Below are 288,358 nucleotides of genomic sequence, written 5' to 3'. Positions count from 1 at the left end.
CACTGAGGTCAATCTTAAAGACAGCTTTTGGAAAATAGAGTGTAATAATCCATGATATGGTGCCCGAGGGATTTCCTGACCACTTGCAGGACCAGAGACAGGAGGTTTCCTAGCTGATGCATTTCAGCAACTCATTTGCATCAAGAGACACTTTTGCACTTACCCTCCAGATGTGTCTAAAAGTCTTGTTGATGTTCCCCAACAGCTGTCAGGAAGATGATGAAAAAAGAACAACTAAACCCTGTCACCACTGGTGGCTTTAAAGCAATTTCTAAACTTCAAGTGGCTTGGCTTTCCTCTTTGCTTCTTCTATTGTTTTTGCTTTACTCTGTTGTCCTTAACTGGGGTGGCAAAGGGTGTTTGCTGGTGTGTGTTCCTATGTGTACTCCTTGGTTTTAACTCTTTATCCAGAACAACTCCCAAACTGAAAAGAAAGAAAAGATCCGCGAGTTGTGGTGTTTTGTGCAGGGATGGGCTATTACTCATTTTGATTCCAACCCAATACACTATTTCTGATATATAAGTAATTTTTATCCAGAGTGTTTTAAAAGACAAACCCTTCCTTGTGCAATCAGGAAGGTAATTGAGAGACCAGTTGAGATGCTAAAGTTAGCCAGGAGAGAAGCAAATAAACTAGGGTCCCCTCAAGAGGGACTCGTCCCTAAAACTTACTCCCTCCTTCCTGTTCTTTTCTGTCTTCATTTTAATGTCCTGCAGGTCAAAATGCAAGGGCTGTGGAGCTGTCCCAGAAAGACATACTTTCTTTGACCTGGAGTGCAGGGAGCAAACTCCTGTTGTTAGTATTGCATCAGTACAGCTTTACTCTGCTTTATGCTGTACAGCTGATCCATAACTTTGGTATTTACTCCAGTTGCGGAACTGCTGGCAAGCCTGTGTGAGATGGCTCCAGGAAAAGCAGGACTGCTGGGATCTACACTGTTGCTAAACTCAGACCAAAACAAAATGCGTATCTTCACAGTTCTTCCTATTGAGATCAGAAGTAGAAGTAATAAATACAGTGAAGGAAGCTGTTCTCAAATTATTTGGGATGTTGAGTGGAATGGGAAAGTGCTTAGAAATACTTTTTGAATGGTTTCTGTAAACATTCCTTGAATAGCTTTCCTGTGCCTAGGTTTGGTGTGTGTTTAAGAACAGGGGCACTTTCTAGAAGATTATTTTTTGTCTTCCCTTTGGCTTGTTAGATATCTCATAGGGGCTGGGGAAACAAAATTTTAGTTCCATTTTAAGACTTGAAGCAAATAGTTTCAGAGGAACATCTGGAACTTAGCCTCCAACTTGACACCAAACTTCTCTAAGTTTGCCCACAACTCATTGCTCTGGACACACAAATGTGATGCCAGCAGCAGAGGAGGGATGTTTCTTTGGCTGACTCCTGCACTGCTGTAAGGTTTCAGAGAAATGGAAAGCAACTTTCAGTTGCTACTAGTACTTTCCTCAATGCAGCCCTTGACTGTACCAACCCAAACTAAATTCACACAGCATGTGTGTAATTTGACAGAATGTAATCAACAGCTGAAAATTTGGAGAAAGGATGCAATTAAAAGGTGGTGGTGTAACAGTGATGAATACCATGGAAGCAGTGGGTTAGTGAATCTGCTGCTCACCCTGAAAATGAACCAAATTTCCTGATGATAAAAGGTTTTGATAATGGTGAATCTGCTCCAATATTTTGTATCAAAAATGGGTATATAGGAAATGTACTGTAGTACTGTGCTTTCAGGTTTTTGCCTTTCTGTTGAAGGACCCTGAACAACTGCTTAGATGGTTGTTTTGAAGAACCCCTATGCATCTATTCCACTGGACCAATGAAACTGCACAATGTTTGAAGGGCTGTCAAGTAGCATTAGAGGAGCAGTAGGAGGTGAGAGACCCACAACAATCAAAAGGCTGTTAATTGTATTCCAGAAGAGTACAGCAATGGCTATGAATTGTGGCTTTGAATCAGAAACCAGATTTTCTTACATACCATAATTCTATTGCTGAGACTTGTTAGAGTTATGGATAAGGAAATTGAAACCACATCCATGGTACATCAGAGCTTCCCTTATATCGTATTATAGGTTAGCGAGGTTTGACAATGTTTCTTGAAGAGTTTCCTTCGCTACATATGCCATCAAATTTTGATCAGCATTATCATTATTATAGTCATATCCCTGTGTTGACACCAGCAGTCAGGAGTAAGCAGATTAAATGCTAAGGACAGCAATGTAGAGAAGGTCAGACCATGATCTGGTAGTTTCTGTCCTACATTCCATGTCTGGCATGTTCCTGTGGACAAGAACTCTAAGCAATAGAGCTACCCACTGGCAGAAAGAGAAGGACTGAGATAAAGGAAGGAAAGACAGATGTACAGCAATTTCCTTTTTTTTTTTTGAGAATGGAAGACATTGGAGTTACATTGAAATGGGCACAGAGTAGGAAACTAAGATGCATGGAAGCAGAAACTGCAGAGCCCAGCAGACAATAGGCAGAGCTTCACTTTGATATCAGAGATGAGAACAAGTCAATGAAGGTGTCTGAGAAGTGTTTGGGGGTTTTTTTCAATGGTAAGTATGGGCAAGCTGAGTTCTTGAGATGGCATGAAAAATGTGATGAGGAGAAGCTGGAACAGGCAAGGCATCAAGGTGAAAGGAACAACAGGAATTTGTGGGGGCGATGCCTGAAATAAGGTTCTGGAGATACTGTGAGGAATAACAGGCAGGACTGCATGGTGTCATTGAAATTCAGGGGAGAGTCAAAGGTTATATACTCTTAGTACATAAGCATAAGGGACAGGAAAAATGCTGAACCTGCCAGCAGTTAAAGTCAAAAGAAAAAGAGCTGGAATCTGAAAATATTTGTTGAAGCATGACTTCTTTCAAAAACACTTTTGCATTCCAAGAGATAATACTGTTAGAGCCCTCTGCACAGGTTTCCATTCTGCGACCTTTTTTTGAGATGACTAATTCCTGTGGAATTTCTGGGGATTTGACCATGTAAACACCTTTACTTCCTTTTGAAAACCTGCTACCTTCTGTTAATGGATACATAGAGAACCAAATTCTTACCAGATTTAGCTCAGATACGGCAATGTATGAAGGAAATCTACTAGGTTATCACTCAAAATGTTTGTAAAAAGTCTATGATTAGAATAAATATATATAATAGACATCTGAAGTTTGTTTACTTATCATTTTAGGTTTTCTTTTTTTTTTTTTTTTTTAAATTAACTGCAACGGAATCAATCTTTAAATGTTCATTTGGTTAGGAGTAATGTGTATCTCAGATGTTATTTAAACATTTCCTCTACCAAGCCATGTTATTTTAAACAATTGGTGAGTGAATCACTTGCAGAGGTCTCTGCAGAACTGAAGACTAATGCTGTTTTCTCCAGCATGAGACATTCAAATTAATCCTCTAGAAAGCAATAGAGAACACGGACTACCCTTCTGGGAAAAAGCAAGCAATTCCTTAAAGTCAGGGGAGGTTTACGTTACAATTGGCATATAAAATTCAGACAAGTGAAATCATAAAAGCCAAAACAAAACAAAAACAGTTTAATACAGGCGAATGTCAATGCCAACAAGAAAAGGGCAGTGAAGCTGCAGCTCATCTGGGTGACTTCAGCATAACAGAACTGCATACACACAATGAATGTAAAATGAGAGAGGAATCTGAATGTGAACAAAACTGAAATTAAAATCAAACAGTATACCGACTAAAAGGGAGGATGGAAAATGCAAGCAGCTAGCTGGTAGCAAACATTAGCTGTAGCAGATGTGATTGCCATTAGCTCTAAGTGCATGTTAAATTAAAGGCAGCATCTGTTCTCACAGAGATGGCCTCAGTCATCTCAAAAAGAAAGGTTAGTCTGGAAATCAAAACTTTAGAACAGGATTAAAGGCAGGGGTTGCGAGAGGTAGAGAAACCCGGTGGCTGATAACCACAGGCAAATGTTCACAGTCCAGGATGGTCATTCTGAATGAGCAGTATTATCTTTCACAGAAGCTTGTGAAAATCCTGCATGTAGAAGTCAAGAAAACCTTTTAGGGGTGTGAACGAAAGATTCAATGATCTGACTTCCTTCTAGACAATCAAAAGCCAAGGAAGCAGTAAAGTAGATGCTGGTGACAAATGCTGAGAAAAGGAAAGCAAAGACCCAAAGATTTCCAAATAATGACTAACATTTAACTCTGAGCAGCACTTTACAAAAAGAGAAACAAAATGATTACAACAGCAGGCATCATAAAATACTGGGACCAAGAAAAAGAAAGTACTAAGAATGAGTAACTCAGCCAAAAAAATCAGTCACACAGATACCAAGGCTGGATGTGATTTCAGAAAACTGAGGAAAAACACTTCCAGAATTATGAAGGGAATACAAATTGTAAAATAGGTGGTAGGAACTATCATCAGAGAAATCACAAACAGAAAAGAAACTACGTCATCTAATCAGAGTGCTGAGAGTTGAGGAATAAAAAATGAAGTGGAGGAAACATGCCCGGCTGGGACTTCTGAAAAATGTTTCTAGCCACTGACTGAGTAGGAAGACTGATCAGAACTACCTAACAGCAAGAAACCATTACAGTAGAAGAGGTAAAGTGACCCAAACTGTCGGTATTTGGTATCCTGCTCTTCCCATCGCACCACCAGTTATATAGTACTAGCTATCTAAATGTATTTTAATAAATAATATGTTTAAACAACTGTTTAAAAGACAGACATAGCAAACTTGTTTTAGGGTCATAAATTTCACCACCTTAATCAATGAAACAATGGTTTTTGAATACCCATCTACCTTACTTCTAGAATACCATACAGATTTAAAGCAAAGATCAATTGCTAAAGTAACAAGTCCAAAGTAAGAGGCTAGATGGCTTTGTTTAGCGAGGATGTATAATAAACTTAGGTAATTCTCACATTTTAATTTCACTGTAGTAAAGTGCAACTAACAACAATGTAAAACTTGAAGTAACTATGGTTTACTGCTTAATAGTGTGGAGCAATTAAGTTTTTAGAGTTAATGAGTCAATGAGACCAAAATGACAACAGCAAATTCAGTCAAAATACGATTATAGGTGCAATCTCCAAGGGCTACGGAAAATTAGGAAATGGAGATCTTAGTAAATATTTTGGTTCTGTGGCACTTTGCATTGTCACTAGCCATTGGCTCTGTCAAGCACGTTCTAAATCCATAACAGAGACTGCGTGTTTATGGGGATTGCTCAGCCTTCGGTAACAACTGAAAGCTCTTACAAGCAGATGGCTGGATGGCTGTAAGAAACCAATTTGGTTTTACATCAGTCTCCCAGTGGATAAAGGCCCGCACTGTAATGAGTACTAATTAATATTCTTTCCAGGAACTCTGATGAAGAGCTGTGGATTGAATGCGTGTGGAAAAATTAAGTATTCTTGCTCAAAAAGCTGAGTTTTCAAATGAAGGTTTTGGTGTGCAGCAGGGCATGATTTGACTATTCACCTATCTTACCTTTTTTTTTTTTTTGGTCTCTGAAACAGTCATTAGGGAACAGCTTTAGCTGAGGTGTTTCTGGGAAAGTAGTTTTCCAATGAACTGGCTTTCTTGGTACTGAATCAGAAAAGGACTGCAGAGCTACCAGAGTGAGCACTGATGCTTCTCTCTGCTCCTGCTACTTCCCTCAGACACCTCAGACACCCCCACTCTACCACTGTGGTTCCATTTCTGGGGGTGCATATGGGGTATCTGAAAAACAAGCCCATATTCTGAAGTATTTGTGCTACTTTAGGAAGGCTGTGCAAGAACTGCAGGGGATATGGTACTATTATTTGTCTTTCCCAGCGTATTGCCGTGTCCCTTGCACAAACATAAGCCATGCAATTTAGCCCTTACAATCTAGAAATGATGTCTTTATGAAAAAATGGTGTAATACTTCCATTAAGGTGGGGAAACCTCTTATTAAATCTCTGATGTTAACAACTTGATCACAGGGGTACAAGATGCAAGTTACAATAACAAAATTGTCTAGCTAATATAATGTAGTTGAGTGGAGGTTATTACAGGATTCGTACAAAAGGGAATTTGTTGCTGGCATTTTTTTTGGTACTTTATACCAATAGTATATATCTCTGTTTTGTTCTGTTGAGATATAGAATCTTCTTGTCATTAGCAGGTACTTGCCAATATATTGGTTTATGAGTTTTCAATGATAAATACGTGACATAAAGTTATTTCCCACTTATGTTGACTGAGAGTTGCTGTTTGAATATTAAGTAAAACTTCATTTACTCTCACAACATAGATAATATATGCAAAGATTATTACCCCAGAGGGTAGAAACTATGTTAACCTCTCCATGCAATAATAACCACCTGAGTCTGTATTTGACAAGACAAAACCAAACTAAAACGTGTAAGCATGATCCTTGTGTAATGTCTCCTTTTGTCTTCCTAGTATGCATTTCCTGTCATTTTCATCATTCTCCTGCTATAATTTTAAACTCTATTACAGAATAAAACATTACAAATCCTATCCTAAATAAAATTAGCTGTAAAGAGATTAGTTTAATTAGTTTTAAACAAAAATAAATACTGTTCCTATCATATTTGCTTCTGGAAATTCAAAAGTGGAGATAGGGGATATAAAAAGGGCTGGGAATTTGCTCTTGAGTTTCAACCCATTTTGGGCTGAAAATACAACTTTATTTTTAAAATAAACTTCTATTAAGTAATGATCCTCAAATTGTGGACTCTTAGTGTTAGCAACTTATTTAAATAGCCACACAGTTAAAAGCAGTTGGGCAGCATTGTATTTTAATTACAGTTTTGCCCATGGGAACTACAAGATGTTATTCCATCAATAAAATCAGAATTACTGCCATATATCAATGACAAGTCTGAATCCATGTGTATCAAAGAGGTCCATGGCATTAGAAGAAAAAAAAGGTGGGTTTTTTTTTGTCTAGCATTGGAAGTGATTAAACAGAGGCACCCCAAATAACACTTAAGAATTGCTCTGGCCAGAGGTTCCTTCAATATATGGATATTTCAGCTGCTTACCTTTAGATTAAAAATAGTATTAGTAGTGTTCTCAGAATTCAACAGCAGATACTTGAATAATTGTCACAGATGTTAGTACTTTAAATAGGGGAGGTACTGTCGTTCCTACAAAATAAACACATAGGAGGATGGAAATAAAAAATCCCTCCAAGATGTTAAAGTGTAAACACAGAGTTGCAATAAGTACATGGAGAACTACAGTGAGAAATGGAAAAGCTGAGGAAAGTCAGATTGTAAATTATAGGGAAAAGGGGAGTTCGTGAGTCTGTCATTTAACAGTCTTGATGATAAATGTCCTGACTGATGAGACAGTTAGGAATGTGAAGCTGGCAAAGGAGACAAACTACTCAAAGAGAGTGGAAAGTGGGGACAAGAGAGACCTAAAACCTAAGGCAGGAATTTTGAGCTGTCTTCAGGTTCAAGTCAAAGAACATCTCTGAAATTTTTAACAAGGATATGGGCTCCAAAAATACTCAGTAGTTATACACGAGAGAAGACGTTAAGTTCAGTGATCAAACTGGAAGTCCTAAAAACCAAACCAGAAATCAAAAGTGAACATCAGATGGTAGTTCAACCATCATAGCAGAAAAGGGGATGTGGCAAATTCTTCATTATCTCGAATCCGTAAATCACGATGCTCATTTGGTCTAAGTTTGTGGACTGTGGGTGCTGACCTCCCCTTTGCCCCAGTATCAGAGAATGCAATCAGGGAGTTCCGAAGCGTTGAAAATTTACTGCGCTCTTCCCTCTTCTTTGCATGCCTTCAGTCTTCAAGGTCAAATAACTTCTATCAACCTCTCAAAGCTCTCCCAGATTATATAGATTTACTGTGACCAATAATTCCTAAAGTATTTTATAACAAATTGTGAAAATATGACTTAAATGAGAAAATTCAACCTAAGAAATTCTAAAAGGGCTCATCTAGTTCTGGTCAGCTGTATTTAGTCATAGAACAGTGAAACAAACACATCATGATGCACATTAGCTGATAAAGTCTGTGCTTACTGGCTGTGACAGTATGTTTTAAGTAACTATTTGTAATGAAGTGTGGAACTGTGTTCAGGAGGGATAAAAAGCTAACATTCAGTTAGGAACGTATTTTGTACCTGACTGCTTCTGTAGTATTACTTCTATCCTGGACAAGTTTTATGGGTACTGACTGCATTTGCTGCTTCTGTCTTCACTTTTGGTTTTGACAGTGAGTTATGTTTCTTGTGCTGTTTGGCTTAGTTTTGTGTTAAGATACTGACACTGAAGTTGTGCTGTAGGTACCACTTAAGAGCTATTTGTTTGATATTCAAATACTAGTTTATTTTTAAAACCTCTTAAGTAAATTCACCAATGTATTAACTGGGCATGATACAGTCTTAACTTGTATATATTGCAGCTAAATGTAACAGCCTTACAAAGTTTAAATATTGTACCTTAATCCAGACAGTGAAAACTTGTAATTACACTGTGTATCCCGGAAGTTTGTTTATTACCAGCTCGCTGATGTCTTTGCATTGATTAGGAACATGTAGTTTTCCCAGAAAATCCTCTTCTTTGTCTGACATGCTGTTTTCCAGGATACTAAGTTCAAGGTCAGACACATTAGATGGCCAGTAAGAGCTAACTTGAGTTACTGGCTGGCTTTTTCCTGCAGAGGTCTGCCCCTTTCCTGTATTCAGGTCAGTATCGGAGCTAACTTGTGTGCTTCTCAGTGTAGATGCTCGTCTAATCCGCTGATCACCCCTGTTCTCTTTCTTACTGATCTGCTCTTCATCCAATAACCTTGCCTGAATGGAGGCATCATTAACTGAATCAACAGATTCACTACTAGTTCTCTTGCTGGTTTTTAAGTCATGGTTTCTCTTCAAAGACTGGACTGGGGATGAAACTGAAGGAATTGGCAGAAGATCTGAAGTACTTTCAGATCTTTGACTTGTCTTTGAAATTCTGGACCTGCTGGATTCCAGCTCTGTATCTGACCAACCTTGCTTTGGGCTTTCAAGCCGCAGAGGTTCAGGACTGCTGTCAAGAGCTTCCACGTCTCTGTCTGTGCACTCAGCACTGCTGAAGTCCTCTAAATAAATTGTGTTCTCAGGACTAGCAAAGTCATCTGAGTAAATGAATTCAGAGTTGTTTTCAACACTCCTGCTGGGGCTTGGTTTATGATCACTTACAACAGACATGTCATCATGCTCCACAGTTTTACGGTGAATTAAGTGTACTGCTTCCTCATTACTTCCCTTTGCATTACCATCTGATGGGAAAGCTGTTGGGAGTTGGGCTTTTGCATACTCTTCCTTGTAAGCAGATTTTAATACAGTTTTCTCCAGTAAGGGGGCTGTAGTTACTTTGCATGGATGTTCCTTGCTTGCAATTTCATCATTCTTCACTAGACTTGCAATAGCCTGTTTCTGCAGGTCAGGGAACACATCTCCTGTGACAGAAACACACTCTGTAGGAGCACTGTTTTGTAATGAAGTCTGAGCAGTTTTATCAAATTGATTATTCTGCTTTGAACTGTCTCCCTTGCTACAACGCCTGTAAGAAGCTGCATTCTGTTCTCCAGCATTTTGGAGCAGCTTTCTTTTGGATAAGGGGCTTCTCTCCTTCAGCATCTCCATTTGCTTTTTTCTGTACTGCTCTCTCCTTTCATGAATTATCAGCTTATCAGGGTTGGTCTGCTGCAGCCGTAGCCTCAGAGTATTTGTCAGCCCGTACAACAGTTTCCTTCTGGGAGGTCTGTTTTCTTTAGTTTTGCAGTTCCTTTCAGAGCTGGGCTCTCCTTGGGGTACAGCTTTCTTAGACCCTTTCCCAGTCCAAGAAGACCCTGGTGAGATGGTCTCTTGCCGGTCTTGCTGGAATCGAGGGCCAGCAGCTCCACTGCTCTCACCTGGCCCCACAGATGCCTCTGCAAGCTTGAAAGCAGAGGAGTGGCTGGGGGGCTGTGAGGCCATGCCACCACCCCCCGAGGCCTGGTAGAGCCAGGCCAGATGGGGGTGCACAGCAGCAGGTGTAGCGCTGCGGGTGAACACGGACAGCTCTGCCAGCAGGGCGCTGAGGAGCGGCAGCTGCGCCAGGGCGTTGTGGAGCTGCTGAGGGCTGGCAGGGTGCAGCAGTGAGGGCCCAGCACCGAGGCGTGGGGCACTCTGGCCCTGCTCTGGCGGTCTCCAGGCCTCGACATGCTGCCACTGCCCTGCAGCTGCCGCTGGTGGCAGGTGAGGCTCAGCAGGCTCACGGCTGTAATAGAGCACGGGAGGGCAAAAGATGTTGCCCTCCAGCTCCTCACCCTCCTCCTCCTCCTCCCGCGGCTCAGGGGAGGCAGCAGATGGCGTGGCAGCGTGGGGGCTGGCGGGGCTCGGCTCCTCACCAGCCTCCAGGCTGCTGAGCCGGTAGCCCAGGACCAAATCCCCGACGGGGCAGCCCGCGGAGTCGCACAGCGGGAAACAGCCTCGGCGGCCGCAGGAACCGGACGCCCCGGGCCGCTGCAGCAGCTCGGCGGCAGCGGAGGCCAGGGAGACGCTGCAGCTGCCGAGGAGGCGGGGTGTCCCCGGGGCGAGCCCGGCGGGCAGCGCCAGGAGCAGGGCGCGGAGCGGCCGCCGGCGGAGCGCGGCGCAGAGCGAGCCCCGGCGCCAGCGGAAGAGGCAGCGCTTGCCGCGGCCGAAGCGGAAGGCCTGCCCCGGGCGCAGGGGCGGCGCGGCGGGCCGCAGGAGGAGGGTAGGGAAGTCGAGGAGGCGCAGCGCCACGGCCGGGCGCAGCGCGGGGCCCGGCGCCGCCACCCGCACCGCCTCCACCAGCAGCTCCAGCGCGAACAGCCCCTCCGCGTCCGCCGCCGCCATGGCCGCCCCAGGTCTCCCGAGAGATGCGTGTGTGAGGAGGCCGCCGCTGTCTCGCGAGAGGAGCGTCCAGCTGCCCCCGGGAGCCCTCCCTCCGTGCCGTTGCCCCCAGCAACGCGCCTTTGCAAAGCACGCTGGGAGTTGTAGTCCGTGCCGGGTGGGCGATGGCGCCACGGGAGCCGCTGCCCGCCAGCCCTGCAGCGCAGGGGCAGCACGGGCCCTGGGGTTTGAGGGAATACGTGGCCCCCGGCCCCACGGCTGGGGAGATGAGCAGTGCCCCGTGGCCTCGAGTCCCGCGGGGGACTCGCTGCCTAGAGACGTGATTGTGCACTGGTGAGGCTGCACCTTGAATCCTGTGTTCAGTTTTGGGCCCCCCATCATAAGAAGGACATTGAAATACTGGAGAGAGTGCAGAGAAGGGTGATGAAGCTGGAGAGGGGCCTGGAGCACAAGTCTGATGAGGAGCGTCCGAGGGAGCTGGGGCTGTTCAGCCTGGAGAAAAGGAGGCTGAGGAGAGACCTTATCACTGTCTGCAACTACCTGAAAGGAGGTTGTAGCATGGAGGGGGTTGTCTCTTCTCCCAAGTAGCAAGTGATAGGACAAGAGGAAGTGGCCTCAAGCTGCACCACGGCAGGTTTAGATTGGATATCAGGAAAAAATTCCTCACGGAAAGGGTTGTCAGGCATTGGAACAGGCTGCCCAGGGCAGTGGTGGAGTGACCATCCCTGGAGGTGTTTAAAAGGTGTTTAGACGAGGTTCTTAGGGGCATGGTTTAGTGCTAGAGTTAGGTTAGGTTATGGTTGGACTCAATGATCCTGAGGGTCTCTTTCAACTGAAATGATTTTATGATTCTATGTTGAGGCCTGTCCTGGCCTCGGGCTGCGGGAACAGGCCAAGTAGGGGGCAGTGGGTGCAGCAGGGGGAAACCAGGTGCTGCCTAGTGCCTGCTCATGGGTGGCCAGTGCAGTGTGGCAGCTCCTGTTGTGCCCCTGCCCTCGGCCCAGAAGGCAGCGGCTGAGGCCTTGGTCGTGTTTTCCGCACTGTGGGTCAGGAGAAACAGCCCCAGGGGCGGGGCTGGAATGGCACACTGGGCACCATCAGTCAGCAGGAGTGCTTGTGGAGTCAGGGAGAGATACTACGGTGTTTTCTGCTCTGTGGTCTCTTCCCACCCCAAGAGAAACATCCAGGTCTGTGCTGAAGGCTGTGTGCTGAAGAGTGTCTCCACAGTTGAGGGCTCATACATAGCTGAGATTTTTAAAACTGCGTTTCCACATTAATAGTTTTTTTTTCTAATGAGCTGCAAATGCCACCTCTTCATATTTAATGTCTCAATTTCTGTAATGCCTGAGTGCCATGGTCATATGTTAATAAATTCCTGCTTTTTCTCCAGCCTGCATGTAAGCTAGGAGTTGCAATGGACATGCTTGTGGAGAATTTCACTCGTTGCCCTCCTACCTGGTGAAGAGAGTGCCCTTGCCTCTCTGACCACCCTGCTCTTACAGCAGAATCTCCTTGCCACAAGCACAGCAAACACTTGCTGACTTAGGAAGAAAAATATTTTGTTCAATTAGAAAGTTCACTCTAAAACAATGTATCCTAAACTGATGGTGTTCAGTTAAAATTACAGTACATCTTCACCATTTGCCACCGGGGAAGTAACTAAAAGAAACACCACTCCCCTCTCTTTGTTCTTTGTATTCTCTCGGGTTTTTTCCCTCTTTCCTTCCTCTGCCAAGTTACAATAACTTTTTATAAAAGCAAAAACCAGTGGGAAATGATTAAATAATCCAATTCTTCACTGTTGGTCAGTTCTCTTGATCATTATTATTTAAAGGACACATATTTCGTTAGCTGTTATGTCTGAGAAAAAAAGCTGGTGAAAGGGCTGGGAGGAATGTCCTGTGAGGAATGGCTGAGGACTTTGGGCTTGTCTAGTTTGGCGAAAAGGAGGCTGAGGGGTGAACTCTTTGCTCTCTACAGCTTCCTGAGGAGTGGATGTGGAGAGGGAGGTGCTGAGCTCCTCTCCCTGGTACCCAGTGATAGGGTGCATGGGAATGGTTCGAAGCTGCACCGGGAGAGGTTTAGATGGGACATTCGGAGGTATTTCTTTACTGAGAGGGTGGTCAAACACTGGAACAGGCTTCCTAGAGAGGTGGTTGAAGCCCCAAGCCGGTCAGTGTTGAAGGGGCATTTGGGCAATGCCCTTAATAACACGCTTTACCTTGGTCAGCCCTGAAGTGCTCAGGCAGTTATAGATGATTGTTGTAGGTGACTTCCAACTGCAGTAGTCTGATCTATGCTATGCAATTCTAGAAGAGAATTAAGGAGTTTGACCGCTGAATTGTCACCAGGGCTTAAGAAGTAAATAATTAAGTTCCTCTCAGTTCTTCCACTGCCTCTATTGTAAGTACGTGAGTCTAAGAGCTACAAGTCCTCTGCCGTCCAGGCTGCTAGTGCTCAGGTATTGCCATTGTATCAGCATTGTGGCAAAGGAAACAAATGGCCAGTCCATTTCCCTGCCACATTCATCTCTTGCCGTCAGTTGTCTGCTTTCCTTGTGTTTCCTTTTCCTCCAGCCCGTTCTCATCCCAGGAGGGCCTGACAGTTTAGTTGTTATTCTCAATAAAAGAAGACAGAAGACCCCCTGATACAATGAAAGTGACAGATGTTTTTAACAGTGGTCAAAGAGTCGCTCTAGAGGCCTCCTGGGAATACAAAGGATTGGTGTTTTGCCCATTTTACAGATGGGCATGCTGTCACTATGGTGTTTAGTCCAAGATTTTTAACCTCTTAATTTTGAAACTTCCAACTTGAGTAGGCAAGAGATGCATCTTTGTGTGTGGTAACTGTGATGAAGTTAGGGGCTAAATTATGGAGGAACCAAAGCCTTGTTTTAAGAAGCCGAACCCTGTTCTCCCAACAGTTTCATGTGAAACTAAGCTTTTCAGTTTTGTGTCATTGAAAATCAGCCTTATTCCTGTATTTCATCCTGTGCAGACAATATAAATAAAAAATACTGAATACTTATGAAAACTATATGTGTTAATAAGTTGTGTAAGATCATTCAGTGAGTTAGTGACAGAACAAGTATTCAAATAGAACGCAGTATTGATTTTTCGGTTTATTCTCGTTAACATGTTTTATTAAGTCAATCCTCTGGTCATGAGAGCATACTTCTCTTCAAAATAAACAGAAAAGAACATTTTGTTGTCGAGTTGCAAGTTAGAAAAAAAGACGTTTTTCTTTCCAGTAGTCCTGGTTTCTACGAACCAGCATTTTAAGGAGACTTGTGATGACAGTTCTGTAGATTGCATGTCACAAAAGAGTGGTTTAGAAAATAGGCATGCCTCAGAGCGGCTGGGTTATGGAGCCAAGTTTCATTACCTGCTACTGCCCCAAAGACAGCAAGTACATATTAAGGTCTGCATTAGTTACATTCAGTTATCTTTTAAAAATAGCTCTCATTATTTTCAGTGCAATCTCTTTAGTCCTTCTTTCTTAGAACTAGAGTTGAATTCTTCTGTTGTTTTTTGGTTTGGTTTGGGTTTTTTTTTTCTCTAAAAGACTGGAAGACTGAGGAATTTTGCTGATTCAGTGAAGTCTTTCACTGACCTTATTTGTATGTTCGAAGTACTAACATTTTGTCTCAAAAAAATCCAACCCAGACAATTGGTATCATTAGCAGCCACTTTGCAGCAACTTTGGTTCAAATCTGTCTTCTTTTGCCCTTGATTTCTGTAAAATTTCAGATTTATTGATCCCTCTACACAAAGAAATCTTTCTGTACAGTTGTTTACCTGTTTATGGATGGAGAAGTATGGCTATTAAAAAAAAAGATCATGAGAAAACGTGGATTTTGCTAGATCTACAATTAAATCTACTTATTTTGGCGTTGTTCTAGAGGTTGCTATTTTTACAGATCACATCCTGGAGTAAAGAACCGTTGTTCACCTTGATATAAAATCACTCTTCTCTGTGCAGACTCTGCAGGGCGATGCTTGGAATTTGTGCAAATATTTAGCCTGGTGGCACTGTGATTCAGAAGGGGGTCAGACAGTCTGCTGAAATATTCAGCTGCAATATAATAGTAGTTCTTAAAATACTCCATCTTAAAGTGCCACCCAGAGAAGACTTATTTAGTCTTTTCTCAGTCGTCTGTTGAGTCAGCCACTTGTGAAAAGGCAACAAACAGGAAGAAATTCAGGAATAAGGATGGCAGCCTTTAAAAACTCTCTCAGTTTTCATGAACTCTCTTCTTCAGTTCACAAAAAAAATTATAAAATACATGAGCAAGGCATTTGAGGTTTTTGCAATATGTTTAGGTTTCTCTCTTGAAGAATCTAGAAAAGGTTTTGAAAAGGAATGAAGTCAAATGAGAAAGTTAAACTTATTCAGAAATTTCTGTTTGCATGCATTTCTGTGTATTGTGCAGGGAGCTTTACTGTTTCCTGTGTCCAGTTTCTTCTTCATAATCCTTAATTTTGTGCTGACCCAGATCTAGCGATGTATGGAGCAGCCTGGGAACAGTTGCAATGGTATTATTGGCATAGGCATTTTGCTATCTATCAAAATGAAGGATGCTGTGATTTCTCCCCACTTCTCATGTCCACAAAGTGCCTCATCAGTTGGATGGTCAGAACAGCTGGTACAGAACCTGTTCAGCCATACAGCTCCAAAATAACCTCCTTTGTGTTGCTACCCTGAAGATGCTTGTTAGCTCCTCTTACTTCAGTATCATAGTTCTCACTTTTATTTTCATTCCCTACTGTCTTTAGCAGACTTTGGGAGTGTTAAAATAAACATTACTTGCCCATTCGTGTGGTCCGTCTCCATTTGGCAAACACCCGTCTGTTTCCCGTCTTTTTAATGATTTCACTGCTGTCCTTTTTTACTTTCTCAAAGTGGTGAGAGTTAAGGCTTATGGCAGAGTTACTTCTGCAAAGTCAGCAGGGGTGGCACACAGGCTTGTTTTCTCATTACCTCAGCAGGGGGAAATGGCCTTCAAGATATGTGTGAATCTGTGGCTTTCAGAGCCAGCTTGGAAATACAACTCATGCCAGCTTGCCTTCTGATTCCAAATTTCTTCAAGGATTAATGGGACTGCGACAAAACACAGCTTCTCCTTCTGTACTGAGCAGTCCTCATCATCTTTCTTGGGTCTGGGGAAAATCAACTCAAGCAGACACTTAAAGGAAACATGGGAAAATCTGGTAAATACTTGAGAGAGAATGACTCTGTGAGAGCCAACAGGAAGCAGGACGCCACAAATACGGGAGTTTAGACAACTATACTGAACATGACAACGAGACGTATCCATAAGGGTCACATCTGAGGTGATTTCCTTTATTAGGAAAAAAAAAGTCATTATTAAAGTCAATAGACATTTTTGCTTAAAACAATAGTGAAGTGTCAACCTCGGGATTCAGCCCATTGAATATTTTTTGCATAATGCCCAGCAACATGCAAAGCCAATTTCCTTAAATAACTGGGTGTCATTAGCACATCGAGGCTTTACCATCAGTCTTTCCTTTTACTTGATATAAACCATCATGAACTCATTTGGTATTAACGGAAACCCCATGGGTTCACATGCTGTCATTTACCATTAATTAATGTATTATTGTTTATATTGTGTTACTCCCCATCCAATAGCTGGGAAGCTCTCAGAAAGTTCTCAAAGGAATCAATTTATTTTCTTTGGCTTCATGTTTGCAGCCCATACTTGTCATGCACATATGTACTGAATGACGAAAAGATTCCAGGTGCTCAGCCATCCGAGTAGGACCACTTAATCACACAGCAGCACAGTTGCGTATGTATGTTTGAGAAGCAGAGAAAATCTGTACCAAAAGTTTTCTCAAAGGTGTTGGGGGCCCTTACAATTCCTGTTGTAACTGTAGAGAAGGATAGGTCCTCAGCCCCTCTCAGGGTTCTCTCTGTAGGCAGTGATTTTTCAGACTTGCCACCTCCTAAAAAGCTACGTTGCCAGCATTCCTCTAGCTCAAGCTGGGAGCCATTGGGGGTGAATTACAGTTCAAGTATCTGACAGAGCTTCTGACAGCGAAAGCTCTTGTGAGCCTCAGGATGGTTCTTAAAGTCAATTCAATAGTTAGATGAGATTTCATTACAATAAAAAATTGGATCTGTCTGCAAATATTTGAGTAGGAAACAGTAAGTGTTGTGTGCATTGTACCATCACACTGATGACACTCATTGTTTAATCTGTCATAATTACCATTGTAAAGTATGTTTTTTCAGAGGTTTACAGTACAGCTGTTTTGTTCACTGCACATTTTCAACCTCTAAGCTGCTTCTCTTTTTCCCTTTAAAATCAAATTAAAATCAATTTGACTGCTTTGGGAGCTCTCCTTTAGAGAGAGCAAAACAAAAAGAGCCGAGGATGTTGTTATGCAGAGCTGCAGAGCTGGACCAGATCCTCCTCATGAGGCTGAGTGATACCTAAGTGCCTGTGCCTGGTAGGAAGGGGGAAAATATACTTCATCCCACTTAATGAACAGGAGGTATGAAGCTGCTTGTGGAGGTGGCAAAAAGAGAAACCAGTTAGCCCTGTATTTTTCATGTAACTTCTTGTTTTCCAAGGAGACAGGGTGGCAATTCCATGGTTCGGTAAGGTGGACTTGAGACAGATGACTTTCTGATGAACATTTGTCCCTGGCTTGCCTGGCAGTAGGATTTCCACTCTAAAGATTATGTCCTTTTCTTGGCTAACAGCTTTGTTCCAGGGATCTCAACCATGATGTCCCTCCTGCATGCTTCATTCCTTTGAGCTTCTGTTCTTACTCTGCCAGGAGGCAAGGACGGAGTACTTCCCACTGGTGTCCTGCTAATGTCCATGATTTGCTGACTCCTACTTACCATGGTGGTGGCTGTGATTGATTTATTGATTAGAATGAAAGAATAAGCTGTGTTTTAGGATGATAAATGCGAGAAACTGGAGATTTAGCTTCAACTCCCTCTTTTGCCATAGGTTTCCTCAGGAAGATGTAATTTCTCTGTGCCTGAGTTCCTCTCATAAGACATGACCAGTGTTTCATAGTGATGCTGAGTGGATAAGTACTCCCTGGAAGGGAAGAAATCTCTGGGATGCACAGGGCACACAGCATCCCTGCCAGCCCAGCAGGCCCCTGCCCTGGGTCGCAATGGCAAGTGGCTGTCACTGGGATTGTTTTGCTTGTCCCTGAAATGCCACACCACAGCCCCGTGGTGAGGCCACCAGCCCTTCAGAAGCAGTGAAGAGCAGCTGGAAGTGAGCAATTTCCTAATGTAAGACCTAACCAGCTCTTGCCTGCATTTTGGGAGTGGGCACTGCAGCATGAGGGGAGATGCTCCAAGAGGCTGATATGTCTGCCTAGCTCACCGTGTTGCCATGCAGGGCTCTTAGGCTCTGCAAATGTGGCAGCCTGCCTGAGCTAATTATCTCCTCAGCTCCTGGGAGGATGCGTCCAGGCACAGCACTGTGCTGACACAGCTGTCCTGCTGCCGGCTCCTCAGCTGGCCCTGGCCAGGGGATCCCAGGATTGCACTCCACTGCAAAGCGTAGCTATCCCTGTAGGAACTTTTCACAGGTGTTTGCAATGCTGGAAAAGTATTTAATTCACTGCTATGCATATAGCCCTGTGGGCTACAGCTAGGGAGGAAAATAGGCTTGTTTCTCTTGTGCTACACCGTGTAGTCTGCATGGGCAGAAAGACAGAGTGCTGTCTGTTGTAAGCCCTGGACATAGGGTCAGATGAGAGGTGTATCAGTGCAGGGGCCTGGTTGGCCAAATACCCACCTTGTCTACCTCTGCTGACCTTCTCTGATTTAAGTCAGGGGTGTCTTTGGCCCAGTAAGTTCAGATAAAGCAGCTGTGATTGCCCTAACACAAAGTTTCCTGGTTTTGCTGGTGTGTATTTTAAGCTTATTGCTATTTCAGTGCAGTTTCATGCATTTCCTATTTGAACAGTTCCTGTCGGAAGCATGTATTGTTTGGGAAGACGTGGCATTAATTACTGTGTGGATTATTTGTTATGTGGGTACCCTGGAAGAAATAGATGGAAACTATTCCAAATGATCTTTAATGAGTTCAGTCATCCAAGATCCTGATTTCCATCTCATAAATAATAAACCGTCCTCAATATGCTAATTCAAATTTGCCTTTAAATTGCTTATTTTAATTTTGCAGAGGAAATAATCAAGAAGAAAAAGTTCTGAAAAATGCAAGTCTGCCCTGTTTCTGTGGCAGGGCACTCAGAGGTTTCAGTGTCTCGTCCTCCACACTAAGTCCTGAGACAGTGAGCATGTGACTAGGCTGGTAATGGTTTCATGTCGCGAAGAGTGAAATTTGAAACATAATGAATGAAAATATATATGCGATCTTTGCTCCATACAGGAAAGGTCCTTAACATAACCTTACACAGAGAGTTCTTTGCCATCTCCTTTTGATGGAATCTCCAGTCTCAGTTTCTGCTGCTGATCGTTTGCTGTTCGGGCCAGTGGAGGCCAGAAGTGTTGCCCTGACAATAGACCTAGCCTCTGGCAAGGTAATAGTGTGTGCTCAGCACTGACCCATCTGCTTCATCAAATGCAAGATCAACAGCCTTTTAGACAAGTCTCATCTAGTCTTGCAGTAGCGAGTGATGATTTTTCAAATAGCCTTCTCGTATTTGCAGACGCTTGTTCCGAGGCATGAATGTACCAGTAACTGGACTAATGATTTACCACTCTGCTAACTATAAATAGAAATATGTCTGCTCCAGGCAGGCAAGTCGTTGCATTCAGGGAGTTTGGTACCGATATAACAGCCATGCGATTATTCTGTTCTGAAAACATCCTTTTCATTCTTTTTTTTTTTTTTTCTCCTCAGCATTTTATCTTCGGTAAACACATACCATGATTTTACATGAACCTGTGGTCTCTGAGCTGTCTGTAAGTCCAGACTGAATGATAGCACACAGAATAGCAAAAATACTGCAAGGAAAGAAAAAGAAGTGTATTTGGGACACGTATTAGCTGATTACACATCATTCAGATTTGTTGAGGTTAGATACTGGATGAAGAGACAGGAATAGAAGGTTTGGATGGTCCTGCAGGCACATCTTACTGGAAACAGTCACAGAAATTTCATTTCAAAGAGACAAACCGGTGAAAAAACCCAAACAGGTTACTCTATTTCTTGCCCTGGAAGGAATGGCAGCTTTTTGAAAACATTAATATCCTCAGTCAGGCATTGCAAATATTAGTTCTCAGTTCCTTCAAGGGATAAAAAGAGATAAAAATAGAAGCCACTCTGAAACCTCCCAGAGGCTGACAAATGCATTCATTCATTTCTTTATAATGACATCTTTCATGAAGGCCTTAACACTAAATTCTCAGAGGAGGATTCCTTCCCCCCAACACTTTCTCACTTCTGTTGAAAGCTATCTGTATCATTGCACACAGGCAGGGGGTAAAATACTTTCTGAAAACTCAGCTGTGCTTTTGTAGGCTGATCTGAAACAGGAAAAAGGCTCATTCTCCTGCATGCACCGCAAACGTGGTGCTGTGACCTGTAACAGCGTGGAAGTATCTGGCTGTGGTGGGACAGCCCATGTGAGGAGATGGTTGTGTGCGGTTCTCAGCAACTGGTGAGCAAAGTGCAACCCCTGCACCTCAAATCTATGTGTGAGAAACACGCTGCACAAAACAGATGTCAAATTTGCAGCAGCTTTCATTTCACTCTCTATTCCTCTCATTTGTATGTCTTCCCAGTTCGTTCATCTCTAAGGCCTGCATTCATCCTGCTTAGCGGAGGCAAGCAAGCCACATTGGCCCTCTGCTGCAGGGAGAGAGAGAGGCTCTTCCAGAGCTGCCAGACCTTCAGATTAATTGACTCCCTCTCTGAGGAGCCTCTTTTTGTCTGTTGATTGTATAGGAACCCAAGGTTTGTTTAGCTGGCTGGGTTAAATGTCTACAATTGAGTGGAGTGATCTTGATCTCTACACTTCACTCTTTGGTAAGGTTGGCAGGCAGAGAGAGAAGTCAGTTGCTTTATTTTTCTTACACTAATTTTAAGAGTATTTTTCACCAGAATGTAAACCAAAGCCCAGCACATTGCTTACATCGACACTAGGAGTTAAGGCGGAAGCCTGAAATGGTATCGTTATTGTGGGTGGAACTCGTCTGACCAAATGCAGACTGAACACAAGAGATGAACCCCAAAAGACTCCTTCTCACTCCTCACACTATAAATGAACATAGAGCCAATAGCTCATGGGTAATCTTGTACACCTAGAGATATGTCGGGAAATTGCATCTGCAATACCTGCAGTGCTCTCTCCATGGCAGTCATTCCAGAGCAAGGGGCTGGCCACACAGGTGAACTGAAGATGGAGGACTGAAGGGCACCCCCCAAGTCACTGCGTCGGTGCCTCTCAAATTGCAGAAAGGCACAGTGCAGATGCACAGACCTCACCCTGGGATTCTGTACAACTCCAGGCTTCTCATAACAGACCCCAAGTCTGGGCTAGAAAACCAAATGCCACAACAATTGTGCCACAAGAGGAGAATGGGAGAGATCAAGGGCATTTCTGAGTCTTCCTGGCTAGCAGGAGATTTGCTGGGTGACATTTGCAGACATTTCCAGACCACGTACTATGCGGCAGAGGAAGACAAACAAAAACCAGCAGTCTCTGATGAGCTAATCTGGGAGAGGATTGCTTCCCTATCCCAAATCTGGTGATTAGCTCAACCCTGAGCATACGAACAAGCACAACAACTGATGGATGCAGATACCTCAAGGAGCACTGATCAACCTTGCATCTCTCAGTGACCATGTTTACACCCTTAATGGGCTCAACATGAAGTAAAGTATTCTATCTTAAATCTCTGTGAAAAAAGATGAAGTGGGTCAGGAAAAAGTATATCATTCAAGAAAAGTGTCAGTTCTGGGAGTATAACCTTTATTAAACCATACTGGTCTAATTTTACTCCTATAATTCTCCATGTATACAACAAGGAGATCTCCAGTGGGGGTTATTTTTTTCTTTTATAAACAAAGGCTTTGCTTTGTAATGTACTGCTGTTAGGCACAGTCTCTGACTGTATAAAAGGCAGATCTTTAAACAATGTGCTGTGATCTTATCTGATGTGCAAGCTGGAGGATATATCATCAATATAATTTGTGGCAGGATATTTGCATAGATGTAGTGAAGTCCACTGAAATCACACAGGCCAAAAGGAGACAGTATTAGCTTAAATAAGTGAGGCTATCAGCTTAACAGCTCCGTGAATATGTGCTCTTTCTAGAATTGGAAATCACAGTTTGCAAGTACTTAAACCTAGCTGAGAGAAAACACACTGATTGTGATTTTCTGTCACTAACATGCTGGATCACACAAGGGAACCAGTGACTACTGACAGAGTTTCAGCTGTTGTTCACAGGTTTGTGTGTGGCTCCATAACTCCATTGCTGGTATCCAAAGGCTGTTCTTGGCCCCAGAGAAAGGAGGGCTGAAGGGCTTGGCCCCAAAGAAGTGGGGACTGCCCTTCTGAAGCCGTTCATAGGCAAGAGGTGGCATTCTGCAAATGATCACTGCTGTCACAAAATTAATTGGTTCCTCTGCTGGTATTCTTGAAAGGAGTTGCTAAACAAATGGACATTACCAGCACTGTTCAGGAGACCACGCTAAATTATCATAGACCCTTCTGGCAAAAAAACCCCAAATCAAAACGAAACTGTGCATCACTAAGAGGTACTCCCTTTGCATCAGGGTTGAGATACATACTAGTGTAATTTAGGGACCAAGTGGAACTCATGGTGTCAGTGAGTCTACTCATACTGCGGGAAAAAAACTTACATTAGCTCCTACAGCAGTGATTCCTGCCACTTTCTTGTATTCTGCACTTGCTTGAAGAAAATAAACTGTGTCATACTGCACATAATAAAGGGCTTCTCTTCTTGAACAGCACTTAGTTGTAACCTAGCAAGAATATTAGGGAAGCTGGTGGCATCCCCTTTGCCCAGGCAACCAAAAACTTTATTTTGTGCCAGTGGTTGCAGCTTCTGGAGCCCTGATCCCATAACGGGAGGTGTGAAGGCTAGAGAAAATGTGAAGCTCCAGATCTGGAACTGAAGCTTCTCCAGTGTGAGAAGTGTTGCTGTTGGTTGTGCTCCATGTCTAGCTGCTTTTTAAGTTGCAAAAGATTTCTATTTCTAGTATAACACCCTGTAAAAAAAGAGCATGCACTGACTTCTCTTATTAAAATTCCTTTCAGTTTCTTAGTTGTTTTTTTGGGGATTTTTTTGTTTGGTTTTTTTTTTTCCCTTTACTAGTTAGGAATGATAGAGGTCGGTGGAGCTTTGCAAAGCACCTTTCCAGCAAGGGTGAAACATATTAATCACGCTGCAAATCCTGCCTGTTGGCTGATGGGGTGCGTCTCTGTGCTGGTGTACAGGCCTGTCAGAGCCCTGGGGGAGCCCTATGCACACGTGGGCACCTGGTGTGTGCAGGGTTGGAGAACAGCTGAGAGATGAAGGAGTGAAAAGCAGCACAGTTCTGCCAGATGCAAAAAGTCAATGAGCAGAAGGAAACCCAAAACTATTCATTTTCACTGTCACTTTCTTTGTTACCACTTTGCACAAGCGTGATATCAAAGTTAATCCCATTGTCCTTTTTTCTTGTCCTTGACTGTATTTGTATCTTTGCAGCTATTGTTAAGTTTTGGCATGTTATCAGCTTCCAAGAGCGGTATGCCAAATCAGACATTTCTGCTTAAAGCTGTAAGTCTCCAAGTAGGATGAGTGTGTTTGGTTTCTTCCCTAAAGGTTCAAAATGTCCTTGCTTGCTCTGAGGGTCCTCCATGGGCTGCTATTCTGGTTAAATGCAAGAGCTTGGTTCCAGAGTCTCTGCTCCATGAGGGAGATCAAGCTTCTTCCTTTGAGAGCTTGCTCCTGACCTGAATGACAAAGAAACCAAAACAAGGGCAGGATGAGGCTGGGGAAGGTTTGCTCACTGGTGTAGCTCATTAGAGGACCCTGCTGCCTTGCTACTAAGCCTTTTAGTTCTGCCAAGTTTCTTGATGAGAGCTGCAGGAGTAACAATAGAAAAGTGGGTCAGGAGTAGATCTTGTGAATCTACTCAAAGGGCCAAGAGAACAGTTTGTGTGGAAGAAGAAAAGAAAGCAAGGAAGAAAAAAAAAACAAAAAAAACCCAACCCACAACAAATAGGAAGATTTTGGGGTGAAGAGAGGAAAGGCCAGAAGTTTCAGTAGGGCTTTGTGTGTGAGCCGTGATGCATAATTATACACCTGCTTCCAGTTTGCCTTCGTATAGTGTCTGAAAAATTCTTCAGTGTCTTCAGCAGGGCTTTCGTTAGTGATTCTGAATCTCTTTTCTGCAATTGCTGTTAGTAGTAAGGCCAGCCTGCCTGCCTGCAGGGATTGTGACTGTACGCTGGGTGAGCAATGTACTGGCCTGCTGTATACACATTTCAAGTGTGGAGCTGCACCCCTACTGAGACCCAGGGAAAAGCAACAGCAGAAAAACAAGAGCTTGTGCAGGATGGGCGGTTCCCTTTGAAATGTGGTAGGCATGTGATTTCTTTGAAGGGAAGAAAATCAATAGAAGGATTTTTTAGGTTGGAGAAAACACCATCCCCAGTGTTGTCTTTGGGAGTGAACTTTCACATCTCTGTTTGGGCAATACACATTGCTTATCCAGCATGCACACAGAATATGCCTCAACTTTCTATTCAACTGCACTTTTTGCCATGCTGGCAAAATTTCTTACAAATAGCTGGTGTCATGAGTTTTTTCTATTTAGGTCTAAAATCCTAGGAGGTTTCTGTAATGCACAGTTTAACCCCTGTCACACTGAACTGTAATCTGATTTTAAGCAAAATCTGACTGTGGCTCTTCCAGCACATCCATAATTCCAGCTACCTTCCAGCATATATTGTATACATCTACATTATACATGTATTTCTTCTGCTTTTATTAGAACCTTTGTTGGCTGCTAGGGTTTTTGTGCTTCATTTCTTTCTGAGTGCTTTTAACTTTCTTTTCACGTTTGTTTTCCTAGCAGTTATAATACAAGTTTGAAAAAGCATGTTAATGTGATACACCATTTCAACTGAAGTAAAAGTCCTTTAGCATACGCATTTACTCAGAGAAAGTGGGACTGAGAGAGGAACAGGATTTATTCTTACCGGTGTCATGCTTTCATGTAGAAATTTCCCCTTAAAGATGATTTTGCATTTGGGACAGCTTCCTGTGGATCCGGCACTTTCTGGATTTGGTGGTACAAGCCAGCACATGTCCTCATCCTCGGTCAAACTGAGTGCAGCTCTGCCTGCTGGGTTTCCCCTATCAATAATTAATGCATCAGTTGATAGGCAATGAACATTTTATAAAGGCCATCTGAACAAATCAGAACAATGTCTTCCTTGCATCTGTCAACGAGATACCTTTTCATCTCTCTTCTGCAAATTCTCTCATTTTCCTTCTGGAAGTTGGAAACCTCTCCCAAGAGAACACAAACAGGAGACTCTTCATCATCGTCATAACATAGAGTTTTGAAGAAACGTGCCCAACTTAGACAACTACATTTCTGCTTGGAACGTTTTACCTCCTAGTGTTACCCGGACAGCATGAAACTTACTGAGAGTTTAGAGATATATATTTCTTGTTGTTTTTCACTGTTGCTTCCTCCTTCTGACATCGTTTTTCTCACTACCCAGTGTCGAGGTTTCACTAGAGCCCATCACTGAGCTCCCTGTCCTTGTACAATGAGGGCACAGGCCAGTTTTACACACACAGGTGCAGAACTCCAGTATGTGTGCAGGAGTCACAGGTGTGCAGCAGTAAAGCTATTTGGAAATTAAGGTGGAGGTTTTGTTTTGGATTTTAGTTTATCTGAAAATCCTGGTGGTTATTCTTTAGACAACCCTATATTTACCTGGAAAATAAGCCTGATGTGGATGAGGTTAGTTCTTACCTACAAATTCCTTCCTTCCGCAGCTGCATGCAGCAGTGTGACCTGGAGGCCTCTGTAAAGGCACAGATATGCCAGGGCAGGAGCAGGGGAGTCATACACTGAGGAGTTAGTATCCCATGAGGAGTGGCAGTGATGGATAGGAGCTATTTATGTTTTGGGCAGTGACCACAAAAGTCCACTGCAGAGCAGCCTGAGACCATGGGCTGTACATGTTAGAGAAAAATCTGAGTGTCCCTTATCGTTCTCGCTCCCTTCTGTAATTATTATTATGCTTAATTTCTAGGTCATTTTCAACCAAAATTATTTGGCAAGCCAATGAGGAGTCAAGATTTAGATAAAGCAGAACTGATAAACCAGTTACTATTTTGGGGATAGGCACAGAAGTATTTGGAATGCTATGAAGCAGTTGTTACAGTCTTTTAACCTCTCTAAACTGGGAGTTACTTGGGTAGGGGGAGAAAATGAGTCTATTTTTTTCTCTGTAGGTCAGATGATGCATGTATATGGATTGCTTACTGATATGACTCAACTGTATGAGCAGAATAACAATGATCTTACTGTGTTCTCAATGGAATATTTCTCAAAGATTTCCTATATACCTGAATTTTGTCCCCTATCCCATTGCTCTGTCTTTTAATTAAATTTTAGCCTGAATTGATTACATCTAGATTTTCCCATGGGGCCGTAGAAGTGAATTTACTTTTATTCTCCTATCTGTAAAGCTTGTTGTTTAAATCTTCTCTCTCTCTGTCTCTTTTTTTTAAGAAGATTTGCTGATTGCAATTTGATTACCTGTTCAGCCTTTTACAAATTATGTTGCTCTAATTGAAGCCTAGAAATAGAAATACAATAAATGGCTGTCAGTTAACCTGAGAAATATTTGATTTCCTATTATTTTATTCTGCTCATCTCAGGATTCTGTGTTATAGTAGATGATATTTTTTAAGCCTCTGTAGAAAATACTGAATTAAAAAAACAACAAAGCAGAATACTTGCATTTATTCAGTAGCTCTCCTTAGAGACTGCAAATGTGGACAACTGCTGAGTCTGTTGTCATTTTCTAAATAAGACAACTGTTATCTTGGTGGAAACCAGGACTTTTAAAGTCAGATTTTCAAAAAAAAAGCTCCTAAGGCATTTAGAGGCATGAGTCTCATTCAAAGGCAGATTTACACCAGCCAGAGATTCCTCTTATATGGGGGTACGGGGATGACAACACTATCAGAGGGAAAACCAAATTCACTTTGTACATGTCTCTGAGTGAATTTTGCTTGTGGGCAAATCTGGCTATCTGCAGCAGAAACGTGATATTCTTCAGCGCTTCAAGCTATCCCGAATTCTCACTTCAGCGTTAAGTTGTGCGTAAACACTTGTCTGGCTGGCAAGGCTTTTCTTCGCAGTGTGTTTCCCTGGTGCAGTGGGCCCAGCAGCACCGTCCTCAGTAGAGTGTGTCCCCCGCGTTTTGCACAGCAGCATTTCCATACTAACCATGTGCTATGGGACACCATGGAGCTGCTGCTCTCCAGCTGTTCGCCTTTCAGTCCCACGCTCCTTCATCTTCTGATCTATAGCACAGAAACCATGTACTTTGCTGCAGCTTAACTGAATTACTCTTGTGTCACTCACACCCCGTAATGCTATAAAGGCTGGTTAACATATATATGAAAGCCATGGCTCACCACTGTGCTTCCTGTGACATATGCTCTTGTCAAAGGCTTTCATCACACAAAACCATTAAAAAGTCGTGACCGCTACTGAAAAGATCCAGAAACAGGACTAACAAGTAAAGAAATCAAGAAGTGGCCCCCCTTGGGTTTCGGATGGGGAGAGGAATCTCTTGATTTAGTCACTTTTTATTTTCTATGCCTCCTCAGCGCACAGTGCTAAAGCAGTTCATGCCTCACTGGGTTCACGCTGAAGGCCTCCTGCTGCCAAACACCTGCAATCAGTAGTTGATCATTTGGCTGGGAAGTCAAAGGCCAGACACATGCGATGCTGAAACTGCATCACTCTTTTCTGTGAATGCCACAAAGCTGCAGGAGGGACACCCAATGGTGCCTTAGGGTATACAGTAAGCTATAGGGTACATATTTGTCAGCAGTTATGTACAGAGAGTGTCTGTGGAAAGTGTCACGTCCCCCAGGATCAGAGATAGCGTATTACGCCTTGTGAAAACAGGGTGATGATGACAACACTGCTAAAGCACACCAAAGGCCAATTTCCAATATGTTGCTCGTATTGCTTGCTTGAGCAACTATTATAATCCATTTGTCTGTAAATGTGCTTTCTGTTGTTACATCATTGACCTTACCAATGTCAACATGTTCCCCATATGTGCTTCCATTATACGACTTCACAGGCTAAGAGCATGGGACACGTCTCATCCGGGGCAGAGCGCTCACAGCCCAAGCGCTGTGGATGCCTGAGGAGAACAGCAAGTCCTATGGACAGAGCCTGGCTGCCGAGAGGAGCTGGCTTCCTTGCAAAGGGGGAGAATTTTCTGGCAGAGGTCTGAGTCCTGGTGAAAGGCCACATACCCAGGGAGCGGTGGTGTCGGCAGGGCGGTACCGGCAGAGCAGCCGCAGGAGCACACAGGAGATGCTGCTTTCCACCTGTGTTCAGCAGCATTACTCCCACTTAGTACCTGTGGAAGTGACAGAGGCGGCGAACCGTGTTTTCAAGGTTTTGTGCTTTTCAGAGTGCTGAGAATGCGAAGATGTTGTTTTGAAGCTATTAGCCACTTACATATATAATTGAAATAAAAAAAAACACAGACAAGCAAACTCAGACTGTTCTCTTCTGCAGAGACGTCTGCATACAAGACTCGAACTGTATATAGAGAGTCTTTACAATCAGCTAAAATGTAACACAAAATACAATTTGTAAAAGAGCAATCAAGTGGGTGGGTTTTTTTCACTGAAGTAGGAAAAATCTTAACACTGGTTCTCTTACTGCCAAACAGGTTGGTCATTTCCACTGGATTTATTATCAAGAAGGTTTTTATGTAAAGATGGTTACTGTATCCAAGATTTCTAAGTAGATTTAATAATGTCTGCTTATCTAAACGGCCAGAGGACACTGGCCTTTTAAACGAAAACTACGTGATGCTGCGAGATTTGAGACATTACTGAGCAGACATCTTTAGCTAATAGTGTAAGAAAAGGGACAGAATTTCTATCTGAAGTGCAGCAAGGCTGCTTTGCTCCCTGCATCTTGCCCACATTGCAGAAAGTAGTCTCCTTTCACCAGCCGTGCTCTGGCAGCCTCTGTTTAATGGCACAAAGTCTGATGTTGCCCCTCTGGCCTGAGGCAGGCCTGCAGGTGCCTGCTGGGGGATGACTGGGGCACTCGCAGCTGCATCTTACCCTGTTTGCAGTGCTGGATATTTTGGGGCTTCCTTTATGTCTCTACAGCCTTTCTTACAGCACTGCTCTAGAGCTGGGAGAAAGGATCTCAGCCTGGCTTCCTACATTTTGGAGAGTGCCTGATTTTGCAGTGGGTATCTGGACAGTGCAGCTCAGAGGGAGGTGCCCACCTTGTTCACTCAATGTGCTGTGTTGTCCCTGATGGTTAGTGATAACTCCCGTAGTAGTCCCTGATGGTCATTTTGGACAGAAACATTCAGGTACTGTGAGGATGGGCTGCAGGCAGACCTCTGGGCATGATGCTGTCCAGTTTCCTACTTCCACCTCTGCTTCTGTGATGTTAATGATTTTTCTTGGAGCATCTACATACTATTTCTGATATATTTCTGATATATGGGAGATATATTTGATGTCCTAAAAAGGGTTGCAATAGGTCATCCATTCTACGTGGACGTTGTTGAGAATCACTAGCCAAAAGCTGACTCCAGTCACAGATTTTGGGAAATCGACTCTGACTTTGGACAAGGGTCAGGAGCCCAAAGAGCAATAAGCTTGGGCTGTGGTGACAATTTGTTCTGGGGCCACTCAGGTCTGACACATGTGCTTTGGTGCGTTTCTTGTGTTTGCTGTGTCCAAGCTGTTACCCTCCTGGTTGTCCACCCCGTTCCTTTGTCATAGTTTATCACCAGCAAATAAGTGGTGGAGGAGTAAAAAAATCACAGAATCACAGAATGGTTAGGGTTGGAAAAGACCTCTGGAGTAGATTGTACAGGAATGTGTCCAGGTGGGTCTTGAACGTCTCCAGAAAAGGAGACTCCACAACCTCTCTGGGCAGCCTGTTCCAGTGCTCTGGCACCCTCAAAGTAAAGAAGTTTCTCCTCATATTCAGATGGAACCTCCTGTGCTTCAGTTTGGGCTCATTGCCCCTCATCCTGTTGCTGAGCACCACTGAAAGGAGTCTGGTCCCATCCTCTTGACATCCACCCTTGAGATATTTATAAACATTGATGAGATCCCCTCTCAGCCTTCTCCAGGCTGGACAGACCCAGCTCTCAGTCTCTCATAACAAAGGAGCTCTAGGCCCCTAATCATCTTCATAGCCCACCGCTGGACTCCCTCCGGTAATTCCTTATCCTTCTGCATAAGACCTTCTGCATGAGACCTTCTGCATGAGACCTTCTGCATGAGACCTGTAACCATGTCAGGTGCTAACGCTGGTGTTTTGCTGCTGGTTTACTGTGCATGGTACCAGGCCAGGCATTCACCTGCCCACTGCCACTGGCTGGGGTGAGAGGATGGATGGCAGGGTACAGGGCTGAGGCAGTTTGCTCTGGCTTGGGGAAGACCCTGCCCTCTAGCCCAGACCTTGGTAGTAGTCTCATTGCAGTTTCTATCTGTCAGCACAGTCTTCCCTCTAAGGACCCGTGCAGAAATAAGAAGTTTTAACTGGCCTTTCAGCAGGCCAGTCACTTAGCCTTATCATCAGGCAGTTGACCACGTTTGCCAGTGACACAAAGGAGCGCAGAGTCCTCTCTCTTGCTGTCATTTAGCTGCCATCGGATGGGTGCTGCTGCTTTCGTGCCCGGGTGACGCAGCTGAGTGCAGCAGCACCTGTGAGCAGGAGCACCCACAGCCTGGCCGAGGCGGCACATCCCCCTCTGCTGAAACCCTGCCCGATGAGCGCTGCTCTTAACCTTGTGCTGTTTCTCTTAGCAGCAGCAATGGGGTTATTGATGAGGTTCTCAAGGCTGACTAGAAGACTGAGCTGTATAGCTGCCATTGAAATTAATGACAGTTACACGGCAAAATCTGCCAGGTGGCTTTGGGAAGCCAGCTCCTCCCTGTCTGTGCTTGTTTACTGGAGAGCATTGCTGTAAGAAGTTATGAAGTAGCAGAGGATGCAGTAGTATTCACTTGCTGTAGAAGCTAGAGAGAATTAGATGCTCTTTTTCGTGTTGGTTGGGTTTTTTTTTTTTTTTTGCCATATCCCCAGCTGCTGTAAGCTGGCTGCTCTCTGCCAAAGTCGATAGAGCTATACCAATTTGCTCCAGCTCAGGATTTGGATCTTTCAGGCTGTATCAGAGTATCTGCCATTTCCCTTTGCAGGCAGGTGAAACACTAATGAATATGGAACAAGATCTTGCAGTAAGTGGATTTTAATAAATAAAAATATATTCACAAAAATCAATGCTGGGCCTTGCTCCTGTCAGCATTTGTTCTGTTTTCTCCCTCTGCCCCATTCCTTCTTTGTTCACTGTGATTGCATCTGCATCACTATGGTAACTAATGAATGATTATTTAATTTATCAATCTCTGGATGCAGCAGTTTAGTGTTTAAAATATTCCAGCACTGTCTGTCATACACATATGCACAAACACATACAACCTGTCACACAGGAAAAGCTATAGGTGCTTGATATTTTTAGGTAAATCTGTTTACCTGTTTCTTCAAATGGAACGTGAGAGCTTTATCTACTGTGGTGATGGCCACAAGCTAAACAGTATGTGCAGATAAACACAGTTGTATTATTTCATGTTTACTGTCAGTGCGTGTCAGCTGTCAGCCAGCACACCTGAAATGAAGGCAGCACCATTTAAATCCCAGAGGATTTCTGCACAGTTCCCAGGTCATAAGAGTTATTGCATGTTCACAGGAAGTTTTCAGGAGAAAAATGGTATTTCATGTTTGTAAGAGCCAGTCTAAAACTGTTATTTTGAAGGAGCAAAAGGGGAAGAACAACTGTCACTGGCTTTTCAAAGGACTGGTGGGCTTTCATCCATCTGAAGTCTTCAAGAAAAGGATAAATAATTGCTGGAGGAATGCTAGGGCAGCTACATGCTCTTCCTTGGGGCTGATGCAGGTGGGAACTGAGAGAAAAAGGTAAATCAGCATCTACCTTCATCCTATTTTCTTCCAGCTCTCTATCTATCTCAGTGCTTTGAAGAGCTGGAGATTTTCAGGAGATCCCTAGACACCCAGGTAAGTTTTTGCTTGGAGGGGACTCAGTTTTATTCTGTCCTAAAGAGTTGTGCAGCTGACTTTTAATCTGCAAAGGGAATGCTTTCTCAGTAGAATATACTCCTGCTACACGTGAAGCGGGGTAGTTTTAATGAAGTTACTGGTTTCCTTTTTTTTTTTTTTTCCTTGTGGCTGCTTGAGGAAATGGGGGTGAAAGAGTGAAGGAATGGGAGTGACAATATACATCCAGGCATGATATGCTCTTATACCTGCTGAATGGCTGCAAAAGAAATGATGTGTTTCCCTCTTGGAGCTGGTGGGACCTGAGACCTGACCATTCCAGAAGCACCTTGCGTAGGCCCAGGGGAGGAAGGTTTACCTGAGCTTGAGGAGGAAGGAGATTTCAGGTACTCTGTGAAAAGCCATGAGAAGTTAAATGCTACACAGTTTTCCAGCTCTGCCCACGTGGGAAAACACAGCAAATCAGACTGAGCAATTCCCAGCTGCCCACAGGCTCCAGGGAGTCACCTGCTTCTTTTGCTTATCCTTTGAGCCACCCTGGGATGCTGAAAGGTAAAAATTCCAGGCTGCAGGCAGTGGCTTCCGCCTCACTTAGCTGGGATGTGCACATGCATATAGATGCACACTGTATTTGTAATGACACACCTCAGAAACAGCTGTTTTGCATGGATGAAGCTGAAATCTCCTGGGCACACTCCACTTTGCCCCAACCTCAGCCCCAAGAGAATCTTTTGACACGATGGCTAGGCTTCATTGTGGTTTCATATCTGAAACAGCAGGACCAAGGACTCCTAAATCATGTCCTATTGTTGATATACAAGTGTGCAGTGATCCAGACAGGTAGTTTTATTGCTCGTTACATGAAACAATAGCTGGTTGTATGATGGCCCCTGGTTAACCTGTGGTAAGGTGAAAGCAGGTGCACTAGACTAGAATAAACTATTATATCCCAAGGTTGATTTAAGGCTGAAATGGGACCCAGATCCATTCAAACTGTGAAACTGTTTGGTCCCTCTGCAACAAATGTTTTATTACATCGCCCATATCTGAAGCAGGCTGTTTAAAAAAAAAAATCTCATTCATAAATCCTGGTTCTCCCTGAGCATGAAGCAATACAGCCATGGTAAAGAGACAGGCAAAGCATAAACCATGCAACTTCTTAGCTCCTGCAGCTCTCACCCTCTGAGTCCATGTTAAACCTGGATCTTTGCTCCAAACTCCAAGCAGTGTCATTTAAGCTGGGCTTAGCTTTAGAAACCCCTACAGTTCAGGATGTGCCCATTATGTGCTGCACTGCTGCTCACCTGGAAGCTATTGAGTGTCCTAAAAGAAAATTACAGCCATCTTACAGGGATGAGTCATCTCTAACAGCTGGGTGAGAGATGATTTTCTAGTTGTACACAACTTTGAGGTAAAAAACAAAACCAAAAAACCCTTTTCTGTTCCATATAAGGCTGAAACCAAGTTCCTTCTATTTTTATGGGGAAAAAAATGCAGAAAGGAGGATCCTCACTTACCATAGCCAACAGTTCATTAATCAATTCACATCAGGCGAAAAAGAATCAACTTTTCTGGCCTCCCACATTTTAGAGAAGTGCTCTGACCACAGAAGTATTAGGGATCTCATTCACAATCTTCAATTTTTTTAGGTGAAATGGAGCATTGCCAGCCTGTAAGAGGCTGACTTTGGTAGGTAGTTAATAGTTCAGTGATTTATAGTACCTGCCTAGCACACCGGGGTCCTAAGTTCAGCTGTGTGAGAGCCCAGGACTTCAGGCTATTGTCGATTCTAAGCCTCTCTTGGGTTTCGGCCATAAATCACACCCTAGAGATGAGAAATCTTTCCTGAGAAAAGTTCTGGCGATGCTTCTGTGTTTCCCTGCAAAACACTTGTTTTAGCCACTTGCTACTTTCCGATTGAAGAAAAAATTCATTGAAGAACTTAATGGACTTTCTCTAGGTGTTTGGCAGCATTGAATCTTTCAAAGAGCTCAGAAAAATTAAATTAATTTTACTGTGGTTTGGATTGCAAAGTCTTTTGGTAGGTTTCCAAAGACCTTTTTTTTCCAAGGTATTGCATTTTATGTGGTTTGTGGTATCTGATATGCATCTTTGATATCTTAGCTCTTCAGAATGAAAATTTCCGAAGCATGAAAAATTTACACTTCCACGTGGATGAAAAATGAGAGGAAATATCTATTTTTCCTCCATTTTTAGTAAAGCAAATTAAAAAAAAATCTATTAGAGTACTTGATGCCACAGAAAGGTTTGGGGCTGACTGATGACAAAGAATAAATTTGCTGGCTGTACTGGGATCCACGTGGGCAGATTAAAAATTGCATCAGCTGTAAAAGCAGAGAGGCTGTTCCAGTGTCTGCAGTGACCTCTGGTTGTAGTGCAGACCTGGGCTTTACCTGCTGACCTGGTTGGGCAAAGGTGGCCTGCTTTGCTGCTTTCTAATGGATGCCATCTGTAAAGTGTAGCTCTTCTTGCTCCTAAGCGAGCTGTCGTGCTTTTTTTCTCACCTGAGGACTCTCTGCTGCCTTCAGAAAGGGTCTGCTCAGAGGGCTCCTGAGTGGGATTTCTCAGCTCTTAAAAAAAAATGAGAAAGGTTGATGAATCTTTAACAAATCCTTCCCTTCGGCTCTTTGTCAGACTGAGGAAATAAATGACTCTGGCAGTCCCATCCCAAGTGCTTTTGCCCGAGACAAGTCCTATCTCAGCTACTAACAGAGAAGTGGCATTTTTTATTTTGCCTAAGAGACTCGCTTAACCCATTCATGGCTGCTGACTGCAGCCCATCATCTGAGATTTGTGTCCCTGGTTTCAGCAGACACAGAGCTGACTGAAGGCTGTAAAACTACACTTGAGACTTACCTTTATGAATAAGCCTAGCAAGAAGAAGACAAAAGCATAAAGAGAATTTAATCTGTTTTTCTGCTTGTGGTTACTGTACCAATGGGGAGAAAACCAATTTAGGTAGAACAGTGAGCATGCTGTAGGCAGACTGAATCAAGGAGCAAGGAAGCGTGGTCTTGGCAGTAACACTGTAAGCACTGACGAGGAGGATGTTTCGAAAGGACTTTCTGCTCTTCGCAAGCGGTGGGTTTGAGGGGAGAGCATTCCCCCTGCCCGCCCTGAGACCATCTCTGTGCTGACCAGCAGCCACGTGGTGCAGAGACGTGACATGGAGACGTGCACGTGGTGCGGGTCAGCCGGGCGTTGTGGCGCCGATGCTGCGTTGCCCTGTACTGGCTGTGCTTTTGCTGGCTCTGGAGCTAGCCCACACATCTCTGCTCCACGCCTCCATGCGTAGCGGAAGCATTTCCCTGGAGATAAGGAAAAATCCTTGGGGGACTGCAGCTTGCACTGCTCAGGGGAATTGCCTCCATGTGTGCATGGGTATACGATTATTCTGTGTGTAGCTAATCTGGGGGGTTTTTTGTGCCTTGAGGTCAGCCCTGAAGTGTTGTTTCTGTGCCATTGGTTTCTCCCTGGGTTTGAGAAAAACTGAGCTCACTAGCTTTCATATTTTTATCTTTACTTAAATATCCTTGAAATAAATCTTTTACTTAACGATCTTTACTTAAAAGTCCAGTGTTCATGACTAGAGTCAGCATTTTTAGTTAGTTTTCTACTTTGGAAGCCCTGATAAAGCATGAACAAGGGCACAAGGGTCCTTTTACTCTCAGAGTACCAGCTAGCCGAGCTAGGCTTTGTTTGTAAGCTTCTGAAGTAGCCAGGGACACAAGAGAGATGAGAACACTTTAATGTTGTTCCTCTCAAGTGTCACCTTGGGGTGACTTCTTACTTATAAAACTACTTGGGGTTCTCTCAAGCTAAGATCGCTCCAAGGCAGCACTTTTGATCAGGCATGACAGTGAAGTACATCCACTGAAGCATAACGTTATATGTGTCCTGCACAATAAATAGCAGTCGGATAGAGGGATGATCCGCAGCAAATCACTGTGGGCTGTCACACGGCACTGCCGGCTGTCCCACGGGCATCCCACGGCAGCTGGGACCTGCTAGTGGCCTCCCTCTGTGCCAGCTGCCTGACTGGGGTGCCAGTTTCAATGGCAAAAGGAGCAGTGTTCTGAAAAGCTGGCTACATTTTCTCTGTCTGTTGGACTTTTTTGTTTGTTTCTCAACACTTCAGCAAGAAGCAGCTTTTCTTTCCTTTCCCCGCCCATCACTGGCTGTCTGCTACTGCCTGGTGTGAACATTTTCAGTGCTCTGTCCCTCCTCTTGCCAAGTCCAGTAACAGGGGAAGGGGAAACAGACTTATGCTGGTGGCAGCCTCTCGGTGCCTCTGCTTCTTTGCAGAATAGGGAAATGGTGCTTCTCTCTTCCCCCACTCCCCCCATCTTTTACCACATTCTGTTGAATTGTCACTCTGTGCTGAGAAAAAATAGACTCGTCATTTTCCCTTTTGCCACCAGTGGGTTATAATGGTGTAGTGTAAAAGCCTGAACCAGTTTCCAAGCTGATGGGAAAAGGAATGTACTGACAAGCTGGGATGGTGTGTACTGAGCACAAATAAGGAGTCGATGTAGAGTTTAAACAGTGTATTTAAACAGGAGGCTCTGTCTGAACATCAAGAAGTGCTTTTTTTACTGTGAGGGTAACCAAGCATTGGCACAGGTTTCCCAGGGAGGTTGTGGAGTCTCCATCCTTGGAGATATTCAAAAGCCATCTGGACATGGTCCTGGGCAACTGGCTCTAGGTGTCTCTGCTTGAGCAAGGAGTTGGACAAGGTGATCTCCAGAGATCTCTTCCAACCTCAACCCTTCTATGATGCTGTGATTATGGACCTTAGGCTGTTATACCCATAATTCTGTCAGGTCATAAGGCAGATAAGGTTTGTGAGTAGTGTTGTGTTATTTTTTAATAGACAATAGCTTTGTTAGAAAAAAAATGGACAGACTTCTGAACACATGCTTTCACCCTCTTCTATGTACCTGAAGTCTTGGATATTTTTTTAAATACAGTAGCTGTTTTAATAAAAGATACTGGCTTTACTCACAAATTTTTGTGGATAAACACGTGCATACAATACAGATCCTGAAAGCCCTCAGAATTAAGGAGAAAGGTATCTAATTCCCTTATAACTTATGAACATGAACCATGACCAGCACACATGCACCCAGACCAGGGAAACATCTTCCTGATACCAATATCTGCTTTTTCCAAAGGGAAGCGCTCAACATTCACATATGGAAATGGGAAGTCCCAAGGAAATAGAGAAAAAAGGATGTTCATTGCCAGCTTGAGTCAGTTTATCAAACTTCTAGTTAATATAGTCCATTATGCTGAGATATTAATGGTCCAAAGGAGTACAAAAATTTTTAGTGGAATTGTTGGATTAGGCTTTTTGAATCAGCTAAGTAGATCCCCATGAGACAGACGTGCCAGAAAGATGCTCCAGTGAACAATATGACTTACAAGCACAAAGAACATGGAAAATCTAAGCAAACATGATGCTCAGTCGTCAACTCTACTGAATACGCGGGAAAGCAGGGGCTACCCTCCAGCTTCCAGATCAGTGCTGCTGGAAATTGCCTACAGCCAGTCACTGGAATCTGCGCTTCTTCAGCCTTGCCATTTAGTCCCATACCTATCTAAAGTATTTCTGACACACTTCCACAGTGTTTAAATAATGCTTCCTCTCAAATATGACCAGTTATCCAGAAACTGATGCTGTCCCCCAGGTAAAGCTGTGACTTGGTGCCAAAAAAGATTGACTTGAGGGAAATGCACCCAGAGATGTGTAAGACAGGAAGAAAGAGAAAAAGATAGAGAGACCATTTATTTCATAGCTTGCAGATTGACTTCTTTAATGACATTTTCATTAACAGTTCTTGCTGCAAAATGCCATGGGTTTCTCCCTTTAGAGCTGTCTGCGTTATTAATGGTGGACTCCACTGGGAAGTGATTTACATAAAACATGCTTCTCTTGTTACAGACAAGAGCTCTGTGCTGGGCCAGAGGGAAAAGGAGAAGGAAGGTAAGTGCACTCTGCAAATGAAGGGCAGTTTCCTCTGTTGGGCCATGAGCACCCATAACAAATCACCCTCCCTCCCCCATCGCCCTGGCCCAAAATGTGTCCCAGCTTAGAGTCTGTTGCACTGCATCGAGGTGAATGTTTTTACACAGGTCTGGCACAGAGAATTGTGGCAGAAAGGCTGGCATCAGCTGACGCACATCAGCACTGCAGAGAAGCTGTAACCTCAGCTTTCCCGAGGCCTTTTCTGCATGTTTTCTATCACTTCTGCAGCGCAAAGTGGCCAAGGCCTCTGATGACGGCCTCCAACATTTCCCTGGCTTTTCATGTCATAGAAATAGGTTTATATTTTGGGGTCTGTCAAGTTCCAGGCAGACACCAATGTAAAAACTTGACAACTAGAAAACAGAAAATGAAATATCACTTTTTTTCCAGCTTCATTTAAAAAAAATTATTTAATTTATTCGTAAATATGACTGGGACTTTACGTTATGGCTTTTCCTCTAAGTTGGATAAAGGCAGCCTGGACCATTTGTTGCTAAGTCATCCCCTGTGTGCTTTTTTGTTATAGATGAAATGGTTTTTTGTTGACTCATAAGTAAAGAGATGTGAAGCTTTTTAGCTTCTTCCTACAATGTTGCAATAAATTAATAGGAAACATAGTGCTGAGACTGTGCTCTTGAAGTGGATTTCGAAGTAGATACCAAGTGAGATCTCAGTGAAGTTGAGCTTTCTAAGAGTTAGTGATCTAAACTGTCCAATTCATGCTTTCGTAGAGGGAAAGAGACCTCCAAAATGGCTTAGGTCTCTTATCTAAACCACCTATTTTAAGATGAGATTAATTGTTTTCTGAGGGTTCTTATGTCTCTCCATTGACTATCGAGAAAGATATGGGTGACTTAGCTTAGATCTGAAGAATTTCAAAGACTGTCTTGGTAGTTTGAGGGATTTTTTTAAGAGATGAGAGGATGGTTTGGAAATGGAACCTGCCATGAGTTTAGCTCCATTCTATATTTTCATTTATGTTTCACTTATAAATAAAACGTATGCACTTAACATGTTTTAAAATGAAACAAAGATATGATTATCCATAAATAGTCTACAAAAAGGCAGAAACATCATCTGTTGCCTGTGGTGGACACTTGTGCCATTGAAATTATGTTGTAGATACAGCCAAGAACTTTGATTTCTGAAAAAATAACATCTCAGACTACTGAGAATTTCCTTATAGGAAAATAAGGCATCATTTGTACATAATTAAGTAAACCCTTTCTGTTTCTCACATCTCCATGGCAATAGATTTGTTGTTAAGCTCATTAGAAATAAACATTTTGCTGGTGCTTCCAACAGGAAGACTAACTAGCCTGACAATGCCATTAAGAATCAGAGAAGAAATCAATGACTTTGGAAGGTAAGCACTTGCACTTCATGAACCCTTGTTAATTTGATAGTTGGAAATTAAGGACTGTGGATGAAAACTTACACTGACACCTGGATTAATCACAGAAAGTGCCAGTAAAAATTCAGTTCATGCTTTTTTAATAGATAGATTTGATTTCATAATAAGGAGGGCAGCCTTGTGTCCTTGGTTATAATGTGTTCTGTGAAACTACATGCAGATCAAAGTTATTTGTCCACATTGGTTTATTTGCTGAGTTCGGGCTTGAACTCGTAGTGCTGCACCCAAACTATCCTTTCAGCAGAATAAAGTATAAAACCTGCAATACAAATTGTTTCACATTTTGCCTTCCTTTTCTTTACCTAATTTCTACATCAGCTAAAAATGTCAAAATCTAAAAAGTAAAGCCTTTTTGATTTTCCCGCAGGTTTGTGCAGATCAGCATTTCTGGGAAGTTGACTGAAATGTAACTGCAAGCTTTTGATTCTTTAAATAGCCTTGGTGGAATGTTAACAGTTTTTCTGTACCATATCTGTAACAAAGCAGGAAGATTAGGAGTGAGGTTTGGCTTCAGCAAATCATATTGTTGTCTTTTAAATGAGTTCTGCTGTGGGCATGGTGCCCGTAGTTTGCTTAATCTGTTAAACCTTTTTTGGTAAATTAATATTTTGGACAATGATGAATATAAATAATTTACGTCTACAGTTTTCATGTTGTATGTTTGCTGAGCTGGATTTGCAAAGGCATCAAGCCAAGATGTAATTCCTGGCTTTATTAGGTTATGAAACAGAATCTATCCGGAAGATATAATGTCCTTAAGCTGTAACATCAGCAGCAACAGACAGACCTTAATACTGCCGGACCCAATGGAATTAGATTTCATGTATGCTTAATGAATGCAAATACCACTTAATTTTTACAGCTTGAGTTGTAATACATTGCATGTGACACATCTGCTACTGAAAAAAATATTCAAATGTGTGATTCTTACACCCAGTGTCCAATTTCAGCACTGTAAAATGTATCCTCTTAGGGAAGCGGGACTGGGGAAGCATGCCAGCAATATTACTGCATAATTTAAAGCAGCCACCAAAGAGAAATGTTAAAATATGCACCAGGCAATTACAAGTGTTGTATATGTTTTTATTCTCCTTTGCTGCTGTTCAACAAGGAGTAGTAAAGAGATTTAGAGCAAGTGGCAACCATAGCAACAAGGAATTTTCGGTTCAACCTGGTGCTGTGTAACTTCTGGGAGAGAAACACACTTCAGGATACTTCGTCAAGTGTTGATTCTTCCAGAAGATAGGTGCAGCGCTTTCAATTCTGCCTCTCAGGCACCAGTCCCATGGAGATACATGAGAGCCAATTTCAGTGCAAGCCCAAGCAGAAGCGATTACAATCGGGTTACGCCAGAGCTGGTCATGATACTTGTTCAGCGGTGGTCCCTTGGGTTTACTAATTACCAGGGATAATAAGTCCCATTCTGCTCTCTGCGAGAGAGAAAGGAAGTAGATGTGATGTGGAAGAAGGTTTCTATCGCTTCCCAGTCCCCTGCTCCATCCAGCTGTGGCTAGGTGGGCATTGACCCTGAAAATAAGTCAGTGAAGACTCAAGGGGAGTACGGGTGGTACACAGAATTCAATTGTGTGCAAATAGCCCAGGAAATGTATTCGGTGGCTGAGGGTCTGGGGGATTTTCAAAGACAGCCCTCTATTCAGTCACTGTGTGTTTCACAAAATAGGGTGGGTATGTATGCATAATATTCAGGATTGTGGCAGTCACAAAGTAGTCTGGCTACTGATCACAAACTGATCTGTGTAAAGTCAGAAGGATCTGGGCCTCTCACTTAGGTGAAAAAGTTGTCCTTCACAAGTAGACACCAGGATGAAATGTCCATTGCTTCTTGTGACAAAGAGTTAATTTGCACAGTTAATTCTGAAATTAAAACAACAGCAACACGACAGGACAACAAATGGTATGCAGTCTAAAAGATGGAATCGATGTTATTCTAGAGAACAGTTAGAAACAACTGTCACTAAATGTCATTTTTTTCTAACTCTGAGGCAATCCTTCTACTTTTCTGTAAAAGACAGAGCTGTTCTGCACACTGAGAGCAGGCTGAGGGATTTTTATTTGATGGACCAGACACATCTTCCAGTAGAGGTACTGAGGTATGTAAGCCTCTTGCGTTAATACTCTTGTTTTCCTTAACCTTTCCTTGTGCTCACCTTAGGAAGATACTTTGCATGCCCAGGTCTGCAGATCCCAGGCCGAAAGCCACAGCATGATGAGGTGCCTCTTGAAAGTCCCTTAGCCAGGCATTAACTCCAGCCATTGAATAAGCAGCTCCGTGCTCCCAGGGGTAGCTGGTGTCCTTAGTCTCTAACCAAGGAACTCCCTCATTTTTACAGGGAATTGCTTTTTTTTTTCCAGACATGCAGAGTTGGGAATAGGTCCTGGAAATGATACACATAAAGTGCGCACCTGTTTTATCTAACACTCCTTTGAAGGTTACTTATCACGAGATGCTGTGATAGCACATAGATCTCCTCCACCTCATTACACCTTAATTTGGAATCCTGAGACTATAAAATTGTTTCGTAAATTATCTGGAAATAGCTATGGCTGACTCTGCATCCCAAAGGGGGAGACCTATTGCCTTTAGCCAAGACATATGAAGTTACCTCTGATCAAGGCAGCACATTCTTAAATACTTTATCTCCATATGTGCAGTCACCCTATCAAGTTACAACAGTAGGAAGTAGAAAAAGAGTATTGCCATCACACCGAAGAATATAGATGTTTAGAAAGGAGCGAAATAAGTAAGGCAGAAATCTAGGATCTCCTGCTTTCATTTTTTTCAGTAATACCATTTTTTGGACAACCTGTATAATAAAAGCAGAAGGTTGGTAATATTATTTGAACAAAGTTCCCAACAACTATTGCATGTGAATAGCCTTTGTATTGTGCAGATTGTTTTCCTCCACACGCATATTTTCTTTCTTGCATTGGAGCACTTAAAGCATATCCAGCAGAGTTATACATCTGCATAAATATTTGATAACTCTAATTGTGCAGCCTACACCATGCTTTGACCCTTGGGCATGTAGTGTAAGTAAATGTGCATGCCACCCGTATATGAAATGTTAAGGTGATCAGGGAATGTGTGAGATTGCCTGAAACGTCTGTTTAAAGCAACAACAGCTCTACTTGTGCTGTTTCAAAATCCAAAGAAAAATATGTTCTTGTTTTATAATTAAAGGGAGATACTGTTAAATGATTTCATATTATTTGTTAAATTAACATGAAAATAATCAGCTTCTCATTGTCACTTCCATTGTAAACATCTGTCCTTCAGGGTATCTTTCACATGTGAAAGAATCTCATCTTTAGAAATGTTAACCAGATAAGAAAGAGGCTTGGGGCATAGGATGGTCTAAATACCATTTTGGTTCTTAGCAAAAGCATTGTTAATAATGAATTTAATTTATCTTGGGAAGAGGTGAACCATAATTATAGCTCCTAGAAATACATACTGCAGGATTTGTGTCTTTTATTTTCTGCTAAGTATAATTTTTAATCTAAGGAAAAAAAAAAAGCTGGCTATTTTTATTTGGAAAAAGCTGCCTCTGGATGTATGTCAGTAGACTCTGTTCTTCCTGAATCATTGATAAATTGAAATACTAATGTTGAGAAAGGAAAATCTCATTTTTGCACTTCCTGTCCACATCCATCTTAAATGCAGAAAATCTGAGGTCCTTCTTGTAGGTGGACAATAAGACCAGGATTCCCATCCTGTGGAAAATTCTGATGCTTCTAATATTAATTCCTCATGACCTGGTATGAAAAGTTGAGGCAGTTTGGGTAAGTCCCAAACTTTCCAGTCTCACATTTACTCATAGTACTTGTTTAAATGAAAAGAAATGCTTCTTTTAATTTATTTTATATCTGAGTCTTGTGGGACTTTTACTTCCAGCTCCTTTGCTTTTGATTTTTCTCTCTGGGTTGAGTGTCTTGATTGGGCTGACCCTGTCTGGCCACACCACAGTCATGCCCTGTCCATCCAGGTGTAATGTTTCAGCTGAAGGGGCAGCCTGAGAAACTGTCCTCTTGGGAAAGCTGGTGTTGTGCTGAGTCTCGTGTGTAGCGCTGCAGCAATTCAAGTGGATGCAGCTTAGTGCTGAACTGAGACACCGCAAATTCATCTGAGACATTTCTACTCAGGCTGACATGACTCAAAGGCATTTCATTTCTGTGGTCTAATGAAAAAGTGAAAAATTACTTTTACCCACAGAAATTTTGACTTTACAAAGTCCTGCATTTCCAGTTATAAAGACAAAGACGCTTTTCCTGAACAGCATAAATCAAAGATGTTTTCCTGTTTACAAACATCCCAGCCTTGCCACCTGGCTGGAGAAAGCAGAGCGTGTCCTGCATGTCAGTGTGACTGCTCACCCTCACCTGTCCCTCCCCGCCTTGATGAGGGTAATGGGAAAGGACCCGCATTCAAAAATAATACTACTGTCTTTTTGCTTTTCAAAAAGAAGAAAACATATGTGAGGAGTGGAATGTGCTTCTTTAACATGTCTCAGATAATCTAGGCCAAGCCCTTGGCCTTCTGCTTGCCTATCTGCCCCGTCCATCTGGGCCATTACCGAAACAAAGACCGCAGGTGCTGCCGGTGGGACTCTTCTTGCTCAGCGTGAAAGTCTCCAGTCTCCTCGAGCTGAGCTGGTCACCCTGCATGCCCATTATCATTCAGGGAAGAAAAAGGCCTTTTTATGGCTCGGTTCGTTTGCCCTTTCCAAGCACCCATATCGGGACATGAGCATCGTGCCTCGCAAGTGTGTGTTCGCTCCTCTCTCTGTGCAGAGACTCAAGGCAGCTATCGCAGGGTTAAAGGTCTGTGTTTTGTTAAAAGGAGCCTGTGAAGATATCTCCTAACTCCAGATATAGGGAAGTATGACAAGTATTTTAAAGTTGGTAACAATCCATCATTATAAATGCTTCACTGAAGTTGGTTTGTTACTTGTTATGCATTGTTACATTGACGTTGTTGTGCTCTTAATGGCGTACTCTTAGCCTGAAAAATGTTCATGACTGTGAATAAGTGAGTCTCAGATCCGGGAACCATCACCTTCTGAAAGTAAGACATTTGCCTTCAGCTTCAACAGAGCTTTGCTTTTTGTAGTAAAACTAGCTGAATATGTGAGGCTACTACCCAGTACACTGAGGCACCCATAAGTAGTTTTGGCAAATGTCTGCTTTTTAAATGTCCTGGGCTATTTTACACAGAGGCATCCAAGATCCATCAGAGCTCTTGCACATGTATCCATAAATCTGAGAAGCTACAATAATAATAAAAATATCATTTATCTGAGGGTGTTATGCTTTTAAATGTGCTTCTGAAGGTGAAGCCCTCAATGGCAGCTCAGAACTAAATTATATGGACTTAGGGGTTTCCAGGTTTTTGAACATGCAAATGAACTTAGCAGCTAAGGAAATGTTCTTCTGTCCCTGGCAGAAAATTGACTTTAAAATGAAGCAGAGGGAGAGAGGTGTTGGATACGGAGTCTCCTGGGATAGTAGGCAGAGATTTTTTAAGCTGGGAAACTGCCTGCTTTTCTTCACTGGAAGAAACAAGATTTGGGAAAAAAATCAGCAATTTGCAAGCATGTAGTATAATTTGAGATGCTCTAACAGTATTCTGCTTAGCCTCCTACCTCCCTCTCCAGCAGGCAGTGGCCTCCCAGAAGTCCAGTATCAGCTGGGGCCTGGATATCCTAGGAGGTCTCAAATAGTGCTAGGTATGTCCAACATACTTTATATTGCACCCTAACAGAAAAAATCCAAAACTTGCTGCTTGAGCCAAAGAAACAGCAATACAGCACCCATGAAATGCTCTTTTTAAGCATTTGCCATCTTGCATAATATCTTTAACTTTTTCCTGTATTAAAAAATGGTAAATGCAAGTAGGATTTAAGTGAATTTTTATACATAGGAATTCTAAATCAAATATTCTGAATGCACCAAATGTGCAATCTTGGCTTGAGAATGACAAATATATGGGCAAACATTAGGTTTTCTGAGACAGAGGAGGAGGGCAGACAAAACTCTGAAGTAAAATGAAACTTTTCAAGGCTTTTGTTCTGTAACACCATATTTGGATTCCTGTAGAAATTAACTGTGAGGAATAGAGACGGTAAGTAGGATGTCTCTAAAGGCACCCATTGATGTATTACTGATGCATGATCTGCTTCCCAGCCCAGTTTGCGATTGCAGTCATCCAGGGTGCACTTTATGTCAGCTACATAGGAAACATTCGTAAGAAAATAGAAATTTGGGTAACCTAGGTATTTTTAATGAATTTAAATCATTATTTCCTTGATTGTTGTTATACACACAAACAGTTTCATTTTAGCAAAGTGTTCATGGGAACTGTCACTGTAAAAGGAGGTATTGTAGGACATATATTGGAGCAGGTGTGGTGGTACATTCCTGGGATAGAAGTGATCAGTCTGATTGCTGCGAGTTAAGGCCAGCAGTCTCAGATGGCAGAACCTGATGTTAGCCCCAGTAAAGTAATATTTAGGCCACTTTAGATATCTGACATTAAACCTAGTTGTCTGCAGAGGCAGCGGCAGCCCAGCCATCCTGCCTTCCCAAGTGCTTGTTAAAGGCAGAATGTGCTGCAGCACCAGTGTATTTGTTCCCTTTCGTCTCCAGCGTGCAGATGTCTTCCTCGTATCAGCAGAAGTAAAGGCTGAAGTTCTGCCAACCTCCCATGCCCTGGCACTGAGGGCAGTGCCAGCTGCTCTGGTTGGAGACCTCGGGGGCTCGGTGGGCAGTGGCAGACGCTCGCCCTGCCAGAGAGGCCTTGGCGATGGGCTGCGCCTTGTTCTTGGGTTGGCTTCACCCGGTGCAATAGATAGCACTGGGATGTGACAAAAAAACCTGACACCATGTGGTCATAGAGTCATTCAGACTGGATGGGCGCTTGCTCCTTGGATATAGGCGTCATTTGCTCCTTGGATATAGGGGTCAGGAAAGGGGTCTTAGTTTTTTGCATGGTATGTGCATATGTGGCTTCAGTGCCTGTGTGATTTGGATGAAATCTTGTAGCACATGTTTAAAAGGAGGGGGGCCTTACACTGGGGCTCAGGACTTTGACTACCTAGAGCCGTCACAGTGTTTTCATCTGGACCAGCAACATTCCTGCTCTTCCAGTCCTAGGATTTCCCTCAGATGCGTTCCAGGATGATGGATTTATGGTGACTTAAATGCTGACGAATGACTGATTGCCAACATGAAGCAGATGCTTCTTGCAATATTATGCTAGAATTGGACCCTGCTTTTAAGAACAGATGAATGGATTAAGCCCTTCATTACTTTTGCCCTCTTGAGAGATAAAATGTCTGCTTGTCTTCTGGAAGACTGGCCAGTATGTGTGATTGCTTGTGACATATTGCTCTGATTTTGCTTGTCACTGCAACCTCACCTCATTTTGCAGAGTTTTAGATATGTGTTGTTCTGTGCCGAAAATCTATTTGATTTGGGAAGACTGAAATAGAGGTTTACCTATATTCTGTACTTTATTAGATGATCATGCTTGCAGGTTGCCATAGCTGCAGGTGCCGGATACTCAGAGCTCTTCATTTTCTGTGAGGACTTCAACTTCTTGGTTGAAAGAAAGGAAATATTTGTTTCTTCTGTCATTTTCAGCACTAGTTTACAACATTGTTGTTCAAGAGTATGTAGCAAGAACACAGGAAGTGATTCACTAGTGAGAAACAAGTATAAAGGCAATTTAGAAAACTGTTGTTTACACAGAGGTCTGATTTTTATACTGTTTTAGGCCTGTATCATTTGCAGAACAAGAGTTGTATAAAGATGCAGGGCCCTTTTTTCTTTTTTATTTTCTTCACATAATGTTATTTTTTTCCAGTTCTGTACTGAACTGGTTTAATGAATACTTCAGGTTTCTGAAGCTTATTCTGTTCTATGGACGGTAAGTGACACAGCCGTAATGATAACAGCCTTCTTGAAGTCATCACTCTGTCACAGTTGCCTCGAGGGAAACATTTCAGATCAGTGACTAAGTGAGCTTTACTGTCACATTAACCAAAAAGTCACAGCCAGTTTGAGTTTGCACTAATGTAAATCAGAAGTGAATCAGTTTTATACCATTGTGACTTCAGTGCCAAGCACACTGTTAATCTGCATTTCTCACATTGCTCTAATATGCTCACTTATTTTCCTCCTCTGTTAAAACAAATCCACATTTCTATAAGAAGTCCTTTTGTATATACAGTTACCATGCATGTTACATTAACTCATTGCATGGATAAAATCAACAGCTAGTTTCTTGCGGTTCGTTTTCCCTGATACAAGGATGTATTTCTAACAGCATGTTCAAGATGTGTTAAAGTAAGCATTCTTGAGCAGATGTAACACATCGAGTTGATGCTCCAAACCAGTTCAAGAGGTAGGTTTTAATCCTTGCTATGGTGTAGTTATAAAAAGAGCCAGCATAGTACTAGGCTTTAGGAGGGTGGCTGGGAACTTTTTGCTGAAGTAGGAATGATCAAGAAAATAGCTATTCAGTCTCTCTAGGGTTTATAGAACAAACAGTGGTGGAAATATGGAGATTTTATTTCCCCCCCACTCTGCTTCAGTAGTTTTAGACAGCTGACTTAGGTGAAGCCATCTTTGGTAATACTGATGAAGGAAAGATCAGAATCAAGCTAGATTTCCATTGTAAAGTAAACTTTACTACTTCTTGTAGACCAAGAAATCCAACAGGTACTTATGGTGGAAGGTGATATCAAAATCTAGCCCTGGAGAGATTATAAAGGTAAAAGAAAAAAAAATCAAGTTCTTGTCACACTGAAATAAGGAATCTAAAAGAACATGAACTGAAGGGGAAAAGAATTCGTAATTGTAATAAGAAAGCAATTTCAGTTCCATAGGCTTTGTTTTGAATGAGTGGTCTCATGTCTTTTTAATTATGGAGATTGTATTAGTGAGTTTTTCCTAAGCATCCTGAGTCCTACAATGTATTTCAGATGGGAAGCTGGTTAATGTTATATTGCTTGTGCCTGAGGTATAAACTATCTGCCCTTTTCCCCTTTTTTTTTTTTCCTTCTTGAATCAGTACATGTTAAACACTAACTAAGAGTGAGTTTCAGACTGGAGACACCAGAAGCATCAGTCCCAGGCTGATCAGGCATCGCCCCTGCTCACTGGCCTCTCACAGGGCCCCGGAGCTGCGCGGGTGCAGCAGCCGAGCTGGGCACGGACCCTTCACATCCCGTGGGCAGCTGCTCAGAGACTCACCCGTGGAGGAGCTGAGCCCTTGCTTCAGCTCGAAACTCACCAGATGTCCCCACTTCTGTCAATCTGGGTGCGGTGGAGATTGCTGGTTTTTGGCTTTGGCTTCACTGACTCTTTCTTCTGGGTCCTGAGGAGTCTTGTATTTCGGCTCAGTGATATTGACCCCTATTCCAACTGCACTGTCGCTCCCATGCGATGTTTTTTACAGCTGCGTTTCCTCTTGGGGTGTTTGATCTCCGAGGCACTCCTCTCCCACTGCCTGAGCTCTGGGCTTCTTACTGTCCTGGCTACACGTGTCCTGGCCCCTCTTCAGCTGCCATCTCCCTCCAATTTCTGCCTGTGACAAGTGCTAACGCTCCCATTTTCAGATGGCTGAAACGGTACATTTTCTCCACAAACCATCTCATTGGTGCCAAATGCTCCTGTCTACGCACCCTAATTGTAAGTGCTACAGGCCTGTCAAGTCTTGCACATCTGAAGCTTTGCACCTTGAGAGCTCTGAAGTGGAAAGAAACAAGTCTGTTATTAATGGGCTCTGCTTTCCCCTCCAGAGCTGATTCTTCTGGATGACCTACTGCAGCATTTCTCTAATCTTCCAGCTCACCTTCATCACTGGTTTTCAGACACATGAGTCCGTCAGCTTGAGTGGTACATATTTGAGAAACTATGGACATTTCTCAGCAAGCCTGGAAAGGAGGGCAAGCAAGCAATGGGCTGCAAGGGTGTAGGAGGAGTTGGAAAGATATCTGAGTTACTTATGTTCATTAAAATGGGGGGAGAGGGTATTTTATCTACATACCTGGTCTTTTAAGTGATATTGTTCACAGTCTGTGTTATGAGATACAGAAATTTGCACAACATCATGTCTGCCCAGATGCCGTCAGGTGACACCCTCCTCCTGGTGATCCCTTTTTGCTGTATGCATTTGCTGATAAGTCCTGCTGGTGAAGGTAAAAAGGTAAAGACCTTCTAAACACACAGGGGACTGACTACATAGCAACGTGAACAGAGCATCATAAATCAATCTTTCCTCAGGAAATAAAAAATATCCCTGCAGACTCCAGCCTGCTACAGAGGGAGCATAAATATCTTTCAAACACAGGAAGTAGATCATGTTTCTGGAAGAAACTTTACTCTCTGGAGTTTCTATGTTATGGGTCTTCTTTCACATAAGTTAATGTAAAGCTCGGCTAAAATTGGTATAAGTGAGATCAGGCCCTTTGTCATAGGCTGAGATATTTATAAACAGCTTTGTCTTTAAACAATGTGGGCCATCCATCATGTTTCTCAGCCACAGAAAATAGTGCACAGTTCTGAGGAGCAGGACTGGAGTTTAGTTTGCTTTGAAGGAGGCAATGCTCAAAGAGAAATGTCGTCTTCGCTCAGCGAAATTGTTCCGATTTCCGTGGTACCACACCGAGCATGTTCTAAGGGGATTGTTTCTCCCCATTAACCTTGGCCAGTGCTGCTGCTTCATCAGCTGCGTGAGGGCTCTTATTGCCTCAAATATATTAAGCCACATATTTCTCTCTGGCAAGCCCAGGTCATCTAAGGAAACCAGAGGAATTGAATAAGTTAAAGTTTGGAAGGAAATGTGTCATGAAAAAAAGAACTCCCTACAGAAATATACTTCCAGCAGTGAGCTCTGAATGAGCTGTAGGAAGAGGTATATTATTTATTAAATGGACAAAGAAACACTGAAAATTAGGTCAAACTATAAAACCATGAGGCACTTTGACCAGCAAAAACTGGTTAGAAAATAGAAATTCAAGTATTTGAAAATGGATACTCTGAATAGGAATCAAAGTTTTTAAAATATTGAAAAGGAATTCCTACTTAAAATTCCTTTGAAAATATTTAATTGTCTCATCTGGTCACATTGCAAGTTTAATATCAATTATTAAACACAATGCCTTAGTATTTTAAATAGAAAGGCAAAATAATAAAGTTAGATATATACAGTTCTGCCTCACAAAAACAATTTGGCATTAACGGGGTGGAACAGATGATGTAAACGCAAATCTGTGGAAATTATTTATTTAAGCTTTCACTTATTTGTAACTTGGCTGAGATCAATGTGTTCCCTGTAAAAGTTTCACTTCTGGAGAAGCTTTAAAGAAACATTTGGCCACCAAATATTTTTTTTACAATACTAGGGTAATAATTGCATCCCGCCAGAGCATGGTAAGCTCGGGGTGTTCCTACCAGCAATATGGCTGCTCCAAATTGCTCCGTGAAACAGCGTTTCTCACAAATGGGCAAGTGTTAGGCACCCTCTCACCGGTTCGAGATTCAGCCTCATGGCTGCCCCTCCAGAGCAGTAAATCACAGACGAAATTGTTTTGCTTTCTGCAAACATATGTCGTCTTTTCAGGCCTCCAAAACTGCGCGCACTTGCAATAACTAGAAGTTTGGCTCGGCTTTGTTCTCTGTGTTAGAGCAAAACACAAGCAAAGCAGCTTCCTTTCTGTTAGCTAAGGTTTAGTCTTTCCTATAACTGTGACAATTAACAGGACTCATAAAAATAAATCCTGCAGGCTGCTGGAACTTTAAATAGTAAATGTGATAATCCTCTCATATATAAACTTCTCTTTCTGAAAGGAAATCCTTGAATCTGTGGTAGTGCTCTCATTTTCCACACAGAAAGGACAGTCAACTAACCTTAGAAGCCAAGCTCCTGAAGCTGACTAAAATAGACTTTTGCTGAAAGAATGGGGGGAAAGATAGTTTGCAAACCCCTTCTCCTCAAACTTGCAAGTAAGAAAACTGCAGCCCTGGGATACGTCTCCTCTCCTGTTTTCCAGCGAAGATCTTTATGGGAACAAAGCATATGAGATGTAAAATAAGCAGAGATAAAGCCACTATATGTTCTGTCAGATTTTAATATGGATCTTTTCATATGGATAACGTATTCCAAGAGTCTATGAATTAAATATGTTGTATCTCCCCCTTTTTTTTTTAAGCATACCATAAAAAGTAATTTTAAGAGCTTATTGCTTTAATAAATTTTATAGGAGCTTCTGTAATGGAAATATTATTATATTTTCTGTTGCGTTGTACAGTAATGCTTTAGCACATTTTTAGTCTCTCTTGTGCTTCAGCTTTCCTACCTGCCAAATGGAAATAACGTGTTGCCTCCTGTGAAAAGCAGTATACAAGGACCAGTATAAAAGACCAAGTTATTAGTGCTCTTCCTGTTTTTATCCTCCTTGACGCAAGTGTTCAGCTAAATATAAAGTGTCATGATAGATTGTTTCCATAACTGGAAGAAAATGGTGATGGAATCAAGGGTTTCTGTGAGTTTCTTCTTCTTGACTGAGCAAGAGTCTTGTTTTTCTGATGGCGTGCGGGTTCCAGCTGGTCGATGTCCTTGCCTGCAGCGTTGAGCCCCTTTCCACTCAGCACGTAGGTGCAGAAGTCTCTTTGGTTTTGCTCTTCTCAGAACTGTGTGCCTCGTGTTGTCCTGACTGACCTGGTGTTTCTTGGCAGCCTTCTCCCTTAGCTTCTCTGTTTCTTTTTCTGTTTGTAATTGATACTCAAGCCTTTGCAAAAAGAGAAACCTTTCTGCCCACATATGCCTTTGTTTTGGGCGTTCTGGGCTTGCCTGTGGGGCCGGGGGTGCTTTGCACTCACTCTCCGGTTCCGTAAGGGCTCTCCGGGAACTCTCTGTACTGTGTGGTAAATGACGGGCAGCAATTACACCCAACCTTTAGCCTTGTTTTAAGAGGATAATGATATCTATTGTAAAAAAAATTATCAGTGATACTGCTGTAGCATCTGATCAGCTAATTGCATATTTCATCTTCTGCTCATATAAATAGTAGCCATGAAAGAAGTATAATTAATATTGCAGCTAAGAAAATGTTCTAGCGGCTGTAATTAGGGATGGATAAATCGTTAACTGTGAATAAATAATCCAAAGTGTTCTTGATCCCATTGGTTTGTGAATCAATTAGGGAGTTCTAACTTCTCTCTTTTCCTCTCTTTCTTTCTCTTTTCCCCCTAAATGCAACTGTTTACTGATTAACATGTCAGAAAATGTTGAACCTCCATGGCATTCAAATTATCTGCTTCGTGGGGTAGAATTGCCTAACCAAACTTCATGGTGCTGATAGGTAAAACTTTGTGAAGAGCATAACAAATACAAAAACCCCATCAGTAGCAGGAGGGGATGGGTGCAAATCCTCAGGAGGTATGAAGTTTCAAGGCAGCTGAAGACCTGCCTGCAGCTGTCATTGGTGTCTTTGCCAGTGTGGGAGACTGAGCACTGATCCATGCTCCCAGGGCTTTCTGAGCGTTAAGGTCAATGGACTCTCATGTGAGTAAACAGCAATTAATAGCAAAAATGTGTGTGGTCAAGGTGAGCTATGTGTGGTGTTCAGGCGAGCATCCATTACTGCTACCGGCCTGGATTGCTGCTGTTCCACATGTTATGCTGGCATTTTTGCCAGAACAGAAAGGATCCTGTGTGTTGTTACTAAGTGGGAGAGTAATTTTTACAAGTGTACCTTGGCATTAATGTCTCAGTAAGGTCCATGACAATGAAGAATTTGGCTGTGCCACCACAGAGTTTGCTTTAGGCCTGGTGCTCCCAGCTCACACACAGACTCTGTCTCGCATCACAATTTTAAACTCAGCTTATTCTTTTTTCTCTCTGTTTGTCTTCTAAAACTGCCTGGATCACCAGTTGCTCACAGGAAATGCATGCAGAAGGTTATTCCAAATTTACTGAAGTGTACTGAAAACGTTTCCTAAACTGTTATTGTTTTGCCATAGTGAACCTATCCCTCCAGTGATTGCTCTGAATGGATGATTTGAAACCACTTAAAACTAACCGTTGCTTCAGACAAAATTTAGTCTGCGAATGCTCAGTCAGTCATGAGTCCCTCATTTTCCCCACTTTCCCACACAGGTGAGATTTCAAGCAACCTGCACACAGCAGAAAAAGTCACAGAAGGTGTTCCACAAGTCTGGCTGTCACTTGGGAGGGCCAGCTTGTCAGCAGCGTACCTTGAATTTCACTGTCATTAAGTGCCAATCAGTCCAGTGAGATGCAGAAGGCATACTGTAGCATTCTGTTTGTTGTTGCAATTGCTGGTATAAAGTGACTAACCCTCTAATTACCCAAATCTTGGGACTAATAATTTACATACTTTATTTTCCACTCAGTAAAATATGTTTGAGACCCAGAGGAGCGCGAACTCCGTCTATTTAAATGCCAATTTTGAAAGCCAGAGGCTAACTGCAAGTACTTCAACATATGTGTGGGGGTGTAAAAAGCATTCGAGCTCAGCCTTGAGCTGACTAAGCTGAGTTTGCAATTTAGCCTAGAGCTTATCTCCTGTTTTTGGCAGAAGCGGCAAAATTTATGATCTGTCCCGGTGACATTGGAAACACCCTCATGAACATGTCTGAATTGTTTTGTTAGCTTTGCAAATTCATTGCTGGCAAGATCAGGTCTTACCTTGAAGAAAGACCAGAACAGATCACATTTCAAGGTTCTGTAAAAATACCAAGAGTTAAATCATATTTTTTATAAGAGACTCCAGGCAGGCTGTTCTCCAGAGGTAGGTAAGATATTCTCAAGTGGTGGAGTAGGTGGTGAGAGATGCTCGTTGCATTGATCAAAGATATTGTGACAGAGAAAACCCGTAGAGCAGTCTCTTTGCCTGACCCGCGTTCCTTCCTTCTTAATCTAAACCACCAGCACTGCTACATTTGGTATTGAGATATAAATGCTTATTGACTCTGACATGATTACGAGCAAGGGAATGGTTTAAGACGTGACCTTCGCTACAGAGGCTGCTGGGTAGTTCAGCCTGAGAGATCCATCATGTGCGCTTTTAGACCTCAGCCACCCTGCAACTCACACTGAGGCCAACTCAGTGCATCAAATGGAAACAAAATCAAAGCAGAGCACAGAGAGGATAATTAATACCATCCTGGTTTCCTTTGCATTGGCATAATTAACATTTATACATAAACACGTATTTGTTGACATATTCTAAAAAAATAGCATATGAAAAATATCTGCTGAGCGGGTGGTGGGCTGTACTGTGCAAACAGGGGTGGCAAAATACAATACTCACGTGTTGCTCATTTTCTCATCTTGTCCTTCTAAGGTGTCTTGTCCTTGCCCTAAATTGTAGAGGGGGGGTGTTTCATGTGCTATCTAGCATGGCATTCCTAACAGCAGGGAACAAATAAAAGATAACACTGGCAACAGTGTTTAGCCATTACTACAATATGAATGTCTAAAATGCTTTCATGGGAGGTTTGGGAGTGTGATGCCCCAGATATATATAAATGTGAGTGCGTGTATGTCTGAGCACTTAATTAAATTACACCGGTAATCTGATAGGATTTTTGATCTCAATGGTTCCTGGGCTACAATAGCATCACAGTCTAGGCTCTTACCTACTCTTTCTGCCCAATGAGTCAGACACTTCTTGAATCCATCTCCCATCTACCCAGATAAAAATTTCTTGCAACACTGAAAAAAACATGCCTCAGACATTAGTTGTGGTTTGGTGCAGAGAGACTCTGCAATGTTTGCTGATTTTTTTTCTAATTCTGTGGTACTGGTTTTCCTCCCTTGCTTCCAGCTTCCAAACTGCACCAAGAGAAAATCCAATAGGGCTGAATATTTATGGGTTTTCTATGTAAAAGGTTCTGGAGCTGACATGAAAAAAAGGACTCTGCAGTTATGAACGGGAAGCGCCAGTGTGTAAAACTGAAGGTGGAGGAGAGGTCTTTTCATGGCTGTTAAATTCCAGCCTATGAAAACAGTAGCTATATTGGAAATCAATAGCAAAACCCCCATAGACTTTGATGGGAGAACAATTAGGTCACTGTTGGTTGTCTTTGAATTCCCACACTGGGTATGCCCATTGTTTGGCTGGCATTTTCTGGAAAATCCTACTGGCTTTTTTCCTTTGTTCTGGGTTGCTTGCATATATTAACTGCAGTAATTCTTATACTAAAACCTACTTGTAATTTATGGGAATAGGCCAACTGTCTTTTAAATTGCATGCGACTTGTTTCCTGGCCCTATGATGATTCAGAAGACTGCTAGCACTGCAAAGTGGTCATGTAACACCTCGCACACGGTTAGTAAGCACAGTTTTTGGAACCTTACTGTGTTTTCCTGTAAGATCATTGTGAAAAGAACAAAGATAATAGCAATTTGCCATGAAAAGTTGAAATAACCCTCCTTTGAGGCACTCTCTTACTATGTAGTGGCCACTTGCACCCACTTATGGTATCTGCACAGGTGCCTCAGGTATGAGTAGGAACTGGACCAAGGGCTGTGGATTCGCTCATCTGCTGCAAAGCAGAGAATGTGGACAAGGGCAGGTGCCAGAGGCTTTTCTGTGTTGGCACAAGTACTCCTGCCCAGTGAGCTGGGTCAGGGAAGGAAAGAGTTGACAACATCTTCTTTCCTTTTCCTTTCTTTTATTTCCTTTTCTTTCCTTTTCCCTTCTTTTCTTTCCTTTCCTTTTCCTTCCTTTTTCTTTCTTTTCTTTACTTTTCTTTTCCTTTTCTTTTCCTTTCTTTTCTTTTCTTTCCCTTTCCATTTCCCTTTCCCTTCCCCTTTCCCTTCCTTCCTTTTCTTTTCCTTTCTTTCCTTTCCCTTTCCATTTCCCTTCCCCTTTCCCTTCCTTCCTTCCTTTTCCTTTCCTTCCTTTTCCTTTCCTTCCTTTTCCCTTCTTTCCCTTTCCTTTCCTTCCTTTTCCCTTCTTTCCCTCTCCTTTCCTTCCTTTTCCCTTCTTCTCCTCTCCTCTCCTCTCCTCTCTGCCCCTCCCCGTCGCAGCCAGATGATCACTAATGGAGGGAGTGGGGCGTTGGGCAGGCTGGGAAGGAAGGTGAGCTCACCTCTTTTCACAGCAGCCCTAAAGCTGAAGTGTGGTTCAGCAAATGTGTAGGAGCCTGGGTGGCTTCTGGGAGGCCACAGGAGGACCCTGGTCCCCAGTGGAAGCAGCTGAAGGGGTCTGCTTGCTGGGCAGGGCAGAGGCCATGCAGCAGCTGCTTGGGGTGAGGAGGCTCTTGCCCACCTGGGCTCCTTACTTGGTGATGGGTGAGAGCTGAGAGATGGTGTCCTCCACTGGCCTGACCTGGAACAGAATCACTAAGTTCAGAGGAGTTGCCCCATCTCGGTGAGCTGTAGATATGCCTCTTTAGGGCTGTGTGAAACTCAGCAGTGCTGAGCATCAGGGGAAAGCATGTGAGACAGGGTGGTGGCCGCTTTGGCATGAGAGGAGGGCACATTTTCACGTATGGTGTTCCCCCTTTGTTTGCTGAGCCCATCTAACTGAGTCCTCTGAGCAGAGGGGAAATGTGATGCCTTCACATGCTTTGCCAAGGAAAGGCTTTGTGGTGGGCTCTGTGGGTGCAGAGAACGGGGGGCCCGTGGGGGTGAGACTGAAGGTAACAGCGCAGGCAGGCTGCTGAGCTTCCCCTTCTCTAATCTCTGTGTACTTATTGTTTTCCTGTGTGCCCTGGATTTTTCTCTTGGCCTAGGCATTTCTTCAAAGCCCTGCGCTGGCACTGCCCTGGCATTAGGAAAGCAGAAGAGAGCCTTCTGTTTGAAGATACAAATATTTGCAAATATGTCTTGAGTGTTTTTCCCTGCACAATATCTTCATTCTGTGTGCTCATTTGGAGAAGCCGTTCTTCACTTCTCCTCTAAAATGCTTTTGTGCAGCATTGCTGATGCAGAATGGTTGCCATGTCCCCTGCAGAGGGGACAGATTGATCCCTACATACACACACATATAATCTGTTGAGTGGTTTTTCACAATAAGAGGTACTTTGCAGAAGTAAATTATTATTACTATCATCCCATTACTTCACTCCTTTGGAACAAGGCCATTTTCCCCCCACTAACTATCAGCATTCCCTGCTAGATAAATAGTAGTGCAGATACTCTCGGGATGAGTCACCGGGCTGCTGCAATAGGCTGGCAGCTCATCCTCAGATAAGAAGCCCATTATTGGTACAATGTGCCCAGTCACCACTGACTCAGAAACTGGAAACCCAAGGTTGCTCTTGAGTTAGCAATGGTGTGACTCTGTCACTAGGCTGCCTCAGCTTGCCTGACGTTTTCACTTATGATGAAAATACCAGGCTGCTGATGGCAAAGCAGGACCTGTGTGACTCCGACAGACTCTGAATAACTAGTCTAATACATTATTCTAGTGGAAATAATTTCAGGATAGGGGCTTCCAAAGCTGTGTTCATGCAGAGCCACCTCATGGGTGAAATGGCAGCCTGAGAGCCATGCTACGAAATTAATCTTGAAAGCCATACTTTTACATTTGGTCATATAAACAAGTGTTGTCCTGAAGGTGACAGTCCCAGTAACTGGACGTCCCTGGCAGCAGCTCGGTGTTCTCACTCCCAGATATCCCTTGCCATTCCCTGTGGCCTCTGCTGGGTCCTGATACAACACTGAAGGAGGTACTTGCAGACCCATCATCAGTCATCCGATTCTCTCAGTGACAGGCGCAACTCAAAAACCTGTTTCTGGGCCCCATTCAAAAGCTTCATGGCTTCTAGTAGAGCTGCTCTTTGGGAAGAATTTGAGGTGGGGTGAGAGATTTTGTTCCTTAAGTAATCCTGTAGGAGGAATGTCTGCTTTAATGTATACTGAGGAATATCTTTAGCTCTTTACTTTCTCCTCAATTTCAATGAGCAGGCCTCTGGCTGTTGTTAATTTTCAGGTACCTTTTGTACTTGGGAAGGCTGTGGATTGAGATAACCTGAGAGCGCAAGGGGTGCTGAGGGATGCCTACCTGTCACATTGTATTCTCTTGAGTCATTGTGGTATATGGGAGGATACACTTTGTCCTGTAACATCAGGATTCGGTGTAGTTTAATGTGCTGTAATATCTGAGCCGTGGGTGACTGTAAGTGATCTGTGTCCAAAGACCTCAGCAAACAGGGGTTTGGAGACTGAATGCTGGCACTTGTGCATGTTTGCCTTCTCTGGGGTATGATAAAGGGTCACGTTTCTACATCCATAGCTTTGTGCCAATCGTAATGGAAATTGCCACAATGTCTAGAGCAAGCTTGTTCTGAGGAGTATGACACACTGATTCTTGCCAGTTAAAATGCTAGAAGGTTTGAAAAAGCTATGGAGAACAGTATTCAGGAACCTGCAATGAATATGGAACCTGCTTGCCCTTAGTAATTTGGCTCATTTCACTACCCTGATTTAAGAATCAGCAATACTAGAAAAAAAGGGAAGAGGCTAGACCTGCAAGTCAGTGCAATTTCACTGAACTAAATGGAACTATGGCAATGTGCAGCAGTGAGCCATCAAGTTCAAGGCCTTAAAAGCTTTAAGTTGATGAATATTCCCTGCCGATGGCTGATTATTATTGGTACACTTTGGTACAATGCCTCTGAAGTGCAGTAGTCTATCAATTCAGCACATTACGTGAGCCTTAGGCTTGCTTCACTTGTGTTCAACTTTTTTTGGGCACCACAATTCAACCTCATTTTATGGTGATGTAAGCCTGGAAAAAAGCCACAACAGACTGGCGGCACTCCTTCAGGTACAGATTTGTGCAAACAAGAAGTGTGTTTATCCCTGTCTGAAAGTCCTTGCTGGCTTGATAAGTTGGATTTTTTCAGGTTATTTTTATTTATTTCTTTCCTTTTTCTTATTGCTCACTCGCTACAGTGAACGGGCTAGCCACACTTGCAGTGTGCACCGATGTACATGCCTTGCTCTCAGATTCCCTGCAGGCAAACAATGCGAAGTGTGGAGGAATAGAAAGATAGCTTTAAAAGAATTACCTTAGGAAACAAAAACTGCAAAAACGGTTGCTGTGCCTGGTGTTTCATCTGTGAATACCCAGGGAAATTAATTCAAATGCAAGTGGGAAATGTATCCATATCTTTGGGTAGGGGAAATGGAATTTTTTTGCACAGCGGCTGGCTCTTTGGGGCCAGCCTTCTGGTGTTGTATCCATGGATTTCTTCATTGAAAGGGGAAAGAGGTCATTGCTGGAAGATATTTTAAATGAAATATCAAATGCACAGTAACTCTTTTATTGCCTAATAGTCCTTGTTTTTCTCATTACTTCTCTTGGCTTGAGGTGCAAGTGTCTTCTGAGGTCAGCCTCCACCATGCAGCAGCTGGGCTGTTTGGTTAACTGTTTTCAAGACTTACCTCTTCTTTTTCTTCCTGTGAAATGGGTTTGCAGTGTATTTGGCCTGATCGCCTTTGGCTTTGATTCTGAATGGTACTTGACCTAGTGGGATGGTTGCATCATTGGATATGTGTATAAAGAATCGATGTTTGTTTCATTAGTTCTACAACCAGTGCTGGGATCCTGGAGTAAACCTTTTCCTGCCTTTGTGTATTTTTTCCAGAATGTTCTTATGCATAAAATTTCTGAGATTCTCCTTGTTAAAAAGAAGAAATTAAAAAGTGAAATAACTACTGACGAAAGCCTAGAAGAACACTCAGTTTGGAAACTCACTTTCACTCAGGAGCATAGTTGTTAAATACAGGGTAGCTACACACACAAGCAGATAATTTTCCCTTGTTCTTAGCAATGGAGGCAGAGATACCATCACTTTCCAGTGCTCCCTTCAATCTCTGGTGTCACCTGAACATTCCTATGCTCCGCAAGCTCAGTGCAATTTTCTGACTGCTGTTTCTTGCTGAGGCTGAGGATTGTTTGGCAAATGCACATTTGAACCTAATGCAATCTTCATCTTTCTCAGAGGTGAAGAAGCAGGGCCTGGAAGTCCTGTTGAGGAATCTTGAAAATAGGAGGAGGAGAAATAGAAGGCAGGAAAAAGCAAGAATTTTCTGACCTATTTTAGGCTGGTTTTGTTTACGTTGGCTGAATATGGCCTTGCTGGCCATTGGTCATAGAAACTGGATCCTCATCATCTTTGAATCTACATCACTCTACATGTGTCTATAGGAAAGTAAACTCCATTTTCCAGGGAATCAATCTCTACTTGTGCTGGGACATGAAAAAATGATAGAGGTAGTTCATAAATGATGCTAGGAAAGAGCTACTCTGAATATATATATCTGAGTTAGTAACCTTAACTTCTCTTTAAAGTCAAAGGAGTGTTTTCCTTTCATGTATCCAAAACTGGTTAGATGACTCATTCCCTAAAACTATTGATTTCTCTCCAAAGCCTATGAAGAGGACCTAGCTTAGCTTAGCTCAGTTGTAAATGTATGTTGACAGATGCCTTAAGGTCTGGTGAATCCCGCTCTTGATAGCTCTAAGGGTGCAGAGGGTAGCTGAGGATACTTAGAGTTTGCAGGAACTGCCAACAACAGATGTAGAAAAAGGGAGTAGCTCTTCAAATTAGACACAACTGACAAATCAGCCTTAATTCAGCGAATTGCTAGTAACATCACACTCAGCACAAAAAGAACATGATGTTTCCTGTTCTCTGTGCGTTTTTTTAGATATGTGAAAAAATCTGATATAGTGTAAAATTTTCACAGAAGAATGCATATGGCTGATGCCTTATATAGGTTTAAAGGAAATTCCCATGACCGTGTTTGACCTTCCTGTTTTTTAAAACACAATCGGCATCCATATAGTTGTGCACCTGTGGATCATCGTGTACTTTGCACATGATGAAACTACTGAGTTATGGTAAAATTGGCAAAATGCAAGTTGATATACCTGCCAAGGCAGGAGAAAAAATAAGTTGCCTGTAAAGTATGTGCCTTCACTTTAACAAACTTGGTTTAGCTATGGCATGAGACACTCATCAGAGTACTGAATAAAACAGTCATTTTGGTGAATACAGATAGTATACCAGAGTGTGTTTCTTGAAATACACACTCTTGATACAATTCCCTTGCTGAATACTTTCTTTTGGGAAATAATCGTTGTTGTATATGGTCCATTTTGCTTGCAACTCATCTCATTCACCTGGGTTTCATACAGTTCAGTTTTAATTCTGCAGAAGGAAAATCTTATCATATAAAGGATGGACTCTAAGCTACTCTTTGACGACACAGAAAATCATGTGATACCACGAATCACATTTTTTGGTGCTTATCAGTTCTTTATTACTTCAGTGAAAAAAGTAGATTACATGAATAATTCTTCTGATTGATAGATTTAGGCCAGAATGCCCAGAACCTTGTGGGACTGAGCATCTAGGACCCAATCTGACAAGACTCATACCCACAATTAACACCAGGTGCTGTGCACAATCCGGAAACAGCTGCACAGTGTACAGTTAGGAACATGTAGAAGTCTTTGAACAGACGGAGTTTTAGCTTCCAGGTTGAGAAATGGGTATTTCCAATATAGCACTAAACCCCTCAAAGGCTGGGTTCTACTTTCCATTCAGCTCTAGACTGTTTCTTCACCTGAGAAATGAATCATATCTCAGAAGAAAGGTGTGCTGTTTGACTGAATTGAGCAATTTGAATTCCCAGGATAAAAAGTACTCAAGATACTACAGACACTTCTATAAATGCTCTGACTTTAAGCAGGAGTAAGTAACACATGGGAATCAAAGTGACAGAATTGTATTTTTGGTACTCAAGGGTATACATCCATACAAGTGGTGCTGCACTCATTGGCTTTGACAGTCATTTTGCTTCTAAATATTTTACAGTTTTCTTGCAGCCACAGCATTCATGGCTGAACACTGGGGACGCATCTGGTCTCCGGCTGCTGCAGTCAGTAGCACCCCTGTCACAGAATAAACAGTGGTCAAGTACACATTGCCCATGTCAGGCTCACATTTGGGGATCTTCAGTGACATAGGATCAGAAGGATACACCCTACGTAGGATGGATGACTAGAGGCAAAAACAGGATCTGAAACTATTTCAAGGAAAATTTAACTGTGATTGTTCCAGGCCTTTGCATAAGAGTTTCTTTCTGGGGAGAAGAAGGGGATCTGATCTCACCTCATCTGCAGGGTGGGTGCCTGTCTTTGGGATAACTGCCTTCATAAGTGGAGAGAAAGAGGTGCCTAAAGGTCATGATTGATTTTCCCTGTCCCACCATCTGTTTTAGAATGAGACTGATCACAGCTGCATGTACTAAAGCCTGTTTCTCACTGACACAGAGAGACCCTGAAGGCTGGTTGAGATGTACCTGTCTAGCTGGCAATCATTTACAGTTAAGGGAGGTGAATGTGACCCCTGCACCTTTTGTCCCAGGACCCCACGCTGTGCCTGCAACTTAGTCAAGTAGCAATGTTCATCTGCTATGAAATACTTTCTTACAGTTTTCCTAATCTTTCTGCTGAATTTTCTCCAGCTTCCAGACGACATGGAAAAATGCTTTCAAGAGGCCCCAGTGTGAACTGGGTGCCTAACTTGAAGCTAGGCATAAACTTAAGTTACCTGATGAACTAATATCTCATTGATTTAGACATGACTTATCCACCTTTAAGCAGGCAGTGGGGCAAAGCACTCAGATCCCAAACCTATCAAACACATGTATAAAATATTGCATCATAGATAGATTTTAAATTCTTACAGACAGTAGGTAGCCGATAGTTTGATCTACTGTTACAGAGAAACTGTTGGAACCAGTTGTCCAAAGCCTTTGTTATAACCATATTGCAACATTATTTTTTTTCTCTGAGGGTGGTTATGAGGATGAATTAGGCAATAATGCAAATCCCTTGAAAATGAAGAATAAACACATTGGATCGTTTTTTCTGTGCCCTTTGGGTGCAAAGGCGAAAATAAAGATCTGTGTCTTCTTCCTCTTCTTTCCAATAGCCTGTCTCTTTGTACATTTAGTTTTACGATTTCTACAAGCTCAAAAATCTCATGCAAAAGGTAAGAATTCTAAGGAGAGAAAAATCACTATCACTCTGTCAGGTGAGTTTACATCATTCCTCCTTGTTGCCCTTGTGTTCGACTATTTTCATCCTTAGTGGTCTTCTTGTTTTCCCTGTATATAAATCAAGCTATTCTGACATGCAAAACTAAGTATAGGAAAATCAACTGCTTGCTTTATTGCCTGATGAGGATGGGCTACAGGGGTATTTGATGCTACTAGCATCCAGGGAGAAGTACCTGAAAAAGAGTTGCCTTTTTCTGCAAAATTTTCCTCATACTGTCTGCACTCTCCAGCCTGTGTCTTTGAAGAGGGGGAGAGTGTGATCTTGTTGCTGTTGTGTTGGCCTGCAGATCAGTGGGTACCTTGGCTGTGCCAGCGGCAGCTGACAGATCTTAGGCAAAGTTCCTTCACCTCTGTGCCTCTTTCCCATCTAAATACTTGCCTTTTCAAAGGTCCTTGTATTTTACATCCGTAAGACTTTTTATTTGCAGCTCCTATTATTTTGCTACAGCATTCTTCATAAGAAACTGAATGGACAATTCTGGAGAGATGGAAAATTTTAATTTATATATATTTTAAAACAGGAGTTTTCTACTCTACAAGTTGAGTTGGAGTGTAAAGTTCTGCTTTTAGGGTAAGCGCATATGATTGCTTAGAAGAGCTGGCAGATTTTCCTACTCCTTTCCATTTTACCAACTGGAATGATGTTTCAAACTTAAGATGAACTGTTGGTACGCTTCCCAGTTCCCTCATTAGAACAAGCCTGATGGTGTTGCCTGCTCATTTGATTGTAAGTTTTTCCCGACCCATTTCCTTTTCTTGTACATTTAAAAGCAGTAAAGAGAACAGGATCCTGATTCTAGTGGAGGCCTTTTGGCATTGCTACATTAAAATCACAAGAAATGCTGAACTTCTGCGACCCTTTAAGCCACGACAGAGTAGGTCAAATATGTGAACCGAAGTAGGAAATGTTAAATGCCATGTTGATTCAGAAATTGTATTTGATACTGTCTCAAAACATAGGACTATGTTTCAGCTGGAATAAGAGTCATAACTTTTTGAGGTCAATGGATCTCGTACTGATTTAACTGTTGCTTTCCATTTGGATAGTCATGGTTTGGAATGAATGAGACAGCTAAAGATTTTTCTACTATAGATGATGCCTCTTCTACATGATTTGAAAAAGACCAAAACTTAGAAGGAAGCAAGAGCAGAGACTGTAAAAACACATGGACATGAGAAACCAAAGCACATATCTCAGAGGGAAAAGGTGTTGAAGCTGGAGGACTCAAGATTTGGGCTTAGGCTTGGGACAGTCTAATTAGAGGAAGAGAAAATGCCAACTGTTCACCTTTGTGCAAATCAATTGGGCATTTTGTGTACAGACATCTTGGCAGCAGCACTCTGTGGGTCAAATAACATTTGTTAGCTTTCAAGTGATTTTCAAGAAAAGAATGCTTTTTTGCATTGCTAGTGCCTAAATATGATCGCATGCAGTTCTCTTGGGAAACTCACTAGCTTTGTCACTCACTGGCTTTGATTTGCCTTGTTTGGTTTGTTTCTTTTAATTCTTCAATTTTCCTTTTTCCTGCTGGGGTGAACTTTGTGGTCGTGCTTCCCAGTGCATGATACTATAATCTTTTACTTACTCACAGAAAGCAGTGACACTGACCACATAGGTGCAGGCTTCCATGCTCCATCCTGGCGTGTTTTTTGTGGTTGCCACTTTGCATTGTCCACACACCCCTGGCCTCTTTAGCTATCATTTGGCAGTGAGCACTAGTTGTGATGGTAACTTCTGCACCTTGATCACTTATCTACTTTGTATTGGATTGACACTACCAGTTTATTTAGGGCAGAGCTTCATATAGGCAAGCAGCAGTAAAAATATATCGAATTTATTGTTCGGGAGCTGTGACATCAGATAAAAAAAACCCTGTAGCCCACATGGTAATCCACACTGTTCTGCTTTGACAGAGAGGTACTGGTACAGTCAGCAACTCAGAGGCTGACTTACAATGCCCTCTCTCCATACTTTGCTGCTTCACTGATTATTTACCAGGGTAACAAAGTTCTGTGTTTAAAACATTGGACTGTGGTCCAGGAGAGACAAGATAACTCTTGCCTCTGCCACAGATGGTCCTTCTGATCTTGGAGAAGCCGTTCAGTGTCTCTGTGACTATTGGGAGTAAGAGCTTTGCCCTGTCTTACAGAAGTGTTGACAGAGAGTTAACTTGTTTGCAGTGAATAGATCCTGCTAAAATTGTGTGATGGTTGTGGAGCAGAAGGCAACATATGAGAGGGAAGACAGGAGTTATTATAAGGGGTAGGCTGAACATGCAGGTCCAAGGCAACCAGGCTACATCACTTGGTTTTGTAAAGATAAATTGAATAATCCTTATGAGGTGCCAAGATATGTGAAAGCCACAGAAAATCCCAAATATAAATACAGTGACTAACAGAATATCCACTTGCAATTCTATGAAAATCCCTGCCAGTTTTTCTTTTTTTGAAACTAAACCTAGTGCTTGCAGCATTTTTTTTGTAATCTGCAGAACTACACAGTGCAATACTCAGAGCTGGGGAAAAGGTTAAATTCAAATAAACCTCAGGACTGAATTTTTGGCTATAAGACAGACCGAGCTGAGACTTAATTGCGTCCTTGGAAGCTAATGTAATGGCCATTTGCAGTGTGGGGGCACATTAGGAAGTTTTTTCCATTCACAGCTTTCTTTTCTAATATATATTCAAATGTAAGAGCAACTTCTCATTTTAGAAATACATCCAGAAGTAAATCCTTCTTCACCAGTACAGTAACAGAGCTGGGTCTGGGGAGTGAGGAGTTACGCTTGTAGTTCTCCATTTGCTTCTTTTGAAGGTGTCACCTTCACACAAAGCATCAATCTGTTCCGCACTGCAGAGGCCAGAATGGCCTTTGCTACCTGCAAAACATACCTCGCTTCTACTGCCCCCCAATTTCTGCACTAATCAAAGTTCTTGGCACCAATTTCTTTAATTGCACTGGTGGGACCTGAATGAAAACTGACGTCTCACAGGTTCCAATCTGACTGAATTAGCCTATGACAGGATTGCCTCTGTTTTTGAAAGAGCTCAAGTGTCCTTTATACTCTTAAATGAAAGAGCCATTTTTCCATGAGCACTCTTCAAGTACAAAGCACAGTGGCATGATGAGGGGTGTCTGCATTTTTCTGAGTATCCAGCCAGAGACATACATGAAAAAAAGTCATCTGCCTGAGTGGCCAGGAAAGCAACCCCCTTCCCACGCTTAGATTGTACTTTTGCTGGTGTTTCTGGGAGGTGGCATGCATAAAGTGGCCCACTGATGACTTGCATCAGTGACTTAACTCGGGGGCTCTGCAAATGTGCTGGAGGTTTTGTGATATGAACAGATACTGCAGGTGGGTGCCTGGCTGCAAAGAGCTTTTGAAAAGTGTTCTGAAGGTAAGAACGGTGTCATGTTGGCATACCTCAAGTCAGTGCTTCTACACTAAGTAAGGACTTGTGTTTGGAACTGTTACCTGTCTTTAGCCTTCGTAACTCAAAGAACCAAGAGTGAAATAAAAGGCGGTGAAGAAAGGGTCCCTCATTCTCTGGGCAGCCAGCAGAGGGGAAGCAAAGACAGGCCTGGGGCATGTCCATGTGGATGTAGGAAGTGATGCCCAGGACTCCCTGATTTCATTATGCTCTACCGTGCGGAGGAGCAAATGGGTCTCCATTCAACCATTCTTTCCTGCTTTCCCCCCTTATTTCTCTCTTTTTCCCTCCCTCTTTTTACTTATTCTCACAAGTTGCTCTCCTCCTCTTCTTCCTTCCTCTGCCTGTATCATCAACGACTAAAAAAGCCACTTACCTCAGGATGGCATTTACTGGCAACTCTGTGGGAATAATACAGTTACCAGAGCACAGGCACAAAACTTGGTTTTACGAAGTGCTCCCTGGGTGTGTACTCCGCGCCCTTGACAGCTGTGATGCCATTGCAGCTCGTCACCCCAGTGAGCAGAATTAAGCAGGGAACTAGAAGATGCTCCCTTCTCTACTCTCAGCAGCTGTGTTTGCAGGGAGTAAAAACGTGTCTTGATCATGTCTGATCATCCCATCTGCCCCATGATTTATTTCCTGACATTGGAGGAAATTACCATTGTTTATGAATTCTGATTTGCAGAGACCAAAGAGCTGAATGCAAAGGACTTCCATACGGAGATCAACATTTACTTCAAAGGTCGAGGGAAATGATCAGATAAACAATCTGGCTCAGCCTATCATGTCCATTTTGCCTTGGAAAGGTCCAAAAATCACACACACTGGGTCATATTCCTAACAATAGTCCTTTGATTTAAGATTGGGCTGAAATCCTAATTTCTACCGACTTATTCTAAGTTGAGAGTAATTAATTTCTTTGTTGTCTCAGTCAAGAAACCCTATAATTTCTCAGTGAAAGACTTATTGAAGGCAGACAGAAGTATGTTCATCCTTTTGCTCTTTTATCAAAATTAAAACATTTCAAAGAAATTTTGATTTTTGTTTTTCTTTCATTGCATTCACTTATTTTCAGATTTTCAAGTGAGCATTCCTGAAGTCCAAAGCCTTCTGGTCAATTCTGGACTGAGGAAATAAGGACACAAATTAAAAGGAAAAAACCAACCAACCAACCAACCAACAAAAACGCAAACCACACCAAACAAACAAACAAGAAAACCCACAGCCCCTCTTGAGTTACAAATCCCATTTTGATAAGATTGCATTTTACATAGATTTGTGTATATTCTGCTTTTGAAACTGGATATATTTTGTATTTTGTTTGGTTTTTTTTTCAATTGTTGTTCTCCAGGTAACTCCACCTGAAACCTTGGAAATGTCTTTGTTCCATTGTGAGAAAGAGCCTTACCTCCGTGGGAACAAGGGGCTCACAGACCAGGAGTGCCTGTCATCTGGGGTAGATAAACCTGCTGTACTTACTCCCTTTATTTCTATCCTGATGATGCTGACATGACAGTTCCATGCATTTTTTTTTAGTGAAAAGAGGTCAGTTTTAGCTGTCATCTTAAATATAGTAACAAATTTCAGTTGAACATTTGAATACCTGTTTGAGGCCTGTTTTCGTAAGTGAAGAAAATCTCATAGCCTTGATTTCTACTGTTTTGACACTTGCTTTTATGAGGGTGTCAGCCTCTGACTTGTAGTGCAATTATTGCAGTGACACTGACACCTATATATTGGTGCTATTAACACTTCCATTTTGTGTCCTCTAGATAACAGTTGGCTCTTGGAAATCCTTTGGTTGAGTTATTTGCCTCAGGATGTGTCTGCAATGCAAAAATAAACAAACCATAGAATTTCTGGCTTTTTAAAGCTGAAATAAAAATCTTAGTTGTCTTTATATGTGACACATTCAATGTGTGCTGATTTTCAGTCGAAGCTGCATTTGTTATAGGTGTTATTTAATGTAGTGGTGTTGGTAGAGAGACACAGAGGACTAGAAGAGTTCATATTAAACTCCTGGAGGAAATTCCTCTTTAGAATACAAGAGTCAGTTCAGAACGTTGCAGTAGGTATAGAATTTGTCAATGGCACTTTCTGGCTGACAAGCTCTTTGAATTCATGGTCCATCAGCCAGAACCAGGAGGGGGAAGCTGAAAGATTGTCATGACATTCATTGGTGTTTTCACCACTGAAATGGCACGGCTGTACCTAAGAGTAGATATCGTTGCTGCTCAGTACAAGCAGCTGTCCTGGAGGCAAGCAGAAGAAATGCCCTTACTGTGAGACTTCCAAACAGGGCAGAATTTGTCAGTGTCTCTAGGATACTAGTAAAACTACAGCAACAGAAGTTCTCTCAAAAGCTGATGAAAGGAGAAAAAAAAAAAAAGTTTACATTTTACTAAGCATGTTACTTTAATTTGAGATAAACTTGTGCTGCCATTTGTGCTGCCACTGGGTCATGTTCCCTCTCCTAACCCTTACTAACCACCTGTGCCTGCTGCTGCCTCTTTTGTGGTGACACGAACACTGATATGATTCATGATGAATCAGATGGGAGAACAGATGCAGCTGAAAAGTACCTGCAAGTATGATCTGCTGGGTCACTTGCATGTGTTTGCCCAACACTGGTGTTGGTACAAGGGAGGCACCAAGAGCAAAGAGCCAGATGAGGAACTTGCTGGCCATGGCCTTGGTTCTGTGTCCCAGAGAATAAAGAAAGTGTGCTTAAGTCACAGGTCTTCTCAGAAAGAGCTTAACTGGTCCCCCTGAAGAGAGCAACTCCAGTACAGGCTTGGTTTGTCTAGTCGGAAGTGGATGAGGAAGAGTCAAGGGTTCTCAGGTCCTGACTCTCATGCTGGTTCATGACTCAGATACACAGAGGTGTACCAGGTTCAACAGCAAGCTCAGAGCTTCTCGTGATGCTCATCACGATGCTCACGAAGTGCTTAGTTCAGTCTGAATCAGAAGCAACTCTTTCACAGTCAGCAGAGTTATGCCACCATAAAACCAGCATGACGAGACAATCAGGTCATATGTCGATAATTATCCAGTTTCTTCACTTTGAGCATTCCCACCCATTTTAGCAATGCTTTCCACATCTTCCCCATGTGTTGTTATCTTGTCTGGCAGACTGGGATTGTTTGATTTTCTCTTGGTGCTAACCGTTGGTCTCAACGTGGCTTTTGTGGCTTGCTTTGTAGGGGCAGAGGGCTGCCAGAGCTGCGAGGTGGATTGTCATCCTCCCCCATGTGTAATCAGGGAAAACAGATAGATGGTGCCTGAATGGTGATGAGGAAGAGGAGGCCTTGTGCTCACTCCTCTGCACTGACTGGCACTCTGGTGAGTCTCTTAATGTCCTCTCATCTGAGTTGCCCTTTTGAACTCCAGTTTCACTAGTGTGGAAATGGTTTCAATATTAATCAGTTGATCTCTCCTCTTGAAATTTTCAAATCAAAGAGTTGACAATACACACACATACAAACACAAACTCATTTATCCTTATTCATTGCTATTACTATTTAAAAAAAAAAAGATCCTGGGTAGACTGCAGTTTATGAACCTACATAAAGTAGCATAAAAAGAAGATAAATTAGTAGTCCTAGCATGAATCTCTTTTGCAGGAAAATACATTCCTTCATGCTGAGAGCTGCTGAAGTTACAGGTTTTGATAAACTTGCATCCACATTTTTTTTTAGTATGTATTCCTCTTTCCACAGTGCCATTTGTGTGGTTTATTTAACAAAATGTAACATACACACCTTCTTCTCCACTTCTTGCAGCCTCCTGGCAAAAGAGTCAGTGTTCATCTTAGAAAATTCAAAGGTGCATAACTGGAGTTGCTAAAGGGCTTGAGTCAACTTTTTTGAGAGTTCATTGAACAATTTTTTTAACTGAGAACCGTCAGATGCAACATAGCAGATGTCCAGATATGAATGTCCTCTGCTGCTGTGCCTCAGAATATTTTAGAGACACAATACAGTCCCTGTCTTTTTTCTCAACTTTTCTTTTTCTTATTTGGACAGCTTAAGCTACATGAGATGATCGTACCCACCATAGCTTCCCATTGCTGCCAGATGACTGAAAAAGAAAAGCTGAAGCTAAATTTGGTTGTGCTCTCTATTTTGGAATATCTTTAATGTACAGTCCCTTTTCTTTCTCATTTCAAGCATTGCTTCTAAAGCGTATCTGTGAATCATTCGTAAAGGCATCAGCCGTGGCCATTTCAAAGCATCATCTGCTTAACAAATTCAAAGTAGATTGACCTGTTTCCCCATGCTAAAACAGTTTCACCAGCTTGCTAATTTTAGAGGATGTTTCCAGACAGTAGCTTTCTTACTTCTAGAGCCTGATGGATGTGATTTTGATGCCCTCAAGTCAGTAATAATTTACCCCACATGTGCTAACATTATCATTAAGTATGAATAAGACTATCACCATCAAGCCTGACGTAAACTTGTTTCAGGCTCACCCAGTACACTTTATTCTCTTCTTTCCCCATTCTTATTTCTCTCTTTCACCTTTGATTTTCTTACAGTCTTGTAAGTTGTTTCAACAGCAGATCTTGTCCTCTGGAACACCGTAACTTCCTGGTGGGATCTTACAGTAATGAAACTTGTTGTTGGTCACGTGTAACATCTTGGCACTGTTACAGAAGCAACAAATGTTGGTTTTACATCACCTTCAGGTTCCTTAGTGCTGGCTGATCTTCCAGTGTCTGGAGCCTCCAGATATGAGGCTAGCAGAGAGCTGCAGGAGGTTGGCTCATGCAGATGTACTATGATAGCAATACCCAGGAAACTGTTTTAGGTACTGAAAACAACATAACTTAAAAAGGCAGCACAGAGCTGGTCTGCTGCTGAGACCCATAGAAAACAAAGCTGGGCAGAGCACTGTGGCTCCCTGTGCTGCTGCAGCCCCCTCTGCCCAGCTCTGCTCTCTGCACAGCCCCTGCGGGGACTGACCCTGCAGCCTGAGATGGGGGGGATGCAGGACCAGGCACTGGAGACCTGCCTGCAGTTCTTGGCTGTGTCAAGGATTTCCTGTCGCCTTGAATATTTCCCTTACTTATCTTGTCCTACTATTTCCATCTGTAAAATAGGGAGAACATGTTTCAACTCCTCATAGAATAATTGTGAAGGTAAATCCAAGAAAATATGCAAATACTATTATAAAAGTAATAATGCCGGTAATATAATTTATAAACAGGGAGGAACAGAAGTTCCTGTTTCTACAGAGGACAGAGCTTATTGCAGTTTCTTTTTATAGTATTCTTTACTTTTCTAGAGATGCTCCTGGTTTCCTAATTAAATAGTTTCATAAAGAGAGGTCTCCTCCCCTGCCAGTGCATTGGAACCCAACAGTGGAGCACAGGCAGCTCATGGGTAATGTCTGTTAGCCACAGATCTCTTGGGGTTTGACTTCAGGCAAAATGCATGTGTAGCCATTTAAAAGAAGACCATGCTATGTAAACAAAAAGTTGCATTTTGGTGTCATTGGAGTTTCAAAAAGTTGTCTCTGTCCTGGGCTTGATCCTGTTCCAAATGGAGGTGATGTGAGCTTTGCTGCTAATTCTCCAGGGAGCTGGGCTGAGGTGAGTAAGCTAGCAGTGATATTTAAAGAGAAGAAATGCCAGCTAGGTAATCACTTCCAGAGCACTGGGAAAGGCAAGTGTGTTTTGTACCTTTCTGTCTGGAAACACAAGACTCTGCCCACACAGCTGGGGGCACAGTGCAGAAATTAATGTCTCCCATGTTGGGATTCACTAAGCCATTCTGCAAGATGGCTTTATTCGCCTAAGGGTGCTTTTGTCTTCCTCTACACTCCTTCCCAAAAGATCACTGTGAGCCCCCTGTAAACCTGCCTTAGGGCCACTGTGCTGGAGTCCTTGATGTATTCCCCCCTCATCACCACTCCACTTTTCTTCAGCACCCATCCTGCTTGCAGCAGCACTGCTTCCAGTATGTAGAGCCTTGCAACCCTGCTGCAATGCTGCTGCGTCCAAGAAGCAGCGGCAGAGCTGAGGCACCTTGCTGAGGAACAGGTGGGAAGGTGCTCCCTGCCTTAAACATGGCGCTTGCCTGGTTGCTCGTGAACCCTATATTAGACTGTTTCTAAGAAGCCTCCCAGCACACATAGGACAGGATCCCTGTATGCCAGCCTTGGGAAGACACTCTGCTGACGAGGTCGTTGCCCTGCCCCATGTGGGACGCCTCATGAGCAAGGCTGGCAGCTGGGTTTGACTTCCTCAGGAGTGGCCCATGCAGGAAAGGGTGCTGGCTCCCATGTTTTCTTCACCACGGTGCAAAGCAGGTCAGCACCTGGCTTGCCACATTGCACGAAGTGAAAGCAACAGTGCTCAAGGAGCTAGACAGAGACTGCATAGCTAAAGCTGCATTGCCGTATTTAGCACTTAAGCCGAGTGAGCCGCACTTTGGATAAGCAAAGATGGATCTTCCTCACTGCTCAGGACAGATTTAGGAGTATACAAGCAGCATTATCTCATTTTACTATGTCTTCATTATTTCAACAGTGGCCTGTTTCAACTGGCTGTTAAGACAGCCCTTCATGAAGCATTAGACATAATTAAAATTAACTCTCAACCTCCAAAACAAATAAGCAGCCTAAATGCATTTTCTTTTATTTTGAGTTGTCTTTACTGAATGGAGTTACATGGTCCTTCAGAACTCTTTCCCCAACCCTTGTCAAATTTGGAGTAACCTGAAGCAAAGAACTGGTGATCACTTCTGCAGTGAGTATCTGAGCTTGGCTCCATCCACAATAAGAACATATGCAAAATGAGGTGGGAGTTTCTGTTTGGGGAAAGCTGAAAGGCACAGTGCAAAACCAAAAGCCAATTTACAGCTTTTCTATAACTCACCATGGAGTGACATTGTTTTGACAGGTGAGAGGCAGTATAGCTCACTGCACTGAGGGATATTTCTGAGTAGCTGGAGTCTCACTTTGTAATGTGTGTGAAAAGGAAAGTAGGCCAGAGAAAGAAACAATTCTCTTAGTACAGTCCTGCTTGCTCAACAAAACTTGGAAGATAATATCTACAGGAATACCAGCCTTTCAAAAGCAACAAGAATTAAGAGATTACCCGAGTGTCACTACCTCTTTTACTGAATCTGTGGATAACTCTCTGGAAACTTGATCCACATGCCTGCTCATTTTTGGCTATTATGCAAAGAGTAATTGCATTATCAACCAACCAGTAAAACAGGCAAATACCTGTGGTGAATGCTACTGTTCCACTGATCTATTTAATGGATGAATGATCTTTTCATTTAATCTGCATCTGAGTTGTAAAGGAGAGAAGGCAAAATAGAATAAAAGCAATAAAACCATGAAAAAAGGGGATGGGGATATTTGCATTGTTCTGTGAGGCACCACACAAAGACCCACTTTGATAAATGCCCCTGACTAAATTTAGCATAGTGTGGACCTATGTGTCCTGAAAGCAGGACAGCCCTGTGGCTCTTACACTCCCAGACTCCACAAACCTACCTCTCAGGATAGGTGGTGACCTACCCCTCACTGCAGTGCCTGGCTGGCACAACTCCTGTGCTGGCTCTGGGGCACCCTTTCCAAGTTTAGGCCAACTCCGTGGTGATTTGTAAATGTACCCAAGCTCTGAACCAGCGTGACAGAGAGGGAAAAGACCAATGTTGTCTGGCATTTGAAAGCTGTGTACCTTACCTCTCCTTTCCTGTGTACCAGATTCTTGCTGTAAGACTCCAATAGAAAACCCACTGAAGAAAATTAAAAGATTCCTACAACATCAATAAGCATTCAGTCAGGCCAAAAGAGCAAGGTTATGCGGTTGCCTGGCTTCTCCAGTTCTCTTATGTCTGCAGTGGCAGGCTGTCAAATCCAGTAATTCACATAAAATAACCTTCTAGCATAAAATTGAAAAAGCAACAGCAACAAATGGAAACGATAAAACTGAGAGGAAAAACCAACCAAACAAAACCACCACCAACAAACAAACAAGATGATGTGTTCTTCAGTTTTTCGGTCACACAAGATGAAATAGCTGCGACTGAAAATAGCAGGGCTCAGCCAGTGCCATGTGTGTCTGTCGTAGCCCTTCTGTGGTGCCCCACCAGTGTGATCAGCCAGCCCAGAGAACCTGAAATGTCCCTCTTTTCCAGGCCTGGCAGAGTCAGTGTGTCTCCTAGCCACTGGATCATTTTGCAAACTGGCCACCTAAGTGGCTGTGGGTAGCAGAGCTGCTCAAATTGACACCAGCTGGCTGAGCAATAAGGCCTCCCCGCTTTCATGTTCCCTCTTGGGTTGATTACCCCAAACTTTTACTGCTCAGGCCTGTTGTTGGCCCTGTGCGGGGGGTGAAGCTGCCCTTGTCCCAGCTCTCCTGGAGTGCCAAGCTGCGCTGCCCAAGTCATGCAAATAACGTGTTGGTGCGGAGCAAAATCAGGTCAAAGAACTCCAGAATTTGGTCTGAATCACTTATAACTTAAGCACATAGAAGCCTGAGGATATTTGCAATGTTTCTTCTGTGGCCTGCTCGTTTCTGAAGCAGAGTAACTCAGTGAATTCACAAGTTTTAATGCAGCGTCAGAAGAAACATAAAGTGCTGAGTGAAGAGTCATAGCAGAAAAACAAACTCCACCGAACTGTTAGATGTCTCATGATAGATGAGTCAGAAACTCTTTGTTTTCTGCTACACTGTTACCAATTTAGCAGGCTGCAAAACAAGAAATGGAGCTGTGGATGACAAGAGATAATTTGTGAAAAATGCCCACAGCTTGTGTGGTAGATGAAAGACAAGATACAGCAATTACAAAATACCAGGAGACACTCTATGTGGGCAAAGGGTGTGTCCAGGTTCCTCAAGCATTTGAGCAATTAAAATCTGAGTTACCATTCTTTCCAATAGTTTTCAGTAAGCAGAAGCAGGTGCCTTCTCCGAAGACCACTAGCAGATACATCAGCTATTTGTTGCATCTGGCATCAAATGAAAGGCAAACATTTAGGCTCTAGTGATCCTCAGTTTGCCTCCTTTGTGAATTCCAGGGGGAAAACCTGTTTTTTGCTGGGGAAGTGTAGAAAACAGTGCCATCAGTGGGATGTCACAGCATGGAACAAGAGCAGAAGTTCATAAGTTATTATGAGGCCCAGGTTCAAGATTACTCACCTTTGCTTCTCTCATGTGAGCCAGATTCACCAGTGAAATTCATTTAATGTGTATGTGATCCAAGTAAGGCTTCACCACCTACCACATAACTCCAAAGATTAAGAGTTAAATACAGCTTTGGGCCATGTATGAACCATCAAAAGTAAGTGAATTTGCATTTTGATTACGCTAGGTATAGTTTGCTGAACTAAAACAAATGACTTTTTAAAGATTTGTGAATCCTCCTGTGAATTAAAATGTTCTGTATTTTAACTCCTAATGTTGGTCAGCAGACCAGTGCTATATAATAGGCCTACAGAATAACCCATGATTGTTTCCTGTCATTCTGCTGTTTCAAACTGAATACCTTAAAAACGAGAACTGGGAGATGCAAGGTAGAATGGGAGCTTAGATTCTATGGGCACAATTTGAAAAGTAACTAAACCATTCAACAGCAACTCAACAAAGATCCATTCTTGAGGAAGACATCTCCCTGGGGTTCTTGACAGCATGGCATCTACATTCTCCCATATTTCAGGAAGGAATTTAGAATGAGCTCAGAGAGAAAACAATTCAGAGAAAATGAATGAGAATTATTATAGGAAATGAAAACCAGATCATAGTGAAAAACTCTGAGCGTGCTACCTATTTCCTTTATAACAGAACTGATTGAGGAGTAACGCAGTTACAGTCTGAATGTACCAGCACTGAGCACGCAGCATGAATAAACTTTTCAGTGTAGTGGACAAAAGTATCACAAGATGCATTAACTGAAAGGCAGCCAGTTCAAACTAGGAATAAGGCACACATTTTTAACAGTGAAAGGAACTGAAACAATTTACCAAGGACTTCAGTGAATTTTCCATCAATGAGAATGCATATAGAATGACTGGAAGTTTTTCTAGAAGACACCTAGTTGAAACAAAAATTAATTCATGGAAGTTCAATGGCATGTCATACGCAGGAGGTCAGACTAGATTATCACAAATGGGTCTTTAGAGCTTTGAAGTCTAGGAATTTGTGGGAGATTGAAAAGATATTAACAAATTTTCTTCCAGTAGAATGTCCTTAACAAAGATCAATCTCTCTATCTATCAATGGATTTTCCATACTTTCCATCACTGTCTTAAGTCTTTCCCAAATAAATTAGATTAGTGTAGTGAGATCAATAGTGATTTCTTAGCGTTTTCTCTTTTTCAGCCTGCCGTGGTTATTGAAAGAACCATTTAGTCTAAATATACCCGATCTTTTATTTCACTTGAGAAACAACCCATCTAATTATATCTCATTCAAGCAGCATCTTAAAATGAAAGTCTTAATGAATATAGTAAAGCTGCCAACTAAGAAATGCGAGAACTTTAAAACTTCTTTAAAAATCAGTTCTGAACATTTTTTTTGGTCAAGAGTTATGTATGTTTACAATATAATTATGTTTATGGTTTCTAATTTTAGATTTTTCTGAGTTAGTCAAGTGCAAAAGTTCTGGTTGGACCATGTGGAAAACAATCTTTACGTGCTTTCATAGCTCTGCTGATTTTCTTTCGTCTTTCAAATACCCCGAACTTGTCATGTGCTGAAACCAAGTCTGGAAAATGTCAGTCCCAGAAAACATGCTTGTCAAACTAATAGCAAAAAAACCCAAACCAAACCAAACAGTGGATGTATTAAAAACTGAACTCAGAGATAATTATAATGGAATTTTGGTGCATATTATCAGTTTGCCTAACCGAAGATGCAGACATTAGGAGACTTGTCAGCAGAAGTTGCCCAGGAGATGTGCTGAAGCAGCCAGCCTGTCTCTTGATGCCTGAGCTGTCTTTTCTCCCAGGCTGACTTCATTTACATGCCTCATCATGCCAAGTTAGTCCAGTCCTTTTCCCTCCCCAGCAGAATCAGATGTTGCAACCTATTTACAGTGAGGAGATTCCCTTACTGGGTGAACTTTCTGTTACCTGGCAGGAGAAATTCCTGGGGAATGAATGCAGCCTCAGTACCTGTGAAGCAGCTAAGGCAGGGGTGTCAAACTCATTTTCACCAGGGGCGACATCAGCCTCGCAGTTGCCTTCAAAGGGCCGAAAGTAATTTTAGGACTGTATCAATGTAAGGGTAGTTTATAGAGTCCTAAAATTACATTCGGCCCTTTGAAGGCAACCGCGAGGCTGATGTCGCCCCTGGTGAAAATGAGTTTGACACCCCTAAGCTCAGGGATTAGAGATGCATTTTCAAATCATGGAAGGTTTCTGAGAAAGAGAGCAGCAGCATTCTGCCAGAAGTGCAGCAGAGTACAGATGCCACAGAAATGGGAGATTTTTTTACAAGTAGAAATTGAACATCCCTGTTAGATATTTGCTATCATTGCCCCAGTCCCAGTAAAAAGTGGTGTATGTGATGGGCGGAAATTTCACAGGGTTTATGCAAGTCAACCCACACTGCTGCAGGGTAGTTGCATGTTACCCAGCATGACAACACATTGAGACTTCAGTCTGGGAATATCCACAGTACAGTTTGGTCAGCACTGTGCAAGAGAAATTCGCCTTTTTCCTGCTTCTGTCTGCCTCTCTTCTTTTACATATGTACTCTTAAGGCTTTGTGTCTGTTGACAGACCCTCAGGGGAAACCTGTGGTAGAAACGTATCGAGCCAGGCACACTCCTGTCTCACCACCACTGGAAGGAAGCTGATCGGTGGCTTTCCAAGAGCTCCTCAGCAAAGGAGAGACTACAGCCGCCTTGTCTTGCCCTTGGAGATACATCCACTGCCAGGACACCCAGATTCTGCTTCATGTTTAACTAGGGTGAACCTCGCTTACTGTCTGAAGTGCATTTCAATTGGGGGTGCGGGAGGGAAAGGCCTGTCACAAGTTAAATAGTCAAAGAATTAGTGAAATAGTATGTAATTAAAAGAATGGCTTCCTTCCACAGTGAATGAAAGCCAAAACATCTGTGAATCTCATTTCAGCATCTAGCAGGAAAACTGTCAGCCTGGTTATAGTAAAGATGATAATATTATGCTGTTTAATCTTATCTGGATATGTCCCCTCCAGTGGTTTCCTGCTGGTAAACCACAGAGAAGAGAGGCAGTAGTAAGTAAACTAGAGGAAGTGAGATGAAATATAGTATGCTCCTTTGGTTAATAGGGGATTCATGTGAAGGATATTGCTAATTAAAACCAATAGTATTTTCCTCCATCTGTGCTTTCAAAACCAGTTTCAGAGGACACAGAGGATGTTTTGTTTCAGTGAATTGCTCATAGTTTAGGGAAGCCATGGGATGAAATATTAGTATTGCGGTAAACTGTGCTTGTGCTTTAAGAGCAATACGTGAAATAGGCATTTTCCAGATTGTGAATACATGGTTTCACCCACATAATGTCCAAATGAAAGGGCAGCTTGGGGTTAGAAGAGCAAAATCCACCCTCAACCTACTCTGAGGTACAAGGAACTGCCAAACAGTTGTGGTTACTGGAATAAGAGCTCTTGTGTCCCCAGGCTATGTGTGTGAGGCTCCAGGGCTGCTGGATCTACAGAAGCATGAAGTCTGGGGATTTGCCTGCAGTGCTGACGTTCGCACCAGCCTGCGGATGGCATGGTGATGTACAGGGAGTGTGCAAAGCCAGCAGCTGCCTCCCTGCTACTGCTTGCACCTTTCCTCAGCTATGAGCAGAGGGAGTTGAGGTTGCTCCAAAGACCTGGCCAGAATTCCCTTATAGAGCACCTCACCTCATTAACTGCATCAGGAAATACTGAGCAACATCAGCAAAAAGATTTGCAAGTGAGATGACATCTTCATGCACTGGTGAGATCTTGTGCTCAGCGCTTACTTCACCTGGATTCTAGGCTTGTGCCCAAGGCTGAGGAAACAAACCTAAACTTTCTTCAGCTTGTCTATTCATGAGTACCTTGTGTCAGCAAAACGTGCCTCATCATGTGGCTACCGGATGTTTTCTTCACCTCCTGCACCACTTCCAAGGATCCCACTTTAACTCGCTTCCCCAACAATGAATGGAAAAGTTCACCTTTGTTGTTAGAGTTGTCTTTACATCACTGGAAACAAACAGTCTGTAGGAGATGTTAGAACAACTTCCTGTGTATTAATAGTGTCTGAAGACTGGCTTCAAATGTGGCTGAGCTGGGTACTTTGAAATTAAATACGAAGGGGAGAAGCAAAGAGAAGATGCTGCAGAAAAGATTCGGAACCCCTCTTAATCAGAGCTGTCCAAGCTGTGGCCTGTGGGATGTCTTTTGCCTGCCTTCTGCTTGTATAGTATCTGGCCCATAGCTGAATGGTTATAATACCTTCTGGGTACATATTGTCAAAGGCTGGACTGTCCTGCTGTGACTTATCCCAAATCTGTGGCAAGTTGAGTGTCCTTCACAGGTCAATTCAAGTGAAATACATGCATCCTGGAAGCTGAAGGGAGAATCAATCTCCTCTTTTCTCCCTACCCTTTTCAATAACATTTTTGTGTTTATCAGTATTTTATCAGGAATTCCTCTTACCCCATTTGCTCTTGTGCTTTTGAGGCTTCAACAGCCCTTTATTATTGCAAGAAGCTTCTGTTTACCTCTTTTCACCTGTGTTCTGGTTTCTGGCTCTTGTTCTTCTCGTGTTGACTCCCTGAGGGTACACAGATGGTAGCCTGGAAGCCAAGAGGAATGATACTGGAGGAGTGAGAGGGAGGAAAAAAAAAAAAAGAAAAAAGAGAGAAAGAAAAAAAAAAAAAGGAAGTGATCACAGCAAGCCTCCAGACTTTCCTAACAGCAAAACCCTAATACATATCAGTGTGCTGGATCTTGTCAAGATGCAGGTAATGTATAATTTTGGGAATGCAACCTAAACAACATTTAGCTTGTCGGCTGTAAATGTTTAGACCTATTAAGTAAGATGTCACAGTTCCGTCGTGAAGTACATTCTGTCAGCTGAGAAATATTTTTTTATTCACAGGCAGTGTCATAGTTAGTCTGTTCTTTAATGGTGGACGTCAGCCTCAGAGGCACCACACAGCAGAATGTCTAAGTTTTTCTCCTGTCCAAACCAAGCCTGCTTACACAGGGTAGGGGTGCAGTTTGCAGAGAGGTCAATTCACCCTATGTGCAAGGAGTTAATCTCACCACTGCAGCCTGGTAGGGATTGACTGGCATCCTTTTTCAGAGGATAAGGAAACACCATGATTTACAGATAAGTTCAGCCAGGTTTTTTTAAAGCAGTGTTCTTTAGGATAGTAGGTGAAACACCAAAATATTCTTGGCGAAAGCTGATTTCCATCCAAAGTGCTTTATAAAATGAGCCTTTGAAAGAAAACCCAGTAAGTAAATGCAAATATTGTTCTTAGCATACAAAATATGACAGCTCTGTTACCTGTTATATCGTACCCTATCAGCTTCCGAAGTTTGCACATGAAACGTAGCCAAGCTTATTATAGAACCATTTCGCTGCACTGACGATGCAAGCAGCAGAAAACGAGCCGCAGCAGAAGCAGGTCGGTGGTTACACGGGCAAGGTCAGCAAGCCGGAGTGCGCGGGCAGCCCCCGCGCTCAGCCGAGCACCGGCACCGGCCCCGACACCGGCCCCGACACCGGCCCCGGCACCGGCCCCGGCGGCCCGGGGACACCTGGCGGCGGCAGCGGCGGGAGCGCGGCCCCGGCTGCTGGTAGCGCCCCTCGCCTTCCCCTGCTGCCCAAGAGGGAAGCCGGGTCGGGCCGTGGGGTGCCCAGCGAAGCCGCCCTGCGCAGCAGCGAGGCCGGGCAGGGCTTGCAGAGATCAGGCAGCTGGTCAGGCTCTGCTAGGGCGCCCGGCCTCGAACTGGCACTGCCGAAACCAGCGCTCGATGCAGAGCGGTTTGCGTTGCTCAGTCTTAAGGCGCGCTTGTCAGGTGAGGGCTGTTAATGACATGGTGCAGAAAGGCGCTTTCAAACCTGAGCAGAAGGGCAAAAATACATAGCGTGACGTAGAGGGGGTGAGAGTTTGCCCGGAAGATCAAAAAAGAGAAGAGAAATCAGGAAGGACTGGGGAGGACTCTCGCTGAAGAAGACCCTGAGAGAGTCCAGAGAGCAACTATTCTGCTCATCTAGTTTTCTTTCAGAGCAAGAGATGCAAGGAGAGAAAACTGAGCAATTGCTGCAAGGAGTCTGAACTCCAGAGAGGCAGCACGTCCTCAAAGGGAAAGGGACTCATTGAAATCGGCGGCCAGAGCACTCCAGTAATGAGAACTTGGCTGGCACAGAGATCAGAGACAAGTACTGCCTACCATACCCAGTGTGCATTTACACCTCTCCTGATTCTCTGTCTTTCCATTGACATTTTCTGGGCTAGTTTTTAAACGAATGAACCTTCCAGTAAGGACACGGTCTAGAACACAGTTGAAGTGGAAAAATACACTGTTCCTTTCACTTGCAGTGTTTTTTTCTGAAGCTCCTTGTCAAGACAATAATAATATTATTCCTGTGGTCTTACTTCAGTACAAAGACAGTCTACTGCCTAACTGGACTAGTGATCTTGTGTAGAAATTATAACATTCAAAAATGTCATTCTAACCAAAACAATAACATTCAGGAATGCATCCAAATACTAACTAATGAATATAATGTTTGCCAGTGCTTTTAGAGTAAATGTTGACACCTTAAACTTTGTTTTAATAGGACTGCATGAACCTATGCTTATATTTAGGACTGTGGACTGTATTTCTGGATTTAAAATGTATAGTAAAGGCGCAGTTAAGCACAATAACCTAGAATTTGGCCTGCCTTGCATGTTTAGGATCTGTGGCATATATGTGGCAGTTCCTTTCCACTAAAGCCTTCTGCTCTGTTTCCAGCAAAGGGCAGGCAGTGAGAAGAAGTTTACCAAGCAGCGAAATACTTGTAAATGTCAACATGGCAGTCTGCTCCCCAGACCTGAGCAAACAGGTACAACCAGAAAGTTACATACCCATGAGAGGTGGGCGCGGGTGGAGGGGAAAGCGAGAGAGGAATAGGGAAAAAAAAAAAAAAAAGAAAAAAAAGAATCCTATGTTGTTTCTGTAGGGTTCCGTAGGAGAAGACTTTATTCCAATTATGTTGCAGGCCTCATAATTTGGCATAGCAGATGGGAGCAGCCACATCAGTCATGATAACATCTTCTATTTTGCAACCTCTATGTAGAAGTGGGTCCTACGATTGTAGATATGGTGCCTTGCAGAACTGGCCTGCAGAGTAGAAATAGGGAAATTCAAATTCCAAAACCAGACTTTGGTTTGCTTACCAGAACGTGTGAGGGAGGTGGAGGAAATGCAGATACCTAGCCATGGCTTATTTGGCAGGCAAACTAAACACGTTCAGGGCTGTACAACACGGAGGGAAAGCACCACTGCCCCTCATCACTTACAATTTAGGGGCGGTACGCAGGAGGCAGAGCGCACAGGGCTTTTCCGAGGACTGCACTGTCATGTGTTTCTTCGCTATAGGTGTCTCTGCTTTGAAGCTGTAGGTGAGAACAACAGGCGCGGTGGATGGGAACACCGCCCAAGTGTGGCTCCCCTGCTGGCCGGGGAGGGTCTCGGAAGGGCTTTCGCTCAGGCAATGCAGAGCCCGGTAGGATGGCACAGAAGCCCGGCCACCCCGCTGCTCGCCACCCCCGGGACTCCCGTCGGAAGGAGCCAGGGGGGCGCAGGAGCCCTAGGGCGGGCGGCAGCGGCGGTTCGCGGTAACGGCGGCGGGGCAGGGGCGGGGGGCCCGGGGCTCAGAGGCCTGGCGCGGCCGGGCGGCGTTGTCCAGGGTCTTGAAAGCGGGGCCGAGGAGCCGTGCGGGGCAGGGGCCGTGGCGCCGCTCGGCCTCGGCGCTGCGCTGGGGCTCGGCTGGGCACGGCAGCAGCTGGGGGGGCCCGATCCGGCCGAGGGACCGGGGCGGCAGCCCGCGCTCACCAGCTCGTGGCCGGGGCGCCGTGCCCTGCCCTCCCTCCGTCCATCCACCCCACCTGTTGCTGCCTTCCGTTCACAAACCGGCAGCCTGGCCCCGGGCGCCCCGCGAAACCCCGCCATCCCCTCTCCGGACGCCGCCGCGATGGGTAGGAGGGGCGGGGTGGGGGGGAGGGGGAAAGGAGGCGGTGGGCACGCCGAGGGGCGGGGCCTGGTTTTTTGGTTGCGCGACAGCGAGAGTGGCCAATGCGGAGTTCGCGTTCCCTCGGGGCCGAGCCGGCGAAGCCAATGGGAGGCGGGGCCGGCAAGGAGGGGTGGGGCCGGCAGGAGGGGTGGGGCTTGAGGGCGTGGGAGGGCAGAGGAGAGGGCGTGTGTGGCGGCGCTGCTCCCGCCCCTCCCTCCGCCTCTCCGCCCTGTCCGGCGGTTCAGCCGCACTCGAGACCCAGCGCCCGGCAGAGCGGGCGGCAGCGGGACGAGAGGAGCGGAGGGGGCTCCGGCGCCCCGCGGGAGAAGCGGGCGCCGCTGGCAGAGAGCGACGGGGGAACGGAGCGGAGCCTGTGTGCGCGGAGGGGCCATGGGGGTCCCGCGGCGGGAGCAGCCGTGGCGCGGGCAGCAGCAGCGGCAGTACCAGGTAAGGAGCGGCGCTTGTCGTGTCCGTGCCCCGGAGTGGCGGGCGGGGTGCCCGGGGGAGCGCGGGCGTACGAGTACTTTCCTTCCCGGAAGGGCTCGGGAGCGGTTTGGGGACGGGGGTGGTGGGGAGACACCGTTCTCCCCTCCCCTCCTCAGGTGCCGTTGGGAGTCCCCTTGGTCCCATAGTGGTGAAAGTCTCGGCTTCTCCGGGCTCCGCGGGAGGGCTGCGGCGGGGAAACGGCGAGGAGCCGCGGGCCCCCCTTCCCCACCGGCACCCCGTCCTCGCCCCCGCCGCCGCACCGTCCCCGCCGCGCCCGAGCGGGTGTCTCGCTGCCGCGCGTCGCCCGTGTAAATAGCGTTGCGGTCCGCTGCAGAAATAAAACCGCGGTGTCCGTGGGGCGGGGAGGTTTAACTGGAGTGTCCGTGGGGCGGGGAGGCTTAACTGGAGTGTCCGTGGGGCGCGGGGTGGGGGGTGTAAATGTGGTGGCCGGTAACCTTCGGGGTGGTTTTGCCACCGCCTGCAAGAGCTCTGCGCCCGGTCACGCTGTTTCTATGTCCTAAGCCCGCTTAAAGAATGCTGGTAATTGCGAGTAACTTTGCCTGGATGGGTCATCTCTGGGCTAGAGCTGGGTTTCAGAGAGGAGATGGTGCGGTGGGAACCGCCAGGCTTTTGGGGTAGCAGAGGGGAAGATTCTTTAGCCCGTGTAGTTTCTTTAAGTGATTTTAATGCTATTTATTTAGTTCTCGTAGATGAGGCGCAAGATTTATCCGTTTGCACTCTTTGTTTTCTCGTATAGCGGTGTTCAGTGGTCCGTTCTCCAAACTTAGGATCTGATTCGTTAAATGATGGTCAGTTGAGATCAACTTCGCTTTAGGTTTTATTTTTCTGGCTCTGTACCTCTTCTGTGGTGCTCCGCAGCGTTTTGCCGAGGGGGTGTATGTCCGTGTGAATGTGGAAGTAGCGTTACGCAGTCTTGACAAAGACAACTCTGAAGTTGACAAATTTCAGAGATGGCTATTAGCGTTCACCAAGTAGGTCAGTAAACTAGCTTAGAACTTGCTGCTGGATTATTTTAACAAGTTAATAGTTTGAATATTTGCTTTCAGCCTGCCTTTTTTAGAGGAAACGAGTTTTAGTTTTTATGATGCAGAAGACATGCAAAGTTAAAGAGAATTGCACATGTAAATTTTCCTGAGCTCTTTTGTGCGCAGTTTTCACTTCTAGAAGTTAACACTAGATGGCTTTCTTATATCAGATATCCAGCAGAGAAGGAAAGCGTGTAATCTGTCTTTGCAGCCTACTATTTCTGTATTTGTCTGGGTTTTTTTCCCTTTGCATGAATAGTAAATTGCCTTCTCGATCAGTTCTGCAGTGATTAGACCACAGCAGAATCTGAAGTTTGCTTACTAGCTGACATAATTCATTTTTTTGATCGGCTCGTCTCAGTGCTTATAGACATTATTTTCTATGCATACTACCAATATCTGAAGGAAGTTTGTTTAGTTGGAAGATAGCTTTGCAAAATATTTAGGTTGCTTTAAAGGAAGGCAGCTGCATAAGGCGGGATGTTTGAAGATGGGAAAAAACCCACAATAATTCAATCTCTCAGTTACTACTTAGTTTGCTGGGCCTATTTTAAAAAGGACTGTAGTGCATTAATATTGTTTGTTTCAGCTATTTTTTTTCTCGGATTCTGTATCGTAACTATCTTAGACTGAAATATTTTGGAGTTGGGTTCAGAAACGTAGTGCATCACAGCCTGCTGGATATAGGAATACCTAGGCCTGATGCCTCATTAAATCTATTTCTTGTGTTTTTCTGAAATGGTGCCTGTTGTCAGTGGAATGTGTTATTTGCCACCCATTTGCTTCTTTGGCAGTAGCTCTGAAATACTTCAATCTTAAATTTGATCTTTGAAATATCTTTTTATTAATAATGCAGAAATGTTTAAGTCTTTAAGAGCTATAATACATTGTGGATATTTAGACATCACTTAGGCTCCACAACAGTTGATTTATAATTTATGTACCGTTCATATAAAACTAGGTTTCAAGGAGGTCTCCGAATGTATTGTCTTGGTTTTGCATGCCCAGTGGGTTACCTTACCAGGTCGTGCAGCACTTAGATGTAACAAGGAGGAATACTTACTTGTAAGGATGCCAGACTGTTCCACGAGTCGTATTGGATCAGTTAAAGATCATGCCATTCACATACGCCAAGGGCATAATGTGCAACCTAGAACTTGAAACAAACCCTCAATTCTTTGTAGCTGGTATTTGCTTAATGTGCAAATCAGAGTATTTTTAAAGGTTTCTGTTCTGTGTTCCTGAAATAAAGATAATATGGTCTTTTTTTTCCTAGACATTTACTGACTTACCATTACTCAAGTGCATTGTGAAATACTTGCAAATGAAGGGAGTTAAATGAGGAACTAAGCAAAGCGGTGGTCAAACAGGCAAAACCATCCCTTTCTTTTGCTGTTTGACCTTTACAAGTGAACCAAGGCAGTTCGTTTTTTCACTTTCAGCTTCATGTTGGACATAGTAGTCAGGCATTGTACCTAAGGTTTTTATGTGCAGATCAGCTATTCAAACTGCAGGAGAAAGTAAATATTTTCTCCTTGCCTTGAATTAAGGTTTTATTTAGATGGTTGGATGTTAAAACATTTTCAATAGGATCATACCTTTTACTGATGACTGATCTGGTTTGGTAATATTGAGTGAGAAATGCTAGATTATTATGAAAATATAAGATAAATTACAGATTGTGGTAAGAGGGTGGGGCGTTGGGTTATCTAGTTTCTCATGTTAGTCATCCAAGATTACCAACAGTAGCTGTATTGACAGCTTGAAATGAAATCATGGTTTGACGAATGCTCTTTTCTCTTTCCATGCAATTTTTGCTTTGCAATTTAAAATGCTTTGCAATTCTAAAACATTTTGGCAAGCTGGCTTGTGAATAAGTGAAATCAAAGGAGATGGCTTTTATTTTATGCATTGCAATATTGTACTCATAGTAGAATTTTTTTGATAGGTAACATAATTTATATCCAATTATTTGAAACATTACATCTTGCAAAGTTAAGACAAAATTCAGTTTATCTATTTTTAAGGGAACTTCCTTCCTCTTATACATCTGAAGAGTTCAGGAAGTTTAGGGTAGGGCTGCTCCTCACAGTCTTTTTCTGCCCTGTTTTTTCTACCTGAATTATTTTGAGGAAACACTGTGAGGACTGCCTACCAAATCCACAAATCCAGTAAGAAGTTATGAAGACTAATATGATGCATAGCTCTGACTACAGAATTTGTATTTGGTAGTTTGAAAACTATGTTTCACATTTTTCTTTTTTTTAATTTTAAAAATACTAGTTTTTTGGCATAAGTTGCATTAAGAATAATGTTAATTCCTTATGACATTCCGTGGTGATGCCATATGACTGGTTAGATTTTTAAGAATTGCCAGGGCTTCACATGAATAGCTGTCTTATTTTTTTTAGTCTATTGTGAAAGGGCAAGCCTAATGTTAAACATCTGATTTATCCTGACAGAAGTAAATGAAAGAGACGCAGGCTTCCTTTGTAGTAAAGCACTGACCCCAGATTTAAAGCCATTTTCAGGCATAATTGAATGAACTGAAGATTGAGAAGGATTATTATAATTGGTGATACTCTTCTTGTTTTTAGCTAGAGACAGCGCAGCAGTAGGCAGGAATGTCATTGTGATTATTTTGCACCATAGTTCTTACTAGAAGATATGTAGGCTCTTGTTTGGATCATGAAAGTGTAATTACATCAGCAGTTAGCTACTCATGATTTATAAGTGGATTCTTCTGGTTTTCTGGAATTTCTTAACTAGTGATCAGTTCATACATAATTAAAGGTTTTGTTTAAAAAATGTCTTGAATCCTTATGGAGATAATCATTGGAACATGTAATAAATGTAAGCAGCTGCTGTCACATCTTTTTGGATCTGCAAGCAAACAGCTTTATTTGATCTGATGCTTGTAAAACATTTAAAGAAAAGTGAATGTTTGAAGTGAAGTAGGCATTTGCTTTAGTTGCTGTTAACAGGAGATTCTTTATTCCTTAGGAAATAACCTGTACTCTTTTTTTTTGTTGTTGTTGTTTTTTTTTAAGCTGAGAGATGTATTCTAGCAAGATACCACAGCTGTTTGGGCAGTAAGGGAATCTAGAAGGAGGAAAAGTAGTAAATAGATAGTTCTGTAGTAGCTGGGAGGTGACAATAGCTGAAGTTGTCATGTTTCCCTTCCCCCCGTCAGCAGCTCAAACGAAATTCTGAGCGCAGGACTTGGAGTTTTGCCATTGACTTTGAATCTTTTCTTATATAACGTCTTCATTTGTTGTCCCGGATCTTGCAAAGTGGCAACCAGCTCTGCAAATATTTGCATACTCCTCCTCTATTATTTGCCATTCCTTCTTTCCCCTCTCCCTTCGCTGCTCAAATTCTCTGTGGCACAGTGGCTGGGGATTGTGATAATGCCTGCCTGCTACCTCATCTTTTCGGTAGGCTTTTGAATCGTAGGTATTTCACCATATGACCTCTAAGACTTAAGTTATGTGAAAATGATTTAATGGGATTTGTGTTAGAGGACACATAATAGAGATTCCAAGCTCTTATACAACTCAACAGTTTGCCCTTCCGTTTCCCTTTTGGTTCACCAACCTCTATTTTAAACCTGATACAATCTGTGCTGGTATTACAGGACTATTTTACAGATTACATAAACAAAAGATTATAATACTTAATATTTATAAGGAAAGGTACTCTGAGAACACTAGAAGTACTGTGGCAGCTTAATTCAAGTGGAATAAATTTAGTTAGTTTTGGTGTTGTGTGTTTCTTTTTTTTTAACCTGTATGTGCTCTTGAACACCTTCATAATTTTTTTCTGTTTTTTTTTTTTTTTCTGACACTTGTTTGTTCCATGAATGTGTGAGAGGAAAAGGAGATTCTGTCAAATTTCATGAATTGTGAAATGATGTCAGAATGAAATGGCAGTTAAGGTAAGGACTGAATAAAGCTTTCTATAGATGTTATAAATGCACATGCTGTTAAAACACTTTTGCTGTTTGGTTTTTTTTTTTCCCTTTCACATGGTGGAGTAAAAAGCAATATTACAATTAATGTGTAGTTAGCAAAACTGTCACTGCAAAAGCAGTTCTGTCTCCTGTATTTTATGGTGAAGGCATTCATGAAAGATGTGAAATTTCAGTCTGTTATTTTGTTTTTCCTCATTTCTTTTTTTCTTTTTTTTTTTTTTTCACCTGATTGTTACAAGTTAATTAATCTCACTCTTCTTCTCTGGTTGTTTTCACTTGTGGCTTTCTGTTCGAAACTAGTTATTTCCTACTTCTAGATACCTAAAGCACATTCAAGGAAAAGAACACTCAAGTATTTTTTTTTAGCCTCTCAGCACTGAAGAAGAATACCTGACATGTTTTAGCATGAAATCTCCTTGCTATATTAGTGTGACACAAAGTGTATGTGTGGGGGAAGTGTGGCTCTGTATATGCATACATTCTCATGCATAATGTGCACATCATCTATGGTGTGCAGGCAAGAATATGTATTTTGCTGTGCCTGTCTTGCTTATTGCAGTGGCCAGCTGCTCTTGAAGAATCAGGAGCAGTTTACGGTGGTCAGGTTATCCTTGCTGTTCCGCTGTAGTAAAGTGAGCCTTGGTTTTGCTTTGTAGGGTTGTCAGGACAACAGCTTATTATTATTGTTCCTGGTGGGTGTTCTCTATAGCAATGGAGGGAGCAGTTTCAAAGAGAGCAGCTGCCATGCCACGTTGGGCTGCAGGATTGCCAGCTGTGATTTGGGTTCAGCAGGATGCTCTGGGTTTGTCATGTAAAAATTCTAATTGATGATGAATGCAAACCCAGTGTGAGAATAATTTTGTTCATTGGACTAACGCAAAACAACCCATTGTATTTACAAACTCATGACCTATTTTCTCAGCAGTATTGTCATTACTCCTCTGTTCTCTTCAGTCTGAGGCTCAGAGAAAAATGTTTTATGCTTGACACTATGGAACCTATGATATGAGTTGAGACAAGATGGGAATTAGTTTAAGGCTATGTTATGTCAGTGTGTTCCAGTCTGACACTGGAGCTAACAAGTGAAGCCACTGGGGATTTCTGTTAGGTTTAGTTTGTCGTGTCTTCAACAAAAACATTGTATGAAGTTGATGTTCAATGATAAGCCATGCAATAATTGTTTTAGTGTTGTCATTTTGAAAACCTCCTATTCTTGTTACATGGTAAATGAGAAAAAGAATGCCCGTTATTACATATAGCAAGATAAATTACTAAAAAGGTGCTTTTCTTTCTGTGGCGATAATATGCAAAAGATTGAATAATTTCAACTAACATAGCTTTTAGATGGTTGGCTTGTTCAGGGGTGGGAAACTTGTTGGGACGTTCATCGGGGAGAATTATATGAAGAAAACTTTCAAATAACTTTGAGGAATTTTTTAAAAAAATTATAATATATGCTAATGCATGGGACTTGTTTTGACACTTCCATAATATCCTTTATATTGCTAATATAAAAATATCCTTTAGTTTGATTTTCGAATTCTTTGATCTGGGTTGAGCTGTAGTAGTCAATAAGTGATGTCCAGGTAGTTAAAATCCTTTATCAAAACAGTAACCTATTTCAAATTCTCTTTTCGGACAACTGAAACAACAGTTCATTCATAATGTGGCAGAGATACATAGACATCTGCATTCAGTTGTGAAAGTTGGCTGACAGAATTAGGAGCTATTGGGATAAACCTGTCAGCGCTCAAAATGTTTTCTCCTTTACCTGGCTGCCAGTTTTTTGAGATTGGGCAAGTACTGCAGAGGTGAGAGGTGGTTGTCTTGCCCCTTCAGATTCTCTGCTACTTGTTGCCCTCTCGCTGACCAACTTTTGTAGTGTATTTGTACATTGCTTTGAATCGAACAGCCTTGTTTGCATAGGAAAGTGAAAACAGGGATCATTATAATCCATAATGATGTGAGAAGTTTGCTTATTTCCACTTCTCTTCCCATGTAGAATTTGACCAGTTTGCTACAGGAAGGAAACAGGATAGATGAGATGAGTTTGTCTGAGTTTGTCAAGAGCTGTACAGGGGGATGCTCACACTGCTACACTGAAAAAACCCCCAGGCTATCAAATAGAAATTGAGCTCCAACAATGTTTTCTACGTGAGAGGAGGTTTCCAGTGTTACAGCAGAAGGTTTTCCTGGATTTTGAGCTTCTGTTAGTCTCTTATCCTGGACCCCTGAAAATCGTTATTTTTGCTGGTGATTTCTGAGTGAAAGGCAAGTAGTACTTCATTAGGCAGTGAGATTCTCAGATTTGATAATTTTGCTAATGTCAGTATTTCTCTCACACTTGGGATGCTTTGTGCTTTTTTTTCTGTGGTTGTGTAACTTTTAAAATGAAGTTTCTGTGAGCATAATTAAAGTTTCTATGAGCATAATTACCCTCGAAACTTTATCTTTTGACTCAGCAAATTTTCAGATAAACAACAGGCTCAAAAAAATCTCGAGGCAGAAGGAAATGTTACACTGTGTGATTGCATAAGGCTTGTTTTCTTAGAAAATAACTCTTAAAAATAGCTGACCATTCTTTCCATCACACTGATCTACAGCAAGTGGATACTGCATTTGGTAAAGAGTTTTGGTTTTACTTTGAATTTTACTGCTGCATTTTTTAAGTACTATTAAATATAGAAGATTATATTAATACCATAAATGTATAGAGTGTACCTTCATGCCTGGTAATGCGCATACAAACTGTCTTTGTATTCACAAATAGTTAATTGAACATCCGCCTTGCTTTGTGCCTATGAAAATATTGTGGCCAAGTGTTAAAATAGAATATTTACATATATGTATAGTAATAGTCATTTCTGCTGGGAAAATAGATACTTAATGGTAATGTTTTTCTCTTTCTTATGTAGACTGTACCCCACAGTGTCAATGTTCCTGTTCACTCATTTTATAACATCCAGTATGCCTGTGGGTCAGGAGTTTTTAAAGTTGTAAGTTAGAGATTCTCATGAACTGCTTTTTTCCACACCAGCTGTCTCAGCCACATCTCTCAGTACAATTATATGAATTCTTTGTGGCAGCTACAGAAATCACTGTGGGGAAAAGTAATAATAAGAGACATCTCAAATATGTTGGATAGTCCTCTCTGTGACTTAACAACAGGTTATAAGGTTGAAAAAACAAATCAGACAAATCATTCTTCAGGGACTCTCAGCAAGTGCTGTCCAGACTCCCAGTCACCTGTGGGTCACTGGGTGAAAACTTGATAAACATTAAATCCCCTAAGCAGAGGTCAACATAGCTGTTGCAGCTGTATATGAAATACTAGTCAATTGAAGTGATAAATAAGTTTAACTTTCATTTATGTAACTCTTTGTATTGCTTTGTTTGTGATAGCATGGTGTCTTTTCCATTTCATTGTTCATGTCTAAGGGGGATCGTGACTTTGGGTTTCCCTGCTTGGGTGGTGACATTAGTTTTTATTTTCATGGACTATAGTTAGAGATTCTGAAACTTTAAACCTTTCTGTTTTATGCATAAACATATTTTTCTTTAGTCTTATGTTTTCTTCCCCAATATGAAGAAATCTAGTTCTTTCTTTTCCTTTTGTTTTGCATAAGCAGTAATTAGTATGGTCTTGTGTGAAGTTCCTGAGTATCTTTTGTATGCTTATTTATACTCCTGGGACCTTTCTGTATACTGCTGACACTGTAAATGCCATCAGATTAGATTTGATATTGCTTATGACAGTTTGCCCATCACCTACCTTGAGTTTATCCAGGCTTTTAGCATGGTTTTCACAGCACCTGTATAACCAAGTTGCAGTGTTCTGGTTTGGATGGGAGAACTGGCTGGACCATCAGGCTCAAAACCTTGGTTGAGATTTTTTTATGAGACTAAGAAATAGCGTATTATGTACTCATGCGTTATTTGTTTAAACCAGTTAACAAGTATTCCCAAATAAATTATTGGCAGTTAAATATTTTATAAGTACAGTACTTAATAGAAGAACAAGTGCTTAAAGAAAATAGCATCCTTTCAGATTTGGCTTCAGATGTACTATGCTCACCTTGTCACTGAATTCTAAAGCATGATTAGCAATACTAGAATTTGAATGTGTGAACTTCTATTGAGTGATTCAGCTGGATCTCTTCCAAAAGACTGTTTTACTGTTAAAGATCAGGGCATTTGAGTTTGAAGATGGCTCTCAACCAGTCAAACCTATATTTGTATTTAGTTCTTTTGTTCTGACTACTAATTTTAGTACTGTGAAACTTTTGATTAAAAGGAGCTCATAAGAAAGATGGGGACAGACTTTTTAGCAGGGCCTGTTGTGATAGGACAAGGGGTGATGGTTTTAAACTAAAAGCAGGGAGATTCAGGCTAGACATGAGGAAGAAATTCTGTGCAATGAGGGTGGTGAAACACTGGCCCAGGTTTCCCAGAGAGGCCAGGCTGGATGGGGCTCTGAGCAACCTGATCTAGTTGAAAGTGTCCCTGCTCATGGCAGGAGGGTTGGACTAGATGACCTTTGAAAGTCCCTTCCAACCCAAACTATTCTATGATTCTATGATCTGCATTAGAGTTATCCATGTGGCTGGGAAAAAAATGTTGTGATTTGTCCAATTATTTAAAAATCCAAATTAAAGTGATTCAGCTCTGAAAACAGCTGCTGTTTCCATCTTTTTTTATGTTCAGTCTGAGCCTCTTAGCTTCATTAACTATAAACAAGAGGCAGCAGAACCTCAGAAGACTGAGATGATTCCTGTTCTTGCTCATCCAACTTCACAGTAATTATACTTTTAAGTATTTCTATGTTTATGAAAGCATGAACCAGACCTTCAGATCCTTGTTTTTGTTTTTATAATCCATTTTATGAAGTGTTTAAAACTTCAGGGTTTTGTATGACATTCAGCTTCAGCATGAAAAAGGTTATAAATGCACGCTGAGTTAAGCATAACAAACAGGAAAGGGAATGGAAAGAATTTCCTCTAGGGTAAAATTCCTTAAAGTCGAAATAACCCTGATAGTGCTTGTCAGTTGGCAGAGAAGGTTATGACAGCTTCTGAATATTTTCTTTTTTTGCTAAAGGTGAGAGGACGTGGAGAAGCTCAGTCTGACATTCTTTTGAGTCATATTTTCAACAAAATGAGTTAAAACTTTGATTTTATTAAAGTGACGGATCTCCGAAATTGTTGAATTAAGGCTGATGATGGGTACAGGCGAACTGGCAGCCATAGCCTGAAACCTCCTTTGTCGTGAACTGAACCACTGGTATCCTTTCCAATCCAGTTGCTATAGAAGACAACTACATCTTTGATGTCTTTCATAAATCAGTTGCACTCAGTTTTGATTTACTGGCGGGCTGCTGTTATTTTGGTTTTGTTTTGTTTTCTCCCATCTTATACCGGAAGGCTGGCCCAGGGACTCACTTTACTGAGGGCTAGAACTTTCTGCTGCCCTTGATCTGAAGCACATGCTGAGATTGCAGCCCATTTGTTTGATTTTTTACTGGTATTATGTTCAACCTAAATACTTTTTCTTTCTTCCTGATACTTATAGACAACTTGCTCTGTCAGACCTCATTTTTCTGAGGTTAATCTGGCCAACTTTTAGCCAGTCTTTAAACAAGACAAACATTAGCTTCCTCTTGCACAGTACAGTGGCTGGGGAACAGAAGACCCTTCTCTACACTTGTTCTTTCTGTGTGTTTTTGTTATGGCTAGTAAGAATTTAAGCAGCATTCTACACAGGTTTGTCTGTGGCAAATAAAATGGCATTAATGCTTTGTCCTTGTTGGAAATACTGTGCAGTTGTGTCTTTGCGTTGAGTACAATGTCACAGTTATTCTCTTTCTGGTGTTTTCTGCTGATGAGCTACCAGACTGATCACAATTTTACCCTGTGGTTCTTGAGGGAGTGACTCCAAACATAAAATAACAACAGAATGAAATTGTTCCTCAAAACTTACTTTGTTTTTTCTTGGTTATATTTTTACCTTCCTCTGCAGTGCCAGTGCTTCTCAACTTCGTGTGGTATTCAGATTTCATAAGAAATTTCCACTTTGCGTCGAGGTCATTATTGAAAATATGAGTCAAGGCTGATTCCAAGGTTGATCTTAAGCTTCATCTAATAAACCTAGCATGTGTTTCACCTGAAAATTTGAATGGATTGCCTAGAATTTTCATAGCTGTGAAATGCGAGCTTCCTTCCTCTGAACTGTGCTTTTTTTTTCATTCAGTCCAACAAAACTCTTGATTTTATCAGGGCTGGCACAATTGCAAGTGGAATATACAGGACAAAGCAGACCTTCTTGGAACTTACGTCAAACCAAGTTCTGCAGCTGGCCAGCACACAAATGACGTAGAGTTTTTGCTTTTTGTAAGTGTGTCTTATAAAACTTTCAGAATGAAATCATTCCAAACAAGTCAATAAAACTCTATGGACATCCAGAAAATGATAAATTATGCTGAAAGATTATATTACAGGGAGCAAGGAGTTTTATTTTTTCTAAAGCTTTTGACTCTAATTCTTAAGTCAGTTATTCATGATTTCCATTCATTAGTAGGTTTAAAAAGTCTGTTTGTTGACGTTTTATTTTGAGAGCAGGACTAAGCTTTTAAAATTAATCTCCTGATCTTCCACTTACCAATATTTTGTTTACCCAATGGAGCAGTTTCAGAAAATGTCAATTATGTTCCTTTGTGATGAAACTAACCCAAAGAAAATGTTGACCTCAGCATAAACTGTATTTCTAATTCTGAATACTGTGTGACTGAGTAATTGAGAAATAGAAGTTAAAAACAACATGGCTGAAGGTGGCATGCTTTACAAAAATTTTAAATGAATATGTGAGAAGAAAACAAATAGCAAAAGGAAATAAAGTTTATGGAGGAAACACTTATTTGTAAGTATTCAGGAAGTTGGTTTTTGTTTTTGTTTTTTTTTCCTTTAACTTTTTATGACTTGAATAGAATTATTCAAAATATTGTCTTCATTCTGACCAGCTCACTAAAATCGAGTAATCTGAGATGTGGTTACTCAATGGTAGGGGTACTTAAACAAAACAATCCCCGTAAAACCCCCCCCCACTACTAAGGAGATGTGATTGAGAACTGTTGCACTGGAGATTTAAAAGTGTTACATCAGCAGCACCTAGTTTGTTCTTTAGGGGTTTTTTTGTGGTGTTTGCTTTTTTTTTTTTTAAGGTTTATCTTGAGGTGGAAAATATATGTATCCCTTGAGCTGTTCCCTGATCTATCTTCCCTTTTTCCCTCATGAAGGCAGTATGTGTGTCATTTAAATTATTAATGGAAAGAACACAAATTACTGTCTTGTAATGGTTACTTTTTTCACTGTTTCTTTTTTTATACTTTTTGCTTGATGTAGTAGTTTGACTCACAGATCTGATCACATACCAGTGTTTTGGTTACATACACCAAAATAAACACACAGCATCATAAATTTGCTTTGTGGGTTTTTTCTATCTTTTTACTGTTTTCAGGGGGGTTTGTTAATTTAAACTATATTTCATGTTCATCTCATGTTCAGAAATTAATAGAACACATGAAATTGACTTAAATGGTGTGGAACAAAATTTTAGTTAAATATTATTTACATAAAAAAAGAGGTCATTATTTGAAATTCCAAAGAAACTATTTTAAGTGCAGTTAGAAAAATATATAGGTTCAAATCAGAATTATATGTTTGATTGGGTTTTTCTTCCCTTTTTTTAAAGTTACATAGTTTTAAGTTTTTGCACTCTCTGCTAACTTTGTTTTTTGTGAGCATCTCTTTAAACTGGCTTGAAGGATAGTGGAAGTGACAATATAAATAATCCTTTGTAGTGTGTCCATAGATAGCTTTGAGGTCTCAGTGTTTGCTACTATGGAAAAGGACAGAGCCTTAAGGGAAAAAATTCGTTAAGTATTATAAAGATGCTTTATACAGGGGCTTCACCAGTAGCATAAAGCCAAACTCACGCAGAGGCTGTCAGGACCTGTAGTTTGGCGCTCTGATTTCCCAGCTACTATGAAGGCTGCAATATGGCAAGATGAGACAAAGATCTGTTAATGTTTGCTGTTAACATCTGAATAAGCTTTATAGTGACAAACTATTCCTATCTGTGTTTATTTAAACATGCAGGTAAAAATTAAATGGTAGATTCAAACTGAGAGGCCAAAGAGTTGAGCCCTTTGACATACAGGTTGTGCCAAGAGAAGCTTTCATGCCAATTGTTGAATACCTCAAAGCAATTCATGTTCTGTGTTTGGAAATGGAGTAGGATGTGGCACCACATTACCCAAGGACTAATGGCCAAAGTGGCAGCAGAAGTCTTTATTGGTGGTGGGCCATTACCTAAGTTTGCTCCTGAAGGATCAAAATCAAATACTGAAGGTTGACTGAAAATGGTATATTTTCATGCTCACCAACATAGGTAGCCATGGATAATAACTTGATTAAGATCTCATTTTTTAGTTTGCTCTCTGGAACTTCTGCTGGGACAAGAAAGGAACTCCTGTCCCAGTCCTTGATACAGCTCAACATCATTCAGTGTTGTGCTAAGGGTGTGGGTTGTGACATCCCAAATCCTCGGTTGTGATGCGCTCCTAGGACAAACTGATGAACTTTGTGGACTAATGGTCTGGTATAGCAAGTCCCATATTTGTAATGCAGCAGGAAAAACATGTATGTAAAAGATATCATTTCAGCATTAAATAAAATAGTTTCCTTTGATTTCAATTTTCTTAACATAAAAAGCCTGTGACAACTTAAAACCAAATAAACCAGAACATCTTACATGTTCTGTTTTAAGTGGAACTGACCAGTAAGATGTGCTGAATATAGGAGGAAAAAAGCATACTCAAAATCCCTGGTGCAGTACTAGCAATCTTGGAAACCATTAGCATGTTTGTAATTGTGTTTTCTCATATAAAGCATATTTTGCTTTAGCCATTAATTGCTATTACTTCCAATGGTGGTTTTTTATGCTGCTGGCTTTTTCTGCCTGTACGTCTGAATTGTTGCTCCTGTGAAGGAGATCAGGGTACATTAAGCATTTTGGAGAAAAATATCTGTGAAAAAAGAAATGCTGATAGAGAAGGTGGGATATTTTAGTGAAAAGTTTTATGTTTGGGCTTGGTTTGTGGGGTTTTTTTGTGTTGTGTGTGGACAATGAGAAGACAAAGTAATCGTAAAACAGTTTATACACTATGATAAAATTCTGTTTTCAAAGTACTGTTTCCACAATAGTTTGAAGCTCCCATAGTGTGAAGTAAAATGGATAAACATTTTTTTTAAGGACCGGAAGAATCATTTCAGTTGAACTCGCTTTTCTTTAAATCGTAATTTTCTTCTTCATGCTAATGAAGAAGAGAAGAGCACGAATGGCAAGACAATTTCTTCAGGTATTTTAAAATTCACAGCAGAAGGGTGTAGAAGTGGGGGACTATCCTCACGAAACTGCTCCTGATATTCATCGTTATGGTAACAATTAAAAGCAGCCTTCAGATAGAAGTGATTTATTTTTTCCTTGGCTCATAGGTTGCTGGAGGAGGTAGAGAGGCTGAAACAGTAGGTGAAGAATGAGGAAAGGTGGAGAACACTTGAGTACAAGGTGTGAGGTTGAAGCATGTCCCTCTGGTCAGCCATAGATGACGTTTAATGAAACAGCTGTCAGTCAGAGCTCTGCTTTCCGTTTGTTCCCCAAGAAGCTGTTTTCTTCGCCTCTTCTTTGAAGTGGGAATATTGGCACCCACACGCTTTATCTTGCTTTCAAATTGTTTTATTTAACCATAATGCTCTGGCTTTTGGTTTGTTTCTCCTCTCACCCTAAAAACTGATAAAGTCAATTCAGATCCTAACGGAGTTACTTGGGACTAAACTGATAGAAACTACTGTTCTGAGCCTTTTGGAGAGAGGATCTTAGGGAGTTGTGGATATGCTATAACAAAATTGCAACTAATTGCCACTAGCCCAGCTGATTTATAGCAATAATATAAAAATTCTCATAGCTGAGCTGACCACAGTAAAACCTTGCAGTTATGAGATGTTATGAAACCTAAAACCTGATCTTCTAATAAAACGTTCATGGCCTTCAACCTTTTTGGCAATAAATGAAAAAAAATTGTTTAGAATGCATTTTTTTATTAAACTGTAATAACATAATTTCTACTCTAATACATTCCTCCTCCCACATACAGTCTTTCATTCTACAGCAGAACTTTCCATGCCTTTCACTCATGCTCTGTTCTGTCTCCCACACCCCTCTACTGACTTGCCATTACCCACTTGTGGAACAAAAAAAAAATCATTTCTTGTTGTTTCAAAAGCGTGGGCCTGTGGTGCAACAGCATAACTCACTTAAGCCCTGGGTGTTTTGGTGTTGTTTGTCTCTCCAGAGGTTGGAAGCAGCATGTACCTCCTGGTGATGGACAGCTGGCTGTCAGCTCCCCAGTACCATCTGCCAGGAAGCGTGTGCTCAGATGTGTCTCCTGCCTGGGAGGTGTCACATTCACTGGTGACAGGAGGATGCGCTGGCAGCCCCCCAGTAGACCAGTGACACAGGTTGCACCTTGAACACTGGCAAATTATTTTTCCAGCTATGTGTTTGATGGGACTTGTAGAGGATGTAATGTAGGAGATCTCAGAGTGTTGGTGGTTTTGTTTTTTTGGTTTTATTCTCTTTTGTTTTTAAATTCTTTTTCCTGTGATAGCGTGTCATTTCAATAAAGGAATATATGGTAGTATGTTTGTTTTTCTAAATTTATGGAGAATATTTTGTCCTTTCAAGCCAGTTAGACTTTCAATGGTTTTCTGTCTCATCACTTAGAGGAAATAAAATAATTGCAAGAGGTTCCAAAGATGAGGAAGTCAGTATATGGTTCACAAAGATAATGGGGTCTTTTTGGTTGTTTATTCAATGGATTTTAAATGCCTAAACACTTTTCAGGATACAAATCTTGGCCTTTTTCTGTTTGATACCCACAGGATTAGCACCCTTTATCACATGGATGAAATATTACAATAAATAAGTAATCTGACATTCGGGTATGGTGGTGATGAAAGCCTCTTGAGGTCTGTATGTCATCAATATTTCGAATAATTTGACAGAAAGATTTTGTCTTCTGTAGAATCAGGTAGGGAGGATTCGTTTGTTTGTTTTCTTGTTTTAACATCTTGCCTGGCACATACAGGTAGTATGTAAACTCTGGAGGTCATTCATAAATTTAATCATAACCCAAGTATCCTTGACAGAGATTCCGTGTTCCTTCACTTTTCTTTTTTCCTCTCTTCTATGTGACTGCCATAGCCACTGGCATGTTTTAATAATAATTTTATAATCAAAGATGAGAAATTTTTAAAACTTACAAACTACTAGCACATGGAGAAGGTAAGTTAATAAATATGTCATTATCTTATTAGAAGGATCAATAATGTTCACATTTAAGAGATAACAAGGTGTAAGGTTATGTTTTCTGGGAAGTTAATATCTTAACAGCAGATACTCTCCACAAACTGATGTGCTGTAGAATAGGTCCTCTTTTGTTTAGATATCCATATTTATACACAGTGTATAAAAAGTGGATATTTGTTGCCTTCATGATGCTCTTAAATGGAGAGTGAGAAGACCAAGTGAATGAGAACACATGTGGAATATGAAAATACTTATTAAGAATACCCTCCATATCACAGAATCACAGAATGTTAGGGATTGGAAGGGACCTCAAAAGATCATCTAGTCCAATCCCCCTGCCAGAGCAGGAACACCCAGATGAGGTTACACAGGAAGGCGTCCAGGCGGGTTTTGAATGTCTCCAGAGAAGGAGACTCCACAACCTCCCTGGGCAGCCTGTTCCAGGGTTCTGTTACGCTCACTGTGAAGAAGTTTCTTCTCAAATTTAAGTGGAACCTCTTGTGTTCTAGTTTGAACCCATTACCCCTTGTCTTATCATTGGTTGTCACTGAGAAGAGCCTGGCTCCATCCTCGTGACACCCACCCTTTACATATATATAAACATTAATGAGGTCACCCCTCAGTCTCCTCCAAGCTAGAGAGACCCAGCTCCCTCAGCCTTTCCTCATAAGGGAGATGCTCCACTCCCTTAATCATCTTTGTTGCCCTGCGCTGGACTCTCTCCAGCAGTTCCCTGTCCTTCTTGAGTTGAGGGGCCCAGAACTGGACACAATATTCCAGATGTGGTCTCACCAGGGCAAAGTAGAGGGGAAGGAGAATCTCTCTTGACCTACTAACCACCCCACTTCTAATACACTCCAGAATGCCATTGGCCTTCTTGGCCACAAGGGCACAGTGCTGGCTCATGGTCATCCCGCTGTCCACCAGGACCCCCAGGTCCCTTTCCCCTACACTGCTCTCCAACAGGTCATTCCCCAACCTATACTGGAACCTGGGGTTGTTCCTACCCAGATGCAAGACCCTGCACTCTCCCTTATTAGTTCATTAAATTTTTCCCCACCCAACTCTCCAGCCTGTCCAGATCTCGCTGGATGGCAGCACAGCCCTCTGGCGTGTCAGCTACTCCTGCCAGCTTGGTGTCATCAGCAAACTTGCTGACAGTGCACTCTATTCCCTCATCCAAGTCATTGATGAATATGTTGAATAATACTGGCCCCAGTACTGACCCTTGAGGCACTCCACTAGATACAGGCCTCCAACTAGACTCTGCCCGATTGACCACAACTCTCTGGCTTCTTTCCTTCAGCCAGTTCACAGTCCACCTCACTACCTGATCATCCAGACCACACTTCCTCAGTTTAGCAGCAAGGATGCTGTGGGAGACTGTGTCAAATGCTTTACTGAAGTCAAGGCAGACCACATCCAACGCTCTGCCATCATCTATCCACCTCGTTATGTCCTCATAAAAGGCTGTGAGGTTGGTCAAACACGACTTCCCCTTGGTGAGGCCATGTTGACTGCCCCTAATGACCCCCTTATCCTTGATATGCCTTGAGATGGCACCAAGGATAAGGTGTTCCATCACTTTCCCAAGGATGGAGGTGAGGCTGACCAGTCTATAGTTACCCAGGTCCTCCTTCTTGCCCTTTTTGAAGACTGGAGTGACATTTGCTTTTCTCCAGTCCTCAGGCACCTCTCCCATTTCCCAAGATTTGGCAAAGATGATGGAGAGTGGTCCAGCAATGACTTCAGCCAGCTCCCTCAGCACCCGTGGGTGCATCCCATCTGGACCCATGGATTTATGGATGTCCAGATTGCTTAACTGGTCCCTAACCCAGTCCTCATCAACTAAGACAAATTCCTCCATTGCCCTGCCTTCCGCTGGGGCCTCAGGGGTACGGGGCTCCTCAGGACAGCCTCTGGCAGAGTAGACAGAGACAAAGAAGGCATTCAGTAACTCTGCCTTCTCTGTATCTTCTGTCACCAGGGCACCCACCCCATTCATCAGTGGGCCTACATTGCCTCTGGTGTTAGTTTTATCTGCCATGTATTTGAAGAAGCTCTTTCTGTTGTCCTTGACCTCTCTTGCCAGGTTTAACTCTAAGGAGGCCTTAGCTTTCCTAGTTGCCTCCCTACATCCTCTGACAACAGCCTTATATTCTTCCCAGGTGGCCAGCCCCTCCTTCCATGATCTGTAAACTCTCCTCTTCCACTTGAGCTTACCCAGCAGTTCCCTGTTTAACCACGCAGGTCTCCTGGCTCCCTTCCTTGACTTCCTGCGTGTCGGGATGCTCTGATCTTGAGCTTGGTAGAAGCAGTCCCTGAATGTTAACCAACTATCTTGGGCCCTTTGCCTTCAAGCAGCCTTGCCCATGGCATTTCCCCTAGCAGTTGTTTGAAAAGGCCACAGTTTGCCCTGCTGAAGTCCAGGATTGCAATTCTGCTTGCTATTCGGTTGCTGCCACACGAGATTCTGAACTCCACCATCTCATGGTCGCTGCAACCAAGGCAGCCCTCCACCTTTACTGCTTCAACCAGACCCTCCTTGTTAGCAAGGACGAGATCCACCAGTGCTCCTCTCCTAGTCGGCTCCTCCACCATTTGCATCAGAAAGTTATCGTCAATGCACTGGAGGAACCTCCTAGACTGAGGCTGGCTGGCTGAGTAGTCCTTCCAGCAAACATCAGGGTAGTTAAAATCCCCCATGACAACCAGAGCCTGTGACTGTGAGGCCGCGCTCAGCTGCCCGTAGAAGGCCTCATCAACATCCTCACTCTGATCTGGTGGCCTGTAATAGACTCCCACAACAGTGTCACCCCTGCCAGCCTGCCCCTTAATTCTCACCCACAGACTCTCACCTCGCTCCTCATCTGTGCCTGGACAGTACTCAGTACATTGTAGTTGCTCTCTCACGTAAAGAGCAACTCCACCACCACGCTTGGCTGGCCTGTCTTTCCTGAAAAGGACATAGCCATCCATATGTACAAAAATGCTCTCAATTTTTTTTTGTTAGATTAAAAATTTTGTTTATCTTAAAAAAACCCCAAACACTTCAAGTTTTGTGTTTAGATATTATGCTCTGTACAAGATGAAATTAGATAGTGTATTTTTTTCTTATATCAAAAGAATCCCCTTCAGCTCTTTCCTCGCTGCTCTTTGACTAGTACAGATGGGAGTGCAGATCTGTATTTTGTGATCATTGATATTTTGAGTAGAATGTTTGAAAATTTGGACTCTATATTAAGCAAAGCCCAAGGTTTGTCAAACACAAATATGCTGCTTTTTTCATACTCAAAAATATATTAGATGGTCTTTTCTTTTTGCCCATACATCTTAAAAGTATGTTAACTTGAAAATACTTTTGGTCTCTAGCAAAAAGCAGCAGTGTACCTATTTTACTCTTGAAAGTATGAGCTGCTTAAAAATCTTGTAGCCGATAATCATGACTGCAACAAGAAATACCAATACCTTTGTGGGAAGGGAAAAGAAGGGCTGGGTGTTGGTTAGGGTATTTGTGATAGCTGCAAAGTGTATTGCAATTCTACAGTTGCCTCAAGCCTTTTTTTTTTTTCCACTACTGCTCAGTCTTGATGTGCTGTTGTCTTGTCAAGACAGTCTCAGCATTGTAGCTAAGTGGTAAGAATTTCTTGGGTAGAGTCTTCTACTAAGAAGAAATAAAACAAGAGTAATGGTTCTCGACTGGGGAGTGGGGAACTCTTTGCCAGACAGGAGAGCAGTGAGTGAATGGGGTGTACATGTGTGCATGCCTGTGCACACATTGAAACAGAGAAAGAGAAATAAAATGTACCCGTGAGTGACTCTTGCATTGCCTGTTCCACACGTGCAAAAGAAGCAAAATGCTCTCTTATCTGAAGTAGAGCACTGGTTCTTTTTTGTTCTCTTGGTGATCTTGGTTTTTTTAAGTCAAAAGAAGGAAACAGGTTATCCTTGATCTGTGATGTTATGATTTAGAATTTTTTTTTTTTGATTGCTAGATATCTGTTTCTGGTGGAAATGCTACACTGCTTGACTGCTGGATTTCATTACTCTTTCATGCTATTGTAGTTTTTAGAATGGTATATCCTGTAGCTATCATTCTAAATGGGTATAAATCCTTATACAAATGCATTTTTGAGGTAAAACTGTATGGTGGCACACACAGTTTCAAAATACCTAAAAAATCAGTTGATATTTTACTCCAACCTTCTTCCTAGTAGCAGCTGAAGCTTTATAATAGAAGAATTTGTCTTGGTTTAGTTTTGATTCAATGGTTGAGATAAAGGGTGTGTTTTTAGAACTTTGGTAACCTTGAAAGTTTGTTTCAGCTCAGGCTAAATTCCTCTTAGTTACTTAACAACAACACTGAAGATTAAGGTTTTGAATGAGTGAGGGAGACTTTTAAGGCAGAAGGTGCGACATGGGATGGTGCCAAAGCTAGTCAGCTCTGCTCAACCTGCACTAGCCAGCAGAAAGTGTGAAGGTGCAGAGCCTTGCTGTCTTTCTCAAATAAGATTGTCTATAAAATGTTTGGGTATAAAAGATGGCAAGAAACTTTGTCCTTTTAAGTCCCAGCTGAGGTACACAAAACTCATTAATTTGCATTCTCTCCTATTCTTGGACTAGGAGCATGAACCTTAAATTAGAGCTGTTGTAACTAATATTTGGGGGGAAAAAAGTACAACCCATGAGTTATAAAACACATATTTGTATTTTGTTTCATGGAAAACTTATTTGAATACGTTGACCTATATTTTCCTAATGTATTTTCCTAATTTTATATTTACATTTATTTTGAAGATCTTAAATAAGTATTTCCAAAACCTTCTTACTATTGTTTTATTTAGAAGTAGGCTAGGTCATATCTGAATCATGTTGAAATCTGGTAATTCTCAACTGGTGAAGTTTTAAATTGATATTGTAAATGCCTGTTTAACACTGTCTTTATTTCTGTGATGTGTGCTGATTTCCGAACTGTGCAAAAATATGGGGAGTGTATTTGTCTCTTGGCAGACTTTTTTTTTCCCATGTGATAGGTGGCTATTACTCCTGTTTCACAAGTACTGAAGAGCTGTAACTGTTCCACAGTTAAGGACACTTATTTAAGTTCAGCAGCAGATGGCCTCTTTAAATACACAAGCCCAGGGACTATTTTACTGAAGATGCAAGGAAAATTATTATATATGGCACATGAGACGAAGTGAAACTGTTATCCTTGTTAATATAACAGATCTAAATTACTGAATAATTTTTTTCTTTTCCCTAGACAGTGAAATCTATAGAAGTCTGAGAAATACTGCTTTCACATATTTCTGGTACAGCAAACAAACCTTGCTCTTAGTAATTTTTTGCTTCACAGGAGGCAGGCTATTATCTGTGCCTTTCCTCATCTCTCTTCTTGTGCAATAGTGCCTTTGGGATGCTTCTAGTTTGATTGGCAGGCTGGCATATTTAGGCATATCTGAAATAGAGATTGGTTTTCATTCATAACCACACAAACTATGCCATGTTTCAAGTAAGTTATGTAAGCTTCATCTGCAAGAATAATGGATTTAAGAATTTTAACTGGAAATTTTGTACAATTAAAATTCTGTGGGGTTTTTTTAATAGAAGAGAAAAAAATACATCTGTCGAACATAAATGGAAAAGTAATCAGAATGAGGCAGTCCTCACCAGAAACCAAGTTTTACGTTTCTTCACTGACTCTTCTGTTTTGCCATTCGGTAAAGAACAAAGGCCTGGGAAGAAACGGTAGAGTGGTAATTGTAGGTGCCCATATTAAAAATGGTTGTGAGTCTTCTCTGCAGCTATATCAGGGAGATAGGGGGTAAAGAGGAACAACAACAAAAAACCAAAACCAAACCACACACAAAACCAACAACTTCCCCTGCCTCCCAACAGAGGATATAAATTATTTAGTAATGCTTCACAGAAACACTGTATGGGTGAAAGAGTGGTGAGTAGTGATTTTTGTTTATGACAAACCTTCTTTGACTTCAGTGAAACTAGAATCAACATTTACCCAAAATCTGTCACCAAATTATGTTGCTCTATGGATATGGGTTAATGGTATTTGGGGTGCTGAAAGTTTTGAGCTGGTTCCAATTTAGTACCTCTGGACCTGAAAGAGGGATAATGTTCTTGTTATCGTGTACTTATCAGCTCAGATACTCCTCAAAAGGATCATAATAAATTCTTTATTTGTGTATTTACCTTTTATACTCCTCTGTTTTGCATTGTGTGTGTGTTTAGTCTGACTTATTCCACTCTACTATTACATCGTGTAATTGAATGTGGACTAGAAAAAGCAATGGTAGTAAATTGAGACTCATTCTTGCAATTAATTTGATGACCAGTTATACTATTTTTTTTTTGCCTCTGATATTCAAAGGGAAATGGGAGACATTCAAATGCAATCCTAGGCATTATCAGACCTGTATCAGAGTTAAGGCTGAGAGAGGACTGTACAGAATTTTGAATAGGATTTTCAATCAAATGCATAAGTTCAGTGTGTATGAAAAGCACTATGAGGTTATAATTGTGTTGAATTGAGAAATGGTCAAATTAGTTTCTGAATTGACAAACAAGTTTCTTTAAATTACTGGGTATTTCAGTCAGAGAGCTGGATGGTATGTTAAAGGTCTTGATTTATGTTAAGTGAAGGTGCCATCACAGGAACATGATGGGATGACTCACACAACTGGAGTGCTGCAATGGATGGCTATCAACTCTACAGAGGGGATAGGTGAGAAAGGAGAGGAGGTGGGGTAGCAAGGTATGCGAGGCAGTGTTTTGATTGCCTAGAGCTTGATGAGGGTGATGATAGGGTCGAGTGTTTGTAGGTAAGATTCAGGGGGAAGGCCAACAAGGCAGATATCCTGATGGGATTATGTTACAGACCACTCAGCCAAAGAGGCTGACAACATGTTCTGTAAGCAGCTGGGAGAAGTCTCATGATCGCAAGCCCTTGTTTGTGTGGGGAACTTCAACTTACCAGATGTCTGCTCTGAGCAGAGGGTTGGACTGTGTGACTTCCAGAAGTCTTTCTTAACCTATCCAAAACTTAAACTCATCTTCTAGCTGACTTTTTTTAGATCTGCTTTTCTGTGGATACCATCAATGATTTCTGTCTTGGTTACTAACTTCAGTTCCAGGCTGGTAACTCACCTTTATCATTAATATTTTCAGCATTTACGCTTATACAAGGTTGCATTTTTTTGTGTTTAGGGTGTATGAAAAGCACTACAAATGTTGTCTTGCTGTACTCTGAAAATCCAAGGAAGTTAAGAGCCCCTATGTCTTTCGTTGTGGGGTGTGGTACTCAGTTTTGCTGTGGTTATACCAAGCCACTCACATTTAAGCTGTATATGTCTTCATTTCTGTGATGAAGTCTGGCATAGTACAAATTTAAAAAAAAAAAAAAAGAAGAATGTGAGGAATAAATGTAGGACTATTCCTGGCAGAGAAGGAAAAAGCGGCAAAGACAGCATAGATCTGAAAGTGACTACACTATCTACTCTATATTATCTACTGTATTTTCTATAATTTGTGGCCCAAGCATGATATTTTGCAATGCCAGAATTGATACTGTTTCATGCTCTCTTTGTGGTCTTGATTATTACATGCTTTTGCTATGTAGTCAAAATGAGATGTTGCAAAGGCAGAAAAAAAAATATCCCTGGAGCTGAACATCGTTTCATAGAAGAAAAACTTTAAAAAGTGGGAATGAAGGTGGTTTTCGTATTAGGTATATGAACGGCAGTGTGCAAAGTGGCACGTTGAAAATAAAGATTTATTTCGTTTATTACCTTTTATTAAAAAATCATTATGTTCCATATTAATTGCCAATATATTGTAGGTAAAAAGACATCTAGTGAAATGATGGGCAATGTGGTATGTTCTGTCCATTTCTGACAAAATCATTTTGGTGTAATGCACAAACCCTTTTCCAGTTGAAAAAGTTCAAAAGGTAGAGCTGTCTCTAGCTTACATTTTCTGTTTTCATAATGAAGAATATTCTTTACTTGAGGTGATAATCAAAATGTTACAAAAGTCTTCCAGGTTAGAGCAGGGCTGGTTGGTTTTTTTTGTTGTTTTTTTTTTGTTTTTTTTTTCTTATTCAGATAAAGGTATAGTTACGTTTGAGTGTATTTAAGAAAATACGATAGCCTAAGGATAGGCCTGTTTGCACTACTACTTATACTGGAGAGTGAGCCAATAGTGTATATTGCTAAGAAACACAGAAGGTGGATGGGGCAAGTGCTCTTTATTATCTGTGTCAGAGAAAGGATCATCCAAAGTTACAGTTTGCTCAGCAGGTTCCGTAAACATTTTTTCTCAGCAGTCAATCTGAGACTTAAGCAGACAAAAGCAGAATGGATATTGCTTTTCAAATTAGTACTGCTGTGTAATTAATTGCCCTTAATTAGCAAATCTTTCTTGAAGTATTCAGACTGTGGTGATGTAATTTGTTTTCCCAGGTAACTGATCACATAACAGTACAATTCAGCTTGGTATGGAAAGCTGCTTTTAGCAAACTTCAAGTAATTACATGTTTGATTGAAAGCGTTTTGATTGAAACAGTGGTGGTCTGTCTGACTCTCAAATTGTCTTGGGCCCACCTAGTCCTTCCAGCTTGCTGTTGCTTCAGGGTAGGACATGGGTGTTTGGGCTGGGGGCTCTCCGGTGATTTAATGCAGTTCCCTCTGCTACACTTGGCTTGATGCTGAGAGCTCAGAAATGCATCCACTGGGGAGGCACCTGTCCTTCGCAGCAGGCACAGGGACTGGTGTGTAGAACTGGGAACAATGTTTACTGTGATGGTGAAATATCTCCAAACTGACCTGTAGCTGGTGATGTTAGGCCAGCCTGGATCAAATAAAGTGCCCCTTCCATAGAGAGGCAAATTTAACTTTGTGACAGTATTTTTATATTTTATATAATTTTGTATTGTGACTATGTGTGATAGATGTGCTGTGATAGTACGGGATAGTGATAAAATTCCCATTTTGCTTGTAAACTCAGTGGTATGTGTAGCCTGTTATATGATTAGTGCCCTCATCTGCTTGACTTCTTTTAGAATTTGAATTTTCCACACACTACTGAGCAATAGAGAATTATAGATCTGAGAGTGATGAATGTAGTTCTTATTATAAAGGATGTTGGTTTTTTTGAAACTCACAAACAAGGGTGCAAACTGAGGTGCCAGCCATCCTGAACCAACTGAAGTTATTTCTCATTGTGCTTGTGGCTTGGGTACAGCAGTCCAAGAAAAATCTGTAAATGGGGAATTCCAGTTTGGGTTTTAAATAGACATAGTAACATTGCAAGCAGCACATTCATTAAAAAAAAGCTTGTCAAATAAGAGGAGATTTTTTTTTTTTGGTAGTCAGAGGTGGCTGGAATATTGATTTGTATATGTTTATCTGGGCAGCATAAAATTGAGCAAGAACTTAAAATGGACTTAGAAGGAAAACCCAGTTCACAAGTCAAAGTATAAAAGAATCGTGGTGTCCCAAGCCAGGGATTTTACAAGTTCTAAAGCAAAGATACAGCCTTGTATAGCTTACGTTTAGGGCCTTGAAAAAGCACTTGTGTTGTTATAGCAGTAACTACACAGAAAGACAGAGGGTTGAGTTTGGGGAGAACTGAAACACAATAGAAAACAAGTGAATGCCCAATCAGGGATATTTTTTTTTTCTTGAGTCCATGCTTTTATTATATTTCACTTTCTAAATCTTGGCGCCTTTTGTTTTTCTGTCTCATTATACACAGCTAAATGGGGGCAAAAATACATTGTCAATCTTGTTTGTGCCTTATTTTTTGTATATCTTTGCTTTGTTTCACAGTAAAGCATGCTCCTTCTTCCTGAACCATATTGTTTTCCATTTCTCAGTCTGTATTTCAAAAATCAGCAGCATGTTTTCTCTCTGAAATGAAGAATTACAATAGATTTCATGTGTGAAACACCTGCACAGTAGGAAGTGAAACAGAACTTTTTAGCTCTCACTGTTTTATGGCAAGATTTCTGTTGCCTTTCCTTCCTGTAAACAAAAGGAGTCACTTAGAGAGTGGGAAATAGGGTGTTTACAGGATATTTTCTGTATGAAAGGAAGGAAAAGTGCCTTTACAGAGATCAGCCTATTGTGTTGGCAATATTGGAAATTATATGGAGTTAAACTGAGTTTAGCGTTTGGAGGGAAATAAACAGCAAAATATATGTAATCACTTCAGTCTTGACCCTGAGAAGTGCTAAATGCCCCTATTAGTTGCTGAAATCAAAGCAGGAGTTAAGACATCAAATGTTGGTCCCAAATACTATTTGTAACTTTTGATCATTGTAAAAACTCGAGCAGATATAGGCTACGCTTCGAAGTAAAAGACAAGAGTTTATGGTGTGTGGTTTTTATTTAAAAACAAGACTTCTGATACTTTTAAGTACTGGTTCAAATTACTTTTGCATATTTGTCTTCCAGCTGGCTGTCTTTGAAATACAGTTGTCTTTGCTGGCAAAATGTCATAATTGGATTTTTTCGTGAAAGTAATGGTTTCAAATGTACATGTAGAGTGTACATATTATCAAAGTTCTGCTTCACCTGTGAAATACATAAACTATAACTCTGGTGTGAATCAGGATATCTTATTCTCGCCTGTGTTATAAAACTTATTTCTCTGAATAGCTATTTGATTTTCAGTTGTCTTTTGTAGCACCAGCAAGAACCTTTATCACCAGCAAAAATTGTGGATAAGGTATTTAACTCTAAGTTCTACTTAAGCGTTATACAATAATGTGGCTTTCTTGAAACCTCAGGTATATATATAACTGACAGAACAGACAATAGCTTTGCTAATAAAACTTAGAGAGAAAAATATGCATACAATATCACTTATCACTAGCTGTATCTATTTTATCTGCAATTATTTTACTCTAGTCACACTTGAAAATGGAAATTTATTGTAGCAGTTTTATAATTTCTTTTGCTCCATATCTTAGAAGTAGTTACCCTTTCTTGGTATTCAAGTATTAATTGTAAGCATGGAAATGAAGAAAGTAAAAAATCTTGCTTACTTAATAGATATTGAACTCCACTTCGGGTTTCAAAATGGGTACTTAAATATAAAAAGCCTTAACAGCAGTGTTCATTGTTACAGAACTGAATTTTTTTTTCCTGCATGATGGATCTAGTTCCTCGCACAGAAATCCTAATGTCTGGTATTTCAGTCTAATTTGGCAAAGACGACAGGAGTGCGTGTATGTCAATGGCAACTGAGAGCAGTCGATCTTAAGAAGTATCTTGCTGAATGGAGCATGTGCCGTGTCTTTGTCCTTAGAGAAGAAATACAATGGTTCCTTTGCCTGTGTTTGTTTTTGTGGTGTTCTGGGCCAGAAGTGTCCGTCTGCTTTTGAACTTTTTCTCTGTAGTTTTTAATTCTTTCTTCATTCTAGGTAGAGTGTTACCAAAAGAGCTACTGCAGTCATGAATGAGACTTTGTCTAGGTGTAGAAGAAAGCATAAGATTTCTTCTTAAAAGTTTGGAGTCTTGAAAAAACAGATGCCAATAGTATCTTACAACCTAGACCAAATGGTTCAGCAAGGCATTGGCTAGTCTTTGTGGTGCTATGTGGAATTTATTTTGCTGGACTACATATAATTTTAAACATAATATTTTTTCAACGTGAATGGGATCTCAGATGTAATTACATTCTTGCCCTGAGTATTCTTTGATGAGGTAACTAGTAGATTTAGGTTTCACTTGTAAGAAATTATTTCCTTATACATCTTGCAAATGTAGTAAATCCAGCTTCCATTTGTATGTGTGAGAGTTTGAATCAAACTTTCCTTGTAGATTTGCTGGGCTTATCTTTCAGAGATTCACTGCTGTTTCTTCCTTCCCAGTTCTCCTGTTTTCCCTCAGATATCCCAGCAGAAATATGGCTCCTATACTGTGAGTTGAGCATGTCCAGGGTACATCAGACTTACTGTGTAGATTGATTGCATCAGGTTGATACTCTGGACGTATTGAACTTGCCGTGGAGCTTATCTGTGCCGTGACCATCTGTACAGTGTGTCAGAGCACTGGGAAGCCTGCTGGGAACTGGGCTCTCCTGGTTGGGATGCTGCCCATTCCTTCTGGAATCAGTTTCTTCTGCATGGCCAGAACTTTTTGCGTTAAAAAAGAAAACTTGCCTGGAGAAAATCAGATGTCTGGTGCTGATGATATTCTCTTTCCACTTTTCCTATGACAAAAATAGGAATAGAAAATATTAAAAGATTGGATGTAAGTAATACCGAAGATCATGCAGAAAAATCATGGTTTTGTAGTTCAAAATGAGGTGCAGTGTATGTGAATGTCTGACCTTTTGCCACACGGGAGTACTAATAAGGATTGGCCTTCCTAATCTACTTAGGAATTACTTCTACCTGCGTTTCAGATATTTTCTTGTGTGAACTTGTCTTTCTTTGCCTTGTCACTGGCCAAGTTGGCTTCCTCAGTGACATTCCCTGTAGAAGCAAGGCTCTAGTTTTCAGTTCCAGTGGACATTTAGGAAAAAAAAAAAAAGACCAACAGACCAGCACACAAAATGCATGTATTGCTTCGTGGAGAATAAAGCAAGCCAGATGGGACTTTGGGCGTAGTAAAAGATGGAATGTCCAGGCAAAACACATGTATGATAATTGCCTTATGTACAGAGGTCTTATGGTGTCTAATGCTACAAATAAGTTTTAAAGTACACTTCAGAAAATGGGCATAATTTCTCCTGATTTCTGATTTAGAATTTATTACTTTATATGAGTTTAAAGGATGATACATTACTTTGTTTTGAGATTTTTTTTTTTCATTTGTAGATCTTCATGAATGCAAGGGCAAGATGTTATGAAGAAAACTCTTAGAATGCTGGTGAACTGATGAATTGTTTTTAAAATATATTATTCTTTTTCTTTTAAATTATTTTTTCCCCTGATGCAGTGTTCTGCATAAGAACATTGGATTAAAAAATGTGGACAAAGCCTGGTGTTTTCCCATTTGGCTGCCTCACAAAAGAACTACATAATCCTTTAAATCCTACTTTACTCGATGGATCAATTGATTCTGCTTTCTACTGCCATAAATAGGCAATCTGAAAATGGTCTTTGAGACAAGTACCTTGAAGCTTGCTCTTCTAGTGATTTGCAATGTATGAAGACATCTTATTTTTTTTTTTGTGAGAGAGACAACATTAATAATGATAATATTCTTATAAAGTTATAGAAAATGGAAACCTATTTCTTTTGGAAAATCAACCAGATTCCATAGCTATTCTAAAAAAAATTTAAAAATCCATTTTTGCAATTGCTTGCTTTTCATAGATTTACTTTTCCGATTTTCCCCCTGTGCTGAGTAATGGCTGATGTTTCCTCTTATCCAGATAATATTAGTATAATATAAAACTAGAGGCTGCTGTTGGAAAATAAGAATGGATTTTGGTTATTCTTACCTGTCTGGAGAGGCTTATTGAACATTTTTTTGTTTATATATCTCTATATGATATATATAAAAATACGATTTTTTTATTACTTGATTTCAGTTTTATATTGGAACAGATGTCTATTTCACAGTGACACTATGAGATTACAGTATGGACTTGTACCTATATAAAAGTATGTGTATCATTTATAAATTGTGATAACCCTTGTTGTAAGTTATTGTCTCCAGTTTGTCAGATTAGACTAAAATACCTGTCAGTCTACAATTTGTACAAGGATATATAGTTTTGCTTCCAGTAATAATATACATGAGAAAACAAATCTCTCTTGCTGGACTTCCTTTAATTCTTCAGCTGTTTGTTTTACCATACGCAAGGATTGTTTAGGATTTGGATACTCTTATTTCTTACAGGTTTTAGATGTTGTTATTGTGTTCTCAAGTTCTTTCTTCCAGGGCTCATGAATAAAGAAGTTAAAATGTTTGTCTCTGGCTTTAGTTTCAGCTTTTACTTGAGTGAGGTTTATGTTTGAAATTTGTCTTTGTCAGATGTAGTTTTTAGGTTAGGAATGAGATTTTTCTTAATATCCAGGGTTTTATTTTAAGTGTGTCTTCTGTTGGCAAACATATTAGTTATCTGATGATGTTGGTCAATACTACTACTGGTATGGTATACTTTAGTTTTGTTTTAGCTCTCTCATGAAAGCCGCACTGGCAAAAGTGTCTGCTTAAGCTCTAGGTTATAACGACATCGGAAAGCTTTTGCTACCGTGAGCATACTGGTAAAAGTAGACTTAAGTGGCTGCCTAGTTTTGGCTAGGCCTAAAATGAGGATAACAGTAAACTATCCTGCATTCTGTCTCTGTAGGCTTTTTTGTTTATGTTACTGGTGTCTATAATACCTAGATTCGCAGTCGATTTAGGATTTTGAGGCTTTGTGTTCTTTTCCATTGTATGCACTATTCTGTAAAATACTAGAATTATTTTTATCCCTATGGTGGTGATCTAGTACAGGAAATAACATCTGTTCCTCCTGTGTGTGCTTTCTTTTTCCTTTCTTTCAATATGAATGTAACATTGTATATTTTCAAGCTAGATTTTACTATCTGAGATCATGCTAAACTGAACTCCCTTTGAAACTGTGTTATCACAGATAAAAAATAGAAAGCCAAATAGCTTTATTTGTACATGATAGTTTTATGTTCTATATCTCTGTATGTTGATCCCACAGACCTGAAATATTTTTACTTCACATATACTTTCATTTTGCTTCATTCATAAGTACTAGCATTTCCCTGTTTGTGAAGTTGAGTTTTCTGTAGTTCAGTTGCCTTCGTTAATGTTTCAACACTTTTTTTTTTTTGTCTGTCAAATTTGAAGTTTGCTGTGTTAGATACTTTATTTGCTGTAAGTCATCCCACAGATTCTCATAGAATGTTTCTAAACTTTTTGGATGAACTGACTATTATCTTCCCTCAAAACATTTTATGGAACTTCATTAATTTTTCTCATACTTGTAGTTGAAAATATTATTAAGCTACTTGCTTTTTATATTATGGTTCTATGAACCCTTTATCATGACCTTTGAAGCAGAGCCATAATCAAACAGTCTGATGGTTAAGCAGCTACTGGTTCATGACCTATTCCCCAGCAAAGCTTTTTTTCCAGTTATTGCCAGGACCTTACACAGTGGTGTGGTTTAACCTGGCAGGCAGCTAAACACCATACACAGCCATTCACTCACCCCACTCTGCCCAGTGGGATGGAGGAGAGAACTGGAAAAAAAGGTAAACTTCGTGAGTTAAGATAAAGACAGCTTAATAGGACAGGAATGGAAAATAATAGAATATGTAAAAGAAGTGATGTACAATGCAATTGCTCACCACCTGTTAACTGATACCCAGACAGTTTCCGAGCAGTGGTACCCCAGCTAACTTTACCCTAGTCTATATACTCTTTTGCCCAGGTGTCTATTAGGTTGTTTTGGAAATGAGTCCCGTTGTCTGACTCAGTTCTTTCTGAGGTGCCGTGTTGCCACAAGACTTGTTTTTCAAGGCCCAGAATAGTGTTCTGGGTGGTGGCATGGAGCACAGCATATGTTCCCAGCCATCCCGTGGCTGCTTTCACCATTTTAAGCACATGGTGCTTGCCTTGGTGGATTTGTGCGAGTGTGATGTAACCAATCTGCCAGGCCTCCCCATGTTTATATTTCAGCTATTGTCTTCCGTACCAGAGAAGCTTTAACTGCTTGGCTTGCTTGATTGCAGCGCATGTTTCATATTCATGGATGACCGTGGAGACTATTGCACAGGTTACGTCCACTCTTTGATCATGAGACTATCTATAAGTTTCATTCCTTCCTTGATGACCTGAGGTATCATTGGCCCACCAAGCTATAAAAAGACTCAACCTTACGTTGCCAGTCCAGATCCAGCTGACACGTAAATCTTAGCAGCCCGATCCACCTGCTGGTTTTGAGGTTCTTCAGTGGCCCAACTCTTGGGTGCATGAGCGTCTATGTGATGTACTTTTACAACCAGGTTTTCTACCCAGGCAGCAATATCTTGCCACGATGTGTCAGCCCAGATGGGTTTGCCTCTGCATTGCCTGTTGTTCCACTTCCATTGCTGTTAGCACTCCCACAGGGCATTTGCCACCATCCGTGGGTCAGCATAGAGAGAGATCACTGGCTGCTTTTCTCAGTCAGCAATATCTAAAACCATCTGTTTGGCCTTCACTTCTGCAAATTGACTGAATTCACTTTCTTCAGCAGTTTTTGCAACTTGTTGTATAGGACTCCACATAGCAGCTTTCTGCCTCCGGTGCTTTCCTACGATATGACAGGATCCATCAGTGAACAGGGCATATTATTTCTCATTTTCTGGTAGCTAATTATACAATGGGGCCTCTTCAGCATGCATCACCTCCTGCTCTGGCAATATTCTGAAATCTTTCCATTCTGGCCAGTCTATGATCACTTCTGAAGCAGCTTGAACCACTTCATATGCTGGCAATACATCTCTTTTCATTTGAAGTGTAGCAGGCCTTGTATCCTCTGTGTCCACTAGTCCAAAACCTCAGGGGTCAACCTTGAGTCTCCCTGGTATTTTCTGCCAGAGACTCCAGGAAAGGACTATTCTCCTTGGCTGTGGTGTAGAGCGCATCGTTTTTTACATCTTGCCCTGCCCAGACTGGCTCAAGGGCTACTGCAAGAGGTAGCTCCTCCAGAGTGCTGGGACGGGTGTCTACTATTGACCCACACTGAAAAATTGTGCTTCCAAAATCTCCTGATATTGATTCCGCGGAGGAAGCTGCAGGGCCCCTTGTGCCATGCATGGCAGAAGCCCTTTTCAGGTTATACCAAGCCTTTGACTTGGTATAAACATTGCTTAGCAACAACCAAAACATCAGTATATTATCAACATTCTTCTCACACTAAATCTGAATTGCAGCACTATACCAGCTACTAGGAAGAAAATTAACTAGCTCTAACCCAGACAAAGCCAGGACACACAGATAATATTGCAACATGTACACATGGTCTGTATTACACTAGGCTGAATTTTAAAGCCATTGAATTGTTCTTGATATTTTATTTTCATGTATAAATTAGCAGATTCTCATTTTACACAAGCGTTCATTGAAAGTTAGTTGTTTTTACTTACGCCTCAGTATCATAAGTGGACATGTTCACCTAAAACCAAAAAAAGCTCAAACCTTTCTCATTTGACTTACAGGTATCTCCATTTTACTGATATCGAGGAAAAAAAAGTGACTCAAGTTGGTATCCTTTGGGAATCCTTCTAGCCAAAGGTAAGAATAATTTCTAACCAGTGACAAATATATTTTTAGTATTTATGTAGTATTACCCTACCTTTTAAATAAAATGCTACAGTGCTACTGTCTTTCTTCATGTTTGACATCTCACAAACTGAATTTCTTTGGGATGTTTAAAGCATCTTAACAAACCCATAAGAGAATCATTTATATGGCCCGGCATACAAGTGATGTTCAGGTTTTTTTTTTGAAATCTGTAACTTGGCAGGTTGCCTCTCATTAATATTAAAGCCTATGGTACAATCACTTTGAGGCAATGGTTATTATACAGCTGTTATTATACAGAGGGATGATTACATTTCTTAATGCATCAGATAAGCCAAAAATAAAATTATAATTTTGGTGGTCTGGAAGTTCTTAGCTTGGTCTTCCTCTGGAAAAGAGCTAATATGACCAGGAATGACACTAGCATAATATGTCCTTTGTAAGGACTAATTAGGCTGCCTGTAGAAAATCCTGAGCCTACACTGACCAAAAATCATGATCTCTTGATATTTTTTTGCAACAGGAGTTAGAGGTGCAGTCATTCTCCTATGGCTCCTAATTCTGCAAAACCCTTGATCTAGTCCAACTCAATTGCTTTATGGTTCTAGCGTATGGCTCAGGTTTAGAAATACTTCTTGTTGGCTGAGCACAATCTGTCATATAATGAAGACATGCTCCCTGCAGCACAGTGAAGAAATGAATAACTTATTAGAGAATGAACACTTTCCTGTCCATGTGTCCATGCATGTTTACTTCTGAATAAAACCTGCTCTTGGGGATTTATAGGTAAATTGTTTACTTTCAACAACATGCAAACATTTGGGAAGTATTTCAATACAAATTTGAAAAACTTGATCAAATTCGTTCATTTTATTTTTCACTCCATGAGTTCACCAAGAATACTACAGTCTAGAGAAAAATCTGCCATGAAAATAATTCTTTGGTTAATTTATCCAGTAATTTGGTCACTGTCAGAAATTGTGAATATATATTGGAACTACTTCTGATGAATGGAATGTCATCTTGATAATGATAAATAGTGGAAAATAAATTCTGTATAATTGTGTGAGACTTCAGTAGGAGTTCTGGAATTATGCTTAGTTGCTTGTTGTCCAGATGAAGAATGTCCTGTCTTTTACAAACTGTTTTCACAGAATGTTAGGGATGGGAAGGGGCCTCAAAAGACCATCTAGTCTAATCCCTCCACCGGAGCAGGAACACCTATGTTATTTTTAAGTATCAACACTAAGCTATGTTTGCCTAGAAGGCAAACTAAGTTTGTAAAAGCTGATGTTCAAGCATCTACTGTCCATGCTGGCAGCCAGCTTTTCTGACAGGGCTGCATCTGGTGTGAGGCAATAGTTTTTGTTCTCACCGAGCCAGGTATAGTCATGCAGGTCCCATGACAGATCTACAGCATAGATGAGATATCTGACTGGGGAGGCCAGCCAGGCATGGGAGACAGAGGAGAGAGAGGACAGAATTTGTAATGAAAGCTGCTTGTGAAGTACCTGTTCCTGTTGAAGACACAGGACACCATCCCTGGAGGTATTTAAAAGATGCGTAGATATGGCACTTAGGGACGTGGTTTAGTGGTGGACTTGGCAGTGTTATATTGATGGTTGGACTTGATGATCTTAAAATTCTTTTCCAACCAGAACAATTTTATGATTCTATGACAGCTGTCTTTCCAGAGTATTCTAGGTGTCCCAAATTCAGGCTTGAAGATAATGTTTGCTTTATACGTTATAATACTCTACATACAATTGCAGTTTCTACTTTTTTTTCCACTGCAGTAGTTTTCGGTCTGTATCATATTGATGACACCCATAAAACTTTTAACTTTCCTTTCCAATTACATATTGTCTCCAGGAGAAAAAAAATTCTGAAAAAAGAATTGATTTTGTTTTTTAAAATTTATTTCAAATTTATTATGCATTCAGAGATTTGTGTGAAGTAAGATAACTGCTTTTGGATTCCATGCAGGTTTGTCAGTCTATTCAAAGAATCATAGATTTAGGAGAGTCTGAATGATTGACCTTCATTGCCAGTGGCTTGACATGGTTGGCTTATGCTTTGATGCAAGAAACAAAATTGAACTTTCCGTCCAGCCACCTGAGCCCCTCTGTGCTACAGCAGTTAAACTAGGTAGATGCTCAATAGCTACATGTTATCGTTTATTAGGTTTTAAGTGACTTCATTTGCTCACATCAACTTAATAGTTTCTTTCCCCTTCTCATCTAAGGCCGTTTTTCAATAAATGGTCTGTTCTGTAATATGAAATAAGATCATCAGCCTCCTGTGTTACTGAGCATGATGAAGCTCTGCTATTTTAACAGCAGTGTAGAATACACCTCTGAATCTTACCCACTACTTTTCATATACACAGTGTGGCAGACTGAGAGGACAATATTGTAATGTATTTTGTATTATATGTTGTCAAGAATACCTGCATTTGAATAATGCTAATTATGTAGTAAAAGAGAACTTAACACTGGTAAATCTAGTCTAGTATTCTGTGATAACCACTTCTAGTATTGCATTTGCTTTATCTTTTGGCTGTATAGTTAGCCAAGACACAGTAGCTGTTTAAAGAAATCTGAAGAAGCTGAAAAAATATAATTTGTAATTCTCTTTAGCCCTTTTTCTATGGTTTGAAGTAACAGTAGTTGTAATACAATTTCGTCATTATGAGGGTGAGGAGGCACTGGAACTTCTCTTCCCAGAGAAGCTGTGGATGCCCCATCCCTGGCAGTGTTCAAGGTCTGGGATGGGGCTTTGAGCAACCTGGTCTAGTGGAAGGTGGCCCTGCCCATGGCAGGGAAGTTGGAACTACATGATCTCTAAGATCCCATCCAATCCAAACCATTCTGTTATTCTATGAAGCTATAATAACGCTTTAAAGAGAATGACGATTACAGATGTCTAATCTTGCATGTGCTGATACATTTGTAGGAAAAGAGGAGAAATTGATGTGTATTTTCAAAGCAGAAAAAACCCTAGAACATATTGATAAATTCAATGAATTAAAAAGATTAAGTCAAGGTCTCTTGCAGCTCTTTCTTAATCAAGTTGTAGGGAAAATGCTCAGGCCATTTACTCCTTTGTTAATGAGCGTAGGTAGCAGGGTTTTAGACATCAGAATTTTTTTCAGGCTCAGTTCATTAGTGGGGAAAGATTTAATGAGATTTTGGAAGCATTTCTCAGGGTCAAAATGGATTGTCTGAAAGGACTATCAGTGCTTTGAATTTTGTGAAACTGACTATGCTGTAATATTTTTACCTTGTCTATGGAATGTCTGAGGTTTTGTTTTCAGTAAATTTTAGTCTTAAAATATCGATAATATGATACAGATGACCTCTTATATTTGGTCTTCTCTTGTATAGCCTGTCACATCCACTCCTATCTATAAAATGTAAACAGCTTAAAAATAATCTCTTGCAGTCTGACCTGGTCTGGTTATTAACCCAGCACACTCTGAGCCCTGTCTGTTTACAAAGACCATGGCGGGAGAAGAAGAGCCAGGGGACGAGGAAGAATCTAGTTGCAAAAATAGAAATCTCACAAGTACTCCGTTTATCTTTGTTAGTCCTCTAAAAAGTCATTCATTTGCTCTGAATGATACTTTGTAGTTCTTACCTGTTAGATTTTTGAAGTGTTTACTTTGTCTTTCCCACTCACTCATGTCATTTAGCCTAGTAACCTGATTTGCTGCCTCATCAAATTCCGCCTTATGAATGGAGAGTGGACTCTGTCACGCATGGCAGCCTGGCTGGGGTGGGGAAGGAGGAATACAAAATTCTCCCAGATTCTCCACTTCATCTGGTGTCTGCTTGTATACGTTTTTTCTCCCATTTGCAGTAAGATGAAACAGACAGTGATATGGATGGAAAGGAATCATACTTTAAAAAAAAAAAAAAAAAAAAAAAGGAACATTTTCTTCTCGAAATTTCTTGAGATTTCTCTGTCATCTTTCAGACCAGTGAAATTAGCTGCTCTGGGCAACTTCTGGAAGGGCAGAGCTCCATGCCAGCAAGTCTTGTCAAAAATGTAAACTAAATTTGTAAACATTTTTTTGAAGTAGTTACTTCTAAGAGAAGTAGGAACACATGCTTTAATTTCATGTACTTTTTGTTACGAATATATACTGACTGTCTTCCTAGAAGAAAGGAGGAGTTCAGCTGTTTCTGTGTGTGACATCCTTACTTTTGTCATTTGTCTCTTGGAGATTACAGAAAAGTGATCTTCATTGTAGTTAATGATAATAACAGCTAATTATGTTTGGGTGACTGACAGATTAGATAGACTGCCTGTTTCTACTTCGCCTTTCTTTATTTTTCATTTGGCTCCAAAGCACTGTTCACAGATATTTACTTTATTTCTCTTACTTAGTGATCAGTGTTCCTTTTGTATCATGTTTAGAAGCCAGATACAAATAATGACTTTGATTTTTGACTCTAATTGTTTTCATCTTTCTCTAAAGTAGGATTGTTTTTTAAGAGAACTTTTAGAAGTATTTTCCTCCTCATTTTAAAACTGAGAATACACCTGTAAATTTCTTGGTTTGTTCTCTTGGGCAAGTTTTTGGGGTTTTTTGTGGTGTGGTGTTTTGTTTTTTTTTTTTTTTTTTTTTTTAGAATCTAGAAGGTCAAAGTGGGCTGCAGGCTCAATTCCAAACTATTTTCTAAGGAGCAGTTAAACTGATGTCATAGTCTAGCTGTTTTGCTTTACATATGCTAATTATTAGATTACATTTGGCAGTTGGTAGCTTTGTCTGAGGAGAAGGAAGAATGTGGATGACAGCTGTATTCATTTCAGCTAACTTCGTCTCAATGGCGTTTTCGGTACTTTTAGGTTTAGCAGAGTAATCTTGGGTCTCTCTTATTTTGTATTTGATATAGTTTGACTTTGAAACAGTGTTCTTAAACTGCACAATAGAAATAAGCGTTTGAAATACTTTTGTTGACCAGGTTAGTGTGTGCAACCATGACAAGTTTGAAGTTACTGGAGTGTGGTGTTACTAGATGAGGTAGAAGGAAACTTGTTCTGTCATAGGATTATTACCACTATAATGAGTTGTTTCGATTGGCATTTTGTATCAAGGTAATGAAGTCATGTAGCTAAAAAATTAAAATGAAGGCTATTTTTAAAATTAAGCTTTTTTTTTTTTGAGGATGGTTAGCAGAATGACTCTAAAGCAGTAACTGAAAATATAAAAATTGACGGACTGCTTACTAAAATTATGTTGCAGTTGATGGGTATATTTTATGAAATAAGGTGATTTTGTCTTGAACCTCCATGTTTATGTTCCTGTTGGCCTTGTACTTTTTTTGTTACTAAGCTCACACAAAATAGTAAGATAGAATTCTCCATTGTGTTAAGTGTGTGTGGCTTACTATGAGGTGTTGCGTGCATGGCTTCTGGAACTATGTACTGAAGTAGTTATTTCATTGCTGGAAGCCTCAGGTTTCCTGGTTTGACAAAAGTGAACTAAAGCACAATTTGAAACAAGAGATGTTCCTCTGTCATGAATGTGACAGTTGCCAGTGTAACAACTGCAAGTCTACAGAAAGTATATGGCCTAGCAAAGTTATACCTGTGATGGTTATTTCTGAAGCAAAAATTGGAAATGTAAGAGTATTTTGGTGCTGCTGTGATGCAAGATATAGCTAATAATTTATTGCAGAAATATAGTTTGTTAGTTTCTAAAGTCATCATCCAGAAAAATTAAAATCTTCCTTATAGTTCAGAGAGATTAAAACTTAAAAGTTAGCTTTAAAATGAGAATGAATAAATGTAAGTATTTTAGAAGGATCCTGTAGAAGCAAATATTCTAGATGGACATGAGGTGTTTTGTTCAGGATCACGTGAAGTATAGACCTTTCTGTAGTGCACTATCAGAAATAATGGTATCTTGGAGTAATGGGATAAAATGGGAGTTCCATCCCAGTAAAACCCCCATAATATCTTCTCTCTTTCTTGTGAATATCCAGCTAAAGTGGATGATGTAGTATTAGTGCTTCACTCCTCTGGTTGATTTAAAATTAGTTTGTTTTGTGGTTTGTTTTTGGTTTTTTTTAAAACTGTTAATTTGGTGCTGAGTGAAATATGAATAAATCTTAACTAAACTGAATTTCTTTTTAGTTCTTTTGCCAGAAAAATTGGTCCTTCATGCTACCCCTCCAGTGTGGGCCGTAAGCTCAATGGATGGGTGGTGATGGGCTGCATTCTATTGGGACATGCATTCTACTTCATGCCCTTCATCGCCCACATGCTCCCTTTTCTAGAGCTTTCTCATATTCTTTCATTCTCTTTGTTTCACCAACTAACGCAATACTCCCCCCTGTCTTTTATGCCTTCCCTGAAAGAATTGTCCAACAGCTTCTTTTCCTTTTGCTTCAGCTAAGTCACAAGGTTATGTACACACGATCCACATAGTTGCTAAAGAGAACTCAGCTCAATTGTCACAGGTAAAGCTCCTGGCCCTACTGGTGCATACATTTATATCTGGTATGTATTTTAGGCATATGTGTTCATGTGCTTCCTAACCTGAGGGATCAAACAATCCAGTCTTTCTCAGACCATGGATAGAAGGAAGACTGCAAAACTGATTTGTTTTGGATGTTGTATAGAGTTAGAGGTAGAGAGAAACACTGCTAAGGAAATAAAAGTTTAGTTAGAATTAATTGGTAGTGCTTAATTTAGTTGTCTAGTCCTCTTAGAAATTATTTTCTCTGGCAGCTCTCTTTATAGTTAATTTACTTTCTTCTTTGTCCTTTTCTGTCCTTCTCCAAACTCCATGCCTGGACTGGTAACATATAACCTAAGTTTTCTAACTGACAGATTTTTTTTTTCTATTGCTCTTACTGACTTTTAAGTGTCAGCTTTGACTAGAATATACTTACTGTCTCCTTTCAACCCCAGATACCCATGCTGATTTGCATGCAGACAGCAGCTGCCATTATTTTGATTCAAGTGTTACCACCTTGATGCTCTGTCCTTTTTAAATGGTACATTCCCCTTAAGTATTTGGCCTGGCAACCACCCAGCTATGTTGGGCAAACTGCTCAGTGAAGATTTTGCTAAAATAATTTTTTACTTGTCTTTTCTTCTCTAGTTAGCAGAAGTAGAGCTAAGCATGGTGTAAAGAGATGTTTCTCGATTTATGTTTAAATTATAGAATGTTGTAAAATGACCTTGTTCTGTAGCAGGGAAGGAAGCTTTCCCGGTATCCCATACCTTCTATGAAGGCTATCTCTATGATGGATTTGGGATGGGTGATTGGTTTTGTTTGAGCACTTTTAACTCTTGTGCTCCCTTACAAAGGCACAATAGAAGTGTCTGTATGTATTCTGTGAATGAAACTTTGCAGCGTATTGTTTACACTTAATTTATTCCGTAAGGTACATGCTACCTTCTTTATTCAGTTGTTATGAAACCTACTTACTAACTGAATCAAAGGACATCTGGTTTTGATGCTGATTCATGTTTCTTTAAAAAAAAAAAATTCAGTTGACCACATATGTGGTCTGTCAAGTGGTGTTCATTCCTTCTTTGGAAGCAAACATTTCCAGGAAAGTGCTGCTTATGTGTCCATTGTCCAAATTCAGGATCTACTTCCATTGTCTTCTCTACAGTTAATTAGATGTTGATAATAGCTAGAATTGGGAAGCTATTTTTGTTGTTGTTGTTGTTGTTACATGAATATTCTGGTTTCTAAGTGTTTCTGTATTTGAGGATAAAGTGGAGAACTGCAGACTTTCTACTGGATGCCTTCCCACTTCAGAGTAGCCAGTTGTTCGGTAGTTTAGGTATTTCACTGGAGTGTTGATTGCTGAGGTTCTGTTTTGTAGACTTATTGCAATAAGATTTAATTTACTTCCCTGTATCAAACAGAGAAGTGAGAATTTATTTCTTACTGGAATCTGACATTGCAACACAGCAGGAATACATAGTTATATTAATATGTGTTACTTAGAAAACAAGCTGTGTATTGGAGAGACTGTATTCATTATTTTAATTAATAAAAAGCTTTTTTCTAAAAGCAAATACCTCTATTGCCCCCCCCCAAAAAAAAAAAAACAAAAAACAACCAACCAACCACCCCAAAAAAACCCCAAACAAAACCGAAAAACCCCCAAAACCCCACAAACCACCAAACAACCCCAAATAAACAAAAATCCAAATAGACAAGGTGGAGGGGGCAAGAAACGCTACCACCAAAAAGCAAACTCAAATTCAATTCCTTCTCAGAGTATTTCAGGGTAAGAAGATGTTTCCTGTGTTGTACTGTATGGCTGCTCTGGATAATTTTTTTCATATTTGTATTTCAGTTCTGCAATTTTTCACAAAGCTGCTTTTCTCCAGTAGACTCAGAATTTTTATGTTAATGTGTACTCTTTCCTCAGTCAATTCACACTGTTACTGGGGTTCTATGGAGTTCAATGGAAATAATGCCTGTCTTGTTTAGCTGAAGCACAAAATGCTACTATAGTAGTTTTCCCCAACTTTTTTTATCTGCAAAGCTGTTTGCATGGTGTATTGAATTCTATCTCATTCTAATGTGGAGTCATTGTGTGTGTAGGAACAATGGATTGTATATCAGTAAATGGCAGTCATTTTTTTTTGTTTGAATAATGTACATTTTTTTCTAACTTAGTTTCAAATGCTGTTGCTGATGCCTGCTTTAAAAATCAGGTTTGTTTAAAATTTATTAAAAATTAAGATATTCAACAAATACTCATTCAAGTTATACCTTGTTTGAGCACCAAATATGAACTGTTGCATTAACATGACATGTTTATTTTCTTTTGCAGCTTTTAATTGCCTTTGCCTAACTAGAAAGTCAGTTCTAATAACTCTTTAAGGCAACATTAATCTACTGATATGTTGTTAAAAAGTTAACTAACTTATTCTTAAGTAGTTGGGAGGGAATTAGATGGACAAATCACTTTACCTCCAGATGAGTTGACAGGTGTGTCTGATAGCACATGGCCTTTATGGCAGCCGTAGTGTCAGCTGCTTGTACAGATTTGTGAGGAAATTTATGTTCCTGGAGAAAACACAGTGGTAAAGAACTACTCCTTCCTGATATTCTCCCTTGAGTGGTTCCTACATACAAGATTAGCTCTTATGTCCAGTCAGTACTAGATGGAGTCCATTCAGATTAGAGAGACACTTTCATCTGAAATTGGGGGAGGTGGGGGGATGGAGTGAAACAAGGCAAGTGGGGAAGGGTCAGTGTTTTGCCTGGGAAATGTGACGGTTGATTTGCTTTTAATTTTCTGCAAAGACTAACAAATTGGTCTGCTACCTCTTGCCATGACTAATTCTGTTAGTTCTATCTAACTGAGATTTATTGACCAGGAATAATATTTGGCTTAGTTTCAAATATTTTAGGACTTCCACAGTGATTGTTAGAATGGAAGAACTGATTGGCTCATGAGTTGATAAGCCTTTCTTTCTTTCATGAAGAGTTTTATTGGTAAGTGTAGAGAGTCCAACTTTCATTTAATCAGTGGAAGAATTGTTTTGACTGGAACACTAAGTCTAGTCTTTATTATTAAAAGGTAATTTTGAAGTGTCTTAGCTAGAAGAAACTAATTCCAGTTAATGCATTGTTCCTTTCATAAAACACGGGTTTCTAGGAAGATGTAGCAAAACAAAATGGCATTCTCATTTCATCTTCAAGATGAGTTCTTGCATTCATAAAGTACTTTGATCAAGAACAGTTATTTCAGTTATTCTTGATACAGGTGTTATAGCTTTTTTTCTTCATATGTTATCAATCTATTCAAGCTATTTTGTGTCTTTGGTATGAATCTTTGAGGGTTTTACACAGTAATCTCAATGTTTAAACTCAAAGATTAATTGAACACTTTCAAGTAGCTTTAATAGATTTCTGAAGAATTATTATTAAAAGCAAAGGGTAAACATTTCTATTATATTTGCTCTAAAAACAATACCTGAAAAGTGAAATAGATTAAAAAAATTATACCTAAAAATGTATGATACAGTACCACAAGGCTACTATATATTGCTTTCCATATTAATGTCTCAGTTTATCCGTACTAAAAATATGTAATTTGTGATCTTTAAGATCTTATTTGTGTTTACTCACTTTCTCGCTAGGCTTGTCAGTTTTTGTAATTGAAGGAGAGTTGCTGACAGAGTGTTCTCTGGGCTTTATTCCATGGTCCTGACACACATGAACCATCTGGCTTGTACTCCTTGAAAGGAGAATGATATAAGTATGGATTGAGAAAGAAAATGGTTCCTAATGCATGGAAATCGAGAAAAGGGGAAGTGAGGAAGCACAGAGGAGTCTTCAACCTGTCAGATAAAAATGGGAGACTGAAAGACTCCCGCATTAGAAGGAAAACACTGGAGTATATACAGATGGGAGCTGCATCATGACAGACAAAGGATTTCCAGTGTATGCAGAAAACATGGTGTGCAGATGCGCACCATCACTTTTATGGAAAGCTAACAAATCCTTGAAGTGGAAGGAAAACTGTATCTATGCTGTTTGTTTTGTAAATATACATTTGCATAATCATCCTAGTGAAATGTGGACAACCTAGTTAATGATGTGATGAAAGGCTGCTATGTGATGAAACAGCAGTTATGCGACTGGCACTGTTTTTTCCCTCAAGACCTGGTATTTTGGGTAGAAAATGTGAGTGGATTCCTGAATAAGACTAATATAAAAAACAAGACTGAAACTGTGCAACCTTCTTTAAGCAGAATGACATGATTCCTTAAAATGTAGTTTTAGTGAGTGTCCTCCATGCTCCCATTCTCAGAACAGTCTTCTACGATTTACTAATTTAAATTTGTCACTGCCAATGCAGACCTCATGTTATCAAGCCTTCTCAAGTGCAAGTAACCTTTTGATTTTTCTGAATATTGTTTTAGATGATTACATACCAAGTTTGCACCCCTCTGTTTTTGCCCAAATTGCTGCTGAAGCTTTTGATTTTTAACATAGTTTTCTAGCTAAGAGGTAGTGGTGGTGGGAAGTCTTCCTTCATGTAAAATCAAAACTGTTGACCAGAAATTAAGTTTACATTTTCAGAAAGCTATTTATCCTCTAGGAAGAAGAGATGTTTATCTTCCTAGACACCATAGACTTAAAAATGTTCTAGAGTCTATGAAATCTCTAAGTTCAATTTAAGTCTATAGGACAGTCTTTAGAGTAGTTAAAGAACAAGGTGAGGGGGAATTTGTGCTTACATTTAACTTTGAAGATAGTACTAAAATTTACATACACTTTTTAAAAATCATTTTTAATGTGGAATTAAACTAATGGAGTTGTGGATGCATTCGTATGCAAAAATATTTTTGCTTTATGCATACACTGTAGTGTGAGTGTCCATATTGAGGAGTGCAGCCTTGGACATGCAGAAAAATTTATTCCTATACAGTTTGTCTGGAAGAAATTCAAACAACTGAACTATACATTTGCATAGAAACATAAGTATTTATTAAAATTCTAGATTTTTTTTAAAGTGAAAAATAATTTACCACAATTGATGGTTATTAAGTCCCTGACTATTTTGCTTTTATTGCCTTTTGCATTACAAAAGACTACAGATCGTACTTTAATCAAGCCAATAGAAATTCATGTAAACTTATTGTATGTTTTTTTTAGTGCATCATTAACTGCCTTGTTTGGGTTTTTTTCATTCTCATGTACGTTAATTTGTTTAAAAAATGCAGAAAAGCTAGCTGAGCAGATTCTGTAGAAAAGCCTTTAAAATCACTTGCATTATGAATTGTCCTAGATAAGCATACTTTTCTTAAAGGGTCATACATAACGTGGACATAAATAGCTGAGACCTTTTGTAAACCGTTTATAATTTGTTGACAAAATTGCAATCAGAGTTCAGTTTAGGGGAAAACATTTCTCTAGGTTATAAAGAAAATAAGATTTAATTGATAATGTCCTGAAATTCGGGGAAAAATAATCTATAGATTTTACTGACAAAGTAGGTGAGTATGTATTAGAAAGGAGAAGGAATGCCATTTACTTAGTCTATATATCAAATGTGTAGTTTCTCTTATAATCTAATATGAGCCTTCCAAGAGTCAGAAACTTAGCAAATGTGATTGTTCCTTTCAAAATTTGGAAAAAAAACAAGAGGGAGATATACACTGACACCAAGTAAAAACACAGTTCCAGAAATGTGCTGTCTGTATGAATGATATACAGTTTGTTGGCTGACCAGAAACTTTGTGCTAAATCAAGACCAATAATGAAATTCAGAAGCAGATTTTTAACAGTGCCTACAGTGCATTACTATGCCTGTGTGTGAACGCTTTGGATCAGTTGATTACACCCTCCTATTTGAATGTTTTCATTTACATAAGGAGCAGAACTTGATAGATCGAATCTAAAATTCAGTGTCTGAGTTATTGGATGGGGTGTTATGTAATCATAATTTTAAAAGCAAAAGTTAGAACAAAGCTGGCCCTGTAAAAGCAAACCATTCCAGAAAAATGTGAATTTATAATTAATGTTCCCCATGTTACCAACAGTGGACTGTAGTTATATTTTTCATGCTTCCTAACTGTGTTATTTCTTACTAGTGTGTTCAGAGACCTATTTAAAGGTAAATTGCTGATTATTAAATTACTGAATATTTCAGTAAGTCATCTTAAAGCAAGACTTCTTGCTGCAAAATCTGTACCTTTTGTCCCTTTATCATAAAGTAGTTAGGAAGATGAGAGCATGCGTATGATAGCTTGTAGCTATCATTTCATGTGTCACCTCATACAAGATTTTTTTCAGAATCCAAAGAAAGAGATAAGACAGAGTAGCATGGGTGATGGGGGTGCAAAGACGTAAGATTCCTGAATTATTAAAAAATTATTTTTAGGATTGTAGATTTTTAAAGGCTAGTTTACTCCATTGTTGAGGCTTATAGACATTTAATGTCTCAGAAAGGAATAGAATCTGCATTCTTTAACCCCAGTCATGATGACAACTTTGTCTGGAAGATGCATGTGTACAACCAGAAGTCATCTTTTCAGTTTAGGAAAATGAAGCTTGCTGATCTGGCTCAGAATTTTTGAAAGATGTGTTTCCACACTGTAATTTTGAAGACACTTATTTTCTTCCTGTTTAAAATGAAAATATATAGCATATTGTTCCAGCAGTACAATTCCAGAAAGTTCTGATATGTGCTTTAACTGAACTAAAGGCAGAACTGTTGAGCAATGTTTAAGCTGTGTTATTGAGGGGTTTTTGTTTTGATTTTTTTTTTGGGGGGGGGAGATGGGGCTGGGGTGATGGTGGTGCAGAAGAACATGGTCCATAAAGTTTACTTGAAACTTTAACCAAAATTATTTTCCATTATGACCCTCTAAGTCTCATTGATAACAAGGGGTTTTTTTAGTATGACAGCAGTTTGATTCTAGATAAGATATCAAATGATCACTGAACAGATGGCAATGACTTTTTATTCCTATCAGGTTGTACTGAATTTGAGTGGACTACTGAAAAATGAAGAACAGTATTCTGCGAGCAACTCTCTTGCTCCAGCTATTGTTCTTCTGTTTGTCTACAATTTTGGGAAAATGTTATATTAATCAAAAAAGAACAGTGACTCTATAAAACTGCAGAGCAACTGTCCTATAGGTTGGCTGTCTCAGGGGTGCTTGTTTGCCCAAGCTGTATCGTTCGGTGCCAGGTGGTCCAGGCTCAATTCCATGTGCTTGGAAATGCCGTGTGAACACAAGCTACCAATTTATTTGGTAACTACTAAGATATTTAATTCATTTTGTTAGTATTATGAAACATTTTTTCAAAATTTACATTGTAAAATTAAGAACAAAATTGTTTTTATGTAGTAAGACTGTATGAATTAAGTGTATTATGGTCACCGTAGATTTCAATAGATTTTCTTTCATATGGAACTTCTACTCTTTTGATTCAGGGAGAAAGGATAGAAAAAAGTGAAATCTCTGTTCTCAAAATATAACTTTTTTAAAAGATCTTCTCGTGCAGTGATGTGAAATAATACTTGAAAGCTCTAATGTGAAGCAAAAATATGTGAGAAGCTACTTACTGACTTCTGAAACTGGAGAACACCAGTCAGCTTGAAAGATTCAGAAAACTGGCCAGTAATATTATCAGTTTATGCTACCTCACAGTTCGTGCCACTTAATAAAGAACCAAGGTCAAACTAAAACAGTTTCCATAAAAAAACAATGAAGATAAAGGCTGATGTTTCCTTTTTTTTTTTTTAAACTTATTTTACTTTAATCAGCCACTTCCTGCATTACTACTAAAAATAATTCAGAACTATGACATCAGAGCCATTCTTCTGTCAGAAGACATGGCATAAAACTTATTTTCTGTTTTACTTCAGTGAAAACATAAGGAACAGAAGCAAAGCTAGGGTGGTTTTTTTTTCTATAAAATGTACCTCTGTACTCTCTTGCTACTGAACAGTTATCTTCCACACCAGAATGTTCTGAGTTTTTGAACACTCTCTGTTGTAATAGTTAGTGTTCAATGCTTCTTTATTAATTAGTGAGAGACCATATCCTTTTAGGTTTTTTTTCATTGTTGTGAACTTTTATGATGGGTGAGATTATTCAGATTCTCCTTTGCTTTAACATTGAAGTGAACTTAAGCTCTTCTGTCCCCTAGAAATGAACTAACTTGAACTTCTAAAACTGCATTTATCTGCTTTGTGATTCCCTCTTTGCAGAGTGTTAGAAAAAGTGGTATTACCTGCAGCAGCTCAGCTTCTAAAGAGTGAGTAAGTTAATGTCTATGGTTGCATTTAGAAATTCCAGATTTTTTTTTTTTTCACCCATCCTGGAGGAATGTGGCTGATCAGGATGGCACCAAGACAGGACTTTTTTAACAGGAGCCACACTGCAAAATTTTGGGACACACTGTGTTCGTTACTGTAAATACTCACCTGGTAAGAAGTAGGTAATAGCAGTGTGGAGCTATAGAACAACTGGCCTGTAGCCTGCCTGGCTCAGGGGTGATTTTTATGCCCAAGCTGTATTGTTCAGTGCCAGGCGGTCCAGGCTCACATGTTTGTGTTTGGAAATGCCAGGCGAATGCAACAGGTCTAGCATGAGAAGGGAAGGGAATCGACATATTGCTTCTGTGCATTTCATTTGGAAACTGTAGAATGTTTGAGGAACCGCTGGATGCTGCTGCACAGATGCAGAGAGGGTGTGTGGCACATTTGTGGTTTGCCTTGTCGGGTGACAGGGTATGAGCTGGAGGATGAATGCTCCTCTGCTGTCACAGGTCTACAGTTTTAAGGCCTGTTTATAGGACTTGTCTAGAGCATCACCAAAGTAGTGTTTTTCTGGAATTATATTTTTTCCCAAAAGAAGCTGAAATAATTAACTTCGTGTGAGCCTTTCTAATAGATACAGGAATTGGTAGACTAGAATATCATTAGGTAGCTTCATTACAGGAAAACTCTCAAAGAACATGAATGTATCTTCGATACAACTTACATTGGTGCAAAATATGAGAACAAATCTAAACAAAATCTATATTTAGCAGACTTTCTCAAGTCTAATTTTAATTGTTGCGTTTTTTTCCTCACCTACGTACAACAGAAAATGGGATAAAATAGTACGTGTAATAAAATAGTTTAACTTTGAAGACACAAAGCATTAGTGTCATGTGAATGTTCTGTGCTATGCAAAGTTTTACACAGCTGATGGACCTTTGAAAGGTTATCTGTAAAATATGTTCTTGTACGTATGTTTTAAATGCAAAAATCTGATTATACTGAGCTTGCAAGGTATGTTGCAAGTATGTATCTGGTGACCTGTAGTATGCCTTATCTGTTTCTCATGAACATAACTAGAACAAGAGTCCAACCTTTTCTCAGTTATCACTTACAGCCCTTGCCATTTATACCATTGAAACCTCTCTGAAATGTCTATTTCTTTTGGCACTAACAGTCTTATTGATGGTAATTTGTCAAAATAGAAGATTTTTGGAATAGAACTCAGACTCCAGCTGTTGTGGTCCCATGATTAAAGTCCATGCACCCTCTTTTGTTATCTCTTTCTCCAATGGATGTATTGGATGTCTCTTTTGCTTTAAGTAGGATGTTTCTGCTTCAAAAAATTAGATGCCCTTAAAAGTTACATGCAGTATGTCTTGAGAGCGCATTTCTGGTGGAAGTAGCATTAATATTATTCTAGTGATGAGTGTTTTACTGTTTGGAGGAACTTGATGATCTCTGGAGATGATGTCCAATGTATGGGTTTGTGAGCTCATGCCATGGAATCCAAGTGAGTGCTTGGGACAATGCAAATGGTCTGACCTCTCCAAAGTGAATGTGGCAGGCTTGACATCTGCTGCTGCCTGGAGCAGCATTTTACTATGAAGCACAGTTGTAATAGAAACATACAAAAGAACTTTCTTGTTCCAGCTAAAAATGGCTTTCTACATTTTAAAAGCTCTTTTGAGTCCTCCGTCAGAATCTGAAACCTGCTTGATGGAATAGCCAGCCTCAGCTATTTAATAGATTTATTGTTTTATCTTTTTAGGGAGTGGATGAAAAAGCTTTATTTTGGCCCTTACTGTAGTAGACCTATAAAAAATTTTTTGTGGCATACTGACTCTGAAAAGTCAAAGCTTGCAGTCTTCTTACTGAACAGTTTATCCTCCTCCATTACGTGATTTCTTATTCAGCTTCAGTGCAGCCTCAGAACCTGCTACCAAATTTCTACCTGTGAATGTGAAATAACAGTCAAAATGTTTGCACATTTCTCCTTTCTCATCAACCTTTCATTAAAACCCATTTCTTCAGATACCCCAGGAGGCTCCAACTCCAACATTCTTAATTTTTTTTCAGAATAATTGGAAGCAATTGTATGCAGTAGTGAAAACAGCCTTATATATCCCCAACAAAGGTTTGAGATATTTTGTCTACAGGGCTAACACAGTCAGAAATTTATGTAAACATACTTTTCCCTTAGAAATCACCTTTTGTTCCTGAAGTTTTAAATTTCCGTAGGTTGATTTTTATATGTATAGATAATGTTATTTAACTACTTCTAACTTCTCTATTTCATCATTCAATCTGTAGCAAGTTGTTTTATGTTGCAAGGGCAAAAATTCTGTTACTTTTTTAATTTGTGAAACCAGACAGCAGGACATTTCCTGGTGTTATGGGGAGTTCTGGTGTGTGGGTTGGTTTTTTTTGTTTTGGTTTTGTGTGCGTGTGGTGTGGGGTTTTTGTTTGTTTTTTGGTTGGCTGGTGTGTGTTGTGTGTTTTGGTTTTGGGTTTTTTTTTCTGGTTTTCTCTGTGCCTGCTCTTGGCCAGAGTGCTTTTCTACTGGAATTTTGATAACCATTTTGTGCACCAGGTTTATAACAAAAAGGATAATTTCTGATGTGACTCATTCTGGGAGAAGGTAGAATATGTTCTTTTCGTTGTTTTAAAATAATGGAACATACTTCCATTATTTCTTCTAAATTGCTTAGTGGCTCTTTGTTTCTGGCAGTATTTTACAAGAACTATATTAAAAACTTTTAGCATTCTTAGTATTTGTTAATGTGTTTTTAGAACTTGAAGGTAAAATGTCTGGAAACAAAATGTGCAGTATGTTCGTTTGTCATTATATAGCATGAATGTTCTACTTTCTGTATAATCTTCTGCTGTTCGGTTTCCAGATGTTGAATTTCCCTTTTGAGTGTTATCCCAATGCATACAATTGGCTGTCAAAAGCTCGTTTTCATGCCACAGGTTATACAGCAGCTACTGACTTTCCTTTTGGATTATGCAGATGGTTGCTGAGGGTCGTCCTTTTCCTTGTGTTTGAATGATGCGAATGTGGTGCACAAATCCTGTCTTTAGCTTTCTAAGCTTTGCCTCTGGTACACTTGTTATTTACCAACTGGATTATCATAGTATTTAGCATCCTGTACAGTGGGGTCATCATGTGAGGATCCTGTTGGGATAGGACAAAGAAATAGTCCCTGCCTTGGGGATTATGAAATTAAAATTAGAATACATTCATTCAAGCAGCAAGGGGCAATTCAAGAATCAGTGGACGTGTGACAATTTCTGAGCCTGTAGAGAGTACTGTTTTTACTGAGAATTTGGAGGTCGTCCAGGTTGCTTGAGAAGACCACTGAAAATTATTTTGTATGGAACTTGCTTCAATGCAGTATTTCAGTATTGTAACTGAAAGTGATTCTGGAAGAGTAAAGATGATTACATCTTTAGATTACACTGTGTCTAATCTGAACTCTCTTACTGAATCTGTTCTACTAGCTGAGGAAAAGTACATGTCATGCAAACAACTTTTTACTCCCTACTTTGTAAGCTGTTGAACTACACTGGATATGTAAAGTATTATCCAAAATTTACTTGTGTTTATCTGCTGACTGATACCATACCTATATCATTATGTGTTAGAGACTCTTAATTCTCAAAGATGAAACTGGAACGAAAATTTTGTGTTATCAGTATTTTAAGGATAAATACATTTACAAGGAAATTGTAATTACTATGAAACGTTGTAGGCAGAGAGCTAAGTACATCTAAATACTTCAAGGTAGGGAAATGTCTTAAAAATCATTCAGTCCGCCATACTTAATTCTGTCCTGAAGAGATAATCTGCATGCATGTAAATTACGATCCGGATATAATTTCAGTCTCCCAGTCCAAAACAGATTATTAAATGCTCAATAAATAGGGTTCTTTTTTTGTTATCCTGCCCTTTGACACCTAGATTCATGAATGGGGAGAATGAAGGGAAGCAAAGGCGCTTTGGATTCTGTTTATTTAAAACTTTCACTGATAAAAGAACTTGACTGACAGATATATAGCTGCTATTTGCAATTAGTAAAGAATCAGACTGCCAAAAAATGGTATTGGTTAAGAATAATCTATGAGGCGTTTGGTGCTTTTTATTTGTCCTCTCTCATGGGATAGTAAGCAGTCAGTGCTTGCAGATGTTCTCTCGACTCTTCCCCGGAAAAATTCCTTGGTCTAAGAATTTCATGTTAAGACTTCTTGCTTTACCTCATCAATTGCGTTATGTCGTAGGCTTTAATGTATTTTGTTAGGTTCCAGAATTTCAGTTAAAAGTAGCTGAACAGAATTGGAAGAGTGCGAAGGAAAGATTCTCAGTGTGTGTCAGTGGTAGTTTTTCCTGTTGATTTCAACGTAATAGTGATTTTACTCTGCTACTTTACATAGTTCAACCTGAACAAGATTTAACTTCAATTCCAGTTTCATAGTTAAACTCTGCATAGCCTGCATAATGGAACTTTTTATAATAGAGCTGTAAGAATAGGAGGATATCCAGTTTGTTCTGGAAATCAAATTAGCCTTAATGTATCTCAGTGACAAAACTTGTGCAAATGGAACAATAGAACATTGATATTAACATTCTAAGAAAATACATTGCTAAACCAGTCCCAAACTCATCTAAACATATTTTTCAGTAACAGAAGGTGATTTCTAACAGAAATTTTAAAATCGGTGAGAGTAATACTGTAGTCAGTAATAGTTTTATATAAAACATTGTTTTTCACTTAAAGATAACTTAGATTTACAGAATCACAGAATGTTAGGGATTGGAAGGGACCTCGAAAGATCATCTAGTCCAATCCCCCTGCCAGAGCAGGAACACCTAGGTGAGGTTACACAGGGAGGCGTCCAGGCGGGTTTTGAATGTCTCCAGAGAAGGAGACTCCGCAACCTCCCTGGGCAGCCTGTTCCAGTGCTCTGGCACCCTCACTGAGAAGAAGTTTCTTCTCATATTTAAGTGGAACCTCCTATGTTCTAGTTTGCAGCCATTGCCTCTTGTCTTATCATTGGTTGTCACTGAGAAGAGCCTGGCTCCATCCTCGATTGCTTGAAGAAAAACTTGAACAATGTTTTTTAATGATACAGCATGCATTAAGATACAATGTGTAAGAGCAAATATTCAGGGAAAGTAATAGAAGATATGCTAAAGAGAAGCTGGTAGATAAGGAGTTGGCTGGATAGTCACACTCAAGGAGTTGCGGTCAAGGCTCAATGTCCAAGTGGAGACCAGTGATGAGTTGTGTTCCTCAGGGCTGGTATGGAACCAGTGCTGTTTAACATCTTTGTCAGCGACATGGACAGTGGGATTGAGTGCACTCTCAGCAAGTTTACTGACAGCACCAAGCTGTGTGGTGCAGTTGATGTGCTGGAGAGAGGAAGCACCATCCAGAGGGACCTTGAGAGACTAGAGAGGTGGGCCTGCGTGAACGTCCTAAAGTTCAACAAGGCCAAACGCAAGGTCCTGCACATGGGTCATAGCAATCCCAAGCACAAATACAGGCTGAGTGGAGAACAGATTGAGAGCAGCCCTGAGGAGAAGGACTTGGGGATGTTGGTTGATGAACAATGGTCTGGAGCACCTCTTCTATGAAGACAGGCTGAGAGAACTGGGGTTGTTCAACCTGGACAAAGACTCTGGGGAGACCTTCCAGTACCTAAAGGGGACCACAAGAAAGCTGGAGAGGGACTTTTTGCAAGTGTGCGTGTAGGGATAGGATAAGGGGTAACCGTTGTAAACTGGAAGAGGGCAGATTTAGATCAGATAAAAGGAAGAAATTCTTTACCCCGGGGGCGGTGAGTCACTGGAACAGGCTGCCCAGAGAAGCTGTGGATGCCTCATCCCTGTAAGTGTTCAAGGCCAGGCTGGATGGGGCTTTGAGCAACCTGGTCTAGTGGAAGATACCCCTGCCCATGGCAGGGGAGTTAGAACTGCATGATCTTTTAAGGTCCCTTCCAACCCAAACCATTCTATGAAGCTGCTGGAGCTTTGTGGTAGGTATTCTTTGGAATAACGAGTTACACCAGAGAAAGTATATATCCTGGCACTACTTTTTTAGTTCTTTTTAATAATTGACTGTAGTATATTAAAAAATAAAATAAATAGTAGTGATACTAGAAGTTAAGTGTGATTTATTAAATTTTCCCTGGAAAGTCCAAGATGATGGGGCGGAATCTTGACCATAAGACAAACTCAAGATGAACATTTTTGAGGGGTCTATGTTTTACTGTTAAATCTTATACAGTTATTCTTGATGATGATGATGATATTTTTCTCAACTTGTGACTGAAGGAGAGCAGTTATGATTGGAGATGCCTCTTTCTTAAAAATAGAACATCTTTCATTAAGTAGTACGAACAACTGTGGAACTCAGATCTGCTATTTCCTTTGGAGAAGGAAACCATAATTGAAGAGGAAACAGAGTAAAACTTTTTATATATATATATATATATATATATATATATATATATATATATTTTTTTTTTTACCCCGAATCTTGCACCAGTCCCAAACTAGTGCAATTCTGCTATTTTGATAAGAAATGTGATGGTCTTACAGCAGCATTGAGAATCATGTAGGCTGTTGTCACTTTTAATTATAGATCCTTCCCTCAATCCCCAAATCAGCTCAGCTGTAGTGTGCTGGTGGATTATTCTGTAGATACATTTCTGTGACTATGTCATTTCAGCAAAGGATTCTTTTCGGTTTCTGCTCTTGCATTTCTCGTGAAGGCAAAGACTATAAGAAGAAGAAATAGAGCACAACTAAGGGAGCATGCAGCAAATATTCACTACACAGCAGCCCATATGTATTTCCATGAGTCCAATGAAGAGCTTCTCATCCTTCTGCCTCTTGTCTGTCTGCATATTAATCAAGTATCTGAAATATGCATATAAGGAGTAACCATTTATACTGTAGCAGTTATAGCTTTAATTGTAAATTTGATGTATAATAATTTGAACTATTTTTTTCGTGAGCTGTGCTCATAGTTTGTTCATTGTAATATTTCCAATCCATTTTCCACAGCTGCAATCTGAATAAGTGGCTCAATTATAGTTAGTGTTATCCTTTAATATTCACTGTGCCTCATGGAAAACTTTGAAAGAAATAGTCTATTTCAAGACAATTATGCTTAAATATCGTGGTTTTCTAAAGACATTTGCATGAAAACAAGTGCATGAAAAACTCATTTTCCTCTTCGATACTCCTGTCTGCAGTAATAATTCTTCTGTGTGACATCATAATCAACTGTCATATGATATGATATCACAGTTCAGTGAGACTAAAATTTTCTGGCTTGGACATGCAAGTAAGTAGCATGGCTTGAAAACCAGGCATAGCCATCATTTTGCTTCTGAAAATTGGATTGTTCTGATTTAGGAATCATTAAGAAACAAATGCTGTTAATAGATATGCTGAAAATATGTAAATCTAAAAACATTTACTAATGTAGTAGTCTTTTAAAAAATAAGCAAACTGAAAGAAGTTTGAACTTAAATTTAAAAAAACCCCTTTTTATATTTTCTTCTTTTTCAAAAATTACTTGCTCTTTTTCTAGTGGCAACCTTAGTTTTAGGAAATGATACCTTGTGACCAATTTGTTCAGTGGGTTATCTGGTCCAGAACTTGTGAAAATACAGGCAGCCTATGAACCGTGTTCATTTCTCCTTTGCATTGTTCTTTTTCATTGCACTTAAAAGTGTGGGCCCAAAGGCAGAATTTTCTTGCAAACTTTGGATTCCCATAAAGTAGCCATTGTGTAACTGCTGCTCTGCTGTACTGGCAAAATACACAACACTACTACCCTGTTATGTGTTCCTTTGAAAAGCGGAAAACAACCAGACTCTGAGCACACAGAAGATGCTGTGCAGAATCGATTGAATGCAAATTAAATGTCTGATCTTCAGCTTTTGGCATATTATTCCTGCCTATACTCCTATTTTATCAAATTGCACTTCCCATTTTTTAAGATTAGTAGAGCTTGAGAGTCATGGTTTATAGAATTGTCATCTTGATAAATAGTAGAAATTAATGCTTTCGTCCAAATTATGCATTCTTTTTAGGATGATAACATTACATAATAATAAGGGCAGATTTCCAAAGTCTCGATCAACAAAATGATCACAGAAAGACTTCGTAAATAATTCATTTCCATCTATCAAGGCTGTCATGAGGCAACGTTACCAAACAGCCTCCTTTTGACAGAATAGTCCAATAGTACAGTTCTTATTCATTGCTCTGCTGCTGGCACAGGAACACTTGTGGGCACGTATCCAGGTCCTCGGGAAACTTGGAATCGTTCCACGTTAAAGAACTGTAACTGTGGCTAACAAAACAGCTGCTGTGCGGAGCTCAGAAGGAAGGCTTTGTAGCCCTGTGGAAGGAACTTCAGTTATTTGCATCACATCCAGCAGCCTTCGTGGGAAGGGTTGGCAGGAGCAGAACAGCAGGGTGTGGGCATCCAGCTTTTCTTTTCTGACCGCATCTATCAGTGATTCCATTCTTAAATGCCAGGGTGGGATGAAAAGAGAGAGGAGTGAAGAACTTGACCAAGGGGACTATACAGGTCTGAAGAAAAGGGTGCTCATGATCACATTGGCAACATTCTTTGTGGAAGTAATAGTTTGTTAAATTCAGCAAACAAAATTGGTTGATAATATATAATATTAGCATCTATACGGAGATGTTTGAGATGCTAAATTCTTATCTATGGAGAGGGGAAAAACATTAAAGAACGATTACAGGAGAATATAGTGCTACCCATTGGCATAGGTCAGCTGTCAACCAAAATATGCTTTTGTAGAGAGTTACAGGAATGGTCACTTATATTAAAAACAGGCAGGTTTTGTCAATTAGGCCAACTTCAGATTTTTTACAGAAATATTTACTAGTGTACCTTAAATATACTGCGTCACATCTTCACATCTTCTAATACTAATATTTCCAATAAAATGTTGATCTACAGTTCTAAAACAGGCATTGCTTTTGTCTTCTATCATAACAGCTTTACACCGTAAAGACAAATAGTTCTCTCATTAAATACTGCCTTTGCAATGTACCTTTGTTTTAAAATACTCAGGCCATACTTCATGAAGTATTTAAGTTAATGCCACCATCACCAAAAAAAAAAAAAAAGCCTTGCTTTCTTGTGGCCTTCAGGCTCTCTGTCACCTTCTACAAATACAGCTATTTGTGAGGCCAAATGATAAATCACATTGTGGATCTGGATTGAAAGGAAATGGGGTGATAGTGTACATTTGTTACTCTTTCCTTCTGCCTTCCACCACCTTGTTGGTAATTTAATTTCAACCTGGATTTTGTTCCTGGTCCAATTCCCTACTTTCGCACAAATGCTTATGACAGAAAAAGGGTTAACACAAGGGAAGAAAATAATGGAATTTTTGGAGGATAGCCTTCTCTGGCCTTACATGTATTTTCCCATTTTCAAAGAGATTATTTTTAATGAAAAAAATGCATATACTAATGACTCCTATGAATGTTGTTTATGTAGGAAAAGGCAAGAAGGCTAAATGATGTAATTCACCATAATTTCAAAGAAAATTTAATTAATCTTCAATAAAAAGTATAATACCTTTCCTGGTATGAAATTGACCTTTCTGCGTTCTCGTTATTTTATATTCTTGCAGAAACAGAAAAGGTGATTCTGGGATAGTTATTTTTCCTTCAATGTTTTTCTTTGGCAAACATTTCTCAAACTTACGCAATTGTATAAAGAACACTCTAAGACATGATAAAAGCGCTGTCAGCTGTTCATGTTAATGCGTATACCACAGAAGTTTTCTTGTATTCCATCTTTGGAATATTACTTGTGCCCCCAAAGTATTAAATATGTTGATATATCTGAGAGCAGTTGTGCAGAGAAGGACTTGGGGGTGCTGGTGGATGAAAGATTGGACCCAGCAATGTGTGCTTGCAGCCTAGAAAGCCAAGCATATCCTGAGCTGCATCAAAAGCAGCGTGGCCAGCAGGTCAAGGAAGGTGATTCTGCCCCTCTGCTCTGGTGAGACTCCACCTGGAGTCCTGTGTCCAGCTCTGGACCCCTCAGCACAGGAAAGACACGGACCTGTTGGAGAGGGCCCAGAGGCCACTAAGATGATCGGAGGGCTGGAACAGCTCTCCTGCAAGGACAGGCTGGGAGGGTTGGGGTTGTTCAGCCTGGAGAAGAGAAGGCGCCGGGGAGACCTTGTTGCAGCCTTTCAGTACTTAAAAGGGGCCTTTAAGAAGGATGGGGACAGACTTTTTAACAGGGCCTGTTGTGACAGGACAAGGGATGATGGTTTTAAACTGCAGGAGGGGAGATTCAGGTTAGACATGAGGAAGAAATTTTTTACAATGACGGTGGTGAAACACTGGCCCAGGTTGCCCAGAGAGGTGGTAGATGCCCCATCCCTGGAGACATTCAATACCAGGCTGGACGGGGCTCTGAGCAACCTGATCCAGTTGAAGATGTCCCTGCTCATGGCAGGCAGGTTGGAACTAGATGATCTTTAAGGTGCTTTCAATCCCAAACCATTATGTCATTCTGTGACTTATATTTTCCTTTTTGTGCTGTATTTTTATAAGTCAATGTTTAAAAATCCTACAGGCTAATTTTGAAGTACTGTTGCTCTGAACACATCAGTTGTTTAAAAAAGGAACCCAAACCATTTTTTTTTAAATTTGTTATTGGCCATCAAATAGGAGTCCTGAAGAATTCATATGTAGTGAAAGTAAGCTGTATCGTTATTGTTACCCATTTCTAGTAAGAGTCACATAGAAACCACGTAGATTGTGATGCTACTGTACCTCTAGCTTGTGGTTTTGACTCATTTTGGTAGAAGAGTTTTAAAGCTTGCTCACCTGCTTCACACTGTTGGAATTTTTTATGGCATTAATTGTAGGGGGGAAAAAAAAACCCACTTCTGAGTTCCTTTTACTGCTTTGTATCTTCCCTGAAATCAGAAGAAGATTCATATTCCAGGCTAATTTGACCAAACCTTTTTTTTTTTAACCTCTAGTAAATACCTATTATGCTTATTTGCAGCATGTTAAAACATCATTATGTTCTTTTAGTTCAAGGAACAAAAGCTGAAAAGGAAGTACCTAACTTGACTCTTATTTTAGTCTTAGTTTTGTGCAATGGGTTAAAGGATGGGCTCTGCCTGCAAATGAATCTTCACAGCATGAGTCATGGTCATTCTTAAGACCATTAAAGCCATTGAAGAATATTTTTATACCCTAGCAATTCCAATTTTGTGAGCAAATTAACAGTTATCAATAGAGCTACTATTTTATTTGTGGAAGACAGCGGATATGTTCTTTAGCACAGGAACTGAGTTAACAGTCTAGGTTTCCAACCAGCGGAATATAATGCAACAGAAGAAACTATAAGTGTTTTATGCAGCTAAATAATAGTTTACACTCCAAGTAAAGGAATGCAAGTAAATCTCCCTTTGGGGAGAGAGAGAAAAAAAGAGCTAAATAGATTTATGCACCGAAATAATCATAGCGGAGAGATTACTTACCTTTAAAATGTTCTTTTAAATGGGACAAAACACTTTTCTTGGTCTAAGGTCCTGTTTCATATATTTTGCTTACATTACCTACCAGTCTTGCACCAGTAACTCCTGTGTGTATTAGCCAGTTTCAAGTGAACTTGAAAAAGTTATCTTAGAGCTGGCTATGTTCTTTCATGTTATGTAAAATCCCCTGTGATTAGACAGAGAACAGGGATCTAAGTTGCTTTCAGCATTGAAGGAAACACAGAGAGAATTGTGTGTGGCTGTTCTGCTTGGCAGAAGCTGGCCTGAAGTGTGCATATACGGGTTCACCCATGGGAGATATGCGGGTCCTGTGGGGATCGCATGGGAAACTGGGATTATTGCATTTGTTGGGTTTTAGGGAGGCAGGGGATACAAAACCATACAAAGCAAGTCTCATTAGTTCTAGTTTCATGGGGTGTTGTGTATATACAAGCAGCATTGGAGGCTTACTGTTATTGACTATAAACATTTTAATACAGTTTCTCTTTTTTTTTTAATGAACAGATAAAAGAAATTTGTCTGGATTAATGCTGAACTGAATGCATCTGAACCGAAGGAAATGTTTTAAGATTGTTCTCCTGACAGAAGTTGTACAAAAATGGTACACTGAAGTTTCTGTTTGCACTACTGGGAAGACTGTAACTGTATTTTTATATTGCAGTTTATTGGCCCATAAAAGGCAATGTAATAACAAAAGTACCAGTAAATTTATGCAATAGTAGTGTTTCCCCTCCCACTGCCTGGACATGAGTGATCAAAGGTCTTTGCAAGAAGATAAGCACAAAGTTAGCAGAACTTCCTCCAAGTTCAGGGAGTCTTCAAGAAGCATGCAATCTGATGATTATTTTGCTAGAAAACTCAAAGCTCTGAATGGCAACATGGGTCCTCCTGTTTCTTCAACTGCATCTGGCAAAACTGAAAATAATCAAACAAATGGTACACCAGCTGTGCCTAAAATGGGTGTTCGAGCAAGGGTATCTGAATGGCCTCCTAAAAAGGATTGCTCTAAAGAGCTGAGCAAAGCTGCTTGGGAAAACAGACCTCCAACCAGTTACGAAAGTGTTGGCTCGGTACTTCCAAATGGACAAAATGACCAAAGTGATGGACAGCAAGAAGAGCTAGAATTGGAATTTACAGAGGGAAAATATTCAATAGGAGATCTTTTTGTTCATTCCCCTCAAAGGGGACTTCATCCCATAAGGCAAAGAAGCAACAGTGATGTGACAATAAGTGATATTGATGCTGAAGACGTGTTAGACCAGAATGCTGTTAACCCAAATACTGGAGCAGCTCTTCATAGAGAATATGGCAGTACCTCTTCCATTGATAGACAAGGCTTGTCTGGAGAAAATTTTTTTGCCATGCTAAGAGGATACCGAGTGGAAAATTTTGAACATAAAACCCTTGCTCCATTTGGATTTTCTGAGTTTTTCCACTGTGACCCTGCAGTTTCACCAAGTCTACATGCTGCTGCACAGATTTCCAGGGGAGAATTTGTCAGGATTTCTGGCTTGGATTATATGGACAGTGCCCTACTTCTTGGTCGAGAGAGGGAGAAATCTTTCAAGAGGAGACTAAAATCAGAAGCAGTAGAAACATCTCTATTTAGAAAATTGCGAACAGTTAAAAGTGAGCATGAAACTTTTAAGTTTTCATCTGATCTGGATGATAGACTTGACAGAAATGTTCGTTCTTGGAACTATCAGAAATGTTTTGCACATTATGATGTTCAGAGTGTTTTGTTTAACATAAATGAAGCAATGGCTACCAGAGTAAATGTAGGAAAAAGAAAAAACATAACCACTGGGGCTTCAGCTGCGTCACAGACTCAGATGCCAGCAGGCCAAACAGGAAACTGTGAATCTCCTTTGGGAAGCAAAGAGGACCTCAATTCAAAAGAGAATTTAGATGCTGATGAGGGTGATGGGAAAAGCAATGATTTAGTACTGAGTTGCCCTTACTTCAGGAACGAAACTGGTGGGGAAGGAGACAGACGGATTGCACTTTCTAGGGCAAATTCAGCATCTTTTTCTTCAGGTGAAAGTTGTTCTTTTGAGTCCTCTCTGAGTTCCCATTGCACAAATGCTGGTGTTTCAGTACTGGAAGTACCAAGAGAAAACCAGTCCATTCACAGAGAGAAAGTGAAGCGTTACATCATAGAACACATTGATCTCGGAGCATATTATTACCGCAAGTTCTTCTATGGAAAAGGTAAATTTTTCTAATGCAACTGTTCTGAGATACTCATGCATCAGATTTAAATTGCTTAGTAAAGATTATCTTTTTCCTTCTTCTGTCTATAGGGAAACCTAAGTGTTACAGGGCATCCTGAAACTCTTTACTAAAAATAAGCCTGTTACTCTTGCTTTCCCAGGGGGATATTCAACAACCAGTGGATTACATATAAAGTTATGCAATACTTGTGTAAGTTCGCTGAGTGCGGGGTCATTTAAATTGGTATGTAAGCTAACTGCTCTGAACCGAACTTTCTCTGTGGGCAGGAAGAAACAAATACATTTATATCCAGTAAATGCATGGGAAATACTGATACCCAGAGTGGATATCATTATTTCCTAAAAGTACCTCTGAAAGAGAAGGTTTTATTATTGAGGCTTCTGACTTCCTTCTTTTAGATTCTGCTGTCTTCAGGTGTTTCTTGGGGCCTTTCATACTGTATGCACACATACATACTCCTTAAACAGAGAGCTTCTGATGATATGTAGTTTTTCAGCTTAAAGAAGGTTGTTTTATGCTGTTCTCCCAGCCTTTTACCCTGTTCTTTTAGGATATGTTCACACTGCGAAGTGCCAGGGTACTCTTTGCAGCAGAGTAATTATCTTGACTCATTATTCAGATAAACTATTTTCCCTTTGTGGTCCACTTTGGCTGTCTGTATTCAGTGCTGTATTGTGCCATGTGTGTGAAATCTCCATTTTTCTGGGGAGAACCCCAAAATACCTGTCTCTGTTCTTTCTGTGTTAGTAATTACAGCTTAGTCTTTTTGCTGTTATTAAAAGAAAAGAATAAAAAAAGTCTCCTTCTGTCCTTAAAAGACTGTTTGTTACTGCCCGAGTCTTCCTGAAATCACACTTCCTCTGCTTTCTATTAGAACTATACTTGAACAGCAGGAAATAAGCTCTGTACTGCGCTCCTTCCTCTTGTGATTCTTTGCAAGGAACTCGAAAGAGGATCTAGTACAGTGCTTGTTCTCACAATCCGGTAGACACCTAGAACATATTGGCCATAAAAACATTCTCTTTAAAGGGCAAGGAAGAAAAGAATCTAGATCTGTAGTGGAAGAGGGCAAAAAAGACTCAGAGATAAGCAAGGAATGGGCAGTAAATTCAGAGGTTCAAAATGGCTTTTAAGCTTGGCAGGTTGTAAAGGACTAAAAAGTGTTGAACGAGTTGAAGGGGAAGAGAATTAAGGGAAGTTGGTAACAAAAGGGTAGCATATTTTTTGAGGGACAGAAAGAAGAAAGGATTGGCATAGACAGACATGAAAGGAAGATTGTCAATAGACAAAGGTGGTGGCAGGATAGAAAAAAAAAAAAAAAAGACAAGGGTTAAACCAAATGAAAGAGGACTTGTTTGTGAAATGGTTTTATCAAGAGTGAGTTGCAGGTTCTGAGGGGCTGAACATTTTTTTTGTGAAGAAAATTCTTGTCAGAGAGATTAAAAAAGAGAAAATACAAAGTACTCAAACACTTTAAATAATATACTATAAACAAACCTAATGACCTTTCTGGAAAACTGATGCAAATATAATTAGTTTTAATTAACTTCTGTTCTCGTGTTATGTATATATGATCTCTTGACTAAATGTAAAGTATGTTTAATATAGTACTAAAAAGCGAAGAAATAGTATCTGAGAGTTTTATCCCACATGGTATATTACTAGGAAACTTTAATTGCTATTGTCCTTTTTACTAATAGTTCTGTAGGCAGAGTTCTTCAAAAGTAAATATGATGTAGTGCATTTAATATCCAGTAATAAATTGTTACCCTCTCACCTTTACAATGACATATAAGCTGTGCCTTGTTCCACATTATCTTTCTGTAGAGCTGTAACAGAAGCTACATGAAGAAAATCTGTATTGGATGGCTCTTATGAGACAGATAGCAAGTCAGGGCAAACAGGTTGATGGAACTAAAAACTTAATTTTCAATACCTATTATCTCAAGGGATCAAGCATGTAAGGAATCTCCAGGTTACTTCCAGCTGAACACAATTCTCAGCTAAGCAAAATTTATTGTGGATAGAGGAAATAAAACAGGCATTTTGCCTTGGGCACTGCAATGTCTTGCTGCTGTGTGGATTTCTCTTATAAGAAAAAGTGACATTTCTATGCATAATGAGTCTTACTTGATGCTCTTCCATGACAGCGAGCTCTCCTGGCTGGTTGTTCATTGAATTGTAGATTTAATAGCACAGTTGAGTTTAGCAAAATAATTGTGGAAGTATAAAATAAAAATTTAGTAAACAAGAGTATCTTGTATATAGAGACACATATAATATCACAATTTTTTTTTTGCCTTTTGCAAGGTGTCTATGAAAAAGAAATAACTTTCTGAATATTTGATTTAGTTCACAGCTTTATAATTGGCACTTGTCAGCATACAAATTTTATTTCTGTTTTAAGATGCATGGAAGAAACACCCTGGCATGTGTGGCACTAATTATTCCATTCCCTTTCAAGAAATGAGAGATTTCAAATTCAGTGTCTTCTGAAATGAGCTGTAGTTTCATACTGCATATTTATAAGCTTTGTAACTATTGTTAAAATCAAATCCAACATGACTGATGTAAAATATGTTAATGTTTATGGAAAATATCTTCTCGGTTTTCAGTTAAGGTTTTGAAAAGCCAGAATAATTTATTTTGTCTTATGGCTTTGATTTATTAATGGTGTCCTTTAGTGAACTATATTTTTGTGTGATAAAAAGGGATAAGAAGGAAAAAAAAAGCTATGTTGATTTTTATAAAGGATAAAAGAAATATGCTTTTATTATAATTGATTTGTCCTTTTCCCCTTGTGCAATTATCCTCATAATACCTTGAGACTTGACTTTTACTAACATGCTTTTTATTTGAGGGATTTTTGCAACCATTTAATATGTTATTGTATGTATCTGCTGATATAAAACTGAAAAAAATGTCCTGGAAGAAATGTACAGGCTTAGAAAGCTTTTAGTATTAACTCAGTTGTGTATAAGACTTTTGTATTAGAAGAAAAGGTGACAATTATTCCTCAAAAATAAGTACTAAAAAAAAGGAATATTTTGCAGTCTTTCTTTAAACAGCTAGAAAATAGCACTTCTTTTCTCTCCAGTCAATACTTTTAAATCAACACAAATACATTTAAATGAGCTTAATGAGTTTTATGAGATTTGGAAAAAAAAATGCACCTTGAATTCAAAATGTTTTTCCCAAATCCCAGAATATAGTCATGCTATTCTTTAACTTACTTCAACTTCTTTAATTCCCATTCTTGAAACTGTTGTATCTATTTTTTTAAAGTACATAAATAATGCATTTGGGTTTGTATCTTTCATATTGTACAAGAAATGAGCAGATATCCGCCACGCTTTTGTAACCTTTTGTCTGAATATGCTGCTGTGAGGAGTTTTTATGTTGTTGAAAGTGTTTGGCCCCTGAATCTCTCTCTCTGGTGTGCAAAATCCTGTTCCATTTGATAAATTTGCCCACTAAGACTCAAAGTTTTAATTTAACACTGGGAAGTCTGTGCGGTATAATTCATCCATGCAGGTAGAATGCTCAGGCTGGGGAAAGAATGTAGTTGGTGAGCATGAGTGAATAATTTAGTGTTTGTACCCCTTGGATCCCGGATGTTCCTTCCAGAAAAAAGGTTACTAGTTGTAATGTGCTGATACTCATTTTCTCTCCACTGGGAGATGGACTGTAACCACCGATATAGATAGGTTTTTGAAAGGCTACTGGACGCTTCAGTTGAACTTGGTTTGTTAAAGAAGACTGTCATTTATGTAGAGATAACTATCTTTTTGTATCCATTCTAAGAGTATGGATGACTTCTCAGTGCAAGACATTTTGCAAAAACTTCCTTATAAATTTCTATAAAAGCACTGTAAAAAAAAAAACCCAACAAACGATATCAAATATGCTAGCAAAATGTTTTTTAATCCAGACAATCTTAAAAGGATAAATTAGTGTATTAATTCATTGCTATTTGAAATATGGAATTATAGCATGAATTGTATTGGAAGACATTTCTGGAGGTTATCCAGTCTAATTCTCTGTTTAAAGGTACATCCTGATAGGTTGCTCAGAACCTGTTCCCCTTTAGCTGTCTCTTTAGCTTTTGACCATTTAAGGATGGAGATTTCATAAACTCTCCTGGCAACCTGTTCCTGTGTTTGATTCCCCTCAGTGAGGGGCTACATCTTGCGTTGGTTGCATCATGTCCTCTCTATGCCTTGGAGAAGAGTCTGGGTCTCCCTTCTCTATAACTCCCCACCAGCTCCTGAGGTCCTGCAATTATTTCCCCCCTCAACCTGCTCTTCTCCAGCCTGCGTAAGCCCATTTCCTTCAGCCTCTCCTCATCTGTTATATGGGGTGGCCCCCTACTTGTCTTGCCAGTTGCCTGCTGGCCTCGTCCCATTCTGTTCAAAACTGGACACTACTTCTCGTGTGGCCTCACAAGTGCCAAGCAGAGAGGCATCATGTCTTCTCCTGACCTGCTGGGATGCTCTGGCTGGTGCAGCCTTCACCTCTGCCAGAGGGTTCTGCTGGCTGCTCTGCAGCCGGGTGCTCACCAGGGTCTCCAGTCCTTTTCCGCAGAGCTGCTCCTGAGGCAGCTGGTCCCCAGCCTGTGCTCTTGGATGAGTTCGGTCTGTGCCAGATGCAGGACTATGTTGGTCTCCGTAAGATTTTTGTCGGTCCATGTTTTCAGATTGTCAAAGGGAGAGTTTGTTTTGACATGTGAGGTTGAAAACTTCGGTGTGTTAGGAGTTGCTTCACGTGCAGCACAGCTGCCCCATACCAGCAGCAGCTGCCTCCAGGGGAAGTGGGGAGTGAGCAGTGAATACAGACACCCTGCAGCTATAGGACTCTGCTTGTGTGGATGGATTAAACTCCTTTGCCCACTTTCATAAAATACTGCAAGGTTTATGCATTTCAGTATCTGCCCTGTGCACATATTTGTTAAAAGCCTGCCAGTTATTCCCCTTCATCTGCTGCACCCAACTACAGCCCTAACCTCCAATACATGAACTGCTCTCCTTCAGCTTGGTCATGTACGTGAACTTGTTGCAGATGCATTCCGTTCTATCATTTGGATAATTAAAAAAATATTAAACAGTAACAGCTCTACTATCAACTTTCAATAAACCTTTTACTAACTGGCCACTAACTGGAATTCATAGTACTGATCACAGTCCTTTGAGGCCAGCTGCCCAGCGAGTTGATGTCCACCTTATAATCTGAATGTCCAAACTGTGTCTTTTCATTTTAGCTACACAGATACTGTGGGAGACTGTTTAAAAAGCGTTGCTAAAGTACAAGTAGGTGACATTCATGGCTCCTTCCTCGTCCACAAAGCTGGGCATGTCATTGTAGAAAGCAATTGAGTTAGTCATGCATGATTCGCATTTGGTAAATCTATGCAGACTGTTTCCAAGCATCTTTTTGTCCTTCATGTGCCTGGAAATGTCTTCCATGAGAATTTTTTCCTTAATCTCCCTGGGAACTAAGGGCTATGGTAACTAGTCTATAGCTTCTCAGACCCTCTTTCTTGCCTTTTTTAAAGGTGGGTGTCACCACTCACTATGACCTTTCAGAGGTGATACAGAGTGGCCTTACAGCAGCACTGGCTGGTTCCCTCAAGATGCATCCTGCTTGGTCCCGTGGACCTGAATGTGTCTAGTCTGCTTATATGGTCTCTGACTTGACCTTCCTCATCTCTGGTAGTGCTTTACTCTCCCAGGCTGAGCCAGGTTGCTCAAGGATGAATTTAACTATTTGTCAAAGACTGAAGAGTTACTAGCCTCAGTTTTCATTTGTTAAAAGTGAGTTGCTACTTTGAATGTAAAGCTTTAACTAAGAATAAATTGTATGCAATTAAGGAACCTATATAGCACCTTATTTGAAGACTGTTGGCATTTGTTGAAGGCTTTATGTAGACGCGGTTTCTCCAAAGTAGTTTCTTACAGCATCAAGCAAAATTATTACGTTCATAGTACCAAAAAATGCAAAAAATATTATTTCATAGTAGCAGCAGGTGCAGTAAGTTGAATTATGTGACATGAGTGACCATTCTGCTCATCAAAATTAACATTTTGTCATTTATGTGTTTACTGTGCAGTTCAGAAGATCACAAGCCAGTGTATTTACAGATCTTATAGCTCAATTAAAAATATTACTTTTTCTTGCTGCAGAAACTTTTAGTGAGATTTGAACATTTTCTAGGAGACTCATACTTCATTATTCTCTTTTATCTTCATTCACTCTTGTGCAAAAGAGCATCAGAACTATTTTGGAATAGATGAGAATCTTGGACCTGTAGCAGTCAGCATCCGGAGGGAGAAGGTTGAAGATGCCAAGGAGAAAGAAGGATCTCAGTTCAACTATCGTATTGTTTTCAGGACAAGTGAGGTAAAGTTCTTTCGATAGTTCTGCAAAGGAATGGAAAAGTTCCTGTAGAACTTTAGATACTAGTTGTTTGTCTGTGGATACGTTGCTAACTTTGTCCACAGACAAACAACTAGTATCCAAAGCTCTACAGGAACAAATCTGTTAAGGGGAAAGGAATGTTTCTTGTAGTGATAGTACATGAAATTGCTCCCGGAACAGTTTTCTACTTTTGTACTGCATAAATTTTTTCTCATTTTGAACAGGCGCCTCAAAGGAGGTAAGTTGGCTGAACGTAACTGCAAGGGAACTGATGATAAGAACAAAGCTCAATAAAAGTTTAGATCAAGCTGCTTGATGTTATGTTTCTAATGACAGAAGTAAAAGATTAAGGAATGTAGGGAAAAAGGGAGGGCAAAAATATGAAAGCTAGTACTTTGACTTGCTTATATTTTTTTTTGTTTCAAAATATTTTCTTAGAAGCTTTTTTGTGAGATATTTTTAAACACTTCTACATACATGATTTGTGGAAGGAATATTAATACGTTGATAAAAATAATGGTCTTATTTGAAAGAATAGCTCGCTTCTGATTGTTGTGGAAAGACATGTCTCATAACTTATTTCAAGCATATTATTATCTCTTGCAAAACTAATTTCTTCTTTATCACAGCAACTAGCTTTGATTTGTATGAAAATATGCAATGATATTATTGTAGCAAGCAACTTTCATTTTTCATAATCTTTAGGACTATTGCTTTTTATTGTGATTAGGACATAGAGAAGTTTTAGCTAGACCTCCTGATATCTCTGCGCTCATGTGCTTTTAGAAACAGATGCAGAAACATATGTATAAAATTATTTCTTAGGCTGAGTTTTTCTTTTATTGCCAAAAAAAGCAGTCTCTGTATCTATGTGTGGAGAGGTGATTCAGCTGACTCACTTCTAAGAAATTACTCACTTTTCAGAAGTTACTCTCTGCCATGATTTAAAAAGTAGGTGGATGGGTTAAGTGAAGGTGCCATTAGCTATGGCTTACGTCACCTGTTCAACCTCACACTCAACTACTATGTCTACTGCCCGAGCATTAAAATTATCAATTTTTAGTTTTCCTGGTATTTTAAATATTTTTTCCAAAAAAAGTAATAGTCTTAGGAATTAGAATAAGTTCATAAGATCATCGGTGAATTTCTTTAAACAAAAGATATATTTGTCACTGAGACAGTAAGAGCCTATCTCCTCTGTAAAAGTTATTTCGTAATCTTTTCACGGATTAAAAAAATTAAAAATAGGGATCTTTTTCTTCCCAGTCTTTCTTCCCTGCTTTTGCTAAAACCTGAATTTTATATCTTTCAAAGCCGTTGTAGTATTAGAACTAAAAATGCTTTGTGTGTTTTACTTTTGCTGCAGCTCACTACACTTAGAGGAGCAATTTTAGAAGATGCTATACCATCCACTGCTCGGCATGGCACAGCAAGAGGTCTGCCACTCAAAGAGGTGCTGGAGTATGTGATACCAGAGCTGAGCATTCCGTGCCTGAGGCAGGCTTCCAGCTCACCCAAAGTACCTGAACAGCTGCTTAAACTAGATGAACAAGGGGTATGTAGCACATGACTTTTCTTTAAAGACTAATCATTAAAAACAAACGAACAAAACTTAAATATTTTGGAGGCAATTTCAATGAACATGGATCTGTAATGCAAACCATTCACCTTCTTGGTTTTGGAGATGCTTGTGTATTTTCATAGATAATATGAGGTTTGCTTTACTAAGCAAATTCTTTTTAAAATACATTGCTGCTTGGGAAAAAAAAAATCACTGATCTATGGAGAATCTATTTAGATGAGTGAGAGAAAGATTATAACTAATGTTTTAACATTGGTGAGAAGTGATTTTTCACAATCCATATTTCCACTTTAATGTGCACAAATGCTTCATGCAAATGAAAATACATCTAACATTTTATTAATATTGTGTGTAGGTAAGGAGGCAAAAGGATATAACATTAAATCTCAACATCTAAAATTTTGGGTCGTTTTTTACAATAACATTTTTATTAGCTTGCAGTAGTCTTACTAGAATAGAATACTTTGGAGTTCAAATAACTGAAATTGTCGTTGAGACTAATGAATTAACTGCATGGCAATGAAATATTAATATTGCTTACATTTGGAGAAAAAATGGTGAGGTATATTGGGTTCCATACAGTAAATCTGCTTCATTCAAAGCTAGTGATTAAATTTGTAGCTTCTGAATATTTCGTGAAGGACAAGCTTGTGATGGCTTTTAAATCAATTTTTAAACCCATGTTTTAAAAAACTTTCATTTAAAGTGCAGACTTTAGGCAAAAGTCCATATCTCTCTGTTGAAGTTGAATCAGATGCTGGATTCAGCTGATTATGATGGTGGTATAATTAATTTTTAATGTTAATTCAGTTTTGAATGTAGTGATTGTGCCTAACATTGGTGGTGTGTACCAGAATTCTGTCTTGTGGCTATAAAACTAGTTCAAAATCGAGTAAATGTAGACAGAGGAAGAAAATTGCTTTTTTGGGTGGGATGTTAAGCTAGTTTTGTATGTATATTTTACTGCTTTTGTTCACTGTAGTCATTGGGGAGGACTTTTAATTGAAAATTCATTTTGCAAAATGTCCTTTTTCTTCTGTGTTTCTCAGTTTTTCTGGTAAAACAAAGGGAAATCAGAAGCACCAAGTTCTGAATCTAGGAATTCCTGATGTACTGTTGCTCTGTCTTTCCTGTTTGAGCTCCAGAGTGAGTTGGGTTAATCTAGTAAATAATTTTCACTGCTTAGAGGGGCAGTATGTTTGAGGTGGTCTAGAGTACTTCTTTATTTGACTGACCTAAATATTTCCCAAACTCACTGTATTTTGTAAAAATTGGAAATGGAGGTTGTCCATTTAACTGACCAAAGTAATTCTTTCATCAAATACTCCTAATTTTGAGAAACAGCATACATAGCACTTCTTTTTGTTTTGGGTCATCAATTCTGAAAATTCAATCCTGTTGTGAAATGGGCTGTCACCAGGCAAAATGTAATATTAATGTGTGTTATGTGCTGCTTATTATGAGATAATTACTTTAAACATAAACAGAAAGCTGTGCATAGAACTGGCATGAGATCCATTTATGCTGTTAATCCTCTTACGGACTTGGTGCTTTCAGTTTATTAATCAAGCAAATATAAGAACTGAAGGTGATGGCTGGCTGAAGTGTCATGAATTTAAAAATATGAATCATGATCTAGAGGATTAATACTGTCGCCAGAATAATATTCATTTTGCATAATGGTGTATTGAATGTTTGCGTAGTTCCTTAGTAGACTGAAGACTGGTGTTTTGAGTTCATTTTCTACCTGTTTCATAATATTCAGTAAAATCTAGTATGGATTATGGAGGAAACATGTGGGTCAAACTTTGTCTCTAAAATGACAGTAGAAAGTCAATGCAAATTGGATGGTTGACCTAATCTGAATATATAAATAGTCTGTGTTTTCCCAATTTATTCTGGTATATGATAATCAGCATTAGATTTGGCTGTAAAATTACATAAAAGCCAACTATTTATCTATAAGCTGGACAGGATTTCGTTTGGGTTTTTTGTTTGTTTGTTTGGGTTTTTTGTTCTTGTTTTTGCTTTTTTACCTCTCTAATTCCTCAGTAGTTCCTCCTCCCCATTTCTTCTAATGGTTGCTTATTATATATATGCTTTTTGGCTCCCCTCACATTAGTCTGGGAATATTCACTTCTCTCTAGGCCAAAGGCTGAAGTTTACAAAAAGCCCCCCAAAATTAGGAGCTTTGGTAGCAGTGATATTTAGTGGCTGTTGAGTGTCTAATCTCTTCAGGTTCCTTGCCAGAAAAGCTCCAAAATCCTCACATCGTGAAAGTCGATGAGTTGTTGTTACATGATAAAGAATCTATACTGCTCAAGACAACAAGATGCCAAGGTTCAGTATGAATAAGTTTGACTAGAACATGGTCATTTAGAGTCAGGAAGGACTTCTGTGCAACTTTAATACATATCATATACCCAAGTAGCTGAATGGGTTTAGAAATTATTTTCTAATGTCACATTATTAAGTTTTTCTCAGTATCAAATTAAGTGTAGAATTTCTAATTTAGAAATTATGAAATCAGAAGTATGTCTGCAATTATTTACTTAAAAAGACTTGAATAAGCAGGCCGTACCATTTCGAAACTGGGAGACATTATCAGGTTTAAATATTCCAATAGTTTTTCCTAAGAAGATCCTGCCAAAGCTTATTTGACATTCTGAAGGTATCTCAATTTGTGCTTCTATTCAGTGCCCATGATCTTGTCATGAGAGTTCTTTTGCTTAATTCTTCTAATTTCACAGTCATGAGGGCTCCTAGCAGAGGGGTTGGAGGTTCAGATTACTGCAGTGAGCTTGTAGCTGCTGCCTTGTTTAGCAATAGTGGTATTGGTAGAATCAAATTTGTGCGTAAGTGCCTGGAGTTTACAGTACTTGTCCATGAAGTGAAAACCCTGGATTAATTCCTTCCTTGAACTGGGGAGTTTCATCTCTTTGTCTCCTAGGACAGTGTTTAAACCACAAGATGGTACATTGTTTTGGAAGATACTTCACTTCTGTTTGGAATTCTATTGATATTCTTGAAAAAATTCAGGAATGACTGGTCTCCTCAGAAAGAATGGAGGAGTGTGACTGCATATTTCTAGACTGAATATGTTGCCCAGGTGCTTCTTTACTGCTGTTTGTTCGCCCCTGTTCTTAGGGACTCAGCATTTAACTTCTGCACTTCTCACTTCTAGTGTGAAGTCAAGGAAATTAACTTAAATTCCGTGTGGTTTAAGCTAAGCTATTTGATACAGAGCTGGGGTAGAGGTGGCACTGTGGTCACAATCATTTTAAGTCTCTGCTGGGAAATGTCAAGTAACAGCACTGCTGCCTGTAGTCTAATGCTTATATGGACAGTTCTCTTCCAGTTTCCTCCATGACATTCGTGCTAGCTTTCCACTGAATAAAATAGTCACCAGTGTGCAATCTGGAGCCTTTGGTTAAATACCCAGCTCTCTCCAGGCAGTGCTTCAAAATGGGCATCAAACAAGGAAGCACTCTGCATGGATGCCAGCATCTAGTGCCAGTCAAAAGGAAATGACAAGAGCAAGCTGGTATCTTCACCCTGTCTTTCTCCAGAGTTCTGTGGTCTGACTTGGGCAGCTCCTACAGTGCATCCATAACCCAGAATCTCCTTTTATTTCAGATGGTCACCTCTCCCATTCCACATCAAACTTTGGCACAGCTCCTAGTTCTTCTGAGTTCTGTGCTGCCCAGGTGAAACCTTATTGCAGCACCATTCATTCCTGTCCTTACTGAGCCTGTTCTTTGTTCATAACTGGTCCCTGGTCAATGGCCTCCTGCCAGACTAGGTTCCACCAGGGTTTGCCCCAGTATAAAGCAAGTTATCAAAGGGAGAGGATGGATTTACATCCTGGGCTCACCAGAGGGGTGGGAGGGCTGTCACCATACGTTACTCTTATTCCTGCTGAGCTGCAGGTTTTCTACACCAATAAACCAAATTCTGTAGTGTGCATTGCCTTGAATATAGATCTGCTGAAATCATGGAGTTAGGCCTGTTTGTACTAGTTAAAATGAGAAGAAATTGTCCTACTGATAGGCTTAACTTCATAGTAAAAAATGAACTCCAGACTCAATTGATGTTTGAAGTATTTTGCTATTGACTTCAATAATCTAGCATTTCCCTGTTACTTCATTTTAATACATTTATCTTTTGGTCATGACATTATTAGTGTCAATGATTCTGTCTATAGCCTTCAAAACTCTTCGTTAACTTGACCATCTTGGGGATTTTTTGGATGTCAGTTGTGCATGAAGATAAATAGTTAAACCAGGAATGCTGTCAAGTTAAATCTTGAATTTCATGGAAGACAAAGAAAGAATACTAGCTTAGAAAAGCGGTAGCATCATGAAAGCACTAAGTTAGTAAAAGCATAGTGAAAGCTTTTATTTCTTCAGGGGAGATGATGATTTGGATAGTGGGTTTTTTTGTGCGTGGTTGTTGTTGTTGTTTGGTTGGTGGTTTTGTTTTTTAATTGAGTGTTGGCAACTGCTTTATATACAGCTCTCCACTTAAAAGTGGAGAAGCACAGCATTTATTGAAGAGGGAAGGTTAAGGATTATTTGAAGTCTAGAATGATATTTTTGACACTTTCTTCTTTGTGTGTATGTTTTCTTGACTCAACCTTTTAGTAATCTCGTCTTGTAGCTTTTCATCAAAATTGCTGTGGTAAAACATCGGTGCAGTAACATGTCTAGGTATTTGGGTTTTACAATATACTTAGCACAGCAGACTGTTATATATTTCTAAGGTGAAGCAGACTGTTCTTGTCAACTTTGCTCTAACAGGAATATACAGTCCTTGCATAACATGCATTTTAGACACTAATCCTGAAGTTTGATTAAGAGAATTCTGTACAGCTGGAGAGTTGATTTAAGTTGTGAGTATAGATAAATGGGAATCTGGTGTGATGGATGGTCTCTGTCAGTTTGTGAAGCTCTAAAAGTTGTCAGGTAAGAATAATAGGACTAATCCGTTCACATGGAGGTTTCCTGTTTGCCATCTTATGTATGTATAAAAGGCAAGTAAACAAGACAATACTCCTCAAGAAGTAACCATCTCTTTTACACTTCACTTTTTATGGTTTTTATACTTCTTTTTTAATAGAAGTAATCCATCTCTTTTTAATGTTCTAGAATTTAAACTTTGGTTTGTTTAACAAAATTCTTCAACTGCAATCTTATTTCTAGCTTGAAGTATACTTTTGAAAAAGGAGAATAATTTTTAACAATGGAAAATTTTATGGAGAGGGCAAAAGTTTACATACAACAGAAATTACTGTTCTGAGGGTCTGTTTCAGCTGAACTGCACTGAACTTTAAAGGGTAGAAATAAGAGATAATAAGCTCTCCTTGTTTTGAATCTGAGAGAAGACAGTTATACAAAAGCTGCCAATTGAAGTTGTCATACTGTAACATGCTTTTATAAATAACTGAGTAAGTTAAAAGTCTTCATGTGCTGCTTTTATCTGTGTTTGGATAGTGACAATCCAGTTTTCTTTCAAGTTGGTTGTTTTGTGGGATTCAGTTTCGTTTGTTTTTCTGTGGTGACTTAATTTCCCAAATCAGAACACTTATTTTTTTAACTTTCAGATAACTTCTGCCAGGGATTATAACAATGTTAATATTTTAATAGTTTATATTTGTTCTAGTGTTGACTTTTCTCCTGTAATTTTTCCTTTCTCTTTTTTTTTGATTTCAGCTGAGTTTTCAACATAAGATTGGTATCCTTTACTGCAAAGCAGGCCAAAGCACAGAGGAAGAAATGTATAACAATGAGATGGCAGGACCAGCTTTTGAAGAGTTCCTTGACCTTCTGGGCCAGAGAGTACGGCTAAAAGGATTTAGTAAATACAGGGCTCAGCTAGATAATAAAAGTAAGTTATGTTTCTGATATATGATAGAAACTATAATTACCAGTTGATCTTCTGCAAGTCCTCTTCTGTCTTTTCAGGCTCTTGACTTTGGATTTTGATTAGTAATATTATATAATAAATGAGGAAGATGAAGCATATGATAAGAGCGCGTGTCACACCTTGTCTGAAAGGTTATTTACATTAGTATAAAATCAAAGCAACTTATTTCATTTGTTTGCACTTAGTTAAAATCATACTATGTGAGTGATATTTTTTATATATTTCAGAATTTCTCAGCTACTTGGGAAATCTTATCCTTAAAAAGGATTTCAAAATATGGAGTCATGATGAGGACCACTTTCCTTTTCAACTAAACCTTTGTGCTTATTTTTAATCAACATATGTATGGTCGTGTATATTTTGAGAAGCAATCAAGTTTTCCAGTTTCTCACACATGCACAATAAGCATGTTATCATTTGGCAATTGATAAATTTTAATCTACCCAACCACTTTGTTATTACGAATTTGTTGGGTTTGGTAGCAAAAAGAGGAGCTGAAGTATTGCTGTTAAAAAAGTCAATATGTTAACACACTACTAGCACTGCTTTTCACTGGCCTAAACTTAAACATAACTCAGTTTAATGCGGTTTTCACAAGATTTTGAACAACTGATCACTGTGAGCACTGATCTAAGGATATCTAGTTGTTCATCTGCTTTATTGTAACATACTATTTTAATAGATATAAAGACTAGGCATAAGGAAGACATTTTTTTACAATGAGGGTGGTGAAACAGTGGCCCAGGTTGCCCAGAGAGGTGGTAGATGCCACATCCCTGGAGACATTCAAGGCCAGGCTGGACGGGGCTCTGAGCAACCTGATCTAGCTGAAGATGTCCCTGCTCATTGCAAGGGGTTGTAACTAGATGACCTTTGAAGGTCCCTTCCAATAGAAACCATTCTATGCTACGATATGATTTGTATCCTTATTTTTGCTGTAGCTTGCCTATTATATCCTGAAAATAGATAGATATAGATATATGTGTACATACTGGATGTTGCCTGTGTGTAACAGAAGAGGAATATTTTTGTTCAAACTATTAAATCCTGCTACTTCTGTGTATATTCTACTTACTCTTCTAATCAAATGATAACTTCCTTGAACTGTTAGAGATAAGCTACCAAGAAGGAAGCTTAGAAAGATGTACTTAAAGGAAATTAACAGAATATGTTGTTTTCTTGCAAGGCATATTTTTGCCTTTCAGATAGTCACAGAGATCTAAGAACTGCTAACTCCTATTCGGCAGTCTTCCTCCTGCCGCTTATCCACCTGATCTACCCTGGTTCTTAGCAATCTTTTGCATGTTTTTGCTACTTCAGCATCAGTCTTCATTTAACTGGAATACATCTGGATTTTTATGTTTTTAAGTAGTACATTTGAACACTGATCAGTGTCATAGTCATAAAATGATTTCTCTTCTGTTATCAAACTGCTTAGTGCTCTTGATGGACTGTCATCGCCTGTACAGCGTTAGAAAGACTTAATGATTAGCATTAGAAATTTTTTGAAATGTCGTGCGTGTGTGCATTGTAGTTGGTGCCCAGTGCAGATAAATGACCCATATGCCCATCTGCAGTGGGGAAGCAGATACGCAAAGTTGGTGATAAAACCTCATGATTTCACAGTGAAGGGAGACTGGCTTTGCAACTCACTAAGTCTTTCACATTCTCTCTCTCTAGCAGTGGTCAGGAACGCTGAAAAAAGTGAGCTGAATCCTATGACAGATTCTAATTTATTACTTACAAGATGGGAAAGCTGCAATTCCATAGCCTTGTCAACCTGCATAAGCACCACATTCTTTTTTTATTAACATTATTGCCTCTCTGCTTAAATCCATGCTTGTTTCACTTTAGTAATTCAGGCTTGATAGAGACTATTGAATCCTATTTCAGTACAGAATAACAACTCGTTTTTCAAATTAATGTGTAGAAATATTCATTAACACACTATGGTTGTTGGACTAAATAGAGATGAAAAAGTCAAAGGAACAAGGGGTGTTTTGGTTTTGCTTTTTTTTTCCCCAATCAGAGCATTACCAAGTATCACCTACTAATTTTTTCATATGAAAAACATACGCAGATCTGTCAGCAAATTCAGTTTCTGTATTTGCTGTGGTTCAGTATGAGTGTACATGGCTGGTTCGTCTTGTATACATATCATTCAGTAACGTAATTTTAATGTTTTACTAATGCTGTGTGCCATTAATGATATTGGCCTATCATGCGTTCTCATAGTTTGCAACAAACAGTGGAATGAGGAGAGTTCACACAGAAATATTAGTAGTCTTCAGTTTTATATTAAATGTAAAATACTGAGTTAATTATAATCTTTTTTTAATATTTGTTTTTTTAATATAATGGCACAACAAGTATTACTGCATGTCATATTTATAATTGGATAATACATTGATCTGACTGACTACAGGTTCAGTATAGTGTAAAAATTTCATGTCTGATAGCTATGTTTTTGGTAGGCATAATGTTTCAGTAATTTTTCTCAGTTTTTATAGGGCTCACGTTTATTAAGTTTTTCTATTCTCAAATGTTTGCTTAGTTATGGTGTTTTTCTTTAATTTTTTTTTTAATTTAAAAATTTGGTCTGTTTAGTATTTTGATAGGAAATTAATGGGCCCATTTCTCATGGGACAGAGAATGTAGAATGTGGCAGTGGGTTGTAAGCCCCCCCCCCCACTTGTTTGCTTATGCCCCCAGCAGAATGGGGGAGAAAATCAGAAGGGCAAAAGCGAGAAAAACTTGAGTTCAGATTAAGACAGTTCAATAAGTAAAAGAAAGGAAACGCCTTTACTCCCCCCCAAAAAACCCTAAACACCAAGAAAAAAACCACGCCACGACAACAACCAACCAACAAAAAGCCCCCACAAAAACAAGTGCTGCAAAGGCAACCACTTGCCAGCTCCCATCAGCAGTCTCTGAGCAACAGCTACCATGGAAGAACTGCCCTGCTCTAGTCTTACACAGAGCATGACGTTATATGGTATGGAATACATCTGGGGTCAATTCGAGATCTCACCTGTGTCCCCCCAAGCTCTTGTCCCTCCCCAGCATGCTTCCCAGGGTGGGATGACGGGCAATGTGAGAAACAGAGAAAGCACTGATGCTGTGCGATCTTGTGATTCAGAATGGCATGCTGTTAAAGCACACTAAAGAAGGGCAGAAAAGAGTTTGTAGTTAATATATTCCACATGCTGTTCATATTCACAAGATCAAGAAATAAGAATATTAGAGGAAATGTTACCAATTCGACTCTGCATAATTTGTCTAGTACATGTTTTAAAGCGTATCTATCGATTAGAAATGAGGAATTAAAATATTATTATTGGAACATTAATATTCTCATGTATAATGTTCAGACTTTAGTTATGGATTTGGATTATGGATAAATTGGATTATGTTTACATTTAACTTCCTTATACCTGTAAAGAGAGAAATGAAGGTGACAGAAATTAAGGAAACATTGCAATTTTTTATCTACAGGGGAATAGTGCTGTTTCGCTTCCATTTGATAAAAGGTGCTTTTCTGCAAAAGAGCAGAAATGTTTCATAACTTAGTTTGGCCAATTTTGCTTGAAATTTGCGAAATAGAACTGATGTTTAGAAAGGTGCAAAAAATGTCAACCCAGATATTTTTTTCACTAAAATTGTCAGCAGATTAATGTTTGTAGTAGCAATTGTTATGTAAATTTCATCATAGTGATCCTTATTAGGTGTTCAATAAAGCATCTATTGAGTTAGAAGTTTTCAGCTTGCTCAATGCAAGGGACTAAATCTCAGAAGAAGAACTTGCTAGCTCATTCCTGAAGTCAAGTTGCTAAATCAGAAGTATTCAACTAAGTAGGATGTTGTATTAGGAAAGCATTGATTTAAGAGTAAATAATCTGTCTTTCTGTAATAAGTAGTTAAAATAAGTAGTTAAAGTAAGTACTACACAACTGTTTTGTGTAGTATGTGTTTGAGATAATTTGACTTTATTTAAGTAGGTTTGCGGAGGTCAGTGTAGTTTAGGCAGATGTTTGTATTTCCCAATGTAACTGATTTCCTCCTTCCGTCTCTTCAAAATAAAATGCCATGGAAATGTTATAAAGTAATTGTATTTTCAACAAATATTTTAAAATAGAGGAGTGCAATAATGTTAGGGGTTTTTAGCAACATTTAAGTAAGAAACTTCAGTGGAAATTATGCTCCGAATTTCTTACATAACTGCAATTTATATTACATCAAGATTAATAAATGAAGATAATTTCATTATTGTGCAAATGTAACTGATGAAGCCATTTGTAATGTGAATGTATTCAGAATTATACACACACAAATATTTTCAGATTTAGGGCAGCAGATACAGTATGGTCACTGAATTTTACACTTAAGTGTATGTTTATATACTTCTAACTGGAGAACTAACATGGCGAATCAATTTCTTTTTGGAATACAGTTACTATTTAAAACACAACAAAACCCCCAAACCTTGAATAGTGTGTGGAAGAGGGTGCTGGAAAGTGTTTATTGGCGTAGATAATGTAAAATCAAATAAAAAAATGAGTGAACATGGGAAAAGATAAGAAAATTTGACAGTTGTCTTGACTCAATAGGATGTTCCTAACCTCTTGCTTTAAGTTAATTGTATGTACTTAAGTGATCCAGATATATTAATGAGGGTGAATAAAAAGGAATAATTTATTAGTACAGAGTAGTCATCTAATTTGCTGTAAACATTCTGAAATGCTGACTCTGTAAAAGAAAGAAATATTGTCATATCATGAAATGTATTTTAATTTTTTTTAAATCTTTAAAATCCTGATTAAAATTATTTGACATTATACTACAATGTATTATGTACATGTTTTATGCTTTTTAAATGTCTGATTGGCAGTATGTGTTTTTACGTCAGATTTGAAGTAGCATTATCAGTTTATTTTTGGTAAAGTATGGGATTAGTAAATTGTCCTTATTAACATCTCAAATAATGAATATATATACCATATAAAACTATACTGAAGGAGCTAAGTGCTTGTTCTTTCTTTTGAAATGCCAATGTATGAGAAATTAGATCATTTAGGCCTCATAGATGGCAAACTCTTTGGGCAATTTCTTGCAACACCTTTCTATGTCATAATATGAAACTACAGAGTAGATCTTGAGCTGATGCAAACTGTTTTTGTTCTATTGAAAAAAGTTTTGAATAGCAGTAGTAGGTTTAAATCATAGCATAAAGAGAGTAGCGTCCTAAAAGTTAGTGTGAGTGTTTTATTTTACTGACCTTCTTGTCATTAAATTCATTTTCAGCTGATTCAACAGGAACTCATTCCCTTTATACTACTTATAAAGATTATGAATTGATGTTTCATGTATCAACAATGCTTCCATACATGCCCAGTAACAGGCAACAGGTACGGTTTTTAACTTTTCGTTGTAATTTTACATTATAAATGTTTGACATGGAGGGTTTTTTAAAAAGTAATACTGATTTTTAAACAGAATTGTTTTATATGAAGACTCGGTTTTGGGTTTTTTTCCTTGAAATATTATAAGGCACTGGAAATCTCAAATGATTTTTGTATTATGTAATTCAGGAATTTCTCTCTCTCATTTCATGATATTATTATATTAAACGGCAACGTTGCCTGTGGTGAATGCGTTATTTTCAGTTTGGACTGGATTTACATCTTATGTATATCTTAAACGCTGAACGGAGTGAAGCATGAAAATAGTCTTATGGTTAAAATATGCATGTGATAAGATTTTAAGAACTATTCCGGTTAATCCTTATATTACAGATCTTGAAATGTTTATTAAAGTGTCAGCTTAGTAATAAATGCTTAACTGTGTCTTTCAAGGTGTCTGCTTGTGAAGACAGAAAACTACAATTTATTTTATTTCTGGAGCATTCCCTTTGCTTATATAATAATTTAGAATATCTTTAAAGCATTAAGGATGGCTAAAAACCAGCACAGCATCCAAAGTGTGCAGTGCACCAGTAAGGTTGCTCTGTCTTGCCTGTCTTGGATATTTCTTGCAACTGAATTAAAAAGTACAAGCACATTTGGTATAATATATCCACATTAACACTCAGGAAAAAAAAAAGGCGGTAGAATTGCTCGTAGGTCAGACTGATGATAGTTTGTAACTTTGTATGCAACTACTCTGCAGTTCTCTAGATCTGCAGAAAGAAGTGTTGGATTTATTTAGTTCTTTTAAGAATATTCTCTCATTGTCATGCAAGATATAAAGATTTCAGTTATTTTGGAGAGTTTTAATGAAATAAAGATGTTATCTCTCTTTTTGAGCAGCACACAAAAGCTGGTTACTGATTGTTGAACCATGTGAGTTGTGTCTTTCATATCTACCCTATCAATAGGTCTTGTGGAAGAAAAGGAGATGTGTCAAGGCAGAAGGAAAAAGATAAAAGAAAATCATTAAAATTCTTGAGAAATGATAAATGAAAATCAAAATAGAAGAAAATATTTAATGCATTTATGTATTTTAAATAGTTGGTGCCTAATGTTCTGAACTGTTTGAAGAACTGTTTCAATTGAACAGTTAAGACAACTGCAAATTGTACTCCACTGAACTTAGGATTTAGATGTGGTTTAAAGAAACTAAATTAGGAAAAACAGAACAGAAACTTTTCCCCGTATGAATAATATGAATGTTTAGATGACTCACATCTTAAAATGTGTGGCTTTCAGAAGACAGAATGTTCAGCTATATCGCACACTCAACTGTGCCAATAGCCAGTAATCAAGGTGTGGGATCATCGTCACTGATTTGAGATTGCTCCACTTCTCTAAACTTTCTCTTACACCTTATTACAATACAGGATTAATTTAGTAAACACACTAGTAGTTGTTCTGCCTGTAATCAGTCATATCAAACTTTGACTGGAAAAATGTGAATAGGGAAAAATTGTACACTATTAAGAAGATATAATACACTGAATGAGCTTGCCTTAAAAGGAAAAAATGAATATTTTCATAGCTAGTTACAGGCACTGACAGTAAATATGGCCTTACTTGGAATTTGTCACTTTTGTTGTTGTCTTTCATGACTTTCCCTTGTTCGTGAGAACAGGATATCCTCTTGCCATGATCCACTAATTTTCATAATTGTGTTTGCTGTTTGTCAGCTTCACTGCTGCGTTGCTCGGCTGCCCCATGTTACTGTCCTTCACTTCTTCCTGTGCCTTCCTTTCATTCTTATTGTTTCCTTATGTGTCTTTGTAGCAAGGTGCTGATACTTGTGTATAGCAAAATCTTCCAACTTGAACTCCATGGTTTTCCCCAGCAACAAGCACTCCTTTCCACAGTGTTTTAGTAAGCTGTCATCATTGTCACTTTAACAGGTTCAATATGTAGTAGAAGCACCATGTTGTTATTCATGGCTTTCTTGGGATCAAAATAATGTGGCAGTTTTCCAAGTTCAAGTAGTATGCTTAGTTGAAGACCCACCACATTATTTTTTTTTTAGGTGCTGGGATCTAGCAGTATTTGCAAATCATGGACACTGTCTTAATGAGATGTGACAAGTGCACCCAAATGACCAGAATTTAGCCAGCCTTAATGTGTAAAAGGGATTTATAATCATTGTTTAATTTTCTATTACTATTCAGTTCCAAAATACATACCGAAGTGTGAAATGTATCAACAGTGCTATTTCTCACAAGCTAGGATAAAATTTGATTAGGTCTTTTTCCTTGAGACATTTTAGATGCTGAAAACCACAGATGCAGTTGCATTAGTTGTGCTCAAGACAGAGAGAGAATTACAGGTGCTGTGGAATATGAATGTGTTTTCTCTCTTCAGGCTTTGGCTCACTTAACTCTATGTACCCAAGTAAGGGGAAGTTAGGGGCCATGGTAATCTTCCTTTTAGCTTCTGTTAGAAATGAAGACCCCCATTTAAGAAGGTTTTTTTGCTAGCATATGGTGTATGTACTGGCAATGCAGTTATTGCATCCTGTCCCTATGTCTCTTGTTTGGTAACGACCAGGCAAGGTACTGAGTCACTCGTCATCATCTAGGACCACAGTCTTCAATGAGCAAGCACCGAGCATTGCTTGTGTTCCAAATACCTGTGAGCCAAAAACAGGCCACACCAAGAATTGTTTGTTGCTTCTTCCAGGACATAACTACGCCCTGCTCGGTCCCTGATCAGGACATCCCTCTAGTTTTAGAGCCAGCAGGGGATCCAAAGAGCAAGGTAATTTTCACTTTGACTGCAACATAGGCTGGGAACTTTCAAGTCAGCTGCTCCTTCCCTAGGACAGAAAAGACTACCAGCCCTGGTGTGGCCAGTATCTTTACCTTTACTGGCCTTCAAATCATAGTTCAAGGCTTTCCCCTTCAAACTGTACCTTTGTGATGCCCCTTTCCAGATCATTCCTTTGCAAGTTTCCCGTTTGCACATTTGCAGTCTGCTTGTATACACATGATCAGACCTGATTAATCCAAACCAGTTCACATAGTCAGTTTTCACTCGGTTTAATGAAAACTTAAAAATGAAACAGATATGCAATAATGAAATAAACTTGTTGAATTTAAGCTACTGTCAAAATGGTTGATATAACAAGATGTGGTTATGCCAAACTCCCTTTAACAAGATCTGATGAAATATCTTTTGCCGTTTGTTTCTGGTTTTTGTACTGGTTAAGAACACAAATTGAAAAGAAATCTTTTGAAACTACTTGTTTTAGAAATGTACTAAAATATGTTTGAAGATTTTTCTCATTTGTCTCAACATATCATTTAATTGAAGAATATTTCTATTTCAACAAGAATCCCTTGTTGTTTCGCAATTTGACTAGACAATTAAAATTCCACAGAAGTGGGTAGATTTTTATGGCTGGGCATAACCTGTAAATATGCTAAGTTTTAAGCCAGTACTTTTCTTCAGAGATGCATATCTGAACATTAAGAATTAAGCAGTTAAAATATCAAAATTAATATAGTAACTCTTGTTTGGTACAAATAATTTTAATCTAATCAATTCTGCTTTTCTAACATATTTTCCTTAGTGAACTCCCCTTTGCATGTCTTGTATTATTACATGAAACTTAACTGATTTCCTTTTGTCTGGCTATTGTACTTGATTGGGTTCATTTTCAAATTCTACCATGCCAATTTAGACTGATACTAGAATGATCTCAACGTATTTGTCTCCTTACTTTAAGTAATCCTCTGTAATCTGTGCGCCCCATTGAGAGTTCTTATTGTGTTCTGCATTGGCATGAGACTCTTCGGAGTATGTTAGAAAGGCAGATTAAAACAAAAAAAAAAAGACACAAAAACCCCCCCAAAAAACCAAAACACCCTCCAGGACCCCAAACCTGAGCAGACCTCAAAATGGGAGAGGAAGGGGAAACTGAGAACCTGAAAAAAAACTAGGACATAAAAGTTAGGAGGAAAATCTAGGTTATAGTATGGAAACTAGAAAAGGGTTTCTTAAATCTTTTTGCTTAGTTCCAGTTTCCTTCAATTCCTTTTTCATTTTCAGTATGCTATCCTTATCTCACATTTCCCAGGGAAGTATGTGTTCCCTCCTTCTTGTCTGTTCAACACTTTATTTTCCTATTCCTTTATCCTATCCAGAGCACTTCTTTCCATCTTCCAGATCTCTCCACCTTACTTCTCTCCCCTTTCCAAGTTCTTTGCATTGTGATACGCTGTGCACAGCCCCGACTGTGCTTTGCCTTTGCATTGTGTTGAAGTTCACTGACCACTTATGCATGACAGTTATTTATAACGGTGTTACACTGGTTTTATTTTAAAATGTTGAAGAAGTCACTAAGATCTCTGCAAGCTTGGTAAGGTTATTAAAAATGATGACCTGACTTTCTATTTCCTATTTTCGTGGCTCGTAGAGAACTCTGTTTCGCAGTTTGACTAGGCAATTAAAATTCCACAGAAGTTGGTAGATTGTTATGGGAACTGCCGTAATTTTGAAAAGACTAATTTTGCTAGTAAAGTTCAAACATTTCTAAAACGTCCCTGTTATGTCACTGCTATTCTTGCCTAAGCAACCTATAATGGCAAGCAGAACCTCCTAAAGAGCTCTACAAAAGGAGAAAATATTCTTGAAAACAGTGACTATCTTGAGAAAGAAATATAGCTTTAAACAGAATGTCGCTTTTGAATTTTTGTAATTTTGCTCTGTGGATATGTATAGGCATAGGCATGAATCACTATAGCAAGAGAGTGTAATTGGGCAGTTAGGTATATAACAAAGGCAGAAATGAATCACCTTGTGCCTCATAATTGGAGAGTTTCTTACAAATTTAACTGCGTTGTAAATTCTGACTTGGGAGATGATAATAACCTCTAAACATGAACTTGTGCTTCACTACTATGATCTAATTGTATGGTTCACTAGCTCAGCAAATTAAAGTATATCTGACACAGTTCTGTGATCAGTTCCCCATAGTGTACTGCCAGTGTAATTTGTATGCAACAGGATGTGGATCTTAAACTGCTTAAATAACCAGTTACTTTTATTTTAGTCCAAAAAACCTGAAAATTTGACAGAGCCACGTGACTTACACCAAATATTATATTCTGTTCTAATAGCTGTTTTAAAGTTTCATTGGAAGACTTATTTCTTTAATCTGCATTTGGGATTTTGTTTATGTTTAAAATATCTTCACATAGGAAGAGGCGATCGACTCCACGCCTCAAGACTGCCTCCAATAAAAAAGAAAGAAGGGTAATTGTGGTAGGCAATTCCCTTCTGAGAGGGACGGAGGGCCCGATATGCAGAGCTGACCCTCAGCATCGGGAAGTTTGTAGCCTACCTGGAGCTCGGATCAGGGACATCGCCAGAGCCCTCCCCAAACTGGTGCGCCCAACGGACTATTACCCCCTACTGATCTTTCAGACAGATGGGGAGGAAGCGGCATCCCGTAGTCTGAGGGGAATGAAGAGAGACTTCAGGGCCTTGGGACAAATGGTGAAAGAGTCTGGGGCTCAAGTTATCTTCTCTTCCCTCCTTCCATTTTCGGATGATGATGTGGGACGGAATAGAAAAATTGAGTCCGTAAATGATTGGCTTCGGGACTGGTGCTACAGGCAGGGCTTTGGGTTCTTTGATAACGGCTGGTTTTATAAGACACCAGTCCGGTCAGTGATATGTGGGAAAGGTTTATCGCACAGGGGTAAAAAGATGCTGGGACATGAATTAGCAGGGCTCATTTGCAGGGCTTTAAACTAGATTTGAAGGGGGATGGGGTTGTAGCTGGGCTTGCATCAGTGGGGCAGCACACTGGAATCAATAAAGACCGGGAGGCCCCCCAGGCCCCTAGGGTGAAATCGGTGTACTCGGCTCGCTCCCTGAAGTGCCTGTACACCAATGCGCGCAGCATGGGGAATAAGCAGGAGGAGTTAGAAACCTGCGTTTGGTCAGGAGATTATGATCTGGTGGCAATTACAGAGACATGGTGGGACAGCGCACATGACTGGAATGTGGTCATGGATGGCTATGCCCTTTTCAGGAAAGACAGGCCAGCCAAGCGTGGTGGTGGAGTTGCTCTTTATGTGAGAGAGCAACTGCAATGTATAGAGTACTGTCCAGGTGCGGTTGAGGAGCAAGTTGAGAGTCTGTGGGTGAGAATTAAGGGGCAGGCTGGCAGGGGTGACACTGTTGTGGGAGTCTATTACAGACCACCAGATCAGGGTGAGGAAGTTGATGAGGCCTTCTACAGGCAGCTGAGCGTGGCCTCACAGTCACAGGCTCTGGTTGTTATGGGGGATTTTAACTACCCTGATGTTTGCTGGAAGGACTACTCAGCCAGCCAGCCTCAGTCTAGGAGATTCCTCCAGTGCATTGACGATAACTTTCTGATGCAAATGGTGGAGGAGCCGACTAGAAGAGGTGCGCTGCTGGATCTCATCCTTGCTAACAAGGAGGGTCTGGTCGAAGCAGTAAAGGTGGGGGGCTGCCTTGGTTGCAGTGACCATGAGATGGTGGAGTTCAGAATCTCCTGTGGTGGGAGCAGAATACCGAGCAGAATTGCAACCCTGGACTTCAGCAGGGCCGACTTTGGCCTTTTCAAACAGTTGCTGGAGGAAATCCCGTGGGCAAGGCTGCTTGAGGGTAAAGGCGCCCAAGATAGTTGGTTAACTTTCAGGGACTGCTTCTACCAAGCTCAAGATCAGTGCATCCCGACGCGCAGGAAGTCAAGGAAGGGAGCCAGGAGACCTGCGTGGTTAAACAGGGAACTGCTGGGCAAACTCAAGTGGAAGAGGAGGGTTTACAAATCATGGAAGGAGGGGCTGGCCACTTGGGAAGAATATAAGGCTGTTGTCAGAGGATGTAGGGAGGCAACTAGGAAAGCTAAGGCCTCCTTAGAGTTAAACCTGGCGAGAGGGGTCAAGGACAACAGGAAGAGGTTCTTCAAATACATGGCAGATAAAACTAACACCAGAGGCAATGTAGGCCCACTGATGAATGGGGTGGGTGCCCTGGTGACAGAAGATACAGAGAAGGCAGAATTACTGAATGCCTTCTTTGTCTCTGTCTACTCTGCCGGAGGCTGTCCTGAGGAGCCCCGTACCCCTGAGGCCCCAGAGGAAGGCAGGGCAATGGAGGAGTCTGCCTCAGTTGATGAGGACTGGGTTAGGGAGCAATTAAGCAATCTGGACATCCATAAATCCATGGGTCCAGATGGGATGCACCCGAGGGTGCTGAGGGAGCTGGCTGAAGTCATTGCTGGACCGCTCTCCATCATCTTTGCCAAGTCTTGGGAAACGGGAGAGGTGCCTGAGGACTGGAGGAAAGCAAATATCACTCCGGTCTTCAAAAAGGGCAAGAAGGAGGACCCGGGCAACTATAGACCGGTCAGCCTCACCTCCATCCCTGGGAAAGTGATGGAACACCTTATCCTTGGTGCCATCTTAAGACATATCAAGGATAAGAGGGTCATCAGGGACAGTCAACATGGCTTCACCAAGGGGAAGTCGTGTTTGACCAACCTCATAGCCTTTTATGAAGACGTAACAAGGTGGATTGACGATGGCAGAGCAGTGGATGTGGTCTACCTTGACTTCAGCAAAGCATTTGACACCGTCTCCCACAGCATCCTCACGGCAAAACTGAGGAAGAGTGGACTGGATGATCGGGTAGTGAGGTGGACTGCAAACTGGCTGAAGGAGAGAAGCCAGAGAGTTGTGATCAATGGGGCGGAGTCTGGTTGGAGGCCTGTATCTAGTGGAGTGCCTCAAGGGTCAGTTCTGGGACCAATACTGTTCAATATATTCATCAATGACTTGGATGAGGGAATTGAGTGTACTATCAGCAAGTTTGCTGATGACACCAAGCTGGGAGGAGTGGCTGACACGCCAGAGGGCTGTGCTGCCATCCAGCGAGACCTGGACAGGCTAGAGAGTTGGGCAGGGAAAAATTTAATGAAATATAACAAGGGGAAATGTAGAGTCTTGCATCTGGGCAGGAACAACCCCAGGTTCCAGTACAGGTTGGGGAATGACCTATTAGAGAGCAGTGTAGGGGAAAGAGACCTGGGGGTCCTGGTGGACAGCAGGATGACCATGAGCCAGCACTGTGCCCTTGTGGCCAAGAAGGCCAATGGCATCCTGGGGTGTATTAGAAGGGGGGTGGTTAGTAGGTCCAGAGAGGTTCTCCTTCCCCTCTACTCTGCCCTGGTGAGACCTCATCTGGAATATTGTGTCCAGTTCTGGGCCCCTCAGTTCAAGAAGGACAGGGAACTGCTGGAGAGAGTCCAGCGCAGGGCCACAAAGATGATTAAGGGAGTGGAGCATCTCCCTTATGAGGAAAGGCTGAGGGAGCTGGGTCTCTTTAGCTTGGAGAAGAGGAGACTGAGGGGTGACCTCATTAATGTTTATAAATATATAAAGGGTGGGTGTCACGAGGATGGAGCTAGGCTCTTCTCGGTGACAACCAACAGTAAGACAAGGGGTAATGGGTCCAAGCTGGAACACAAGAGGTTCCACTTAAATGTGAGAAGAAACTTCTTCTCAGTGAGGGTGACAGAACACTGGAACAGGCTGCCCAGGGGGGTTGTGGATTCTCCTTCTCTGGAGACATTCAAAACCCGTCTGGACGCCTTCCTGTGTAACCTCACCTAAGTTTTCCTGCTCTGGCAGGGGGATTGGACTAGATGATCTTTTGAGGTCCCTTCCAATCCCTAACATTCTGTGATTCTGTGATTCTGTGATACAGTGAGAGCTTTAAAATTGTGGCTTTGGCCCTTCTTACTATCTTTAGAATACCATCCCTTGTCTTATTTTAGGAGATACAATAAAACATACTTGCAGGTCTTAGGCTTTAGCATGTGCAGCTTTGCTTTTTTTATTGGTAGCTGAAATCCTAACTTTCATTGGAACTGAGAAAATATAAGCAAACACTCTTTTATAAGGATTATGTTCTGTAAAATTAGCTCAATAGAGAAAATTTTACTTGTTCTTTCAGAAAGTTTTCAAATAAATTTATTCTTGTATTGTTTTTAGTTACACATGAGCTAAGGTTAAGCTTTAAGTGTCAGTACGCGATTAGTTGACAATGCGAGGTCTTTGGCAGACCTTAGGTGAATACTTAAAATGTAGCACATGCTAATCTCGTTTTTTCCATCTGGTGGTGATATACATGGATGTTTCATAAGCAAAGGTATTTAAGATAATAACGTAAACAATTTGAGAGGTACTATATACTTCTGTGAGGAAAATGGTCATCGTGTTACTGTGTTGTTTTGTTAGGGTTTTTTTTGAAAGAAGTGGTCCCTTTTTGCTGGACATGTTTTGTAGTTTTTATGAAGTTTTAGCCTGTAACAATGAATCAGTTCTTTAAATTATTCCTTAAATATATTTTGATGATAAAAGCTACCAATTAAAAGTTTTTAATTAATGAGTTTCTAATAGCTCTTGTTTCTCCATGAGTATTCTGTCCCAGCTGTTAACAACTCTGTTGTTAAAATTTGTCATGAGTATTCATGATAATCTATTAAAAAAAATTAAGAGCACAATATTGTGGACAATGTTTAATAAAAATGCAATATGGAAAAGGAAGGTTTATTGGGAAAGAAAACAATATTATATTTTTCATATAGAGACAAATATTACACTGTAAAGAGAGAACAGATGTACAGTTCTCTGGACAGTGAGAAATGTCAAGTGATATAACATTTTTTTGTTACTGAAGTGATGCACTGAAGTAAGAGAAATATATTTTTTGTCATAGAATAAAAGATAAATGAGCAGAAACTATACAGAACTAGTGTGGGTATGCAAGAGAACTCTCTAGTATTTTTTTGAACTTAGCCGATTTTCCTTTCCCTATATTTTTGCAGTCCAGTCCAATATCCTTTATTTGTAGGTGTCCAGGATATGATTAATTAAAAGTTATTTTTGAAAAATTAAGCTTCTTTTATTTTTTTTACTAAAATGAAGAAACTGTGATTATTTTTTAATAACTAATTTTTCAATGCATGTTTCTTGTCTAGCTGCTAAGGAAAAGGCATATAGGAAATGACATAGTTACCATTGTCTTCCAAGAGCCAGGAGCACTTCCTTTTACTCCAAAAAATATTCGTTCCCACTTTCAACATGTGTTTGTCATAGTCAAAGTGCATAATCCTTGCACTGAAAATGTGTGCTATAGGTGAGTAGAGCCTTAACTATTTAAGTTTGTTGTTAAGACTACAGTTGAACTGCCTCTTCTACCGGGTTTATATTTCCTAGAGATGCTATGTATACAATTCTAGAAATTCTGTTACATTTTCTGTGAGTATGAAAAGCCAGTGTCTCCCTTGCACACATCTAGAGTTATGGAGCACAGTTTGTAGATGAAAGGGGTATATGCAAAGCTCTGTGGTGCTGATTTATGGGCACCAAATAGGGATATAACAGGTTACTGAAAATAAGATTTGCAGACATAGCAATAGAAATTAATTTAGAATTGGTATCGAACATTTTCAAAGCAAGTGATTTAAAATAAAGTATTTTAGAAGGCTATTAACTTGTATAAATCCCTGAGTATGACAATATGATGTCGGGATGAGTCATGGTCTTTAAGAACAGGGATTAAGACTTTTGGGGAGAACAAAAACACCTCAAATTCCAGATGACCTTAATACTCACGTTTAAGTTACTGCATCATGAATTCTAGCAAGGTAACCAGGGTGGAAGCATAGTTCTGAACTGAACTAGGAATTGTGCAAATACTGATATGGCCTTGAAGCATAAAAGTGCAGATTTAGCATGTATGAATGTTATTTATTCCTTGTTTATAATTAAATTACACTACATCGTGAGGTCAAATCATATTGTCTTTCAGCTGTCTTGTAGAACTTTAAGCTATCTTTTAGAACTTTAGATTTTGTTTCAGTAGCTCGTTTGTGTTTAATAATACATGGCATTTTATAAGTTAATTTTTTTTTTCACATTACTCGGTGATGTCTGTCTGTCATCCCAAATGTGACTGCATTTCGGTCAAGCTAGTAGCAGTTGTATGTAGCTTGCACAGTATTTTGAAATCCTTTTTCAGTTGAAATATATTATGTAGATATAAATTGTAGGTATCATTATATCAATGAGAAAATGTTCCTATTTCTTTTACATCTTGCTGTAAACTGTCCATATGAAGAATTTCAGGTATTTTGAGACTTTATGAACATAGAGTAGGCAACTTAAACAGGTGCAGAATGCTCCCATTATAGACACATTTGACACTGATACTTTTTCTTCACACTTCATTGTAACAAAATGTCTGAGGATTAAAATAAATTCTGTTTCTATTTATATATTTTTTTTAGTTTCAAGATCATGCAACTGAGTGACAGCTGAAACTGATAGAAAAGAAATTTAAAATACTTCTCATTTGTCTCACAAAGCATTTTTATATTTATTCAGTTAAAGAAAGGAGATAGTGAAACCCTAAGACGTCATCCTTGATATTTTTTGTGTTAGTAAGATACACCCATAATGTCTTTTATATGTTTAAAATAAAAAAAGCCATTTTAAATCAGGCAATCCAGTCAGTTTTCTTTGATTTTTCTAAAATATCTGAAAATTGACATGTCAAGCCTAAACCCAACTGTGTAAATGGACTGCACAAATCACGGTTCTGCTTATCATCTGATCTTTTGTTCAGGAATTAACCACTTTATTTTTTTTTTCTTCCTGTTTCCAGTGTTGGTGTTTCACGATCAAAAGATGTACCTCCATTTGGTCCACCCATTCCCAAAGGGGTAACTTTCCCCAAATCAGCAGTCTTTAGGGACTTCCTTTTAGCCAAAGTTATTAATGCTGAAAATGCAGCACATAAGTCGGAAAAATTTCGAGCCATGGCCACGAGGACACGTCAAGAATACTTGAAAGATCTGGCAGAAAATTTTGTTACCACAGCTACAGTGGATACTTCAGCAAAGTTTAGCTTTATTACTTTAGGGGCAAAAAAAAAGGAAAAAGTGAAACCAAGGAAAGATGCACATCTGTTCAGTGTTGGAGCAATTATGTGGAATGTGATTGCACGAGATTTTGGCCAGTCTGCTGACATCGAGTGTCTCCTTGGAGTCTCCAATGAGTTTATCATGTTGATTGAAAAGGAATCAAAAAACGTTGTGTTTAACTGCTCCTGCAGAGATGTTATTGGGTGGACGTCTGGCTTAATGAGCATAAAAATATTTTATGAAAGAGGAGAATGTATTCTTCTGTCTGCAGCAGATAATTGTACTGAAGACATCAGAGAAATTGTTCAAAGACTTGAAGTGAGTACAGTTTCTAAATTGGAATTCCAATTTTTTAACGAAGAGTTACTTGTCTACATCTCCTTTGAGATATAATTAAAAATGTCCTATTTTTATACTTCAGGAGTGTTTTCAGTATTCAGAGAGCATTACAAACAATCCTCATAACAGCATATGAGATAAGCATTATCAACCCATTTTCAGTGACGAGGAATGTGATATCAATAATCTAATAGACTTGCCCAAGACCATGGGTGGTTTTGGTGTTGAAATAAGGATTGAAAGGCTAAGCTTTTGTCTTCTCGTGCCATAGCCTGTTCTCAAATAACACCTTTGTAGGTAGAAATATACCTTTATGTAAAAATATACAGACTCTTAATGTGTAAAATATACTCTCTTTGACTTTTCTGCTAATATTCACATAGGTTGTTATAAAATTTATGTAAGTGTAAGTTCTGCTGATTTGTTCCTCTATACTGAGTAACTGCAGGGAGTAAAGAAAACTAGACCCATTAAGGCCAGTTTTTACAGCTGACCGGATAAAGTTTTTCAGACACTTGACCCTGTTAGCACAACTATAATGTAACTATTTCAGTCAATACAAATGAACTGACATGAACTCCAAGGTAAAAGTGCTGATGCATCTACCTCATGTGCTTATACTTCACCCTTTGATTATAATTTAAGTGATCTATATGGTCTCAGTTTTCTTTATATTAGAAAGCCCTGTACTGAAAAAAAATTTTTATGCTTACCATTTTCACACTGGAACAGTTGGATTGTGGCTGATGTTTTAGGGGCTCTCTAGTTCTGCAGTCACATTTAGCATTGCTGAGTATCATGCTCTAAATAATTACCTTTCTCTTCCAAAGTGCAATTAATTTTTCAATAGATGAATGTCTTTAAAATCTTCTTGCCACTGTTACCCTCTTCATTGAAGTCTTCAGTTTCACCTTCTTTACACAGATATTTCCCTTCTGAAAAACAGTGTGCCTGTAGTTCACTCCTATTAAGTATTGCTAAATTAACAATATAAATTGCTTAACACAGATGGAAGACAAGATTCAAAGTTCTAGTGAAAACTTGTGCTGTCATCAGTGACAACAATTTCTTTTGCCGTTTTTCATGGAAATATCCCAGTTGCTGAGGATAGAGCTTTAAAATTCAGTAATTAAAAATGCAAAATTAAATGGTTATCTATATTTACTTGAATACTTCCTCTTTTTTATGGTCAAATTTTGGGTTAAATAGTAACAAATTGGCTTTAAGCCTCAAATTTAGCATCAGTTACTGCCAAGTTAAGCCAAATATTAGTTTCAAGTGTCTGTTCCAATGAACTCTGTCTTCTCTCTTTTACTACCACCTATGCAACTTTCATATTGCTTAAAAGAATTACCTGTTTTAAAATTTTTTCATCCTCGTTTCTTAGCTTTTCCCTGCTGCTTCTTTTCTTTTAAAAGCTGCATATTCATATTATTTCTTAGTTGGTTTATGATGTTAAATGCTTTCTAAACAGTCTTTATATACATTTTGATACAGAAGCTCAGATTGACCATTACAACCACTAAAAAGTATTTAAAACTCTGATTCTGCACTTCATATGGATCCTTTAAAAACCTTTAAAGTGACTCAGAACACAGATAAGGTCAACAACCACATTTGCCAGCAGATGCTAAAGATGAGAGCTCAAACTATGACATAATATCAAACTTCAGGGACCAAATGATTAACTCTTTTCAGGCACTGGTAAAAGAATTTTTTAAAACCAGTGTGTAAAATGCTACTGTTACTAAATGAGATTATAAAATAAATAACTACGTTTTATTGCCTGAGTTTAAATCATGCAGGTGAATAGGAAACCTGTGCGAATATTCAAATAAAGCAAAGATGTGAAAAGCTGAGTCTCAGTTTGAACTGAAAGAATCAATTAAGGACTGAAAAAAAGAGCAAACTATAGATTAACTTGGTGGGCTGTGTTTAAAGGCAGAAAAGAAGCCATGGTTCTGAGCTTTAGGATAAAAGAGAATAGCAGAGTGGTATAAGATTAAACAAAAACCCAGAATGGATCTTTAGAAAAGAATCTGATTAGACTAAATTTCCTTAGGCCTGTGTACTAAGAAAACTCTTCACCTTCTTCATGGGACTTAAAGGATCCCTGTCTCTTCCTCTGTGCTTTCAGAGGAGCTGGCTCTTTGTTCATGCGCAGGCACGTGTTCATGAAAAGGCACCCAAGGAAGCAGAATGGCCTGTTCTAAGTGGAGCAGCACTATGTTTTATGTGACACTACTATGTATCATGCAGTGTCACCTTTTAGGGGATATACTTGCGGAGGACTTGATCTCCTGGAATCCTTTACACTGGGAATAGATGAATCTTTGGCAGGAATGTTTATCTTCCATCTCTTTTAACCTTTGAATATTTAATTAACTTGAAGAATAGATTTTGAGTGCTCTGAGTTGGGGAAATCCATATACTTTGTCTGGTGCATTCATTCTGCAGTATTCTGTAGTTGTGACATAATAATAAAGAGGTGTCTGCCCGCCCCCCCCCCTCCCCCAAATACTATTGTGTAGTTTCATAAGGATAAAATTTCATCCCTCAGCTGGGCTCTTGACTCTTAATAGCATGTTCTTCTTTTCACTGCATAACTAAATACTTTATGGATTTTGGAGATTTGTGACAGAAGTGTAGGGAAATGAATGAAGAGCTGAAATTTTCATTTTCACTTTTCTAGTTCATAAATTATGAAAGTCTTGTTGAAAATTAGTTATGACTGAAGGTGAACCTCAGAGCTAGAAAAAAAAGAGTTAAAGCTTAGTGCTTTCTGCATGCTGTATAGCTCTAATACTATATGCACAGTTATAAACAGAAAGTTCTGTTTAAAATGGAAAGCTTCTAAAGGGTAACAAAAACTCAGAGCTGAGGAAATAGCTGCTTTTTTTGATAGGAAGACCCAGAACATGGTCTTGTATACAAAACCGCCAGAGTACGTTTTGGACATCTCAAGAATGACATTCACATTTTAACTTGGAATCCTACATCTTCAGAAATAACTGGAAGGTTTACGAAGTCAAAGTGCTGCAGTTTAAGTAGCCTAAATTTGCCAGGCAGTGATTCTCAGAGTACTCTATCAGATCCTTGTGAGATCTTTCTTCAGTGTTTCACAATTTAGTGAAGATTAGTCCTTAATTAATAAGATATAAATGGTATTGTGCTAATGCTGGACAAAGGGGAAGGAACTTGAGATGGGTCAGCCGCTTCCTCTGGGGATGTAAGATTTTTAGCATTGTGAAACGTTCTGTTCATTTTGTTCTGTGCAAGAGCCTCCATTCAACCACAAATGTGAAAATATTTGTTAGTATATTAAAGAAATGCAGTGTGAAGCCACACATGGCTTTATAGTGTTTGAAAACAGATCTGTTTGTGTGTCTAAAGAAGTGAGTGTCCTGACAATAGCTTAACAATCTTGATACTTCTTTAGATAGTGACCAGAGGATGTGAAACCACAGAAATGACCCTTCGGAGGAATGGCTTGGGCCAACTTGGATTCCACGTGAACTTTGAAGGGATAGTGGCAGATGTGGAGCCCTTTGGTTTCGCATGGAAGGCGGGACTGCGGCAAGGGAGCCGCCTGGTTGAGATATGTAAAGTGGCTGTGGCAACTTTGACTCATGAACAAATGATCGACCTGTTACGTACATCAGTGACAGTAAAAGTGGTGATTATTCAACCACATGAGGATGGAGCACCCAGAAGGTAACGAGCAACAATTCTCGATGTGACATTTGTACGTTTGTTTGTTTGTGGGTTTGTGTGTGGTTTGTTGTTGTTTTGTTTGGTTGGTTTTTGTCTTTTCTCTCTGCTACTGCTTAAATGATAACTTTTATTGAAGGCCCTCAGGAAATGGATGTTGTCTCTCATGTTTGGTGATAATATCATTGAGGCTCTTACAGCAATCTTTTCCTCAAAACCCCTGTTGGCTTCTAAGAGATTATAAAATGGGATCCTGTAAGAAAGTAAACTTTAGTGCATCCTGACTGAGCTCTTATGAAAGCTGATGTGACGTCTTTTCTTCCACAGGAGGATCTTATATTTTATTACTAAATCTGAAAATTGGAAATCCTTCTCTGAAAAACACTGTATCTGTCTTTTGGCATTTCTCTGACTCCTGACAATTGAAAAAGCTTTGGTTTATTTTTTCTTATGTTGAAATTTTAACAAAAGTAGCGAAATACTGGATTCTGGACGTATACAGTATCAAGTCTTAGAGTCCTTTTCACTTTCTACAGATATCTAATTTAGTGATACTAAGTAGTGAATTACATCAATGAAAGCATCAGTTAAAGCAAAGAAATCTTGCTACAACATGAAATAAATGCTCACACATTGAGGAAAAGACAAAGGATTATTATAGCGACTATACATCGTTTTCAGGGATGAAATGCAATTTTCTTTCATTGGTGTTCATTTTGGGGTGACAAAAATATTTTTCCTCTTCTCATTTTTGAATGTTATGAGGTAGAGGAGGAGTAGGGAAAATTAGAAATGTTATATTTTATTTCTCACATATCTTGTCTAGGTACTGTTAATTTGCCTCGTTCTAAATGAGAACTGTACCACAGTAAATTGAATTACTTGTCTTCTTGTAGAAGGCCAACTTTAAATCTCTTGTTGATTTTTAATTTAACAGAAAAAACATTAGATGTGTTGCTTTTGGCAACACAACAAGCCATAAAATTTTACGTAGCATGCAGCACTGTGAGGTTGGTGCCAACTGTACACGAATACTGTTTAATTGGTGGCAATTCTCCAAGTAGTCATTGGGCTGATGAATGATACAAAAGTGCCTCCCCCCTCCTGCCTCAACCTGCATGTTGAAGCATTGGGTTCCTTTCTGAAGAAAATGCCTGTGAATATGGAGTACCACTTTTTTTGCTTAGTTGGATAGAATTTGCAATTAAGCCTCTCTTTGCTTAGCTTTGCTATTCTCACCATCTGCTTCTGGATATGAATTTTCACTGACTTGTTTGGTATACATTTCCAAGCTGTTTACAGAATATGAGCCTAATGAGCTGATCCTATTATACTGAAGGTAAAAACGTGTATTTTATAGGCCCTGGTAAAAAAAACATACTGTATGAATTGTTTATATCTTCGATACATTTTTAGAAATAAAATGTTAAAATCCCAAATCAGTGTGATGCACGGCACTCACTCTGTGTGTAGGAGGAGTTTTAACTGAGTGCCACCAAGTCTGCAAAACTGTTCTTGTTTATAAATTTTTTTCATTTGAAAAATATGTGACTAATTACTAAGGAAAATTATTTTTTTAAACTATGTTTCTATTCTAAAATATGAAAAACCCCAAAGCATTTATTTTTAAGTTCTTTTAAGCCTCAGCTCTCTAGTATAAAAAAGTCTTCATTAATGCCTCTTTCTCTCAAATATCAGCTGCTCACTGAAACAGAAAGCTCCTGATTTTTCCCCTTATATCTCCAAAATGTGATTAATGATTTTGATTGCCTGACTTGAAAGGGATCCAATATCCAGAGAGTTTTGAGCTTGTCTTTTCTCAGTGTGTTTATTATCTAAACAGAGCAGACAGAAAGCAATATAGATATAAGGTGACAAGACTGAGAGTTTCAGTTGATAAATGTGACCTATGACATTGTTTGTAAAATATAGTAATGAGAGGGGGAATGAGGAGAAGGCAGACAGGCATAAATTGCCAGAGATTTGGAAAAAGAAGATAGTCTATCACAGCTTCTTACTAGTTAAAACTCGTGCAAATCCATTTCCTTGTCTCTTCCTCAATTGCTTGTCTTAGCCGTCTGCAATGTCTTATCTTGCAGAAACACAGAAACAGAGAATAGTTGAGGTTGGAAGGGACCTCGGGAGGTGGTTGAGTCTAACCCCATTGCTCAAAGCAAGGTCAGCTAGAGCAGATTGCTCAGTGACATGACTACTGGCTTTTGAATATCTCCAGGGATGGAGACTCCACAACTTCCGTTCCAGTGTTCGATCATGCTCACAGTAACAAATGTTTTTACTTATGCTTAAATGGAGTTTCCCATATTCCAATTTGTGCACCTTGCCTCCTGTGCTTTCACTGGGTTCTACTCTGAAGAGTCTAACTCTCTCTTCTTTTCTCCCAGTCACGCCGTCAGGTATTTATACACATTGATAAGATCCCACCTGAGCCATCTCTTTCCCAGGCTGAACCATTCCAGCCCTCCCAAACTCTTGCGGTGTTTGCAGATGCTCCAATTCATTAATCATCTTTATAGCCCTTTGCTGGACTCCAGTATGTTCTTGTCTCTTTTGTACGCTGGTATCAGGTTTATCCAGAAATTGAGAGGCAGTAGTTTTGCATGTAAAACAAGAGTATCTGGAGAACTAGAATGCATTTCACCTTTGACAAGAAATGTCACTATCCTTGGAGAAACCATGCATGGCTATATAGGATAGAATCAGGTTTCTGTGGGTGATTTCCAACATATATCTGTGAGCAGCAATTAAGGCAGGTGTGCCTGCTCGTCAGGAGAGAGCATCTTTACTGTCAAGTAGCTCTAATAATTATCAAATAACACTCAAAACAGCTGTGCAGATATTTACTTCAAAGTTGGGAGTTCCACCAGTCTTTGGTCCACATCCTGCACGTGTCTAGAAGAATGGTGGTTCAAAAGCAGGAGAAAGCTTCACATGTATGCTCCAATAATTATTGCTTTGATTCCCAGCTGTTTTAGAGCTTTTCTTTTAAGAAATGATACTTCATTCTGTCTCGCATATGTAGAACAGTAGATTTGGAGGCTGAAATAAATACCTTGAAAGTTTGACTCATTGTACAGAGCATATGATCTTCTGACAGTTGGGGTTTTGTTTCCTGTATTTCAGTGTTATTTCCCGGGGTAGATCCTGGCAGTTTATAATAAATTTTCTGTTCATGCATAAATACTTTAAATGCCATAATCTGGGGTTTCAAGTTCAGCCACTGGATTTTTGTTGACAGTGCATAGATATAAAAATACTTTCATCTTTGTTTCTACAAGAATCAGTTGAGTTAAAAATTTACATGCATTTACAAGACTCTAAATATAATTTTAGCACAAAATTTACTAGTTTTATGAAAAATCTGCATGTATCATTTTATTAATGCCTGTCTTTCTGTTACTGAGATAATCAGCTGATTTCCACTGCTTGAAAGAGAAGTTTCTGCTTAACTCTGTCTGATGGATTTTAGGAGTACCAAGCGATGAGTACTTTCTCTTTAGGTTGCTTATTAGCTCTGGTTCCTTGCTGGGATCAAGTTCTGAAGTGAGATTACACAGATGGGACATGACTGCAATAGAGTGTGTTGGGAATCATACCCTTCAAAAGAAAATGAGTTTCAAGTGTGCAAGGGTGCTTGCAAAGCAGTCCCGGTGCCTTGGAAAAATATCAGCTGAAGTGGAGATCTTTGTTCAAGCTCTTAACTTGATTGTTTGTTTGTTTTCTGCTCTGATAGCTTACCCACAGATAATCCTCAGTCCATCAGCCTTTTATATATTAAAAGAAAACCAACGAAATGAAAGTAGGCATACACTGAGAATGTTAGCAATGAATTATTAGCAATGAATTTATTTTTTTTCTGCAAACTATCTCGCATTAGTTTATTTCAGCATGGAAATAAATTATTTGGAATGTTGAAGGTGCTTACAAAGGAATGTTACAGAGCGATCAGGAAATGAAAGAGGAAAATTCTGCTCAATAGGTGCATTCCATTACTTAAGCTAGATCTTCCTGCTTATAGTCTTGATAGCAGTATATGCAAAAGAAATCATGGAATAATCATGCAAAATTGAGAAATCATAATTATTTGCATGGCACCAGGCTGATATTTGGATAGAAAGAAGAAATTGCTATTTAATACATAAATTATGTAAATTGCAAAGCAGTCTTAGAACAAACATGCTGGTCAGTCTATTCAGATCTGAATAAGTATCCTTGTGTCATTTGTTTCTATGCTATATCTTTCCCTTCAGAATTATTGATTTGTTCTCCTGTTGTTGTCAATATTACCTAGTACTGCAGTGCAGTAACTAGAATCGTACACATTTGAACAGGAGAATAATGATGTTCATTCTAATTTGCTTTCACTGGTGATGTCACAGTAACGCAGAAGGACACTTTATTTTATATATATATATATACACACACACACCAGTCAAATCCAATCAAGGTGTTCAGGTACTTCCAAATCCATTTTAAACTGTAGATTCTGCTAGAATCTTACTGCATTGAAACTTATGTGCCTGTCTTATTTCAAATAGCCTTATATATTAAAAAAAAAAACCAACCTGCTTAAGAGAACTGCTTAAGAAACTGCTCCTGGAAAGTTTGGAAAACAAACAAAACTTTAAGCAAAATTTCCAGGGATGGGCAAGAAACAGAAGCTCAAGTACAACCAGTGTGAGAGATGTAGCAGCAGTAGTTTCCACCTGTTGGTCTGAACAAGTAACAGACTTTTTTCCTGCTGTCGTAGGTAATTTTGGAATTTGAAATATTCTACTAGCTATGACTGAAACTGCCTGTGGGCTGTTATTAAGTAGTGCTGCATTTCTTTTGAGTTTGTTTAATTCTCTTGAGCTTTGCAAACTCTTTCATACAAATAAAATATGTGTAATGACTTTGTATTTTCCAGTCCTGATGCTCGTTGCTCCTAAATGATTGTGATCTTAATAGACAATTATGTTTCTAGGGCTTTTTTAAAGTAACAGATAACCAGCAGAGTATACAATGTTCGGGAAAATGTTTTCAGGAAGTGGAAGGTTTACTGCATGAAAAGTTCAAATCTTCTCCCAGGGGTGTTTGCCATAAGCTGGTGGGTTAGTTCATATAGCCTTCAGATTATTTAATTATTATTTTCTTTTTAATTAAGCCTTCTGAGCTAGAAAGAAGTCAGGTCCAGAATCGCTGGCAGGATACTGCCAGATTAACAACACTTGAGGCGGGTTAAAGCACAAAACCTGAAACTGAAGTTTTGGTTGTAAAAGTAGAATTTGGATGTACCAAAGCTTTAAGTTACCACCTCTGCTACTAACCTAAGAAGGCTGTCAGTACCTAAAAACTTCAGATCAGGGTGACACCCATGCTCTAGACTATGATGTTTTTTAGTGGTAACTGAAAGACCTAGCACTAAGAAATTAGATTATATTAATTGGAAGCCACATCACTTGCAACAGTTAATCCTCTGTACCAAACGAAAATTAAACAGTAGAAAATGCTTAAATTTCTTTAATGTCAGAATTACTGTACTACTTATGATGTCTCATTCCCTGAATCTAACATACGGACTGTGATTTAGCCTGATGGAGACTCTTGGCGAAACTAAATTACGTCAGAGCTCTGGTTAGCACCAGAGATTTTAACCTGGGCTGTTACATTTCAAGTGCGAGTCCTAATAGAAGGTCAATGTCACAGTAAGACCCTTTGGCTCTGCCCCTCACTGTGAACTCTGTACCTTTGAAAGGGTGGCAGCCCCAGAAAAACAACAGAGCTTAGGCATAAGGTATGGGCTGCTCTCTTCCTCATCTGTAGAATGTTGTGCACCATGTGGTTTGTCTCTTAAAATAATGAACGTGTCATGGTTTTCTTCTGCAGAAAAGAGACTTTTAAATTATTTTTTTGAGATAAATTGTTTTCTGTCAGTTTTTATAAATTATTTTGAGCTTTATTCTTCCCAATATAGTTTTCAAAGAGAAGGATGAGTAAACTTGGATTTTACTAATATATACAATTTACATTTTAACATCTTTCCTTAAATTAATTGTACTTAAGAGAGTAAGGCTAAGTATGCAGCGTTACTATAATCCTTTAGAAGCTGAAACTTTTTTGTTCAAGCATCTTTTTCTGTTTTGATTTTTATCAAAACAAAGGAGAACCTAGGCAATCCCTGTAACATGTGGTCTCCACCCAGAAATAGTCTAACAAAAGAAGTATAAAGTAAAAAGGTACAAATTTGAAAATAGTTCTCTGATGCTTATCATTTTCTCATCCAAGTAAAAAAGTATTTGAGTTTTTCTTACATTTAGTTATGAATGAATGCATAGCAGGAGTTAGTTATAACTGCTGAAGTTTATTATGTGCATAGTTGTTATAGTCAAGGAGAGGAAAATAAAAAGCCAGAGAAAGCTCTGATTGTCTCTATGGAGAGATGTAAATAGGCTCTTTTCTTTTTTTAATTCTCAATAGAGAGAAGAGTAATGGAATTCAACATGATTGAAAAAATTCGAGAGAACCACATGTTTTTGACATTTTGAAATTAAATATATTGCCTACTTAATTCTGGGTCAGCAAAGAAGTTTTTGATTATAAATAAATTGGGTATATATGCCTACTGTTATGTAAAATATTTTTTAGAATCCATGTTTTTTATGTCTGTGTTGGAATGCACATCATCTCTGCAGAAATTAAAAGTGATTTGATCTTCGCCTCATTGAAAACCTTTTTTGTTCATGGAATCATAGTATAATTCAGGTTGGAAAGGACCGCGGGGGATTATCTCGTTCAACCTCTTACTCAAAATGGAGTCAGCTATGATTTCAAGCCAGGTTATTCAGGATTCATCCAGTCAAGGATTCAAAAATTCCAAGGATGGAGACTGCATAGCCTCTTTCTATGTTATCTCTCTAATGTCTCTCTAATATGTCTCTCTAATATAAATATATTCTATTTGGTTTCCTTTGAGGATCATTTGTGTTTTCTTAAGAAAAAAAAATATTTAATATACTTTCTCATTTTAACAAAAAGGAACAGAAAAAGAATGTCACTGTATGTGTGTATGTATATGTATACTATTCTATACAATATTAAGATAGTATTCTATAAAGTAAGCTAGTCTGTATTGGGCAACTTTAGTGGCTATTTGGTAAGATAAACCGAACATTTTCCTCTCACTAATTTGCTAAAAAACCCCTTAGCAACTGAAGCTAAAACTGTCTCGCACTGCTAATTTATATGATACCCCTTTTTAGTTGTTTTAAAGCTTCCTGATTTTGTTATCATTTGGAAAGAATATCACAGTGTCTAGCTGTATCAAGCAGGGAATTTTATCTCTATTGGCAGATCATTTGCCAAGTTGGAGGAGCTTCTAGTTTTTGGGGTTTGTTTTTTTCTTTTTTATTTCTGTGTGGACTCCCCAGTGTTCCTGTAGTCTATACAGTGTTACTGTTCTCAAGAATCTGATGACCGATACTTTTTTCTTTTCAATTCTTACATCTATAGCTGGCATAAAGATATAGTGTAGATCAGTGAAATAAATTCTCTACACAAGATAACTTATGCAGCATTTTTGACATCTTTTCCCTGTTCTGTTTGAAGATGTGCCTTATTCTCACAGTGTTACTACAGTTGCCCTGCTGACTCCTAGGAGCAAACATTCTGGCAGTTGTCAATAACTCTGGGCAGCACTGAGGAGATTTTTACTATGCAGCATGTGCACATCCCGCTTAAATGGAGAACAGCATTTCAAACATGTTTAAATTGGCATCTACAGTAGTGCTCTGCAGAGAAAAGACTGATGGACAACTTTTATGCCATTCGCCTCATTTACTTGTGTTCATGATTCAGCCTCACAGGTTCTGTAGCTGACAGGTGCTGCAGTGTGAACCTTGGAGCGTGTTGGGAGTGTTCAGATCAATGGACCCTGGTATTTAGAATATGGCTTGCAAGAGCTGTACAGAGACCTTCAGTTGGGTTTAGGCTATTTGTTATTGCAATTTGAATACTAAATGTCAGGTCTCAGAAGGTCCTGGACTTCAAATTGTTCATTTGGTCCATTAGCTGAAGTCGAATATAGACGTAACCACTTAGTATGCTTGAGGAATTTTTATCTTTCTTTATCAGAAGTATGGTAAATCTGCCATTTTCTCTTGTAAGAGAGAACTGGATGAGAGCAAAATTTAAAATGCACCTCTGGAAATGCATTTGACTGAATTGATCTTAAGATTGGTATATTATCAGTTTAGGTGATTACTGGGCTGTGTGCAACTGCTGAAATTTGTTGAAGTCTTCATGGTCTTCTGTGGCTTGATGTCTTTATGCTGTCTCAAATAAAGAAGGCAGGAGATACTAATTGAATGTATTTTTGCTGCTTGGGGAGTTGCTTTGAAAAATAGCATAGTTCTTCCCACTGAAATAAAGAAGGGAATGTTTCAAAGGACTCTTGATAACCTGGAAATCTGAAGTCTGAAAGAATCACCTGCCCCACGAATCTGACTGCTGGAGGTATAAATAAGGAATCTGTGGACATGCTTTCCAGTACAGTCAGTTATATCTCCTGTTCTTTCTTCCCCTTTTTTAAAGCCTGTTGTGGTTCCAAAGGTGGTATTTCTGACTTAAAAGGTATGTTAGTGCACACAATTGTTGTATTTAGCGCTTTTGTTGAATCAAACCATTTATATATATTTGTTAAAGATAGATTTGTAAGTCATTAAATGACATATCTATGAAGCCAAACTTTATATTTGCCGTTTTATTTTAGATTCATCTGATTGAATCACGTAAAATGACTTACTACTTCCTCATGACCGATTCCTGTATCTTCTCCTGTGTGGTCTTATTCCTAATCTTTTCTCTTCAGTATCTGAAAGACTACTTCAAAATCAGGATTAATTCTGAACTCAGTCCTTTCAGAGCTCAAAGATTTAGATCTCCATTTGGTACTGTTCTCCACTTCATTTGTCCTCTCTGTTACTCATGATTTCCATTTCTTCAGTTGAAGCATAATATAACCTCTACATCCCAGCGATGGTTTTCCAGCTCTTCTTCATTGTACAATCTTATGGTGAATTTTGAAGACTTTTCTCTTTAATGTCACAAAGATCTTTCCTATTTCTCTGTTTTTCCCTTTGGTTATTCCTTCTTGCCAATAGCTTCTCAAGCCTCTGTTCCCCTTAATTGTTGTCTTTTGATCTAGCTGTTTTCCCATTCTCTGGGATTTGGAAATGAGACTTGCTCTGCTTGTGTCCTAGTTTCCATGAGCAGAGAATGCAGAGGTTGTTACTGCCTTACTTTTCATACAAGTAAGCCAAACAACTTGGTTGGTTTGGGTTTTTTTTCTCCTTTTATTTCCTGACAAGCTCCTTTCATACAACATCCTGTGTGTCTTTTGCATACAACAATGCAGGTGTAGAGGCTCTTAAGAGGCCTCTCAATTGTTTGTCAGCTCATCAATGGAAAGACTGTTTAAAACTGAATAGTAACACAGATCAGAAGGACAGTGAGTGTATCTTTATAGAGGAGGGACTGTCAGCTTCAGCTCTCTGAAGGGACTGCCAGGGAGTTGTCGCTCACCTTAAACGAGGAGTGAGAAAGTGGGCAGCATCCTCATCTGAGGTTGCTGTACACAATTGCATACATGTGTTGTGCTATGAAATTATTTTAAAGTAAAGCTGATCATCTGTTTTTAAGCGGCATCTCTTTCTTTTTTGAAGCAATGTGACTACTGTTAATAATACGGAGATGTCAGAACTTGGAATTTTTGTCTTTCTGACCAAAGTTCTCTTAGACCATTGGAATCTTATCCGGTGTCTTGGACTTGCACTGTAGTTGGTATAGGGAGTCAATGGAGTTGAGGGGTTACCTCCAGGAGGCACTTCAGAGTGTCAGAGAAGGGCAAATGTACGTATGTCTTATTTAACTACGGGATGAGTCTAAGAAAAAATAAGCTACTCAATTCTGCTTTTCAGTTACATCTCTAGAATTACATTAAACTAATCTATATTTTATTATGTGGATTTCATAGGTTGCATGATGGGTCCTCAGGCTCATTGTGACACTTCATAGGAACCGCTATAGTGTAAGAATAGATGTACACTGTAATAGAAGTGATTACTTTCAAACACAATGTTTGAGTTAAAAGAATGTACTTGTTGTACTCCTAGGTATAAATAAAGATTCCTTATTGAGCAAGATTAAATGTTATGAATTGAAATGGTGACAGTAAGGGATAATTTATCAGTGTAAGGCAACTGGTGATCACCAATGATTACTTCTCTATCCCTCCATCCCCCTTAGTGGTTCAGATCTGTGATAGGTTGAATTAAAGTTAAATTGTAACCAGATATACTAGTTTTGTTATTACCCTAATAAATTGTTCATAATACATGAAATCTGTAGATAGTTGGGCTCCAAATACCAAAATCATGCTTACTAGTTGGTAGTGGTACAATACCACTGAAAAGAAGGCTTTTGTGCAGTTATCAAGGTGGCAAACTGCGGGTCATAATATATGAAAGCCTCTAGCTTTTCTGTGGAGATGGACATTTACCTTTTTAATGAGGTAAATGTAATGTAGGCCCTTCACAGCCTTTTACAGAACCTTTATATGGAATCGTAAATTATTATTGAATGGTTTGGTTATTATAGTTTGAAAAATTTAATGGACTGCTTGATGATTATTTCAGAACATAATGCTCCTTGCAGTAACATTTGAATATTGCGGATTTTTATAGTGGACTCTTAAATTTTAATATGCACTCATAACGTACTGGCTGTATCATAGAGTCATGCTCTACGTAATTGTAGAATAGTTTTTATTAACCAAATTTTTAATAGGGTAATATGATTCTTGAAACCAAATATATTAGTTGGAGTCTGTGCTTTATGGTGAAGGACCGATTTAATTAATAACAAACTATAGTGAAGGACAGGAAGTGCAATCATTTCTGATGTGTGGCTAAGACTTGGTCACACTTCCGTGATAAATAACGAGTCTGTTTTTCAAAGTGTTATCTTGAATATAATTGGAAAAGATACTTGATATCCTGGACTTGTTTAACATAAATTTAAATATATTTTGAAGACCATAAGATACAGAAATGTCTTCACCTATTCTTTTAAAGTGAATTTTTTAAAAAAGTGAATTAAAAGCTATCAGTTAATACCAGTGCCGATGTATAGTCTTCATCCAGTGGAATAAGTAACAATATTATAAATTGAAATTAGATAATGGTCAAATTAATTATTTAATATGAAATTGCATTTCATTTTGTGGGTTTGATCCATGGTGGGGAGTGGGGATCCTTATTGGATTGCAGGCATGAAGTAATTGATTCTCTTTGTCTCTAATATGGGAGGTAGCTACAATTATGACTTTACATATCTCAGTATACTGCAGTAGCCATTTTTTAGGCAGTGCTTGTGAAGCAATGAAGCATAATTTTTCATATAAATGTTGAACTGATTGGTTTGGCACTTTTAAATTAAAATTAAAAAGTCTGTGTGACAAAGGAAGCCGTATAAAGTAGTTCCATTTTAAGCATGGAAATTTGGGGGGGGACAGTTACAACAGTCACATTGGGTGTCTGTTTTGAATTTTAAATTAACATTGTTAGATTTCTATAGTGACTTGAAATAGGGTTGTTTTGTAAGCCTTTTTTTGCAGGAATACTGTCCTGAATAATTTTTTCATGTCAGAGGAATACCTTGTCGTGATGTAAACAAACACAAAATTTTACAAAGTTCTAAATTCTTCTTTTTTGTAGGAAACCTTGTTGTTTGCGGATTTTATATCATGCTTTAGTTACTCAGTTAGCAACTGAGTCAAACTAAACCATAGTAGCAATCCCTTTTGCCTTCAAAAAACCATGGCTATTTTTACAGCACTTAAATTACTTTATGGGGGGATATCTAATAAGGGATGCAATAACAATTATGTGCTATAACTTTCTCAATTACCAAGACAAACTGTGAAATAGATATCTTAATAATGAAAGTTGGGAAGGGAGTGATTTGTTCCTAACACTTAAGGTCTATAGGAATGAAGGAGGGAGTGAAACAATACTAAGAAGCTAGCAGAGGGATGATTGAAGTTGTAGCCTACATAATTGTTCAACTTCCTAGTCAAAAAATGACAAAGTGTGTATATATGGCCACATGAAAAATTATGCCATGCACTGAACTAATATTAACCTTGGTATGTCATCTGTGCATTCTTTGTTCTGTTGGTTTTGTATATAAAGCTTTATGAAAGTCTTTAATTGAATAATCAATCTTAGGTTATTTTTTTCTTTTAAGAACTTTCTGCGTTGATGTAACATGGACCTGCTCTGGAAATGAATTGAGGTTGCATTGCTAGAGGCTACTTTCTCCTGCACCTTGCTCTTATTTGTTGCAGGCAGTGAATGTGACAGGGAACTTTAAGAATACTAGAATGGTCTTGGGATATAAGTAGTTGAATATTGCGCTGGAGAAATGTATCCTCTGTATGGTTCAGCAATAGAAATGTTTGCGCAATTTTATGCAGTTTGCTAAACTTGGCCTTCATATGGTGTTCATCATTCTAGGAATCTGACGTGTTTTGTGATTTTTTCAGAAGTGTGAAAATTTTTACATTAAGAAATTATTTGTATTTATGAAATTTAAACAAACTAAAGCTGTTATAGAAGAACTTGATGTTTGCTGACTTCTGAATGCTTTGCTTCTACTAGTTTTTATAATGTGGGATTCAAGCTGCTCATTAATTTATAAAAGCTTAATATTTTCTCCTTTTGTAGGGCAAGGAGAGAGTTCAAAAACCTTTGAGCATATGAGAGCAAATCCTTTGTTTTGAAATGTTTCCTACCTGTTTGGCATGATAGTTTTGAAGCATTTGAAGAGCTGTACAATGCTATATGAACACCTTCAGGCACTTAGAAGAAAAATACACACACACTTCTGACTGCAGAATGCAAGATTTATTTTTTTTGTTCCCTCCAGTGAAACTGATCAGCATTTTTATTTGTCCCACAGGGGTTGTTCAGAACTTTGTCGTATCCCCATGGTGGAATACAAACTAGACAGTGAAGGCACCCCATGTGAGTATAAAACCCCTTTCAGAAGGAATACCACTTGGCATCGGGTGCCGACGCCCGCTGGGCAGCCCCTCTCTCGTGCCTCTCCAATCCTAGGAACACCCGACAGACTGCCCTGCCAGCCGCTGCTCCCGCAGGCTCAGCCAGCCATTCCTCGCAGCACCTCCTTCGACAGAAAGCTGCCCGACGGTGCAAGGTGAGAGCCTGTCCACTTCATCATAGAATCATAGTGTCATTTTGGTTGGAAGAGACCAACAAGACCATTGAGTCCAAGTCTTAACCTAATATTGGCACTGAACCATGTCCCTAAGAACCTAATCTACGCATCTTTAAAACCCCTCCAGGGATGGTGACTCCACCACTTCCCTGGGCAGCCTGTTCCAATGTCTGAGAACCCTTTCAGTGAAGAAATATTTCCTAATATCCAATCTAAACCTGCCCTGGTGCAATCTGAGGCCATTTCCTCTTGTCCTATCACTTGTTACTTGGGAAAAGATACTGACACCCTCCATGCTACAACCTCCTTTCAGGTAGTTGTAGAGAGTGAGAAGGTCTCTCCTCAGCCTCCTTCTCTCCAGGCTAAACAGCCTCAGTTCTGTCAGCTGTTCCTCATAAGACCTGTGCTCCAGAGCCTTCACCAGCTTCACTATCCTTCTCTGAACGAGCTCCAGCACCTCCATGTCTTGCTTGTAGTGAGGGGCAATGCCTGCCATTTTCCTAATGTGCCTTACTCTAGATATCTCTGCATTCTAGAACTTCAGTAAACCTCTTTTTTAAGCTTTATTTTGTTGAGTTTTGACAGTAATTTAAATTCTGAGGTGGTATTAAAGAGCCGTCACTGAGCCCAGTTCCTATACTTGAGGGAACAACATCTGTTGTTTGTGATGGAAGTGGACTTGACTGAGGACAGCTGACCTGTCCCTCTGGTCCCACATAGAGTGGGAAACTGCGTTGCCGCTTTTTGCTCTACACAATGTCCTGTCCCCCACCTTTTGGGAGCCTATTTAAACAAATAATTAGCATAAATAAGATGAAGTCATCCCTTTAAAAATTAATTGTTTAATCTAATTACTAAGCTATTGGCATAGTTTCAAAGGGTTCTGTAACTCATTACCAGTCCTTATACTTTGCTTTGTTTTTAATTAAACAAAGCAGAGCTTGTGATTTGAATATGTAATACCTCTTAGATGGTGGGATGGTATCCTTAAATGTTAGCTCTGTTCTAATTTAATAATAATTCTTCATAAGATAAAAATTTGTTTGTAAAGTTACTGATTTAACACAAATTTTTCACAATGAGAACAATCAACCATTGGAATAGTCTCTACAGGGGAGTGGTGAGTTCCCCAACATTGGACATTTCTAAGATTCAGCTGGACAGGGTGCTGGAACGTCTTGTCTAGACTGTGCTTTTGCCAAGACTGGTTGGACCAGATGATCCTGGTGGTCCCTTCCGACCTGAAATTCTATGATTCTGTGGTTAAAAATTTGTAAATACATTTGACCTTTGAATTGTTCAGGAAAACCATACATCTTGAGCAGAACTCTCTGTCCTTTGTTTGCAAATATTTCTGCTTATCTCTTTTTTCCATGGGGTGAAGTAGTTCTAATTTCCAAGGAAAAAAATACTGCATATTGAATATATCTAATTGATATGAAAATCTAAAATACTAGTCTTATAAAGCTTTAAAAAATTCTGGATGAAATAATGACATACTGCTATTGCTATACTATCTTGTTTAGTAGGAAAGAATTAGTGGCTTTTACATTGTTTAAAATATATACAGGTAATAGTAGTACATGCTTGCAAATATGTCTGGGGAAGCCTGACTCCCAGTTATGACCATTTGGTCATTTGTATTCCCCTTTTCCCACACTTTCCTCCTCACCCCCTGAAAAAAGGAGAGGTGCATTTCTGTAAGCGTGTATGTATATTCCATTATCGGGTTTAAACTTTTCCTAATGTCTTGTTACTGAAATTCTCAGTAACATCTAGCATAAGGAGATAATGTATCAAATGTCTAGAAATACTTGGGGATTTACAGAGCTTTATTAAGCACGCTGTATGCCTATAAAGAGAAAAAACGAAAGCTTTCTGACATACTACTCATTTCCAAAAAACTTCACAAACGTTAAGTTGTGCTTCTCTTAACACTCAGTGAAGCATGTGAAAAGATGTTAAGACAAAGGCTGTCTCTTGCTGTGAAGAAATTCCTGTATCACTTAAACAAAACAAGTGCAATGTAGAAGTGCTATTCTTGGGAAGACATGGTGCAGATTATAAATAATGAAAAGAGAGGAAAATGATGAACTGTGACATGTGGGTCTTGAAACATGAAAAGAAAGGTACCTAATTGGCAAGGTCTTTCCACATGGGAAGATGACTTGACAGAGAGATGGGCTTAAAACAAGAGGGTTTGAAGCAAGGTTGATAAGTACTTATAGATAGTCTTGCAAGGGTGAAAATGTATACTCAGGCTAGGAGAACGATGAAGAGATTTTAGAGGGTCAGAGACCCAATATCAGTTTAGACAAATTGAAGAGTGCAGGCAAGGAAAGGCAGGTTGATAAAACAGGGAAGATAAAGCAACTGATCTGAAAATGAGCTAACATTGAAGTCAGTGATAAAATGGTTGTTTTTTTAAGATAAAAAGAGGAAGAAGCAACAAAAATGTGGGCCAGATGTAGGAAAAGATTTAAGCAGCAGCAGTTCAACTGCTGTAACATGCAACAGTTAAGTGCCAAGTCCCTGGAGTGAAATTAAAAACTGGGAGCTGAACACCTATGCTCCTAGTGCAGTTCCTGAGTTAAGCGCTTTGAGAAGGTGATCCAAATGTTTTTGTGTTGATCAAGGAGTTTCCTCTAATTAGTCACTAAGAAATGCAAGGATATCCTTGACCCTACTCCTGTTTTTGCAAAATTCCTAGTTCTGTGACAGCTGCTCACGGTGAGTGCGTAGGAGCAAAGCTTCAGTCAGACTCGGTTTTTCTCACCAAGAAGTCTCCGTGTGCTTGTAGGCGAGTGCGTCCTTTCACCTGGAGTCTGGAATCCATTTCTGAGAGCAGGCAGCTGCAGCTCTTCTGTACAGGACCTGTGTGAGGCATTCACTGGCTGCATTGCTGTGGTTCTCCTTTTGTGACCACCTTTGTTTAGCAGGCTAATGGCTAAACACTTGTGCAACAAATGGGAGGCTTGGGATCTACACATTCCTCAGCCTGGGATAGTACAAACCAATGTCCTGGTTTTGAGGACAATGTCCTAAACGTCAGTCTGGAGGCTGGAAACATATAGGATCATAACTTACCTATCTATTAATGCTGGTTCACTTAAGCTGTGCAAGAAATAGAACATTCTTGGTGGCAAGAAGCAAGAACATACAACCTCGTTCAACTGTAGCCTACAGACTAATTTACTTGAGAGGCTCAGTCCTGTCAATACTTACCGGAGAGATACATGCTGAAAAATTAGGGACTACACTATCTACTTATTGTGTGCATGTTCGGCTGTTAGACAAAATATAATAGCTAATGTCTTAAACATTTTCAAGGTGAATGCTAAAGTTGCTTATTGAATGTCATGTCCTTGGGAGAGTGTTGCGCATAAATCTGAAACTACCTCTTTTCACCTCTTCCCTGAGTATATACGTTCATTTCTACACATAGCCTTTAAAACAAAACCAAACCAAAATAAAAAACAAACAACACTAAATGAAGAAAGAAGGGAAATTCAAGGTAATGTCACTGAGGGGAATTGTATTGTGGTTATGGACTGATATGCACAGAAGTGAAGGATAGGAGAATGATCAAAACCAAATTTGAACACTGCATTTCAACTGTCTGGAAATCCAAGAAGAATAATTAGAGATATTGTTAAGATGAGGCTAAAAAGTTTCAATAATAAATACAAAAGAATACTATTAATGAAAATATTTACTTATTGTTCTTCTACATCAAATAATTTATAAAATAAAAAGGTATTGCTGTTACTCCTTCTAAATTACTATGTTCAAAGTTGGAATACATGCAAAGCGACTAAAAATCATTTCTGATCCAGCATTGGAGCTTCCCAGACATAAATTTAGAGGCCAAATCCAGCTCCTCTGGCTCCTGAATAATCCCACTTGTTCAGAAATAAAGTTAGATGTAAGGAAAATAGAATTTAGCACTTAGTCTTTCTCTTTTTGTGCCTTTTTTATGTTTTCAGCTGGAAATATTTTGTTAGTGATGGAATAAATAACATACTTTAAAAATATTTGTTCAAGTTTTATGAAACTGAGATAAAACTGTAAATTCACAAAATGAATATAATTAAGTGTTCATACTGCATCTGCATTATTTGTAAAAATGAATGTATTTGTTCAAATCTGAAACCCCACAAATAACTTGGTGCACTGTTAATGACTCTGGTCAACATTACAGAAGTTCTCCGAGCAACCAGTCTTCCTCCAGTGACCCAGGACCCAGCGGGAGCAGCCAATGGAGACAGCAAGTGGGATATGACGGGTATTGGTGATTTTTTTTTTTTCATAACTCTTGCCATAGCTCCCATGCGTCGTCTTTCTGAAGCAAAGTTCTGTGGAAGTCCTGCATCATAGATGTATTTGCAAAATCTGCTTCAGTGGAAGAGTATCCAATTACAAAATCATCTTTATGGTCTTCAAAGGTTTTATTTCCTACTGTGCTTATTCCAGTGGCATCCATTCCCTGACATCTCTGCTCAAAAAAGTAGCACTCTTTCACAGATCTCTCTGAAGGGTTGTTGCAATACACCAATGGTTCTTTCACATCCCTGTTAATCCCTTGGTGCTGAAGTTTCAGAAATTAGTTATCTGTGTATAAAAGACCACCCCAATATATAAGAATATTATGAGAGACATGTTCTAAATTACTTTAAATTTATCACTTTGTTTTATAAATAACAAGCTGCTGAGAACACTCTTGTTTATAAAATGTTGAGCTATGGCAGTATCTGCATGACATAAAAGCATTCCAGACTTGCCACTTGGCTTTCGGAAGCTACTTTTCAGAAAAAATGCGAATATTGAAAACATAAGATTGACTCCTTGTCTGTAAGCTTAATATTGCTATGGCGTGACTATTTGTGGATAAGATATTCCATGTAGCAGATACATATGCAATATCTTGGAGACTCCTCAAGGAATTTCAGAATACTCACTGAAATCTCTGGCAGCTAAAGAGATGCTAATAATTCAGATAAAACTATGACAATTTTTTTGACAGTAAACACATGAAAATGCATCTTGTGTCATTTTTCCAGCGTGGTTATTTCTAATAGCAACCTTGGTTTCAGTGTGTTGCTTTGTGAAAGAATTTAACTTTTGCAATACAATACAAGGCAATGGATCTGGTACTAGCTGATATGTTCAGAGTCTGCAAGCCTGCAGAATTACAGAGTTACTTTCCATGGGGCTTAGTTCATAAAGCAGTTAAGCATCCATTACTGTAGTTTTCCATTGCAAAAACCTTTGGCTATATAGCCCCAAGAACGCATTGCTTGTTAAAGTTCAGTGTCTTCTTGGCCTCTTCACACTTAAGATATAACAGTGTGCTGTTGAAGAAATTGCATGTAAATATTTCCATGCAGTGTTTGGAAACGTTACTATACTTGGACACGTTGGGTGGGGGTGATGATTGATTGTTTAAACAAATCACTTACAAAATATTTGCTCTGAAGAATAAAAAGTGTTGTTGTTCATCATGTAACTAGTTTCCTAGGAAAAAAAAACCTAAACAGCTTAACTTTCTGCTTATGTTAAAAGGTGCCAGTCCCCTTTGCTCCATGAACACCACCAAGGTTCAGGCTCACTGGAGTGTGAAGGAGGCAGAGAACGAGAGGAAGCTTTGGAAGGAACTAGACATTCTGGTAATAAAAAACACTGTATCTCAAAAGTAATGTTCTTTGCAATGCAGTGCCTGCTAAGTGCAGCCACCTTCTGATGCAGAGGTTTGATACACAAAGAGCGCATAATATGATGTGAAAGCAGGGACTGTTACAGACAGTCTAACAGAATTTGGTGTGGGATATTTACATAATACTTGGAATAAATTTCTTCTGAACCTTCAGAAAGCCTCATGAATGATGAAGAGCAGGTGGAACTTTGTTCAATTATCATTGAAAAACTAGATCATAGGAAATTCTGCAAAGATACATGTCTCTGATTCCAAAGAGTGTACAGGTTTGAAAGCTGATGCTAAGCCATGTACATTTTTTCGTTGTACAGTATACTCACGTTTTTAGCATTCAGAAATTAAAACACAATTATTTATGGCAGAAACCAAGTGGCATGCACCATCGACCAAAGTCCTGAGCTCCTACAAAGACCGGGCTTTACAGAAAGAAGGCAGTGGCAAGGAGTCGCCGAACAAACTTTCACATGTAAGTCTTTTACTTGGATATAATTCAAACTCTTTAAAAAAAAAAAAAAAAAAAAAAGCAACAAACACACACACACACAAACCACAAAACAAACAAAAAACCACAAAAAAAGAACAAAAACCAAACACTGCCACCACCCCCACCACCCCCCCTCCCCCCCAAAAAATAAAACCAAACAAAAAATCAACCTCGACTTTAAGAAACACACATTATAATACATTTTAGTAGTTTATGAAGACCACTGTGTGTTTTGGGAGACAAAGAGTATGGTCACCTAGATGTAGGGTGGATTGAGTATGGTTAATCTGTGTTTATAAACTAAGAACTCCAAGACTGCTTGTGTCTTGGGCACTGAGAAGATAAAACTAGAATAGTCTACACTCAGGTGTGTATTTACAGCTTCATTTATACTGGCTTGCTTAATCTGTGAATTATTTCATGTCCTTTATAAAATAATGTATTCACTGTACCATTTGTCATGTTGTGTGAAATACCCATGTAGTATAATTATTAATGAGCACTATAAAAATGTAGTTTGTGTGTTGGGAATGCTGAACAAATTTCTAGTCTACCTAGTTCAGTGGCCTGTCTTCAGTAATAGCAAAATCCTGAATGGCTTAGTGTTGGAAGGTACACTAATGATATGCAAGCTCTTTTTCTATTTATTTTTTTGTATGTTTGTTACATGGAAAAACCTGCTATATATAATAGGAATCTACACTATTTATAGACTTGTATGGGTAAGAATGAGGTCAGTTTTTCCTCTTGTGTACATTGATATCTTAGGAGAATCTTGCTCGATACTTCTCAAAGTACTACCATAAACAGAATCATGACAGAATTATGCACATGAAGACAAAGACTTTCTTTGACCTTAAGCCGAAGTTGACAGGAAACTAGAATCAGTATGTAACAATCAGTATTAAACAAAGCACCAGTACCGAAGTTTAATGATGAGTTTACTTAAGTTAGTTTTATGCTAATGGCAGTTCTTGTGCTTTTAGGATGGTGGGGATCTGAACAGAAAATTTCATAATGTGCTTAGGTTTGTGTTTGCGTGCATATGCATATGTATGGTGCAGGTGCAACACTGTACAAAGTACAAACTAGCACTATTATAAAGATAATGCTAACTAAATGAGTCTACTTTGTTGTTAGATGCTGTAAAACCGAACAGAAATGGTCACTACCTTGTAAAGGATCTTTTAATGTTCTCTTGCGCATCCTCTTTTTGTTCAGCTCAGTTTGCCATATGAGACTCTGCCAGCCAGTGGAATTCCCATTGAGTGCTACAGCAAATGTACAAGAATTCTGCAAAATATTTAAATATTAGAAAAAAGACTATGTTGTCTTTTCATCAGTTTTCACTTGGGGGAAGGAGGAGGGGGGGAATTTCTCTGGCTGTCTTCAAACTCTTTGTTCTCCTGGAATAAATATCATATTCCTGCCCTTTTTTTTTTTTTAAAAATCTTGCTCCATGACACAATCTTTAACCATGTGTAACAATTAGGGTGCTGCCACAAGGAAATTTGTAAAATAACCCTAAACTGTGGCCGTAGTGAACTTTGAGCATTTCAAGATATCTCTGTCAATAGCTGTTGTCCAAATTCCCTGCTGCTCACGGAGTCAGGAAGGTGCCTGTGTATGTTCAGCAACATACAGGAAATTTTGGGGAAGGTTCATACGTGCAATACATCTTCTGAGGTTAATTTTATGCCTTTGAGCTTCCCCCTGCCTCCTCCTCCCCGCCCCCCCCACATTGTTTCTTTCCACTTTGATTCCATTTTACATTATGCACAATAAGAAGTGAAATGACATTTTCTCCAGACACCTTTGTCCAAGTCCCTCTCCCTGCAAAAACTGCTCGTTTTATTTTTATCAATTGTTCTGTTGTTTCTAAGGTGACAGTGATCTTGTAAAGGTTAGAATGAATGAAAATGTAACCTCTCCTTTTTTTATAAAATAATTTTCTCAAATTTTGAGGCCTGTTAATTTCCATATGGAATACAAGTATAATTTATGGAAAGGCTGCCTTGTCTAATTGCTTTAATTTGTGAGCAACAGCTACATTTATATACATCTGCTAGGACAGGGATCTTGTAAAAAAGTTAGTCACCCTTCCCACTTAAATTCTACCTGATAGAATTCCATCTGCCCTTATTGTGGCTACTGTCACATAGATAAGTTAATCCAACTCTATAAAATCTCTTAAGAAAAAAAAAAATCAAACCCAACTTTATTGACACAAATGCCTGACATAATTATTCCGCTTCAATTGCCCTGCTTAGCTTAGGGCCCTGTGACTGAAGTTACTTTCATCTGGTACACACACACTGCATTTGGCTTCAGTTTGACAAGCCGCACATCCAGTTGGATTTGATCCAATAAGCCGTGTATTTCACCCACACTGAGAAAAAAACAAGGATAATTCAGTCTTCAGTGTTTTTCAGATTTGCAGTAAAACTTGTTTAAACAAATAATTACCAATCCTTCTAGCTTTACAAACGCTTACTTTAAGTGTTCAGAAATGCAATTTTATGGATGTTAGCAAGTCCTATAATCAGAAAATTCAAGTGTGATTTCAAGATTTGCCATAGAAGATGGAACTAGAGCCTTTTTATTTGCAGTGACATCAACCTTTAATGTGTCTAGCCAGCTGGGCGACTCATTTCATAGACACTGGTATAATAAGCTCTTTTGATACTTTGCAGTTATATTATAGCGTACTGTAAAAAAAATAAAATATTTTTGAATGGCACAAATTCAGGAATTGATCTGAAAATAAATATTCTGTTATGTAACTTGAGGGGGGGGTCTTTGTTTTCTTGTTAAGATTGGAGACAAAAGCTGTTCAAGCCACTCAAGCAGCAACACCCTATCCAGTAATACATCCAGCAACAGTGATGAGAAGCACTTTGGTTCTGGAGATCTGATGGATCCTGAGCTGCTTGGATTAACATACATCAAGGGGGCTTCTACTGACAGCGGCATCGATACAGCTCCCTGCATGCCGGCTCCTCTCTTGGCCCCTTTGCACCTGGCTGGCAGCAGGTCTGGCGTGCACTGTTGTACGGAGCAGTGGACCGAGTCTTCTGAAACTCCGGGGCCAGATGATGATCCGGCTAAAATCTACGCTGTTCATAGCTATGCCTCTGCTATTTCTGCCAGTCATACAGCTGAAGGCAGTATGGGAGACCTAAGTGAAATCTCCTCTCATTCCAGGTACGTGTTTCTTACAAATTAGGGATTATGGAATATAGATTAACATAAAGAGAAATCTGTTTCATTGTTGTTATTCTGTTTACCTTTCTTTGAAAGTGCACTTAACTAGTTTTGGTTTTTTTGTTGTATGTAAGTGTTGTATGAGCAATTTTCAGTCAATTTTTGGTGGGTCAGCCTAAAAAGCATAGCCTGCCCAACTCCCAGATCTGATGGAGACTTTATATGTGACATTGTGCACATTGCTTAGGTTTTTAAAGTTGGGAAACATCCCTGAGTAAAAGTGAAGTTTGCACTTAGAACTTATTTGACATAGTTTTTTTTGGTTTTTATACAGTGCAACAAATTACCTGAGAGTTAATGCTGAGGGAAATCAGAGAAATTGCAATGGAAAATTTTTATGTAAAGTTGTGGACAATTTTTACATATAGTGAAACTGCATTCCACACCATCCCCCTAAATTACATCCTTGTGATGTATGCTTTACAGTTTTATTACTCGAACTGAATTTCTGATTGATTATCAGCTCCTCTTTTTGTTACGAATGGAATGTGTGCATGGAACATCTGTTGTAAAGCAGACTTTGAAAGAACACTTTTACAGCTGGTTGCCTTTATCTCCAATTCCAATTTTATGGTGACTTTGAAGTTGAAGCTTTGGTCTATGTGTTAAGGTTTTTACTCTGTGAAGGATGGAAGGAATTTGTTAGTCTTTCCCTCTGATTTTTCTGTTTTCAATGTCAATCAGTACAGGAAAATAACCAAATAATATTATCGATCCTCATTTCTTTATATGCTTGACATGAATGAATTAGTTTTGTATACTTCCTCTGCTTTTTCTGACTCTGATTTTTTTTTTCACAAGTTATAGAAGATAATATAGACTATTGTATAGAAAATTGTGGGGACTGAGTAAATGCTTTCACATTAAGCTTTTACTACCCTTTGGTAATGTAAAAGCTCCAGATTTATTCTGCATGTGTTGAGATTTAATTTTTTTATATCGAGACTTCTAAAATCTATTAGAGTGACTTCTAGAATCTATATTGAGACTATATTGATTTATAGAAATCTATATTGAGACTTCTAGAAATAAGCTCTGTGCTTCTAGGACTTCATCATTATGAGCCGAAATAGATTTCTAATGGCTAGAATGTGTATTCGCAGCACTTTTGTGACAGCTGTCATATTTAAAGTGCCAGGGAGCCATTACGTAAAATGCTGCTCACATCTATGGAATCAATGCAGATTAATTAAAAATTAAATAAAAAGCATATAGATTTTGAATGATTTACTCAGGCATTTCCAAAGTAGTAGTTATTGTTGAAATGCCGACTCATATTATGATTGCCCAATTCCACTTTAGCAGTAGAAATGTTTTCAAATTATCACCTTCCAATTTGTTTGCCAAATCCTTTTACTATAGAAAATGTCAGACTTATGTGGCCTGCCTGTTTTATTTAAACTTTGCTTAAATATCCATCAAATTATGTTGGCTTGATAAATAATTTTGCAGCTGGGTTTAAAAGCTGGCACCACCTATACAGGACCCACAGGCATACATTATTAAAAAATATCTCATAGCTGTGATGCTGCAACACTGACATCTTCAAATAGACATAAGGAAGTTGAGTTAACAGATAAGCGTGTGATACCTACTGCTCAATCCTTTATCTGTTTTCCAACTGATCAGACACAGAGTTTCTATTTCCTCATAATCTGTAACAATGAAATTCTCACAATTTTGAGGCATTCATTCACAATTATTTTATGAATGTTAAATAGTAAACTTGTTCTGCAGCAGCTAAACAGTGTAAAACTTCAAGAAACAAGCCCACAGACCGGTGGGAAGTCAGCGATCTATCAATGCACCATTTCTTTATTAAAATTGCATTCTGTTTACTGAATAGATAAAGTGCAGTGCACAGGAAAGATGTTGGTTGGTTGAAAGATACTGGCCTGTTTATCTAACTTTGTCAGATAAGGAAGCCCCTGAAAAAATTTAATACTTTAGTGTCCAAGTAAGATTTACAGAATTAAACCTGCTGTGTGAAACAGTATCTCCAACTACAAGACCGATGAGCTATGCACAACATTGTCTCAGAGCTCTGTTATTAATGGTTTTATCTCTCCTATTGTTTATTAATTATGCACATGAATTGTTAAGTACCTTCATGTTATGCAGCTGAAACAGCTTAGCTTCGTTGCCTTTAGTTTTGCTTTGTTTCTTACGTAGGCCATCTTTAAATACTAAAAATGCATACTGCTTGTTCCAACCATTGCACTGAACCTCATCAAAAGCTGGGGTTTTATAGGCATTTTATTTCTTTACTTCAAAACATATTTCCTTATTTAAAACTACAGAATGAGGTTGGATGCCCAGTTTTAGTTAAGTTTAGTTACAAACAGAAGTCTAAAATCCTCTATACAATGTCCTTGCTGTTGATCTGTGTTTTACATTGTGCTTCAATGTTTGCTTCATCTTTGGATTTCTTTTTATAACTGAGTTATTTTCTTCACCAGATCTTTACATCATTTCTTTGCATATTTGGAAGGATGGGAAGCAGAACCAAAAGCTTTTAGCATGACCTGCATTATTTTCTTCCCCCCAAACCTCATAATCTTGGTTCTACTTTTGAGGGAGGAAGAGGGATGAGAGGAGAGAAAATAAATTGTTTTTAAAATCAAATGCACATGCTGTGATCAAAATTATTAATCCATTGCCTTAGTGATCCAACTTTTTTCCACAGCAGGCATTTTAATTTGATCTCATGACATCCATGCACGTGCATTGCTTGTAGTTGACTCTGCATGGACAGCAAAGTAGACACGTCTGTTATGCTTTCAGCAATACCTTCTGGTCCTCTGCGAATTAATCCATTGCTCCTGGGATTAGATTAAAAGATAGCACTGTGCTTGGTATTTGTAAACCCACAATAAAAGTTAGGAGCTGCTGCTTCAGGTTCAAGCCTCTGATTTTAGGCAAGGCACTTGGTTTGTGAATGCCTCAGTTACTTCACCTGCAAGATGAAAAGAAAAAAAGATTGTTCTTCAAGGAAATGTTTGCTTTAGTTCATTTTAAATCATTTTGAGAGTCATCAGTAAAAGGTTTCATTAGTTCTTACTAGTGCTATTATTCATAATAAAAGAGGCTATTAAAATTATCCAGAGGACTGGTTTATTTGAACTGAAATTTATTTCTGTTAATATTAAATTCTCAGTGGTACGGAATGGAAAGCACAGTTTAAACTGGCTTAAATTGGCAAAATTAACATTAAAAGGCACAGAAGTTTTATAATTAGAGAGATATTTGGGGTAATTCCCTATGTAGTTGTTGATGTAAATGGAATTATACTGTTAATAATGTGTGTCCATATTACTTAAATTGCACACACAAATTCTACATATGTCTTGAACTTAGTCTTTTAATTTTATTTCGTATCAATTTGCATTGACATTTCAGCAAATCGAATTATATACATTACTTGATTTAGAAACTCATCACAATCCTATTCTCAAAGAGCTTTAATGTATAAGCTGCTGGTATATAGAAAACTACTGCACCAACATTGCTACCTTTATTTCAATAATGAGAAAAACTTAACATTAAGAATTATAGCTTCATACCAGATGAAATGTTCCTGACTTGTTTTTGTATAGCAGATTTCATTTTTGCTTTTGTGTGTTTCCTTTACTTTTTCAGTGGGTCACATCATTCAGGAAGCCCATCAACACATTGCTCTAAAAAAAGTGGCTCCCTAGATACCTCCAAAGTCTATATAGTGTCACAGAGTACTAGTCCACAGATTTCTGGTTCAGTTTCAAAACCATACCACAGACAAGGAGCAGTGAGTAAATATGTCATTGGATGGAAAAAATCAGAAGGAAGCCCAACACCTGAAGAATCTGAAGTTTCTGAATGCCATGAGTAAGAACTCTGTTTAACTTTGTTGGGGGGTAAAGGATAATAAAAATAAATTTTAAAATAGGATAGAAAATGAAAAATTACAAATTCCGTTTCACTTTTAAATGCTTGGGTTTTTTTCTCTACCACTGTGTATCAAAGTTACATCCAAAAAAAAAAAAAAGACAATAACTACACAGGATACTGTTTACTTCTCTGTTCTATCCAGCTACATCTTTTTCTCATGTATCAAATAATGCAAGCTGATGGAAATTTCTGAACGTGTGTGTAGGCAAAAAAGTGTGGCTATGTCAGGCATTCTGAATTTCCATTTTGAATCTCTAGGAAATAGTTGGGAAGGTACAATTTTATTACGGTTTTAAAGACATTTTTTACAAATCTTCAAGAACTTCAGTTAGTTGAAAAAAGCTTTTCCTGACATTTCTGTATTAAACATTACTACCTTGTTGCCTCAGCAAATACATTACAGATGAGAGAGATGTCCATAAACATATCAGTGATCTATGGTAGATAACTTTTAAAAGTTACTGCCAGTTAGGGGTATTTTACCGGTTCTTTGCTGTATTTTTCTGACTTTGTTTTTAATAAATGGGTAAATAGTGGTGGTTAGGACCCCAAAGAAAAGATTGCGTGGATAGATCTGACGCTCTCTTCACGAGACTCTACAAAATGTGTAGCCTTCAATCAAACTATGTATTTTTCTAGCAAGTGATATTTCGACAAAAATATTCAAAGCAGTTCTAATGAACAGCTATATGTACAGCTTAACATAGGAATAGCTCATGAGAAATATTGTCGTCTTAGGTGGAAGAAAAAGGCTTGCGCTCAAAGGAAAAGACGCACTATCTCAAATACACATCGATGATACTGCTGCAGCAGTAATAAGTAATATTTGAATCTGCTGTTTAAATTAACCTTTAAATTCATGTTGTCTTCAAAATCATCTTCTCAGATAACTTTGATAAATTGACAAGATGACATGCAGTACCTGTTTTTTCAAATGTTTAATGGCGATTACTCTGTTTTATGGGAATGTGTCATTTGCATCTAATATGACGTACTGCATATATGTGCACATTTATGGCAAGATTCATATTTAAAAATATAAGCTACAATATATGTGCTATGAAATATGATCCTGAAGTTAATCTCTTAAATTCCTAATTTTCAAAAGTAGCAGATATTACTACTTTCCTGTCCTGGTTATTTGAATTTCTTCGTGGCTTTGTACTGGAGATTTCATTCCCCCCCCCCCGCCCCTCGCCGCAATGTTTTAATTGCTTAAATTATTCAGTTGTAGTAGTATTTGCACTTAAAGTGGTAATTTCATTGATTCCCACCAATTTTTGCATTTTGAACTGATTTATCTTTATTTCGAATGGAAGCCTAAGCCTTAAAACAAAATTGCATGATGAATCATGGTATTTAGACTGAAACCACAGCAATTTAGAAAAGCATCTTCAAGAGCTAGTTCTATTTAGGAAACATTAATTAAATATAGCAGTGCTTCATATATCAGAAAATATTTTCAGATTTTTCCATGGCACACAGCATTGCTTCACCTCTTTCTTTCTAGGAAAGCTTTCTATACATCACAGAGAGGAAATATCTCTCAGAGGTTAATTATATCTCTAATTAGCAATGATGGTGAAAATCAGGTCAATTGCTGAATGTTGTGCCACTATAGGATATAATTCACTGAGAATTACACTTTGCCGTGGCGAAGCTTGTTTCCTCTTTGCTGAAAACAGTCACTGATTATGCTGCACTTGGCAGTAAGGAATGGCTTCAAATGTATGTTCTATGTGATTGGGAATCTCTGGTTCCTTCAATTGCATTTCCAGAGTAAACCTCTTAAAATTCTCTCTCTCCTGTCTCACTGGAAGGAAGCTGAAAGATAATTCAGTTTGACAGTCTTTTGTTGACTGTAAATACATTTTTATATGCTGATAATTAAGGAAGACAGCTGGGGTTTTTTTAATCTGAAGTGCTTTATGAAATTGCTGATAATAAAACACACTTGGCACAAGGCATAATCGATTACCAATACACTTCAAATGCTGCCATTGATGGCCACAGTCATTTTGCCAGATTGTAAGGCTGGATACAATATTACAATATAAAATATTGTATTTCTTATTTGCTAAGGAAGTAAAAGTTAAAATACTTTGTGATGAAGTTAAGAAATATTGATATAAATACAGCTTTAACAGTAGAGAAGTGTGGTGTGTAAAAAAGAGGCAAGCTAGGCAAAACAAGCATTATGGTTTTTAAATTGTTCTTTAGAATTCCTAAAATTGATTTTTTTCATTGGTTTAAGAATTTCATAAATATAAAACTGTCAAAAATTGTTCTAAATAAGAGTGTGCTGTGTCAGGAGATAATGCTAACAATTTTTACTTTGTGACAGAAAACGCACGCAGTCTTTCAAATACCAGAGCACTGTTGCTTCTCCTGCTAAAAACACCAATTGTCTCAACAGAGTGTATGATGACATTGATGCTGTGTCTGCATCAAGTCCACTCCAAACTTCTGTGAGGAGTGCCATTGTTGAAAGCCAACAAGTCTTATCCAAAGAAGATTTTCTGAAGTTGATGCTGCCAGACAGCCTCTCTATGGAGGAGGGGAGAAGAAAGGTGAGCTATTTTCTTCGGCTTTGTGTATGTCAGACACAGTTACCTTAGAAATTAATTTCTGGTATTCCCAAAATTGTTATAGAGAAGGCAATATCATTTTGTACAACCGAAGTATATTCCATGGGGTGCTGTAAATACTGACCTTAATTCCCACAATATCATTTCCCACAATATGAAAATTATCTCTAGTTTGATGATTATGTATGAAACACAGTATTTGTTTAAGTATGTTTTTGCTTAGCTCGAGCAGAGCCAGGTACAGGTTGAGCAACTTAATTATAATTTCAGAGATTAAAAGTAACATTTTCAAGGTTGGATGCCTAAATTTATACACCTCATATGATATTAAGTCACATGAATAAAAGTAGCCTGCTTTCTCCTACCCTGTGATGCTTAGTACCAAAGATTATATTTTAATTCTGAATCAGTTTCATGTAGGTTTCAGTGGCAACCGCTCAAAAGGCATATAATTGTCAGTGCTAGTGGAGAGCATATATCTAATCTTAATAGTATGAAGACAATAGTATTTTTTAAAAGTTCACAAAAAGTGGATAGAGAACTTAAAATTTACTGCTCCCCAAAGTATAGATGATTCTGGATTTTGTGCTCAATGTGGAATAAAACACAAAGCAATTAAATTGCTTGAGATAATTGTCACACTTCGATATTAACTCCATGCTCTCTTAACCCACTGTGTTGATATAATGTACTAAATAGTATAATCATCATGTCTGAACAAAAGTAACACATGGGAATTCTCTAAGTGCAGAGTTGAATTTAAAATGCAGATCATATACATTTTTTAACATGCAGTATGTTAAGTATGTATTATATGTATTTGAATTCTCATGAATAATGTCCTAAAGGTTTTTATGATTTCTGATTGATACAATAATTAGTTCTCTGTGATGGTTTCAAGAGCTACCGATGTTTCTGGCTATCTAAATGAGACACAACAATGGGTGGTGTGGCCATCCTGAGATAAGTTACTGCTGTCTCATTCCCCTCCCAAGATACCCAAAGCAAAGCTCACTAAGTGAGAGAAACCATAGCCCCTGACTTGCAGGGGATCCCCAGCCATAGGACTCAACAGCATCCAGTCTTCGATTATGCCTTCATAGAGGGCAGGAATCTTGGTGTAGGTGAGTCAGTTGTCTTTGACAGCAAAACCAGAAAGGCGTTTTCTGAATGTGTAAGATTCTACAGAATCAAATCACATGTTTGGTTTTACTTTCTTCATAGATCAGGAAATAATGAGCCTTGCAGGTAATGTTTAGTTTTTTATGCATCCTGAAAAGAAACTCCATAAAGCTCCAATAATATTCAACGTATTCAGATAGCTAGTGAACAACCTTTATAGGTAGAAGATGCAGTATAAGATTGAGAAGACTTGCATAGCAGCCCAGAATTGCGGCAGGATGCTTGCTGGGAATCTTGAGTGCAGGAAAGAGGATCAGAGACCCTTCAATTCAGAGGGTGAAGGCTTTTAACCCTTTGCCCAATGTGATCCCTAATTAGGCTAAGAGTCTCTTGATATTTTTTAACCTCTGCTTATAAAAGGCTATCATATATCCATTAATTTAAGGATGCTGTGTGTGTCTATTGCTGTGATCATTTTACATGTGTGTTAAAATAAAGTTTTGGATGATACTTATTCCCACGGCCTGTATCTATTTCAGGCAAATCTCTAGAATCTATGTGGTATTTCCCTCAGTTTTCTCTGGGACACAGTTAAGCATTCTAACAGCTTAGCATGTTCTGTATTGTCATCAAGACAGATGCTTTCCTGAACTAGCGCTGTGAAGTGGTTTTAAGTGTTTTGTAAAGACTGTGTCTTGTGGCGTGATTGAGTGCTTCTGTGTATTCCTTGTAGAAGTATTCATCAGTGGGCAAATTTTTCAGAAATCCAACAATGTAGATATCTTTAGTTCTACGCTATATTCACTGTTTTAAAAAGCTACTGCTCTTAAGCATATGTTCTGTATATGGAGTGGAAAATTCATAATTAATTACAATGAAAACAGGATAGGACATTGAATTGTGTTATGCAGGACAAACCAGTTAAAATAATTAAGGCAATAACTGACATTTGTAGATCTGAAGAATAACTAGATTTGCTGTGCCGAAGAATGACTTACAAAGTGGAATGGCCCAGTTTTACAATACAGTAACATCTTGTTTTACTGTAGATATTCAGGTTGTGGTTTAAGGAACTTTTTGGAATGCACAAACAGTTTTCACTGAACTCTGTTATCCTCTTTTCTAAGCCTATTTTGTGATATCTGGGGAGATGCAGTGTCTCAAGTCACTTTTATCATCCTATTAATTATATTGTATATCAGTTCAGAATGTTTAAAGCGTAGTCATTTCAAATTAAACAGTTTTCTGTATAGTCTTGAATAAATGTTGCCAGAGTTGGTAACCTTACATATATTTCTGGAAAACATTGCTTTCATAAGGCTATAGAGGTTTCATTTAACATTTCAGAATTAATAAAACTGTACAGTATCTGATAAATTCACGGTGATATATTCCAAAATATCAAGAGGAAGTATGAAAATACAGTTTAGTAACACTTTTGAGGCCGCGGTAGATCTGATATGGTGGAACTCTGATCATCTCTATTAGCTCACCAATTCCAGAGTACCTGCCCAGCAAAAACACTCTCAAGAACTGATGATGGACTATGATTGTGTGAATAATTTTAACCAGTAACATGTGTTCTTATATCTTCATATTTTGATGTTTAGTTTTCATTTTATGGAAACCTTTCTCCACGGAGGACACTTTACCGTACCCTATCTGATGAGAGTATATGTAGCAATCGAAGAGGATCTTCATATGCCAGCTCCCGAAGTTCAATGCTAGACCAGGCCTTGCCAAATGATATCTTATTCAGCACTACTCCCCCATATCACAGCACGTTGCCTCCCAGAATGAGCCTGACTCCTGGAATGGGAAATCTGAGAAGTAAGTGATTGTTGCTGTTATTGCTGAGTTTGGAATATTTGTAATAAACAAATCACCAAATATTAAGTTTGATTTAACTTTTAAGATGAAATTATGAAATCTCAAATCAGTGTTCTGAATATCCCAGTAGAAGCATATTTGGTCAGCAGTACACGCTAATGCTTGCCTTAGCGATCAGTTCGGATTTATCATGTTTGGAGATAGCATTGACTCGACTTCGCAAAAAATTTTCATGAGATCAGTGATAGGCAACAAATATTTGTATGAAGATATTTCTTGTTAGCATTTTATTTGCCAGTGGTGACCTAATTAAGCCAAGCTGGCCTGTCTTATTTTAATATTTTTGTTAATTTTTCGTGTGCTCTCATGTTACTGAAATATTCACAAATATATTCAAAATAATAGCTAAAAGGGACAGCTTATATTTAGATGATCCTTTTGGTTACATCTTAAAAGGAAATGTGCAAATAGTTGTCCTCATCTCCATTTTCAATACTGAATTTGCTGACATTTTTTTAACATGTTAGTAAAACCTTTGCAAATAACACTTAATTTTTAATGGCAGAAAAAGAGTAGTCTGCGGTGCCAAATTAAAACTATTTTATGAAGGTATCTCTTTACTTCTAAGATCTTCAGAAGTGAGGTCTTTATTATATGCTTACCTTGTAATAATTTCAACATGGAGTGATGAACTATAAAGTTTGTATTAATTTTGTGGAAAAAATGGAATTAAAATTATGAAAATTACAAAAAAAAGAAAAAAGCAAATTGGGAAAAATATATATGCTTATATACCACAACCCACATCTACACAACCAGATAGATACATATATTTATTTATTTATTTATTTTTAGGCTACATATCCATATTTATATATTTATAAGAGTTAATTGGTTTTTGTTTTAAAAATGCTAAATCTCTTCACCTTATTATTTTAGGCTGTGACCTATAGGGGACAGAATTAGAAAAAGGCACTTTTAGTTAGCTACTCTGACATTGCATCACAGCTGACCACAATTTGAAAATGTACTAGAGCAACTGTGGACTCTGAAGTCCATAGCCAAGAAGCTGTGGGTGGATTTCTTAAAAGCATTAGGGACTTTGTAGGCACATGTCCAGAGAGAATGCAGACAGGTGATTTAAAATAAATAGTAATTAAAAGGGCTCTGTTGTTCATTGTGTCCTTTGGGACCTAGCAATCACTTGCTAACTTTCTGAAGTCACCCTTATGGATTATACAAAACATTTTTCTGGTTATAATGGCCTCAGCTATGAGACTGGGTTTTAGTCACTAACCCCTGATTAAATGGTATTACAAACACGCACTAAATTCCTGCTTCAGTTGGGAATACATGCTTGGTGGACCTTTTGCCACTTGGAAAATATTCTTCTAGCAGAGTGAAACTCTTTAGCGTAGATTTAATATGAAAAGATCCTTTGCTTTTGCTGATAGAAAACGAAGAACCATTTTGTTTCATTTGTAGTCTGTGAAGGAGCTATGTATATAATCAGGCATCCTGATGGTATTTTTTTTCTTTTACGACATTAGGCCTGTGTTTTTAGAGCCATTTCTTATAAAGGTAGATGTGCAATAGAATCAAACGTTCAGTGTGCTTTTTTTCTGGAGATCGACACAAGTCAATTAATGGTGTGCACTCCAGCTGTATACTGCTCCTCCAGCTGTGAAATTTTAGTGGTTTTTGTATTAGTTCTGTCTTAAACACCTTATTTTCCATTCTTACTGCTTTTTAGATACAGAAAGTTATTTACACAGATACCTGGGAAAAAAATTAGTATCGTGTCAGTCAAAATGAAACTAATTGTTGATTTCCAAAGTAGTTCATGCTGTGTTCATCTACAATTTCTATTTTCTGCTTCTGGTTTTGTATTATAAAAGTGCCTTTCAATGCCAGCAATATAGGATCTTTTATGAGGACTGTTTCAAGGAAGATTTAATTGGTTATCTGTAATTACACTCTGAAAAGAAACACGTCTTGACTTGCCCACCTTTGTTTTCAAAATAGGTTAGTCAGTATCTCCATATAAAAAACTAAATTTGGCTCTCGCTAGGAAGGTTTTTGTAATCAGTGTGTAGCAGGTATTTACATTCTGTAGCAGTGGTGATGTGAGAGGTTTCTTTTTCATTTTTAATTTTAACTTGAGGTTGTAGTTTCAGATATCAGGATTCTTATCTGTCATAATAGTCTCTTTTGTAAAATACATACGTCTATGATCTTAAAGCATTTTAATTTTACGGTTATTTAATGTTTACAGAAACCAGTGGTAATAGTGTGGTTTTGGCTGGAATTCATATTTAGAAAGATATGTTCCTGCATGTTATTACCCAGTGTGTGGTACATGAAATATTGTGGTAGCACCAACTCTGGTGAGACCCCTGTAGTAAGGAAAAGAGTGTGATTAATAGATAAGCAAGGCAGCAACAAAACCAAACCATAGTAGGCAACCTGAAGGATTTAGTTTACTGGGAAATCAGAATTATCAGACAAAACAACCATGGGAATATGGAAACAGAAACTTCAACTGTATGCAATGTTGACTGTGGGAAGGAGATGAGAAAATGAAGCTACGGGATTTTTTAAATTATTTTATCAGTTGGGGAAGTGAAATGAAAGAGTTGCTTTCAGTAAAGCCTGAATTGCAGGCTCTGACAGTTGAGTGCTGTTCATTGTGCATAGTACACAAACATAGAAGGATTTACTTTATTTTATCTGATTTTTAACTTAAACCAGAAAACAGAATTTGTGCAGCTGAGAAATCTGGAATTTTACCTTAGAGACATTAGATTCCCTGAGACAGTTCATGTTGAGTGATTCTAGCATGCCATACATGGCTGCAGGTACAAATCTATCCTCATCTTGCAGGGGAAGAATGAAAACAACGACAACCACTGATACAGAACTAGTGTACCAGCACAAGTCTGAAACTCAGAACAACACGTGGAGGCAGTCTGACTGACATTGCAGGCACCGTGGTCCACTCCTGTTACCAAACACACAAAAAAAAGGAGAAAGAAAAATGCCCAAAGTGATACACTGGCATGACGTTCGTGTGCTGTGAGGAAAGGAGCAAGGTGCAGGATACTTGTAGTGAAGAGGTTTGTGAGGAAGGGAATATTTTGCTATGATAAACTAACAAATTTTGAAAGTTCTCAGATTATATATGCCATAGGGGAAAGGCTGCCAGAAGTGCAGCTGATGTATCTGCAGTGATGTTATTAGATGAAAGTGTGTCTTAAAACTGGCTTATTACCAGTGTTAGCTTCAGTCCAAAACTAACCTCATTCATAAGCAGTATTAAAATGGAAGAGCATCACTGTGTATTGGTGATGTACAACATGAACAATTTGGATATCGGTTTTTCAGTAATCAAATAAAGGCTGTTGATTAAATAATTCACACAACCAAAGAAGCATGTATGTTGTCTATACAGACTCTCACACAATGAATAATCCACCACACCAGAACATGAGACTACCTTCAATAAAAAAAATTATTGGGAGCACATGTCCACTAGTGTAACAGTGCTGTAAGTGTATGTCCATGAGAAAGTCTCCTAGCAGGCTGGCATCTTTGAAGGGAGACTTTGGGCAACCCTAGATAATACTGAAGAAGGGAAGGGTTTGGCAGGCAGAAGCTGTTTTTTTAAGAGGACCATAGAGAGATAATTGCTGATTGCAGGAAAGAACAACAGGAAGCAGATACTGGGCTTTATGTCTGCATATGACTTGGTATGTTCCTTCAGCTGCACCATCTTTTGAGAAAATCTACTTGTTAAATGGTATGTCTAGTTTGAGCACAGTGAGTGAGGAGTACTTACCAAATATTTTTGCATGATCTCCAGTCTCTACATAAAAGTAGCAGTTAAAATTGAAGCAGTATACTTGTCTTGGAAGTAGAAAAGGTTTAATCAGGCGAATCCTCCTTCTTTCTTTATTGCTAATTACTCTTTGAATACAGAAGTATGTGGGACTTATGACAGTCAATTTGAGGAGCTCCGCTGGAAATGGAACTAACCATACGATTTTGGTGAAAATAAGGACTGTTCAAAATGCTTTATATTTGTATGTATCAATAATAAAAATAAAGAAAATTCCTAGGTGTAGGAAGAGAGTGACATAACTGAAAGGAACAGAAACCACAAGATCAATGATTTTGTGCCAAAACGAGTACGGCAGATAAAATAACCTTTAAAAGTGAAAGATAACACTTACATTGTTTCCTCAGAGGAAATAAGGGGTAAGTCTGCTCCAAAACCAATCTTGTGGGCAATGAACATAGTGGCCTACAAGATTAGGCATATCCTCCTGGACACACAGAGATGAGCATGCTCAAGCATAACTTTCCACCTTTGCACAATCAAAAAGGAAGACAAGAGGCAGCCTGCAGCTGCTAACGCAGCAGTCATACAGAGAAACAGTGGAGGTAACGGTGCGGTAAGATGAGCAGGGAGGAAATGCAAATATGGGAGGCTAGAAATAATACATCTCACCCAGAGCATTCCTGAAATACAAACAATATTCTCTGAAATTCAAAAGCACAAAGAGACCTCTATCATTAGAGCTCTTTTTTAAAAATTTATTTTTCCTATTGCCCGCCCAGCCCCATTGTACAAGAACACATAATTTATATCTTGAAAATAAACTAATCTGTGGTGACATACTCATGCTTTTTCAGTTATTCCACTTATAAATTTCAGCCATCAGCATGAGCACTTGCATTTTCAGAGCTATCGATATTCAAATCTCTGCTCTGGCAGGCTTTCTGCAGTTGAGTTGGTCTGTCAGGGCTGATGCAGGACCAAATAGGATCCACCCTAAGGTGAACTGAAGTTGTCACAAAGACAATGCATAATGAAGGATGACTGCTGCTGAATGTATCACTCCTACACTTTAATTTGGAAAGCCAGCAGAATTGCACTGGGAACAGGCATCTTCCTGACAGGTTTCACAGTCAGCCCCCAATAGGCTGATCACACAAAAGCAAGGGCTGTCCCTTAGGGCCTGCCTGCTGGTCTGGAACCAAAAGCTGGCTTGCCAGCCTTTCAAATAAGGCATTCTGTCTATTTTCCACAACAGGGATGTAGAAAACCTGTGTACTTGCGTAAATAAAGTTCTTATAATTCCCAGGTCATATACAAAAGTTCAGAGACTGCTCTGATGTTAAGCTTTGAATATATTTTCACCCCAAAGTAACCTTGGGTAAGATTTTATATATGTTTATAAGAAACTGAAAATAAAATCTTAGTACTAGATGTATGAGTAGAATGTATATAACATTTTCCATTTCATATAACATCCACTTTTGCACAGTAATAGTGAGTATTGAGAGATATTTCTAGAGAATTTTATCACACCACTTCCAGTTATAATATAACAGTATTGTATCTTTCATGTAAGTTGTAGAACAAGATAAATTCCACAGTAAACAGGATTTCTACCTCTTCTGCATTGCTTTTGATTTGCAGAATTCCCAACTTTTGACAGGATTGCAGACTCCCTTCACTCTCCTGTTCCTTTTTTTTAAAACAAACAAACAAAACAAAAACAAAAAAAACCCCAAGCTGCAAATAATATGATATGCTCTAATCATTGATCTGTGCAGTAGAATGCTCTGTAACAGGTTACTGGTTTGGGATTTTTAGGTCAGAAATATTTCATTAAAATTTACTTGGTTATTCCTTTTCATTGATATCAGGACAGTGACAACACACCATTTTCTTAAACTATAATGTATCTTCCACTTGTATGTGTGCATTTTTTCCTTCATTGATTTTTTGCATTTGGTGTTTTCCTGAAAAAAAAAATGCCTCATAAATGTTATAGTCTCGATCACTGAGATAACTAGATGGAAATTTCCTTCTGAAATATTTGAGGAAAAATTACTATTTTGACCTTTTTATTTAATAACATTTTTTTGCTTCAGATTTATCTACTTCTTCCTGACTATACTATGTAATACAAGCTCAATATTATATCACTAGCTTTATGGTTAAAACAAAATGGGATTATAAATAATGTATTGGGTTTATGTTCAGTTTTATGAACCTCTGTGTGCCTGTTCAACAGTATTCATTTTACTGTGTTCACATTGATCAGAGTGAAGATTGCTATGGATTGATAAGGAAAATGTAAAACTATTTGAGATAATTATGAAAACTAGCATCTCCTCTACTAAGATGTATGTTCATGGTACCTTTCTAAAAGACTGCATAGCTCAAAGCTGTGTTTGAACTAACTTTATAGTGTATATATTTCAATTAATATACAGTCTGTCTACAGCACGTAATGTGCTACAGCTCACTCTGGAGCTTAGAGATTGGCACATGAGTCTTATGTCCTCGGATATACAGCTACAATATTAAACTCATAGGGTATTATTTTCAATGTGAAAGTGAGTTTTGGATGTAGGCTAGAATACAAATGCATTGAAAGAAATGCAAGTGATATAATTTAAAATTGCTTCTGGAACTGAAATATTCAAGTTTCAGAATAAAACTCTGCATGTAAATAGCTCATATGCTGTTTCAGTCGTCTTAAAATGATAACTTTGTGTATCTAGCAACTTTTCTGCTCAGTGCTCAGGCTTAATATGGTATGCTTAAAGAATGCATGCTGTCTACTCACAGCATTCACGTAAAAATGTGAAGAGCACGTCATGTGCAAAGTGACACAAAAAAAATCTTTAGAAACCTTTCCCGTCTTATTCTACCAAAGTTTTAAAAATCGTTCCACCCATATTGAGTATTGAACAGGAAAAGACAGAAACAAGAGAAATTACGATAAGCGCTCTTTGCTTATATATATATTTTATAGTTAATTATAATAGCTTCAAAATTAATTGTACCTCATTGTTATAGGAAGACTAATTATTGTGTTTATTGTTTAGATGAATTCTGGTTCTCAGATGGGTCCTTATCTGATAAAGCCAAATTCAATGATCCTGGCCTGATGCCCCTGCCAGACACTGCCACAGGGCTAGACTGGTCCCACCTGGTAGATGCTGCACGAGCGTTTGAAGGTAACAGGAAAATTTGAATAAAGATCGATGTTCAGTACACAAACTTTTTTTTCTAAATATCTATTGTATAATCATATTTTTAATTACAAAAATCCAGTGTTTGTTTCCATAGCCCTTTAGTTCTTTTGGCAGTATCACTTCTCAGTGTGGAAGTTTGTCACTGAAAATTTGGGGTATTCGTGATACTTTCAGTATCTGTCTTAGGTGCAATTCATCCATTTAGGGGCCTAACTTCTTTCTGTAATCAATTGGAAAAATCTGATACTTTGAAAGACAGATTCAAAGCATTTATGTTAGATGTTTAAAATGAAACTGGGAGTAGTATTTCCCTGGATTCACTGTGTTGTGTTTATAAACTTGTATGCGTAGTCCAAATGATGTTGCAGTCCCTCTCAGTTTTCGTAATAAGCACTTGAAAAACAGCGAAAATGCACACTATATTTTCCAGTAGCAGAACTTGAGGTGCGGGATATAAATCAGGTTTGCATTATTAAATTATAAGACCTTATTGGCCTCTCTGATAGCAAAACCCACACATAATGTACGAACACGGAGAGCTGGATGTTGGTTTGAGTGTCTGTATCAATATATGTAGTTGAATGTTTGTGTTTTGTTGTTTCTGAGGGATGCTTTGGTTAGGTCACGGTGCTGTCCTAAAATCTCCAACATTTCTTAACTGGCATTACTCTCATTAGTGAATGTGTGGGAAGTCAGAGGTATTGTCACCGTCATCACTATATAAGATACAGCCCTTAACTTTATGAGGAGAACTGGTTGTGAAGTTAATGACGAGATGTTCTTCTGGTTTGGTTTTTTTTTTTTTTTAACTAAAAGCAACCATGGCAATCAGTTTTCTGGTACCTGATTCCTTCCCTAAGTATGAAGCGATTAAATTTCAATTTGATCAAAACCTCTTCAGAACTATTTACTAATTTAAATGGTGGTATTAAAACCCCAAACTAGGTGGAAATGTGATCACATTTTAAATAGGACTGTCTCAAAAAACCCTCAAAACAAACAACATCCCCCACCCCAAACCTTCAATGAAAAAGATCACAAAATGGATAGGACTTGTTTAATACTGACCTCAGAAATTAATGTTAGATTTTTCTCTAGTTTGGCTTTGCCAACCTGATATTTCAATGTTGTATTCTGTTCTAGAACCCCAATACAAGACTTAGTTCTATTTTTTAATTTCTACAAGGTCTTTTCGTAATATCAGTTTATCAGAATTACCAATCTGATTCCAAGGTCAAGGTTTTTCCCTTGTGATGTCTCTAGATTGTATGTTGACAACTTACATATTTTGATCAGTTCAGCACTCATAATGTAGACCTCACAAGCCTTCATCTGTCTGTCTTAAAATGCAGTTGTATCTCCATTAATGTTAAATATAGCCTTTTTAGGTGCCTATAATGTTGGCATTAGTTGGATTAAGAATTAAATACAGTAGCAAGATTTTTGCTACCATCATCTGTACTCAGAGTTTACACATGGATGTAACAAGAACAGTTGTCTCATATTTAGCTTCCTTCCCACTCCCAAATGAACAGTTGACTAGATTATTTGTTAATTAATATTTGCTTTTATCCAACTGAAGCCTTGGTCTTATGTAGAACAGCAATTTTTAAGCTGTGGTCCGTGAGGGCGGAGTAAGTCATTACTTTTTTTTAAAAAATTGAAAGTATGATAAAGCTTTTCACTTTGCTTTTGCTTGGCAAGAACTTTTGTAGAAAGCTGAATATTCAAACTTTGCCTGAAAATCCTCTGTTATTCCTGAAAGAGGACTTCACAGTGCAATAGAGAGCTGTGCGGGGGTTAACTCCACAGGCTCCAGAAGCTACATCAGTGAGGGGTTTTGCTGGAGCTGTGTCTGGTGAGGGTCAGTGTCCATGAGCTGGAGCACAGTGCAACATTATTTTAGGTCTTTGCACGGCCATCCTTTGCAGAACATAGTTTTAACTCTGATACCGATCCAGAGATCATCTTTGGCATGCATGCAGTCTGTAGCAAGGGGTGTTCTTCCTTTTCTGTCATACATGGATAAGCTACTTCCAGTTCTCTTATTTTATTCTGGCGGGAGCTGCAGATAGAGAGTAGCCAGGGAGCAGTTGACATGCTAGAATTACATTGTTGTAGTATTTTTGTATCCATCCCTGAAGCAGACAATGAAAAATAGATAGAATTGGATGTGACTGTACAGCAAAAGAGGTATGGCTTTAGGGAGTGCAGCTGAGGTGAAAAAGGAGAAGCCGCAAAAAGAAAGCAAGCAACGTGTTGGACTGAATAAAGATAAAGACATGGGAGTTTATAGAATAAATTGGAAAGTCAAATTAGAAAAAGAAGAACAAAGAAATCTCAGAAAAGAATATGGAGAAGGAGAGAATGTATTTTTTAGTTCTCTTTTTGCATTATCCTTCCAATAGGTCTCCAAGTTAGGGAAGAAGGACTGACTTTCAACATGTGTCTTATCCAGAATTAGCCATCAATAATATCTTTTCAATGTTTTGGGGAACAAAAGTCGCAGCCTTTCTAGGTGTCCATGTCTTTTACTGTCATTATAGAAGAGAATTGGTACAAACATAAATATGGATTATTATTATTAATAATAATAATAATAATAGCTCTTTGTACTGTTTATACTACTTTAAACTAGGCTTATTGTGCTTAAAAAAAGCTGTTCTGTGTTTTGATAAATCATACTGTGGGAATTAATAACCTAAGAAAAGTCCCTCTGTCTCTGCTTTAGTTCATTAAAATAGGTAGTTTCAACTCCTGATTTTTTTCCAGGTTATTTTTATGAACATCTACTAGTGCCAATCAGCATGCAGTGTTCTTTAATGCCAATTTATCTTTGCAGAAACATCTGTGCTACTGCAATTAATATTATTTTAATATTCTTTATCTCTTAATGCATGTAATGCTACAAATAACATAATGAGAAAGAAGTGAAGCATTCAGCATGAGAGAGAATTATTTTAACAAAATATGTTAAACTGCTAGAAAAAGAAAAAAATGAAAATATGTAGTTAACATTTGGTCATTTCTAGTGCACGCATGTGTAACTCTTTTTGCTTCAGTGCATATGTCAGTACATGTTTGTAGGTAGAGTTTGCCTTAATAATGAGAGAGCAGCTTCATGCACTATACTCATTTTAGTCTTTTCTGCTCTCCAATATATCAAAATTGCCTGGAGTTTTTTTTGGTCTCTGTTACTGGGCTGGAACAATAGAAATCCAGATTCAAATTCTTAGTGGTTACAACTGCACAATTCTGCTGCTTTAACGTGAGACATGAATTTCATCTAATCTTTGGTCTTGCTAAGTCAACTGTTCCTTAAACTTTTGATATAAACATAAATACATTTTTGCAAGTATTTTTCTATACATGGGTCCTACATGGGGTTTGGCAAGGATGCCCCAGGTAAAAATAAGAGCTCTGAGATTTAGATGTATTTTCTTCTGTTTTGTATGCACATGTCACTTGAATTGAATAGAAGGTGTCTCTGTAGTTTGGAGGAAGCAGAACTTCTGTCATCATATGGCATCATAGTCAGAAGTACACTTGATTTTTCTTTTGAAAAGTGAACTGTTGATAAAGGTACCTTTGATTTAATTTTCATAAATACAGAGTCAAGGCAATTCTGTAAAGAACAAATAAAACAAAAATCAGTAGGAAGAGTTTGCTCTTTAAAGCACAAGTTCAACCTTCACCACAATTCAGCTTTAAAACCAGTTCTCATTTAAATAGTCAATATTGCTAAGCATGAATACTTATAGGGAGAGCAGTGAGATTTTATATAGTTACTGAAAATAAAAATGTCTTTAAAAGTACTTGAAAAGCATTCAAAGGCAAAATATTTTGCTAGTCCAGGATCTTCTTGATGTACTAGTTATTACAGAGATTTGTTGGCTTTTGAAAATTAAGGAACTGCTCTTTGAAGAGCAACACAGGAGTTTACCTAGTAAGTTATGTGATTGAAGATTTCTGGTTATAAGCAACCATGTAGTGGTTTTATTCCTTACCTGATGAATGCAAAAATATTACTTCATATTTTATAAAGATGTGAATATTGGAAAAATAAGTTCCAGTTATACTAGGAAAATAGAAAAGGTCTTACAATTAATTTCCTACTATGTTAATATTATTTTAAAATTATGTGAAGCTGAAATTCATTAGGGATTACAGAAGGAAGAAAAAGCTAATCCATGTATTATGCTTGATTGCAAGAACTCATGTTTTTATTTCAACACACAACGAAAATATAATATGAAAGTATTTTAAAATATTGTGTTTAAAAATGGCGTCACATGATTTCATTAAGAGTTGTATGTACCTGTTTTTCCACCTGCTTTTGTCCATCAAGAAAAAGATGCTTTCAAATACTGCTGGAGAGAGCACAACGACAAAATGTTTTCTCACCTGGCAAAATAAACCAAACAAGTGGCCACTGTCTTTAACTGAGTTTATTCGGCAAAGGGAGAAAAATGCAGATTTTTCTTTTTTTTTAATTACAGTACAATTACCTCTGAGACACAATGTCACATGTCACATGTTGTTTGCTATAGAAAAAATAGCAACAACAAAACATTTGTTGCTGGCATTGATTTCTTCTATCAAGTGGTAATGAAAATGTAAATAGTATAAAGATGGAATCAATAATTAGAGATGTACTTCAGACTGTTTACACGGTCTTGTTTCTGGCCTGCATACTGTGTTTCAGTTGGGAAACTAGTTTTAGTTTATCTGTACTAAATAAATCTATTCAACCTAATATGTTTAAAATCTGTAAATGATGCCATGGTTATGCGTTTAAAATTATATTCCTACCTTATTATTGACACAAATGAAAAAGTCACGTTCATTTTTGCTGAGATCCATCACTAGTCAGAAATAAGGATAAAAGCAAGGGAAATGAACTGTGCTCTTTCAAATTGGACAAAAAAAAAGGCATGCGACTTTTCTTCATTGTATGATAAAATGAATTGTGAATCTTTGCTATTCCCTAAAACTATTCATTTAAAAAAATCTTTAAAGAGCCTTTTAGTGATTTCTTGGTTTTGTTTGGTAGAACTTTTAAACCAAAATTTCCTTCCTAGTTGAAATTGTATTCACTGCTCAGGTTCTTAGAGTATGGAGGATTGTCGTCTTCTGTATCGAGCCAAGTTGTCATGCTGTGTTGCAATACCGGGTGTTACAATTAGAAACACGAGGCATGACTCCTCCTGCTTTGCTGTAACGTCAGTGTTGTGCAAAAATGGGGCTGCAAGGCTGAGTGAGAGCCCACGTGAGTTGGACGGGGAGTGTTCCACTGTGTGGGCTGTACCTGAGGGCCACAGCTGCTCCAGTGGAGATGGGGCTCTCTTGTTTATAGGAACATTCTAAATCTTATTCCAGGTTTTGACTCAGATGAAGAATTTGGGCCGTTCTGTCCTCACACGCCGTTTCTAGGTGATGGTCTGGGATTGATGACTTTTGCCTTTTGTAAACTTTCTTTAATATTTCCTATGTTTGCACGTTTGCATGATGATGCAAGCTTTGGGCCTGCGGGGCGGCGGAGAGAGGGCAAGGCAGGCATGTTGTCGCCAGAGTTTATACAAGCCTACAGACATGGATTTTGTTTGACAGAAATCAGTTAAATCAATCTCCACAGAATATGGATTATTTCTTTTTAAGACGACAAATTAAATCATGATGAATGCATCATTTTTACTCCTGTTCTGTGCAATGATGATCTGCATGGCATACTTCTATTATGTGGCGAGTGATGTATTTTGGCAACCACACTGTATATCCATAGGTAATTACATCTGCGCTTGTTATATTATGTTCTAGTGGAATCCAGTGTGTAGATAATAGCGTGCCTTGGTAACGTATAACAAAAACTCAATTGGTAAAAATAGTGTGAATTTATTGGTTTTCAAGTATGCAGATTACCACTAGGTTCTGCAAATGCTTGAAACAGTAAAATGGTACAAAATGGACAGTGCAAATTTCTGAGGAATCTGATGGCTTTAAGTCCATGGAAAATGCAAACCTTTTTGCTAAATTATTATTGTCACTGGTGGTGACTCTGAATTCTCAAATGGTTTTCTGCAGATTTCATCAAGACCAATTTACTGTTCATGTCAGCATTAACTGGTCCAAACAAATCTATCGTACTCTGCTGATAGATACAAAACATTGCTTTGAGGTTGCCTTTGGATGCAGATGTGGGGAGGCCAACTGGTTGGAATTTACTTTACATCTGCTGATTATCTTCAAAGCTCTGGTGTAGAAACCTACATCGATTTCTCTAACTGAACCAGGATAGTGGCTGTAATATAGCCTTTCATTTTGTATATATGTCCAGCTTTAAACATATCCTTATGTTACTTTTTTGCAGATCAGAGAGTAGCATCTTTTTGCACCCTGAATGATATGCAGCAAGCTGAAGGCTTGGAAGGAACACAAGAGTTACCTTTGGATGAGAGTCCCACAGATGGAAAAGATTTCCTTGAGGCTGCTGGGTATGTCAGAATTAAAGCATATATTAAAAAACAAAACAAAATTAAAAAACCAACACAAACAACAAAAAACAAAAACAAAACCCCCCCAAACAACCTGATTTTCTCTTAATGTTGCATGTCAAATTGCCTGTATGCATATTTCACTGCTATTCGATGGCAGAACCGTTGCCTTAACTAATCACATCTTGTCTTTAATTTTGAAAAATTCTGTTTCTTGGAGTTGCCTCTGAGCAGTTCTATCTAGAAAATTTGTAGTATAGCCAGATAAAACTCTCTCACTAGAGTAGGCCTCTAATGTCCAGTACGGTCAGGTGCAGTGTTTCAGCTAATCAATATTTTCACTGTATTCCTCCTATACAATAATAACAATTTGTGTTATGCTTATTTCTATTTTCATTTAAATAGAACTGATAACAGGAGCTCAGCTCTGTAGTATGCAGTAACCTTAGCTGAAGCAAACATGTCAGACCTTGGGACAGGTGTTCCTGCCTGTCTTTTGCACCTACTTGCTACTTGCAAATCCATAACTTTTCATTTATACCCAGGCAAATTAATCAAGAGAACCTGTAACTGAGGACTGTAGGAAACTTTTATGCGAAACTGCCCAATTTTTCAAATTCTTTCCAGTCCTCTGGGAGAGATTATTCTTTCCGCCTCCCCGCCCCCCCCCGCCGCCTCCCCGTCTTCCCTGCTGTGGGGAGTATTCTTGTTAACAACAGAGAGATTCAGCACTATAAGCTGTCCACTAGCACACTTTAAAAGAAAAACACATCTTTGATTAGTTTTGCTTTTCAGTTGCAGAAATGGAAGAACAGCAAATGAAGGGAAGTCTTGCTTATTAGACTATCACATTTTAATTTGAACCGATTATACACAAATTAACTTACTTACATGGTAAAGTGCTTTTATTGTACAAAGTCCATATCTTTCCCCAGCCTAGTGTTCAGTAAGGATTGCAAAAGAATGTTAAAGATATTCCACTTTTAGCTTTGGCAAATCCGTCAGATTTGTGCACTTGCATGAAGCAGCTGATCCAGCTTTGTATAAAGATTCTCTCTTCAGCTTCTCTTTTCTAGACAAAATGAGTCACATGGCGAATTTCATCTATAACATAAAAGAAACTGTCTCCCACAGTGCTCATTGTCATACAGGAAACAGAAACTGTTCTCAGTATTTTCCTTCAGTCATGCATTTGATTAACCCGTGGCAATATTTCATATGTTTTGACCTTTAAACAAAATATTTGTCTCCATAAAGCCATAAGTTTTGCCTTTACTGGAAATGACACAACTGCAGACCATACAAAAGAACTCTTAACAGCTCTTTTGGTTTACAGTAATTGCTGCTGCAGCTTGCTTCACATTAGTACAGTCCTAATCAGAAAGCAGCTTGTTAACAATGTGCTGGGCACACCATTTAGCAGCAAGTTGAACTTGCACTGTGGGGGTACGTGCAAATAATTCGTAAAACATTCCTCTTTAAAATCGTTGTAATTTCTGACTGATTTGCGTAAGAGACAGTGTCATATTTCAAATATTACAGTTCATGGGTCTACCTTCCTGTAATAGTCTTTCGCTGATGCTGGTTTTGTCTATGTTTTCCTAACTATGCCTAAACTGATTTGTTTCCTTTGCTATCACTGGAAGTGTTACTCTGTAAAAGCTGGGAGAGAAATGGTTTTTTACTAACCCAGAGTGAAGGTAGTGGTTTACTTTACAGGGAACATGTTCCAAGTACTCTGACTGGGAAAGTAAACCAGCTGGAAGTCATCCTCCGGCAACTACAAACCGACCTGAGAAAGGTAAGGGAACATTAGTGATGTTATTACTCTGCAGTTTTAATTGTTGTGTTTTCATGCAGAGTTCATCAAGGGCTTGAAAAAAGCACTTCAGTTCAAACAGTGTAATTAATGAATAGTAGAGCCTAGTGGTTGATCAGAACGCTGAGGTGTAGAAGGTCCTGTGGGAATGGTTATGTGAACAAGCTGCCCCAAGAGTAACTAGTTTGTGGGTCTTTACTCCAGAATAACTGTCCTAGATACAGTCACACCCCAGAAAGAATGAGACACTTGATCTCCATTCATGGTACCCTAGATTTAACAAGGATAGCGATATGGACATGGGCACTATTGCTAAGAAGTTAACACTCGAGATTTGTCATCCTTGTTGCCTTGTGGTGTCTTGATCATGTGACAATGACTTGCTTTGTGTCTCATCTGCTATCTAATTTCTGAACTGGAGACAATGCCAGGACTGGTAGAAATGGGACTGCTTTTGGTAAGAAAATATTCATGTAAGGGAAAATTTTGAAATTCTATACTCTTCTTCCTTAACATATGCTTGAAATTAATTCCCTATGACTTGGGCTCTCATATATGATTTGTAATAGCTAAAAGCTTCTTATCCTTTTAGTGCTGGAATGTTTTTTTGTTAAATGGAGTAAAGTCCTATAATTTCTGTATTGAAGTAGCATCCAGTTTTCTTTCAAGCTGGCCACAATTTTTCAGAATGAACGAGGTAGTTGGAGCGTATTTGGGGAATTAGCTTACAGTTAATGGTTGTCAGAATGGATTAGGGAGCTCAAGAAAATATAGCTGTACGACTTGCACAGAAGTATTAACAACAAAAATGAATGCTGTCATCACGACTACTCACTTAACTCAATTCATATATTTGTTAACCAGGAAAAACAGGACAAGGCAGTTCTCCAGGCAGAGGTACAGCATCTGAGACAAGATAACATGAGGCTTCAGGAGGAGTCACAAACAGCAGCTGCTCAACTGAGGAAATTTACAGAATGGTTTTTCAATACGATCGACAAAAAGTCCTAATGACTGGGGCTCTGGCAAATACTTATTTGAACAATGTAACAGCTGTATTTTTTGAGTTAGCGGGGTAATAACTTCACTGTGTTCACAATCCATTTTAGGTGTTTCTGCTGCATTCTCTATCCAGCTTTATTCATTTGAAAAGGAGAGACAACTGTGGTAATCTGTCTTTAAATTCATATGAAGAAAGCAGAGAATAGCAGATATTTGTTTGTGTGCAGATGAATGTAAAAAATCCTTAGTGTCATTTTAGACATTTTTAGAAGATGCTCTGGCTGGTGCTTGCCTGAAGAGGAATATTTGGGGTTTTAGTTCCTGCATTTCAGGTGTGCTGGTGAAGACATTAAAGCAATTTACATTAGCTTGGGCTTCAGTATTGTAAGATAAAAAGAATAACCAGACGTATACTTTAATGTTTAAAAGGTGCTCTATTTTTTTGTATGTACAGTAGTTTTATTTCCACAGTCCACATTGTCATAGCAATAAGAATGGAGGTATAGTGAATAGTCACAAAGCTGTGTTTATAAAAAGTTAGCACTGATGTGTTTAACACTAGTTTGGATGCAGATACATTAGAGATTATTTATTTGCAGGAACAAAATGGTGCCTGAATATAAACAGTGTTCTGGTTTTCTAAAAATACACATGCCTTGTAAATGGCTCACTGGGGTTAGCCCACTCCCAACTTCAGTTACTTTTGTATAGTTGATGTTCAGCTAAACAGTTATACTGCTTAACTATCGAAATCATGTATGATGTGAGCCAGCCAATCGATTGTACAATGCCAAATTTGTTTATCTTTGTACAGAAGCTTTGATCAAGTGTCTTGTATTTAACACCTTTATTTAAGCTTATTTAACCTTAAATTGTTGTTTTTATAAAGTTTGTTTTATCTGCACTATGGTGAGGTCAGTTGGTTGCAAGTTGTAATATTTTTAGCTTGCCAAGACTGTACTGAGGAGTTCTAGAAAATTCTAACAATTGGATGCTGCTAGTACACAATTGATTTGTTTGTATGCTTTAACATTTTTAACTGTTTAATTTGAAATGAACATACATCCTGCTTTTTTAATAAATGTTAAAAATTTAAATCTGAATTATTTTATCTTGCGTTATCTGTAATCACCGTCATCAGTAATAGCTCAGGTTTCTGTTCAGCCCCTCTCTAGGTTCTCAATCCAGAGACAGTCCAACCCCCGAGAGCTTTCATGAGCCCTTGTTACCAGCGAGGGGTTGTCAACATTATCAGGGTTAATTTCTTTGCTGTGTCTTGTCCTGTAACTGAGGAGGTAGCTTCGGGGGTCAAGGAACAAAAGCTGGTTTAGCTGTTCACAGGCATTGATTAGTGACCTACAAGGGGAAGGAAGGAAAAAAAAACCACCAAACACAAAACCAAACAAAAAAAACCCCAGAACACCTGCTTTACCCAAAAAATGTCCTAAAGAAAGTTTTCAAAAGTGGTCTAGTTTTCTTGTATGACTTTAGATTGGTTGTAGCAGCAAATAGCTTGCCCTTTTCTTGTGCCTGCAACTGAGGATTTGATTGCAGTGTTAGCATATGTGAGATGTTTTGTCTGTAGTATTGAGCTTAAAGTCTACACCATAAAAGCACAGTTTTGCAAAATTAAATGAAGCTAATGAGCACATTTGAGTTATCCTTTTGAGAGAGAAAAAAAATAGTTTCAGATCGTGATTGTATCCTGGTTTCCTTTCAGCAGCTGGAATGCATTCAGCCAAACCTACAGAAAATTGTTGAATAGTTAAGGAGAATATTCAACTGATACAAGTAAAATTCTGTGTCCATTGTTAGTGCACGTTGGCTAAGAAATGTTTTGTAAGTTGAACAACTGTCTGCTATAACAATTGCTCTGAATGACTGCTCTTAGGAAAGGTTATACAGGGGCAGATAATCGAGGCCTTGGTGTCCTTACATTCAAATGAAAAACACTATTTTGTCTTCATATTTTTCATCAAAAACGCTGACTTTTACATACCAAAAAATATCCATAAAGCTGTATTAACAGAGTAATTAAACATGGCAGTCATGTGTTACACTAGATTCTGATATGAGCACCTTACAGGAGTCATTAGCAAACCCATCTGGCTGGAGACCTTGCCAAGTAACAGTGCTGAACAATTTGGGCAATTTGTCTGTGAACATGTTTCTATGAGGATTGGTTTGTCCATGCTAACTGAAATGAACATGAAAATAAGCTTGTTCTGAAGGGACGCTGTTAGGTTTGTATGAGACTTCATAAGCCAATATTCATTTTAGCTCTTTATCTCTCAGCTATTGAAAACAAGCATTATTATAACTACTTGCACAAAAAGGATTTTCAGTAGTTATCATTCTTCTTTTCCCATTCAGTTGAAAACGTTTTCTTTCCAAAAGTGACAGAAAATTTTGTATACAAACCTCTTATTCCCTTTGCTGACAAAAGCAGTTGTGTTGGAGGCACATGGTTCTTCCTTAAGTAACATTCACTATAAAAAGAAGTTTTTAGTCTGGCTGTTACTATTTTAATGACATGAATACAATATTTATCAGAGAACATAAGAAAGTTTTGGCATAGGTAAAAGACATTTAATTGGACATTTTAATTAACTGTTTTTCAAGAATAATCCTTTTAGAGACATTTTGCTAACAGAAATGCCTGTTTTAATCACATGGAGGCAAAGGCTAAGTCTACATAAGCAACTAGTGTGGAGCCCTATGAAAATTTAGTGTGTTGCTAATCCAGGTTTTGGGGGTGGGGGGAGATATTTCAGTCTCTTCCTTGTCCAGTCCTGTGACTGGACACCTTTTTGTGGCTAAAACTGTATGTTAGGTGGACTCTGGCTTAGCTTCACCTGGAATGCTCTGTGCTCTAAGACCCATCTGTATGAACCAAAGCCGAATCAGTGGGGATAATTGGGAAATTCTCTTCAAAGATGTCTTTGTGATCTGAATTAAAACAGTAACGTGGAAGTGTTTTAATGTCAACAAAGTCTTCCCAGCACAGCCTGAGATGCGGAAATCAAATGTGGGCCAACGCAGGTGTTTACTTCTGTAAAAGGGACAAAGACAAATCATGGCAAAATTATAAAATGCTCTGCCTTAAAAGTAGCACCCTAATTTATATGTAGATCTTCATTGAAGGGATCCTTACTGAGAGGTTTCTCACAATGTGGACTGTATTTTAGTACGTATAGCTTTTTTTTCTGAGACCACTATTATAAACATAAGGGATAATTTTTGGTATGTTCCCTGTTCCTGAGAGGGTGTCATACTGTGATTTAGGCATGTGCTAGCTTTATACTGAAGCTATCCACGTCCTCTGTGTGTTATTTAATATAAATTCTCAAAGCAGTTAGTATTTTTCATGCATGAAATCCAGTTATGTGGGAAAAATGTTTAAAATATTTGCAATGCAAACTAGCTTATTGTGGGCCATTGCTTTGGAAAACAATTTTCAGACTGGAAAAAAAAGAAGAGAATTCGTAAGTGCATTGTGTTGTTGTAGCATTTCTTGATTTCTCTGTGCTAACTGATTCTAACATACAAGAAAGTCAGTGAAACTCAGGAATTGGTGTTGTACAATTTGAAATGATCAGAACCATTAATTATTGCCAAAACAAGTTATTCTTCACCCCAGCTTCTCTCTTCCACAGTAAATACTAGAAGAAAAAGAATGTCTTTCAACTCAAAAGCAAACAAAAGGTTGCTTCTGTGTGTTTGGCAGCAGACTATGCAAACTGAGAGGGAAAGGTATGCTTTAGCAATCCTGGAAATAAATTTGCGGGGAATATAAATCTTCATCTCAGCTCTTTTCTCCATGCACACAGGTTGTATTTTTCATTCAATTCCCTGCACTTCCTTTATTTCACTGCCTCACCATGTTCCCTTGCTTTTCTCTCAAGAAGAAACCAATGGCACATGAGCCAGGAGGAAAACTTCTGCAGTAGATCCCTGGTCTGGACAGCCAGGGACAGGTCTGTGTGGGTTTAGACAAAGCCATAGAGAGGCAGGACCTAATCATTTTGCAGTCTGTGCTCCTACCTTGTTCTCGGCAGTGGCTGCAGAACAGAATTTGAGGCAGGTACAATTTACGGACACTGAAGTCACTCACTGTCTTATCACAGTACTAGTTTTTGAATCAGTTTTTGAGTCATGGGTAAAGCAACCAGGCAAGAATGTGTATTTCCAAATTAACTGTATCTATAGCAGATTTCCAAATCCTTCACTGGGGAAGAAAAAAAAAAAAAAAGGGGGAGGAGGGGTAGAGAGGACATTTTCTTAGGTTTTACTGTGATTCTCCTTTCAGACAGACCACCAACATTGGTTGCTGTTGCACCAACTTACAGGGACATAGCAGGACCAGAGAATGGAACGAATAGGCCAAATTGCTCATAGCCTTCCATTTTAGAAATCACTAAAAGCTTTCAAACATGTCCATGTTGGAATCCTATTTATTTTATTGTCTTCTCTAGGGAAAGAGATTTATGTCCTTTGTTCCAATTTTTTAACATGTAAGCCTTTTTCTTCTGCTAACCATCAGTATTTAAAGTCGTCTTTGCTACATAACATCACAGAATTAATCTACTAATAGTCATATTGACCTTGTCCGTATTGGAACAAACTGGGGCTGATTGGTAGATGAAAAATACAAATGTGTTAGTCTTGCAGAAAGGCTATAAGTCTATTTCATGGTTTTTTTATGTGTTCCTGCTATGCAATAGCAAATCATTAAATCTCAAAAGCGCAAAAAACAGCAGTTGGGTGTTTTCTGGCCAGTGTCATTAAAAAAAAAAGTAATAATAATATGCCGTTGATACCAGTTCAGGTGTCCTTGTGTCTAGACATGAGATGGAGGTGTTTAGTTCTGAGGAGACATGATGGAAAGTAGGGAAACAAAAACATGCCATGTCAGAAAGTGGGACATGTGAAGTGCACTAGTAGTGATCATGGGCATTACATGAGTTGTGCTTTTGTTGATAGCACATAACTGTGTCCAAAGACTAGAACTTTAATAAACCAGGAAATTTTCATGTAAGTTGTTTTATCTTTTGTAAATCCACTCTTTGGAACCCAGAAAGCAATTGTGAGAATACCTCAGGGGAAAAACATTTGCCATGAGTTAGCCCTGACCAGAAATCTGGGAGAAGGTGTGCGGTACTCGGAGAGTTATGACTCAATGTCTAAGCTGTGGGACTTGGTTATACTGAACTCAAATTTAAAGTGCTAGGAGCTCACTCACTTTGTCTTTGATTCCTATTTGGAAATGATGAAAGTGTGTGACTATTCAAGTGACCCAAGCTGTTAATAATAGAATAAATAAGTGACCACAGGGTTGTCCAGTAGTAAAAACCAGTCTAGCTGTCTGAGGTTCTTGTTACTGCTGACACTCTAGTCTTGCTTTTAGCTCAGGCATAACTTTGATAGATAATATTTTCTGAAGATTTTTTGTGGAAACCTGAGATATCTGCATTCTCATCAATGCTGTATTTCTCCCTCTGTATAGACATTTTATTCAAGATTATAGACGTTCCTTTCACAAACCTAAGACAGAGTGTTTCTTTTGAACAAGAAATATTTTTCTTGTGTGTAAGAACAGTGCTCCAGGAAGTATATTCCAGCAGTAGTACAACTTTATTAAGCTGTTTGTGCTCAAGGTTGACTATTTATCTTCTGCCACGCAGCTCCCAGATTCTTGGTCTTCCCTTCCTTTGTTAAGAGCTGGGTTTCTCATTAGGGGTTTCAGCATAAATAAGCACAAAACAAAAAGCTCCTTCAGACTTGCAATGTCTTCATTTTGTAGGAAATGCAGGGGATCTTAAACATAAGCACTAATTAATACAGAATTTTATTCAGCATGCTTTCAGCCTGCATATAGACCAGAGGCAACCTTGTTTGTCCAGTGAAGGAAATGCCATCCCATCAATTCCAGTTCACGTTGGCTTGGTGAATGAGGAATGAGTAGTCTGCCATTCAGAGGAGAAAGCAAACACTGGGCTCATTCCTATGTATTTTAATGTTGCACAGCCAACAGAAACTGTATATCATGTAGCCAGAAAAGCTCCAAATGGCACCATTAAACTGGACTGTGCTTTGTGGGCTGGATGGCTGATTTCTTTGAAAATATCAGCACATATATTCAGTTCCTCCGGTGTAAATCAGGTTTAATATCACTGAAATTACTGAAGAAAATAAAACTGGGAAAAAGAATCAGTCTCTTTGTGTGAAATAGTGAATTACATCCAGACCAAGTTTAAAAATTGAGGTCAAGTGATTGGACCAAAAAACAGGATATGAAAATAAAATCGAAGCCTTTCTTTATTAAGCATGACCTCAGTAGTCCACAGTTTTTTGGCTCATTGATTTCTAATGTTAATGTGGTTTAAACCTCTTACTAAGCTCTGAAGAATGTTCTTTCAACAGAACCATATCTATTAAATGAGTCATTTGCTCTCTAAAACTAGATAGCTTCACAGCACAGCATGCAGTAAGCCTCCTAACGTCTCGCCAATTGTCCAGCAAGATTGTTGATATTTTTACAGAGACTCTTTAAAGGAATGCTGACAGGAGAGTTTCATCATCTCTAAATAGCCTTATTAAGTTTCATGCATAAAATCCTCTTGGATTCTTGAAGTGTGAATTATTGCTAAGACTCTGTCGGTACCTTCCTTCCCAGTCTGTCCTAGTTTGTTATTGCTGAACAACCCAGTGTTGTTCAGCTGCTGATTTTTTTTTTTTTTAATATAAACCCCAAACACAAAATAAAAGAGACTGAAAGAAACCTAAGGACAAAAAGTGAAATCAATCTTCCGATTAGCACAGATGAGCATCCTTTTTAAGTGTTTTTGTAACATCATATTGTTGCTTTAATAATCCTCTTAGAAAAAGAGAAATAACTAGGCTTGCATATTTAACAGGGCAGTGTATAATTCCTGAATGCACCACAGGTTCTCTGTCCAGCCATGCAGACAGCAAACCACACTGCAGTGAGTGACTAACAATATGGTAATAATGACCTGTCTACATGTTTTACAAGAAATGTTACAAATTCCCTCCATAAAAATCACTATTTTTCATTTCTAGGAAAGTTCTCAAAAAATACGCAAGCTGCATTTTTAAAAAAATTGTTGTAGAAATACTCACTTACTGTTAATAGTATGAACCCCTTAGTCAGTGGTATGAATGAGTGAGATTGCTGAACTGTGCTGGCAAGAAACTGAGTTGCTCCAAGGCAGATATACCTGCATCTTTTTCTTGAAGGGAATATGCCTCAAATATCGAAAGAGCTTCCAGTCTCTGTTGCTTGATTTGATGAGAATACATATGAGAACAAGGTAATTGCTGACAGAGAAACTCTAATATACTGATGGAGACAGACTTTTTTTCCTAGTATTCACAGCCACATCTTTGCCCCTGCCCATGAGGGCTGGCTTTTTCCTTTTGCTCGTACTGTGGAACTCAGTGCAGCTTCCCAGATTGCATTGTCCTGTTTGGCACCTGAGGAAAGTCCTGTGTGCCCCAGCAGCCTGCAGGTTATTTCTCTTTTTGATACTGGCAAGTCTTCTGTTCCTTTTGGAGTCTCCAGCCTGTATACTGCCTGCTCTGTGTTCCCTCATTTCCTTCAGTGGCTTTCACCTGCCCATGTGCTGCAGCAAGCTGCTTGCTTGCATGCAAGAGTAAAGCAGCCTGCCTTTCTGCTGTCCTCCTGTAGCCTTTTAAACTATCCATATCCATATACCACATATGCAGGAAACAGTGAACAAACAAATAGAAGAGATACTATCTGTCCTTCCCACTTACCTAAGTGATTTAGAGACATTTGCTTGTGGTCATATAGTCATTACTCTGGAAAATCTGGTGGTACCAGTACTGAGCACAAACGGTGGATTGCACCTTGAAATGCAGGAAATAAAGTGGGTTTGAAAAAATGTAAACAGCTTAGTCTCATTAAAGTCATCTGCAGGGAGAAGCAGCACGAGAAACTTCACATATTTTGAGGATAAACTATATTCCTTGGCTAGATAGTCTTCACTGCCTAAAGAGGATTTTTCAAAAATTTTTTTAATGTGGTTTTAATTTTTAACAAATATCACAGAAGCTCTGAGACGATTCAAAACTACATTGGAGAACTTTACCTAGTGGCAAACAGGTTCAGGGTTCCTAGGTTATTTTGGGAGTAACCGTAGGAGTTATATTTAATGTGCATAAGTATTTTTTCTGGTGTTTAAAGCAGTCAACTGTGCAGCTGAAAATCTATCCCTTTCAAAGTGTCTTCAACCCGCGATATGTATGAGGTATTGTATTGTCTAAAAAAGCCCTTCTCTATGAAGCCTTGTATGTTTGGGGCTTTATATTCCAGTTCTGAGCAGGAAATACAGAGAACTCCAACTTTTAGTGAGACTGCGTTTTGTTCTCTTCGAATTATCTGATGACCTTAAATTTGCTAAGGCAACATTGCCAGAAAAGTACATGCTCTCATTCATCTTTAAGTGCATTTTCTTCGTTTGGCCTGTATGGATTTGCAGGGTCCAGAGTCCATTTTTCATACCTGCATAGACATTTTTTCCTCTCCTGTGAGCAAACACGTTTCCTTTTTAAGCTGTTTCAGTTAGTCAATTAACGGGAATTATAGCTTGTGACAAAAATGTTGGCTGGAAGGAATGACTGGAGGTCATCCTGTCCAACCTCCTGAACTAGCGCTGGCACTATATCAAGTTAGGTATGGCTTTGTCTAGCCAAGTCTTACAAACTTCCAAGGATGGCGATTCCACAACCTCCCTGGGTACACTGCATTGTCCTCCAGTAAAGTTTTCTTTTCCGAATGTCCATCCAAACCACGATCTGTGGTTGTTGCTCCTTCTTATCCAAGATTTTTGCTGTTTCGTGTGTGTAAATACCCTACAAATAGCTGTAAACTGCTATGAAATCATCCCTTGCTCTTTTCTTTATCAGATTAAACAAGATTAAATAAGCCTAGTTCTATCAAACGCCACTTTTAGTCCATATGCTTAAGGCTCCTGACCATCTTAGCAGTGCTCTGCTGCTCTCTCTCCAGTTTATTACCATCAATCTCATACTGGGAGTCCAGTACTGAACACAGTATTCCAGTTGAAGCCATACCAGTACAGTTAATTACCCCGTCCATCCAGGGACATGCAGCATAACTGTAGTTTCTGCCACTTTCTTTCCTTTTCTCACCAACCTCAGTGCTCTTTGGAGATGCAGCAATGTTTTTTTCTTTTTATTACATCTGGGATTTTGTCTGGCTGTGGTTTGAGGACAGGAGATGCTTTGCTGTGTATGTCATCTGTGGAGGTGGCGACAAGGGTAAAGACATCCCCAGATGCACACATGGTCCTGATAGACACAGTCAGAAGTGTTGCTGTTGGGCAGAAGTTGAAGTAAAAAACGCGTAAGTACACCTTCTGTGAGATCTACATAAACTGACACTCCCCAGAGGAGTGTGGTTATTGAAAGGAAAATAACCTTTAGTTTCAGACTGTTTTCAAACATGCTGTTGCTATTTGCTGGAAATCCAAGAAGGGTGCTGGGCAGAAATCCTCTCAATTGTCTGTCTTCTACAGATTCCCAAGGAAGAACTGTCCAGATGAAGCCTCCTACATCTGAACTCATCCTGTACATTTTCTTAATAGCTGGAGAAGGAAAACAAGGTTTTGCAGAGGGTGGTTCAGCTGAACAGTATCACGGGGCTTCTCTGAAGTGAGTCACCCACTGACAGGGCCTCTTTCTCTCTCTTCGCCATGAGGGGAGCACCACGAAAAGGAGCTCAGGTGCAGAGTTCTGCAGTACAGTCTGTTTTCCAGAGTTTTTAATTGTTCATTGCTTTGGTTGCCTTTAATATTTAAATGATTTTTTTAACATCTTGAACAAAATGAAAAACACCATGAGCTGCTTTAGCTAGCAAGCATGATCAGGGTTTGTATTATTTGAAGTCGGTCTTGGTTTGTGTTCTACAGAAGGTATTATCCCTCAAACGTGATTTTTCATTTTGAATAGATGAGAACAGGAGATGTGAGATGAACTCACCTAACTTATCTTGGCTGAGACAAGTTTGAAGCATTGTTGGATGCCTCAGTAAATGATATATGATCATCTGGAAAAAGATTTTTATAACCCAGGATTTCTATCCTTTTCGGACAGGTTATTATGAGGAGTGCAGTTGAGCTGGCTTCAGGCTGGTGTTAAAGTAGAATCTAGTAGAGGCTCCGAGTATCTAACGAACAAAGAGACATTGAGCCTGGTCTACCAGTGTGTTATTCTAGTTTATTTCTAGAGTAACTCAATTCACTTAATGTTATTATACTTTATATTAGCTTCAAACTAGAGCTGCTCATTGTTGAATCAAATCCTGTGGTTTTGATCAAGATACAGAGAACCGTGTTTTTAAAAGCGCTGAAGTCTTTGTTTGTTTGTTTTGGAAGATGTTAAAACATGTTAAAGAAAATTAGTTCTACGCTGAATATTCGTATGACAAGTTCTGCCTACAGCAAATCTCTATGACTGAGCTACAAACCTCTAAAAATAAGATTTAAAATTGGAATGTTTATGCAAGTCCTAACACTTGTGGTACCAGTGCGTGTTGCCATAATAATAAGTGGAATAACAGAGCGTTGTCACATTGCATTGAATTTCTGACCTCTGTTTCATCTTGTGAGACAAATTGATCCTCGAACATTAAGGCCATAAATGATTATCTGAATAGAAATATTGTCTGGGTGCTTGTAATGAAACTCAATATGCTATGCGATTCAAGTAACCAATAAATGAGTTCATTATTATGATACGTTTGTAAATGACATTAGCAGCAAAGCAGAAACATCACCGAACAAAATAGTAGGCATAACAGGGATTTTTTCCTATGCCTTTGTCTTACACGCCACAGATGGAAGTTTCTAAAGAGCAAAAATATACAAAACCCAACAACTGTGTGTGGAAATTAACTCCTACAGTTCCAGAGGTTGTTACTTCTAATGCACGGCAATGTGAAACAGTGAAATGTTTCTGTGTTTGCCCTCTCCAAAGGGGACCATCAGTGGCCAAAGATAGCAATTGTAGAAAATGCACTGAGTCGTGCTTTCTCTATTACGGCAAGGGGAGCTGGTGCTCAGAGCCCCTCCAGCGTGGGAGCCAGAGGAGAACAGTGATGACTGACATACGTCAGTACCTTTATGCCCCTGTGGCACCAACGTGCTGAATCACCTCTGAACCGCTTTCATACTCTTTTGATCCTGCTACGGGAGTTGTTTGGATCATTCTTCAAGGTAATGGAAATTATGCTGGGGAACAGAGCCAGGATCTCAAGAGCCAGTGTGGCTGAAACAGCAATAGCTCTGCTTGCCTCTCCTTCTTCATGCTCTGGGCTCCCTCGCTGCAGCCTGGGATATGTGCCATAGATTTGAACCCCAGGAGGCTGGGATACCTTAGACACGGACCTGTGGAGGGGTTGAAGGCTCCTGCAGTTGAGCCACCCTTTCCCATCTATACCTACAGAAGAATTTGGCTGGGAATGTGATTATTTTGACTTATTAATGCGGGGCAGAGCTTGGGGCAGGCCACGTTGACACACTTGGTGAGTTCAGTCTCCTTTCTTCAGAGCCTGGAGAAAGCTATATGCCCCTATTCCAAAAACAGAAACATGCATTGAAAGGCTTTGCCTTCAGTCTGGCAGGAGAGAGGATCATGCCTTTGATGCAAACTGGTGCTCTAGCAAGAAAACCAACCCAGCTCTGTAGAGCCTGGAGTTCTGTCACTCCCTCCAGAAACCAGAGGGCAGAGCATCTTTGTTTTTGCTGACAGAGCCTCTTATCCCAGGGGTGAATGTACCGGTGTCAGGCACTGGCTTCAGGGTACAAATGACCCATAAACCAACAGAGACTTTTGGAACAGTGTGTGTGATAACCTCTGAGAAGAGACCACATTTGTTTCACCAAAATGAGTTGCTTTTTTCAAGACTTCCTATAGCCTATAAGTATTCCTTCTTTTATGTATATTTCTCCTTACCTTACCCAAGGCAGGGTTTAGGAACAGCAATGCTATGAGATAGTGCAACAGTTTATATGTCAAGCCTCGCAGGAGAATCTCCTTTTGGGGCTATTGTGTGTTTCAGATTGTTTGGCCTTCCTTCCACATGCTCCACAGACTCAGAGGTGAAGGCCCTTTTGCACTTAAAGGTTTCAGTACTAGGTCTCATAACCAATGCAGAGAAGGTAATCTTGTACTGGCTGAGCATCTTAAGTAAACTCTTACATAATTTTAAGCAACCACAACTCAATGAGCTTCTAAAAGAAGGTTTCTGTTGCACTCTGTTTTCTCTGATAATGTCCAAGGTAGATTTGGGACTTTTAAAACTAGTGTAGTCTATCTTTGCTTGTTCTGCTCATCGCTCCAAAGAAAAACCTTCACCTTTTGTCCTTACCCCACAAATGAAATCCCAGCGCTCTCAGTCAGGTGATCTTGTTTGATTCGCTTGCAAAGTGAAATCAATAACCTCATTTAAAACACTTGCTGAAGGCAGGGAATCTCCCTCATATTGGACATGCTATCAGAGAACAATCTGCCTCTCTGGGTGCAACCTGACCTCCAGCCTGCAAGGATAAGTAGCCTGAGAAAGCATGAGGAATTTAGTAGGAAAATCAAATGAGTGGAGGGATTCTGATAAGAACTATGTAAGATTACCGAGGAGTTCCTAGGATTATACCACATTTCAGTTTTTCAGTCAGATGCTTTTTCCATAGATTTTCTAAATAATTGTATTTGAGCCAATGTACACAGGATGATGTAAGGTATATATAGGTGAATATGTTGACACACTGAAAGCATAAGTAACGGAAGACGTGCTATTTCTATTGCTTGCTTCATTATACACAGAACACAGTCAAAGTCACAGTGTCTCTGTGAAGTCATGAGTTTCTTTGATTATCACTGAGAAAATGAAGCAATTTCAGGCACTGCTGTGGAAGAAAGCCAAACCAGCTGAAGCCCGAATGCTATATTTTGGGTTCCCAACACAGAAAAAAAAAATTCGTTGTTAAGTACGAATACACACTGCTAGTCTCATGGCAGAGGAGACCTGTTTTCAGAATGGGAAACCACACTGTCCCCCACTTTCAGTCTATATCTGGTTCTTATCCTTTAGGGAAGGAATACAGCAGTATTCCAGCACTAGATTTGGGACCAAACATGTATATTTATAGTAATCCCTAACCATATTTCAAATGGCCTTTTAGATTTAAAAACTGTAAGATTTCATAGAGTGACTTCATCTGAAACCTTAAAAATGCTCATCGATAGTCTTGGAGTAAGTGGCACCACTACTGAGGGAAACAGGACACTTGAAGATAAAGGAGAGTGCAAATTGAAAAAAAAAATCTGCTCTCTGAATCTGTAAATGACCAGACAGATTTACTGAGGTGCAATCTCCACCTCTCCCATTAATGTCTTGTGGGAGGATGCAGAGTCCCATGCACCCACGCAGCCTGAGTGGCCCCAGGTGAGTAACTTCACCACATCTGTCATCTACCAGATCTGAGGTGCCCTGTGCTGATCCTGAGGAGTCATGTGAAGCCACATAGCATATGTTACAGCAGCAGCATTTGAACTCTGTGGTCCTCCTTGCTTAATCCCCCCTGAGCGTAGTGGAACTGGGCACCTCCCAGCTTACTGGGACTTTGAGGTCCTTAATACATCACATCAGTTCTTGAGATATGGAGTCAAGCTGATAACTGATGTAAACCAGTAGAGCCACCAATGGGCAATGATAGCAGATTCCTCAGCACAGAGTCATGGTTACATGTCCTCTGGATGTTCTGCAATGCAAACACTCTGCCTCTGCTTTGCCTATCTGTAGAGTGCTCATCTGTTATTTGCTGAGCTGATGTCACGCTTGCTAATGACGCGAATGAACTCTGTGATTAGGTCAGGGATTCAAGATGCTGAAGGGTATTTTTTGAAGAGCCCAGTGGTTGGCAGAGAATGAGGGTTACGTCACCCATGGCTGCAACCAGTGTGAGACCCTCTGGTGTTGCCATCATCCAGGGGAAATTAGAAAGTTATAGACTGAAGCAAGCAGAGAAAGCAAAGCGTAATATTCATTACCTTGAGCATGCTTTTCATCAGTGTTGTTCACAGATGAGCTAAGGTTGGATATCTGGGACGTAAGGAGAAGTGGAGAAAAAATAGGATGAATTCCTAGAAACATGGTGAGACTGTGATCTCCCCATGAAGAATGAAGATGATTGATATTTTTGTGGCAGGAATGGCATTTTCCTACCACTTAAGTAGAACTGCTGCAGTGAAGACTCCTGACCTGGCTATGCATGCTGCAGACCACTGACTTCATCATTTCAGACACCAGCGAGAGTTGTGCATGCATGGGAAGGTCAGAGGAGCTTCAAATACAGTTGGCTGTGAACATCTAAAGCTTTTTAAAAAACAGAAAGTGAAGGCTAGGGGGATGTGAGTGCTACTATAGAAACGGGGAGGTGATGGAGAGCATGGGAGTGACAGGGTCTGTTCAGTTATTCCTCCTAGGGCTCTGGGCTGGTGTGTTTTTACATCTGCTGGTGGTGCCATGTGGCTTCCCATTCCAGGTGGAGAAAGCTGTTACACCTCCCAGGAGTTCCCAACAGGCAGATTGCCATGGCCAGATGTGACTCAAGCACCGTCACTGTGCATGAAGGCACACCAATTTCTGTTTTAAGAATGACAAACCGGTGACACAACTCATTAACGTCAGACATCTGACTTGTTTCTGAAGGTGTACCTCTTTCCTGAGCAGCTGATTTCTGCTGCTTCAAGCTGCAGACAGCTAGGGTAGGAAGGGTGGGAGCGATGGTGTTAAAATAAATGTTGTCTCAGTGTTTTCTCTGCTTGTGCGAGAGCTCTGGAAAGCCAGAGCTGAGAGGAGGAATTGGGTTAAATTCAGCAGATGGGGGGACCCTCCTGGAAGCCAGAGTCACTGCCATGCCTACCATATATTCTGCTGATAGCCAGCTCCAAGCCTGGTCCTTAGGCTCTCTCTTGGCCTTGTAAAAGCCTTGAGTCAGATTTAGGTGGTTCCATTGGTCTAAGTGTGCTATTAAGGCTCAATCTGTTAGCAGGCTCAATGGCATTTTGATAAGCGTTGGAGCCAGGGAAACATTAAACTGAAATCTGTTTATTTCTCTTTCATATTGATAAAAGGTGAACAACACATAACACTTTGTTCCCTCTCTAGTGCAGGAAGTGAACAACAAACTCAATTTCACCCGAGAGCAACCCAGAAAAAGGAGTTGAATTTGTCTTTGAAGCCTAAGCATTGATCATAAAATATATGAGACTATTACAGTTCCTGCTACCTCCAGGTGCATGGAGGGAGTCTCTGTAGCCACAACATAAGGGATGTCCTGTTGTTTCTTGGTGATTTCATGTTGTACAAGGCAACTACTCCTATTTATAACGTGTGAAATGTTCAACCACCGGAGTTTTCTGCCTGGCTGACTCTGCCTTAATTTACAATGAACATTAGTCTTGTGATTTACAGACTGCCGGATTCCCTGAATAGGATAACTCCCTTGCGGAAAGATTCTCACCCACAGTATGGCTCAGACAGAGAGTTTCACTTGTCTCTGCCAGCTCCAGTCTGGGATCTTGCAAGAAGAAAAGGTCAGGCAGGCAGGATGTGGCAGGTGAAACAGCAGCCTTGGCACAGCAGATGGTGTTTGCTTTGGGAGAAAGGTCCAACACGGGTGCAATCCTCCCCTCTCTTGTTACTATACTTCCAGGTGCCTCCCTCGAACACATGGGTTCTGGCCAGCCCCAGAGTGAAATTGCAGGTCTGTATTTATGTCTTTTGAAAATTTTGTATGGGAGAATTCATCAAATGGTTTGCACTTTTATAGCTCAAGGGCCCACGCCTGCTCATCTTAGAAGCTGAAGTGGAATGTCTCCATTTGGGAGCCTGGATCTAAAGTCACTCACAGTAGGGCATTACCCTTGATTTACACAAGGGTATAAAAGCAGAGTCAGATGCCAGATCCCACAGCCTGCAAATCCTTGGGAACTAGTTCTCCTGTTTGGTTACCTGGTGTGGTGTCAGCATTGTGCTTTGAGGAGGCAATGGCTCCAAGAGAGCACCACTCAAAGGAACTTCGTCTTCTGTGAGTGATTTAGCAGGCACAACACCTTTGATGACTTAACATTGTGCTCAGAAAGACAATAACTACTTCTGGCTTAAGAATAAAGGACAGGGAAAGAGGAGCATTTAGGGCTTTGGTTGCACCATACATGTCTAAAGCAGCAGTCCTGCCTTCTCCTCCCTGCCCCACTCCTTGCACTCCTCCCTGAGCTGTAGGGAGTGAAGAAAGCAGCAGTTTTTTTGGTAGCCTAGATGTGGTGAAGGCAGTATGTTGTCATACACCAATTAGGTACTTAGAAATGTCTCTAAAAGGTATTAATATCACAACTGATGCTAGCGGGCACTTCTGTCCTCAGCCTTGAAAGAGAAGCAACAGGCTGAGTTAAAGAGAGGAGACACAACTCAAATGTGCTTTGTCCAGTTCAGACGTGAAATGTGATCATGGGACAGAGCAAGCAAACTCGTACTCTGGCTGCTGGAGCTCCATATGTCCTGTGTGAATGCGCACGGTACTCCTGTGTCATGGCTGGTGTGGGGAGGCTCTCACAACCTCCAAACCCACATCAGTAAAACAATACGAAAGTGTAGGCTGCTGGTGTATTTACCAGCCTAAATTCATATAGCACTGAGAACCAGAGGCTCTGATCATACGTTTTTGACTATTCATAGTAAGTGCATGTAAGAATTCAATATCGTGTGTCAAGAGAGATTATCTGGGGTAGCTTCTCTTGCTAATCCAGCTAGATGCAACCAGCTCACAGGAAGTTCTTCCAAAGCAAATTGCCAGGGCTATGGCAGGTGCCCAGGGTTCACAGGACTACTTTGTAGATGAAAAGGCCTTGCATTTGAACACTTCAGGAAACTTTATCACTTCCTCCTGGACATTTTCAGAGACTGAAGGGCAGTTGTATAATTTTGATCACCTTATGTGTCCTCTATTTCCAGGTGTTTGAGCCCCTAATGAGTCTCAGCTGTGTGGTCTGCCCAGCTTCCTGTTGGGAAAAAATGTTCATGATGGCCTTTTGCCAGATTGCGAAGAGCTTGAGGTCTGAGCAAACATGATTGCATTCCTGGATGCTGATCAGGTGAGGGGCTAAAACATGAGGACACCAGAATGAGAGATTGAAAAACTGAGAATATTCTCACTGCTGTGTTATTCTAATCAGACCATAAATGCCATGAATCTTGGAGGAAATTCTATTTCCAGCAGCTTTCCATGGTGGGCATGCCTTGAAAGGATTTAGTGGCCAAGCTTTCAAAACTTCACCCATCTCTTTAGCTTGTGCTTTAACTGTGTTTTCATTGTTTGGGCAAGTTTTTACATCACAGGAACTGGATCTTATTACAGTAACTGGCTCATCCATGTGATCCTGTAACTTAACTGAATCAACTCTTGTCACTAGATTAGGATTTGATAAACATTAGAAACGTGATATTTTATAGAAGGAGCCCAAAAACGTATGTCACATTGCCTATTGCTAGGAAAATTTTTCTCCAAGTGTCCATTATGAAATTATTTTCATTATTGTAAGAATGTCTTGATTAAAAAAACCAGATTTTGAACAGGGCTATAGTCCTGGCTGAAGTAGCATCAAATGAACAGATCTGTGCTGAGTGCCCTTTTTCTAGCCTGTATGTAAAGTATCCAGAGGTTTGAAACAAAACAATCAGCTGCACACATAAGCCTGTTTTGGTGGACTTCAACCAGGCCATTAACATAACAAAGAAAATATGTGCTTATTCAGATTCTATTAATGATCCATATTTTGTAACTTCTAAAGAAGGAATGGCTTGAGTAATGGCAGTAATAATACATTAGTAACATTACTTGCTGTAATCTTCAATGTGATCTGACAACTACAGAAAAATACAGCATTCTGTTCTGTTGAGTATCTTAGAGTGTGTATATGTTTGTACTGGAGGGGAGATGTGCAGAAAGATACATCTGCCACAAATGTCATAGGAATCCTCACTAAAAATACTGTTAAATTCTTAGTGATGTACAGTTCACAAGATTTTATTTTGTCTTTTTTTTTGGTCATCTTCTCAGCTCCTCTCTAGTTTTCTAGTTCAGCACTTTGAACTCTGTCTGCAGACATCTCTGCAACAGCAAAAGCCCTATAGACTACATGAGGGTTTTGCCACCACTCATGTGCCTATCTGGGGTTCGGGTGACATAGCAGCCTGACCCTTGCTGCATAGCTAGGGAGGTAACTGAAAAGAAGGCTATTGAACAAAGCCAGTGGGCTGCAATAAAAAGATCTACATATCCATGACAATGCCCTGGAATAATGTCTGTATTCCAGCAAAGACAACACATTCAGTAGCTTGACTTGCACTTCTTTGAAAATAAACATCCAAGTAGCTCTTCACTGACAGGTTTTCATATGATTCTTCTACCTGGTACTGGAAACACAGAAACTAAAATAAAACAGAAGGTTCGTGAGGTGCTTTCCCCTTCAGTTTCCTAAGTTTTTTTTTTTAAATAGTACAGCCTGGAGGCTGCTGATATCTACCTATACAGTTGGGCTGTTGCCTGCTTTCCTGTACAAGAGATTATTTTTTTAAGGATTTTTTTTTCTGTTGTTGCCAGTAGCAGATGGTTAGAATTGGGCATCTGGAGAGATATTGATCTACAGATATACATTGTCTTCACCCACAAAAATCTGTTTTAGAATTAGCTCACTTATAAACTGCTACAGATGTTATTTTCCATCATTAACCTTCTGCAAATTTGGCAGCATCCCAAAATAATAAGCTAACGTTGCCATTGTGAGGTGCAGGTTTCAGCACCTGCAGGTACAAGGAGTGGTGAAGGATGGAGAGAGACCTAGGCCTGCCCACACCTCTCAAACCTTCCAGGTAGCTGGGTTGTTGTTTGAGCATCTGGATTGCCTTTCAGAGGTAGCAGCATTTGCTGCAGTGGAGCATTGCTGTCAACGTTCTTGTCCAGAGAGCACCACTCTGAATACAGGAGCTCAGCTCCACGGGGGCAGATGGGGGCATGGGAGGGGAGGCTTACTGCTGTCTAATGAAATAAATTGTTTGAACCCTCTTCTGCTTAAAAATGTGGAAAACTGCATGTTTAAGCTAATAGAGTTCCCAGAAGAAAGGACTGGCTAGATTTGATTGCTTCTGCTCTGTTGGGAATGTGAGTACGTTGTGCTCTGGTCACACATGGTTTTGTGCCAGGACCTTTGCCTTCCACAGTGCAGTGGCTGGCTAGGTAGAAGCGCAGAAATAACATAGCTAAAGACAGGCTTTGTGTTTTGTTTCAACTTTTACTTACTTTGTGCTACAACACTGACAATTGTCTTCAACGTGGCTTAACAGCATGCAGTATGGTAAAGCAGATGAAACAAAAAGAATAATCTCCAAAAATAATCATCTCGCTTCCTAATCAAGGAGCTTCCTACGCAATACCTGAAGAGATACCAGTGAGATAATAGCTATAATCACTGTGAATCCCTTACAGGTACAATTTATCACGTACCTTAATAAATTTAAAGACCTTATTTTTGTTCTTTCACTGATTCAGAACGTGTTTTTCTTCATCTACAAGGAGTTATTCACCCTTGTACACTGTGCTGCTTCTCAGTCTGGCCAGGTCCCAAGGACTAGGTCTCTCCCCATGCCAGGACAACTCCCTCAGGAAATTCAATTTGTTTTAGCTTGTACAGGATCTTCTCAATCCTCCTTTTGTAAGAGAGGGAAGGATAGAGAGGAGGATTTGGGGTGATGTTTGAAACAGGGGTCAGGCTGGAGTTAGTTGGTATGTAGACTTAGGGAACTTAAAAACACCATCTTAGAACCCGAAACACCTCAAAATAAAAAGAAGCAACTGCTTGCAGGGCACTGCTGGCCATGCTCCTTTGCCACCTAGTGTAATGGACAGACAAAAATAGACAAGTAGGAAAAAGCATGCCTGGTTAAAGGAAACTGGTTTTATTTTCAGAATGGAAGCAGTGATCCCAACATAAATATGTGTCGAGATCAGCTGTACTAGACTTGGGTTCCGATTCAGTCTTACTCTGGATTACAGAGGCATTGTAGCCATAGACGCACTGTAAGGTCTGGTGTTTCTCCTTAGGAGAGGCCAGACAACAGCCTCTGGTGAACTAAGGGCTTTCCTCAGCACAGCACTGCCCGCATCTCCATCAAAACATCTCCATCAGGATGTCTTCATTAAGACATCTGCATTCCCTGTGGGAGAGAGTAATTTCCCACAAGTGACTCATGTTGCTCTATAAAGGCTTTCCCTCTGCAGACTGACCAGGTCTGGCTCTCCTTAGGGTAAGATTGCTGGTTCATAAATGATAAAGCTCAAATGGAGAACAGCAGCTGCCATGTTTGACCTCCAGTGTCAAACAGGGCCAAAGAGTTTCTCTCGCCTCAGGTCTGATGACTTGCGGTCAGTTTAAACCTCTGCTGTGCTTACAGCCTGAGATGATATGGCAGCTTGCCATCTCTTTTCCAAATTTGTACCAGCATCTTCAATTTCTGATGTGTGGGCTGACAAGACATGTTTACGTATGATGAAGCTTGCAAAGAAGGAAGAGGTTCTCCAAGCATTATGCTTGAAGGCATGCCTCATCCACAGCAATTACTTAATTATTGGGGAAATTGTGTGTACCAAGTCCATGTAATACACACTGAAAACTCTAGCTGGATTTGAACCGTAAGTAATATAATCAACGTATTTGATGAGGCAGAAACAAAGCCATGAAAAAGATCAAGTAATATATTAAAAATGCTACCGTGGGCATAATAAACTCATCAGAAAACACTGAGTGCAGATGATAACCATTGCTCTTCTGGAAAGAGCCAACCAATTTCTGTGCACTCAGGGGTTTGACAAGGGGTACTGAAAACTCATAGGCCCAAGTTCTGGCCTGGCTGTTTTGCAGCAAGTCAAAACCTTATTTTTGGTCCTAGTTGCATTTAATGAAGAAACTCAATTTAGATCACCCTTCCACTAAGTAGTTTGAATTAGGGGTATATATTGCTCATATTACTCAGTTCCCTGAATATTACAGTTGAGTGAGTGCATTAAAGCATGAGAAGAATTGCATTCAGGAGCATGTTGTTCTTATCTAAATGAAAACTTATTAAGCAATATTACAACATTCTTCAAGGTAAAGATAATGGGAAAGATGAAAATGTTTAGTTACTGCCACCTCTGTTATGAGGCATCAGGACACAGACATAGCAAGATTTTTTTCTGTCTTTTAAGAAGCTCCCAAGGTCATTAGTTATGGAGCTGATCCTCCTGTGCAGGTGGGAAAGGGCGTATTGGACAGAGGAGTGATTGGCTCCACTTTCCTAAACTCTTGCTGGTGGAAAGAGATGGAGATCCTGCATCCCTTTGCTAATACAGCAAGAGAAAGAAAGGGTTGGACACTACTTCTCCAGGAGGTATTTAAGGCATCCAGTCTGCCTGAGAAAAACAAATTTTGTCTCCCCAAGGCAAAGGTCTGGATTCCCAAAAGGCAAAGCAGCTGGCCATGCAGGTATGCGGCAGTGCCTACGCCTGATGCCATCTCTGCTGAGGGCAGCAGTCAACAGGGTGGAGTCAGGTCTGTCTGGTGGTATCTTTCTAGTGGTACTGGGTAAATACAGCTCTGTATGATAACTAGTAACCAACAAACAGCAACCAAGTGTATGTTTTTATTGACTAATTAATTAATTACACACCTATCTCTCAGAGGAGCTCTCAGGCTGAGTATGTGAGCAGGCTGGCGTGTGCATTTGAGCTGGCTGAGGTCTGAACTGCGGCAGCTGCAGCAGTGTGCTGATGCCTGCATTACTTTCCTCACATCCCCACATGTATCTTCTCCTGATTCAAGTACTTTGGCATTCCGTTGCGCTGCCTCAAAGCCAAGCAAAGCTGACACAGCTGAGGAGATGGTTGTGTTTGACCCCACTGGCTGCAGAGCATGCACCAGCCCAGGCGTGGGGAGGCTTTCGTCCCTGTACTCCTGCATTCCTCCTTGCATGCCCAGGGTGAGGCCCTGGGATCAGAAGCCTTTGCTCATTCAAAACTGATTTAGAGCACAGTGTGGACTGAAAATTATTTCCTCCAAGTCTCTGATTTCAGCCTGGTATAAAACAGGTGTATCTTTGCTGAGAAGAAGGTCGTGGAAATAACAGAATGCTTGTGGTTAATACCTGTATGCTTTGCACTTCATAAGTGCAGGCATGGTAAATGTATATAGTAAAGAGCTGCCATACGCAAATATATCGGACCACAGTAGTGTTTTTTCTCTCTGTTAACCCTCTGGATTCACCATGATTCTGTCCTTGTCACTTTTTGCTGACAGAAGGAATCAGAGGTACGATATCGGAGCCATTAGCTCAGGCTGCGGCTGTACATCTGACAGCAGGAAGCTCAGATCACCATCAGCTCCACCAGCACACCCGGCAAGACGTGCATTGCACGTGCACAAGTCAACATTTTAAACTGACAAGCAGGAGCCCTAGTCTCTGTCACGGTGGGCAGGAACTCATATCCCACCTAGCACTAATTGGCACCTTTGCTCTTGCACTTTTGCTCCTCAGCTCTGCTCCACATCACCATGATAGCGAAGCACTGATTAATGACCCCAGTGGAAGTGCAGGACCCTGCGTGGTGTGCAGCTGAATGCTTTAGACAGCCCCTGGGTGCCAGAGCTGAGGCATGCTGGAGGGGGTTTTCTGCTGCCCTTGGGTACTTGATAAACAACAATGTCATTCTTGAGTCTCTTAGGTGGGATCTCTGTGTGTATTTATGCACATAAGTTGGTAAGAACTAATATTCAGTCTCTTTTCAGCTTTAGCGACAGAGGAGAGTATGTGCATTGCATGTGAGGCTGGCACCTGCTGAGACAACTGTCATGTTTTTGTATTTCTTAGGAATTTTTGATGTCTCCTGCCGATGGTGTTAATAAACCAGAAGGGAATTGCACAGGCAGTGCTGCCAGACATACAAATGGAGATGTTACTTAAAAGGAAAAACGTGTAATGTTGGGATACATTTGTACATTCTGACAGTCATTTTCCCCACCTTCACATGCAATACTAACCAGTTAAAAGACTATGCATGGAGGAAAATAGAAATTGGGAGGGAGACGAGAGGAGAGGAGAGGAGAGGAGAGGAGAGGAGAGGAGAGGAGAGGAGAGGAGAGGAGAGGGTAACAAATGTTCCTGCTGTCTTTCCAAACAGGATGTTAGCTACTGTTAAAATTGTTATTATTTTTCTTCAAAATTGCTATTGCCTGTCCTTCTTCGATCTAATTGTGCTTCCTTCTCTCTCGGTATCTGTACAAATCCTCACCCTCTCTCAGTTCACAGAATCACAGAATCACAGAATGTTAGGGATTGGAAGGGACCTCGAAAGATCATCTAGTCCAATCCCCCTGCCAGGGCAGGAACACCCAGATGAGGTTACACAGGAAGGCGTCCAGGCGGGTTTTGAATGTCTCCAGAGAAGGAGACTCCACAACCTCCCTGGGCAGCCTGTTCCAGTGCTCTGGCACCCTCACTGAGAAGAAGTTTCTTCTCAAATTTAAGTGGAACCTCTTGTGTTCCAGCTTGAACCCATTGCCCCTTGTCCTCTCATTGGTTGTCACTGAGAAGAGCCTGGCTCCATCCTCGTGACACCCACCCTTTATATATTTATAAACATTGATGAGGTCATAAGTTGCCAAAGGGGAAGAAAGTGGTGGCACTTAAAGGAGCATTAAGTTCATCCCAGGCCTCCTCTGAGCAAGTCTCAAGTCTCTCCCAAAAAGGAGAGGTATCGATGTTGGAGGGTCAGGGATGGCAGGCCTGAAATCTGTCACGCTGCTCTGGCACGGTGTTACCACATGGGTGCTGCCACCTCCTCAGGCTCAACCTGCCCCAGGATGTCAACATTGCTCCATTCACCACCTTCCTCAGGAGCTGCTCGCAGCTCACTCGCAACAGTGTTTGTTCAGCTGTAGATGAAGGCTGCAGTAACAAACAGTATGAAGCTCCTTAAGAGGTTGCAGAGACCTGAACATTTCAAATGTGGTGCTACGAAGGCACCAAGTACCATTTAAACACACCACCTGCTCCTCTCAAGCTCTTCCCAAGCCATCATCCCCTTTCCTCCTTACCGATGTTGTCCCCTGCAGAGGTGCCAGGCACCTTCGAGGTCACTGCTTCTTCTCTCTTCTAGGGTTTTCTGAGCTATGGCTTTGAGGCAAGGCCCAGAGGGACCTCTCCTCCTCAGGCCTGATGGCTGGGCTGTCACTCATACCTTCACTTTCTTGTCTGCCTCTCTGCTGTGAAACAAGACTCCCATCCCCTGAGAGCTGGCTTGTCACTCTCTGCTGGAAATCACAACAGTTCTTTGTGCTCATAAGGAAACGGCACTTCTCATGGCAGCAAAGAAAGTCCTCAGGAAAGAGAAAATACGAAGCAGTAATTGAGCAGAGTTCAGGAACATGGGCAGGCTTTCTGCATCTAACCTCTGCACCAGGCGAAGAGCAGGTGAGCATCAGCAGGGGCTCTGCAGAGGATCCTCGGAACATTTGAAGGAGCTGCCATTACCTGGAGCCGGAGGTACAGACCAGCTCCTTGGGCAGAAACAACATCATCACGTCAAGTAAGGCTCCGGCTCTGTAAACCTTGATGTCCTGGGAACAGCAGAAAAAAAGCTAAAACTTTCCTCAGTTACTTTCTTTGAAATCATCAGTTGTTGGTGCAGTTTGCCCTGCTCCTCGCTGGGACAGGGGAGGCTCACGGAGAGTCAGAGGCTGCCTGCTCACTGCTGCAGCCTGCCTCCGTCTGCCTGCCGTGGGGCTCGAGGGGAAACACCCTGCCTACCCTTCCAAACGCTGACTTTGCCCTGCTGTCCTCCCCTGCAGGGACAGTCCCACAGCCAGCACTTACCCTCAGCTCTGTTGCAGTGAGCTTGCCTTTCATTTATGGTGTTAAAAGCTTTCTAAATATGTTTTGGTTTGGTTTGTTGTTTTTGTTGTTGTTCTTGTTGTTGTGAGGTTTTTTTTGGTTTTGTTTTTGTTTTCTTTTCCTTGCAGTTTCCCATAAGGTAAACACCTCAATTTCAGTGTGAGTCATATCTCCTTACGCCACTTGTGCTGACATGCTGGGTAAGTGGTGTGAAGTACCTGTCTCTCTGGCTAGATGCTGCTGCCCAGCATCCCACAAGTGTGAGAGCCTTCGAAGTGATGTAATAGCCCAGGAACTAAAGATATCAGGTACTTCTAAGACTGGGATGCAAACAACAGCTCATCATTAGCATTGCAGTCATGGTGAAATGCCATGCTGGTTCCCAAAATGCCACGGAGCAGGTACTGCTCTCCCACCCTGCTCTTTCTGCCTGACAGTGAGGACATCACTCACAGTGTTTGCTTTTATTTTGCAGTAATAGCTGCTGTAGCTGCTTTATGGGAGTGTTGGCAGCCCACAATAAATTATAGCAGCCTTCAGGTAGCTGTGATTTATGCCAGGGCATGGCCTTTGTCTGGGCAGCATGGGATCAAGGGTGCACAAGTCAGCTCGTGCTGACTGCAGCTTGAACTTTTCCTGATCTTCTCTGTTTCACCGGTTTTGTCCACCCATCAGTTCTTCCTTCCTTGATTTCCCTTGTTTCAACTTGTCTTAGTCAAAAGTTTATTTGTTCCCTGCAAAGTCACCTTATAACTGTGTTATGTTTGGGCCGCTCATGGAGGGGTTTGAAGGAGAAGTGTCCGGGACACAGGAGGTGCCTTAAGTGCAGCCTCATGGAAGGTGGTGAGACACAATGCCTGCTGCTCCTCCTGTTGGAGTGAAAGCCCCAGTGTCCTGCACCACTGACCCTTAGGAGGGTGCGCAAGGGGGAAGATCCCAGTGAAAGAAGCACAGTGAAGAGAAGATCATGTCACCACCATAAAAGGCAGGTGGCCTGTTCTGCTTAGGTGTCTACACTCAGCAGCAGTCCAGTGGCAGCGAAACTTGATGTAGCCAAACTGTGCTATGAAGTGAGTATTAGGAGCCCAAAGTCAGGGAGGAACATTAAGGAGCAGCTTTTGCTGCCTTGTCACCTTTCAGGAGACAAAAAAATTACTCCATCTGTGTACTCAAAGCCTTGCTTTTTCTGTCTCCAGTTCCTGAGCCAGCTCTTCCCAGGAGCACCTCGGTGGTGTGCAGACCAGGAGCTTGTCCACGCTCTGCCTTGTGACAACTGTGGACTCATGGCAGCTCTTTTCTGGTCCCATGCACAGACAGTCATCTCTAGCTATAGACTCAGGAGCAGCAATGTTATTACATTAGATCAATATTATACAGATTAACTCTGTTCCAAAGGTCTTATTTAGAGAAGGATTGAGAAGTTTTTCATCCTGGCTTGTGTTTCTCACAGCTGATCCCTCGCAGTCTGCTGTTTCTCTTGATTTCTTCACTTTCCTTGTGCAGCTGCCAGCTTTTCTGAGCTACCTCAGAAGCTAATTGGCCTGGATTTTGCCTTTCTCCTCTTAAGTAGACTTACTGATGACTGTCTCTCCTGGGCATGCCAGTGTGACTGCAATAGCAATGCAAAGCCCACACGTGTTGCTCTTTAAGTTTGTCTGCTATGTGATGCCATTTTTCCAAGGCAAATAGGAAGCATTTTTGTCTGTCACTAACCCAGCAGGTATCCTGAGGGTTTCTAGCAAGCAGAACAAATGGAAACATTTTCTCTTTTCCTTGCTATTTATTTGATTTTGTAGTCTTCTTGTTCTTCCTTCTGAGGTGCAGAAGAGAGTCCAACATATAGAGCTCATTTTGCCACTCTACTTAGTCCTGTGACAGTGCTGGTGGTCAGTGAAAAACTGGGTGTAGGTCTCAGAGACACAGCCCATGTTTGATCTTCTTTTACCTACAGAGGCCCTTTTAACTTCTTGGATTTACTTTCTGACGCTTATTCTCTCATCAGCCCACCCAAGGTCATCTTCATAAAATAGGCTGTCAAAATGAGTGGCACATATTGACTTCTAGCTGCCCACATCTGTCATTCTCCTATGACTGTTAAGAGTTCCCATGTAGATTAGCTAACTAAACCTTAAGCCACTAAAAAGGGAGAGGTGAATTGTTAGCCTTGAGTGCTCAAACCTGACTGTTACGCCTGGCCTAGGGGAGAGATGTTAACCTCCAAGGCACAGGGGAAACACAGAAAGAGGCAGAGATGGTGGGGGACTGGTGCTTTCCCCATCTCTCTTTTTGTCCCTGTTTGGTGTCCTTATCACTCCTCCCTTTGCTGTACTACTGAATATATAGTTTCAAGGGAGCTGTAGCCTAGAAGCTTGATGCTTGGAAACCTTTCAGCCCCAGGTGCCTGTTTTCCTGGTAGGAGTCACACGGCAGAAATCCTTGCTAAACACTTACAGCTCATAGTTGAAGGAGTTTTGAGGCTGCAGTACTGTGTTCTTCCAGCCTTCAGCAATCTCCAGTCTTTTTGTAGCTGGGCACTAGAAAAACTAGACAGTAATTTGATTTTGTGAGGTTTCAGTGGTGTTTTGTCTGAGGCCATAGGGAGTAGCTTCCATTATCTAAATAGCAGATTTACCTCCCATTTATTGAGTTATGCACATCAAATACTTGCTGAGCCACTATTTTGGCCTATTAGACACTTGGCCCTGGGCTTGTTCTAGGTCCCTACTTGACTCAGTTCCATGCCCCCAGTGGGGGACGTGGTGGCCCCATGGGGTGCCAGGTGGCTAGTGGTGCTTCCAAGGAAATGTATGCATGTGTGGGGCCACAGAGGTATGTGGTTCCCAGAGTGGGCAAGGCTATACGTCTGTGGGTGCTGGAAGCCAGATCCCTGCAGCAGGAAGAGCAGTGGCACTACTGGGGCCATACAGTGGGTGTAAAACATAGATGAAATCTGGATAGTGAAAAATAAATAAGTAAAAAGTGTAATGGAAAGCTCTTCCTGTGGAAGTGCTATGTCACGCACCGATTTTATTCAGATTTTTTTTCTCTTAACACTCTTCTAGCAATTCAGTTCCTTTGTTCTTACCCTGTCAGGGCTGGAAGAGATGCATTTTCCATGCAGCAGTTCCCATGAGGTTTGGAAACACAGCCTGTTTCCCTGCTCCCTCCCTGCCTCTCAGCACATCCCACGGGCCTGATCTCGTGCCACACTGTGCACTTGGGTGTTCTGGTGGCAAAAGACAGGGTCCCTGCCTGGGTGGCAGCAAGGCAATGCAGGAACATTGATGTGTAGCTTTAATGAATGGCAAGACAGAAGTAACATTTGCTAAGAATAGTCTTGTGACGCAGATTTCTGGTGTATATTTGGCTCATATCTGCTACAATAATGTAATGGATATTTGCCCTTAATATACTTCTGTTAAAAAGGAGGGGGGAAAAAAAGAATAAAGGGAGATTATTCTTGGAAGCAAATCTTAAGAGTTTTCTATGCTTCTCTGCTGGCCACTTTATTTTGGTCCCGCTGAGGCAGTGATCTCACCGAGGCCGTGGTGTTGGCCAGGGGCCAGCTTGTGAGGCTAGCTACAGCTGCAGCCTCCCAGAAATGAGCACCTTGAGGGAGGTGGGGGGATGAGCCTGCTCACCGTGTGCCTATCAGGCTGAGAGTGGGGCAAGAGCCAGGCAGCGCAGCACTGCCGAGCCCATCAGGCAGGGCGACGGTGGGACCTGGGAACACAGCAGCTGCAGCAGGACTCTCAAGGACACTGTGTCCTTGATATTTTTTCCTAGCAAAATCAGTGTCTTTACCAGAAGTCCCACAATGTGATGAGACTGTAGCTCAGTTCAAGAAGCAGAGGTAGGCTGATGTAGTGAACTTGCAGCATAATCTGGCTCCTTACAGTGGCCTGGCCATCTGTGAATATCTTTGTGGCAGCGTGTAGGCATCAGCCTCACACAGGGGGAGCAATGGATCAGCAGTTTCACTGGATACCCTGGTTGCACAAAGGGCTGTGTAATGTATGTTCCTGTAAACATAGTGTGGTCTGGATCCTGCCATTGCCCTAGCAAAACTGAAAGGAAAAAAAAAAAAAGAGGTGCAAAACCTCATTGGATTGCATTGTATTGTGGAAGGCCAATGTTTCTGCAAAGACAGAGGAAAGTAAACCTCGCCTTTCTCAGATGTTAAGGGATGCCAGTCCCCCTGCCTGACTTCCACTACTGCCTGTCTCTCCTTTGGCTTAAAGCCACAGGGTTTTCCTAGTTGGAAGCATTGCTGTAATAATACCTCTGGAAGGAATGATAAGCACAGCTGGATGCTGCCAGTATTTTATGCACAAGCATAGATACATCTGCACACACACGTTTGCCCAGCTGGGTTTGGGGACGTGGTTGGAGACTTTTTGCCATGTTCCTCTTCTCCTCCCCACCCTCTCACATGAGACGTGTAACACATGACAGGACTGCCACTTCATTGCGTGGTGATAATCCCTTCACATCAGCTCTCCTTCTCCCATTTCAACTGAAAAGCTCTTAAAATACTTAGTTGGGGAAAAAAAAAAAAGTCCTTTTTGGGTGGGATGATACGCAAATTTCAGCCTGTAATTAAAGGAGTAATTGTGCCATTTGTACATGACCTAACCCCCTCTCTGTGTTGCCAAAACAGTCTTTGCTGTGACCGATGTTCTCAGCTGCTGTTTTGTTTCCTAAAAAAAATCTGAGCCCAGGCAACACATTTCAGTCCGTTTGGGAGCTGCCAAGGGTCACTTTGAGAAATGCCTGGAAGCTAGTTAGGGGAGGGGAGTTTGCTGCTGTTGTTTAAACATTTCTGGGCCAAGATTTTCAAATGCATTCAGAAACCTAAGGGTTTAGAGCAGGTGGCTAGGGGATTTTCAAGAAAACCTGCACTTCTTACCTGTAAATCACAATCTTTAAGTATTTCTGAAAATCCGACCTTAAGTCATGGGCTGAATGAAAGCAGAGCCATCATGACAGGCGTCGACACAGCTCTTGGTGATGCCTGGGCGTAGCACCATGAGGCAAGCCAGCCAAATATTTTCCCTGTGGAGTTGCACAGCTGACTTTGGCTTGCCAGGATGAAGTACCACACCAAGGCAAGCAGAGAGTGAGGAACTGTGAGGGGAGGGATGTTTTTGATGATTTGGAAGGGGAGAAGTGTTTTGCGTCAGATCAGAGCTGTTGCATTCCTTGATATAAGGCTAGGCAAAAAGGGTAATCGTGTATTTTTAAAGATAAACAACCAGTTTACCAATTAAGCTGGTGTCTTAGCAGAGCAAATACAGCTGTCTGTAGGTGGTTGCTTGAAAGCAGCAATGAGATCCCTGCAAGGGGATGGGGGACCCTGCATCACGCTGCTGTTTTCCTGGTCTTGCCATGGAGGGAAGGCTGGTCTCTCTGCCTGGCAGTCTCACCCCTCCCAAATCCACAGCATGGTCACTATACGCCACCCAAAAAGTATAGGAGCCTCCCCTGTTGCTGGATTCATGTATTGCTGCCGAAGCTGTGACACTTGGCCATCTCCCTCCCCTCCTGCTTTGTACTTGTGCCTGTACTGCAATATTTTCAAATCATATCCCACCTGCTGTGTCCCATTGAGGCATAGCTCCTGGTGATGTTTTCTCTTCCATTCTTTTTCGAGAAGGGCCAGCAGTCCCTTGTGTGCCCCAGCTTTAGTGCAAAAGCTCTCATGCCCTGATCCCCTGGGAACTGCAGACGAAATGTATTTTCCACTTCAGAGCACTCACAAGCTCTTGAAAAGCCTCTCTGGATGTTTGTCTGGGGTTTTGTTTGGAGGAGGCTCTTGGAATGTTGGGGAGCATCGGAGGAAATAATGGCCCCAGGTGTTATGTGAGGAGCCCTGAGCCAGGCTTAGTGCTCAGGATGCACTCTGCAAAATGGAAAATAATTTGGAAATTATTATCAGTCCCAAAGCACAAGATCGTGGACTCAGCACTGGTGAGCAGCCGCCAAGCTGTGCACTGAGGGGTACGAGTCTTGCTACTGAGTGGAAGAGAAATTGCTTCATCACCGTCAGGTCTGCCTGGGGACGAGGGAGAAAAACGGGTGCTCTATTTAAGCACTGCCAGCAAGATTTTTACATCCTGGAAGCACTGATTCAGATCAGAGTACTGTTACTCAAGCCTGGGCCTCTGAGAGCACCTCCAGGCCAGCAGGTCTCCAGCCACTTTCTGCAAAGGGATGAGTTGCCTCAGACATCCCTCAACCAGAGGCTTTTCCCTGGTCTGAAGCACAAAGGCACAAGGCACATCTTGCTCTTCTTGGGAAGGAAAGGCAAAGTTTCCCTGTGAGCTACTTGAGAACTGAGAGGCTTATCCTGGATGTACTGCCCTGTGCTGTGTGTGTGGGCAGGAGAAGATACGGCTTTCCCTCCCATAAACTGCTCAGCGCAAAGCGAACAGAGCACAACTTCCCACGCTGCCCAAGTGAGCAACCTGGGGAGCGTGTGTCAGGGGATGACTCTGCTACACGGCATCTTTTTCAGCAAAGAAAGCTAATCCTTGTGCCACCTGCAGCTGGTGAGGGGCACGCTGGGGGAATACTTGCTGGCTCAGGGAGAGTGAGCAGGAGGGCACCTTGCTTGCAGGGAGAAGGGAAGCCCTGAAGCCTGGGATGGGAAATGGGCTTGTAGAAACATATACAGGCAGCAGGGAGACATGGTGAGGAAAAAAATAGATTGTTGAAAGAGACAGGGTTGAACTCAGCAAACAGCAAGCAGCACAGGACAGAAAAATCCAAAGCCTCTCCTTGGAATGTAAGCAAGCTGGAGAGGGGTTGCAAAGCACTTGTTGCCCTGGCTTGGATATTTCTGGAGTCAGTATTTTCCCCTTGCCTGGTGTCCTCTCAGCTGAACGAAGGGAGGGAGGTGGGAACACAGCCCCTATGAACAGCACAGGCCCTTTTATGTACCTGGCCACTGTGCATGACAGCCCGTTTTGTGCATGAAGGCAGACAGGCTGCAGGAAACTGGGGGAAACAATGGGGTTCTGCTTTGCTGGTGCAACAGCTTGACAAGTGGTGGAGAGGAAACGCTTGGATAACAAGGACAGGGTGAGCCAGAGACCAGAGGGCACATTTTTCATGCTGCGAGGGCTTTTTGGTGTCAGCACTGCACTCGCATAATAAAGCTCAGCACAGGGCAGTGGCTGGCTGGCGGGGTCAGCACCTCTCAGCGCGGGGGCAAGGAGTTCCCAGTTTGAGAACTGGTGAAGATTACAGAAAAAAAAAGCCTTAGGATTGTCCCGGAGAAGAGACAAGCAGCCCCTGCGAGAGATGGCAATGCTGCCTCCTTGTGCAAATCTGAGCTGGAAAAAAATAGCCCCAGAAGTCATCTCCTAGCAGAGGGAAGAGGCGGCACCGCCGAAGTCTCGTTGCAGGTCTGGAGCTGCATTCAGCACCCATCTGAAAATCTGACTCGTGCTGAGGCATTTCAGGGGGAACTAAATGCTTTAGAAACTCTAGCCTGGATTACAAGCACCCACCTCCTTCAACTCTGCCCCTACCCAGACTTCAACTTCCCCACCCAGCTCGGGGTGGTATTATGAGGGTGAAATCGTTGACATTTATGAAGAGCTTTGAAGATAAAAGGAGATGTTAAGTTTTACTGGGCCAAGCTCTGAGGCCCACATTTAATCTTCTTTGAGCTGTCAGACACAAATCTCACACCAGGAGTTTACCATGTGCTGCTCATGAGCAGCACAAGGAGCTGCCCCCATTCCCGTGCCCACCCCTCCCTGCCAGCTCTCCCATCACAGCTCTTTCCCAGGCTGTCTGTAAGCCAGAGGGCTGAGATGATCCAAGTTGCAGTATTGCAGATCTGCAACCTCATTAAAACAAAGAGGGGAAACAGGAGGCGAAGAGGAAGATACACAAGAGTGGGAAGACTGGCGTGAGGTTTGTGTATGTGTTTATATCATCCCAGTCATGTAGGATACACATTGAAGTAGCCTCTGAAACTTGTTTTCAGCTGGGGCTCCCGTTGTGCTCAGAGCTGTATCAACACACACCATCCACTGCCCCAGAGTGGTAGATTAGGCAAATTATGAATCTGAGTACACGAGAGAGCAGAAGAAGAAAGCACCTGTCAACAAGGCAAGCCAGGAGCCTAGAACATCAGCCTGTTTATCGCTGTCAAATTTCCTGCAGACATTGCAAGAAAGAGAGGTTTTAAATTGTTTTTACACACCCCTGCCTGCTTGAGTGCACAGAAAAGACAGAAGTGGCTTCAGAAGCAACTGGCTGGTATTTGTTCAGTATGTGGCCCCATGCCTTGTTTGCAGTTTGCTGTGTAAGCATTGCTGTCAAGTGGGAGCTATTTGTTTCCTCCAGGCTTTTCTATGGGACTCATCACCCTGACATGGGAGGACTTCAGACATCAATTAAATTCTTTCCAGAACAACTCTGTGAGATTGAGGAAGGGAAAGTAGGAAGAAAAGCTTTGTTGCTCTGAGGGCTCATCTCTGCTGCAAACCAATCCAAAATTTCAAGTTAGGTATGCAGAAAACAAGGAACTGTGGGTGAAGTGACTCACACAGCTTTGTGCAGGAATCTTGCGGCAATGGCTGGACTAACATCCAGTGCTCCTGGACAGTATTCAGATCAGTCAACTCCCATGAAATTACTCTTTCTCCTCCTGAATTCCCTTCCCTCACTCCTTCACTACACAGCTTCTTCACCAAAAGACACTCTGTCTCTACCCAGCCATGATGCATCCACAAGGTGTCCATATACTGAGTGCTACAGGGACTCAATAAATACCTCTAAGAACTGTATGCAATTAATAGGTGAAGAAAAACAAAAAACTGAGTTCACACAGGCATCTTCTAGAATTTGAGTACCTGGAATTTATGCTCTGAATCCCTTTTCTTCTGTACTGAGGGATATATGTAGTCAGGGGCCTGGGGCACAAATCTTATGAGGAGCGGTTGAGGGAGCTGGGACTGTTTAGCCTGGAGAAAAGGAGGCTGAGGGGAGACCTTATCGCTGTCTACAACTTCCTGAAAGGAGATTGTAGCATGGAGGGTGTTGGTCTCTTCTCCCAAGTAGCAAGTGATAGGACAAGAGGAAATGGCCTCAAGTTGCACCAGGGGAGGTTTAGATTGGATATTAGGAAGAAATTCTTCACAAAAAGGGTTGTGAGGCATTGGAACAAGCTGCCCAGGGAAGTGGAGAAGTCACCATCTCTGGTGATGTTTAAAAGGTGTATAGATGAGGTTCTTAGGGACATGGTTCAGTGCCAGAGTTAGGTTATGGCTGGACTCAATGACACTGAGGGTCTCTTCCAACTAAAATGATTCCATGATTCTATGATTCTATTCTATGCAGGGAACATATGTGGCAGAGCATGCATGTTTTTCAGTTTTCCTGCCTGGCCTGCTTCTTCTCCCAAGCAACTCTCCTCGCCCATTTCACTTGGAGATGGGCAACACCCTCCCAGCCTCTCATTGCTTGCACCCAGCAGTGACACCACTGAAGTTTTATAATAGCTACACAACCCAGGGACATCTTCCTGCTCCTGAGACTAAGAGATACAGCACAGCTCGCATTACCCACCAAAGCTTTCTCCTGCTGCTGGGCTGGCTTTGCCTGTGGAGAGCCATCCCTGGCACATGCCACTGAAACATGCCTGGGTACTGTTGGCTGTGGACCAACACTGTGCCAAAAAGTATGCAAATTATTTGTGTGCAGATGATCAAAGGCCGGTGTTTGAGCCCACATCTGCTCTTGTTTCATACACTAGCATAAAGGCAGCTGGAGAGGCCTGCAGAGGCAAGCTTCTCATTTCTAGTGACCATGACCCAGAGAAGGATGCTACTGGCAAGGTAAGCGGTGGAATAGGGACTTATAGAGGGTGAGGGTCACCTGCCACAACCTAGACCCCTCTTTCTCTCCACAGCACCAAGAATGTGCTGCGGTCTGCGAGGCACCACAGGGTGTTGCAACCTCTTCCAGAGCCTTAGAGGTGCAGAGGCTTTGCACCAAAACCTGCTGTCCAGGAACTGTAACCCATCTTCTCTGCTGGGGCCACAGGAAGCAGGGCAGGTGACTCAGCATGGGGAAAAATACTGGCATAAGGCAACCAGATGTTTGGGAGGAAGACGGAGCTTGCCATTGCCCACCAAAGCTGCTGTGAGCACAGACCCACCACCGCAGGAACTTCATGCTGTCCCTGGGCTGGACTCTGCCCACAGCTAACCAACCAGCTAGCAGTCTTTAATGAGGTTCATCAAACTGACATTATGGTCAAATTGAGGCAGCTTTTTATGGGAATGATAAAATGAAAATTGTCCCTGAGAAAAGGCAACTCCTGCTGCAGGTTTTGGGCTTTGAACTATGCTGCTGTGGGTTCTTTAAACCAAACCAAAAATAGGTAATTTTTAGTGGAATATTTTTGCTTGGCTATGCTTTTTTAGGTTTGGGGTTTATTTTTCAAAAACAGATATGATTTTTTGGCTGAAGTTCTCCCTTACTATGGGAGAGGACACAGAGGCATGGAAAACTTCAGGACCTAAGGGCTTAAAGCAGTTGTCAAAATTATAAACAGCAGACAAAAAGGGCTTATACGAGGAAGGATGAGGTGGTCTCAACAATAAGGGATACTACCAGTTCAGCTAAAATACATCTAAAATATATTTTATAAGGCCTGTGTTCCTACAGTATTAATGTATTTCACCTCTGAGAGAAGTGCATGGACTTCTGGCGGGAAAGGAAGCAAGAGCCAGGAGGAGAGAATGTGAAAGAAGAGCTAGATGCCTTCTTGCTTTTCAATCAGCCAGCTCTCCCTGGTCCCTGCAGCTGCCAAAAACTTGTGTACGACAATAGCAATAACACAAAAACCTGTTAAATATACATTCAACTGAATTTAAATTGAGAAGAAGCATCTATAGTAATTAAGGTTTGGTGGATATGTCTTGGATATGGCATTGTTCTTAATTATCGAGCTCTGCACACCTGCAGGAAATATGTTAAAAAAGAAAAAGTTTTCCAGCACACTGCTGCTTGCTAAGTGAAGCAAAAGCATGACAGCTCTGTGTGGTTTTGCTTTTACAAACTCAAGACAGTGAAAATTTACCACTTCTGTCTCAAGCCTGTCACTTCCCAAGATGCCAATTATGGCATAGGTCTCCAACACATTCCAGACTCTTTTGTACTTTGTCTTTAAAACACCTTTACGACAAGGGGCACAATGGCTTATCAAGATGCTCATGGCTGTGACTATACAGGCTGAAAACTAGAGCTGAATAGACCTGACAAGAGCCAGACTCTTTGTGTGATTTGGCAAAGAGCAGCTACAGACAATACTTAAAGCAAAGCTGTCTGCATACTTGAAACCCTTTCCTGGGGCTGTGCAAAGACCACCACGATGTGCTGGGAAGCTCCAGCAGTGCTGTTGGGTGTCCACACCAGGGGCAGGTCGTGTATGTGCTGGAGGACAGAGGGATGGAAATGCTCTGTGAGAGATATTGTGCCACCTCCACTCACCTCAGTGTCGCAGCACAAGCTCTTTCCTCCCCCCAGAGATGGGGAGGTGACTATGCTTTTCCCCTGCTGCCATGGCCACATCTCCTGGAGACAGCCCTGCTTTCACCGTTGATGTCAGAAGTCCAAATGTCTGATGTGGGGGTGGTCCCTGTGCCACCAAGCTGTGCACTCCTGAAACACCTGGCTGGGGCAGGCAGCATCTTTGACTGCATCTACACAGAGATAGCCACAGTTTAATGTGCAAATTCGTGAGCCAGGACTAATGTAACTGGCTTTAGCAGTGGTAATTGTGTAGCTGCAGTGGCACAGAGCTTGGTGCTGGCCAAACCAACCCATAGGGAGGTCTGTTGCGTGACAGCAATGCAGATACATTCTTACTTCAGGAGTAACCCATAAATACATTTCAGGGGGAAAAAAAACCAAACAAAAATCACCAATCCCCCCCATCCCCACCCCAACTCCAGAAGTATAATATGCTAAAAAGTAAAAGTTTACTGTCAGGTGTTCTCTCCAGGAGGTCCCTGAGACAGCCCAAGACAGCTTGACAGGCACGTGAACTCATTACTCCTTCCATTGCCAAGGTTACTGCACAGAAAATACATGGAGTAGGAATGAAGAATAAATGCTCTAAGTAAAAAAAAACACTCGACTGAGAATACCCAGGCCTGAAGCCATGTTTAAATGCATGACTTGCTTCACTGGAAAAGGCTTGGCTTCCCCATCCCCCTCCTCCCCTTTCCCCTTTTTTTTTTCAGTCTTTGCAGCTGATGGTGCAGGCATTGCCTGAGTATTTGCAGAAACATGCACATACCTTGGTACATGGACACTTCCTTTAGAAAAGAGTTGTCTCACTTAGTCTGCAACAGGGTTGGGTCTGGTTTAGGCCACCATGCAAACCGCCAGGCACTGTGGTTTCTTCTGCAGCTCTCTTATGCAATGAGACCAGGGCGTAAGCCTTTACTCTGCTGCACAGGAAGAGAAAGCAAGCCCTAGAGGATGACTTCGCTGGATGTGCCTGCTTTTCTGATTCCTGCCTCCTGAGCCTACTGCACAGGTGTGTTGGGGAGAGCAGTGGAGAGAGGGTGGGGATGTCTTGACTGATGTGTCTGCCTACAGCAGTCAGCAATGCTGAGCTTGGTAGCAGGGCTGGGCAGAGTGGAAAGCCATTGCCACCTGGCCAAAGACAGCTGCACAGTGGGCACTCCAGGGATCAGAGGCAACTGGGGAGCAGACTGTGCCCTGGGGCACTTTCTCATGCTAAATACCACCTTATTTGCCTGACAGCCCCGGGGGAATCAGGAAGATTGCTCATGCCTTGTGACAGGAAAGAAGAATGAACAAGAATGATGCCTTTGGTGACTGCTTTCAGCCCAACATCCTATTTCTATTGCATCCATACATCAGGCTTTTCACCTGTGATTGCCTCTTTTCCTTCCATCTGTATGCCAGATCATCTTTTATTTTGTATCCATATGGTGCTAACGATGTGGGATTCATGAGAAGAGCTGACAGGCAATGCAGAGATAAAATAAAACCAAGTATATTATGGTGGCAGCATGAGGAACTGTGAAGGTCTCTGCTCTGCCAACTGGGGAACCAGTACAGTAAGACAATTTTGTATTTCCAGGTTATTTGCAGGTGTGCTGAAAAGCTTGTGCTGGGCTGTGTTGTTAACCTGTTCGAATGTACTTATTGAGAAGAAATATGAAGCAGAGGCTGGTGCAGCTGCTGTTTGTCTGATTTCTGTGTGTGGTTCCTTAAAACAGAGGAACTGAAATTCGTGTTCACAAGTACCCAGTTTATGGTACCTGTGCACCTCCAGTGTTGCAAAGCTTCGTATATCTACTGCCATCATGGGCACTGAAGGGCAATGAATTGTGCAATGTATAGACTTTTCCACCAATTAAAAGAAAGGGTGGTGATCCCACTACTCTTCTTTATGATGATCCAGCTCCCTGAGTCTCTTAGGAAAAAACCAGAAGGAAGAAGAAATTGTTTGCAGTTGCCGTCACTGAACACAAAGAGAAATTGTGGCAGACAGTGGGCCAGACAAAAGTCAACCATGACAAAATGCCATTGCAGCCATCAGTGGTGGAGCTGAACACTCAGCTTTTGTTTCTTGTCCTGAAGTCAGGAATAAAACCATCTGAAGGAGGCTCCCAGGGTGGCTCTCAGCAGAGAGATCCTCTGAAGACCAAAGAGACGAATGACAATATAAAAATTTCCCGTGGTCTATTTTGGAGATGTCTAAATACTGAAAAAAGATGTGGCAGGTTCAGATCTTTTCCGAACTGTGACCCCTTGGTGCCTTTCTTGTCCTTCTCCCTTTCGTTCTCTCTTCTCTGTCCACCCACATTTCCTGCAGAGCAACATGAGGAACCTGAAGTGGTGTCACTCATCTTGAAACCTGGCTACCAAAGACCATGATTAACCCCCAGCCCTGTCCTAGTGGAACATTTGACCTTGTTGATTATTAACAGTGTGTTATGCAAAGGATAAAAATCCTGCCTCCTGGGAACAAGATCCCATGCTTATAAAAGCATGCAGCCAGTGAGGGTGTTTCCCTTCCTATAAGCACGACTAGACTGACCTATGGATATTTCTGATGTGCAGCTGGATGGCGAGCCAGCCAAACAGCAAGGGTCACCTTCCTTTATTTTTGCTTCATTTCAGAAAAGAAAGAATTGCAAAGATGTACAAAGAGCTTGGAGCTGTTGTTGCACTGACATTTTGTTTCATGAAGCGACATGAAATGAATGGCTCCCCCCTAGCGCCAGGCCTTTAAAAGCCTTGGGATTGGACATTTATGTGACTCTTAACCCCTCATGTTGTTACACACTGTGATCCTGGATAGTTTAATAAGGCTTTTAAAGAGTGGCTCCCCTCTTGGCTCCATCAGAAGGCTGCTCAGGGGAGATAAAGAGGGAGGATTCAGTCCCAAGCCTCACATTTACTGTCAAGGACAGTGGCAGGCACCTGGGGCTGCTGGCCTTGGGGCTGCCTGGCTGTCGAAGAGGTGGCGCTTGGCTCTGCGAGGGCAGCACTTGCCTCTCTCCCAGCTCAGCTGCAGCCAGCACGACAACCGACACCCTCAAAACTCTGCTCAGCAGTGGCTGAACCTCCAAGGAGCTCATTTCCACCCTCCCTATGGCTCTAAAACCACTGGGAGCTCCCCACTCCCAGCTTGGGGGATGCAGTCGGACCACACTGGGCATGCACGGTGGCTGCATCTGATGTGGGGTCGCACCAGCAGCCCCGGTAAATAGGGACAGGCATATGCCAGGGCCACGTGTGCCCTTACAAGCTGCTGTGCCATCAACCATCCCATGCTACAAGGTGGCACACATCAGGCTTGGCAGCACAAATGCAGCATTGTACTGTTATGTTATTTGTCTCATGTGTATTTTTCAGTGGAAGTTAAAGGCTTTTTTTCCTGGCATTTGATATTAAACACATTTAACAAGGTGTTCCCTTTCTCTGTCCCACATGGTGCTCTTTGCAGCACAGCCTCTTCACCTTCCTGCTAGCTCACGGGCTGACAGCAGTGGAGACAACGTCACCCAAATGGCACAGGAGAAACTGGGCTGTTACTAACCATGCTTGTGCTTCTCACTGCAAAGCCTGGGGCTTTGGTATTACAGTTCCTTTCCTCCGCTCCCAGTTTGAACATTTTCTTCTCTCTCTAGCTTTGGTAGAAACCAGCATTGCTTCCCGTGGCTCAAACCAGCCTCGCTGTAATCACAAGCACAAAGAGCTGTGCACAACAATCTCGAGGCACAATGCTGAGTTGTGGCGAGGCAGGGCTGAGTTTTGCAAGATCTGAGTGTGTTGTTGCAGCAGAAGAATATCAAATGCAATGATTTAAGGAGAAAAAATGAGTTCTGACAGGTCATCTGAGCTCAGGCAGTGAGTCAGTCTCCCCTGTCACTGGGGAGACAGAGCACCATATGACCAAAATCGATATTCTGAACTTTGCAATGTAGTTATTTGGATTAATAAGATGACTGAATTTGCCCATTGGAGTGTACAAGATGAAACATATGGTACTAAACAAGACAGCAAAGCAGTCAAGGGGCTGCTACATGAAGGGATTTGTATGTAAACATAGTGGGGCAAGGCAAAAGCCATGGTCCTGTAAGTTAATTTAGCTGTGTTTGCTGTAATGACAATGTAATTATAGAAGTGCAATTCAGGAGATTTATCTTTTTAATTAGTAAACTCCCATGTCCTTCAAAAATCTCCTTTCACAGCTACAAAGCCACCTGCGTCAAAGTGCAGCGGGGAGCCCTCGCTTACTCACAGCTCCTGTGCTCCGGCTCGCCCCATGCCACAGAACTGCCACAGCTCCAAGCAGATGGTCCCACATCAAACGTTTCCTTCCCGCGTCACTTACTATTAATTAATTGGAACATTGTTAGTGTGCATCATAATTTCCTTGGACATTTTCCTCATGTCAGTATATTTCTTTTCAGTGGTACCTTAAATGCATATACACGTAAACCTATATTGCCTGGCAGCGGAAGTTTCCTAATTGTAATTTCAGCTGAAAATATTTTTTTTCCTGAGAAAACTCAGTGCATTAGCAGTACTCCCTGAGCTTGCAATGCAGGAGCTGGCCAAACCCCAGGAGCTCTGCCGAGAGCCAGAGCCCACCCTGATAAAAGACGAGCTGTGCCCAAGCAATATGTCCCTCCCCTCACAGAGAGGCGGATGCTCTCGGAGGGGCACTGTCACTCACATACATGGGAAGCCAAGAGACACACAGTCTATCTGAGCCCTATCCTGGGCATTTTATGTGACCCTGTGTGTGCTGCCTTCCCTCACTGCAGTGGGTTTAGCTAGATTGTGCGGGACCTGCTGGAAGAAAAGCCTAGTGAAACCCTCAGAAGTAGCATAATGCTATCATTGCATTTAAAAATAGCAGCTGTAAACTTTTCCTATCCCAGAATTACAAAAGAGTAAAGACTTGTGACCCCATCCTTGCTGTGTTTCTGGTGGGTCCCATACCCAGGGCACAAAGGGGCCCCGGTGAAGCCAGAGGGAATTCTGTGTGTGCATGGTGAAGGATCCAGCTTGGTGCCTCTGTCATAAGAAGCTAACAACAGGGATGGTGATAAAACTTGGTGCTCATGCAGAATAGCCTTGGTTAAAAACTTGACACTGTTATTTTCCTTCTTTTTATGTGCCAGGAGGGGAAGAAGGAGCTCCACTGTGCACAAAGGTCCAAAGACACCCTGTGAAAGGTCTGTGCCGGGGCAAAGCAGCACTCACCTGCCCTTGGGGAGCAGCCCTGACACCTCACATAAAGTGCACGTTGTCCCTAAGCCTCAGCCCTTTTGGGAGACCTCGGGGCTGAGCAGATGTGTGGGTTTGGGTTCAGTGCATTCCCGCTGGCAGCTGCACCCTGCAGCTCCCTGTGCGGCAGCTCGAGCCCCGTATCCCGTGGTGGCAGGAAAAACACCTGGACTGGAAGTTGGGGAAAGGTGCATCAGCTGGAGTGACTGAAGCAGGTGCTTCCCCCGGCTTCACCAGTTGCCAGTGTGCCTGTGTCCTTACCACCAGCTTCAGACAAAACCAAAACATTTCCACGTGCTTTTCAGCACTAACACGTCCTCCAGGGTGTTGCTGGAGGTGTCCTACCTGTACCAGCCTGCTGACAGCACCGGGCCCTCGGGAGGCTGTTGGAGCGAAAGCACCATTTAAGTGTTGCTGGCACTCAGGAAGTTTCTGGACTGGCAGTGGCAGAGCACAAGAAGATGCAAAAGATGAAGACATAGCAGGAAAAAAGATACTCCCCAGAGCAAATCAACTTTCAGAGAAAACCTCTAAGCCTCGACACACACAGACTGCAACATCAAAAATGCAAATGACAGATTAGTTCAGAAAGGTATTGTGTTTTTCTTCTTGCAATGTTTTTACTTATGGCTGAGATCCCAAGGCAAGCAGAACTAACAACATGAACACTTATGAGGAATGAGCATATTAGAATATGCCAAAAGAGAAATATATATTTTTAGGTGATGCAAGATTTTTCACTCATGCTGAGTTTAGCACTGGTTTGAGCACAAGATTTCCTCTGAAAGATGATCAGGCAGAGCTGCATCATAACAAACGGTGGGTGAGCTAACCTGATCTCACACATACCCACTAATTTTCTCCTCCTCAGGAATCTCAAAGCCATTTGCGAGGGGAGTGAGGAGATGAATGGATGAATTCAATCTTGCATAACCTCTGGGAGGTGGAGACAGGCAACACTGTTTTCCCATTTTGAAGGTGGCAATTAAAGCAGTAGCCTGTCACCAATGGTTTGTTTCAAAGGTGTCAGTAAGTGGGAGCAGGGGAAAGCCTAGCGAACCTAACATGGCTCTTTCTCTCTGTGGGGTGTAAAGGGAGCCAAGGGCAACTAGCTCAGACAAGTCCAACTCCAGCAATTTTTTGGCTGATTTTGGATCATGCCCCAAAACAGCAGCAAGAGGAGAAAAAGCTGAACTCATAAATGCCCCTTTCAGTTTTAATTAGAAACTATGCTCTTCCAGGCATGACTGGGTAATGACAGCTATATATGCATTGACCAAGGGCTTTTGGTGTCTGTAATTAAATATAATAGATCTGCTCTGTGAGAGAAAGCAGCTACCAGCCAGGCAGGGAATGCTGGCCTGGATGTGTCTGTGGTCCATCCACCCCCTGTCACATCTAGCTCTTCCAGCTTACTCGTGTATTGTCAGCACCAGCACAAGATCACTCCCTGAATCATGTGGGAGCACAAGCTAAAGGCAGAAGTACAAGAGCAACCCAGTACCTGTGTCACCTTGTCTGCTGTGATATCAAAGGGGCTGGTATCACAGGTTTCCTCTTGGTCTGAAGTCCACAGATTTATGCTGGAGGAGGGAAAGCAGAGGCAGAGCCCAGGGCCAACCTTTTTGGGTTGCTTGTGTTATAAGAGTCGTTATATTCCACTCATCCCCAAATTCTTACTAGAACATGAATATACCTTTCAACAGAAACATGGGCAAACTCAATGCTATGCCTGAGTTAGACATAAACACCTCCTATTTGACCACCAACTACTTTAAATTATATTTGTGCTATAGGCTATGACTACTGTGTGTTTTCTTAAAAAGGCCTCCAAACCAAATATTGCTTAAATTTTGTATGCTTTTGATCTGAATGGGAATCCAAACTTTGTCTTCTTGTGTTTTAATCTGTTCAAGTGGGACTTGCATTAACAAAATGCTGTTTTGGAGCAGTACCTTGCCCTATGGTTAACTCTAATCAAGCTTCAGTGAGCAGATATTTATTTTAAACGTGAAATTCCTGAGATCTGTGCACCTCTAATAGCTAGAAGGATTTGCAGCATACTGGACTACTGCATGATACTGAGAAAGGCATTATTCATTGCTTCCAAAAAGGCTATTAACAATATCCCATAAGAAGATCAGTTGCTTAGAAGTTGTCTGTGTAGCAGAAGATTAAACATACCTCAGCCAGACAATGTTTCATGGTTAGACCAACCAGGCACTGCCTCTTCTCTTCATAAACCCCAATCCACTATATCATTCTTCTTTAATGTATTCTACCTGGCTTCCTGCTGAGGATGATCTATGTGCTTTGTGGAAGCAGAAACTAATATTATTCTGGGGAAGGGAAGAGGAAATAGAACTTAAGCTGATTGTTTAATTTTAATCCAGAAAATTTTGAAGACTGAGCAACCTTTTTTTTTTTTTTGCAGAATAGATTGTGTTTTTTTCTCTTTGCTTTTACTGAGAATGTGACAAACGCACTTTTTCTAAGCTATATTTTGCATAAGGGGATATATCAAAGGATAAAACCTAATGAACCAAATTTGCTTCTGGGAAGGTCATGTGTAACTGCAGGAAAGTATGTGGAGATAAAATACACCTGTGGTTAAATTATCTGGGAAGAGGATTGAAGTCCTTACTGAAATCAATGAAGCAGCCTTTTACAGCAGGAGAGTCTGTGGTCTGCAAGCTGCTAACTGAATCATACAGCTGGTGAAGCATAGGAGCTCCATTGCCAGGGTATTGTGGTTGCTTTTACCTTGGCACTGTACTAGGTGGGAACCAGAAAACCATAGCAGTCCGTCTGTCCTCTGTGGCTTGCACCACCCTCCTGTCAGCTGTGAGCAGATGGGGTTCAATAAAACAGCAGCAAGGAGAGGTGCTGGGGGAGTTCTAGTGACTTAGCCAAGGTGACCGAGGGGAGCAGTGGCTGAGCTCAGGTTGCCCAACCCCAACCTCTGCCCCTTAGCCACAAACCCAGCCATCATCACCAGTGCTCTGCAGCTCATGGCCAGCAGATTATAGGACTGAGGTTCAAGCCTGCAGGCCCCCAGGAGTTAAAGTTCTCAGTGGCTTTAATGGGATGAAGTCAATAGTGCCCAGCTCTTCCCTCAGTCTTTTTTATCCATGTTATTTAAACAGACCAGATTATGAAAATAAACCCGTTTGTCTGAGAAAGGATTTCAGGTGTGTGGAAGAGAAGGAAGATGGAGGAACAGTAAATGCTCACAATGCTTTAATTTATGTGCCAAGACTAGAGACTTGTGCCTACACTCTGTCTATGGTCAATGGTGGGAGGATTTCTTCCCAAAAGAGATTCAGAGCCCTCCTGCTATCTTCCTGCAGCTAGAGACTTTGATCACCCTGAGGCAGGTCAGCTCCCAGCTCTGTGCCATGTCGCTGGGCCACATCCATGATACATACTGCGTCTTCCTGAAAAGGCCCTGCCCTGCCCTGCCCTGCCCTGCCCTGCCCTTCCCTTCCCTTCCCTTCCCTTCCCTTCCCTTCCCTTCCCTTCCCTTCCCTTCCCTTCCCTTGCCTTGCCTTGCCTTGCCTTGCCTTGCCTTGCCTTGCCTTCCCTTCCCTTCCCTTCCCTTCCCTTCCCTTGCCTTGCCTTGCCTTGCCTTGCCTTGCCTTGCCTTGCCTTGCCTTGCCTTGCCTTGCCTTGCCTTGCCTTGCCTTCCCTTCCCTTCCCTTCCCTTCCTTCTTCCCCCTTCCTGCATGCAGAGCAGTCTTTGGGAGTTTAGAGATCTGGGTTTAAGTAAGGTGCATCGGACCTCTCTGATCTATTAATCATTTTTATTCCTGTGTATCCTATCACCAAAGTAATAGTCTTTCCAGGCCACCTGTGCCCTTGCCAAGCTGTAAAGAAAACCATTACTCTTTTGACCACTGTGATTAAATTGCCTGCGAGAGCAAAGGTGCACGCTTTCGCCAGCCTTGCCAGTCCTACACAGGGTAGTCCTGGTGCACATCTGTTGGACTTCTATACACTCTTCATTACAGGTGCTGTCTTTAATTTACCTCCCTCTTAATCGACATGGGGCAAGCAGGTCAGAAAGTTATCATACTAAGATTATTTTTCAACTGAAAGCTGATTTCTTCTTTTTTGGGAGGAAGGAGGGTGAGGAGTAAGGAAAGGAGGAGATGCCAAAGAGACAGAGAATGATGGACAGCTGGTAGATAAGGGAAGCAGTGAAGTGGAAATGAAAGCTTCCATATCATTGCAAACAGATAAATTCATGCACTGCACTAAGATGTCACAGGCTGTAATCATAAAAAGAATCAAAGATACATAATAGCACCATTACTGGAAAATATGAGAAAGACTTGAAAGATAGGGTATCATCAACACTCTCTTACACTGAATATTTTGCCTCTGTTTTGTGCAAAAAAAGGCAAGGAAATTGCTCTTTCTGCCCCCTATTATAGGGAAGTTATTGCCCTTTCTCCACATATCCTCCGGTTTAAAGCACAAATAAAGGCAGTGCCTAAGATAGAGCTATATGACAAATGAAGTCATAAAACACGATATCAAAAGTCCAATATTAGAAGAACATTTAGGTTTTCAAGGCTGTGAAACCACCTGCAGGGAAATAACTGTGATAAAGTTGCCCTTGGAGTTCTCACACCAGTAACCCTGTGTGTGTGTGTGTGTGTGTGTATATGTACCCCCCATTACAACACAGATTTTCACTACACTCTCACATAATTGTTTTGTCAGGACTTTTGACACTTCCTTTGAAAGGATGGACACAGCAGCTGTGCACTGAACAGTGTACCTGTTCTGGTTTTCTTTCTAACCTTATCAGAAAATGCATAACCAGATGTCTCATGCAGAGCCTGATGAAATGCCCATATCAGTCATCAGGAACTTCCTGTGCAACCTTGAACATACCCCAAGTTGTGTCCTCTATTTTTATCTTGGAGGTTTCCATCCTTCTCCTTCTAGGACCTGAGACACCTTGAAGAGCTGCATATGTGTGTCTGTTTTCCACATTTTTCAGCCGCAGCGCTGAAACAGAGAGATGAAGTAATTTGCTCAGATCTGCCAAGATTCAGCCAAAAAGTTTAATAACTGACAAAGCTTTTGGCAATTAATATGATTTTTTTTTCAAATGGAAATACCTAGGCAGCACTTTCTGCAATGTATAATAGAAAAATGTACATATAGGTACATATATGTGCAGCTCTGTGTCTGTAGGTTTCTCTCTGTAATCACACGTAGGCTACAAATTCCACCTAAAAGCTGGCAAGTGGCAAGAGCTGAGCTTTTAGAATAGAGGATAGTTAATAAAAAATATAAACCAGCAGCAAAAGTAGGTTATCTGTATCCATAATCCTCCCACATTTAGAAAAATACGTGCTTGCACAGAGTGGATCTACTTTTCCAAAGCAATAAAGCTTTTCTGTATTGACAGATTAGTGAATTAGGTTTTAGCTGAGAGTTGTTAAAACATCTCTGACAGATTTACTAACTCCTGGGCTTCTTGTGGACAGATTTAAATGCTGAACAGGAATCTGCAGTATGAATTTTTCACTTCTGCTTCATGCTTTTCCAAAATCCAGATCTTTAACGTACCCTAGGTCTCTGGATAAAAGTTATCTCTTGGATGGGCTGATTTTTAACCCTCAGCAAAGATTTGCAATATTCTTGGAGTCACAAGAAGCTGAAATCAGAAATGTTTGGCAAGTAGCCACTTCCTTTCCACACCAGTGATCCAGGGTCGCTTCCTGACTTTAAAGACTCCTCTGCGAAACAGCCCTAGCAACCTGATGGAGAAGCCAGATGGCTGGCTGGGTCCTTTCAGCATTTCCCAGTTACAGTAAGGATGAACCATGTCCTTGACTCTTCTTGCAGTTCAAGGTCTGCGATTCCTCCCGGAAGGGATGGAACCAAGATGGGAAAGATGCAGGATGGCTCCCAGGACCATCTGCAGTCAAGTCCTCAGGGCAGCAGCTCCAGCAGAGCTGCCTGCCTGTCCTCCCCCAACGCTGGAGATGCCTGGCATGGAGTTGGAGGTCAGCAGCTTACACAGCAGACGGGGTTATAACCTCTAGGCATAGGGAAGGGCACTTCCATTCGGGCTTTCACCGCTTCGCGGCTTTCCACAGATATGAAACCAACTGACACTGCAGACATCACCTACATCCCAGACATACCCTCAAGGCTCCACTTTCATTTCTGTGAAATGCTGGTGCAAAAGATGAAGGTTTCCTCACAGCAAAAATACTGTAATGGATAACTAGTGAGGAAACAGTTAACAGTGAAGAAAACAAAAGCTAGAGCTTTTGAAACTGGAGGCTAAATGGTAAGGAGGATGTTTATTTTCTACTTTCTAGATTACAAACACAGAATAAGAGGCCCACAGCCCACATAATGAAAAATAGTGTGGGTTTGGCAGTGAATAGTTATAATTTAAGAAAGCTCAGCTCTCTATTCAGACCCAAAGATTTCCTACATAAGGCCTAGAACAATGCCTCTGACTGATGTATGGAAAGCCCCTTGTGTGGCATTAAAGGGAACACATTTAATACCATGTGCCATGCACTGCTGTGGGTCGGGTGCGTTTTTTTCATTATGCTTTTCATGAGGGTGCTCCACAAGCAAACTGAAACTGGTGGAGAGTGATCATGATGATTCATGCTGAAGTACTAAACCAATAAGTCCAGTGGGCAATAAGGATCCCTGTGTAGCTGGTGTTGCTGTTTGTCAGCAGAGCTGCAGAGCAGTGGTGTGGGAATGGTCATTAGTGATACTCTGCCACACATTACAGCAGTGTAACCCTTTGTCGTGGAGACCCAGTTGGACTCTCCTAAGATCCCCCTTCAAAATCATGTAGGATTGCTTCTGCGTCCCTGTCATCTGTCTCACTTTCCTGCCTCTCTCCCTACTTTGAGGGCTTAGCCCAATGTACCTTGGAGGACTGCTCCAGATTATCAGTGAGGTGATATTAAACCATTCAGAGGTACTCTCAAGAAAAGAGCATGAGAAATGCCAACTGTTGGTATTTCAGTGCCTTTGAAGTCTCTAAAAGGTGCCTTATTTGTGCTAACCCCTACTATCCTGCCCTAATAATGAGGCCACAGTATGAAACGACCTAAATCCATATCCTCATCAACCCTTCTGTTCCTCCCCAGGGTTGACCTTTGGGATGAAATCCTTAGTTGGAATTGTTCCACTGACCAAAGAAGAGCCAGGACTTCCTCCAGTGTCTGCTATAATAACCAGTTGTACTACATGATGTATAGGGACTATACAGCCCAAATGAACAAGATACCATCTGGCTGCATTACTGTAATGTACTGAGTCCTCTGTAGTGATGTAAAATATAAGAAAATATGTATCATGCTGGAAACAGAGGAGCTGTTTTATCTATGGCTCCTCTCTCCTCCTCAATGCAGGAATCTGTAGCTTTTATGGACCTCCTCATTATATTCACTAATTTGGACTTTGCTGTATAACTATATGTAACTGTACCCTGTTCAGAGCTTCTTATTTACTTCAAAAGAAATTTCCTCTGGAAAAAAAAAGAGAGCTAAAGAGGGGTTGGTCAAAGAGATCACGGATTGAAAATACACATCCCCCTAACTGAAATCTGCCCATGATAAGATGGAAAGTGATGCTTTTGGAAACAAACTGCTGCCTTCAGTTTTTTTTAGCACTTCTCAGACTAAAAGACCTTGCACACATTATATGAACTGCCAGCATCACTGCGCTGAAGGTTGTATCAGCAGCACTGGCATTATAAAGCCTCCTTGTCCCCAGGAGCCTACAGCTCAGCTGCGAAATTTCCTCCAGACTCAAGCTTCCTTTCAAAGTGCTACCTTGTTTTCATTATTTTTTACTATTTTCACAAAATAAACAGGAAGATGACTATATATAAAAGCAGAAAAGAAAGGCACAGGTTTTTATTTAATCCACTTTGTTTTTCTCACTTTCTCACACCTTGAAAGACCTACATTTAAAATAGTATGCCACAGCAGCTGATCACATGTAATGAGGTCTTGTCTTTAATCACTGGGTGAGAAAAAGATAAAAATCTGAAAGGGTAGCCCAGTTCTGATCTCACGGATCTCACTTCAAATATTTGACTTAGTGGGGGCTCTCTTGGAAAATGATATCAGAACCAGACCTAGTGCCTTGCATAAAACAGTGGCTCTCCTTTATGTAGCATATTTAACCTGCAGCCCCTAATTGGTCTAATGATTAAGTAGCACATTATTTTTCAGACACCCAAGCTCTTACAGATAAATCTCAAAGAGACATTCTTTGATTCAAAATCAGTATTAGTGATTTGATGGCTAATGACTTGCTATTAAGTTCCACTGGCACCTACAACCTACCCTGGTAACAAAGCATCGTATATGAGTGTCTCATAGACTTTTAATTATGATTATCAATCTTCTTTTCTGTCTCATTCTCTCTCTTGAGTCCATATGTTAAACTGTATGTTGCTCTCTAAATAAGTGGGCTAATTCAGATACTGTATTAAGGAAGCTGCTGTGATTTTCCAAGAGGCTAAGCATCTGGAGGCCCCAACTCACTTTTGAACAGCGGATGGGTGCTCCTTTAAATGTTTTGCACATTCTGTGGGGCATCGCCACAATGCTGCAGGAAGCAGGGCATAAAGTTGAAAGTCAGGGCAGGCCCCATTTCCCTCTAACCCTTCATTTCTGAGTTGTGGCTCCAAGACCCTGCAGCCGGTGTCCAGTTGAGTGAGTGGGCAGCCCCACGGCCCTGCACTGTGTCCTGTGGGGTGTGTGACAATGTCACAACTCTGGATGACAAACAAGCCTTGCAAATGCACACATCCTTTGCAGATATTGCTTTACGCCACCGCCCTGAACTTTACGAGGGGTCACTCAACAACACCGTGGTTTACTAGCTGAGCGTTGATGAAGCTTAGTCTTTCAGGTGCTCCTGAAGTATCCCAGAAATCCTGCAAAGGAAAATAACTTCTGGAAAATCCTTATGGTTAAAAGACAGGACAGGTTAAGCAGGACTATTCCTGCATATTTTGTAGGGTTCCTGTGTGTCTCTTTACCCTTTATTCTTTTCTGCTAGCTGATCGCATTCTGTCCCAGTTGTGCTCACAGGTACCTTTTGCAGAGAGATAAGAAGAACAGATGTTTAAAGATTCACTCATAAAACATATGTGCATTTGAATAGCATTAATTTGCAGTAAATCATTAGATGTTGCAAATTAGGAAGTGACTAAATGCAATATAAGAGCAAGAATCATGCATTATAAAACATACTCTTTTCATTTATTTGGACAGTTGTAGTTCATTTTTTAATTATTGATGGTAATACTCCTTAATGTGCTAGTAAATGTGCTATTTTATATTTGGTAAAAAATGAAGTCTTAGTAAAACATGAAGTCATTACAGAACTCAGCTGTTAATTATTGCTTAGGGATAGTGGGGAGACTACAAATTTTGTGCAGGTTAATGAAGCATGAATCAGCTGGCTCCTACTGCAAGGAACAGCTGAATATCTTACATGTTACTGCAGATACACAGATTCTGCAGTCTTCGTTTTTGCACTGTCTTGAACATCAGCACCTGAAAACAGACCTAAGGAGATGCATTTCAGAACCGTGAAAGGCTGCCGATAACAGGGAAAAATCTGATTTCATCCAGCTCCCATTGAATTCAATGGGACTTTGATGGACAGTTTGTGATGTCCCTGTCTGGCCACTAAAAGAGTCAGTGATATTTCACTGGTGCTGTTTGGAGAAGTGAGAAATGTGGCTCATCCACGCTGAATTCAGCTTTACCAGGTGGACTGATGATGCGGTATGCAACTGTCTCCTTCACCTTTGTGTGCATACATGGAGGTGTGTATGCCCAATCATTAAGAGCATGAGGAGGTGAAGCAATGAAGTTTGGATCCCCTCTGCTGACCCTCAGGTAGTGAGTGGGCAGAAAGACCAGAGGAACGCTCACTTTGCAATGCTATCTAAAGCTACCACATAAGATTTTGACTATGCTGCTAACTTGACCATCTGCTTGGTCAAGCTTTTCATATAGCCTCTGTGATAACATTTCCTCTACCTTACAACTTGCTACCTTTTCTTTAGTTGGCAAGAGAAACTCTTTGGTTAATACAATGAGTATTCAAAAATGGCTGTAAAAATAAAAGCTGCTGACTCACATCACTGATGCCTCTAGTCCCTTTTATTGCCTTTTACAAGCATGAAAGAGTTCTGACTTGCAGAATTACTTGTAGAAACCAAAACATCATAAATACCAGCACTCAAAAAGTTATGCCCACATAGCACTCCTCTGCCTATTTCTAAAAAAACTCAAAAAATTATGTTAGATTGCAAATGGAGAGAATACAAGTCCTGGTTGCAATTGGGACAACCAAAGAAGAAATTGGATGGCAGCTTTGGTCACAGGTTTACAGCAAATGACTGCTGATGCTCAGAGCTATTAGCTCCATAACAAGCGATGAACTAATGCAAACTCTTGTAAAAAAAGAACATGCTTGTAAAAGGCACTTCCTCTCTGCGGAGGCTTCATGAATGGGAACAAAAAGTTGCATTCATTGTATAAATTAGTAACAGTAAATAATTCAAGGCACTCTATTCCTGAGCATTCATGTTAGAGGGAATGAAATCTGACCCTACAGGAAGCTGCCAAGGGACCTTAACCCGCAGCCTGGGTCTGGAGGCAAAAAGTGGGGCTGCTGGGCTAGGGTGGGTAGAAGGATGACCCTGAAAGGTTTTATGGGAGTCTGCTTACATACAAAAGGATCCTCTGCCATTAACAGGCACCATTCAACTCCTTGTATCCATATCAAACCAGGCTATTCATTGAAGGTTAAAGCTTTCCTTCTGTACTTACCTAGCAGGCAGAGATGTTACCTGCCACAGGAAGTTTCTGCCACAGGAAGGTTTGCCCCTCATTATTTCATGGTGTCCCTAATGAAAGGAGCTGGTCTCTTCACCCAAGCTGCTGGTAGTGAGATTTATGCAGAAAGACAAACTGCTTCTCATTATTGGCAATGTTAGCTGGCAGTATCACCACATAGTCCTTAGTCTGAACAGAAATCAAAGAACTATTTTTGCAAATTTTCTGCATTTTTTTTTCCATGTGGATTTTAAGCAATTTAGGAGAGGCAAGACCTCAGAAGAGAGGGTGTTTTGTGAAATCAAGCAGCAATTGTTAAATATGTTAATTATTCATATCAGCTGGTGCTTTCTTAATATTTTCCTGCTCTGTGAATGTGTTGTGAATGACATTTCCTACACACAGAGGGATGTTATGAAGAAACTTGAACTGTGACGGCTGAAGCCCCTCAGGCCAGCCTGAACGTGTTGCTGGGTCGTGCACTTCTTACATGATGGGATGCCCACAAGCTAGCAGTGCCCTTGCCACACCGTCTGAACATCCCTTGACCTCTGAGGAGCAATTCAGACCCTGAGGGCTGGGTCTGCCCCAGCAGTGGTTCTCACCCTGATTCCTGTAAAGCATTTTGTCAGGCTTCGTAAGCTGCAAAGACTCAGCTCCCGTCAGGATGGGAACAGCCTGGCTTCCCACTTCTCTCTTCTTTTCTGATTTTGGGTATGCAGATGACTAGTCCTCATGATCCTGGGACAGAGCTTAGCAAGTACCAATGATACAAGTCAAAATGAGATGCTGCTGAGGTTCTGTATTTAATCTGGCATCTCCAGGGGCACCGCCTCTTGCATACTATGTGTCTGCCTTCTTCTGAGGATCAAAGGGTCACATTAGACAAAAAGATGTTAAAATAGTACCTGCTTCTGCCCTCTCCGAAGCCTCCATCTGGCAGCCATCAGTCACGGAGATGCAACACATCTGGGACATGCTATTGAATAATTATCTGGGGTCACATTGCAAAGCTTTCCTCAGGTTTGACAAAATCTGTCAGCAGATAAAATTCTGGCATCACTTTTCAAGTGAAAGGCAGAGTAAAACCTGAGAAAGGGCAACTGCATTTGACATGACTGTGACGTCTAACCAAACTACAACTTTTTGAATTGCTTGTGCTACACTAAAGAGGTTCTTAATTCATAAGTGAGACAGAATAGGAGAAAAAAGGCATGGCTCTGGTCTTATGTTATTTATGTACCCCAAGTAAGTCACTTTAGCAGATCCAAATTAGGCCTTGTAGGATTCATAGAAGAACCACTGCATGGAAGCTGGCGATGCTGGTGGTGAATTTGCCATGGGAGTTGTTATGGGGGCTGCCTTCACAAATGAGAAGAGGTAGGGAAACATTTGGCTGGAATGTGTTCAGGAAGAGACACAATGACAAAACAAGGTTTCTTCCCCCATCATTACCTCTGCATCAGCTGAGTAGGCACGGTACTGTCTGTGTTGCCTGCTGTTGGCATGCAGAATCTAATTCATCAGCCTCACTGCAGATGGTGTCATCCCTCGGGACTGCAGCGGACTTGTGATCGGTGCCAGCATCCTCATGAGGAGAGGAGAGGGAAAGCAGGAGCCTGGGAAAAGCATGTAAATGCTTCTGACTTGGGATGTGACCTGCTGCTGTTATTCCTCTTTGCCTTTCCTCCACACAGCTGAAAAGGGCAAAGCCAATGCCAACATTCCCAAAGACTGTGGGGGCAGCTGGACTTTAAAATCATTGTGAACTTACAGACAGCTGCTGCTGTGCCTTCCTCAGAGCAAGAAGGTTCTTCAGGGACTGAGCATCAAGCCTGGGTGTTGCATCGGCTTCTCATTTGCTAAAGCCTTTGTCCTCTCTAGTAGCCCAGGCAGCAGCTCTATTGGTGCCTGGCTGCAGGAGGGTGAGGAGCCCCGCACCAGTGAGCACTGGGCTACGGGAGCTGGGGCAGTGGTGGTGGTGCTGCCTGCTGACAGTGTGGACACTGCTTGGCTAGGCAGGTGTTTCCCCTTCACGTTCACTTTATATGGGGGAAAGGCTTATCTTTTTTTAATATATGCCCTTACAAGCAGGACTGGGAGTGAATGGAGGTATTACAAAGAAATATGAAAATAAATAGCAAAAGTGGACAGTGGAGACCATCATGCACGCTTTTGTGGGGCTAATGCAACTGGCAGATTTCCGGGTGTTGCAGAAGGCTGGAGGTGCTGTGTGGGATCAGATCCCACCAGGGATGTGCCAGCCCATCGGGTTCTTCCACAAATACATACTGTTCATACTGTTCTTAAATTCAATATATGCACGAGCAAAGAAGTAGTCCCCAGTTTGCTTCTTTTATAAACTCCCATGGGAGAAAAGCACTGTGAAAAGAAAAGGACGAAAGTTTCAATTAAGTGATTCTATTTGTGGGGGGAAAAAAAGCGCCTTATCCTTGTAAAGAAATATTTCCTCCGCCCTTTCCTAGCCTTCAAAAGGAATTAAATAGTTATTAAAAAGTACCTTCCTTTTAAAATGACAATGAGCATTTTGATTAAAAGGAGCTTTTAAGTATTTATATGATTACCTCTTTTGTCCCCCTGGCAGCATCTGTCTTGTTGACTGCTCAGCATCTGGCATGTGCTGCCTCATGTCAAGAAGGCCCTGATTTCCCATTCAGACAGGGGGTGGGTGAGGGAACAGACATATGTATACATGGAGAGGCTTTTGCCAAAAGAATAAGGCCATTTCCCTGGCTGCCACTGCTGCTGTTTGTTTGGCCACAGTACTGCTGGGAACAGCACCCCTTTCTTCCTACGGCAGCGTGCTTGCTCGTCGGGGCAGCTCTCCATCGGTGTCCTTCTGTGTGGAGCGTGGCCAGACAAGGCATCTTAGGTTGGTATTCCCAAAATCTCCTCTGCTTGTGGATGGGTTGCCTATTTCCTCTTACTTCCAGGCTTTCTTGTTTTGCCACGGATCACGAGGCGGCATGGTGGGACATCCAAGGCACTCAGCCTTGGCCCAGCTGTTGGAATTTTCCCTCCCGGGGCGGCAGAAGCAGGCTGAAACAGGCTGTCATGGGGCGCTTGGGAAAATCCCAGCACACCGTTTGGTGTGCTCACATCCACGGCACACACAACAGGAGATCTTGGGGTTTTGCAGGATCAGCCTTATTTTGTGCATATTCGTTTCTCTAAAACTATCTTTGGTAACATGGTTGATGACTCACACAAACATTAGTCACACTTTGCACTGTGTATAATTCCTTGCCTTGCAGAATTTCAGAGTGTTTCAAAGGTGATTTAAAATATCCACTGTCCGTTAAAGACTGAGTGGAATAGGTCCATTTCAAGTGTAGGTACTTAACGAAGGCTGAGAGAGCAGCAACTTGTCCAAGTAAGACAGAAGTCAACTGTCAAGGCAGGAGTCCTAAATCTCCAACTGCTGGGTGATATGTACACTCCTCCTGCATTGAGTCTCCTCTTAATTTCATTTGACGATATGACACGTAAAAGCAATCCTACTTAGAAGTCAGCAAAATAGTAAGAGAAGCCTTTTTGACTCCTACTCCATCACCCCCATGCTTATGAAGTTTTGCTTCCAAACTGAGAACTGCACTCTTATGTGCTTTCCTTCTGCCAAATCCCCAAGTGAAGAAAGCTACTTGTTGTGGATATGGTTGGGCTTTCTTGAATCATCTTTCAATATCTAAAGTACACCGTTTCATTAATTCTCATTATTAAAGCCTTACTTGTACTGGCTTCCTCAAGATTTGAACAAAACCCTAAGTCACATGCTGAAATACAATAGAAGATTTTCATGTTTTGGGGAGAGGGCAAAGGCTTTGACATGCAGTTGATTACAGGAGCTTTTTGGCCTGAAGGAATGGATAACTAATAAGGTAACAACCCAAAATAGGACTATTTTGTCTGGCTCGCTGTTCTGTGACTCTTTCATGTGACCGGGGACCCATGTAACCTTGGTTGCATCTGTTGCAGCAAAGAGAAACACAACAGGCTAAGGAACCTTTTTGAACTCTCTTCTATTTTCACACAATAGCCCAATTAACAAGGAACAGCTAGAGGTCTCTGAGCTTTGCATGTGGCCTCTGTGCATGAAAGAAAATAGAAGGAAAATTCTGGAGAGTCCACCTCATGAAGGAACAGGTGGCAAAGCTAATGTTTTCAGTGCCATTCATTGACCATGCTGTAATGGATACTACAGCTCGAGACTGGTTTTTTTTAACTATAAGTTTGCAAGAAATCTTAGGGTTCATTCTGGCCTTTTATAGAGCAAAACTGCTGAAAGCAAAAGGAAGAAAATCTTGGGTCAGACTTGAAAACCAGGTTAAAAAGACAGAGAGTTGTTCTTTTTTAGTATATCCAGGGATCCTGGGTGCTTTTTATTTGCATT

The 288,358-nt window shown here is 40.3% G+C and overlaps 2 protein-coding genes and 1 non-coding gene across 7 annotated transcripts; 1 reads left to right on the top strand and 2 right to left on the bottom strand.

The window, feature by feature from the left end:
• Nucleotides 1–8,363: 8,363 nt before the first annotated feature.
• On the bottom strand, nt 8,364–10,862 carry MAP10 (microtubule associated protein 10). The gene has a single exon (XM_065632243.1). It carries the CDS (start codon nt 10,860–10,862, stop codon nt 8,487–8,489), a length of 2,376 nt encoding a protein of 791 aa, XP_065488315.1. The 3' UTR covers nt 8,364–8,486.
• A 73,821-nt stretch (nt 10,863–84,683) lies between these two features.
• On the top strand, nt 84,684–232,278 carry SIPA1L2 (signal induced proliferation associated 1 like 2). 5 transcript variants are annotated; one of them, XM_065631461.1, is made up of 23 exons: nt 84,684–84,879; nt 118,556–118,631; nt 145,508–147,214; nt 153,501–153,634; nt 155,019–155,207; nt 160,946–161,120; nt 166,461–166,564; nt 176,637–176,794; nt 178,325–178,901; nt 182,362–182,636; nt 195,651–195,908; nt 200,131–200,214; nt 201,492–201,595; nt 202,005–202,108; nt 204,942–205,330; nt 209,030–209,254; nt 211,734–211,887; nt 214,638–214,857; nt 221,764–221,895; nt 227,293–227,346; nt 228,281–228,404; nt 230,124–230,205; nt 231,088–232,278. In XM_065631461.1, exons 3-23 carry the CDS (start codon nt 145,750–145,752, stop codon nt 231,232–231,234), a joined length of 5,154 nt encoding a protein of 1,717 aa, XP_065487533.1. In that variant the 5' UTR covers nt 84,684–84,879; nt 118,556–118,631; nt 145,508–145,749; the 3' UTR covers nt 231,235–232,278. The 5 variants fall into 5 exon arrangements, with proteins under 5 accessions (XP_065487533.1, XP_065487529.1, XP_065487528.1 ...); XM_065631457.1 differs by lacking the exon at nt 227,293–227,346; XM_065631456.1 differs by lacking the exon at nt 227,293–227,346 and having other exon boundaries at nt 211,662–211,887.
• Nucleotides 118,044–118,170, bottom strand: LOC135987844 (U11 spliceosomal RNA). Its single transcript, XR_010606079.1, has one exon. It is a non-coding gene; the product is annotated as a U11 spliceosomal RNA (small nuclear RNA).
• Nucleotides 232,279–288,358: the final 56,080 nt, after the last annotated feature.

Source organism: Caloenas nicobarica, chromosome 3 (assembly GCF_036013445.1).
Source record: "Caloenas nicobarica isolate bCalNic1 chromosome 3, bCalNic1.hap1, whole genome shotgun sequence".
Lineage (NCBI taxonomy): Eukaryota > Metazoa > Chordata > Aves > Columbiformes > Columbidae > Caloenas > Caloenas nicobarica.
Note: the sequence above shows the minus strand (reverse complement) of the source record. Positions and strands in the feature narration are given on the sequence as shown.

Bases quoted from the DNA above. Each gene is read 5' to 3' on its own strand.
- MAP10 (XM_065632243.1), bottom strand. From the start codon at position 10,862: ATGGCGGCGGCGGACGCGGAGGGGCTGTTCGCGCTGGAGCTGCTGGTG.
- SIPA1L2 (XM_065631456.1), top strand. From the start codon at position 145,750: ATGAGTGATCAAAGGTCTTTGCAAGAAGATAAGCACAAAGTTAGCAGA. The intron at 155,208-160,945 runs GTATGTAGCACA...TTTTGATTTCAG, and splicing joins TTAAACTAGATGAACAAGGG to CTGAGTTTTCAACATAAGAT. The intron at 182,637-195,650 runs GTAACGAGCAAC...TTTGTCCCACAG, and splicing joins GAGGATGGAGCACCCAGAAG to GGGTTGTTCAGAACTTTGTC.